This window comes from Notamacropus eugenii, chromosome 2 (genome assembly GCF_028372415.1).
Source record: "Notamacropus eugenii isolate mMacEug1 chromosome 2, mMacEug1.pri_v2, whole genome shotgun sequence".
Classification (NCBI taxonomy): domain Eukaryota; kingdom Metazoa; phylum Chordata; class Mammalia; order Diprotodontia; family Macropodidae; genus Notamacropus; species Notamacropus eugenii.
In genome coordinates this window covers 396,506,470-396,794,827 of record NC_092873.1, presented here as the reverse complement: position 1 = coordinate 396,794,827, position 288,358 = coordinate 396,506,470, and the positions used below count along the sequence as shown (strand labels likewise).

General features: G+C 39.2%; 1 protein-coding gene across 3 annotated transcripts; it reads right to left on the bottom strand.

Annotated features, from left to right (window-relative positions):
• Positions 1-134,892: 134,892 nt before the first annotated feature.
• Positions 134,893-267,313, bottom strand: MTR (5-methyltetrahydrofolate-homocysteine methyltransferase). 3 transcript variants are annotated; one of them, XM_072647559.1, is made up of 34 exons: positions 267,110-267,313; positions 266,866-266,988; positions 260,251-260,462; positions 253,059-253,148; positions 246,796-246,865; positions 244,967-245,059; positions 238,385-238,491; positions 233,825-233,884; positions 233,380-233,474; positions 226,642-226,742; positions 224,792-224,853; positions 223,427-223,494; positions 219,773-219,852; positions 214,165-214,277; positions 205,888-206,028; positions 201,146-201,331; positions 195,245-195,424; positions 191,511-191,627; positions 191,280-191,420; positions 187,435-187,524; positions 184,433-184,585; positions 181,824-181,931; positions 179,104-179,204; positions 174,908-174,975; positions 174,219-174,339; positions 164,538-164,619; positions 155,808-155,906; positions 150,871-150,946; positions 147,752-147,907; positions 143,509-143,705; positions 141,596-141,796; positions 137,617-137,809; positions 136,417-136,529; positions 134,893-135,191 (listed from the first exon to the last, which is right to left on the bottom strand). In XM_072647559.1, the coding sequence occupies exons 2-34, from the start codon at positions 266,897-266,899 to the stop codon at positions 135,105-135,107; spliced, it is 3,795 nt and encodes a 1,264-aa protein (XP_072503660.1). In that variant the 5' UTR covers positions 266,900-266,988; positions 267,110-267,313; the 3' UTR covers positions 134,893-135,104. The 3 variants fall into 3 exon arrangements, with proteins under 3 accessions (XP_072503660.1, XP_072503661.1, XP_072503662.1); XM_072647560.1 differs by having other exon boundaries at positions 260,251-260,459; positions 267,110-267,250; XM_072647561.1 differs by lacking the exons at positions 238,385-238,491; positions 244,967-245,059; positions 246,796-246,865 and having other exon boundaries at positions 267,110-267,250.
• Between the last annotated feature and the right edge of the window lie 21,045 nt (positions 267,314-288,358).

Sequence of the window (288,358 nt, the reverse complement as noted above, 5' to 3'; positions counted from 1 at the left end):
TGCACATTTAATTTGTTATGAAAATCTACCTTATGCTACAGGAAATTAGGGGAGAAGGGGATAAGCAGGGTGGGGAAGATGATGAAAGAGAGAGAAAATGGGAGGAAGGAGCAATTAGAAGTAAACACTTTTGGGGAGGGACAAGGTCAAAAGAGAGAATAGAAGAAATGGGGGGCAGGATAGGATGGAGGGAAATATAGTTAGCGTTACACAACACGATTATTATGGAAGTCATTTGCAAAACTACACATGTATAGCTTATATTGAATTGCTTGCCTTCTCAGTGGGGATGGGTGGGGAGAGAGGAAGGAAGAGAAGTTGGAACTCAAAGTTTTAGGAACAAATGTTGAGAATTGTTTTTGCATACAACTGGGAAATAAGAAATATGGGTAATGGGGTATACAAATTTATCTTGCCCTACAGGACAAGAGAGAAGATGGGGATAAGGGAAGGGAGGGGTGTTAGAAGGGAAGGCACATTAGTGGAAGGGGCAATCAGAATGCAAGGCATTTTGGGGTGAGGGGAAGGAAGAGATGGGGAGAAAATTTGGAACAGAAAATTTTGTGGAAATGAATATTGAAAACAAATAAATAAAAAAGTTGAAAATAAAAAAAAAATTGTCCTTTAAAAAAAAGAAAAAAAAAGAGTCAGCAAAGAAAGCCTGTATCCCCGACTCACACCTTCTAAGTTCAGTTTCCCCTACCTCATCCCTCACATGTCATACCTGAGAAGGATTTGAAGACTTATGGTGGTACATTTGGGGATCAAACAAGGAGAGAGTTTCAAGGGCAGCATATGCAATGGAGAAAAATGCAATGGAGAGATGAAAGAGGATAAATTCAATGGATTTGACAATAGGAAAATTAATGGTGACCTCTACTGAAACAGGGAGACATCATAGTGTAGCAGAAAAAGCAGATGTGGCATTTGTAAACAGGTTCAAGTCCTGACTTCAGCGTTTACTAGCTGCAATATTATAGGCAAGTTACTTTATACCTCTGAAACTTGGTTCCCTTATCTGTAAAGCAAGCACTTAGACAACCTATTTTTATGAGTTTGTGGTAAAGAAGGAGCTTTGTAAATCTCGAGATGTTACTTAAATTCAGTTTATTATTAATTTATGTGATTATATCTTTGAATTAGAAAGATGACCCTGCTTATACAATATCAATTGGAGAGAAACAAGACCAGAAGCACAGAGACCAGGTACTAAAGTCAAAGGAAGCAAAAATGGTCCTGAGAATGATGTCAGTGGAAATGGAAAGGAGGAGGTGGATGCCAAGAGATATTGCCAAGCTCTTGGGACTTGAAAACTGATCGGATGTGGGGCCAGAAGGAGAGGTAGGAGTCAAAGATGACTCAGATTTTAAGCATGGGTGACTAGAGAAATGGTGCAATTAACAGAAATGGAGAAATCAGGAGGAGCATGTTTGGAGGGCAGGGGGAAGAGAATGAATTTAATAGCTTGAGTTGTCTGCAGGATATCTAAGCAGAAACATCTCTCCAGGAGAGTTTGTCTGGGGAAATAAATTTAAGAGTCATCAACATAATGAGGCAATAGGTTGTAGTAGGGTAATTCTGAGGACCTGGATTTGAATTCTGCCTTCATGGTGTCTTACTTTTGTGATCTTTAACAAGTTACAACTTCTCTGGGGCTCATTTTCCTCCTCTTTGAAATGCAAGGATATAGATCATCTGAATAGTCTTCTCTAGACTTAAATGTATGATCTATGAAAATGATGTGACATGAGTGCCCCTGAAACCCTTTCAGGAGATTCCTCATGGTCAAAATTACTTTCAGAATAATACTGAAACATTTTAATTTATAAATTGATAGATATATCAATCTACATAGATATGTTGATATCTATAACCCACATAAACAAAAGTTCTTGGTGAGGGAGGTACTCAATAATTTTTAGAAGTATAAAGGGGTCCTGAGACCAAAACTTTGGGAAATCACTGACATTTGAAGCTACAAGGGTAGGGAAGTAACTGGGTAAGACTATAGAACGAGAAGAAAGGAGTGGGCATAACTTAAGGAAATGTCTTCTTAAAAAAGAGGAAGAGGAGTTCATAAAGTAGATATAAGGTGAAAGGTGAAAGACACAGGAAAACCCAAAGAGAATGGTTTCAGAATAGATAAAGGAATCAGTGAGTGAATCAGTGAACGTACATTGATTAAGTGCCTAATATGAGTCAGTTAAGGCAAAAGCCAATCCCTGCTCTCAAGTTGCTCACAGTCTAATGAGGGAGAAAACATGCAAGCAACTGTGCGCTAACAAGCTAGATATAGGATAAACTGGAAATTATCAACAAAAGGAAGGCATCAGAGTTAAGGAGAATCAGGAAAGACCTCTTACAGAAGGTAGGGTTTTAGTTGGAACTTGAAAGAAGCCATGAAAGCCAGGAGGTGGAGATGAGGAGGGAAAGCATTGTAGGCATGGAAGACAGCCAGAGAAAATGACTTGGGAGGAGTATCTTGTTTGCGGAATAGCAAGGACAATGTCCCTGGAGGCAGCTAGGTGGTGCAGTGGATAGAGGGCAGGGCCTAGAATCAGAAAACTTGAATTCAAATGTGACCTCAGAGACTAACTAGCTCTGTGACCCTGAGCAAGTCACTTAACTCTGTTTGCCTCAGCTTCTCATCTGTAAAGTGAGCTGGAGAGGGAAATGGCAAACCACTCCAGTGTCTTTGCCAAGAAAACCCCAAATGGGGTCACAAAGAAATGTACATGATTGAACAACAACCGAACAATTTCCTCAAATGTGCGTGGGGGATGTATTTAAGAGGACTGGAAAAGGGGTGCCAGATTACAAAAGGCTTTCAGTATCAAACAAAGGATTTTACATTTGATTCCAGACAGAGAACCCCTGGAATTAATTAAGATAGAGAGGTAACATAGTCTGACCTAAGCTTTATAAAGATCACTTTGACCAGCTAGTTGAGGACATACTGAAGTGAGGAGACAGACCCACCAGCAGGCTGTTTTAATAGTTCTGGTGTGAGATGATGAGGGACTGTAACAGGGTGATGGCAGTGTCAGAGGGGAGAAGAGATTAGGAGAGATGTTACACAGATAAAACTGATAAACCTTGATATCAGGAAGTATTGAATGGCAATAATGTCAAATGTTACAGATTTGTAAACAAGATGACTTCTTAGAAAGAACACTTACTTTGGAGTTAGAAGATCTGGTTTGAAATCCCTACTCCTATTGAACAACCCTTGTGACCCTGGGCCTCAGTTTCCTTATCAGTAAACAAAGGGTTTGGGCTAAATCCAAGGAATCTTCCTTCAATCCTGTGATAAAAAGATAATTTAAAAGGACCAAGAAGTCATTAGACTTGGTAACTAAGAAGGAAGTCATTGGAAATCTTTGAGAGAGCATTTTGAGTGAAGAGCTAGAGCCAAGTTGCAGGATGTTGAGTCATTATCCTCATAGAGTAGATGCAGCAGGTGTAAACTATATTGAAGAGATTTTCATGCCACTTCATGTGAAGAATGCCCTTTCTATAGCCACATTCATTATATATGTAGCCAATTTTTATTTGCAACTTTATTGGATTGTCTCATAGATTTCTCATCAGAACAAGAGTTCCTCTATCATTGGCTAGATCTAGTCAATTTTCTATTGATATTATAATGGTGAACAAGCCAATGAACATCCAGTCTTTAGTGCATATGCAATATTCTCTGTGTGGCACATATCCCCATGAAGGCTTGGGGAGTTAGCTTCTGGAAATTCAAAATGGAACAGCCTTCTCTCTTCCCACTTTGAAGTAGGCAGAGGTATTCTCTATTTCCTGTAAGCCTATAGCATGATGATTAACAAAAAAAAAGCCTTTTAATTGTTTACTGAGGCAGGATGAGCATGAATACAAAAGGCTCAAATACTTTCTCTTTCTCCATATATATATGTGTGTGTATGTATTATATATTATATGTATATATGTGTGTGTGTGTGTCTTCTCTTCTCTCCTCTCTTCTTTTCTCTTCTCCTCTTCATCCCTCTCTCTTCTCTGGTGATGAATGAGGCAAGAACTTCATTGAGTCTCTAAGTAGGAGAAGAATCTCAGGACCTCTTTCCCACCTCCCCACCATATGTCCACGAACGCATGACACTCCTATTTCTTCCGTCTGTATTGTGTTTCTTATTTCTTACATAAATGCGTATCAGAAAGAACAGACCAGGTTATGATCTTGGGAGCTTCTAAACGTCAGAGGGGACATCAAAGGTCCTGTCAGCAACCAGAATCAATGCCAACAGTAGCCAGGTCTGGTGAAGAGCCAGTCCTAAGGAGTGAATTTGAATGACTCAGCCCAACAGTGAATTAACAGTGTCCTACAAGCAAAGGAAGGAGCTATGCCACACCCTAAGTAAAACTGATAAATTTTAAATGAATGTAAAATTAAGTTTTTGTAGCACACACTTTATGTTTGAATCTATTCTGCTTTGGGCCAGAGGTATGTAGAGGGGAGAGTGAGCTCCCAATTTGGGGATACATTTTTTACTTTGGTCCTTGTTATCCCATGTCAGTAAATATTTCTTTGTACAAGCTAATTGATGTTAATTGCTTAATTGATATTGGGAAGATATTAATTAGTCAAATGACAGAGAGATACATTGCAGGGAGGCTTGTGAGTGACAGTATCAGACAACTCTTTAGCCCCTCAGGGTAAACCCTTGAATCCTGAGGGGAGAAATACCACAGTTCTAAGGATTTAATGTACTAGCATGAGTGTGAGCTGGAAGAGTGAGCCCAGAGAAGGTGCTGCACAAACTAAAACTTTCTCACATTAATTGATATTGCATTTCACTACATCCTAACAGTTTTTCTTCTGCCATGCTTACTTTAAAATTTTTTTTTACCAATGCTTTTTTCAATAGTCAATTCCCCCTCTTCCCTGCACCTACTGAATATTCTCTTCTAACAAAGCTAAATAGCTAAGTGAAATTAATCAACAAAATAGCTGTGTCTGATCACAGTGACAGTGTTGGCAGGCTGAGTAGAAATTCCCCTTTCTACTCAGAGGAGGAAAGTATGTTTCATCATCGGATCTTTAGGACCAAGATTGATCATTTCCGATACTTGGAGTTGGTTGTTAGTGTTGTTTTCATTTACTTTATCATGATCATTGTGTATATTTTTCTCTTGAATCTGTTTGCTTCAATCTGCATCAATTCAAACAAATCTTCCCATGCTTCTCTGCCTTCCTTACAAATGCTATTTCTTACTATGCAGTAATATTCTATCCTATTCTATTCATACTCCACCATTGGTTGGACCACAAACAAGTTGTGGAGATGACTAAAAGCAACCTTTGGAGTAAAAAGATTAGTGACTTTTGCTAATCTAAAAGTGAAAAAGATATGTATAAAATGAGTAAAAATGCTGAATTTTCCCTGTCTGGTCAGAGGCCGTCCAGTGGATATTGAGATCCTACCCTGCTCTTTTGTCTGAGCAAGGCTTTTGTTGAATTTAGTAGATAAAAGACCCAAGAAACTACTGAAGCTTCTTGTTTTGGCATTTCTAGTGTCCATCTATCTAGATATAGGAGTGATATATAATCCACATCCATTTTCATTGTCTGACTGGTTGAAATAAATGGGGTCAATATTTCCTTAGTGTATATTCAAGATATATCTTTGTGTGTGTGATTTACTGACGTGCAAGCATCATTTGTCATTTGTCTAGATATTTGAGTTTTCAAAACTAGAAGCAATCTTATTAGAGAAAGGGCAAATAAATGCTATCCCATGATGTTTTAGGATCACTAAAAACTGGGAGGTAGTTCATTGTCTCTGTCCCCTCAACCCAATTCAAACCTATAATGGGGCCCCACTTTTATTTAAATTCTATTTCCTGTTCAGCTGTTTAAGCTTTTAGAAGGTAATTTTTGATCTATGAGTCACAACCCCTGCTGGTTATTGGGTAATAGGAACACTATGGTTGAATTGGTACTATGGCCTCTTTTTCCTTTCCCCTTGTTTATCAAGTTCCCAGGTCGTGATGCTTGGGAAAGGTCACCATGGGCACGCCAGACTCAAATAGGTTGAGAATTATTTCTTGAGGAAAAGCTGACAATTTCAACTCTTGAAATTGAGAGAGAAATCTATAAAAGTGTGCTGCTTAGCTTTTAAATTCACTTTAAAATATAGAATAGGCAGAAATCGAGATATATTAGAGTTATAACTTGGAAAAACGTATGTACTACCAAAAAAATCTCTAGAAAGATATTTTTTATTTCCTCTAGTGATAAATCAGTTAAGACATTGTTATAATTAAATCTTTTTATCTGCAGGATTTTGCTCACTGGGATGTTTTGGAAGATAAATAAGAAAAAAGTATCCTATGTTCCTTAGAAAAATGGCAAACTAATAAAATAATTACAAAATGATTAATGAATATGAGGTGTTACACATTAAATGGTAACATTCATAACAATAATTACTGAATTATATGATTCTTAAATACATATAAAAATATCTAAGCAACTTTTTCACACATTGCATAGCTAGTAATTGTTAAATTACTTTTAGGATTTCTTAGTATTAAAAAGAAAGAGATTTAAGAGTGCTAATTCTTCACATCCTCTAGTTCCACAGTCCATTATATTTCATGGAGGTTAACAAAGGCAGTTGTTATCACTTGGGGTGCTTTCTAGTTGGTGGTGAGTCTGGAAAGCTAGGTGGGCCAAGGAATGGCTCATATTACAACTCCAGTTTGATTGTGTAGCCTTTGCACGGGACACACTGAACCCATACTTTGTCCAGCTTGATTCCTTCCCTATCATCCAACACAAAACTCTTGCCAACTGAAACCTAAGCATTGTCTCCTGCCAAACTCTTCTCTCAGAACTTTTTGCAGGTTTCTGGTTTTGATTCTGCTCCTGCCTCTGCCTCCAGCTCTTTCCATTCTCACTTTATAGATCATCGATTTGCTTCCAAATAGCTGTCCCATGTTCCAAACCTTCATTTGTGACCTCCCTACTACCTTTCCCTCTATTCCCCAAGCAAGGGGATTCAGCAAGTATCACTGACTCTGACCTGCCATCCTTCCAGGGACCAGTATAAAAGCAAGTGAAAATACTGTACAGGAGCACGAGGATCTCTTAATTCAACAATATTTGGAATTTCTGGTGTAAGAATTCATCCTACAAAGACAGATTGACCTATGAAGAAAGAAAGTCATCCTTAGTAGATCATAGGATCATACAGTAAAAACATGAAAGGAATTTAGAGGTAATCTAGTCTAATTCTGGGCAGGTAGGTGGTGCAGTGGATAGAGTGCCAAGCCTGGAATCAGGAAGACCTTGCTTCATGAGATCAAATCCAACTGTAGATTCTTACTAGCTTTCTTATCCTGCACAAGTTACTTAACCCTCTTTGCCTCATTTTCTCATCTGTAAAAAATGAGCTGGAGAAGGAAATGGCAAATCACTCCAGCAACTTTGCCAAGAAAACCCCAAATGGGGTCACAAAGAGGCAAACACAACTAAACAACAACAATCTAAATCCCTTATTTTACAGCTAAGGAAATTGAGGCTCAGAAAGATCAAATAATGTATCCAAGTTCAAATGACTATTAAATAGGAGAAACAAGACTAGAATTCAGATTTGCTCCATTGAATTTATGTTTATTTATCGAACTTGAAATTCTCCAACTACCCCACTATTCATCTTTTATTCTCCTCATAAAGCTTCAAATACTCACATGGTATAAAAATTGAGAATCAAATAAAACTCAAAATCAATTTAGAAATGGAGTCAGTCTTACAAGGGGGTGGGAGGAAATGTAATTTACAGCACTGTACACTTTTATTTCAGGAAAGAGAGAGAAAAGCTATCAATAGCTCAATGGTTCAACAGATTGAAGTTCCCCAGATATAATACTGTTTGGTGATAAACCAAGTAGTGGTAGAAAAAATAGGCTAGTCTGCCTGTTCTAGACTTTCAAATGAGCTCAAACAGCTAAGCTGCACAGTTTCTTCTTGGGGCATTTATCTAGTCTTTGACCTAACTGTTCTGTTGAATCATGCTCTTAGTGTCAGATCTCAACTACCTATTGAGAGCCAGGGCAGGGAGTTGCTCCTTGATAAATCAAAGAGAGCTGACCTTCCAGGACCACTGCAAGATCATCAAAGGTGCATACAAATATAGAACCTTGACAGTCCTAAATTTGCCCCTGACCAGCTATGGTCAGACTAGAGAATGTCTCTATGCTTTGATTTTGAAACTTAGCTTGCACCTCTAGACTTTACCTTTTTCTTGTATTCCTTAGTTTCATGAAATCATTACTCTACCACTGTTCCTTATGAAACTTGTGAAAGTCTCCTGCCTGCCATACCTGCTCAGAATCCTTACTAATCCTTTCATTTCCAGGCTCCCCTCAAGTCATGACCATGCCCATCTCCAAAAGGAACCTGTCTACAGTACGCTCCTTTTTCCTTTTTCTTCTTCCCTTTTTCTACCTTCTATCCTTTCTGTGTGACTCTGAGCAAGTCACTTAGCCCTGTTTGCCTCAGTTTCCTCATCTGTAAAATGCACTGGAGAAGGAAATGCCAAATCACTCTGATATCTTTGCCAAGAAAACCCCAAATAGGGTCACCAAAGATTCAAACATAACCGAACAAAAACAATGATGTCCCAGTGCAAACTGGTAGACACTCCCTTCCGTAGAAAGAGTGAGGAGGAGCAAAGGCAAAGAGTGGTGAGCTCCCTGAATGCATTCAGATAGGCAATCCTATGCTGAATTTGTCTCAGAGCCTCATCACGAGTCAGCTCTATTTGTAGAACCAGAGCATCATTGCTCTGGAGCTGACTGAGAGACCTCTGAGACCCCTTCGTCCAGTCCTTTCATTTTACTGTTCCACATATGTCATGTCTGAGCAGTATAAACACATCTCTCCAATCTACCAGCCTCCAGGTATTTCCTCCATTCTCAGAATTCAATAAGAGGCTCACATTCTTTCTCTCAACCTCTTTCTCATCCCTCATACTTTAAAAATGTTACTTCAAATTAGATTCATATTACCTCAAATGATTACTCAAATGTAAAGTGCTTAACAAAGTATTGGCACACAGTAGCTGCTTAATAAATGCTTCCCTCCCCCTTCCACCTTTAGTTTGGAACATCAACAAAATGTTACTCTCTGATCAGACATCATCCCATCACAAGCTCTCCCATCTTCCCTGTTCCACATCTCAAGACCCTTCTATATCTTCACTCAATCTCCTCTTTTTCCTGAGACTCACAGTAAGAGGTGGCTCTTTTTCTTCTGAGGCCAACTCTTTTACTATTATCTCAAGTAGAATGGGGTACTAACATCCCTTCCCATTCTATCTTCTGTCTTTTCCTTTCTAATAACTCCTTCCACGCTACTTAATATGCCAAGATGTCTCCCCAGAAGAGACAGAGAGAGAGAGAGAGAGAGAGAGAGAGAGAGATACAGAGAGAGACAGAGAGAGAGAGAGAGAGATACAGAGAGAGACAGAGAGACAGAGGTACAGAGAGAAAAACAGAGACACAGAGAGAGAGGGAGAGGAAAAAGGAGTCTAAAACTCCTTCAAATTCTTATGCTATACTTCACCTCCCCTTCTTTGCTGATCTCTAGCCAATGCTGCTGCTTCCTCATTAATGACATTTTGGTTCATAAGCAGATAGTTTTGCAAACATCACCAGTCTAAGCTTTACTTCTCCCTACTTATATGTGATAACTATGGGAAATTCCAGTATGAGGGAGAACCTGGTCCAACCTTTGTCTATAGCATCTGCCTTTCTACATGTATGGCCCAGCTTCTCTACCTTCTTTGCCATGCTGACAGGGGTAATATTAGAAGAGATGGCCTTGGAAGGAAAAGGGCCACTTCTTACTCTGAGACTAAGGAAAAAGAGGAAATTGTGAGTGAAGATATAGAAGGACTCTGAGTGAAGATATAGAGGGGCTTTGAGATATGGGGCAGGGAAGATGGGGGAGTTTGTGATGGGATGACATCTGATGGGACATCAACGTACTACCCAGCTACTCGGGTCACTTTCATCTTACATACAAAGGTGAATGTGTCAGGAATTCTGTAGTTGTAACAAGGTGGTCCAGTGGATAGAATACGGGACTTGAAGTCAGGAAAACCTGAGTTTGAATCTTGCCTCAGACACTTGTTACCTGCATGGCCCTGTAAGTGACTTAATTGCTCTCAGACTCAGTTTCCCTATCCGTAAAATGGAGATAGCAATAGTACCTACTTCACAGAGTTGTGGTAAGAAGCAGATAATATATAGTAAGTGTTTTATAAGCTTTAATGTGCTATATAGATGTTCTTATTGCAGGGGAAATTATCTCAATTATTCACTTGAATTTAGCAATGAAGATGTGATCCCTCACAGACTTTGAGAAGATTTAGAGCAACACAGTGGGGCAAAGGGACAAATTCACAGAGGAAGATGAAAATTTGCCTTACTGGACTGTAACTTATTTCCCAACTGCCAATAGGCCAACCTACATTAAAGGATGGATGACCTTTCCAGCCTAGCTTGGGCTATCTATATGTAAAAACTGTAGTGGACTTAGGATGATGAACCAGGATTGTAGGCAGGAGAGCTACTGTCTTCCCTATCTGATGTATTTAGTAAAAGGCCTTTTTCAATTTAAAGGGAGAGATTAGTTCTGATGAGGGGGCAGGAGAGGGAAAGGAATAAGTACTTTGTGCTAAGTTTTTTTCAAACATTAATTGATTTGATCCTCAAAACAACCCTAGGAGTTAGGTACCATTATTATACCCATTATACAGTTGAAGAAACTGAGGCAAATAAAGGCTGAGTGACTTGCCCAGAAGAGTCTGAATTTGAACTCAGTCTTCCAGACTCTAGACCCTGTTCTCTATCCACTGCACCACTGAACTGGTGGTTCCTTTAAATCTTATATGTAAATTACTGTTATGAAAACATGTCCTAGTTTAATACAGAGCTCACTATTAAAAAGCAAAGATTCAATACATCCTGAAAGGATTTTCATAAGATTGGCAGATCTTCCTCTACAAAACTTCAGTTGCTTTTGCAATTAAAAGCAGAATGTTTTTCAAGAGCCTATGAATCAGGCTTACTTAGCTATTTAGAGGGATCTGTGATCTGAATGATATAGTTGTTCCTACTGGTACAGATGCCAAACCCTCCAGCCTTTCTCATTATGTTATATTCTTATCCATATCTTTCCATTAATCATAGGAACATAGATTGAGATCTGGAAAGGACATTAAAGGTCATTTTGTCAAAACTGATCATTTGAATTAGGAAACTGAAAGCAGAAGGATGAAGTGGTTGTCTGGAGCCAACTGATTAGTAAATATCAGAACCTGGGATTTGAACTGAGGTATTCAGCTAGAAATCCAAGGTGTTGGTTTTTTTTTTTCACAAAATCATACTACTTCTTATTCTGCATAAACAATTTCCTGATGTTCTGGTAGCTTCCTTCTTTTTTAAAAACTTTGAAAGTAATATTGTAATGGGGTAGTTGGTCTCTGACCAACTGACTCTCACTCACCCCAGTTGATGTCAACTCACCACACATGCTGTGATCATAGGAAGCACTGGATAAATAACAGAAGTGGTAAGGAATTAACAAACAACAAAGGCCTGTCAAAGACTTTTATGAAGTGTGAAAAAATTTCTCCTTGATGGAATTAGAGGAGCAATTGATAGAATTAAAGAGGCAAATGAGTATTTAATCCTATCATCCCTTTGGAGAGTGTGAAGGAGTTTTCCTTGATTGAATTTGATGGGGCAACTAGTCAAGGCATAAATTACATAAACCCGGAGGACCTTTAAAAGTCTGAGCTCACTAGCACTAGTTAGTTTAGGCAGGAGCTAGTAGCTGGGGGAAAATCTGTGTCTGACTCCATCAGCCAGTTGTTGTTCAGCCACATCTGATCTTAAGCCATAACCTCTACAAAAAGACAAGGAAACAGAAGCAGTGACTTGATGGACGTGACATAGAAGGATGTCTTCTAGTAGCAGAGAAGAGAAGTAACTATGGATTCAAGAGACAAACTGGCTTTGACAGTTGAGAGCTGAGAAACTGACCTAGGAAGCCCAGATGAGTTGCCCAACAAGGCTGTACCCAACAAGGAGGAGTACAAGATTTCCACAAAGCCCACTCTTCCCACAGACACTGTGTGTATTGGAGAGAAAGTGTGTGTGTCCTCGGGTATGAGGGCAATGTCTCATACCCAGTTTTACTTTGCTGGCTTAGGAAACGCCATTGCTTGAGTTAATTGTGTCTGTTGGTTGACCATTAAGGGGAAGCACACTGGTGCGTGGCCTGTAGGCTATAATTTTAAGAGTGCAGATTCCCAAGATACCCTAGCAGTTGCCCTCTGAGGACTGAACCTGTAAGTATGAATACAAGCTGAGAGGGTACTCCAGAGGGGATCCTCCAGTAGTATTACAACAGTTCATCTATTGTCTCTCCTTTCTACTAAACCAATTCATCTTCTTTTCCATTCTTACACATCCCTGTCTTTCATGGCATTTATAGCATGTAAAGCATTGCTGCTAGTATGAGGCAGCCTACTATATTCACCATACATATTTCCATTGCCCTTTGGATCAACTTCAATTCTAATTTTTCTAGGATTTGTAATATTCCATTATTCATGGCCATAGGGCATCACTCAAAAAATATTTATATTGATGGAAAGATGTGCTTTTGTAGCAAGCAAGCAGCTGAGGAACTCCTAATTACAAAAATTGGTACAGCTAGATTCTGAAAGATCTGTCCTCATGCATATTTTGTACCATAGTGGCAAGGATGCAATTCAAGGATTACCAGAGTTAGGGAAAAGGCATTTGTGTGCCTCAGGCAAGATTTGAACATTGTGCCCCCTGAGGGTTACTGTCCACTGGAATCTAGCCATCATTGTAACATGTGCAGCTTAGCTTATCACAAAATAAATGTCTGTGTGCCATGGAGAGTGGAATTTTCTGCCATCAAAAATTAGTACATTTATACAAAACAAAATGGAAAAGTTTTCCTTGTTGTTCCCCCTGTGTATTGAACCCTAGGCTGCTTCCTACTTTATATACCTCTGGTCCCGATTCAAAGGATTGCCACTTCAAGACTGTGTTCATAATATTTAGCAAAGAGTGGAGACATTCATCTGTACTTATAAAAACTATGAAAAAATTAACCCTTTTAAGTATAAGACTTCTATGGCATTTCTTTAAAAACAACATGTAGTTTTGATGGTCCAGAAGGGGAAAAGAACATTTATAATCTACAAAGAGAATAAGATAGGCAGCTCAGTAAATGCATGCTTCCATCTGAGGAGCTCCATTGGCTGAGAGTGCCTGGTGTAGGCAGATTGATCATCTGTGCTCCACCTCCGAGCCTCCCTCTCTCCTCCTGGATTTAGGCTGGCATCAGGTGGTGGGCCCAACTGGAGCACAATCTTTGTCCCTGGCAACAGTAAGAACGACAAAGATCTGTCCACAGATGCGAAGCCTGGTACCAACAGAGGTGGTTATTTGGTATCTAACTTGGCACCCTCCCACACAGCTTTCATAGTCTCCTTGGGTCAGCTGGCTTTCTTATGCTGTCATTCCTTTATCTTCTAAATGTTCCTGCAAGGAGCTGCAAGGGGATCAGCCTTTCTACAAATAGCTCATTTATCTCCATTTTCACACTGCCTGTGGTACATATGGGCCCTTGGTAGACAGCACCTTGAATAGATACATTCCCTGTTAGCATTGTAAAATGTGTTACCTCATTTGGGAGACAGATCTCATCAAAGAAAGAAATAGGAAGCTCCTCTCTGTGGTATAATTTGGAGGCTCTGAAAAAAAATCTTCCCCCAAGTACTCTCCCTCAGCAGCCTTCAAGACATCTGAAATTCTCTCAGTCTTGGAGTTAGAAGGACCTTGAGAAGCCATCAAATGTAATCCTCCTAAATTATGAAAGACAGTGAGATTGAGGCACAGAGATATGAAGGGATGTGTTCAAAGTCACAAAACTGGTAAATGTCCAAGGCAGGTTTTGAATACTGGTCCTTATAGCTCCAAGTCTCATCCCCTAGCCACTAAACCTAAGTCCTTTGAATGGAGGTGTGCTGACTTGTTTAGGTTAAGGTGCTGCTGATACTACCTGGAAAAGATAATATATTATTTACCCAATTCCCTTAAACATAACCCAGCCTAACTTAATGCTATTGAAAATCTCTGATTCCTCAACTTCAAAACAAAAGTAATTTCTACCTTTATCACATTCCTGCTTTCTTCTCCTAATCATGTTTAATGTGTACTATGGTTATTTGGGTATTGTTCTTATCTCTGTGACTAAATTAGAAACTCTGAAAAGCCAGACCATGTCTTATTCAGATTTGCATTACCTATCACACCAAGCCCTTCAGTGAATTATGTATAGGACAATCTTTGTTCTTTTTCTCCTCCTAAGGAAGTAGCTTCCATAATCACAAAAAAAGCCCAAATCCTCTATCCATAGTAATTTCATCTGCAAATATGTTCAGAGAACCGAGTAGAAGTATAAAATGTAGGATTGCTTCCTGCTCTGCTATGGTTCAACTAAATTATGTGAAGTGCTATGAAAGGACATTATTCATATACTTCACAAACTAGGGAAAGAGTAATGAATCTTGCAGAATGGAAAGAGCACTGGAACCAAAGTCAGAAGATCTGAGTTTGAATCTTGGCTCTTAGAAACCTCCAATTCCAACATTCTCTGATTCTGTGATCTTCAAATTCTGTGATCCATACCCCTTACTAACTCTGGCCACCTCCCTGACCTTTTCCACCCTAACCCCTCTCAAAAGTGAGAGGATGAAATCTCAGAATTGTGATGTGATTCCAGTATCAGGTTGGGCTAGGAGAAGAAGCAGTATTGAGAGAGGAGTTTATTACAAGGATCAGAGGAGGAAACATTTGGAGCTTAACTTGAGTCATAGTTAACATCCACATAGAGTGAAATATCTGCCCTCACTCTCTGGACGCCTGAATGGGACAAAGGGAAGGAGCTCAGAGGAAGATTGTGGTAGATAAAAGGAAAAACAGTGGCTCTGGAGTCGTTTGATCCCTGCCATTTTCTAATTAATTATTTACTGAGTAGATTTTTGCTTCTTCACCTATAAAATGGAAATGATGATACTTATAATGGTCAACTTCACAGGGTTGTTGTGAATATCAAATTAAAATCATGAATATTCAAAAGTACTACCTAAAAACAAGTTACTTCAAAGAATTTTGTTTTGGGTGAATGTTCATGGATTCAGGAGCTGGATAGACTAGACCTTCTTCTCTGACCTTTATGATCCCTCTCAGTTTTAAAAATTCCATTATTTTCTACTCAATTCTAGAAATAAAACCTATGCTTATCATTCACAAGTGGAGAATATTTTATTTTCATTAATAGAAGAATTAACAAATCCCCAACTGAAAATTTTCAAAGAGAAGGTATAAGAAAGATATTTCTCTCCCTCAATTCCTCAATCTTCCCTAATTAGAAGGGATTTAGAAATCTGTATCTTTAAATGTCTTTTTTTTTTTTTGCTTCTAAAAATACCATGTATTTGCCAGAACAAGAACCAAAATACAAACTTCCAAAAGCACACAGAATACCAAAGTTGGAAGAGACTTCCATGAACTCCTAATCCAAACCCATTCCTGAAAAAAAAATTCTCTCCACAATTGGCCCAACCAGTGGTCATTCAACTTTAAAATCTGAAGACCTCCAATGAGAGAAAACCTACCGCTTCCCAAGGAAGCCTTTTCAACTTTTGGATAGCGCTACTTGCTAGGAACTATTTCCTGACATCAAGACTAAATATACGTCCTTACAATTTCTCTTTTCTCCAAACTCTCCCCATCACAATTGTTCCTGGTTCTGCCCTCTGGGGTCAAACAGAACAAAACTAATCTGTCCCCCAGATGACTGCCCTTCAAATATGTGAACACAGTATCTTCTTCTCTCAGCTAAGCCAAACAACTTCTGTTCCTTCATTTCCTCACACTACTTGAATTGGAAGTCATTCATCATCCTGGCTGCCCTCCTCTGTAAGCTCTCTGACTTATCAATGCCCTTCCAAAAATGTGGCACCTAGAACTGAACACAATATTCCAGACATATTCTGAGAACACTGAAGTGCAGTAGGACTCTCACCTCTCTAGTCCTTGACATTATGTCTCTCTTAATGAGACCTAAGGTTAAATAAGACAAGTACTATTATGTCACAGAGCAAAAAAAAAAAACCATAATAATCAAAAGTCCCATCACAAGAGGGAAATTTTATATTAAATAAAGATACATCATATAGAAGAAGGGATCATAGATTTCAAATCTGAAGGGATTTTAGAGGCCAGAGAGTCTAACCTCCTCATTTCACAACTGTGGAAAATGAGACTGAAAGAGATTAAATAATTTGCCTAGGGTCACTCAGATAGTAATTATCTGAGTCAGGATTTGAACTCCAGAGCATCCCAAGTCCAAATTCAATACTGTATTCATCACATAGCTACTAGCAAGAGGAAGCTACTGTAAGCACAGCTCAAGATCAGGAAAAACAAACGAATGAACAAAAAAAAAGCAAAAAAGGATTCACCTGAGCCAAAGTCAATGTCAGAAAGAAGTTGTGGCAACCCAAGAAAACAAAGGGGGAAAATGGAAGAATGTGGATCTGTTTGTCTTTTCTTTCAAATTCAAAATGTAAAAGAGTTTTGTTAAATGAAACAGAAACTTATCTTTGAGTTCAAACAAAGAAAGGGGAAGGTATGGAGAGAACAGAGCCAAATGATAACTCCTGTTTAATCGAAACAAATTACCTCATCAAGAAAGATAGCATGGGATAGAGCAAGGGTTCTTAATCTGGAGTCCACAGAGTTGGATGGTGAAAAAATTACAACTTTATTTCAATATAATTGGTTTTCTTTTAATGCTACGAATTTTATTTTATGCATTTAAAATCACTATCCTGAGGAGTCCATAGATTTAACTATACTGCCAAAGGGTCCCTTCACACAAAGAGAAACACACACACACACACACACACACACACACACACACACACACACAATTAAAGACCCCATGGTGTAGAGGAAAGAGGGTTGGACCTGTGTGCCAAAGGTTGGCATCCCAATTCTATTAATTACTAGCCTTATGGTCTTGGATAACCATCCAACTTTATGAAGCCTGAGTTTCTTCATCTTTAAAATGGAGCAATGATATATGTACTATTTCTGTGCCACTAGAAGATTCAGTCTGGATAATGTGTATGAAACCACTCTGTAATCTTTAAATATAGCATGCTAATCTTATTAATCATTTTGCCAAATACAATATAAAACAAATAGGGCAGCTAGGTAGCATGGTGGATAGAAGGCAGGGACTGAAATCAAGAGCACCTGAACTTATATTGGACCTCAGACACCTACTAGCTATATGACACTAGGCCAACCACTTAACTCTATTTACCTCATTTTCCACATCTGTAAAATGAGCTGGAGAAGGAAATGGCAGATCACTCCACTATTTGCCAAGAAGACTCCAAAAAGAGTCACAGTGAGTCAGACATGACAAAAAACTACTAAACAACAACATATAAGACAATGGAATTTTGAAAAAGTTTATTCAAAAATTGTCTTCCTAACAGGCTCATATTCTATTTCTGTTTTAGATGTCATTGTTTGAAAGAAGTCAACAAATATGTATGTGAACTCATAATCCATAGCTCATAAACTTTAGATTCTTCATCTATGAAATGAGGAAGTCAAGTCAACAAGCATGGGTAAGTATGCTAAGCACTGGATTTACAAAGAAAAGCAAAAATATGACCCCTGTTCACATTCTAATGTGTCAGACATTGCAGACAACTATGTGAATACTAGATATATACAAATATATAGATATTCATATACATATTCATAATATACTAAGCATACATATATTTTGCTTACTACTCTCACTTGATCTTATCATACTATTTTCTCCGAAACTCAGCTTTTTCTGACAAGTGTTATTCAGTCTTAAACACAAAGACTTTGAAGAACCTAAGGAGGAAGGTAAAGGAACAAAAATTTATTATCAGGCCATTGACCCAAAAGCTACCCATGAAAAAGGTTTTACCATATTTATTGTATATCAGAGACCTATTTTGTTCCTACTATTGATAATTCATGGCACTTGTGACATTTATGTAGATATGGTTGGTTGCTTGGTTGTTGTATCCCACTGTGGCTGATCAGACCAATAAGAGCTTGGAATGCTCTACCACAGGTTGGGCACAAGTAGCCCATGTGAACATTTGGGGTTGATTCTCTAAGTAGGCACATCTCATGTTTCTTTTGAACTACTTCAATTCTGCTTTGCTCACAGAGCACAGCACTTTCTCTGATGTGGGTATGCCATGCAGGACAGTCCTGTGCTAGCATCTCCCATGTCACATGATCAGTTCTGAAGTTCTTAAGAGAGTCCTTGAGGGTGATCTTGTATAGCTTCTTCTGACCGCCATATGAGAGCTTGCCCTGACATTGTGGCCAGCCCATAAGAGTTGCACTCTCTGTAGGGTGTGTTCAGGGAAGACAAGTACTTCTGGTGTGAGCACTGCCCTTTCCAGGGCTGCTTTTCACCTTTGATGTCCACCTGATCCACCTAATTCTTACCTATACAGATACAGTTAGCACAGGGAAGAGGAAAAGAATGGAAGGAACAGAAATATAATAATATATATTATTATATTTCTATCCTTTTAATTTTGATAATATAACATGTTATATATTATAATATATAATATAAAATTATGTTATATATTAAGTTACGTATGTGTGTTCATCCTTCATTGCCGAAGAAGACCATGCCATCAAAGAAAAAATGACATGACTCGCACTTGACTTTGTTTTGAGTGAGGGAAGGCTGTGTAGGTCACCAGCCTCTATATCATATTATTGTATTTCTGTTCTTTTAGTTTTTTTCTCTTCCCTGTGCTAAATATATCTATAAAACATAACATTGTGTTATTAACTTCTGTTCCTTTAATTTTTATCTCTTCCTTGTGCTAACTATATCTGCATAAGTGTCATAAGTGCCATGGGACATCAGTAGTAGGAACAAAACAAATCTCTGATAGTGAATGTTAACATATGTTCTTATCTTTTATTGACTATTTGGAAAGGTGCAAACTAAATCTGGCCAGACTTTCTAGCCTTCTGGAAGGAGGCAATATTAACTCAGTGAAAACAGCAAATGCTTCACTAGGAGACTTTAGAACTAGAGAAGATCAGCTGCAAGGGCCCTTAGAGATAACTTTGGCCACCCTTCTCATTTCAGAGATGAGGAAACTGAGACCAATCAAGGTTAAGCACTATGGACAGGGCACTGGACTAAGAATTCCAAAAATTGACCTTTAAATGCTGCTTCCCAGCTTTTACTAGCTGTTCAGTCTTGGGAAAGTCATTTAACTTCTATCAACCTCAGCTTCTTCATCAATGAAATGAGGATAAGTCAAGTCAAAAGCATTATTAAGTGCTCCCTGTGTGCCAGGTACTGCGTTAAGCACCGAACTCACAAAGTAAAACAAAAATATGGCCTCCACTCACATTCTAATGTGTGAGACAACATTACAAACAACTCTGTGCATAAAAGAGATATAGGTACACACACACACACACACACACACACACACACAGTAAATTGGATGTAATCTCAGAAGGAAAGCAGTAATTTTGAGTGAGACCAGGAAAGGTTTCTTACAGAAGGTAAGATTTGAGCTAAGGGTTGAAGGATAACCATATTTCTACTAACTACCTCACAAAGTTGATGAGGATCAAATAAAATAAAGTGTTTTTTGGATCTACACATAAGCTAATCCTATTGTTCAAGGACACACAAAGGAATAGTAGTAGAGGGAGAACCATAACTGAGATCCAATGTTCTTTCCAATATGGGAAAGTCACTAAACCATTCTGAGTTCAGCTATCACGATATGACACTCCTACTTAGGAGTGTGGCTGTTGTCTGGTCTTGAGAACCATCCCTCCTCTACCTTGGAGCTCCAACAGGGTGAGAGGCATAGGGGGCAACCTTCCCAGAATGACCCTTAGGCTTGCACTACAAATCTTCCAGTAGATACCTTAACATAGAGTCCCATCTGCTAAAAAGAATTATGCACACTGCTTCTCAGATAGGTGTGGGGAGTACATGAGATATAACAACTGCCCACAAAACACTGAAAATGAGTCATGAAAATGAGTACATAGGGGCTTTTTTTCTTTCCTGAGCCATATGAAATTAATAGAACTCGACATTCATTGGTTAGAATTACAGAAAAAATACCTGATACATTATAGATAGATATAGAATCATAAATCTGGAAGAGGCCTGAGAGCTTATCTAGTCTAATCACATATTATAGATGAGGAAATTGAGGTCTATAGAGGTAAAGAGATTTGCTTGAGGTCATACAACTAGTTAGTGGCAAAGTTGCTGCAAGAACTTGAGACTTTCAATTTAGGGTCTACTGCATTTTCCACTTTAACATTTTTTTCTTTCTTATATAAGAAAGGAACAGAAAGCCTTTATTAGATATCTACTATGTTCCAGACATTGTGCTAAGCATTTTATAAATATTATCTTATTTGATCCTCACAATGACCCTAGGAGGTAGGTTATTATCCCCATTTGACCGTTGAGAAGACTGAGTTAATAGAGGTTCATATACCTAGTAAGAGTCTGAAGTTAAATTTGAACTCAGGTCCTCCTGACTCCACGGCACCACCTAGCTGCATTTTAAACAGTTGGAGAGTCAGGAATCCTGTTGAGCTCTTATGAAGTCAAAGGAAGGAGTTGGTTTTGCCTAGAATGAGGAAATCGTAGTCCCTGTGCCTAATAGTATACCCTTGCCCACTTCCAAGTCAGAATGAAAAAAAAATTGAGATCTATGCTGAAACAATTTACTTCCATTACATTCATACAACTCAGGTGGAATTTCAGTGACCTTGGAGAGTTTCCTTTATTGATTGATTGATTGATTTATACATTCGATCATTGATTTGCAAAATATATATGGTCATAACAATAAATCTCAGTCATCCTTAGGCATGATGGAGAAATCTGGAAGACCAGCAAGAAAGGACCCATCCAAGGCTGCACAGAGAACAAATTTTCATCAGTGTTGCCTCAGACACAGGATGACAAGAAACTGTTTCTAAATTCATCACTTTGTCAAAAGCTTTCGAGCACAATTCCTGTCACAGGGTGTGAGTAGGAGTGGAGTTACTGTGGGTGTTTCAGGTCCTCCAACAATGACAATAAAAGCACCTGCCACAGGAGAAGCGAGGCATTCTTGATGCTGCTGTTGACGAGTTTTTAGCCTTCCTTTGGAGGGAGGAAGGATCAGCGTTCTTTAAACTTCTGTGGCCAGAAAGAAATGGATGCTGGAGAACAGAACCACATATCAAGGGGCTCCTGTGTAATAGATCACAGCTAGAATTTCTACAGTATTTTAGCTTCAGACTTAAGACTAACAATTACCCTGTTAAGCTGGCCACCCCAAATCATTTAATTTTAATAAATTTAAATTTAAATAAAAGGAAAATAAGTAGACATAAAAAAAGGCAATCGCTTAAAAGTGAAGAGTATGTGTTTCAATCCAATGTATAAGTTTATAACACAGCACCTTGCATGTAGTAAATAATAAATGTTTATTGTACAGAATGCAAGGACCGGGGTGGGGAACCTGTGGCCTCAAAGCCACATGTGGCTCTCTAGGTCCTCAAGTGTGACCCTTTGACTGAATCCAAACTTCACAGAACAAATCCCCTTAATGAAAGGATTTGTTCTGTAAAATTTGGACTTAGTCTAAAGGCTACACCCAAGGACCTAGAAGGCCACAGGTTCCCTACCCCTGGATGGACCATACATTGGATCTTTAATAATACTTCAGAGGGTTGAAAATAACTCCAAACTCATTGTGAAGGGGAGACATCCTACAAAGATAGAAGAAAAATTGAGGAATTCTCTCAAGATGCATCCTCCATGAGATCCTGTAGATTATAAGGGGCCTACCTAGATGTGTGGGTATGAATTTCAAGGCCAAATTTAAATTCTGCCCTTGTGGTTTAATGGGAAAAAACCAACAACACTGGATTTGAAGTTAATCAACCAATCTATAGAATTTACTAAGTGTTTACTAGAATCTAGGTACTGTGCTACAGTCTGGATTCAAACCCTGTCTGTTATTTATCGTCTTTGTGACTTTAAGCAAGTCATTTCCCTCTCCAGTTCTCAGTTTCTATATCTGTAAAAGGAGAGGGATGAACTAGATATTCTATAAGTCCCTTCTAGCTCTTAATCCTTGAACCCACACTGATCTCTTTCTACTCTAAAATTATGGAGTGTTTTTCAGTCTTTAGAAACTTTGCTTAAGTTCTCAATTGTATAACAACCACAGCAACAATAATAATGGCTGGCATGTATTTAGTGCTGTAAGATTTGCAATGGACTTTACATATTGTCATCTCATTTAGTTTTCATAACAACCCTGTGATTCTGGAGCTATAAAAGACCTTTGAGTCCACGCTCCTCATCTTACTGTTGAAGAAACTAAGACTGAGAGAGATTCATTGACTTACCCAGGGTCACACAGCAAGGTGTTCCTGACTCCAAGTCCAGACCGAATAGTCTGCATCACCCAGCTATTCTTATTGCATCTTTTCTTGAGTTGTTCCCCATTGTGTGATAACAGACTTGTTTCTCCAAGTACCTTGCAAGCTTCTGGAGGACAGCAGGGACCACATCTTACACATCTCTTTATCCTCCACACAACCTAATGCAGTTCAGATTATACCAGGAGTCTGAAGGACATTCATTGGTGGCCATAAAATGTGAAGTTACAGAGTGCCTTTCGGAAACAGAGGTGGATGGCATGCAAAAACTGCAGTGAGAATAGCAGAACCTGTCTGCCATAGCGGTAGTCTGAAAAAACGACAGAATTTAATAGAAGTTAATAATAGTAACAACTGGCTTTTCTACAACACTTCAAACTTGGAAACACGATTTAAAGACTTTCTCAGCTGAACTTCATGGTTGTTCTCTCAGGTAGCTAATGTATGGATTATTATGTCTGTTGTACAGATGAAAAAACTGAGGCTTTGAGAGTTTAAATGACGTGCTAAAATACTAATTATAAGAAGCAAGATTTGAACCCAGATTTTCCTGATTTGAAGTTCAGCACTCAACCAATCAATTTTATTAAATACCTATAATGTGTCAGACACTGTGCTAGGAACTGGGGTACAAAGACAAAGGTGAAACAGATCCTGACTTAAAAGAAACTTACATTTGAGCAGGGGGAACAACATGTACACATACATACAAAAATATGTACAAAGTAAATGTCTCCCGTTACATTGTGCTCACATTAGATTATGAACTTCTCAAAAGCAGGGACCTTCTTTTACCTTTCTTTGTATCCCCCTATCTTAGTACAGGTACAGGGTAGAAACTTACCAAATGTTGATTATTGATGTTTATTACTTATGATTGATTGACAGATTGATTTAAAGGGGGAAGGCATTAGCAGCTGGGGAGATCAGGAAATGTTTCTCTTTGGAGAGGGTAGAGAATGAACTAAGTTTATGCACCATCTCTTTATGCCTCTCTAAATTTAGAGATGGAAGGAAGAGATCATAGAGATCCAGAGAGGTGACATGAAAGAATAAAGGTCAGCTCCACTCTAATAAAGTACAAAAGACCCAGATATTTCAATTCAATAAATCAATCAAAAGTAAAACAGGCACAAATAAGTTCTTAATATAAAGAACTATAGGAGCATTCTGTCATTGGACACCACACAGGAAATAGCTTAGGATTGGTTAAAGAGAATCAGTCATGCCCCATACAGCTATGTATAAAAACAACAAGCTAGGTCAAAGCCAGTCAGTTGAGCTGTGCTAGAATCCAATGGTGAAGGATCCCAGGGAAGGAACATTCTAGCTTAGGGAGGGAGGGAGGAATGCATTTCTCTCCTCCTTTTGACCAGGAGCAACCTTGTAAATTATGAAAGGTCAGAAGACTGGGAGATCTCATCAGTGAGGGTAGCAGCATCCACCCCTTGCATTAGCAATATCCACAGAATATCAGAGGCTGACAAGAGGATCTACATTAGGGGAAGGGAGACATAGTTAGGACAAATATATACGCCAAGGAAAAGAAAGATTCAGGATGCCATAAGGGCACCAGTCCTCAGAGCCCAATAGAGAGCCATATCTAAAACGAACTTCGTGAGGTCTCTATTAAAGGAGAAAAGGCCATCTAGTAACTAGGAGTCACATGGGTTCCCCACATGTGTGCTTCACTATTATTTTACTTTAAGTTTGAGCTCTCTCTTATCAGAGACCTTTTGTGTGTAATTTCCCTAGTTTGGGGAAATTATTTCTTTAATAATTGTTCTTGACGTACATGCTTGACAAATACCCTTTTTATAAGCTAATTAAATCTGTCTGATAAGCAGTAGGAAGCATATTTTTGGGTGTTTATGAGTGGTAGCATAGAAATCTAATTCCCTTAGGGTTATCCCTTGAACCCTGAGCAGTAGTGGACAGCTGCCTTCTGGAGACTCTTTACAGATAATGGAAGTGGGAATTGAGGTATTAGCCCTGGAATACCTTGCCTAAAGTCATGTAGCTTAGTAGTGGCACAGCCAGGATTAGGATCCAGGTCTGCTAAACCTCAATTGAGTGTGATTTCCACTATTTATACCACATATCCTTAAATCTGACTCTCTGCTTGCCTGTGCAACAACCAGTGACACATTTATGGAAGGGGCAGTGTGAATGCTGCAGGTGCCCTGCTATTCCCAGAATGTCTGCCATGCTGGAAATGTGCCCAGCCTGCTCAGTGGAGGTCATCCAACTGATAGCAGATCCAGGAAAAGGTACAAGAAGAAACTGGGCTGTTTAGCAGTATTCCTGCAATGCAGAAAGTTCTTCAGATTTTCTCATTCACAGGGGCATGCCTGAGAAGCAGTGTGTTTTATTGGGAAAAGCAGAGCCATCAGGCATGACTTCTCTTCCTGTCACTGTCACTGACTTAGCTGTGTGACCCTAAGCAAGTGACTTCAATTCTCTATGTTACAGTTTCTTCACCTGTAAAATGCAGGACTGAATCTTTAGAATCCTTTCCAGAAGCAAAAGTAGCCTCACTTTCCTCATCTTTAAAATGAGAAGGTTGGGCTAGAAGGTCTCTAAAGTGCTTTCCAGTTTTAGGACTATGAACCTATGAGTTTGGGATGTCACTGCACTCAAAGTCCTCATCTCTCTAGTATGAAGCTTAAATATTTCCCTTGGTTGCTTCTCACATGCTTCAAGAAAAGACTCAGATTGATCGCCTTCTTGTTTGTAATGCTCCCTTGACTGTCAGAGTCCTGGGACACCAATGGTAGCAAAGTGAATATGTGACTTGTCTGTTGTGCCTAAGCTCATGGAATCTCTTTCTAAAATTCTGTCCTAGTTAATCTGGTACATCTTTTTTTGACATTGTGGATGGAGCAAAGCAAAGGCAAAAAAAGAAAGAAGGACATCATATTAGACCATACAGCATGGTGAATGTCCCCAAATTTTCTCAAATCAGAAACTCTGAGAGGTCTAAAAATCACAACTGCTGCTAACTAAACAGTATCTCTAGTTAGACAACCTCTAGATAATTCTCAGTCTGACTTTTAAAGCCTCAGCTCCATTTCTCTGTATCACATATAATCCATTCCAGTCATAGAATCCTAGAATGGAACATTCTTCATCCCTGGGACACAATCACTCTTTCTGCCCTTTAGAAACTTTGACTTCCTTCAAAGCCAGCATAAATACTACCTCCTGCATCAAACTTGTTCTGATCCCTCCAGCTGTCAGGATCATCCATCTATTAACATTTCTTTGTATATGTGTGTGTGTGTGTGTGTGTGTGTGTGTGTGTGTGTGTGGCCATATTTGAAAGGAGCCATGGCATGATGGATCAAGAGCTAACTGAGAAGCCAGGAAACCCAGGTCCAAGACCTTCCTCGAGCACCTACTGGTTGTATGACCCCAAACAAGTCATCTGACCCCTTGGTAGCTTTCTAAGACTCCAGGTTGCAGAGAATGTGACAACCTGCATTGGTAGAAGAAAGTATTCAGTGGGAGTTCCTTGTACCAGTGAGACCACAAGTCCAGTCCCTATCCCTGTCCTACCCATATTTATCTCTTCATATGTCATATTCCCCCAATAGAATAAAGTTCCTTGAGGGCAGGTAGAATTTCATGGACTTTTTTTTTCTTTTTATTCCAAGGGCCTAGCATAGTGGCTTCCACATAACAAGAACTTAATCAATGTCTATTGAATTAAACTTGGGAGGAGCCTCTTGGACATCTCTTTCAAAGCTAGAAGACCTTATTTGTTTCTGTTTCCTTCAGCTGTTGGGAAGCCATCATTCCATTTGAGAGTCATTTCATCCAGACTGTTCCCCCTGAGTCAAATGCTCTTGCTTTAGTGCTAAAAGACACTCTTCCTGTTGATTGCATGGTTTTTCTTTTCCTTGTGATTTTGACTCATAAATTTAGTCCCGAAATTAATTCAAAATTCCTAGGTGAATTATGGTACAGGCAAGAACTAGAGAAAAATCACATAGCTGTAGCAAGCCTGGAAAATGAGATGCCACTGCACAGAGAGGAAAAAAAATGAAAACGCAGACTTAATCCCGTGAGAAGTAATAATACCTCAGCACAAGGCATATGGTGGAAGCTTAATAAATATTATTTGATAATGATAAGGCTACAGCAATCATCACCAGTCCGTATTGTCTTGTCCCATTTTCCTCCCTGTTCATAATCATAAAGAATAATCACACATGCACACACGCACACACATATATATTTAGCCTCATTCCAAAGCACTTGGCAAGCTTAAAATCCTGTATACCAGCCACCTGCAAAGATCATCTCATTGCTCACAGAATTGTAGCCTGCTCTGAAACAACAGCTGTTAGGCAGGACAAGGCAAACCGGAGAGGAGCTGGGGGAGGAACTAGACACAAATGACATAACCATAGGAAGCAGCAGGTAGACCGAAACAGACCAGATGCAAGAACCATGCACTAACAATTGAGTGGAGACAAATGTCAACATTCTCACTTTTTCACCAAAAGTGCTCTGAGACCCCTCTGGGACCCCATGGCTTTAGGATTAGGTACAGATTATCTACTGAATCTGTGAAATGTGTTACAAATTTTATTTTAATGAAAATACAATACTCTAAGCCAGACACCATCTTCTATATAAATTCATTTTTTTTTTTTTTTTGGACCAAAAGAGCTACCATCCAGTCTAAGCAAGGGGTATTCATGAGACATAGGTTCTATGACCTGGATTTAATAAAAGCTACAACTGGGAATTTTATGATAAAATGTAGTCCAGGGCAGCCCCCAAACCAAAGAACCTCTGGATGTTTCTGCTACCCATTAGGTAACATTTTACCCTGTCACGCAGAAGAGAGGAGTTTCTCATACGAAGTGCATGTTGCCAGAGCCAAAGTCCTTCCTTTCTTTCTTGGAAGATAATTAGAGGTAATGGAAAAAATACAGAGAATAGAGTCAGAAGACCTGGTTTTGAATTTTGGCTAGGCCATTTCCTCACTTGAATGACCTTGGTCAAGTTAATTTATCTCTAGCTCTCTGAGGCTCAATTTCCTCATCTGTAAGATGGGAGATAATGATGCTTGAACTACCTACCTTACAATGTCATTGTGAAAGCAGCTTATAAATCTTAATGCATTATCTAAATGGGAACTAGATAATACAGTGTGCTTGACCTAGAGCCTCAAACACTTACTTGCTATGTGAGCCTACATAAGACCTTTAACCTCTTTCAGCCTCAATTTTCTCACCTGTAAAATAGGGATAATAATAGCAATTGCTTCCCAGTTGATTATTTAACATATGTAAAACACTTCATAAACCTTTAAAACTCTATATAAATTATTTATTCCTGCATTTTTCTCACTATGTTTACTCCTATATAATAGTTACTTATTTAAACACAGATTTGAGAATCCAACCCATATATGAAAGGAATCTTCACTGTAACATACCTAAGCAGTCATCCAGCCTTCTGCTTGAAGATCTCCAAGGAGGGGCAACCCACCACCTCTCAGGATGGTCTACTTCCCTTTGGAACAACTCTAATTGGTAGAAATGTTTTTCTGACAACTCATTGCTCCAGATTCTCCCTCTGGAGCCAAATAGAACAATTCTGATTCCTCTGAGACTTGACAGATCCTCAAATATATGAAGATTCCCCCAGTCTTCTCCTTTCCAAGTTAAATATCCCTAGTTCCTTTGATCCATACTTATATGACACTGATACAAGTCCCCTCATCATCCTGGTTACCTTCCTTTATATACTCACCGGTTTATCCATGTTCTTCTTTGAATCTTGACTCTATAAATCAGTGCATTAACTATCCCCACCAGCTTTGTGTCATATGCAAATTCAGATCTTTGCTTTTATCCAAGTCATCACCCAAAATGTTAAACTGCAAAGGGTCAAGAACAGATCCCTGGGGCACTACACTGGAAATAGCTTGCTATGTTGATTTTGAGTCACTAGGCTATGCTTTGATTGCAGTCATTCAACCAATTCTGAATCGATCCAATTGTATTATCGTCACCTAATCCACATCTCTCCATCTTCTCCACAAGGATGAGATACTTTCTCAAAAGCTTTGCTAAAATGTAGGTAAATTACATCCACTGTATTCCTTTTATCTACTAGGCTATTAATCCTGTCAATAAAAAAAATAAAGTTAGTCCAGTACGACCTGTTCTCAATGAAGTCATGCTGGATATTTGAAATTATTACTTCCTTTTCTGGATGTTCAATAATCATTTATTTAATATTTAATGTCCTAGAATTTTCCTAGAAACCTAAGTCAAGCACATTGGCTTAGAGTTTGCAGGATCTGTACTTCTCTTCCTTCTTCTGTTCTCTCTCAGAATAGGAATAACATTTGCCCTTCTCCATTTTTATAGTGCCTCTCCTATTTTTTCAGGGGTACCTAGGTGGTACAGTGGATAGAACACCAGTGCAGGAGTCAGGACGACCTGAGTTCAAATCTCACCTCAAACACTTGACACTCACTAGCTGTGTGACCTTGGGCAAGTAACCTAATCCCAACTGCCTCATCCTGGGTCATCTCTAGTCATCCTGATGAATATCTGGTCACTGGATTCAGATGGCTCTAGAGGAGAAGTGAGGCTGGTGACCTGCACAGCCCTCCCTCACTCAAAATAAAGTCAAGTGCAAGTCATGTCATCATTTCTCTGATGGCATGGTCTTCTTCAGCAATGAAGGACAAACACACACATACTTCTATTTTCTATGATCTTTCAAATATCACTGACAATTGGCTCAGCCATCACACTTGCCAGTCCATTCAGCACTGGAGAATATAATTCGTCTGGGCCACATGATATTCATGCCCTCAGGGCAATTAGGTACTCTCTTATCACCTCCTTAGTTTGAATATCAACTGCTTATTAGTCATTCTTATTTTACCATTTCCAGTACAACTATTATTCTCCTTGGTAAAGAAAACCAAAGATGAAAATGGAGCCATTTTCCTTTTCCCTGTTGTCAGTTATTCTGCCCACCCCAAGAAAATGTTCTTTCCCTTCTTCAATATTACTGTTTCTTAACTCACCCCGCTTTGTTGTCCTCCATCCTTCTCACCAGTCTCAGTTCAATCTGCATGTTAGTGCTCCTGATGCTACAACATTGTATCATGCTCTTATATTCATCTCATGTGGCTTGGATTTTTTCTGTCTTCTGTTTAAAACTAGCAAACACAGCATGAATTCTATATGAATCAACTAAGCTACAGGTACACGTTATCACTGATTCAACTGAGCCTGGCACAGCATCACACAGAAGTCAGCTTTTTGTCATTGTTTTCAACCCTTCTCTCAGTCCATTCTTCTCTTATTCTTCAGAACAAGGCCCAAGTTATTACTTTCAGTAGTCTTGATCCCTGGGCAGGAAAAGTCCTTCTGTCTGGACCTTAGACTCACCCACCTCAGACCTAGGTCAAAACACCTTTCAACTCAATTCAGCAAGAACTTCTCAGGCACCTACTATGTGCCAGGTACTGCACGAGGTGCTGGCAACATGCAGACAAAAACAAAATGAGATTTCTATTCTCCCATTCCAAACTCCCCAACACTGACAGGATTCATCCTCCCAGTCACATGTGTCTTTCTTTGCCTATTGGATCTCCTCTCTGTCTCTATTAGGATGGTCATCAACATCTCAACAACTTCATTTTTGTAGCCAGACTAAATTCTCTCCTGATTCTCACAGGAATTCTATGAGGGAGATCTTGCCACAGATGCTCCCACCTCTGAGAGAACAGGAGGCCAAAGAATGGTAAATGAGAAACACTGTTGCATGGTAGTAGAGTCACAGATATGAAGTCAGAGGACCTGGATTCAAATCCTGCCTATTCCCTTGGGCAACCACTCTGGGCATCAGTTTCTTCATCTGTATATAGCCCTTCTCCCCATTTGTTGTCTTGGAGATTTGGTAAAACAGTGGGATGAGTGTTTGTGCCTTACCCAGAGTCCCACCAAGTCTTCATGGCAAAAGTTCTATATATAAGGAGGGGATGTATGTATATTGAGAAGGTGGTACTAGATGGCCTCTAAGGTCACTTCCAACTCTATGTTTATGAGACCAATTATGAGCTTATATTGTAAGTTTAGTTATATTGTATTTGTATAACATTTCAGTTATATTATAGATAATGAGTTACTAATTAGAAAGCTAAGGCTAATGATCAGGAACTTGGTCAATGCATCTGATAAAATTTATTCCTCTGCACATGTGTTCTCTGGTGATACTGAAAATTATTATAGGAATTAAAAAGAAAATTGAAAGGAGATTGGCACCTCATACATTCACATATACATATATATCCTCACCCACATTTATGTCATATATATGTATACATACATATGTGTATGTATGTATATGTATATCTGAGGTTTTCAGTCATCATAGACGTTCCCCTCATGACTAGAACATCATGCTACTCTGTATATGTGGTGCGGTGAGTGCTGTTTAGAAAGACTGAGTGGAAGAGTGAGTCAGGGGGCTCCTGACAACAAGGAGCAGAATTTTTCCACTGACTCGTTTTGTGTGCACAGAATGCTGCAGCATGAGAATATAGGGAACAGTATTCCTCAGCTGAGAAGCAGACAGAAAATGCAGATGTTTGAAGGATTTGGGTACTGCCTGTGTGGAATTCAAAAATTCCAAAAGACAATTCAGCTGCACAACTTCCTGTAAGCCTCAGCTCCTGGCTGGTATGTAGGTCACTTAATCTAAAAGACTAAAACCAGGCAAAATGAAGGTGGTGGCTTTAAGAAAGCTCCTAGAAACACACAGAGAAACCATACCCCCTTAGTATACCTAAAACTCTATATTCATTTCAAAGGAGAATAGTGGGAAGCCAAGTGTGTCTATCAGAAAAGTCAGCTGCTATTGTCCTGGGCCATTATTTTCATTGGTCTCTTAGCTGCATACTCTGCTCAAATACAGCCTATCCCTAGGAGAAAAGTAAAAGGGATCTGAATACTTTTACATATTCTCACAGAAATTAGTCAACAGAGGGTTTATTTCCCCAGCTTTGTCAGAGTGCAGAGAATAAATTTTTTTAAAAGAGTGATTCATCCAATCAAGTCCCCTCTCTTACTTTCCTGATTGAGAGTGATGCAGTGGCAAAGCTGTTGGATTTGGAGTCAAGGGGACCTGATTCAAATCCTGGCTCTGTTGTGTGGTCATTTCCTCACCTGTAAAAGAAGAGGATTAGACTAGTTGATCTCTGAAGCCCCCTCTTAGCTCTAAATCTAGGATCCAATGAACACCTGGATTTTTCTCCCTCACCCAATGAGGAAGGGGCAACTAGGTGGGATAGTGGATAGAGCACCAACCCTGGAGTTAGGAGGACCTGAGTTCAAATCTGATCTCAGACATTTACTAGCTGTGTGACCCTGGGCATGTCACTTGTCTCAAAAAAAAAAAAGTAAAAAATAAAAACCCAAGCCAATGAGAAAGAAGTAAGGGTTATGAATTGCCCTCATGGGTGACTTGTCTTCTAGAATTAGAACCTTGTTCTAGTATCTCATGGTCTTTACTATACTGGACTAATGTAATGTAGAATCCATAGCAGTTCTTAATGGAGAATATATAGCACCCGAGGATCATAATTTAGATCTTGAACGGGCCACGTAGATCATCCAGTCCCTTCTTCTCATTTTATACATGAAGGAAAATGAAGCCTAGAGAGTTGGCATGAATTGCCCAAAGTAACACAGGAGCAGAGTTCAAGCTAGGGTCCAGAGTCCCATTGAGAAAGGAATTCAGAAAATAAAAGTATCCCAGAATTCTAGATTCAATCAGTAACTGAAAGAAAAGGTGAAAAGGTCAAGGTGATACAAGGTATCACACAGATACCTTGGTAGCACAAAGAATAAAATAAGCAAATCAACATGAACCTAAAACTTTACTACAGAGGTTAGAGAAATAAAGAATCAGAGGCAAGAAAGAATCCACAAAGATGGAAGACATAGAAAATTTCCAATTGTTGACATAGTCACAATGCATGAAAACACAAAATGTATTAAACTAGAAGACGAAAGCTTCAGATCTGTTAATTAATGTCCAATGAAACACTCATACCTGAGGCAGCTGATAAATTCTAACTTCTAGATAAAACTGGAAAGTGTATTATCTCCGATGCCTTGTAGGGGCACATGAATTACTAGCAAAGCATTTTATTGCTTCCTCTAAGATGCAAACTTGATTCCAAGTACAACAATTGATGCAGTTTTGGTCACTTGAAACTTTATATAGATTAGCCATTTCTCCTTCATACTTTATGACTTTCCCATATCTTTGGTACAAAGTTCCCTTAGTATTCTAAAGACTTTGAATAACAAAAAATAAAATTTTGTTGTTTTACCTGGAAAGCCAAGATGCATTCAATGGAGTAGCCTGGCCCTTTGAGATTTGCTTTAATTCCAGACCTCAGAAAGCATCATGTATCTACTACCAAAAAAGGAGAAAAGTTGACTACTACAATAGAGGCCAGTTACTTATTTATGTATTTTATGTAAGGCATTTGAAGCTTGTATCAGTACAAAAATATGAAATGACAGAAATAACATATTAGCTGAGGAACAAAGCATCCTATAGCATAAAGAACAATTAATCAATTAATAATCATTGCATAAGCTGCCAAAAAACGCTATAATATTTGTCCTTTTTAAAAAAACTTATTTTGGACTCAAACACCAAAATTCAAATACCCAATAGAGAAAAGAAAAAGAAACATATCAAAAGCTTTAATTCATGAAACAAATTCAAAGTAAGAAAAAATGCATGCCATGTGCACAGCAGAAGAGAACAGAGGTTTCAAAATATAGAGTAACTAATTTCTGTATCAAGAAAGCTTGTACTATATATTACGTTGAGAGTTTTCCATCTTTTCTTTGCTTACTTGTTTTTTTCTCTGCTATACACTTTTTACATTGTTCTTTTCCCCCTTTCTCACGCCCCCAGGCTACACTTAAATGCAGATATATTTACGTATATAGACATATACATATATATCTATATACATTCATACATACATACATACATACATACATAGACATATACTTTCTCTAACAAATTCTACTCCTGGTCTTTGTTTTTATGTTTGTGTGTAGCTTTTATTTCCTATCCCTCGACTCCTCTTCTTTACTTCTACCACTACCTTACCCTCCTGTTACTAAACCTACCCTCCCTCCCCTATCCTCCCATGCCCATAAATCTAAACACAGTTCTATGCCCTCCTTTGACCTTTGACCTATTCCCTCACCCTCCCCTCTAGAAATCCTTCCCTTATCCTCTCCTCCCTCCATATCCCCTTACCATTTTATTTCTTTTGAATTTAGAAGGCTTTTATTTTATACTCATATATATATATGTGTATGTATGTATTTTTCCCTCTTGAACCCATTCCCAATGAAAGTAGGTTTACCAGAATTACCTGTCCTCCTCCCCCATCTAATTCCTCTATGTAGTTTCTTCCTCTCACACCTTATTTGTACAATTATTCTTTTAGGTAGTCCTACACTTTTTACTTTTTAAAGTCATTATCATACTCGGGTCTACCCCAGTCTTTCTTATGAACTACCCAATTACTGATAACATTCTTAGACATACATTTTACATACATAGAAGGTAAACAGTCTGTCCATTACTGAGTTGCTTGTAATTGATCTTTGCTATGTGCCTTATGTTTCTCTTGGCTCTTATATGTTAAATATTCTATTAAATTCAGGGTTTGTTTTTTTTTAACAAAGTCCTGAAGGTCTAATAGTTGAACAGATATCCATTTTTTCAATTCAGAATTATGCTGAACTTTGTTGAATATGGTATTTTTGGCCAGAACCCCAGTTCTTTTGCTCTTCAATTTATAGTGTTCCAAGACCTGTGGTCCTTTAGTGTCACTGCTGCTAGGTCTTGTGTGATTTTAATTGTGGCACTGCCATATTTAAATTGTGTTTTTTTTCTTGTTGCTCTTAATATTTTATCCTTGAGCTGGGGATTTCTGAATTTAACTATGAGTTTTCCTCATAACATCTCTTTCAAGTGGTAATTGATGGATTTTTAAAAATCTCTTGTTCTAATGCTTCAGGACAATTGTCTTTAATTATTTCTTGTGTTATAGTTTCAAGATTCTCTTTTTTGGCCATTCTTTCAGTTAATTCAGTTATTCTTATGCTTTCTCTTCTTGATCTGTTCTCCAGATCGGCTGTTTTTCTTATGAGATATTTTACTTTCTCTCCTATTTTTTCATTCTTTATATTTTGTTTTATTATTTCTTTATCTCTTATAACTTTGATGTCTTCTCCTTTCCCAATCCCAATTTTCAAGGTGTCATTTTCTTCCTTAAGATTCTGGATCTTCTTTTCTAATTGGTTGACTCTATTTTCATAATCTTAGATTGTTTTTATTTTTATTCTTTTAGTTTTTGCTCAATCTTTCTATTTGATTTTTAAAGTTCTTTTTAGATTCTTCTATAAAATCTTTTGGGGCAGATGACCATTTGACTTTACTCTTTGGGGAAGGAGATAGTTTCTTTGTTTCAATATCTTCCTCTGAAGATGAACTCTGGTCTCTATTCCCATAATAATTTTCTATGGTTGGGTCCTTTCTCCTTTGCCTGTGCATTTTTGGTGGTAACAACTTAATTTTTGTAATCACTTCTAGTCCTGGGGTGTGTGAAATGGCTCCTCTTGCCTCAGATCTTCAGTTCTCCCCTCTAGCTTGGAATCAAAGTCAAACCTCCAGCCTCCTCTAAGCGCCCACAGCCAGTGGTATCCTATCCCACTGCTTCTACACTCCTCAAGCATATACTGGTTCCTTCTCAAACTCCTCCAGCTGCTCCCCACAGCACATCTGAGTTTGTTGTTCCTTGTCGGCAGAGGTTCTCTAGATCTTCCCTGGCTCAGAGTCCCACGTCCCCTCATTGACCTTGGGGGTAAAAGTTCCTTCCCCCAGAGCGGAGGCAGTCACCTAAACCCAGCTAACTCCAGGGCTTGCTGCTTGTAGTTCAAGCAGGTTGCCACTTGTGGTTAAAGCAGACCATAGCCTGGAGGTGTTTACCCTTCACAAGGACAGAGTCTTGTCCTTGGATTTTTCTTCAAGATCTCTGATTGTCCCAGGAGGACCCCTGTGGTGCCCATATTCTTATTTATTTTTACATTACCCCTCCCCACAGCTCTTTGTTCACCCTGAGGCGCTATTTAGTTTGGAATTTTCTGACCTACTCAGCCATCTTCCCAGAATCCTCTGTCCTTCTTTTGTTGATCACTGAAAAGCTTTTGACTCAGTTCTGGATTCATTGCTTATTCAAGTACTGTAAATATGAAAAATAGACCCAAGTGTGGTGAGAACATTACAGTATTTTATTTCCACAAGAAAAATGATTCTCTATTTAAAATAGTCCAACAACCTGAAAATGTCAAGAATAAGATGATATAAGATGTGGCATTTTTCAGAGATATGGTTTAAATTCATTATGATGCTGTCTAGCCCACAACCAAATATCATCCCTTTTGAAGAGAGCTAAGTATGCTTTCCAATTTAAAGAGAATATCAAATAAGAAACATTTTATTAATCATTGGTGTGTATGAATGACATCAACTTACATAGTTCCACAAAAGAAAAAAATCACACATACACACATGAAATATTTCCTTCATCTTGTGGACTCCCTCAAAGAAACTAAAGGTTTCAAACTGGAATCCTGAAGTCATATGGAACCAATGAATGAAAAAAAAAATCTTTTGAGACAGCCAGGTAGCACAGCTGATAGAATGTCAGAGCTGAAGTCAGGAAGCCCTGGGTTCAAATGTGGCCTCAAACATTCACTGCCTTTGTGACCTTGGGCAGGTCACTTAACTTCCATTTGCTTCATACCTCATCTGTAAAATGGGTATATTAATAGCACCTACCTTCCAGGGTTGTTGTAAGGATAATAATAATGATGACAGTTGCACAATGCCTGGCACACAGTAAGTGCTATACACATGTTAGCTATTTTTGTTGTTGTTACAAAGTAATATCTTGATGTTCTCCAGGCAAGAGACATCAGGCATAAAGATATCGAACAAAAGACCATAGCTGAAGATGTTAAGTTATTCTTAACTTATATTACTTGTGTTAAGATACTTACTGGCATCCTGAAATCAAAGCTGAATACATTCTTAGTGTATACTTTAAAAGATGTCACCATATCAACTCATCATCTTCTACAAGTTTTATAAGACAAGTTTTGAAAACATAAAGACCTAGAAGAGGTGACTGAAATCATATGAAAACAGAGTGAAGTGCAAATTATCCCCATTGTTATGTCTGTGACTGGAATTGTACCAAGGATGTTCATAGTGAGCCTATTGATGACAAGATTATGTCCTAATATTTTTATTCAGCTACCAAAACTGCTTATTTTGTCTGTAGAATATTAAACACAAAAGACTATCAAGATAATGATTTATCCTAGGACTGCTTCTATTTCAACTCTACTGAAAACAATGAAAAGGGTGAGATAATATTGAAAGGCAGTGTGGCATGGCAGATTTGGATTTAGGAAGACTTGGATTTTCATCTTACCTCTATTACTTTCTAGTTGTATAACCTGGGACAAGTCACTTAACTTTTATTGGCCTCAGTTTTCTCCTCTGTGAAATGGGGATGATAATAACTGCAGTATCTACCTCATAGGATGATTACGAGAATCAAATGAGATAATTTATGTAAAATGCTTTGCAAATCTTAAAGTGTTATCCAGTATAAATGTTCATTACCACATCATCAACATCATTTTTGGATGTTACGGACAGGAAAAGGGTGGGTGGGCTCTTTTTATCTCTAGAATGTATTTCTCTGGGATTCCTGGAAAATTGTAAGCACTTAATAAAAAATGATTGATTGATTAATTCCTCTTTCAGCTTACCAAGTCATTAAGTTGGTTGACCTTCAGAACTAGAGAAAAAGAGTCTTGATCTACTTGGCCAATTTTTTTCAGACAATATATAATCTGTGTACGATATGGTTATGGAATGTTCAGGAAACTCTTAGTTCCACGCAGGGTCTGGTGACAGGATTATAGCTCTCCTCTTCCTTCAACCCAAAGACAGGAAAGTATTATCTATTTGGTTTTAATATCCCTGACCAAATCCTCCTCAGATGCCTCACTGTGACATGAAAGTGACCCTAGATTCTCTAAGGGAACGCCAACAAGGCACATTTACCTCCTTACCCTGGTATATGTTGCAGTATGGAGTCTGAGACCCTGGGTTCAAATCCCACATATGTGACCCTGGACAAATCACTTCTCTCTGGACCTCAGTTTCCTCATCCATGAAATGAGGACTAGAAGCCTTCTAAGGCTCCTTTGAGTTCTAAAAGTAGGACATTAACAAGCTGGAAAGAGCCATTGACAGATTATGTATCTATCACCCAACAAAAGGCCAAGTTCAGAAAAAATGCAGCACTAAGTTGCCTTCAGGGTAATTAATTAGAGGGCCTTTGGGGCTTTCAAAGACAGTAGGGAAAGTGAGATCTGAGACAGCATGGGAGCATGATATGATGAAAAAAGCACTGGCTCCAGAGTCAGTGTGACCTCATGCAAACTGCTTCACTTTCTGGTGCCTCAGTTTCATCAGCTAGAAAATAAGGGGGTTGTACTAAATGTCTTCTGAGGTTGAGTTCCCTTCCAGCTCTAGGGACATGAGGTTATAATCCCGCTGATGGAAGTGTACCCACAAATCTTGGAAAGAATGAAGAAAGAAAAATTTCCCTCCAGCTGTTTCATGACACAGGTCCCACTTTACAGGATGTGGAATCTCATCAGTACAGTAACTCCTTTCACTAGTATACACCCAACTAATGTATGCTTTCACACTCTCAGTGATTCTTGTTTATTTCCTTCCAGAGAGTCACAATGGAGGAACTCTCCAAGGTACTGGAGGTCTTTGTTTAGGCCATTTTCATCTCAAAGATACCAGGGGACCACTGCAGCTAGCTTGTCAAAACTTGTTCTTGCTACAAGTCATGCTCATCTCCCTTTCTTGATACCAGTCCCTTATACTGATCCTTCTACATAGGTAATTATTGGGAAAATGCTATAGCCTACTTGTACCTACCACGTAACTCTCTCTTGTCATTTGGATCATCTATAGTTTTGTTAGCACAGGGTTTAGAGAGTTCCAAGATATACGCTCCCCTCCTCAGAGGGAGAATATTTATGTTTAACAACAAAAAGATGGGGCTTTGCACCAAGGAATATTCAGGGATCATTTGCAATCCAGACCACTCTCTTTTTTCTTATTCAATTTGGGCCCAATACATTGTTCATTTATAATACCTGTTCCTGATAAAGGCACCAATGGACTGATTTAATGGACTGATGTTGCTACTGGACCTCAGAGTGAGCTTGTGGCATAATTATTCTTCAAATATATGCCCAAGGAATAAAGAGGACTGAAAAGTATCAACAATCCAGACCTCAGTGTGCTGCTCTCTGTCATCTTTGAGCCATGCAGTTATGCTTACATTTGCACTCCCCCCCCTTTTCCACCTCTAGCTCCAAGGATGGTAATTAAATCAACACTATCATTCCTGGAAAGACATGTCAATCAATTGCCTTATGGCACATCTCATCTTCCATGCGACTTCTCAAATTGAATCACCTCATCCAAGAAATCCATACCTTATATGTGTCATTTTCTCCCATGAGAATTTAAGCTCCATGAAGGTAAGGACTGTCTTGCTTATTATCTGGTACTTAGCACAGTGCCTGGAACATAATAAATACTTAATAAATATTTTTCATTCAGTCTTCAGTTAATAAAGACACTTCTCTTTGTAGCACTAAAGATGAAATAGTCTTTGTTTTGATAAGACATGGGTCCAATTTACTGAACTCATCAAAACACAAGATAAACAACCTTATGATCTTAGTCGATCTTTGGAGTCAGCACATTGGGTATTGGTTATTGCATACAGTTTGTTAAACAAAGGGTCAAGCAGCCACATTGGCTTTATGTAGAGCATATTATCAGTGGGAGACAGGGAGAAGAGTGGGAAGGTAATACAGTATTGTTTACCAATAAAATATAATGGACACATTGTTCTGATGAAGCAATGGAACATAAGAAACATTAGCAGCTCTGGGTTTTAAATCTAAGGTCCCCTTTCAAATGGAGATAAAATAAAACTCCATTTAGTCATGTAACTGATTTAATACTACATTATGCTAAGTGTCCCTCAGCTCACTACAGTTTGATTTCCACTGACACAAAGGAGAAAGAGAATTTAGGCAGTTGTTTAGATAACATAGGTACAAACATAGCTTGACTTTAATTATTTTGGTAAAACTTGGGTCTGGATTCCAATAATCCATTTGTTTCAGTTCATTTCATTGATCTAGCACAGTTAGACTCTACTTTGTACTTGTGTGAAGAATAATTGTTAGCATTTAATTAGCACTTTAAGGTTTGCAAAGCACTTTACATATGTTAGCTTACTTGAGCCTCACAACAATTTTGTGAGGTAGGTGCTGTTTTTGTCCAGATTTTACAAATGAGAAAACAGAGACCTGAGAGATTATGTGACTTGCCTGGGGTCACATAGCTAGTAAGTATCTGGAGGAAGATTTAAAGCTTCACTTCAAGACTTGCTTCAGATATGAGTAAGCATAAATTGCTCTATAAATGTGTTTGTAAATCACTTATTTAGGGACTGGTAAATATAAATAGCGTTGGATGTAGAAGGAAGAAGACTTTAAATCCTACTCCAGGCACTTGCTAGTAATATGACCATTGGCAAGTCACATGACCTCTCTGCTTCAGTTACCTCCTTTGTAAAAATGAGAGGGTTGGACTCCAGGACCTCTAAGGTCCCTTCTAGAGTTAAACCTATTATCCTATGACTTCTCAGAGTGCTAATTCACTTTAAATCAAAGAGGATTTTAACAAATATATCCATTTTCACATGAGCCAATAGAGCCTTGGAAGAATCACAGAATCAGAATCAGAGTTTGAAGGGACCTTTGAGATCATCTAGCCCAATGCATGTTCAAACTGGAATTTTCTCTATCACTTACCTAACAAGTTTAGCCTCTGCTTGAAGACATCCAACAATAGAGAATCAATTCCTTCCTTAAGCATCCTGTTCTACTTTGGGATAACTCTAATTGTTAGAAAAGATTTTGCTTACGTTGAGCCTGACTCTACCTTTCTGCAATTTCTACCCGTTGCCTCTAGTTCTTCCCTAGCAGAAGAAATCTAATCCCTCTTCTGTGAGGCAGCCCTTCACATACTTGATGACAGTTTTCATGCCTCCCCTACATCTTCTACAAGCTAAACATTCCCATTTCCTTCCATGGATCTTTGCATGGCATAGTGTCTCATGTTTTTACCAAACTGGTGAACATGCCCTCTAGATGTGTTCCAATTTGTCAGTGCCATTCATATGGGATTGGACATTTAGGAATACCCAATCCTAACGTATAGGATCCAGAATGGAACACAATAGTCCAAATGTGGTTGGACCAGAACAGAGGTCAATAAAATTATCATTTCCCTTCTCTATAGCATCAAACAGATGTGAACAAACAGGTCAGAGATTAATTATTTTTGTCATTTCCTCCAAATATCTGGTTCTGAGAAACAAGATTTTTCCCCTAAAGATAGCTGTTTTTATCCTGCATCATTTTAAATCAAAAGCTCATAAAAAAAGATTTGCCTTCAAAGAGAAAAATTAATGATGGATTTAAAGGTTTCATTTTGTTGAGATAAAAATGCATCTTTTCTTCAGCCTCAATTCCACTTATTTGCTAGATTGCTGAGGTTCCTCTTTTCCTTTTATTATAGGGTGGGAACATTTTCTAGTGATTAGAGATAAACATGAGTATCTGGAGCTGACTCCCAGCTCTTCTATTTGACATTCATTGTGACCTTGAGCAGATTAGTTGGGGAGCTATGAATCAAATTTTCCGTTTTCTTATCTGTCAAATAAAAGGACTGGACTAGAGAATCTCAAAAGTCCTTTTTAGCTCTGTCCTTCCAGCATAGCCCAAGAGAAAAATATTCAATAGCATATGACCTGGATGAGTTATTTCCCTTCAAACATGACTTTCATTTTTTTAATTACTTCAGTCCCAAGTGAGAACATGCTCCCCAAACTCTTGCTTTTGTGCCATCCCCTAAGAATAAGAAAAATGCCAGTGAAGCCACTAATGTTTTGTAGAAGCTCTGTGGATGTGCGCACCTCTGCCCCCAACCCCATTCTATGATTTAGGAGTTTTGATTATCATTTACCTGGTGGGAGTACAAAAATCTCTGTATACAAAAGCACTCTCCTCAGCTGTTTTATAAGACAACTGGCTGAGTCACGTCCCATGCTCTGTCTTAAGAGGCTCTCTTTACTTTCTGGAATATATCAAAACAGGAAGGATAAAATTGGATTGGGCAGGTGAAACAAACCTTTCCGTACTACACATGGCAGTGAATAGTATAAACCAGAATAGGAACCAAGACTTGGATGAGCTAATCAGGGGAAGATCTGCCACGAGACAGGAGGGGAAGGCTGATACATGGATGCCAGCCATCAACACTTAGTCAATCCAGGGCCTGTGGAGAAGTATCAGGGAAATGTGCAGGTGGCAGAAACCCAGACATCCTGGTCAAGGACAGGGTTATTACTGGATTTCCTTCTAGTGTTTCTGTTCACAGGGGTCTTAAGTGCCCCCAAATGATAAACTATATCATTCCCTAGCAACACAACAGTTTCCAAAGGCAGGCAGCTTGCTTACTACTTAACCTCCATTTCAGTGTCCTCCAGGCCCTCCCCTTACTCCTACTAATGACACACTGAATAATTACTTCTTTCTCAGCTGTTTAGATCTTTCAAAGATCTGTGGACTGATCACACCCCTGCTAATTACACATCACTTAGCTAAGTGATCCATGTTTCTTTCCTTTAAACTTTTTGTATCCCAAGTTTTTTCTCTTCTTTCATCATTACATTGATTTTCTCTGACCTCCCTCCATTGTGACACCAACTCTCTAAATTTCCCCCCAATTAAATGTTAAAACAATTTTTAATATTTTTTAAAGTTTTGAGTTTCAAATTCTATCCTCTTTTCTATCCCTTCCTTGAGACAGTAAGCAATCAGACATGGGTTATACATGTGTAATCATGTAAAACATTTCTATATTAGTCATTTTATATAAGAAGACTCAAATAAAAGAAAAAAAATGAAAGAAAGTAAAAAATACCATGCTTCAGTCTGTATTCAAACAGCATCAGTTCTTTCTCTGGAGGAAGATAATGTGCTTTACCATTAGTCCTTTGGGATTGTCTTAAATCATTGTATTGCTAAGAATAGCTAAGTCATTCACAATTCTTCATTGAACAATATTGATCTTACTGTGTACAATGTTCTCCTGGTTCTGTTCACTTCACTTTGCATCATTCCATATAAGTCTTTTAAGGTTTTTCTGAAGTCATCCTCCTTGTCATTTCTTTAGCACAATGACATTCCATTACAATCATATATCATATCTTGTTTAGCCATTCCCCAATTGACCGTCATCCCTTCAATTTCCAATTTGTAGATGCCACAAAAAGAGCTGTTATAATTTTTTTTGTACAAATTGGTCCTTTTCCCTTTTTTTATGTCTTTGGAATATAGACCTAGTAGTAGTATTGCTGAATCAAAGGGGATGCACAGTTTTATAGCCCTTTGGGAATAGTTCTTGGATGTAGTTGTAGCAGAGGGAAAAGTACTCCCAGAATTCCTCAACATTCTCCTGAATTGTGGGATGCTATCACTCAGGGATCCAGTGTCCTTCAATTCACTTCAACAACCATATTTGGTGCCTACTGTATGTAGAACATTGTGTTAGGCCTCTATGAGATATTAAAAAGAGATATCCCTGTCCTCAAGAATGTATAGTCCAGTAAAAGTATATGACATATACACAAATTATAAAAATACAAAATAGTATGAACTAGGAGCACATGAGAGGTGCAAACAAAGTGCTATGTGAGGTCCTTTGGGCACTAGCTCATTACAAACTGAGAAATCAGGAAAGGCTTCATGGAAGAAGCGGCATTTGAATAGGGTTTTAAAGGAAGGGTAAAGAGTCAGGGTGAAGAGGATAAAGGAAGACATTCCTTGCATAGGGAAAAATAAAAGCAAATGCACTAAGAGCAGAAGATCAGAAGGCTTGTTTGAAAAGTCTCAAATTTCAAGTAAAATAGTTTGAAATTGTCTTGTGGGGAATAGGGAGCCACATAAGATTTTGAGCAGAGTGACATGGTCATTCATCAAGTATTGATTAAGCACCAGCTGTGTTCTAGGTGCTAATGATACAAATACAAGGAATGAAACAATCCTTACTGGCAATGAGGGAGACAGCAAATATATATATATAATATGATATGATATGATATGATACAGCATATATATAAAGGTAACAAATACAAATAAATATGTACAAAGTAGCTAAATATAGAGTAGTTTGTGTGGGAGGTGCTAGCAGTTGGGAGATTAGTTTATGAACAAAGAAAATCAGTTTGGCAGATATGGAAGATGGACTGGAGTGAGGAGTGAATGGAAGTGAGGAGACTTGTTAGGATGCTGTTGGAATTCTCCAGGTGTGTGGTGACAGTGATGAGGGCCTATACTAGGATAGTAGCCACTGGAATAGATAGAAGAGATGTTTTATAAGATAAATAATTGAATATGAGAATTGCTGGAGAGAGATGATGGAGAGATCAGGTGAATGCTGATGTCACTGACGAATATAATGAAATCAGAAGGAAGAATGGGATTTAGTGGGAAAAGATAAAAAGCTGGAAAGCCAGATTGCAAGAGGCTAAGGAAAGAGTGGGAGGTAAGAAAGTGGAGCTATCAAGCATAGACTTTTCAAGACATTTGACCACAAAAGGGAAAAGAGAATGAGTTAGTAGCTCAAGGAGGATCAAAGGAAAGCTGTTTGGAGATTGAGGGAGTCCCGTGTTTGTTTGTAGACATATAAGAAAAATACAGGGGATAGGATGAAAATGGAAAGTGAATAAAAGAGAAACAGAAAGTTGCTAGAGAAGGGAAGGAAGCAAAGGGGAAAGGACGGGAGGGAGAAAAGAAGGAAGGAAAGGAGGGAGGAGAGAGGGAGGAAGCAAATGAGCATTTATTATGTACCTACTATATGCTGTACACTGTGATAAGGCTTTCCAAATATTGTCTCATTTAATCCTCACAAAAACCCTGGGAGCTAAGAACTATGCCTATTTATTGTTAATCTCTCCTATATGAGGGAGACTAGAAAGGATGCGATCAAAGGCACAAGTAGGAGGGTTTATCCTTATCAAGAAGCAAGAATATACCTTCCTCTGCAACTTGAGGGGAAAATAGGGTAGGCAATAATACCAAGAAATGTCTAGGATTGGAGGTGGGGAGTTGGGGGAACTCCCTGCCCATGGTCTCATTATCCTCAGTGAACTAAGAGGATGTATATGTTCTCTGAAAGGGAGGGGAGAAAGGCATTGAAGCTTTAAATTGAGAAGGAAAGGTTTGGAACAGTTGCTGTGGGGAATAAGTTAGTGTTGTTAAACACTAAGCTAAAAATTCAAAATTAAGTGTCAACTCTAAGTTAAAAGGTAAAATAATAAGTTAAAATTGCATGAGGATTGTGAAACATCAACAAAAATCTTACTGAGGTAATGGGCATAGCTGTGTAGTAGGTGTTGTCAGCTCAATGTCATTAATTTATCCAGAGATCTGGATGGTGAGTTTATCCAGGGTTGAAGATTAGGAGGCTGAAAATAGTGAAAGGTCAGAGTGGGGAAGGATTGTAAGGTAACTTACTAGTGAATCATGAATCATTGAAAAGACAAAGCATGGAGTCAAGGCTAGGTATGGAGAGTCAGAGTGGGGGAACTGAACCCCCCACATATGAAGAGGTCAAGGGGAAAAAGTAGCTCCTACACAACATAACACATTTCAAGATTCCTATATTACTGTTACCCATGTGCATATCAGAATGTTGAAACTCTCATAAAACTATGAATTTTATATCATATATTCAACAACCATCATTGCTTCTTGGTCCTAAGTCTTTGAGGAAGGTAAAGCTTCTTGATTCTGAATTATGCAAGGGGAAAAAGCCCCAATAAAGAAGCCTACCTTGGGAAAGCAAATTATGTTGCTCTATACAAACATTAGCTATTATTATTAAGTCTTGGATGGGTATATTAGACTTGGGAGGGACCTTAAAGACTATTTAGTCCAATTCCCTCATTTTACAGAAGGGGAAACTGAGACCTAATAAAGTAAGGTAACTTTCTTTAAGATCAAACAGGTAGTGACAGAAAGAGAATTTGAACCTATATCTTCTGATTTCAAAGAAAGCTTTCTTTCCATTCAACCACACAGTACAACATTGTGACCTGCCTCCTTTGTTAACATTCTTCTTCTCCAAGTCTCTTACTTACATTGTTGCTTTCCTGATGGACTTTACAGTTTGAATATGTTTTTCTGATTATTTTCCCCTTTCCCATTGTTAGTTCCTGCCCAGTGATTTCTAAATCCTCCAAGCCCTTTTGTATAACATCTTTGACCTTATTAGCCTTGGTGACATCTCTGAATTTAGTGCCTCCTATATCTACCGGGTTCTCTATCCTCTTCTAGGGCTTTTTCTTAAAGTGCTAAGAAAGCCCGACCTAAGGCCAACCTTTGCAACAGCCTCATTAAACTCAGCTAAAAACCTATTTATCATTTTAATTCCCCTGAACCAAGTGCCTGCCCCCTCACTTCTCAGACCCAGCTTGCTTCTTCCTGATGAGAAAATCATCACTGCCTTAGCCCAGGCCCCTCTGCCTGCCCCCTCAGGGCTGTTCTATAGCTCCTATTGTGAGAACAGAAACCTATTAATTTGCTACTCATGGACACAGCTTTAAATGTCTCTCTTCCAAATAATAATGGGGAGGAAAATGACACGTCGAATTTACATGCCTGTGGATTCTTTTCCTCTTGTAAATTCAAAGCAACTTACAAATCCTAAAGAACCTTTCCTCCTTTTTTATCTCTGGCCCCTTCCTTCATAAGTTCCTCTTCCCCCAACAGATAGCAATGATAAACAGAGAAACCAACAGAGAAAGAAAACCCTAGAAAGATCTGAAAAACAGGAAGTTTTTGTTTAAATTCCTGTTAGCACCTTCCTCTCTTCAGCTTCCTGAAGGAGAGAACTATTTCATTTTAGGGGACTTTGTAAGTCCAGTGTTACATAGGAGATGCCTAATAAAAGCTTGCGATTTCCTGATTGGTCTGAGTCATGTGTGACTTAGGGATTGTGAATTCCTAAAGGGAAAAGTCTGTGTTGTTTCTTAATTTTATGTCCAGAGACTCTTAGAGTACTTCGATGTTCTGGAAGGATCCTTTCTAACTTGGCAGAAACAGAACACTAGGGCTATAGTTTTCAAATTAAGTGTCAACTTTTACCACAAAAATACACACTGAACCCAACCTCCTTCGGTCTTCCAAGGCATGCTCAATCATGGGCCATGTGGGGTTGGAAAGGAGGAGGAAGGAGTGACCCAGGTTGTTCAATTGCATCTGAGGAACTCTCAAGGGACAGAGATGGAACTGAGGAAATGGTAAGGCAGTCTTTCTCTCCTCTGAGAGTCATCTCCCTTCCAGATGTCCCCATCCAAAGGCCTGTGACCCATCATTCACCTGACAACAGCTCCCCACCAAGCACAGTCAGCTGTACAGTGTTTGCTACTCTACAATGGCCCAGTCCCACTTCTGGCCTACCACATGCAGTTTACTTGACTTCCTTGCAAGGGATCAGGGTCCCTTTGGATTAGTCATACAAGAGTATCCTAGATTGCTTGTGAGAAATGCTGTCTTTGGCTTCCTCCATAGATGCTGCATCTGTTGAAAGTGGGGAGAAAGATACTTTTTTTTTCTGGTTGTACATGAGTCCAGAGAGTACAACTAGCAAACATACTATATCTTTCTGCCTCACTTTATTTCCATCTCCTTGTGCATGCAGGAGAAGGGGTCCTGGTGTATTTATGATGCATGTTTCTTGGGAAATCCCAGTCTTCAGTGACTCTAAGGTAGTGAGGAGGGAGAATAGTTCCTGGAATGCACACAGTGTTCCTGTATAAGAGTACCATCTGTGCTAGCATGAGGCACGCAATGACCTTGCAACCTTGACTTGTCAGGCTTCCTCTGTGTTCTCATGCAGTTTGTCAGATGGCAGAGAGAAGCCCACTGAGTGTATGTCACGCACCTTCAGAAAAACAGGAAGAAAAAATGTCCATGTTGCTAAGAGGCCTTTGGGCATGGGGAAGATAGGATACCTCGTAGAATATTGACTTTGGCAAAACTCCATTAAGCAGTTTCCTCCCATTTTTGTGGACAGGGGCTATTTTTCCTTTCCCACAGAGCTTATCTTACCTTTACAATGCCTTTCTTACCGTTTTAAAGTCATGGGCATGACTTCATTTGCTTCTCAGAACTAAGCTCTGAGGCAGTTAGAATAAATTATCCCCTTCTTACAAATGAGAAAACAGACTAGGAGAATGTGGCAAGCCAAAGAACACACAGTAAGCAAAATGAAGAAACTCTCATACCCAGTGGGTTTTTAAGTTTTGTGTTTCTTCTGAGATATTTAATAATTTAAGTCTTTTTTTTCTCTTATATTCCCCTTTTTGCCACTTACTGATTCTCCAGTCTCTGACCCAAGTAATTCCTGGTGGGGGGAAGGGAAGAGGCAGAACTGGTCTCATTTGGATTCTAGTCCCCTTTCCTTCAAACCCCCACCCTCAACACATTTATACACACACACACACACACACACACACACACACACACACACACACACACACACACAGAATGCCTGCCTCCTCCTTTTCCCTCCATTCCTCAGTTCCCTGGCTGAATATAATTTCAGGTCACAGCAAAGTCATTGTGCAGACCTGTCAAAGGGGGATGACTGGGTGGGAAGGAAGTGCTAACAGAGCAAATTAGGCATTAGCTTTCTCTGTGGTTGGCTCATTGGGTCTTATCTTGTTGGAGTTCTTGGTGTCTTAAACTGTGGCGACAGCTCAAATTGTTTTATCAGTTGCCCATAATTCCCATTTTTGTAGAAGTTTGGGAGTTCATGAGGGGAAATGTCTGGGCCAACATCTTGTTGGTCACATGACCAGGTCAAGTTTTGTAAATTCCCTTCTAGAATCCAACTCTCTTTTCCACTCACATGCCTACCACATTAGTCTATATCTCATAGCTTCTTTAGTGGTCCTGATCTAGACTCCTCCCCACCCCAATTCATCTTCCACACAGACTATTAAATGAACATTCCTACAGCTCAGGTCTGATTATCTCACTACCTTATTTAAAAAACCCTGGTGGCTCCCTCCTACCTCTAAAATAAAATACAAACTGCTCTATTGATTTTTAAAGCCCTTCACAATCTAGTCCCAACCTTCCTTTCCCAACTTATAAGAAAAGTCTGGAGCTCTTAACTCTTTTCAGCTTTGGGAGCTGAATGTGTATGTACCTGAATGCAAATCTAATCTCAGACACTTACTAGCTATGTGACCCTAGGCAAGTCACTTAACCTCTGTCTGCCTCAGTTTCCTTAACTGTAAAATGGGGATGATAAGAGCACCTATCTCTCAGGGTTATTGTGAGGATCTGAGGAAATAATATTTGTAAAGCACAAAGCAAAGCACCTGGAACAGAGTAGACACTTATGTGCTTGTTTCCTTACTTCTTTTTCTCTTTCCTTCCTCTTTCTCTTATGTCATGATTATAATAGCCAAAGATTATTTTCCAGCCTCATGGTCTATTATTTATACCAGCATCCCACAAAAATTCAAATCCGTTGTCTTTGGAGAGACATCTTCACCTTGTCCCTCAGGGGTGCCATGTCAAATTTAGTAATTTACCAGTATGCCATAGAGTAGGGGAAAGTGAGGAAACCAGGCATAAGGAACTAAAAAACTGAATTATAGTCTCAATTCTGTTTCTAACTTAGTATATGACTTTCAACAAGACACTGGGTCTTTTGGGGGGTCCCAATTTCTTCCTTTATAACTTCCTAGAATAATCTGTGGGCAACAGAGATTGCCTAAGGGCAAGCCTTTCATAGAGGCTGTTAAACACTCATGGTCATTCATGACCCTCCTTTGTCAAGTACAGATACATTAATGCAGAACTACATTAACAAGACCTGGTTATTTTCTAACCTGGATTTGGAATCTTACTATTCAAGGGTCTGATATTAGAGTTAGGGACAGCACTCCTAATGAGTAACTTGGATGAAAAAACATGGTGTCTTTCATTGTCAAGAATATCATTCCTTCAATATCGTGCCCTGAAGTGGGTACACCATGACATTTTATCTTTGGTTAATAGAAAACCCACTGAATAGAAAAAGAAAAATCTATGTAGGAACTGAACAAGAATCAGTTTTGTCCTTCCAAATTAGAATTAGGAGTTCAGTTCAATAAATATTTACTAAGAACCTATTTATTGCAAGGCCCAATGATAAACAATGAGAAAAAGAAGCATAAAATGAAACAATTCTTGCCCTCAAAGAGCATACAATCTAATAATTGACTGAAGATATGCAAACAAATCATCTTAATAGATGACAGAAAGTGATTAAGAGCATCAAAGGAGAAAGACAAAGTGGTATCAAAAGTTTGAAGAGGGAAAGATCACTTTCAAGTTTAGAGACATCAAGTTGATACCTAAGCTGGGTATTCCAACAGGAAAAAATAAATATATATCTATGTATATGTATAAATATATACATACACATGCATATGTATGTATAAATATATACACCCACAAGTAAATATATATAATCTATTCCAGGCCTATGTAAATGAAGAGAAGTAGGAGAGGGCAGAAGAAGATGATGAAAAGAGTTAACATGTACTTTACACATACTATTTCATTTGGTTGTAACAACTCTGTAAGGGAGGTGTTATTATGATCTCCATTTTATAAATGAGAAAACTGAGGTGGACAGGTCGACTTGCTTGAGATCACTCATTTATTAAGTGTCTGGAATCAAAACTAATTCTGGGTCCAACGGTCTCAAGAGCAGAGAGTCATGTAATTTGGATGGACTATAGTATATGTGACAAAGGGTAGAGTGAAGGTAGTTTAGAGCCAGATTTTGGATGACCTTAAATGGAGTTTGGATTTTACCATTTAGACAACAGGAAACCACTTAAGGCTTTTGAGATCAGGAGAAAAGTGGCTAGAAGAAGATTGCTAGACAATAGGAGAAAGGATGGGATACAGAGAAGATGGGACTGGAGGCAGGAGGATCATTTAGGAGTCAAACTGGCTAAAAGATGATGAGACCTTGAAGTATGGTGGTTGCCCTTAAATGTGCAGGGGGAAACTGATCCTAGAAGTATTGAAGCAATGCAATCTATAGGATTCAGCAATTGATGGTATAAAGAGTATGATGCAGAGGGAAGAATGTCTCTGAGGTTTTGGAGCCAGGGTAATATATGATCATTAACAGAAATAGGGAAATTGGGAAGAGGAGAAGATGTTGAAGATGACATATTGTGTCTGAAATGACAATAGGGCATCCAGGAAAAACTATCCATAGTAGACAAAATTAGAAATATGGGTTTGGAACTCAAGGGAGAATTTTGGGATCAAGATGCAAATTTGATCACTTATTCTTTCTCTCTCACTTATCACAGTGTATACTCCAAGACTTTGTTTCTCTTCTCAAGCCACCTACAATATCCTTCTTCAATTCTCCCTGCTATAGCCTCCAACTATACAGAGAAGATCAAGACCATTATTCCAAGCTCTCTCTTTTTCCCCTTCCTCATTTCACAACCTTTTCTCTTCATCTCACAGCTCTTCAATATTAACTTCTATCATTTCTTTATTTATTCCAGACTCTGAAGAAGAGATGATCTCCTAATCCCATGGACAACTTTCTATGTGCATCCTTGTTTCCATCCCCATGCATCTTCTCCAGCAGTAGTAGACTGTCCCAATTATCATCTCCTCTCTCTCTCTCTCTCTCTCTCTCTCTCTCTCTCTCTCTCTCTCTCTCTCTCTCTCTCTCTCTCTCTCTCTCTCCCCTCCAATCTCAAGAAAAAAGAGCAACACCTGGCTACATTCTGCCATCCCTACAAACTATCATCCTATGTCTGTCTTCTCTTTCTCAGGTAAACCCTTCGAAAAGGACATTTACACTTTGTGTCTCCACTTTCTTTTCTTTCACTATCCTAAACCCTCTGCAATCTGTCTTCCTACCTAATTACTCAACTGAAATTGTTCTCTCCAAAGCTGTTCATGATCTCTTAATTACCAGATCAGATGGCTTTTCTTAGTCCTCATCCTTCTGGACCTCTCTGCTGCATTTGACACTATTAACCACCTTCTCCTGGTGTATATTCTTTCCTCTCTAAGTATTTGTGATAGTGCCTTTTCCTGGCTCTTCTCCTACATCTCTGACCAGTCCTCTTCAGTCCCTTTTGCTGGATCATAAGCCTTGTTATCACCACTAAATGTGGGTTTGTCCCCAACAGTGCGGTATCTGGCATATAAGAAGTGCTTAATAAATGTTTATTTGATTGATTTGGTACTATCCACATAGCAGTCCTTATTGTAACATGAAAGTAGTTAGATTGCCACATGAAAGAATATAAAGATTTCAAAAAAGAAAAAAAAAATACAAGGTTCAAGGACAAAGCCTTGGGTGATCCCAGCACTCAAAGGCAGAAAGAGGAAGGAAAACAAGCAAAGAAAACATAGAAAGAATGGTCAAAGGGTCAGTAGTAGAAACATAAGATCCCAGTGTCTTGGTAAGCTCAGAGATGACAAAGTATCAAGAAGGCATCAATACCATCAAATAATGCAGAGACTGTCAAGGAGAATTAAGGCTGACTGGATCAGTCTATTGGATTTAGCAATAAAGAAGTCATTAGCAAATTTGGAGAGAGAAATTTCATTAAAGTGTAGGGACAGAAGCCAGATTCAAAAGACTGATTAATGAGTCAGTGGAAAGGTCACACAGGTAGAAAATAGAAATTATTTCTTTAAGAAGTTTGACATTCAAAGGGAAGACAGAAAAAGAGCGAAAGATAGCCTGAAAGGAGAGCAAAGTAAAAAAGAGACTTTTGTTTGTCTGTTTGCTTGTTTAGGGAAATCTGAGCAAGTCTCCTGGCTGGATGAAGGGGTCAACAAAGAAAAGGCTCAGGACTTCTCTTGGGAGAAGTATTTCTGGGGAATGTAACAGTAAATGAGAAAGAAGAAAAGAATTTCTCTTTTGCCCAAACACAGCCTCTTCCTAACTTTCCACCAGCCTCCTTACAGACATTTCATTTTACAACTTCACAGTTATTTAACTCTTTCCTTTAACTATGCAAATTTGTTACAAAGGTTTTGTTTTTCTTTTTTTTTTTCCTTTCTTAATGTGTGGAGGGAGAAAGGGAGAGAAAATAAATATTTGTTCTTTTTTTTTTAAAGGAGGAAAGATTTTTAGTGGCTCCCAATTGTGTTTTTATGAATTTCACAGTCTCCTCTAGGATAAAATCCAAACTTCTCTGGGTGGCATTTAAAACCCTTCACAAACTGGCTCCAACTTATCTTTCCAGCCAGCCTTCACATTATCTCCTTCACACATTCTACATTCCAGCCTAAGTGGCCTGTTTGCTATTCGACATTCATGACATTCCATTCCCCACTACTGTCCCTGTGCTTGGAATATTCAGCCTCTCTCTTTTAGCCCTTGGAAAGCCTCATTGCCTTCAAGATTCAGCTCAAGAGCTAGCTCATAAATGAGGCCTTTCCTGATCCCACCAGATGTTTAGTGCTGTCACAATTCCCTTGAAATTACTTGCTTATTTTTATAATTTAATTTCTCTTTTTTTATCAGATTAGTTAAAAGTTTGGAGATTTAGTTTTATCATTTTATAATCATTTGTATTCAATTTTTTAAATTTCTTCACCAATATTTAATTTTTTTCTTCATACTTAGAGCTTAATTTGTTAATTCTCTTGTTTTTAAAATGTGCATTCAGTTCATTACTCTCTCTTTTTTCTTTTGGCTAACTTAATATTTTCAGAAATATATTTCCTCTGAGGAACCACCTTAGCTGCATACCAAATTTGTGGCATGTTGTCTTATCATTATGTTTCTCTTTCACATGTTTTCTTTAACACATTTATTAATCAGACTGTCATTATTGTCTTTTTAAACTTGTGTCTTTTGCTTATCTTTCCTATAGTAATTATAATTTTTGTCACATTAGCATATGTAAAGAAAATAGTTCTGTCTTTTTATGTTTATTTATAATTTTCCTGGTCCCTAGCATATGGTCCATTTTTTAAAAATATGTAATACTAAGAACTATGTATTCTCTTTGATATTCCAATACAAAAGACACCATAAATCTTTCAAATTTAACTTTTTCAACAGCTTTTCCAGATCCACATTTTCCCTTTTAAAAAAAAACTTTTTTGTGCAACTTACCTAGTTTTGAGAAAACAACGTTAAACTGCCTTCAATTTTTGCATTATCTCTGTCTTTTTAAAGTTCAATTATCTTTTCCTTTCTACCATTTGGTACACATACATTTAATATAATTTTTAAAAATTATCTATGGTTCTTTTAAACAGAAGGTAATTTCCTTTTTTATTTTTCAACATTATAAATTTTTATTTTTGATTTGCCTAATAGCATGATTAAAATTTAATTTGGGCATAGGGGTAGAAATATCCTGGTGCAAAGTAAATTTTGTTCTAGCCTCTCATCTTCACTCTGGATATGCCTTTTTAAGTATGGAGGTAATGGTTGAGTTTTATTTTCTCAAAGCATTCTACTATCCTCTTTTATTTTATCAGATTGTTTTGTCAATTCACATATAAAGTTATGTTTGTGTTTTCTTCCATTTATTTCTTGCATACTGATTTTTACCCTTCTCCTCTTTAAAGTCTATACTTTATTCCTACAATTCATTTTCCTTACTCTACTTTGATGCTAATCTATTGCCACAGGCACTCTCTCACTACTTCAGTTTTCCTGCCCTATCCAAAGGTCCTTAACTTTACCTAAATTATTCATTTATCTTTTTCTTTTCTTTTTCTGCTCTCCCTCCCACTTTTGACTCTTCCCTTTCACCACCTAGAGAAGCACGTGGTTCCCAGTTGTGGAGTTTTAAGGATGGGATTTTTCTGACAGCAAACTGTAGACCTCATCATTCAGAAGTTTGCCACCTACTCAAAGATTCTGCATGGGTATCTTGTATTATTTCTTGAAGCATGGTGTTCAAGTTTATTTATCATGTTGTTTCTGGGAAACAAGATTTATCTCTGCACATCCAGTTCATTTGGCTCATAAAGAATTTATTTTCCTAACTACTGTCTTTGGTACCTACTCTGCTGCATTTTCTTCTACTTTTTTATTCTGAAAATACTAATCTGTTATTTTCTTTTTCAGAGTCTCTAATTCTTTAGGGAGATTATCTATCATATGTTCCAGGTTCTCTATATGATTTTTGTCTTTGCTAATTCTGTCTGCTAATTCTGATGTGATAATCATCAACCTATTTCCCATTTTAATATTGTCTTTTAAAAGTTTCATTTCTCCCTTAAACTATTCTGAATTTCTGACCATGGTTTCATGAGTTCTAGTGAGTCCAAGGAATTTTCGTTTTCATTGGGAATTTTTGGATCATTTTCCTTCACAGTATATTGCTTGTTCAATGCATTATGGCATTTTGAATGTTTTTTTTCTTTTGCCTTTATGAGTTTCACTGCTTATGGGTCAGGAGTTAGGCTTATGTCAGTCTTTTTTTTCCCTTGAACTTTGTTTGTGTCTTTCAGCTTTTTAAAAAACCATTCCTAATTGCTTGTCTCTGGCTTCTCCCCACATTCTTTGATTCCTCCTATACTTTTTAGCTCTGTGACCCTAGGCAAATCACTTAAGTCTACCTCAGTTTCCTCAATTGTAAAATAATGATAATAATAGCCCTTACCCCTATGACATTTAAAAAGTTCAAGAGACATAATTTCTGGGTACCTAGTCATTTTATTAATAATGCCAGCATTTTAATAAAAGAGGTCAGTGGAACTCCCAAATGCCAATGGCACTCATGGTGGTAGGCTCAAGACTTATATGATATTAGAAAAAAAATGGGTTTTCCAGAGGATGGCAATCAACTCTAATGGGTTAACAAGTAATGAGAGAATGAAAGGTTGGATTTATTCTAATGAATGTTGATTATGTCATTTACTTTTCAATTAACCTCAGCCTTGAACAATCTATACAAAAAAAAATCTACATTCCCCCATCCAAGCCTGAGCAGAAGACAATAAGCCAGGAGTTTCATCTGAGATTAGAAATTTGATCTAGTTGGGTGGAGAAGCAACACCGAGACTGAGGAGAATATTAATCCTATCTTCCATCAGCCCTGTCCTTGAGAGAGTGGACAAGGAAATAGAACATTAGAAAAAAAGCTTGGGTCTCCCCAGTTTTAATAATTGGCTATTAATAGAGAAAAGTAATCATAGTCAATCAATCCCCAGGGTTATTGTGAGGATCTAATGAGATAATAATTGTAAAGTCCTTAGCACATTACTTGGCAGAGAGTAGGAGCTTAATAAATCCTTGTGTCCTTCATTCCCTCCCTCCTTCTCTTCCTTCTTTCCCTTCCTTACTCTTTCTTCCCTTCCTTCCTTCCTTCCTTCCTTCCTTCCTTCCTTCCTTCCTTCCTTCCTTCCTTCCTTCCTTCCTTCCTTCCTTTCTTCCTCTTCCACTACTACTACACAGATGCCTGAGGCTCGATTCTTCATACCAGATGGTGGGGGGAGGAGGGAGGGGATGGTTTCTAGTCCCACTTCCCTGTGACACAGAAGCCCCAGAGATTCCCCTCTAGCCAGCACTGTGTTCCTATCTTCTTTCTCCTTGTTCCTATTGCCCTCTCTTTCTTTTATGCAGTTGGTCAGAATCAATGTCTTCTATGGTATGTGAGTGGTTCAGACTGAAGCACTCACTGGCTTAGGAAAATTGTAAGGGGTCCCCACAGCTGGACTGTGAAGCACAAGACCAGAGATTGTTGGTGTTGGCTGTGCATGGTGATTGATGTAAGCTGGATATGGTTGATAAGTTTCAGTTCTAAGTGTTTGGGTTATCCAATGTTATTTCATCAGGCTTTTATCTCATAGAGATATGTCTATCTTTTTATCTTGAGGATTCTGCTTTAAGCATTCTAAATTTGTCATATACTTTCTTCAACTACTCTGCCATCTTGTCTGTCATGACTCTGTCTTTTAGATTTCTCTTGTATTTATTTTCTATTCCCTATCCTGTGTACATGATGTCCTCTCTACCACCCTTAAATTACTAAGTGTGGCAGCAGAGAGGGAGAGGGAGGGAGGGAAGGAAGGAGGGACAGGAAAAGAGAGAAGGAGAGAAAGACAGAGAGAGAGATAGAGAGAAAGAGAAGCAAATACAACCAAAACCAATCTCTATCCTCAAAGAGAAGACAGCACATAATGAGGAGCAGGAAGAGAGGAAAGGGTAACTTCAAGGGGCAAGGTCATATATGAAGAACAGGAAAAAATCAGCGAGTAAAGATGTAAGTGAAGTGAAGCATGGCCGGGATCTTTCCTAAAACTGGGAAAAGAGTCACTAGTCAGGAGAAGATATCAGAGTGGAAGTTCCTCCAGGATGTCAAGAATACAATTTAGAAAAAAGAGGACTGTGGAGAGAGAGTGAAGTGATGTTCAGCTGGGCTCTTCTCTGCTTGTCAGGGTGGACTCACGCTTGAAAATATGGTGCTGAGATCCTACAGTAGAGGGAGATACAGTAGAGGGAAAGAGATAATACTCTTATAAGCAAGTGCTAGTGTGGGCGATGCTCTAAGAAAATAAGGAGCCTGGTGAGGGGGTTATTGGTCATTATGATGAGAAGGGACACATTTAGTAAGACTGAAAGAAAAGGAGAGGTGGAAAAAGAGGAGTTTGTGATAAAAGTAGAATTTCAGAATCTTGGGGAAGCACAGTTCTGCATGACAGTAAAGAATAGCCAAGGTGGTAGAGTGGATACAGTTCTAGACCTGAAGTTTGGAAGACTCAGCTTCCTGAGTTCAGTTTTGGCCCCAGACACTTAGTGGTTGTATAACGCTGGGCAAGTCACTTAACCTTGTTTGCCTCAGTTCCTCATCTATAAAATGAGTTGGAGAAGGAAATGGCAAACCAAACACCCCAAATGGTGTTACAAAGACTGAACAACAACAAAGTTGTGACCCTGAGTGACTGGAGTAGGGTGGAAATAAAGGGCATTGGAGGTGAAGAAATTAAAGAACTGTAAATTAGAATTTTTGTGGGGAGATCAAGTGGCACAGAGCACTGGGCCTAAAGTCAGGACAGACCTGAGTTCACATCTGACCTCAGACACTTACCAGATATATAATCCTGAGCAAGTCACCTAGAGTCTGTTTGCCTCAGTTTCCTTATTTGTAAAATGTGGATAATGACAGCACCTGCATCCCAGGGTCATTATGAGGATCAGATGAGATAATAAGCAAATGAAATAATTTGTAAAGTACTTTACAGTGTCTGGCACATAGGTATGCTATATAAATGTTAGCTCTTCCTATTAGGAGGTTGGAAGGATCATCATGTATATTAAGGTCCATTAACACGACAGCAGGCAATAGGGTGGAAAGGCCAGCTATGAATCAAGTGCTAAAGAACAGTGATAAAGAGCCTCAAAAGTATGCCACGTAAAGAACAGTTGAAGGAATTGAATATGTTTATTCTGGAGAAGAGATCATTACCTTCAACTCCTTGTGGAAAACAGATTGGTTTCTCCAGATGGTAGAAACAGAATCACTCAGTAGAAGTTACAAAGAGGCAGATTTCAGCTCAATAGGAGAAGGAAAGTTCTAGCAGCTAGAACCATCTGAACATGATAAGATGCTGCTTTGCTAAGGAATGAGGTCCCTACCACTCAAAGTGGATAAGCAAAGACTGGACAACCTTATTGTGGAGTAGAGTCCTACAATGGGTAGAAGAATGAACTAAATAACCTCTAACACCCGTTTCAGTTCAGAAGCTGTGGGATTCCATGAGGCTGTAACCACAATAGAATTATTCCTACAAATATGGACAAACCAAAAAGCAGGTCAAGCCATTTAAATATTTGCATTATCATCACTGAATGCAAGACGTTTCTACCTGTTTCCTGTGCAATAACTCTTTTTTCTAGAATAAGATTGAAGAAAGATCACAGAAGGGTCCTGTTTTATGTTGCCATCTGTGAGTTTAATTGCGTGAGTCAGTTATAGAGAAGGAGAATAGCTGCATTGCTGGTGCCTGGAGTTATTAGTTCTTGGATATGTCCGCCATTGCTTTCTCTTGTCAGGTAAGTCAGCAGTAAGATACCTTCCTGGTAAATGTGTAACGACGTGGTGAGGACATCGCTCTGCTCATTGAGAACGTCACAGAAAACTAGGCGAGCTGATGCATCTTCTGCTAGGAGCTCAGACATGAGAGTTGATCTGTGTTTCAAGAAGCAATAAGGGACTGCAGATGTAGATAAGCATATGTATTGGCAGAGTGTCAGTCACCATCTACTCATGGGGAGAAATTCTCAGAGGACAATGACAAGCCCTGTCTTAGCCACTTCAGGAACTCCTAAAAGCAGTTTCTATGGAAGATTCACTTAGAAGCCAAGACAATCTTGGCCAGGAGCAAGCTGCCCTCAAAGTGTTCAGCAGTAAGTGTTTGAGCAGTTTTTTAGAACTCAGAAAGATCTCTTTTCCTTTTTTTTCTTCCCCACATTCACCCCGTCCAACACACACACACACACACACACACACACACACACACACACACACACACACACACACCTCAGAAATCCAGAAACAAAGCCTAAATGTGATTCTGGGTGGCATCATCTATGCTATGCCCAGTTCGAACACAGTGACTGTGAAACATGAGCATCACCTAACGAACACAGTGGAAACCATAACACGCGAAGATTAGAGCTTTCCGATTCTTTCTCTAGGGATGTCTCCAGGAGTTGTGCAAATCAGTGAATGTAAGGACCGAAGAAACACTCTGACATGTTCTGCTCCTGTTCTACCTCCCCAACTTGGCACTCACTGGCTTACAGTTCAGGTTCCAGGGAGGGCAATTAGACTCACAAATTCCTTAGGTGGGGCCTGCTGGTCCACACTCCTAAAACTAAATAAGTGTTCCTGGGTCTGCCCTTCTCCTTCTTTTGATTCTCAGTGGCCAAGACTAGCTCTCTCTTACATACATAGTCAGCCCTCTTCTCTGCTGCCAAGGGCTTTACTTATCAAAACATTTTCTTGTTTTGCATTCGACTTTGTGTGTCTGTGTTTGTCTGGAGAGTATGTGCCTCTGTCCTTGGCCTGAAACTGCTTGATTCCCCCAATGACTCTTTTATGAATGTGGTGTCTGCTACCCTGATACTGAAAGATACCATAGGTAAGGCAGGGGAAAGAGGGCAGAAAGAAGACAAAAACTGTGTTTGCCCCTGCTGCTCCTGCTCCCAACCATTCGGGTTTGACAGGTATGTCTTTTAATCACCACATGGTGTCCACTCTTTTCTATATAATTAGAGACACATTTGTGTCAAGTGCCTTCCAAATGAAAACACCACATATTCCACATTTCCATAAACCCATAATAAACAAGACACTTAGTAAATAAACACTTGGCAAATAAGCAACAAACATGACAGTGTGCCATCACGGAGAAAACAAAAGGAGAGGAAAGGAGAAGAAAAAAAGAGAGGAGATGAGAGGAGGAAAGGGGAGGGTCCCTGCCCTCAAGAGGCTCACTTTTTGATAGATGGAGAAGAAGTCTATATCCATGCCATATTACCAAAATATTTATATTCACTAGTGAAATCTTTCTCATTTATTCCTTTAAGTGAGCTACTCTAATCAAATAATCAGACCATCTTCTAAAGCCTATAAGCTATCCCTCTCACCTCCCACCAAGTAATTACCTAAGACAGAAGGGGAGATCTAACTTAACCAAATTATTCTAACAGCATCAAAGATAAAAGATGCCCCCTCCCCCACCAAAAAAAGACCTGTTGACAATTTATAGTCAAAATAGTCCTATGTAGACCCACATGTCCTATTGTCTAATCAATGGGATAAAATAAAAATTCTTCAACCTAGACTCTGTACAATCTGACTCCCTCCTATTTTTCCATATTTATTTCATGCTTCTACCTTTCACTTATTCTATGTTCCATTTAAACTGGAACTAGTTACTAGTTACTAGTTTTCCTCTAAGCGTGACAGCTCATTTCCCAGCTCCAGGTCTTTCCACAGTCTGTTCTTTGTACATAGAAAGCACTTCTGAGTCGTTAGCTCTAATTAAACTCCTTTCTACCCCCTTAGCTTCCTTCAGGACCAATCTGAGTCTCCATTTCCTACAGGAAACTCTTCCTGATTCCCCAGTTGTTAGTGCTTTCTCTCTCTTAGAATTATTTTGAATTTAATTCTCTGGGTATGTGTTGCAGCCCCCTCCCTCCAAAAGAAAGTAAGTTCCTTGAGGACAGGGACCATTTCTTTTTCCTCCCCTCTTCCTCTTTTCTTCTCTCCTCTCCTTTTTCCTCTTTTTTCCTCTTCTTCTCTATTCTCAGCGGTAGCATATTGCCTTGTGTACCGTTTATCTACCAAGTTTTTATTGTGACTTGTTTATTAAGTGCCTAGTACAGTGCCTTGAACATAGTAGACATTTAATAAAAACTTGTTAAATTGAATTGAGTTGAATATATTCTCATAAATAGTGACGGTGAAATCACTCTTTTGGACTTGCCTATCTCAGACCTTGAATTTCTTTGCAAAGAAATGGTAACAACACACAGAACAAAGTTAGGAAAACCAGTTTGGCCTTACCAAGTTCACAGATGAAATCATGCTAGGGGTGACAAAAGGTTAAAGGCATTCAGATAATCCTCAGGATATCTCACAGAATAGAAGGATCCAAAATAATGGAAGAGGTCATAACCTATATTTACAGTGTCCCCAGAAATGTGACCAAGAAGACCATGATTATTGCCCCATAGGCCTCCTTTTTTATCCGTGTGTTATTTACTTTTAAGAATGGTTTATGCCTAGAGCAAAGAAATGTGAGAAAGAAACCAGTGGGCTTTTGTAGGTGATTTTCTATACCATACCATAGCTCTGGAGTCAAAACTGTCTGAGAGATATAGAGAATATAAAATGCTATCTATTCTTTATTGATTTTTTAAAAACATTTAAATATTGAAGTTTATTGGCTAAAGATCAAAATGCAATCTTGAAAGCTCTCCTCTAGCAAAGTATTTCCTATATATGTTTAAACTTTGACAGATGGAACTATACGTGACAGTCATTCAATTATATGGCAAGTGCTGATGGTAAGGTGTAAATTAGTGAGATTTATACTCACTACATAAGAACCAAACATAAGAAGGGTTGTTGATTGATGTCAAACCCTGGAACATTACATGGATAATTTATTTTAATCTCTAGAACCAGGGGTTTTTTCTTGTGCCATCAGGAGTTCTACTTTGAATTCTATGAGCACTGGGGTTCTCTCCTAGAGAATCCTTTAGCTGGGGTTACCTTCTGAACCTTTGGATCCTTATGGAGATGCTGCTTGAACTGAGATTTCCTCCTCAGACTTTTTCTGATTTTACAAAGGGTGTTGCTTTGTCCTCCTGTTTTGTCCCAAGCCCATAACAGTCCAAGTCAACTTCAGGTCTCAGCTCAGATTTAGTAGGCTCTATGGGATAATTTTTATGCCTTGCCTTTCCCTCCTGAGTAGCAGAAGCATTAAATCTAAAATAACCCCCACTCCTGACAAATGAATAAAATATTGGAAGAGCAACAGATCTTTCTGGTTGCATGTGTAGAAACTTGACACTTTTCCACTTTTTCATCAGGCAACATGGCTCCCCAGATAAGTCCGTTGACATCTTTTGCCAAATTCTTAATCATAAGGCTTACTTGTATAGCGAATGTTTCCATTTCACTTCGTTTCCATTTCACTTCATTTCCCTCAGAACTACCTTTTATTTTCACATCAACAGTTGTTTCTGGAAGTACTCCCCCTCTTCATCCCCTGCTCAAGATTGAACATTTTTATAACAAAGAAAAACAACTAAGCAAAAGCATCCAAATGTAGTGATTATATCTGACTATGTATATAGCATTCTACAGCAGAGGTCCCCTACTTCTCTGTAGTGAGAAAGGAGGCATGTTTGATTATCTGTTCTCCAGCAACTTATTGGTTTTTAATTTACCCATGGTTTAGTTTCCTCATTAAAAGACATTATCATGTATGACCAGAAAAGCAGGTGGTCAGTCATATAATGAAAATCAGAGCCCACATGTTCAATTAGTAACCAAAAGGTATCAAAAGAACCATAGAAAGATATGCAGGATGTTAGGTAGATTTATGAAAAATAATATGCAATAATATTATAATTATAATTAATTATAATATGCAATAGCTAACATTGATATGTTAAAGTTTGCTAAGTATGCTGCATATATTATCTCACTTCCAGCTCTAAACCTATGATCCTATGATACTTACAACAACCCTGTGAGACAATCAGTACTATTATTATCTCCAATTTACAAATGAGAAAACTGAGGCTGACAGAGGTTAAGTGACCTGTCCAGGGTCACACAGTTAGTGTGAAGAAGCATTTGAATTCAGGTTTTTCTGTCTCCGAGTCTGGTGGTTGTACCACCTAGATTCTGTAATAGGAGTACTCACATCAGTGAGATCATGAAATTGTCAAAGAATTAATGTAATTCTGGAAATGGTGTGCAAAATGGATTGAGGAGGGAGAGAAAGGAATGAAGGAAGTCAGTAAGGAATTTATTGCAGTAATCCAGCCACAGAGAGATAAGAACAATGATGGGGGCGGGGAAGAGATAAAGGGGGTGAATCTGAGAGATTGTACAGGAGGAAATGACAGAAATTAATGACAAACTGGCTATGGGGAAGATAAAGAGAGATGAGTAGAAGATGACTCCAATATATCTAGCCTGGCTGAATTATAGAAATTGAAAAGTTGGAACAGGGAGCTGGGTTTCCAGAAATGATGAAGTCAGTTTAGGATTTGTTGAATCTGAGTTGGTGACAAGTCTTCCAAGTGGGGAGTCTTGTCAGTGTTCGGAAATATCTGACTGGCATGTAGATGAAAGGTCAGAGATAGAGACATGGGTTTGGACAGCATCCATATAGAGGTGACAGTTGAGTTGTTGAGTCTGTTAGTTGATAACCTGACTCCAGAATGAGCCCATAGTAACTAAATGGAAAAACAACCAATGACTTTCATGTCAAATCTGCATGTTCCTATCGTTAGTATATTCCTGTTAACATTCATGAGGCCATAGCCACCAATCTTTTACTTACAGACTCATAGAAACAGAGATTTAGTGCTAAAAGTGACCTCAGAGGACATTCAATTCAAATCCATTTTACAGGTGAAGAAACTGAGACCAAGATCAGGTAAGAGACCTGCCCAAAATCCTGTAGCAAATGTCATCTGAGATGGGATTTGAAACAAGGTCTTCCTGACTCCATGTTCCTTATTCTAGTATTCCATGTTATCTTTTATTGAAAGATAAGCATTTCTCTTTTTGTCATGCAGTGTTCTTTATGATGATTTTTTATTAGCATTCATCAAGAAAAGTTCTACTATCTTAGGGAAGAACTTGGTCTCTTCCTTTATTTGTCCCTACCTTCATCAAATGTTTGGTAGAAACATAAAAGTGTAGAGTCCTTATAGATCATCTAATTCAACCCCCTGTTTAATGCCCATCAAATGTGTAGTATGTAGGAAGCCAATGAATACCAAGGAAGCAGAAAACCTCATGCCTGACCTTATTGACCTTACTCATGGTCTTGAGAAGAAAACACAAATACACAAGAAACAGGGGGAATCATAAGCAAAAAAGAGATAAAAATCACTGAATCTAGATCTATGGGGGACCTCAGAAATCATTTACTTCAACCACAAGGAAGGTAGAGCCAAGAGCAGAAAAGTGACCCAAGGCAGATCATACAGGTGGTAATTAGCAGTTATGCTCTGAATTCAGGCCCTATGATTCCAAAGCCAGTGCTCTTTCCACTACAATATTAATGACAGACACGTCCTTTTGTTTTCGCTCAGGCTTTTCAGTCATGTCCAAGACTTCGTGAAACTTTTGGGGGTTTTCTTGGCAAAGATACTAGAGTGGTTTGCTGTTTCCTTCTCCAGCTCATTTTACAGAGGCAAAGTGAGGCAAGTGGATTACAAAGGAAAGTGAGGCAAATAGGATTAAGTGACTTGCTTAGAATCACACAGCTGGTATGTGTCTGAGGCCAGAGAAGTTCTAGGAAAATGAAAAACAAGAGAGTTACTAAGCAGGAAAGGGTTCAGAAGTGGAAAGGGGCTGACTTGAGAGGCAGGTAGCTGATCCTCTTTGAAAATCTCCAAGCATGGGCTGAACTATATTCATTCAGGGAACATTATAGAGAGGATTCTTGTTCAGGTACAGGTTGGTCCAAATGGCCTCTGGTCCCTTCTAATTCCAAGATTCTGTGATCCTTCAAAGTGGCTTAGTCCTTTCCAGCCCTAGGAGGACTAGTCAGATTTATTATTTTAAGAAGTTAATTCTCTTTATGGACAGCTGGAGTTTATAGTCCCCTTCCTGATGGAATCTGGCACCTGATGGGTTCTGCTTTCAGTTCCCTGCAGGCTATTCACACGAGTCTCCAGAAATGAATCTCTGAATTACCTTATTTTTCATTTCGATCTAAGGTGGTAGCAAGTCTCTTTGACAGATGACTAAAAATTCCATTTTTCTTCCTTTCCTTGCCATGAAAGCACAGCAAGTAATTTATCTCTTTCCCAGCACCACATTTGGAGCAAAGATTTGCTTTCTAGCTGTAAGAAAACAGCAGCAATTTCAAGGGCCATGCTCTATTGCAGTGTAGCTTGTTTTTAAACTTCTTTTTTTTCTCTCTGAGCTGGATTACAGTCTTACTCTAATACTTAACAGTTGGAAAGGCTGAGGCTAAAATCTTTAGACAAAGTTAGAACAGTTGTAATAGTAGAAGAAAACCATTTAATGCTTATATATTCCTAAATATTTTCCGTATTTCTTAAAGGCAAGGAAATCAGATTGGTTCATGCCGTTGGCCCTTAGAGGGAATCCAGGGATGAGGACTTTACCCACAGGTCAGCCTTTCGTGTGTCCTGTACTGGCTGTTGTCTCTAGACTGTGTGACTTGAGGGAGGTCAAGACAAACTACTTGTTCCAAAATATCCTCCCATCTGTCCCAGTTCCTATCTTCCTCCATCAAAGATGTATACCCTTGGGCAAAGGCTGTGCTGGTCCTAATTTATACTCTCCTAAAAAGAAAATACCCCTGAGAAGGGCCAACTAAAGTTGTCATCAACCTCTAACACTGCAGTCTAGACTAGTTTATCAGATGTTTTCTTCCTTGAGGAAAAGTTGAGGCAGCTGGGTGGCACACTGGATAGAATGTTAGGCCTAGAGTCAGGAAGACCTGAGTTCAAATCCAGACTCAGAAACTTATCAGCTATGTGACCCTGGGCAAGTCCCCTAACTTCTATCTGCCTCAGTTTTACAAAGTGTAAAATGGGAATGATAATAACAGTAGCACTTTCCTCCCAGGGCTGTTGTGAAGACTGAATGAGATAACACTCATGAAATATTTTGCTCAGTGCCTGGCACACAGTAGGTGCAATACAAGTGCTTATTCTCTTCCCTCCTTGACAACTGGCTGGAATGTAGAATTGGAAGGATATAAGGGAAGGCTGGGGGAATGGGGCACTGTTGTAGCTTTGATATGGTGTCAGGGAGGAAGACACGGGCTCTAGGAACCCTGGGGACTTCAGGGGAAGGTCTTGGACATCGGTGACTCTGGAAGAAAGAGTGAGGCTAAATATTTTGTACAACTGTCTCACTTAAATTCAATTCACAGGCAAGTCAAGACATCACAACTTATCCACCATTTTACTATTAATGTCACTGGTGAAAATGAAGAACCAACAATGACATCCAAGCCAGAAAAAGAAGCGCAGAAAAGGCAATGTGGAGGGCTCCCAAAACAAGCTTCTCTTCACAAATTTGCCCCAGGATAGCTTTGTGTTCCATATTTATAATAGTGTCTGAGCTTTGCCGTAAGACAATCAGGTCATGATTCAGTTACACCCGAAGCCTTTCATCAGTTCTCTCTACTGCCATCAGTCTTGGCCTACTAAGCACAACAGTGGCAACAAAAAACACAGAACGAGACCTATTCATTTGACGTGGCAACATGAAACCTTCCAGTGAAGACAGCTCTTTTCATAAGCTTGAGGACCAAAGCTACCACTGTATCATATCAGTCCTATGTACACCTTCTAATATAGAAACTACCAATGACCCTGACACATTTCTTATACATCCCACTGTACTTCCTAATTTCTTTCCTGTACTCTTGAGTAAAATCCCTTCTCTTTGGACCACCTCTGTTGCAGAAGGTGGGTTCGATATAGTAGGGTAAGAAGGACTAAACTGAAATAAAAGATGTCTAAGGTCCCTTCGATTCTATGTTTAATTATTCTAAAAGCTTAAACAATGAATAATGCTATTTTTGCTTGAAAATAGTCTACTTGTAGACTATTGCCTATGTAGGTATGTATAAACTACATAGAAGCCATATTCAAATATGCTCAAGTTGTATAGTATAGTGAATAAGAGGCTGGTGCCAGAGTTGGAAAGATCTGGGTTCAAGTACTGCTTCTGACACTCACTGGCTGTGTGACTCTGGGTGAGTCATTAACTTCCCAGTATCCTGAGGAAACACTAGAAAACAATGTTATAGAATAATGGCTACCCTACATTGCTACAAGTAGTTTCTTCGGGTGGGAACTACCCATATGGATGAAATAACAAGTCCAGACCCACTCAGCCTCAAGGAAATTGCAGAATTTTACCTCTCCTTCTGAGTCACAGGCATTTGACTGGGAGCAGCCACCAAAAGACATGAGTTCTGCTCTTTTTTCTTTCCCTTTTGGAGATCTTTGAAGAAGCAGCCTGGGATAATTTGCATAAATCTACCCAGAGACCTTGAAGAGAAGTAGAAGATCAAAAGACAAATGAAACAATAGTAGGAATGCTTCCCTAAACCCCAAAAGTCTCAGTGGGCAGTGTTGATATAAGTATGAAGCACAAGGTCCAAATACCAGGAGGCGAAGGAGGTCATGGACTCACCTTTCCATCTCCAAGTGGAAAACAGACATGGCTGAAGAGTCCAAGAAAGAAATATAGACCCACAGTCATTTGAAGAGATCCTTTGTGTGAAAGGTGAGGTGTTAAGTGAGGTATAAACACAAAGGTTAAGTCAGCTAGAAGCATCTCAGTGCCTTAGACCAAGTCTTCTTAAACTTCTTCCACTCGTGACCCTTTCAGTACTTCTAAAATGTAGATTGCAACCCCATAACGGTATGAGAGGTAAGAAAAGACCATAATAATGTCAACTGAGGGTCCGTTATAATTAAACTATGTGCTTTCTGCTAAATCGGTGCCCCTAGAGAGGAGGCCAACTGGAACCATCTGTTGGAGGACAGACAAACTATGGGAAGTAAGAGCTAAGCTAAAAGGAGCAACCGCAATATAAGGATCCAAAACACCTACTAAGAACAAAACAATGAAGCACAGTAGGATACACAACTTCAAGAGAAGTACTAGCTAAAGATTATTATGGGACAAAGCACCAAGATGAAGGAACTGTCTCTGGCTTCCCCCCATCCCCTAAGGGTTTTACCCTTGTTAGAACACCATCTACCACAGTACTCTAAGTCACAAGGGTAATATAGGCCCCTGAATGACAGTGACACATTGGAGGAAGAAGGATCTCCTCATACTCTATGGCAGGGGTGGGGAACCTGTGGCCTCAAGGTTACAGGTGGCCCTCTAGGTCCTTAAGTGCAGCCCTTTGATTGAATCCAAACTTCACAGAACAAACCCCCTTAATAAAAGGATTTGATTTGTTCTGTGAAACTTGGATTCAGTCAAAAAGCCACACCCAAGAACCTAGAAGGCTACATGTGGCCTTGAGGCTTCAGGTTCCCCACCTCTGCTCTATGACCTTGGATGTTAATCTATATCCTTTAATTTGTTAGGCTTATTAGGCTTATCATTAGCCTATGGCCTCAATTTTTCGAATGATATTAGACCTGCACTGATCATGTGTCTGTATACTCTTTTGCATCTACAGAATACCCTCTTAAATTTCCTGACCTTTGGTTTCAGTAATACTCAATTTCACTCTCTTTCCTATAAAACCCTTGAGCTGTTATATTAAGCATCCAGATTTTACTACCTTAAAAAAAAAAAAAATTTAGTTCCTGGGTAATTTTCAGAAGTGTCTGACAAGGGTAGAGAAATGATTCAAAACCTTTTAAAAAGATACATGCTCTGTGTGTGTGTGTGTGTGTGTGTGTGTGTGTATGTGTGTGTGTGTGTATGTGTGTGTGTGACAGACAGACAGACAAAGAAAGACAGTGTGTGTGCCGCTACATTATCACAGAATCATGAGGCAGGATGGGGTATTATGAAGTCATTTCATCCATCCCTCTGTCTGGACCTCACTAACTCATCTCAGACAGATGAGACTCTGCCCTTGGGAGAAAGAGATGCCACCGAATATTTGGCTGATAATACTGTATGCTGCTTTATGCTTCATTTACATCTTCTGAATTCAGAGCGGATGGGGTTTCTGGGTGAGAAAAACAAGTTTTACCAAATATTCCCTACATTCTCTTGGGGATGGTACATTTCAGGTTATAGGCTGGGGTGCCATTGTCCCAGGTGAGGAACACTCCACTGCCAACCCCATTTCTATTCCCATCCTCACATACAGCGTGGTCAGACTCAGAAGTGTCAGGAAAGTAGCTTAGCCAGATTGGAAGGGCCCTTCAAACTAAAGGTGATATGGGAAATAGGGAAGATAAGGAAGAAAGCTATGTCATTTTAGGTGGCAACTGGCTTTGAACTATTTTGGACAAATTTTAGTCTCTTTACAAAATAACCTCAGACTCATATCAAACAGTCTGGAAGGAGAAAAACATTCAGTTCTCCAAAACGTTGAATTAAAATCCAACTTTAGAGTACTAAAAGGGTTAAAGGTCAATTTCTACCATCTCCAAAGAGACAGCAAGCTTCAGAGCCTGCAGATAAGATAAAATTTTCAATTTTCTACGGAATTTATCAAGGTTGATATGATTTGGATACATTGGATACAAAGCAAAATTAAGGTGACAACAATATACAAAAGAGAAAGCCATGAGGGAAGGAACCTTGAAACCACAACACATCTCCTCGGGAATGTTTAATATCCTAATAGCAAAATGTCCACCCTATCCGTGAGTCATACAGTGCAATAGTTCTGACTTAAATATGGCTTGAGGTCCCCTGTAAGATAACTTGTTGTAGTGAGCTTGGTAAAAGAGGAAGCAACGTTACCCAAAGCAATTCTGAAGGTTTCAAAATTCCATTCTCTAGGACAGATTTCATGTGCTGAGTCACAAGTGATATCTTTGAGTTTAAAACTCTTCCAATTTTTAAAAATAGTCTTCCTTTCCACCTCTAAAAGCTTATGCTTTATTCTACGATACTATAATTATGACTTCACCTTTTTTTCTTTGCTATCTATGAAAGGACTTCCAATTACTTTATAAATATGTAGGACACTTTGATAACGCCAGAGCTGAAGGATGGTTCTAGAACATACTCCAAGCAGCAACTAGGAACTTTTACTCCTGGGTTAAGCAGCACAAACCACATCTGAGGCAAATGACATGAAATGTATTCAATTTAAAGGGAGAAGGGGTTGTCTGGTTACAGAACACCCTGGAGGGGGGGAGAGAAGAACAGGGGATGGTAGAATGAAAAAAGAGCTTTCCAGGAGCCCACAATCTTGTAGCTTCCTAGTTTATCTGTTTCTTCTTGCTAAACTAGGTACAAGCACTGTTGTTCCTGTTTGTTGAGAAACTGAAAATGTTTTCAAAACTCTCTAAATCTGGCACCCAAGATAACTTCACTCTAGTTAGCAACTCTGCATCCGTCTTATAAACTAACCATATTACATCTCACTTTTAAAAAAATTGAATTCATTGCTTTAAAATGAATAATAACAAATCAAAATTATTTTATAGAGCTAGGAAAAAATAACAAAATTTATCCGAAAGAACAGAGGTCAAGAATATTAAAAGAACTAATGAAAAAATACACAAGAAGATTGCCTAGCCATATCAGATCTCAAACTATATTATGAAGCAGCAATCATCAAAACCATCTGGTACTGGCTAAGAAATAGAGTGGTGGATCAATGGGATAGATTAGGTACACAAGACACAGTAATAAACCCAAAGATCCCAGCTTCTGGGACAAGAACTTACTATTTGACAAAAACCGCTGGGAAAACTAGAAAACAATATGGCAGAAACTAGGTATAGCTCAACATTTTACACTGTATGCTAAAATAAAGTCAAAATGGACACATGATTTTGACATAAAGAGTGATACCATAAGCAAATTAGGAGAGCAAGGAATAATTTCTCTGTCAGATCTATGGAGAAGGAAAGAATTTATGACCAAACAAGTGATAGAAAACATTATGAAATGTAAAATAAATTAGTTTGATTATCTTTTTAAAAATCAATAAGAATAATAACTGATATTTATACCAAGGCATTACCATCCCAATTTACAGGGAGAAAACTTAGATTTGCAGAAGTTCTATAACTTGTCTATGGTCACACAACTAGTAAGGTTTGGAGATTGAATTCAGACTCGGTACTGTGTGCAAAGGATTGACCTATGTACTGTGTTTGAGGAAGGTAATTAGATTCAACAAACATTTAAAAGTACTTACTGGGTACATAGCACAGTGATTTGATTTGGAGAATGTTGTTTAACCAACAACAAATCAGCATAGTAGAAGACAGAGAACTGGCCTTCGGGTCAAAAAGATATGGGTTCAGGTCTTGCCTCTGAAGTTCATTATTAAGGTGCCAACTATGAGTAAATCATTTAACCTTAACCTCTAAGTCTCTTAACTACCCTCAGGCAGTTCTCAAAAACTATGAGGTACAGATAAAACTGCACATCTGAATCTTAAGTGAAGAATACTTTTATGGCACCAGTTTCTTCCACTGATGAAATTCAAGCTAATCATTTTTTTTTCCTTTTAGGAATCAGCATAAAAATAAATTGTGTCATTCCATAGCTATAGGTATATAAATACAGCTGAGTGGCTATGAGTTCAGGGAGAAAGTCAGAAGTAGTAAGCCACCTCTAGGGTAAAAAACAGTTCCACCATTTCAGTATTGTTTTGTTTGGAAAAAACAACGACCACATCTTTCAGATATTACCTAACACTTTAGGATAAGCAACAGGTTGGTCTCCTTCAGGCAATTAAACAGCAGATGTTGCACTGTTCAAGGTCTCCCTTCCATTGCTTGTTGGCCCACATACAGGCTATGGGAAGGACTTGGCTAATAGATTATTAATGTAATCTCAGTCTTTAAGAGGCTTAAGAGATGGGCCAGGGGTAGCAGTTTACCTGAACATGAACAACATGAAGCTGGACCTTCCCTTAAAGGGAAAAACTCCTGGATTTTGCATGTGCCCTGTTTTTAAACAGAATTTTTCATTTTTCTTCTGCTTCCGATCCCTCTCTAGATATCCTTGCTGGCATCCAGGGTAGCTGTTGAAGTATTTGGAAGTTGACAGCAACCCCCAGCAGGAAAATCAAATATGTTCTCCAGAGTACTCCATTAGGGAAATATTTAAACTGTGGCTTCTATATAAAAGAGGATAGACTGCCCACAAGGAAACCTCCCATCTCCTTGTTATGATCTGAAAAACAAGATGGGTTCTCCTTCTTGGTGTTGACATTTTCTATTTCTTCCCCCTACAGGAGCCCTGGGAAAAAACACCAAAATACCAGAGTGGCTCCCACTCCTTCTATCAGTACTCTGGTCCATCTGCATTTATTGAGGCTTAAAGTATGCTGAAATTCATCCTAGAGAATTGGGGAGGGAAAAGATGCAAACAAATTGAAAATGTAATCCTTGCCTGTATAGATACTGTAATCTAGCCAAGGAAACCACAAATATGCATGAGGAAAACTACATTTCCAAAGTAGCATCTTTGTATTTTACTAGATGGACATTGCTGTAATGTAAATAGCATAGTACAGACATTTTCCTCTTGATAATCTGTATTCCAAATGTTCATTCAGAAGATAGTTGTATGGAATTCAAAACACATTTTCCTATGGAAACAATGCTATATGTAGTGTTTAGGTTCCAATGTTAACCCATAGAAGCCCGTTTAGCTCATGACATAGTCAAAGGTATACTGGAAAGAATCAAAGATTTAGAGTTAGAAGACCAAGTTCAAATTCCAGTTCTGCTACTTACTACCTTTATATCTTTGGATCAATTATTTAATCCCTTTGCCCCCAATTTCTTCATCTGTTAACTTAAGAGGTTCAGCAATAGTATCTAAGGTCCCTTCTAGCTCTAAATCCTATGACAAACTATATAGTATTAACTTGAGATCTGGCTCCTGGAAACCAAGGCCCCCTGATAATTCTAAGGAAAGAAGAAGATAATGTCCTTACTTATTCAGTCCAATTCAAGCATTTATTAAGTTTCTATTATATGCTAGACACTGGGGATTCAAAGACCAAGGTTGATCCTAGACAAAAATCTGAAATAGATAAACTCACAGGGATTGGAAAAGATCTTGGGAAATCATCTAATCCTACCTTCTCATTTTACAAATGAAGAGACTAAATCCCAGAGAGAATTGATGACTTGGTCAAGAATACACAGTTGGGAGCAAAGCTAGGTTTAGAATTCAGATTTCCCAAACATCCACATCAGTGCACTTACCATTGCTCTTAATTTGTCTTCAGCATTCCCTGCTCCCTTTTCTGTACCCTTCTCTCACCTCCCTAAGTCCTTTAGGGTACTAAGCCTTCACTCTAGCAGTCAGCTGGGCATGCTCTACAAGTATCTTCTCTCTCTTCCTCCCCACAAAAGTACTGTGTTCTCAATTACTTTTCCCCCACTCCTCATTAAAAATCCTATTCCCTCAGTACAGAGTATAATCTCAGATAAGTGTTAGGAGTATTGCAATGGTTTAGACCAATTTATCATTTTACAAGTGGCAGCAAAACCTTGAAAACCACTGCCTCCTAAGAACTAAAGATGAGTCGGTGGGGTTGGAAGGGAAAAGGAAGGGGGGCAATGAAGATGGGCATGGTAGGTATGAGCAGGGAGGGTACAACATATAATCAATAAGGAACTTTGAAGAAGAACAGGAGTAAGGGAATTATTTTACACGAAGAAAAGATGAGCTGGTCACATGGTAAGATCAAGGGATGATATCTTCTGGTATTTTAAGAGGAAAGTAATGCAGTCCTCCAGCACATTGAGTAGACTACTTGTAGAATATGGTAGAATTTGACTGAATATATGCAAGAGTCCTACATAGTAGGCAGGCATAGATGGCTCAAGCTTAAAAGAATTCTCTTTTACTGATTAACCCAAATCAATCTCTAATTGGTGAAATTTCAAGCAGTGTAATAAAAAGGGAAATGAAAAAATTCAGGCAGTATAGGTTAACATGTTTTGGTCAGGAAAACACCATGGGAGGAAAACAGAAGTACAGCTCCTCATAGGGGAGTGGGTCATTTTAATTTGGGGATCACTTGAAGGTTTGGTGTCTGTAAATCAGGGCCTGTCTTTATATTATGAGGATATCAAAGGAGACTAATTTAAGTGGGAAAGGCTGCTAAAAAGAAGAGTTTTGAGCCAAGATTTGAAGGAAAGTTGGTATTATAATCATTTACCAATGGTCACAACTTTTGACAATAACTGGGATAATGAAGGTACACTATGACAGCATTCATGCAGTTTTGGAAGCTTTCATTCCTATGTGGAACAGAAGAGTTTCCCATAACAAAAGTATCAATATTTAGCCCAAATATTCTACAATCTACCTCTATATGTTGTTGATGTTGCTTGTTCTTCATTCTCAAAGAGGACCATGACAACAGGGAGGTGATGCCATGACATGCAAGTGAATTAGATTGAAGTGAAAGAAGGCTGTACAAAGTCACCAGTCTCACTTTCTCTCCTGAAGCCATCTATGTCCAGTGAGGATATATAGATCAGGATGAGCAGAGATGGCTCTGGATGTAGTGGGAGACTTCTGCCTTTTTAAACAAAGTTCTTTAACAGGTCTCAGTCTGACTGAGGCAATACCCATTCAGTGATTAAGGCTAGTTTAGAAATGAGGCAGAGAATGGCCTCTTTACTTTAGCCAAAAAAAAAATCAATCTGGGAAGGGAAGTGCCATTTACAAATGTTCACCCTGAGCCAATTAGAACCCAAACAAGACTATCTTGTGACCTCTATATACCTATTCCTCCTAGCAAATCCCCAGGCTGCCCTTCCTCTTTATATCAGCTTCTCCTGTTGCTCACATCTTGCTTTTTATTGGAGTTCCTCTGCTGCAACTCTCTTTGGAAGCTCCCTGTTTCTCAAACCCCTTCCCAGGTTTGGATGCAAACAGGACCACCCAACTGTACAAGCATTCCAAGGTCTAAGGTAGAACAAAGATATTTTTCTTTTCTTTAAGGAAAGAGGCTTTGACAATCAACTCAAGATGCTATCTCTTCCTCAATCCATCCTTTCTCAAGTGATGGGAATCCCAAGATTTAGGGAGGCTGAGAGGAGAATGTTCTGTGGTTTCTCCAAGGAAGCATTCTTGGACACAAGCCTATTTTTGCTCTTATCTACCCATTGGCTCAGGCTCTGGATGACGAGTTTAACCACTTGACTACTGCAAAAGATGAATACACGGAGAGATAAAATAGAAAGGAAAGAGAAGAATTGTATAAAGTTGTGGAGGAGAGAACAAGCAAGTGACAGCAAAAATATTTACTCAGCTCAAGCAGGGAGCCTTTTCTAGGGAGTAAGAAGAAATAGGGTTTTTTTCAGTCTGGTCTAACTCTGTTTGTCCCCATTTGGGGTTTCCTTGGCAGAGATACTGGAGTGGTTTGCCATTCCTTCTCCAGGTCATTTTACAGATGAGGAAACTGAGGCAAACAGGGTTAAGTGACTTGTCCAGGACTTGTCTCAGGAAAATGAATCTTCCTGACTCCAGGCCTAGTATTTATTCTCTGCACCATCTATCTGCTTTTGTGATAAGAAATATGATTATGGATTTGATGAGAGAGAAGAACTTGAAGTCTTCTATATCTACTCCTGGCATCTCTGCACTAAGACTGTTTCTTCTTGGTACCTCATTTACAGGAACCAGACACATATGTCTACATTAAGGTGAAGGGGAGAGATTTAGTCCTGCAAAGGTGTTAACGTTTCCCTTCTCTTCCATTCTGAGAGTGACAAAAACAATATAGAGTAGTTGTCAAAAGAACTGTGTTCTATTCAAGTACATCTTAAAATGAATGTGTGTACTAGAGAGGGAGTCTGTCCCCTTTAAAATTTAGATGCAGGTTTGGAAGAATCTGGAAGAATCATACAGGTTACTAAAAAATTTAATGCCAAGCAATATAATAGAAGGAGAGCTTAGTTTAGTTTTTAAATTAGAAAAACTTAGAAACTGGTGGGGGAAATTGTCTGATTGAAAATGACAGTCACAGGAAAAGTCATGGGGGAACCATAGCAAATGTACAGTCATGATTGTTTTCTTTTCTGTTTCTGAACAGGATAGATCATAGTGCCTCAGAATTGGAAAGAGACCCCAGAGACCATCTAGTTCATGCATATGCAATCAAATATCTCCCCTTTAATAACCGTGGAAAGTGATCTTACATCCAAATGATGCAGGAATTGTTAATGCTAGGAAAGGTAGTCTAAGGCTTTTTCTATGACCAACCAAAAACAGCCAAGCATTTGGTTACCTGTAGTAGCAGAAATGCTACAGGGTACCTTTAACTCTAAATACTGTGAAGCTATCAGCCAGCCTACCCAAAAGTGAGCGAACAGAATCACAAATAAAGCTTTCCCTTAAAACAGGGTGATGACAAGGGGAAAGAATTAACAGATGAATGTTAGTGAGAAAGTGTTGACTGTACCTAGATGATTTAATTTCTTTAAGTTTTGCTCCACACATAATGATTGTTACCCTATTGTTGTGAAATTGTCATATCTAAGACTGTCCAGTTTTGTATTCTGTAATATATCTAGCATTTGCCTGATAATGTGGAAGGGAGGTAGGCTTGGAAACAAGGAGCATCATTTATAGAAATAATATGATGTCCTTTTGGCCCAATATGATACAATGCTCTGGTTTTATTTTTCTTACAATAAAGATTTTTTCCCTTAAAGAAAAATATTACTCTAAATATTGTATAGTTTATATTAATATTGCCATATGAGTCCAGGCACTGACATCTACTGACCGTGTGATCTTACAAGTTAATTAACCTCTAGTGTTATTTTGGTAACTTAAAAGACAATATGTTGCAGAGAAGGTATTGACCTGCACTGGTAAGAGTTCTGTCATCCAGGAGTTCCCTTTATCAAAGAAATCAAAGGCCTGATCCTTATCCCTGTTTTATCAAAGAGATGAATAATTGTTATGCTTTGTTTTCAAATTGAAAGCATAAGTGGATGGGATCACAAACTAAATTTGCTCAGTGTGGTTCATTTGTTTGGGAAAAATGTGGGTTCACCAGTCCCACCGGAAATGGAAGTATTTCAAGAAGATGCTTACTTTCACATCCCCACCCCACCCCACTTCCACACACAAACCTGAAAGCATAGTACCAAGAAGACTTGACAAAATTTTTCAAATCAATCAAAACCCTTTATACTCAATGAGACGACTAAATACTGTTTGTCATTTACTGCCCAAATGGCAGCTAGGTGGTGTAGTGGCTAGAGCACCAGGCCTGGAGTCAGAAAGACCTGAGTTCAAATTTGATCTCAGATACTTACTAGCTATGTGACCCTGGCCAAGCCACTTAACCATCTTTGCCTCAATTTCCCAGTCTCTAAAATGAGCTGGAGAAGGAAATGGCCAATCATTCCAGTATCTTTGCTAAGAAAACCCCAAAACTGAGTCACAATGATTAAGGCATAACTCAGCAACAACGCTAATAGAATACTACGTGACTTACTTGTCACACAGAGAGCAGAAAAAGCGTTGGAGAAGTCAGTGTGGTGTCCAAAAGGCCATAGGCCCAAAGTGATAAAGTTCAGTGGTAAATGAAGCCACTACTGAACTGTCTCATGTTGTCAATAAGGAGTAAATACATATAATGTGGGAATAAAGGTAGATAAGAAAAGGAGATTACTGAGCACTTTTATACTCTAAATGCTTTCTCCTTACTCTACTTATGAAATATGATAGCAAAAAGGTATCTGACTACGTAGAGAAATCCATCACTGAATCATCTTTTTAGTCATATTTCCATGTTTCCTATTAGGGGAGAGAAGGGGAGTAGAATTACCTATGTGGAACATCTAAGGGAATGTGAACCCAGAACTCTTCGGGAAACTGGAAGAACTCCAGGGACATGGCAGTTGTGTTTGGGCTCTTTGGGAATATAGATTTCCTTGGCTGCTTCCAGTCATATGATGGCTCAGTACTTTGGGATGACAAAGAAGTTCCCTTATTGGCCACTGAGCATGAAAGGGGAGTGCCCCACGGAATATTCTAAAGAGAGTGATTCCATCCTCAGGCTCTTTCCCTTTCTGCCTAGAGATCATATCAGAATTATTTTAAGCCCCAAATCTTATTCCCTAACTCTAGCCATCATGTGTCTGAGAGCATATGGCATCTAAAGCTCATCTGCTACTTAGACAAATGTGAGCCAGGGATTTGGACTACCTTCTTGTCTTTGTTCTTTCCTAAATAAATGAGAAGCTATATCCAGGCTTGGAGGCAACCTTGTGAGTCCAAGATGTCTGGGGATCCTTGGTGTTTTTAGCAGCAGCTGACTACCAACCCAGAGAGAAGTTCACAGTAACTACCCCAGTCCACTTGGAGAAGGTGACCGCTCACCAGGGGATGGGTCCTAGCCTGGCCTCATTTACCAAACGATACGGACCCGCAGTTACTTAGGCAGTGCAGAACTGAGATGAAATGTCACAATACCAATTCAGGAAAAATGCTTTATATTTTAATGAGGTTTAAGTATCAGCTCCCCCCATCCTCCTCCCTGCGAACATGACTGCAGTTATAAATTAAATTAAGGAAACCTATTTTAAGTCCTTCTGTCAATGCACACTGCGAGTCTTTTGGCATTTCTTTTGTGTGTGAGAAATAAATATCGGTCTCATTCCTGATACATACTGTACACTCTGTACCTCTTCCACTCTATGCTTTGGGGAGACGTTATAAAAAAAATGAACAACCTAATAATCTATAATCAATTTTTCTTGCAAAGACTAGGTTTGGGAAATGTAACATGACAAAGAATGTAGGAAAGGGAGCTTTACCTTACTTATTAGAAGCTAGGTTCCCATGTGCCTAGCTTAAGAGGCAGTAGGTAAAATGTTTCAGTCCATTGAACCAATGGTTGAAATAATGCCTTTGAGGCTGGTATGTGGTGCAAGGGATAGCCTGCCAGGCCTAGAGTCAGGAAGACCTCAATTCAAATCCAGCCTCAGACACTTACTAGTTAAATGACCCTGGGCATGTTACTTAACCTTGTTTGCTTCAATTTCCTCATCTATGAAATCATTATAAGAGTAGCATCTGCTTCCCAGGGTTGTCTAAAGTAAGGTAGTGAAGTACTCAGCATAGTGCCTAGCACACAGTAGTGCTATATAAATATTAGCTATAATTATTATTATTCCCTAACAGAAGCTAGGTGATACAATGGATAGAGGGCTGGAATTGGAGTCAGGAAGACCTTGGTTCAAATCTAGCACCAGCCATTTCTAGCTGTATGACTCTGAACAAATCACTTAATCTCTCCCAACCTCAGTTTCTTTGTCTGTACAATGGAAATAATGGTAGCATCTACTTCCCATGATTGTTATAAAGATAAAATGAGACGATATTTGTAAAGTATTTGGTGAACCTTAAAGCACTATATAAGGCTAGCTATTATTGTTGTAATTATTCTCTCCATTTCAGATTCTTTGTCCTGAATCCCCCCAAAAATCTAGAGGTTTGCCAATTATCTAAAGTATTTTCCAGTTCCAAGTCTATGATTTTATTATCTTAAGCCTAAGATTATTTCTTTAGTAATGTAAAAGCAAAGTTGATAGTAAATCAATCAAGCCATCGCACCTCACAGTAAAGGATAAGATGTTCTAATACTTTAATGAAGTGAGAATGAGCCTCAACCACCTAATCAAACACTTTAGATTAAGTCTGCAATGTCCTTGAATGAACTGGAATGACACTGACAGGTTGAGGAAATCTAGACTTTCCATTTTTCTACAGATGTCTAAAAATTGCCTCCAGGTACAGCAGAACTAGGTGATAGTATCTACATCAGGAGCTAAGGACAGACATACTCACCACTCAACAAATAACCAAGCAAAGAAGCTACATCACACCTAAGTTTAATGACTTCAGTACCCCACAAATGAGAGAAAAGAACATCCAAAAACCAGGGGCTATGAGTCACCACTTTGCCACATCTCCTGTCTAAATATGAGCCCATTTATCTCTAGAATATGTATATACTGGTGGGAGAATATCTCACAGACATTTTGTACCAACTTTACAACCTTAGTAAATGCCCTCTTATAAAGACAATTGAGTCTGGGTGACTAAATTGATTTTCAACTCATAATCAGAGTAAGAAGCACACCAAAAGAGACTCAAGCTATAGAAGTAGAAAAGATACTCCTCAGACCCTTGAGGGTAGTTCTAGACCCCTAAGGAAACATACTAGTCATGACTAAGCAACTTATCACTGTAATATGAGTTGGGATAGGATCTCTAGAACACACTCCAAACAACATGAGAAGCATACTCCTAAAAGTATATCACTTTTGAACTACAACTAGGTTCTGATCAGTGCAAATAATCTTGTGAAGTGGGTGCATGTATTCAGATTTGCTCTATCTGATATTAAGAAGGCAGCTAGGTGGTGCAGTGGAGAGAGCACCAGTGCAGGAGTCAGGACAACCTGAGTGCAAATCTACCTCAGACACTTGACAGTCACTAGCCGTGTGACCTTGGGCAAGTCACTTAACCCCCAGTGCCTCATTCTGGCTCATTTCCAGTCATCCTGATGAATATCTGGTCACTGAATTCAGATGGCTCTGGAGAAGTGAGGCTGGTGACCTGCACAGCCCTCCGTCACTCAGAACAAAATCAAGTGCAAGTCATGTCATTATTTCTCTGATGGCATGATCTTCTTTGGCAACGAAGGACAAACACACACACATCTGACATTACAATTACTTAAATATGATCATTGGTTCCAATACCTAGATGTAAACTACTCCTAGCTATCCTAGGCTCTTTCCAATTCAGTCAGCAGGTTCTTAATGTTTTCTAAACTTAGAGACTGAAGGAAATATTTCTCCATTGATTTCTCAATCTAGTCTCTTGGGAGAGATAGCAATACTTCCCTTGGCCTCATCAGTTACCAGACTATGATTATGAATATATAAATGCAGAAGACATCACTATTCAATTGCATCCAGTTGGAGGAGGGGAAGATAACACAATCTCATAGTGAGAAACAATTCAACACAGGGATCTCCTTTTGAATAAAGTCAAACTGGCCTTCCCACAACTATTTTGGCTTGCTGGTCAGCATGATTCAGTTTGGGCAGGATTTCTATAAAGCTGTAGCATATTACAAGGGACTTAAAAACTCTTGTTATTGTCAGGTGTATATCATGAGCTTTATGACCAACAGGGGTATTTGTTAGAGTCTGCCACCACCTTTTAGAATACAGGCAGGTTCCCAGGCTATCAGACACATCTACTCTTCAGGACTGGTTTGTAAATTGCAAATGAAAAGCTGTACATATCAAAAGGTAAAGGGGTTTGGGGCTGGTCTAAATCAGGTTAGTGAGGAAGGCAGGACCTATCCAATTTTACAGCTAAGTGATATAATGGATAAAGTGCTGAACTTGGAGCCAGGAAGTCGTTGTTGTTCAGTCATATCCAATTTTTATGACCTTATTGATTACAGTATGCCAATACTGGGCATGGGATTTTCTTAGCAAAGATACTGCAATAGTTTGCCACTTCCTTCTCCAGTAGATTAAGGCTTACAGAGGTTAAGTGACAGGTCAGGGTCACACAGCTAGTGTCTGAGGTAAGATCTGCACACAGGTCTTCCTGACTTCTAGTCCTGTGCTCTATCCGCCAGGTCAGGAACCAAGTCTGGAGCTAGGAAGACCTGAATTCAAATCCTACCCCAGAAATTTGTTTTAACTATGTGACCCTGGACAAATGATTTAACCTCTCTCAGTTTCAGTTTCCTCATCTGCAAAAGGGAGATAATACCCTACAGGGTTGTTGTGAGGATCAAAATGTAAAGCACTTCACAAACCTTAAAACTATATAAATGCTAGCTAGTTGTTCCTACTTGAATTGCAGAGAGAATGGGGTTTATTCAAGATTTATCCAATAGAAATTAAGCTTTGAGTTTGAAATAATGCATAGATTCCAAAGTTCAGAGTCTTTGTAGACTTAAAAAGGTGATTATTTAAACATGAAATGTTTGTAAAAAGTATGCATAGTAGAGCTGACCGACTGACATTATTTTAAGGGGCCTAAGTAGTCATAGCACTCAATAGATACCTTTGTCCCATTGCCTATAAAGGCACTACGAGAGGCAATGTGGTATTGTGTAGTCATGTCATACTCAAATAGAAACAGGGACTTCTAGGAGCCAAGATAGTAGAATCAGCAGGAAATTGCCTGAATTCTCCCAAATTTACCTCTAAACAATAATAAAATAGTACCTCAAAAAGAATTCTGGAATGGGAAAACCAACAAAAAGGTAAAGTGAAACAATTTTCTAGCCCAAAACAACTTAGAAGGTCAGCAGGAAAGGTCTTTCTCACTCAGGTAAAATGGGGCAGTGTCCTGGCAAGCCAGAAGCAGACCAAGCCTTAGCAAGCCAGTGGGGAGGGCCTAAGCCCCAAGACAGGTCAGTGATCAAGGCCCTATGGCACCAGTGCAACACCAGGCCGCTTATGAGCCTCAGCATAGCATCAGGTAAGCAGCCAAGCCTCCTTCCTCCCTCTCCCCCAGAACCTGGCACAGTACCAGATGAGCAGCCAGCCATCTATCCAGTCCCAGCAAAGTGCCTGGTGAGTAGCCAAGTACCTCCCAACACCTGTGCAACACCAGCTAGCAGCCAGGGTCTTCAGCTCCCAGCACAAGAAGCTTGGGATAGCATCTTCTTCACCCCAGGGGCCGAGCTCAACTTTAAAAGTAACAAAATAGACTATGGGAAAAAATGAGCAAAAAACCAAAAAAGAATCTGACAGGTGACAGGGAAAATCAAAACACAAACTCAGAAGAGGACAACGATGTCAAAAAGCCAATGTGTAAAGCCTCAAAGAAAAATGAGAATTGGTCTCAGAGCTGAAAAGAACTCTTAGAAGACCTCAAAATAGATTTTAAAAATCAAATAAGAGAAGCAGGAGAAAAATTGGGAAAAGAAATGAGAGTGATGGAAGAGTCATGAAAAAAAGTCAAAAACTTGACAAAGGAAGCTCAAATAGAAATAGGGACACTAATCCATACATAACAATTCTTACTGGCTGCTTAACTACTTTGTTTTAAAATGTGATGCTATTTGTGTTTTATTGTATTTTATTTTAAAAATATTTCCCATTTACATTTTGATCTGGTTCCTGCAGCATGAAGGAGTATTGTGGGTAGTGTTTGATACCTTTGGTGATATGCATTGGACTTGGAGTCAGGAAGACCTAATTTAAATCCCACCCCGGATACTTAATAGTGATATGATTCTGGGCAGATCGTTTAAACTCTTTTCCTTATCTGTAAAATGAGGAACTTTGATTTAAATCCTTAAAGGTCCCTTCCCACTTGAAATCTATGATTCTATGGTTCTACCTTAACTATCATCATTTTAAGTCAGTGATACTGAAGAAAATAATAATAATATTAATAAAAATGGCAACAATAATTATGATAATAATAATGATAGGTAACATATATATAGCCCATACTATCTGCCAGGCACTGTGCTAAACACTGAGAATACAAATTAAAAAAATAGTCTCTGCTCTCAAAGTGTTTACATCCAATGGGCCATAGATCACACACAAAAGAAAGCTGAAAGGAGGGGCTGCAAAGGTCCTTGGTGCAGGGGCATGGTGGAGAAGCATATACAGCATAGAAAAAAACAGAACATCTTTCTTCTTTGTGATTAGTCAACACAAAAAAATTACCATGATTTTCATCTATTCAATATCCCATTCAGAAACAGTGTCAAGCTCCCTTCCCTCCCTTTCCTCTCCTCACACTTTGAAAGCCGTGGGTCATTTGATTCACCTTCACAGTCTATGGTTCTCTCCCTTTTTGTCTCCTGCCAGCATGCTGGGGCTGGGCAGCCACAAGGGCTCACCATGAAGTCCCTTTTATTATCACAAACAAATAGTTGACTATGGAATGAATGCAAGGGAAAGTATTTTTTCCCCTAAACCAACAGGTGTGAGGTGGTTGGACTCTTGTAAAGCAGCTCACACACTCCAGACACTTCCTCTGCTGTTTTTCATTGTGCCAGCTGATCCTTTTTTTTTCTTTCATTTTTAAACCAACTCAAGAAAACATCCAGCATCTTGCAGCATTATACTCCTGGATGGAGGAGGGGTTTGTGGAATTCTTTTTTTATTTTCCTCTAAGTTGATTATACTAATCTCTGTTTATTTGCAAGTTTGGGGACAGGAGGTACTGAAAATATTTTTAGGTAATGGAATGGAGCTAGCTGTTTGTTGAATACTAAAATGCTGCCACCTTAATGTAGCCCCTTTCATGTTCAGAGTGTTGCACAAACATTGAGTAATTAAGATAAGATTTGATTTATATGTTGGAACACCTTTGCTACAATATAGAAACAACTCCATACTTTAGGTTGAAAAACAATTTCATTATTTATGTATTATTTATTGGCAACTCAGTGGTACAGTGCTGAATTTGGAATCAGGAAACCCTGAGTTCAAATCCTGTCTCAGACACTTGCTGTGTGACCCTGAGCAAGTCACTTAACTTCTGTTAGTCTGTTTTCTCTTCTGTAAAATAGGATTAATAGTAGGGCCTACCTACCACACAGGGTTATCTTGAGGATCAAGGTAAAAAGTGTTTTGTAAACTCTAAAATGTTATGTAACTGCTAGGCACTATCCTTATTTGAATTTACAATGGCCAGATTGATTGGAACCATGCTAGAGCAAATAGGGATACTGCCACATGTGGTCATACCCAGGCTCTACCTGGTGGTTTGTTCCTTCCTATTCCACCACCCCACCCCTGCTTATCACTATATAACCTTATGTTTCTAATCCCTATAACTATTTCTGGGACCTCATTAGTACAAACTTCCTATGTTTAGAATATCAACATCTATATTTATATATATTCTCCCTGTAATAAAGCAGCCCTGGTTGGTGATTATATGTTAAATCATTTTTATTTTTTCAAATATTGTATTTTGTAAGAATATGATTAAGAAGAGGCAATGTCACACAATGAATAGAGAGCTCATTTTAGCATCAGCAGAGCCTAATTTGAAGTCTTTTCCATGACACACTCTACAGTAGCTGTTTGAGCATGGACATTAAGCTTTCAGTATGTCAAACAACTAAGATTATAAATATGAAGAAGATGTTCATCTGGGCCCAGCATGTTCAATTAAAACCTCAGAAACCATCTAGTCCATACCCTTCATTTTACAAAGGCTCTTTCCACCATACCCTTCTGTATCCCTCTCTCTCTCTGCTTCCCAGAGAGTAACCCTCATTAAAAAAAAAAAAAAAAAAGAATTTTAAAAAGAAAGAGGAAGAAGGGGGAAAACTCAGCAAAACTGCTCATTATATTGAAAAAATAAGATATTACATGTGATATTAACATTCCACACTGGTGGACTTCCCACCCCTAGGTGGGAATATGTGTGTATGTGTATGGGGTGCAGGAGGAGAGGGGAGTTAAGGGAGAAACATTTATCTCTCTTTGGGGGTCAAGCTGGTTACCTGTAATTTTGCAACATCCATTTTTTATTGTTCTGTAGTGGTTATTCTTTCCATTTATATCATTGTGGTCGCTTTCTTGGCTCTATTTATTTCGTTCTGCATCAGTTCAAGTAAATCTTGCTATGCTTCTCTGCATTCATCATTGCTTTATTTGGCCTCCTGGCCTGGGTTAAAGCTAAGACCTGGGTTCAGAAATTTCCAGGAAACTGATCATTGGAAAGTTGATCCAAACAAGTACTTTATTATTTTGTGGTGCAGCAAGCAGGCAAATGACAAAAGCACACACACACACACACACACACACACACACACACACACACATACACACACTCTATGTGGCAATATAAACCGAGGTTCATCCTTAAGGATGCAAGAAGCTTCAACAGCAGGAGGAGAAAGGAATTGTATAGAGAATGCATACTCAAAGATGGGGTTCAGGCAACCATGAAATGATGTGCCCTAAAAATGGATTTGGTAAAAAATAAATAATTGGTGCCAGATGTGGGAGGGGGCATTTCCAATCACACCCACACATGGTGAAGTGCTCAAGATATTGATACCAGGCTTTGGTGAGGCTTCAGTAGGGGAAGTTCCTTTATCCAGACCAGAAACTGAGAAAGGATCTAAGTTAACTATCTAAGACTGCAAGAGAAGAAATGACGCAAGACCTCTGCAGTGGGTCAAGAGCTCTATTCAATCAGAAGCTGTAAGTATGAACTGGCTGACAGGGCTAGCAGGTCAGGACAGTGGACAAGTACCAACCTGATGTGCCTTTGCCTGCATGCTTTATGGGCATGAGGACCATTTAGCAGAAGTGACTCCATACTGGAGTGCTAACATTAATAACTATCATATCAAACAATATAAAATTAACAATTACAATCATGTCTGTCATTTCTTACTCTGCAGTAATAATTCCATTGTGGCCACATACCATAATTTGTTTAGCCATTCCTCTGCTCACGGTCATCTACTTTGTTTCCAGTACTCTGCTATCACAAAAAATGCTGCTATAAATATTTTGGTGAATATGAGGCTTTTCTTTTTCTTTCTTTTTCTTCTTCCTTCCTTCTTTTCTCTCTTCTTCTTCTCCTACTGGACTTCTTCTCTTTCTCTTTCTCCTCCTCCTTCTTCTTCTTTTTCTCCTCCTCCTCCTCCTCTTCCTCCTTCTTCTCCTTCTCCTCCTCATGCACTTCTCCTCTTTCTCTTTCTCCTCTTCCTTCTCCTCCTCCTTCCTCTTCTTCTTCTCCTTGTTTTCCTCCTCCTGTTTTTTTCTGATGACTTCCTTGTAGTGTATGCCTAGCAGTGGAATTTCAGGGTCAAAAGATATAGACATTTTAGGTTAGTATAAATTTTAACTCTTTAAATTGAGATGACTAAAAATACAAGAAAATGAAAGCTCTCAACAGGAGAGCCCCTGGAAATCACTGCTACAAATCATCATCATTGCCTTTAAAAAGCATTTTTGTTTCTTCAGTAGTATATAGTTCTGTTGCAATTATCATTGAAAATATCCTGAAAAGGACTGCTAGACCTGTCTCTTTTAGGAATTTCTAATCCAAATTTCTAATCTAATCTACTGCAGACACCAGCAGAGAGACAGGGAAAGACCATAGAGAAAGCAGAATAAAAGCACTAGCCCAAGACATGGTATTACAAAAGTAGCTCTTCCACTATCACTACATGCTGTTAATCATGGCTCTAGAACTTTATTTAATAATTACTTCTATTTTTAACTTGATGGCTGCTTCATTTATCAGAAATTTGTCATTGATCAAAAATAATAATAATAATAACAAGATTTATAAAGCACTCTAAGATTTGCAAGGTGCTTTACAAATATTATCTCATAACAAATATGATCCTCATAACAACCTTGGGAGGTAGGTGCTATTATTACCATCCCCATTTTACAGATGAGGAAATAGAGGCAGACAGAGGGTAAGTGACTTACCCAGAGCCACATAGTAAGTGTCTGAGGGAGGATATGAACCTAGGTCTTCCCAGCTCCAGTTCTGGCACTCTGCATCCCCTACCTGCTTAAAGGTAATAGAAAAATTACAGAAGTGCAATGAGGAAAGTCATCTCTGTTCAAATCCAAAACTATGGTGTCCCTGCTTTTTGCGTAAATAAAGAGAATTTATTCGTTAACGTAGGTGTCTCAGTTTTCTTGGGAGTATGTATAGGAGTTACTTATACAGTGTTGCTGGAGGTACAGGGAGAAGGCATTCATCCCAATCCCAAAATTTTATGGTTCATACACACACACATATACACATCTCAGAAGTTATATTTTAAAAAGAGATCATGTCTTCTCCTTTTTTTCTGTCATTCTCACTGGTTGGCTGCTCTGTTATCCAGATTAAATTATTTTTAACCATCACTGGCTAACCTGATATTTGTTGGCAGACCAGTCAGCCAATAATAATGAGCAGCCCGTCGCCTTTTCCTCCTCTCGGTATTTTCAGCGCAAAAGCTTTAGCAGCATTCTGAGCTCCAAGAGCAAGGGATATTGAATATTCATTGCACGTCACTGGGGAGAACCAGCAGAGGAGCTCCAGCTCTGACATTTCATGAGCATTTGAACTAGAGTTAGATGTGAGCCAGAGATCAGCCGAGGGCTGACCATATCCAAATGGGGCAATACCTCTGAACATCCCAAGGCAGTTACAACTTCACTATTCCCTCACCACCTCCAATCCTTACAGACACATCAAATTAACTCCATTTCTCCTCCTAACCTATCGCAGACAGACTGGTTAGTCAGTGATAAGGAGACTACTGCCTTCCTCTCCTAAATGATACTTTTAAACTAAATCCATTCCATTTGGGTTTCATTTCTTTGAGGTAAAGACTTCTCTACTTTTCAAATGCCTTTTTTTAAAAGGAGGTGGGGTGGGATAGAGAATGCAGTCCATTAAAATGACAGTCCAAAGGACAGCTACAATAGAACAACTCACATTTTCATAGGACTTCAACAACTACAAAGCACTTTCCACAAACAATCCCATGAGTTAGGTAATACAAGTATATTTTTTCCCATTTTGTACATGAGGAAGCTGAGACCAGATCACCAAAATATCTTGCCCAGGTCATACAAGTAAGAAGAAGCAGAATCAGGATTTGAACCTTGTTTTTCTGACTTCAGATCTAACCCTCTTTCAACTTATTTCAACTACAGTTTAAGAAAGATTTTTCTATAGGGGAAGAGGAAGGAGTATGAGGGGGAAAAGTACAGTGTATTGCTAAGTGTACCAGACTTTGATTAAAAAAAATAAGGCTTTCCTCTAGATTTTGATTTTGCTAGTTTTAAAAAACAAATATTTTATGTGTACCAGTGAAGCACTTGCCTGTACATGTCAGCCCTCACTTTGTTTTGATCACTGATCAGCCCAACTCCTTTTTTAATTATATATTTCCTAGATGATATCTTTTATGCCAGTATTTATTAATATTGATGACAACTCATATTAGTGCTTTAAGGTTTATGAAGTATTTTTCTCTACGATGACACCACAAAGTAGATGGTACAAATATTATACCTGTTTTATAGATGAGGAAAATGAAGCTCAGAGGTATTAAGTGTTCTGCCCCCAAATCACATACCTTTCTTAATCCATTAATAAAATCCTGGCCAAACCTGGGCCAGTTAGGTTGAATTCTGAAATGTAGTTGTTGTTCAGTCATTTCGGTCACATCTGACTCTTCTTGGCCCCTTTTGGGATTTTCTTGGTAAAGATGCTGGATTGATTTGTCACTTCCCTCTTCAGCTTATTTTACAAATAAGAAAACTGAGGTAAGTGATTTGCCTAGGGGATCACACAGCTAGTGTCTGAGGTCAAATCTGAACTCAGGTAGAGGAATCTTCCTGACTCCAGCCCTGCCACTTTATCCATGGCACCACCTAGCTGCCTGAATTCTGAAACAGAAGGCCACAGTTTGGTGGTCAGTTTTACTTAGCTTATGTGGAAAGTGCAGGGAACATCTAAGTAGAATTAGAACAGCAGATCTCTGGCTTGAATTAGACCATTTGTCCCTGATCCTGAACACTTGTATCATGGTTTTCATCAGAAAGCAGAATGGTACTTTGTAGACAAGTCTTGTGATTGGTCTGTCAAAAAAGGGAGTGGGCAGCTGGGTTTGTGCTTCCTACAGTCACTTGCTGCCTTTTTCCCTTCATCCATCAGGCTAAGCACAGAATCGATAGCTAGCTGCCTGGCTGGTTTTTGTAAGGAGATCACTCCCAATCCTTCATGTGATGGATGCTTAATGTTGATCATATCGGCCTAGAGTTGAAAAGTTGCCATCCGCTGCAGGTTTGATGGGTGAGCATTTTATGCTGGATAAAGGAGTTTCCACAAAGGGAGAAAAATTACTTTTGCAGGATCTGATCTTGCTCTACAAAAGCAGAAATGTAGTAAGAGATTTAAAGAGAAAGAATCAGACCTTTCCAAGCTCTCTGACCTGGCAGTTTCTGCTTATAGCAAGAAATTTCAACTCTTTTGTGTTTATAATTTAAGAAGCTACTGTTCAGTCATAGTCTTTGCAAGACAAAATAAAACATATTCTTCAGGAAAAGAGAAACAAGGCAATGTTCTTTTTTATTTTTATTTTTTCAGTTATCCAGCATTCATTGATTGAGAGGAAGGAAGGAAGGAAGGAAGGAAGGAAGGAAGGAAGGAAGGAAGGAAGGAAGGAAGGAAGGAAGGAAGACTGGCTAACAGTTATCAGTATGGGTTTATCAAATTTCAAATTAGGCAGAGCTGGCAATAATACAGAGTTCCGGCAGCCAGGTGGTGCAGGGGATAGAGCACTGGGCTGGAAAAACTAGGTTCAAATATGACCTCAGACTCTTGCTAACTGGGTGACCCTAGGCAAGTCATTTAATCTCCCTGTCTCACTCAATTTTCTCAAGTGTAAAATGGGGGTAATAATAGCACCTAATTCCTCAACTTGTTGTGAAAATCAAATGAGATCATATTAGTGATGCGCTTAGCTACAGTGCCTGGCACATAATAGGCACTTAATAAATGCTTCCTTCCCTCCTTCCTATTTATATAGTACTTTTCAGTTTACAAAGTGCTTTCACGTACACTAATGTTACATTGAACTTAATTTAATCTTTAATGATTCTGAAGACACTTCAGGGCCTTACAGTACCTCAGGGTCAATCCTATGACCATTACATCATTGTGAATAAAATAATTACCATTGCCTAAATGTTTGTTGAATTAAATTACATAGTACTGCAAAACAAAAATAAATTATGTTATTTGAGCTTTCTATCTCTTTGGATTCTGAGTAAATGGGAGTTTGTTATAACCAAATCTTTTGTTTCTATCACTGTTTCATATTTCTGATTTCTACATAGACTCCAAATTTAGGCAGGATGTTTGTATGTTGGAGCATGTCCAGGACAGTGACAATCATGAGGAAACAGGAATGCATGCTATTCCAAAATCCATAGGAAGAAAATGGAGGGTATTTAGCCTGAAGGAGGGAAGACTAGAGAGGCTATCGTAGTGGTGGGTCTTCAAGCATTTGAAGTGCCCAGCTATGGAAAAGGGATTAATCTTATTCTGTACAGCACCAGAGGGCAGAGTACTGTAGGAGCCCTGGGGAGGGGGAAAGGGCATTTCAGAGACATAAAGGTTACAAGTCTGATGCAAGGAAAATGTCTAAAAATGAAAACTGTTCAAGAGTAGAATAAACTGTTTTAAGGAAGTGTTCCCCTTCCTGGTAAGTCTTTAAATGAAGATTGTTTGGCTTCGTAGATGTTACTGAGAGATTCCAGTTCCAATGTGGATCAGACAATGCCTTCTCGAGGTCCTTCCAATTCTGTGAGTGTTACCCTATATTTGTATTAAATAGGGATGAAAACAGTTTCACATAAAGATAATTTTTCATTCATCAACTTGTAATTAATAATTATACCAACTTGTAATTGATCATTTCTTTCACAGAAACACAATATCTATGACTATGGTTGTTATAATAATAGTTAACATTTATATTGAGTTTTAAGACTTGCAAAAGTGAATTACATAGATCATCTTATTTGATCTTACCAGCAAACCTGTAAGGGCTACTGTTATTCCTATCATGCAGATGAGGAAACTAAAGTTTGGAGAGGTTAAATGACTTGCTCAGGTTCACATAGCTTACTAGACAGTAAGTACATGAGTCAAGATTTGAGCCCAAGTCTTCCTAATGAAGTCCAGCATTCTATCTCTCCCCTACACCATCTTTGTTCGAACTGTCCTAAAGCACCATTTATGTGACCTAGTTAAGCAAAAAGCTAGATACCTTTAATCCTGGAAGGACAGTACAAGAAAAAAAACTGTATACTCTTGATCAGTTGTTTCAGCTATGTCCAACTCTTCATGGCCTCATTTGGAGTTTTCTTGGCAAAGATAATGGAATGGTTTGCCATTTACTTCTCTAGTTCATTTTTATAGATAAGGAAACTGAGGCAAACAGGATTAAATGACTTGCCCAGGGTCATACATATAAATGTATGAGATTGGATTTGAACTCATGAAGATGAGTCTTCTGATTCCAAGCTCAATGTTCTATCCACTGCACAACCTAGCTGCCTTTACTGTATATACAACAGAGAATAAAAATCAAGATATAACTCATTCTGAGGATCATAGATTTGGAACTGCAAGAGAATTGTAAGTCAACTAACATTTAATAAACACCTACTGTGTGTGTCAGGCACCATACTACAGATAACAAAAATAAGGGGGAAAAAATCAGTCCCTGCTCTGAAGGAGCTGACAATTTTGCCCCAGCATCTCCTTTACTCGTTCCTTTTTCTCTTCCTTTCTCTTCATTCCTTCCTAATATGCTGACTTTTGGATGGGCTGCCCTGGGGTCAGAGGGGCTTATAAGCCAAGTCCCAAACAATCACCATAACCATGGTTCCGGAGTGCTAATGTGTCCCTTGTGATATGGGACAAAGACTGTGGCAAGAGTTACTAAAGATTTTAGGACAAGAGTTCTTAACATAGGGTCCACAGATTCTAAAAGAGGGTATCTGGGGATAGAGTTCACTAGTCCATGAATGTTTTTATAAAATATTTTATAGTACTTCAATAAAATTGGTTTCCTTTGCAATTCTATGTATTTTCTTCTATACATTTACAATATTTTTTTTCTGAAAAGACCACACTACCAAAGGAATACATAACATAAAAGATTAAAAATCTCTGATCTAGAGAAACCCTGGCAATTCTTCCTGTCACCTGATAAAATCTGGACTGGTGACAAACATTGTAGATTACTACCCTCAGTTACACCCTTACTATTTTCTACTCAAGCTACTGCCAGATAAGGGAGAAGAAATTTAGAGGAAATGTGAGATAAATACTTCCAAGGTACATGATTTTGTAGGTGTGGGTGGTCCCTACACAATCTTTTAATCCTTTTATTGATGGTTTTCATGAGTCATTGTGGCTAAAACAATCCATCACCTGGTAGTCAACCCCTTCAAACTCAATGGGTCTCGTCCTGGGGTGATAGAAACAGACCACGTGCTCTAAGTCTTTCCAGGGTCTGTGCGCTGTTGTCATGACCCCCATTGTCACTTTCATGCCATACTGAGGCATTAGAGTAAGACTTTAGAAGGTGGTTGTGGACATTAATAATAATATGTAGTTCCTATGTGAAGCATGAACCTTTTATTAAGCATTTACTATCTTCTAGGCCCTGGGGTTTAAAATAAAAGTGCAGATGAGATTAAAAAGTGGAGAAGTTCTTATTTCCAAGGAGCCCACTTTCTACAGAAGGATACAAGTTCACAAGAAAGTATGTACAGGAAATATGCAAAGTAAATACATAATGTTGAGAGGGAGGGACATAGTAACAACTAAACAAATGAATAAAACCCCACGTTGAAGAAGGAGGTAGCATTTGAGCAAAGTACTGAAAGAAGCTAGAGATTACAAATGTCAAAAGTGAGAATGGAGGGCATCCCTAGCATGGGAGAGAACCCAGGCGAAGGCAACGAATGAGGCAAGAGATAGAATATAATGTACTTGGAAGTGCAAGCAGCTCAGTTTGCCTGGAGTGTGGAGTGCGTGAGGGGGAGTAATGTGGAATCAGCCTGGAAAGTTAGGCTGGAGACAGATTATAAAGGCCTTTAAATGCCAGAAGAATTTGTATTTTATCCCAAGGGCAATGAGGGTCAGACCTTAACTTTGGAAATATCAATTCGATGACACAGTTCACCTGCTGTTCTACCAGGCCCTGCTCATTAAATTGTAGTACATGCATGAGGTCAAGGTAAGAGAGTGTTCTGTTAATATGTATTGTCAATTAGAAATTTTTTTTCCCATTGTATCCCTGGATTCCACTTTGGGGTCACTGTGGTGGACCAAAACTAGGCCACAGACAAACATAGCCAGCTGCTGGCTGACAGTCTGTGGGGAGTTGGACCTAGATAGATGGATGATCAAAGTATAAGCCTGGGAGGACACCAGGAAGGAGAGCATGTAGGGGCTGCTTGTCCATCCCTCAGGATGCTCTCAGACCCACAGAAGAAGTGGGCCCCTACTTTCTTCTTGGGGCTATTGAGAAGTCTTTGGAAGGCTGCTCAGTGAGTCAGACCTCTGACCTAGTGTGTTATTGTACCAGATTAGAGAGAACCAGTGTCCACCCTGCAGCAGTTGACATAGTCGGAAGGTCCTAGATCAACTGCATGGTTCTGGAAAGGGTAGTAAATAAAACAAAGAAACCTCATAAATGCTGGATGACCTGACATAGGGCAGTTGGTATCTATTCTCCCAAGAATTACAGACCTTGTGGAGAAAACTCAAATGTGGAACCAGGAGGTATATCCCATAGGGCCTAAAAATATATCCTGATGGATCCAAAAGTCCAGGAGGGGCAGGGTACCACAAAGCCTGTTCCCTGACTATTTCTTAAGGAGAATCAAAAATCTGGGAGGCAAGTAGGCAGTAAGTGTTTATAATGTAATTCCTGTGTACTACACTAAGGAATGAGGATATTGGAATACCCCAAGGGGCTTACATTCTACCAGGGTAAGCAATATGTACATGACTAGAACATACAAGATAAATACTGAGTGGAGAGAAGGTAATTATACATTCTTCAAGGCATTGGTAGAAAGGTTTGCATGTTACTCCCAAAGCAGTTAAGGTCTCTCAGATACAGAAAATGTGGAGAACTATCTTAGAACTTCATGTTTCTGTTAAACCTACAAGTACAGATCACAACTCTTCATGCTTTCACATATAGACTTCATCAGATACTATAGGGGGACCCACTGGCCAAGCCTCTGGTGAAGGACCTCTTTGGATCTAGAAGTAGGGAGGTGGTGAAATGAATAGAATGCTGCCATCAGGAAATCTTGAGTTCAAATGCTGCTTTAGACTCTAGCTGTGTGACCCTAGGCTAGTTTCTTAAACTCTTTCAGCCTCAGTTTACTCATCTGTAAAACAGAGATAATAACAGTACCTAATTCACATGGTTATTGTGAGGATTAAATGAGATATTAAGTGTAAAGTGTTTTGCAAACCTTAAGGCATTGAACAAGTGCTAGCTATAATTTAATCTAGCTAGATTGGAACTGACACAGAAGTATGTCATTGGGTCAGGTGGGTGTTGTTACTGGTGGTGGTGGTGGTGGTAGCTTTGTTGGTGTTATGGTCATCATTGGTCCAGGTTAGAAGGGCCTGTCAGAGCTTACATTCTGCTGGTCTCTCCTTAAGAACTCACTGATAGGAATCTATCTGTGGAGGGCCATCTTGCTCCTGAAGAAAGGTAACCTAGAAAATCTTGGCAATTGTTGCCCGGCCAGCCTCTGTTCGCAAATCTCCAAGCTGTTCACACACACCATACTCTCATGAATTAACAAGGACCCAGAGAATCTCACCAGTCACAAGCAAGCAGGCCTTTGGCCAGCTTTTCAACCATCTGCCACATACATGCACTCCAGAAACATAAAGAAAAATGAAAAGAATATCAAGACCTTACATTCTATGCATTTGCGGATTATTAAAATGCATTTTTGACTCCTTGGAAACAATAACCTCACACACAGTAGTCATTTAATGGATATTTGATGTAGTTGAATGAAGGAACCTTGCCTTCACTAACATGGTGATCAGAATTCACAACCCATAGGCCATACCCTTCTCCCCCTCATGTAGCTTAGCAACCACTCTTCTTTGGAAAATGTTACTGAGAACCAATGTGTATACACATCAATAGAGACCAGCCCAGGGCACCAGAGTCTACAGCAGGTCATCTCAGTGGTGGCCAATTTGATTCTTACATAATTCTAAAGTATAACAATATATGCTATAAAAAGATGTATGCCACAAGAATCCACAGCTTCCAATTCACTATGCACATGCAGTACTTTCAAAATTATCTCTCGTATGTTTGAGATATACATAGACACAGAAAATATTTGTTTTACATAAATCTAACATGGAGAAGAATACCCAAATTAGTCTGGTGAAGTGTGACAAGAGGGGTAGACCATTATAGAGTCATGGAACTTTGAGTTGAAAGGTATCTCCACAATAAGAAAGGCAGGGTATGGAACTGTGGGGGTGGAAAGGCAGTAGCTGTTGACAATAGCCTTGAGCACTGAACCAGCCTCTCTCCTGCAATAGGGCTGCCTACAGCTAGCAGTTAAAAGTAGAAAAGACCAGGGCTGATGTTTGTAATGATTGGACCATTATCCTGCTGTTGCAAAGCTAATTATCTTGGAGCAAGAGAGAGAGGGGCAATCAGGGAGATAGTGTGGTATTGTGGAATCAGCCTTGCTTCTGGAATTGGGCAACTTGGGTTCTAATCCCATCTTTGATCCTTACTTCCTTCACAAGCAGATTGATACAAAGGAATACACACTGGACAATTCTAGGCCTTATCAACAAACTTGATGTGTATAATAAAAGACAGGTGGGTGCAGCTTAGCGTGTACTGGATTTGGAGCCAGGGTTCATTCAAATCCAGGCTTAGCCACTTCTCAGTTATATACTTTTGGGCAAGTCACCAAACCTCTGACAACCTCACTTTCTTCATATGCAAAATGAAGGTGATTGAATTAGACAGCCTCTGAGGTCCCTTCTACTTCTGATGCTATGACGAGGTCAGACAATTTCCTTTCTGAAAGGTCTAGTGGTTCTAGGTGGCTATTCTAGTGTGATTCTGGTTCTGTCTACCTATGTCATACATGTCCCTGAAGGAATCTTATTTTCCAGAGCATGCTATGAGCCGTGAGCTAAGGTCTTGGGCACAGAAAACCTGTGATGAATCTTTTATCACAGAAATTAGTAGCAAATATATTATTGACAATGCCTTCTGGGTCATTCCCCACTCTCTCTCGGTTGTACCTGTGTCAGAGATAACAGGATCCTGAGAGCTAAAGGTTGTAGGACTCCAACAATCCCCATGTTCCTTAAGAACATCTCCTTTATGTTCCATAAGGGCCAGATAGATGCTATTCATGAGCTGGGTGAACATTCGCTAAAGCTATGAGAGATGGTTGCTCTGCCTCTGCATGTAAGAACATTCTATTTGATTGCAACAGATCCTTCCAATGCCATTGGCTACAGTGGCTTTGCCAGTGCCAGGGCCTACTTTCAGATGCTCACTCATGTTTCCAAATTATCTGGATCAGACATTTACTCTCTCCTCAGGGTCAGAGGACAGAGCTTAGAGCAGTAAATGGAAATTGTAAAGACTCAAATCTAGGATTAACGGTAGGAAAAACTGTCCCAACAATGAAAGTTGCCCAACAGTGGAATGGGCTACCTGTTTGGAGATAGTAGGTTTCCCTTCATCAAAGACCTGGAGGTTTCCTTGTGACATATGTTGTAGTGGGAATTCTTTTTGTCCAGTTGAGGTAGAATGAAGGAGGTGAGATCAATTTTTCAGGGTCCAGAGTGTATCAACATTTAGAGGAAGCATTGGGCTGAACAATGCCAAAACCCAAAGATAGAAGGTAACTTTGTGGTCCAGGTGGTAAAAAGCCTTTCTCACTAGCAGTCACAGAGGTGAGGATGAGGGGCCTTTCTATCTTCTTGGGTTAATGGTCTAGGGTAAGGAATCTCTTGAGAAGATCAGAGTGAAGAAGACTTACTCAGGACCCCTAATCTGTCACCTACAATGGAGGGGTAAAGAAATATTGATAGGATGGGTAAGTCAAACAGCAAAACCAGTCAAATCCACAGTAACAGAAAACACTTGATATCAAGGTCATGGCTTGGAAAGTCAGGCAGGAGAGAAGATAGAACTAAGAAGAAAGGGGTAAACATCTGATGGTTGGTGCTTAATACCAATATTAATCTTGTAACTCTTACTCTCTGTTATTGTATGTACTCCATCTTCCTAAAAGTTTCATATGAGATACTTTGTAGTAAACCCCTTAAAAACATAAGTTGGTATTGCTGGGAATCAATAAGCATTTACTAAAGGCATACTATATACTAGGCACTGTGCTAGGCTCTGGACAAAATAGACAAAAATAAAATAGTTGCTGCCCGTAAGAAGCTTATATTTTTAGTAGAATGGGAAGCTGTTAAAGAAGGGAGGAAGATAAAAGACTTCTTTATGACTTCTCCTCAGCTCCCTATGCCAGTTCCACTGTGAACTCTAAGTCATAGAAAACCCAAGAAAACCACACGAAATGGTGATGGCAAGGTCCCAGTAAATGGCATCAGTATTTGGTCAAATCTTGGGGTAGAAGAAATTCTGTTCTACATGTCCCTCTACTGTAAAGTCTCTTGAGCTTGCAAGAAGATAGTGCCTGAAGTCCTTACACTTCTTAGACTAATTTTAGAATTTGTCTTGCCCTCTCCTCTGCATATATCCCATTGTACTCTCACTGTCTACCATGGTATACCAGTCTACTCACTTGCAAATGGAGCTTTCTCTCAAATACAGAGGCAATATTCCCAGAGTTCCTTGGTCTGGGACAATATGAGGGAATAGGTAGGGAGAGTCAAGCAGAGGCTCACTGATGCATTAATAACACAACAGCAAACAATGATATACTACCAAGGGCCACATACATGTAAAAATCAGTTTGGAACATTAATGTGCCCTTTCCCCCTCACCCCTAACATCCCTCATTCTTTTGATCACCTTCTAGTAATCTTTTTAGACATGATTCCCAAAAGTAACTAAGAGACAAGAGGCAGCTAGACTCTTGGAGGAGGATTCTCCAAGCAATACTTCTACAGACTCAAAGTCTAGCTATAAGGATGATAACAAAGGATGTATAATATGCGCTGCCTTTTCTCTTGATCTGCAGCAAGTCATTCTGATAACTACCTCTTCTACTTTTACTCTTTACCCTTCTTTCTTCTTTCTAACCTGATTGTTCATAATACTGAGAGAAGTATATTTTTATGATTTATCAGAGAACTGGAGAATCTTAGATTTAGAGTTAGAATAGCCCTTAGAGGTCATCTCATCCAATTCCCTAATTTCCCTGCTAATGAGCAAAGTAAGTTGGATATTTTGTATTTACTCCTTATTAAAAAAGAGAGACAAGGTAAAGTTAGTTACAAGTTTTTTATTTGAGTGTGACCCTCAAAAGAAAAATAACATCGCTAGCATTTAAATAGCCCTTTCAGATCGGTAAGGTGATTTACATAGATTAACTCATTTGCTCCCCATAACAATCATGTGCTCCCATTATTCTTGTTGGCTTTCAGTCATTTCAATCATGGCCAATTCTTCATGACCCTATCTGGGGTTTTTTTGGCAAACATACAAAGATACTGGAGTGGCTTACCATTTGCTTCTCCAGTTCATTTTACAGACGAGGAGACTGAAGCAAATGGTGTTAAGTGACTTGCCCAGAGTCACACAGCAAGTAAGAATCTGAGGCCACATTTGAACGCCTGACTCCAAGTCCAGCACTCTATCTCCTGTGTCACCTGGCTGCCCCTTTATTATTCTTATTATCTTATTATTTTACAAATGAGGAAACTAAGACACAGAGAAGTTAAATGACTAGAAGTTAAATGGCCGCACAATGAACAAGTGCCTGAAGCAAAATTTGAACTCAGATCTTTCTGATGCCAAGGCCAAGTCCCTTACCCTACCATTGTGCCACCTAGGTTCCTCTAGGTCCTGTATTATAATATGGCTGGGAAAGAAAGAACAAAAACAAAAATCTAAGCCACTTCTCCGACAATTACAGAAGAACATATTAAGAAAGGATCTGGACCTTCCCTCAGTAGATAAATCGCAGCAAGTTGTCTGAAGGACTTAGAAATTAACAGATTCACTCTGGTTCGCACAGGGGATAAACGTCAGAGATTGGATTTGAATCCAGGTCTCCCTGATGGGAGTGAGAGAGAGAAAGAGAGAAAGAGAGAGAGAGAGAGAGAGAGAGAGAGAGAGAGAGAGAGAGAGAGAGAGAGAACAGAGAGACAGACAGAGACAGACAGACAAGAGAGAGACAGAGACAGAGAGACAGAGACAGACAGACAGAGAATCATGGGAATCATGACCGAGCACAGTAAGAGGAGTACATGTTATATTTGCATGTGCACGTGGGTGTATATATGTATGCATTTTGTAGTTGCTCCCATTCAGACATTTCAGTCATGTCTGACTCTTCATGACCCCATTTGGGGTTTTCTTGGCAAAAATACAAGAGTGGTTTACATTTACTGCTCCAACTCATTTTACAGATGAGAAAACTGAGGCAAAGAGGATTAAGGGACATGCCCAGGGTCACACAGTTAGCATCTGCGGCCAGATAGGAACTCAAGTCATGCTGACTCCATGCCCCACACTCTATCCAGTGTACCACCTTGCTGAGTACATACATATATATATGAGTGTATATTATGTGTATATATGCATGTGTGTATACACACACATCTTTCTACATACACACATATCGAGAAAGCAGATTGTTCAATGACTGCTTCCTTTATTTAAGGCAGATATTTATCAGCAGATACACTACTTAGAAATTCACTGTGTTCATGTGTGGCCAAATGTTTGGCTCCAAAAGGGTAATAACAGATAAGGAAGTGTGGAACCAGTTTATCTGCAGCTTTGGTTCTAAGTTGATAAGGAGTCAGAAAGGGTCTTACAACTGAAATGAAACAAGGACCTTCCCATCCAAAGCATAACGAACAATAAAAAGCCAACCACCACCATTTACCTCATCCCCTGTTAGAATGTCTGGGGCTGTCTAAACCCCAGGAGGCCTGTGCCAGTCATTCTGTACTAGCAGGCTCTTCTCAACCTATACCTGTGAGGTAAGGACAGTACACTTTTTCTCCACATGAATTTTTAAACACAAACAAAAAAACACTAGCTTTGTGAAGTCTAAAATTGGGAGGGAGAAAGGACAAAAATAAAGAGGAATAGTTCATAGGATCCTAGGTTTAAAAAACATAGAAGATCTTGGAGATCATTGAGTCCAACCCCCTCATTTTACAGATGAGGAAGCTGAGATTAAGTGATTTGCCCCGGATTTCACAAATAGTAAGTAGGAGGAGGTAGACCAGGGATTCAAATCCTGGCTTCTGACTCCAAATGCTGCGTTTGGGTACTGCCATCTGTCCCAACCATGCCAGCACAATAAGATTCTGAGCAAAAAGCCTGGGACTAGTGTGTGTACTCAGCTGGGTCTGGGATTTTATTGGTGAGGGTACTCCCTCCAACTCTGCAGTCTGCAATCCACCCATGCCCACCCATTGGTCCTAGGCAACTTGTCTGTATCCTCCCATAAGTTCACTGCAGGAGGTCCATCCAAAGTGCTGAGAGCCTTTCTCAGTTTCTCTTGACATTAAGAGGATGCCTGTGGAGTATATAGATTATCTATCAATTATCCTATGTTCTTGCCAAGTCATTAGCCACACATTTTTACATATTCATTTTCTTGATGACATCCTTAATAAAACTTCTTTCTAATTCCTTGTTAATTTTGTACTGGGGTTTATGGGGTCTTCAGGCATGTCTAACACCCATGGTGGGAGGGCTTACCTAGCCCTTTTGAGCACTGATCATCTATCTTTTATGTCCATCTTTACACAACTCTCATTGTGGCTCCAAGAAGCCGTAGCATGCACAGTGGCCATACCCCAGTAAAACCATCTGGGCAGATGGACTAACCCAGATGGAGGGCAACTGATGGGCCTCAAACCTGTTGGTGAGTTAGGGGGATGTGTACTACAAGTATCTGAAGACTCCCCCTGCTAGAATGGGCAGATGAGAGTAATTTCTTCCAACAGCAATGAAGGCACTGTGGAGTGCTTAGAACTTGGTCAGGCATCAAAAATGCCAAGGTCATCTATCACATCCCGTGTCATTGCCAGTCTTCCTGGCTTTTGTTCTGCCACTAGAGTTGGATGGCTCAGAAAGAGGGAAGGAGGCTGACAATTTTGTGAAACTCTGTTGCATTTCAATCCAATTCAGTGCAAGTCCTCACCTGTGATGCCACTGGTCCTCTTTGAAAATGAAAGATGAACAAGAATAATTTTGTACTGTAGGCTGATTACACCCACCACATATCCCTTCATTGCCCTTTGCGTAATCCTCAATTTCCTTTCTTTAGACACTGAAGTGTTCATGACTCACTGCTATGCAACTCTGAAAAAGCATTGGTATGAAAAAAGAGGGTCCCTGGTCCTAGGAAGAACTTTACAGTCCTTAAGAGAATGGTGCAGTTTTCCAAAGGTGGCCCAGTCTTCTCCTCTCTGGTCCAACTTACCATCCATTTGCAGTATCAGTTCAAGATGTACATACTGATGGATGGATGTGCTTTATAGGTTGTCCTTTCAACTGTACAGCCTGGACAAAAAGTACATCCTTATTTTTCTTAGCTTTTCCTGTGTGAATCATTAAGCCAAACTCTTGAAATTAAAGAAGTCTCAGAATCACTGAAGTAGGAGATTACATTAATTTTGCCTCCTGATCCTTTATACGCTACAAAACCTCCCACCTCTTAAATCATGGACATTGCTTTGGCTCATCACAAAGCCAATTCTTTCTTTTTCACCTACTGTTCCTCTTTGGTCTCTTTGCTGATTTATTGTCTCCCAATTGTCTCAAAGTTAATCAATAATGATTTAGAGCATTTCTTCTTCCAAAAATTGCCCATTCATATTCATTGACTATCACCTGGGGAATGACTCATATTCTTATAAATTTGACTCAGTTCTCTATGTATTTGAGATATAAGGCCTTTATCTGAAAAACTATCTATAAATTTCCCCTCTAGCTTTCTGCTTTCCCTCTAATCTTGGCTACATTGTTTTTATTTGTATAAACCAGAGGTTCCCAAACTTATTCGGCCTACCGCCCCCTTTTAAAAAAATTACTCAGTGTCCTCCTGGAAATCTACTTTATTTAACCCTTTGACTTTTTAAAAAAATTTGCATCATTTCAAAAAAAAAATTGTATCTATCTATCTATATATTTAAAGTGACGCATCTTAAACTTAATAATTTATTATAAATTTGTGGATTTTTTCCTGCACTGAATTAAATATCCATTTTTTCCCTTGCAGGATTACATTCAGCTTTGCTGGGTAGGTTATTCTTGGTTGGAAACCAGCCCCTTTGCTCTTTGGAATATTATATTCCATGCCCTTCAATCTTTTAATGTAGAAGCTGCTAAATCTTGTATTATCCTGACTTTAATTTCATAATATTTAACCTATTTCTTTCTAGTTGCTTATAATATTTTTTCCTGACCTGGGACCTTTGAAACTTAATTATAATGCTCCTGTGAGTTTTCATCTTGGTGACTGGTAGATTTTTTTCCATTTCTATTTTACACTTTAATTCAAGAACTTCAGGGAAATTTTCCTTAATAATTTCTTGAAGTATAGTATCTAGAATTTTTTTTGTCATAATTTTCAAATAGTCCAACAATTCTTATATTATCTTTCATTGATCTGATCTGTTCTCCAGGTTGTTTTTCTAAAGAGATGTTTCACATTCTCTTCTATTTTTCATTCTTTTGATTTTGTTTTATTATTTCTTGATGTGTTATGAAATCATTAGCTTTACATTGCCAATTCTAATTTTTAAGGAGTTATTTTAGTTTTAGTTACTTAAATTTTTGGATCTATTTTTCCAATTGGTTGATTTTCTTTTCATAATTTTCTTACTTTTCTTGCTTTATTAGTTTCTTTTCCTAATTTTTCCTCAACCTCTCTTATTTGATTTTTAAAGTCCTTTTTAAGCTTCTCCAAGATTGGGCTTGTGACTATTTTACATTTTTCTTTGACACTTTATAAGAAGCTGTTTTGTCTTCTGCATTAGAACACTGATGTTTTCTATCACCATAATAGTTATCTATATTCAAGTTCTTTCTCTCTTTTTAATTTATTTTAATGGTCTATTTCTTGATTGTTAATTTTACGTTAGAGTCAGGCTCTGCTCCCAGGGTGTGGGGGGATAATGTTTTAGGCTTCAGATTTTTCATACTGTTGTTTTCTGAGCTCTATCTGAGCCTTTGACCTCTAGGTTCTTCTAGTGTTCTATAATAATCAAGGCCAGGTGCGGTCACTGCTCCTCTGGCTCATACCTCGATCTGTAAATGACCTTAGGTACTCCTGTCCAACCTCTGAGCCCCCAAACAGGGCCCCCAGAAACCCTGTTATTCCCTGTGGTCCCTCCAGCAGCTACAAACTCTGCTCTGGAACCCAGACCAAGGACTCCTCCCCTGCAAGTGACCACAACCAGCAGGACCTTATCCCTCTACAACCACACTCCCCAGGCAGGTGTTCACTTTCTTCAGCTGCAGCCACAGCTTGGGATCCCACCTGGTCAGCTTGTGGGGCCACATCCAATGTCACTAGAGGGCTCTCACAAGCTTCCCTTGATCAGCCATCTAATCCCTATATCTTCCATGGGGGTGAAAGCTCCCAAAGCTAAGGCTGCCCTACACAGCTTTTCCCAGAGCTTGTGATTTGTTGACTCAGAGATAACTGCCTAGAGGTATCTGTACTTCTGTCAGGCTAGATCACCACCCTGGGAGGTCAGATCTTTCCTAACATCCTCCCAAGTTGTCTGAGGTTGGACAACTGTTTTACCTTGATTTCTATTTACCTCTGCCATTCTAAAATTTACTTTGAATCACAATTTTGTCATTCATGGAGGAATTTGGGAGAGTCAAGTAGTTTCTGCCATCTCCCCACAATTTCCTTCTCTATCTCTGTTAATAGCACCACTGTTATCTGTCATTCTAAGACCTGGAAACATGGAATCATCTAGGAACTCTTTCCTTTCCCTCATTCCTCATGTCCAAACAGATTCCAATAACTATTGAATCAACCTCCCTCCCATCTCTTACATATCCTCTCTTTCTTTCTCATTATATAGACTCTATCCTAGTTCAGACTCTCAGCACTTCTTATTTAGAGGTCTCCTAATTGGTTTTTTCACTTTCAGTCTGTCCCTTTTCCCATCCTCAGGCTTCTGCCAAAATAATGGTCTATCAATATCATTCCTTCATTTACAAATCTTCAGGTTAACCTGATTGGTTCTAGGAGAAAAGAAAAACTCCTTAGCCTAATATTCAAGGCCCCAATAATCTTGTTCCAATCTGCCTTTTAAACCTATTTCACATAACTCCTAGCCCAGTGCAAGATACCTAGCTAGTGCTTAATAAATGCTTATTGACTAATTCTACTAGGCATTCTGTGTTCCAAAATGAACTACCAGCTCTTTCCAGAACTGTCACTGGCTTTGCCCCATGCCTACATGGCACATTCTCATCTCCCCTTCGGGATTTCTCATTTGTTCAAGGTTCATTCAGTTCTTCTTGCCCGCCATGTAGCCTTCCTTGAGCCCCCAGCTAAAAGTTCAATTCAATTCAATGCAATAAACATTTATTCAGCACTTCCTATGTGCAAGGAGTTGTGGCAAGAGCTGGAGATACAAATAAAAAAAGAGACAGGTTCTATGGAGTTCTGTGGAGAGCTGTAGCTAGAAAGTGCAGAATGACAAGTAAATAAAAGTTACTTTTGCAAATCATGTTTAGATGGTATGCTTAGAGAACCCAGAGAATCAACTAAAAAAACTAGTTGAAATAAATAACTACTTCAGCAAAGTGGCAGGATATAAAATAAACCCACACAAATCATCAGCATTTCTACATATTGCAAACAAAACCCAGCAGGAAGAGATAGAGAAATCCCATTTAAAATAACTCCAGATAGTATAAAATATTTGAGAGTCTTCCTGCCAAGACAAGCACAGGAAATAAATAAACACAATTATGAAACACTATTTATACAAATAAAAACAGATCTAAGCAACTGAAGAAATATTAATTGTTCATGGATAGGCCAAGCCAATATAAGAAAAATGATAATACTACCTAGATTAATTTTCTTATTCAATGCCATACCACTCATATTACTAAAGAATTATTTTATGGAACTAGAAAAGAATAACAACAAAGTTCATTTGGAAAAACATCAAGAGAATCAATGGGAAAAAAAATAAAGGCAGTTGAGTAGTACCAGAGCTCAAATTATACCATAAAGCAGTAATCATCAAAACAATCTAGTACTGGATAATGAAAAGAATGGTGGATCAGTGGAATAGATTAAGTGGACAATATACAGTGGTAACTGACCAAGTTTTGGAGGCAAGAACTCACTATTGAACAAAAACTACAGGGAAAAGGGGAAAGCAGTCTGGCAGAAACAAGGCACAGACTGACATTTCACACTGTATACCAAACTAAGTTCAAAATATAACCCAATGGTTCCATGTATGGATGGTGCAACTCCAACTGGTGAAGAACCTCTGTTTTCTTGGTGTTCATTGTTTGACCAAAATTAGCTCAAGAGGCAGAGAACTGATCTGTACTCTGTTGTATCTCAGTCTCAGAAGCTACATTGAGTACACAATCATCTATGACCAAAAAAAATCAAACACCAACCCTCCCTCCGCTTTGTTTTGGCTTGTAGACTTTTCAAGTTCAATAATTTGTCAGTACAATGGCTGAACTTGATACCATTTTCATCCTCGTTGAGGGTGTCTGATAATATCATGGAAAACATCATGCAAAAAAGCCCTGCGTCACTCCATTGCTTACTGGGAAAGCATGAGAGTATCTTCCTTCATCCATAACCCATATAAGCATGAGATCAGACAACTGGCATACAATACTGATGAAATTCTCTAGGCAACCAAATTTTGCCATGATCTTCCACAAGCCCTCATGGTTGACAGTATCAAAGGCATTGGCCAGGTCTACGAACATTGCATACAGACCTCTGTTCTGCTCCTGGTATTTCTCCTGGAGTTGTTGGGCAGCAAAAAATGTTACCATTCCTTGGACATTTCTGACAACACAATGGTTCTTGGGTAGATCACCATCTTCCAGGTGAAAGATTAGTTAATTAAGGAGGACTCTGGAAAGAATCTTGACAATAATGACTAAGAGAGAGAGAGAGAGAGAGAGAGAGAGAGAGATCCTCTGCCCCCTGTGATTGTCAAAGGACAACCTGTTTCCTTTTCCTTTATACAGATGGACAATGGAGTCATCCTTGATCTCCTGGGGGATAACCTCCTCTTGCAATATAATCTAGAAAAGATTTCAGTCAGTTTCAGCTTTGTAGATCTCTGCTGGGATGGAATCAGCACCAGGTGCTTTGCCACATGAGAGGAGTCTAATGCTATCCAATACCTCTTCTTCAGCTGGAAATTTGGTTAGAGAGGGACTGACTTCAACCTGAGGCATATGGTCAATGGTGTTGGCATTGGTTGATGATGGTCTGTTAAGAACACTATGGAAGTGTTCAGCCCATCTCACCAGGAAGAGTATGGCACTGAATAAGTTAATTAATTTAGATGGTAATGTCATTTTTATTATATGTAATTTATTATATATAATATATATATTAACCCTTTGACCCAGCAATACTGCTGGTAGGTCTATACCCAAAGAGATCAAAGAAAAAGGAAACTCATATGTGCAAAAATATTTTTAACAGTTTGTGTGGGCTAGGAATTGGAAATTGAGGGAATGCTCATCAATTGGGACATGGTTGAATAAGTTGTGTTTTGTGATTGTGATGGGAATACTATAATACTGTAAGAAATGCCAAAAAGGGATAGCTTCAGAGAAACCTGGGAAGACTTAGATGAACTAATGCAAAGTAAAGTGAGCAGAAAGGAGAGAACATCTTCGATAGCAACAGTAGTACTATAAAAATGATCAGTTGTAAAGAACTTAGCTACTCTGATCAATACAAGAATCCTCAACAATTCCAAAAGATTTATGATGAAAAATGCTATCCACTTTCAGAGGAAAAACTGATGAACTCTGAGTACACATCGAAGCATACTCTTTCACTTTATTTTTGTTTCTTTTTCTGTTTTTATTGTTGCAACATGGCTAATTTGGAAATGTTTTGCATGACTTCAAATGTATAATGGATATTGTATTGCTTGCCTTCTCAATGAGTGGGGGAGGGGCTGGGGGAAGGGAGAGAATTTAGAACTGGAAAAAAAACCTTTTTTTTCTAAAAGAAAGAAAGAAAAGAAGGTAGAGAGACAGGTGGAGAGTCCAGATCCAGTCCTGTACAAAGGAGAACTTTGGAAGAAGTTTAGGACTAGACCTTCAATCAAAGGGGGAAGGAGGCTGAGGAATTTGGAAAGGTGTTGAATATCCAAAGTTGAATTAAGCAGCATGATGAGATTTCAGAAGATCAATTTATCAAGAATCATGTTTCTTAGAATTCAAACCAAACAGAGCTGCAGATGGAAAATGGAGAGTCAGTGTCCTCTCTCTATTCAATTTTTTTTTTTTTTGGCGGAGCACCTTTGTCTAGGGTTTTACTTGCCCCTGTCAGAATGTATCTTGTATCATACTTATCCACCTATACATCATACATATCCTATGAGGATCAAATGAGATAATATTTGTAAAACACAGCATGATGCTGGCACATAGTAGGCACTTAATAAATGCTTGTTTTCTTATATCTAGGGAGCAGTGAAAAAAGAGCTAGACCTAGAATCAGGAAGATCTGAGTTCAAATTTGACTTCAGATATTTATTAGCTATGTGACCCTGGGCAAATCACTTAACATCTGTTTGCCTTAGTTTCCTCATGTGTAAAATAAGGATAATAAAACCACTCACCTCCCAGGGTTGCTGTGAGGACAAAACAAGATAATATTTGAAAATTATTTTGCAAACCTTAAAAGACTCTATAAATCCTAGTTAATATTATTATCATATCCCCCTCCCCTCAGTAGAATATAAATTCCTTGAGGATAGAGACTTAGTAATCTCTACCTATATGTTCCCAATTCCTTCAACATGGTAGGAGCTTACTATATAGATAGATCGTGATTTAGTTTTGTGTATTCAATTGACACAAACCTGTGCTGTGAGTTGGTTGCAAAGGAATAGAGGTTAGACCCAAAGATTCATTGTTATAAAGAACTCCTGGGTGAGGAGATTCCCTCTACCAATAGAAACCAGCATCATTTTCTACAGCTTTATATAAGACTGTAGTCTTAGTGAGTTGCCTAGGGTACTAAGGGGTTAAATGACTAGCCCATGGTTACTAAGTCAGTATGGGTCAGAGGAGGGACTTGAATCCAGGTCTTCTTGGTTATACTGCAAAGCAGCAAATGAAATAAACTGTCAAGTGCTTCAAGATCTTCAGTTGGAAGGAGTATTAAAAATTAACTGTTAGGTGGAGATACCAAAGTCATAGGCACTAAAAGCAAACCCATCATCCCTCCTCCAGGCGCCTACATCATTTTTTTCTGTAAAAATTTCAAAGACATGACTTATCCTTTCAGCTTTGTTAGGGAAACATTTGGGTATAGTTCTTCCCACTGCATCTCTCTTTGTTGAGCAGTAGGCAGATGTGACTCCTGTCAATCTTTCTTCCAAAGAACCCAAAACAAAGCAAAAGAAAAAGGATAATGTTTTTCCTACTGATTTTCCAAGGCACATAGCTTTCTGCCTCACCCACATTCTAAATACTTAGTATACTTAATATATAGAAAAATATAAATATAAAAACTAAACACTGTACTCTGACTTGGTGCTGGATAGAACACAATAATTACTCTGCCTTTTAAGATCACTTGAGCCTAACTAATCTGGCACAAACTCCCTCAAATTAGCATTTTCCTTCCCCCTCCACACCAAATAGTTTAAATGACTCAGCCCCAGAGAACATCAGCCCTTGAACTGGCAGGTTTTATGCTAAAGTCCTTCTCACGACCCATGACATTTGATACTACCTTTTCCTTCCCACTTACCATGACAAGTCACGTTCTTGACTTTAGCAAGAACACTAGAGGTTTCTTGACTTTGGCTCTCCAAGGAATAGTGTCTGTTTTAAGGGCAGTTACAGTAAAGTGTAAGCTGGTGTGTTTGGGGAAGACAACATTCTGGTTAATCAGTATTCTGGTAAATGAAAAAATGACCACATGTATCTATGTTTGAATAAGAAGACCTGGGTTAGGGAATCCAGGAAAAAGACAAAAGACAGGAATGAGAATTGAGGCAGACAACATCCACTAATGACCTCATGATGTTTTTATATGAATTGTTTTCTATTCACATATCACCACCCTACAGAGCTATAACTAGAGTAGGGTAGTAAGGCAGATTCTGATATGGGAGAGGAAGGGGTGTTTCCTCCTAAAGGACCCAAGGTCTCCCAGTGCATCCTGGGTCATCTCCAGTCATCCTGATGAATATCTGGTCACTGGATTCAGATGGTTCTGGAGGAGAAGTGAGGCTGGTGACCTGCACAGCCCTCTCTCACTCAAAACAAAGTCAAGTGCAAGTCATGTCATCATTTCTCTGATGGCATAGTCTTCTTGGGCAACGAAGGACAAATGCAAATCAGAAACCGTTGTCATTGTGTCTTTTTCCTCAGTCCTCTTTCAACTTGTCCACCCATTGAGGTTAGAGGAAAAGGTGAGCCCAGGGGAGGAAGGCAGGCCCTAGGAGGAGATGGGAAAGCAGTTCAAAAAGGCTAAAGAGGTCAAGGTAGGAGAGAAGGTGATGAATTGCTGTCTCAACCCAAGTTCAAACTGTTCTCTCTTTCACTGTGCCCTGACTTCTTGTTTCAGGTAAAAAAATTTCTGGTAATACCTCTGCCATCCTGTTCTTATACACTTAATTTTTGGAACCCAAAGGGACGACTTTATATTTAACCCTATTAAATTTCAGCCTATTACATATGGTCCATTGTTCTAGTCTCCTGAGATCTTTTTTGGATGCTGATTTTGTTACACAATATTTTAGCCATCCCTCTCAGCCCAGTTCCATCCACACATCTGATTAGCATGTTATTTAGGTCTTCATCTAAGTCACTGATAAAAATATTAAACAGAAATGGCTAGAATTCTGGTAGCTTCTCCTTTGGCCAGTTCTTTCAGGCAATGCTTATGAATAACTTCTCTTCAGCTAGATTGCACCAGAAGGGAATAGATGCCAGTGTTAAGATCATTGAACTCCCTCTCCTCTCTACTGTCTCCTCAGAGTCTCAGTTTAACTCTCAGCTGACTATGATCAGAAACTCACTTTAATTTTTATTTCTTGTTGTACTCTTCAGGTTTATCAAGGGCTTGCTTTCCCCAAATGGAGAGGGATTTGAGGAAACATCTCCCTGTCCCCCTCCATCATGCTTCTGATGTATGTAAATCAAAATGGCTGATCTGTTTAGAAAATACACCCCTTCCCCCTCTTATCTGGCTCTATGTAGCTGCTGGCTGCAAGGGACTTAGATGCCAGGATGCCTTCCAAAGCAAGTGCCTGGACCCAAGAGGGTATTCTTGATGCAAAATAACAGAATTTCAAAATTTATTCTTTTTGGAGGATTCTCATGCTTTCCTTTTTAATCTATAGACTCTATGATCTACTAGAATTTAGATATGGTCCTGGTGCCTTTTGAGGTAAGATAGATCCCCAAACTCAACGATATCCAAGAAGCCTGTCCTACAGCAGTTGTAGCACTCTTTTATCTGGGAAAAGTTAACTGAACAATCTCAATGTCTCCCACTCTGGTTTGTCTACTTCTTTTTTCCACCAATTTAATTGTTAATTTTTTTTTAACATTCATTTTTAGATTTTCAGTTCCAAAATTTTTCCATCCTCCATCCACTGGAAAGGCAAGCTATGCAATGCCCATTATACATGTGAAGCCACAAAAAATATATTTCCATTTTAGCCATGTTGGAGGAAGAAAGAGAAAAAGAAAGGAAGAAAAGGAGGGAGGATGGAAAGGAAAGAGAAAGGAAGGAAGGAAGGAAGGAAGGAAGGAAGGAAGGAAGGAAGGAAGGAAGGAAGGAAGGAAGGAAGAAAAAAAGATGCTTCAATCTGTAATCAGAGTAGATCAGCTCTCTCTCCAGCTGGGGATAGCATTTTTCATCATGAGTCTTTTGGAATATACTGAGTAGCTGACTTTCACAGTTGATTATCAGTACAATATTGCTCTTACTGTGTACAATGTTCTCCTGTTCACATCACTGAATTCTGTTTACTTCACTTTGCATCAGTTCACATAAATCTTCCCAAGTTTTTCTGAAATTATCCCACTTAGAATTTCTTACAGTACAATAATATTCCCATCGCATATACTATAACTTGTTCCCCCATTTGATGACAAATGTGATAGAGTTTGACATCCCCTAGATTTCCAATTCTTTGCACCACAAAAAAGCAGCAAATATGGATCCTTTTCTTTTGATCTCTTTATGATACAGACCTAGCAGCAATGTTGCTTGGCCAAAGGGCTATGAAACTGAAAATATGAACTATGAAAACTATGAAAATAATTCCAAATTGTTCTCCAGAATAATTGGAGTTTGTCTACTTCTAAAAACATCTGTCTGAACTCCAGAACCTTCCCTGGTTACCATGTCTTGGTCTGCTTGGCCAAACCTTAAATGACAGCCTAAATCTCAGTAACCACATCTTGTTTTCTTCCTTCTAGGAATATGTACCTATTTTATTATTATTCAAATGTAAGCTCATTACAAGTAAGGTAGATTTCATTTTTGTATTTGTCCCCTCATCAAATTATCAGCTCATGCATGGATTATTGCAATAGGTGGTCTCCCTGGCACAAGCCTCTTTCCACTTTAGTCCATCCTCCATACAGCTGTCAAAATGATCTTCCTATAGCAGAAGTCTGATTACACTGCTCTCCAAATCAATAAAGTCCAGTGATTCCCTCCTTATTACCTCTGGGATCAAACATAAAATCCTCTGGCTTTGTTTGGTTTTCAAATCCTTTCATGACCTGGCCCCTTCCTACCCTTCCTACCTTACACATTACTTCCCCCAAGACAGTCTGGGACCTAATGAAACTGTCCTCCTTACTGTTCCTCAAACTAGACACTACCTCTTGACTGTGCCTTTTCACTGGCTCTTCCCAATACCTGGAATGCTCTCCTTCCTCATCTCCACCTCCCGGCTTCCCTGGCTTCCTTCAAGACTCAGCTGAAATCCCATCTTCTACAAGAAGCTTTTCCCAATTCCCCTTGAAACTAATACCTTCCCTCTGAGATTATCTCCAGTTTACCCTATCTTGTTTCTAGGTATCTGTTTACATATTTTCTCCCCCAATAGACTGAACTCCTAGAGGGTAAGGGCCATTTTTACTTTCTTGTATATCTAAAACTTAGCTCAGTGCCTGGCAGGTGGTTAATAAATTCTCACTGATTTGCCTTGTGTCCCCAGTTTCCATCACAGTGTCTGGCACTTAGTAAAGGTTTTAATAAATAATGTCACCAAAAAGAAAATTTCTATTGTGTATTTTTTTTTGTCTTTTTAAAGTTTAGCTGTTAATTTAAAAAAGTTTGGTCAGGCTTTAGTTTGTATGATTTTAAAAAAAATGTCCTATATTCAATAAGTCAACCTTAAAAATGTAAAGAAATAAAAGCCCCTAGATACACATCCAAAAGAAATATGCTGTGTATGTCTATAGCTCATCGTGCCCTCCCCCCCCCAACCACTCCAAATCATGCCTCCATATGGGCTATGTGACAGAGACCTCTTCTCTGGGGGAACAAGCTGCTCCCTTCACTAAGACCGCACTGTCCTCTGCAGTCCAGCTCTCTTCCACCCTGCAACAAACTTTGCCCCAGGCACCACTGTAGATCTATTCATTTTCCAACACAGTCTAACTCCCAGGTGCCCCTTTGTTTATATGTATATTGCAATCGAAATTTTAAAAAAGAGTCAGCCCCCAAATTTGAAATTATCAAGAAGACTGAAATACATGTAGACATTATTATCATCCTTTCCCAGAATGCCTTGATATATTTACTAATGATAATAGAAAGCTACCATATTTGGCAAGACATTTAAAAACGAAGGTTTTGTTGTTAAAAAAAAAGTTATCACCTATTTTAAAAAATTCATATTTGCCCATTTAAAAAACTTGAAAGTGGAATTTCCTAACCTGCCTAAAAAATCTTCCAAATGCATAATTTTAGTGACTTTTGAACCAATTTGTTAAAAATACAAAAATACAACACCTTCTGATTAATTCGTAAGAAAAGTTGATTGACATCAAGGAAGATGAAAATTTATGAGCTTAATTTCAACAAAAATTTTTGCATAATTTGTGAATAAGACTGGAAAATGAGCCTAGTGATTTAGTAGGCTCAGACTTAATGTACTTCTTCCTTTTGGATCAATGTCTTTGTGAGATGTCTTTTCAGCTGTGACAATCATTAAAAACCAAGTACCAGAATAAATTGAACTTAGAACCAGACCCTGGAAATCCTGTAATACAAAGTGCTAACTCAAAATTTTAAAAAAATGTGGCATATGCAATCACATTGTTCTAAAAAATAGTATCACTGATATTTTAATGGAAGCAAAAAGGTGTTTATACCATTAATAAAAAAAATATTTTAGATTATTTCATTTTTATCCTTTTTAATTTCTATTTTTAAAAGTTTTACAAAATAAACTTTATATATTATAGTATATATATATATATACTTTAAACAGTATATTTACATATAGGCACACCTATTTTATTGCATTTTGCTTCACTTGAGCTTTGCAATATTGTGTTCTTACAAATCGAAGGTTTGTGGCAACCTTGTGTTGAGCAAGTCTATTAGCACCATTTTTCCAACAGCATGAACCTCACATCCTGTCTCTGTGTCACATTTTGGTAATTTTTGCAATATGGCAAACTTGTTCATCATATCTGTTATGGTGATCTGTGATCAGGGATCTTTGATGTTTGATGTTACTACTGTCCTTGTTTTGGGGTACCTCAAATTGGGTACACACCGATATAGGACAGCAAACTTGATGGATAAATATTGTCCGTGTTCTGACTACTTCACTGAACAGCGCTTCCCTGTCTCTCCTGCTCTCCTGATTCCCGGAGACACAACAACAGTGAAATTAGGCCAATTAATAACCTTACAATGGCCTCAAAGCATTCAAGTGAAAGGAGGAGTTAATCAGTGCGGCAAACTCCATTGTCGTCTCATTTCAAGAAATGGTCACAACCACCCCAACCTTCAGCAATCACCACCCTAATCCATCAGCAGCCATCAGCATCAAGGCAAGACCTTACACCAGCAAAAAGATTAGGACTCCCTGAAAGATCAGATGATGGTTAGAATTTTTAACAATAAAGTATTTCTAAATTAAGGTATATACATCTTATTTTAGACATATTGCACACTTAACAGACTATATTATAGTGTAAACATAACTTTGACATGCACTGGGAAACCAAAAAATTTGTGTGACTCATTACAGAAGTCTGGAACCAAACCCCCTAATATCTTTAAGGCATGCCTTACTATACTTTACATATTATAGTAGCAACATACAAAATAATAGTTAACATTTATATGGCACTTAGTATGTGCCAGGCACTGTACTAAGTACTTTATCATTATTATCTCATTTGATCCTCACAACACTTCGAGATAGGTGCTATTATAACCCCCATTTTACAGATGACAAAACTGAGACAAACAGAAGTTAACTACCCAGAGTCAAACAGCTAGTAAGCATGCCTATAGTAGGATTTGAATTCTGGTCTTCCTGAATCCAAGCCCAGTGCTCTATCCAAAAATACATAAATGTGCATATATTGGGAGTACATGCTCAAATTCTTCTTAGATAGGAGTGCAAAATAAAAAAAACAAAAAAACTTTGGAGACCACTACTCTAATCTAATTCTCATATTATCGATGAAGATGATGAAACCAAGCCAGGTTAAGTGATGACAGGTGGCAGGGAGGATATTTGAACCAAGATCCAGTGTTCCCATCACTGCTTTAATTGTCTATTCCATTTGTTCAATCATTTAATAAACATTTATTAAGAACTTATTATGTACATTCACCCCCATGGAGCACGAGTTAGGAAAGGCAATCAGTCAGTTAGTGAACAAAAATTTATTAATCATTACTACGCATTAGACAGACATTGTGCTAAGAGGATATAGAGAAGGGCAAAAACAATTTTTGCCCTCAAAGAACTTATATTACAATGGGAGAGACAATTCAGGGGCTATCTCATGGAACACCATCCAGTGACGTGTGTGGTTCAGCAATGAAGGCCTTGCCAATTTGGGATAGAGCTGCAAGTCTTGAGTGGTTCCTTAGTGCCCCTCATGCCTCAGTGATGACTGGGGGATTGAGGGGTAGGGACATACAAAAAGTTCAAGAGATGTTTCTGAGTAATTAATCATTTAATTAAACCATGCTAGCAGATAATAAAAGGGGTCAGTGGTACTCTTGAATGCTAAAGACCTGTCATGGAATCCACTCAATGCTTATATGCCCTTGGAAGAATAGACATTTCTGAAAGTAGCAATTGACTCTGATTGGTTAACAATTATTGAGAAGAATGAACATTATGAGAGGTGGACTTATGCTAATGAGAGGATGGTGGATATGAATGATCACTCTCACTCTCAGACCACCCCCAGCCTCAGGCATTCTAGATAAAGGATCTAGCTGCCCTGGCCAAACCTGCCAGAGTGGAACACAATGGGCCAGAATTCACCTTAAATTCTTTGTAAGGTTCTCCAGTGGGTGGAGTAAAGAAAGGAATAACCATTAAAACAGGAAGAACTTCCCACTAAGTAGGCTTTAAAAGGAGTGATTCCATCCTCTCTTCCATGTACCCACCTCATGTAACTTGGGGGATTCCCATGTGGGGTGGCAATGGGGAGCCCTTCCCCACCAAAGCAGCATGGAAGCCTTCAGAACCTGGAAGAGCACATATATATCCCTGGGTAGAGCTTGAGGCTTCACTCTGAATCTTCTGCTTTGTGCTGCCTTCATGATCACAAGTAACCAAAAAATAACCCCAGACTGGAGGTAGACTTCCAAGTTTGATTTGTTCAAAGACCTTCCGTCAGAACTCACTCTCAGCAAGAAGAACGGTCTTCTCTGAGAAGGTAAACACAGGCAAAAGAGGCCCTAAGCTTTAGCCTGGACCTTTCAGAGGTTGTTGAGATAGTGCGAAGTCAAAAGAAAAATGCCGATTCAGCAGTTACAGCAAAGGCTATATGTTGAAGTTCTAAGCATCAGCCTCCAAGGATTTGTTAGGCTGAAGTGAATCTATAATGCAGACAATCCTTGAAAAAAGACAATGATAGAAAAAGAGGAAAATAGCAGCTTCCAAAGTATATGCATCTAGGCAGCCTACTAGAGACTACAAGAAACTACTCACACTAGTATTCCTTCTACACAAACAGAATAACATCAAACAACCCCCAGAACAATCACCAAGATGTTTCCTTAATGACATAACACTTTGCTTGGGAGTTGAGGCTGACGTATGTTATTAATTAGTTCTGTTAGGGCAATCTAAGGTTTGGAAGAATCATCTTTTTTGCTCTATTTTGAATTTAATCATGTGTCAGGACTTAGCAGGGTCCTTGGAATTCAATTCAATTAACATTTACTAAAAGCCTACTACGTGCCGGGTGCTGTGCTAAAGTGGACTGGCAAGGAGCTATATTTTAGAGTTCCACACAATACATTCAACCTGTTCAGACTCTCCAATAAAAGCAGTTATAAGCTGTTGCTGCTAGTTCAAACCTTGGTCACTGAACACATAACCTCTTTGGAGTTAATCATTTCTTTAGGTAGAATAAATTAATAGTTATAACTGATTTACAATGAGTACCTTTCTACTCTTTTTTTGAAGCTGCTAGCCAAAGCCAAGCTTCAAATGATTCTCTGTAGGGTCTAGGGTAGAGACATAAAGAGACTGACCTCTCTGCATAAGCCAAGATCCCCCAGGACTGAGTCAGGGTCCATAAGCAGGAGCCCAGAGCTGAGGAAGCCTCTCCAAGCCTCCCTGGGGTTTTGTGTTATTACAGAAGTACTTTGATTTTTTTTTTCAATGGATTGCTTTTGAAAATGTCTACACTTTTGTTTCTGGAATAAATTAATAATTTTCCCTAACATAATAGACCAGATCTAAGGAACCTGATTATTCCTTTCTTTCCTCTTCTCTCCCCATCAACCCTGACATTGCTTGTCTCCTACAAGTTTGGGGGAGCAGATATTTTGAAATAATTTTCATGTTGAAAATGCATGACTGGATACATGACTTTCAAGGTAGAGGGAGGCTTGGATCGGTGTTGACTTTTGGGAGGGTTTCTCTGTCTTTGTACCTAGCAAAGAAACCTCCCATTCCAGGAGCAGGGAAGCTAGCAGGTGTGAGCAGCAGAGCAAAGGAGGCCCCATGCTGATGAAATGATGAGGAGAAATATGGAGAGCCAATGGTGTGTGACAAGGTTTCTACTGGCAGCAGTGAAAATCGAGAATTTCAGAGCCCAGCTATGTAAACTGACCCACTCAAAGCCTATGCCTTTCCAGTGTGAGCCCCAGGGAGTGTAAAATGTGCATTAAGCACCTAAACTTCACATTTCTTTCATTCTGAAGGGGGATCAAGAAAAAATAAGTAGGGTTCTTCCCAGGTTGTATGATAGGAACTGAGAAAGTTAATACTTCTGAGACATACATATCTGTATTTATTTTTAATATACTTTTATCTAAATCAATTAAACTATTTGCTAAGAGAAAGCAAATGAGAGGAGTATAAGTGATTTGAGGACACATATACCGTTAGACCTGTGCCAGTGACAACCCATACTAACCTATGTGTAGCAAGAGCTAATGAGTAATTGACAACCAGCTGCCCTGAGGATCTAGATCCAGAACAGGAAACTCGATTAAAGGTGTCAGTCACTCTACATATTTTGTCAAAAAAAATTTAGCATTTTTCCAATTTATTCTGGACTTTTTTTTGTAGGAGGGGCATAGGCCAATGGATTCCCTCTCTTTAGAGAGAAAGAAGATCAAGTAAGGATGGGTGATCTTGACTCACAGTTTGGTTTGTAAAGGTTGCTTCTTCACTCTGTCAGTTGCTTTGTTTATAAGAGATTATTGAAATGTGGAAAGGTACAGAGGAAAACCTTCATGCCTTGAGTCCCAAATTCAAATCCCATCTCTGAAACTAGCTCTATAAAAATAGGCCAGGACTTAGCCATTGTGATCTGCTCTTGGTGGAAGAAGTTTCCACACCAAGAGTTGTCTACCACTGACAAAAATCATGGATCTTTCCTATATTCCCATATCTCAACTATGAATTTCAACTTTACACTCCACCTACTTAAGTTACCAGTGGACTCTTAATTAAATTATCTGATTCAGAAAAACTTCAGCATTAGGGATTACTGTATAGTACTGGGACTTTTGAGATTTACATGCTAGTCCAGGCTTTGTCACTGCCAAGGCTATCCTGTAGTGCCTCAGTATCCAAACCAGGAAAATGAATGGGATGATGCATTGCTCAGAGATGTGTGAAAGGAATATGATAATAACAGGACATGTATAAAGTTGTTTGGAAGAAAGAATTTTTTCTATATAAGAAATGCTGGTTACAGCTACTTGCTGCATTCTTTGAGATGGGAATTCATTTTGTTCCAAATTAGTGATCAAGCATTTTCCTCTGCCACATAAGTTTTCAACAAATTAGAATTTCGATAATATAAACAAGTTGCTTCTCACTGTATTCCATCAGACTTGACAGACTGGTTCATCCCCCCAAAACATCTAACATTCTATTACACTGACAGGTTAAATACATCTAACTGGTACTTAGGACATTTCATCACAGCAGCTAATTTTTTTTCCTCTCACTGAAAATACTTACCCAATAAACACTACTTATTTTTTCCTACTAAGATAAAAATCAGATTAAGGAAAGCACTGAAACAAAACCAGGTAGATGTAGTAAAAACCAAACAGACAAAAAAGCATTTTTTACATTTTGGTTCTCTTTTTTCTCAATGAAAAGACATAATTATGACTTCTGTCTTGTTTTCAGTTCAGAGTGACTTGAAGCTCTCTAGATTTTTTTTTTACTTATTAGGAAACATGAAGAATATCAACATCTTTGCAGTATAAAAAGTCAGAAATCTCTTAACCACTGTTTTACATTTCACAGATTGATTAATTTTTGTATCTTCAGGTGCCTACAGGAAGACTCTATGAGACAGAAGAAAGGAATATATTGAGGTCTGTCCATTTTTTCCCCTCTTCCTTCTATCCTCCCTTTCCAAGTAATACCAAGAAGTCCTTGGCCAAGAGAGAGGTGGTGGGAAGCAGCCCCAAACAATCTGAATAATATGACCAAGTTGCTCTTACAGAAATTCATATTGAGAGATAATGGGGTGGGGGTGGGAATTGGAATGTTTTATTGTGGGAAATGTTGGGGCAGATAGGAACACATTGCTTGGATGAATGGGGGAAAAAGATGAGAAAGTGGGTTCACCATGTTCCAAAATGGTGGCCGATAGTGATAAGCACAGTAATGAAACTTGGTGTGTTTCTAACAATTCCTGGGTGAACAGCTGAGTCAAAACTGACCATCATGCATTTGTGAACATGTCATATTCATTTTTATATCAATGGTTGTGCTATATTCCCTCCTCCCCTTGTCTGGAAAACCTTTTCTCTGCCCCACTGTTCAGATCTAACATTCCTTTAAGACCTAGCTCAAGGGGCGGAGCCAAGATGGCAGAGTAGAAAGACGCACATACACATAACTCCGAACCCACAACCCATAGACCATCTGCAAAAAGAACTCATGGCGAATTCTGGAGCAGTAGAGGCCACAGAACAGTGGAGCGAAGGAGATTTCTGTTCCAGAGGGACCTGCAAACTTCTCGCAAAAGGTCCTTTGTGCCGCGGACTGGGCGCCGGGACTGGGAGCCAAGTACAGCCCTGCCAAGCCCGCGGCACTGAGAGGAGCAGATCCGAGCGGACTTCAGGGACGGGATCTCCAGCGGCCACGCGGGTCCCTCCACCCACAGGTGACAGGGGTCAGTGAGAGGGTCTCTTTGGCGGGTCGAGAGGGGAGTGGGGTGCCCCCATAACTCAGGCCCCCTCGGGAGGCAGCAGCTGAGGCAGTGGCAGACCAGGGCTCCCCAAGCAGGCAGGAGCCTGGATCCATTGTTGAAGGTCTCTGCATAAACCCCCTGAGGGAACTGAGCCTGAGAGGAGGCCCTGCCCCCACCTGAGCACCTGAACTTAATCTCACACTGAATAGCAGCCCCGTCCCGCCAAAAGCCCTGAGGCTGGGAAGCAGCATTTGAATCTCAGACCCCAAGCACTGGCTGGGAAAATTACCAGAAAAGGGAAAAGAAATAAGACTATAGAAGGTTACTTTCTTGGTGAACAGGCATTTCCTCCCTTCCTTTCTGATGAGGAAGAACAATGCTTACCATCAGGCAAAGACACAGAAGTTAAGGCTTCTGTATCCCAGCCCACTCAATGGGCTCAGGCCATGGAAGAGCTCAAAAAGAATTTTGAAAATCAAGTTAGGGAGGTGGAGGAAAAGCTGGGAAGAGAAATGAGAGACACGCAGTCAAAGCATGAACAGCAGGTCAGCAGCCTGTTAAAGGAGACCCAAAAAAATGCTGAAGAAAATAACACCTTGAAAAATAGGCTAACTCAATTGGCAAAGGAGGTTCAAAAAGCTAATGAGGAGAAGAATGCTTTCAAAAGCAGAATTAGCCAAATGGAAAAGGAGATTCAAAAGCTCACTGAAGAAAATAGTTCTTTCAAAATTAGAATGGAACAGATGGAGGCTAATGACTTTCTGAGAAACCAAGAAATCACAAAACAAAACCAAAAGAATGAAAAAATGGAAGATCATGTGAAATATCTCATTGGAAAAACAACTGACCTGGAAAATAGATCCAGCAGAGACAATTTAAAAATTATGGGACTACCTGAAAGCCATGATCAAAAAAAGAGCCTAGACATCATCTTTCATGAAATTATCAAGGAAAACTGCCCTGAGATTCTAGAACCAGAGGGCAAAATAAATATTCAAGGAATCCACAGAACACCGCCTGAAAGAGATCCAGAAAGAGAAACTCCTAAGAACATTGTGGCCAGATTCCAGAGTTCCCAGGTCAAGGAGAAAATATTGCAAGCAGCTAGAAAGAAACAATTCAAGTATTGTGGAAATTCAATCAGGATAACACAAGATCTAGCAGCTTCTACATTAAGGGATTGAAGGGCATGGAACAGGATATTCCAGAAGTCAAAGGAACTAGGATTAAAACCAAGAATCACCTACCCAGCAAAACTGAGTATAATACTTCAGGGGAAAAATTGGTCTTTCAATGAAACTGAGGACTTTCAAGCATTCTTGATGAAAAGACCAGAGCTGAAAAGAAAATCTGACTTTCAAACACAAGAATGAAGAGAACCATGAAAAGGTGAACAGCAAAGAGAAGTCATAAGGGACTTACTAAAGCTGAATTGTTTACATTCCTACATGGAAAGACAATATTTGTAACTCTTGAAACTTTTCAGTATCTGGGTACTGGGTGGGATTACACATACACACATGCACACACGCACACACACATAGAGACAGAGTGCACAGAGTGAATTGAAGAGGATGGGATCATATCTTAAAAAAATGAAATCAAGCAGTGAGAGAGAAATATATTGGGAGGAGAAAGGGAGAAATGGAATGGGGCAAATTATCTCTCATAAAAGAGGCAAGCAAAAGACTTATTAGTGGAGGGATAAAGAGGGGAGGTGAGAGAAAAACATGAAGTTTACTCTCATCACATTCCACTAAAGGAAGGAATAAAATGCACACTCATTTTGGTATGAAAACCTATCTTACAATACAGGAAAGTGGGGGATAAGGGGATAAGCAGGGTGGGGGGGATGATGGAAGGGAGGGCATGGGGAGGAGGGAGCAATTTGAGGTCGACATTCATGGGGAGGGATAGGATCAAAAGAGAATAGAAGAAATGGGGGACAGGATAGAATGGAGGGAAATATGGTTAGTCTTATACAACACAACTATTATGGAAGTCATTTGCAAAACTACACAGATTTGGCCTATATTGAATTGCTTGCCTTCCAAAGGGAAGGGGTAGGGAGGGAGGGAGGTAAAGAAGTTGGAACTCAAAGTGTTAGGAACAACTGTCGAGTAATATTCTTGCCACTAGGAAATAAGAAATACAGGTAAAGGGGTATAGAAAGTTATCTGGCCCTACAGGACAAAAGAGAAGATGGAGACAAGGGCAGAGAGGGATGATAGAAGAGAGAGCAGGTTGGTCATAGGGGCAATTAGAATGCTTGGTGTGGGGGGAGGGGATAAAAGGGGAGAAAATTTGGAACCCAAAATTTTGTTAAAATGAATGTCAAATCAATCAATAAATAAATAAATGAAAAAGACCTAGCTCAAGTCCTACTCTACAAAGCCTTCCCTGGCCATGCCAGCTCACTGGTCTTCATCTTCCTCTAATCTTCAATATCACTTATAGAACCATGGACCCTTAAAGTTGAAAGGTTATTGAGCCAAATCTCCTCATTTTCCAAATAAGTGGTTAAGTGAATCTCCAATAGGTTCACAGACATTTAGTGCTAAAGCCAGGACTAGAAAACTGAGGGCTCCTGATTCCTTATCCAATGTTATGCTTTGTGGTTATTGTTGCTGTCCAGTCATTTCAGTCATGTCCAACTCCTCATGAGTTGGGGTTTTTTTGGCAAAAATACTGGAGTGGTTTACCATTTCTTTCTCTAGCTCACTTCACTGATGAGGAAACTGAGGCAAACAGACTTAAGTGATTTCCCCAGGGTCACACAGCTGGTGTCTGAGACTGAATTTGAACTCAAAAAAGACTTCCTGACTCCAAGCCCAGGACTCTACTTGCCTCTGCATAAAACAATTAGCAAACTGTATCATGTAGAATATACACTCTTTGAGGTGAGAGACTGTTTTGCTCTTGCCTCTGTATTTCAAAATGGGCACCTGATCAATGTTTTTTCTTCACATGTGCTAGCCTTGTGTCCCTAATTCTAGGAGCTCCTTGAAAGGCTTGTTCTGCTACATCCTCCACAGCACCAACTCATAGCAGGTGTCACTAAAAACTTGCTTGATTGAGCAACTGACTGGTAGTTGTATGGTAGGGTAAATTGAGACCTCCCATCTCAAGAGAGATAGCTGCCAAGGAAGAATGGGCTATTTCATCATTTCAAAGGACATCTGAAAGAGCATTTGTTCCTTCCTATTGAATTTGGAGTCATGGGACCTGAGTTCAATTCTAATTCTGTTCCTACAACTTGTAGGATGTTGGGCAAGTCATTTAATCTTTGGACTTTGGTTTCCTTATCATTTTAGGGGATGAGACCAGGGGTTGGGAACCTGTAGCCTCAGGGTCACATGTGGCCTTCGAGGTCTTCAAGTGCAGCCCTTTAACCAAATCCAAACTCCACAGAACAAATCCCCTTAATGAAAGGATTTGCTCTGTAAAACTTAAACTCATTCAAAAGGTCACACCCAAGGACCTAGAAGGCCTCATGTGACCTTGAGGCTCCAGGTTCCTCACCCCTGGATTAAACTAAATGGTGTCCTGAGATCCCTTCTAGCACTAGGATCAATGATCCTAAGAATAAAACTAGGATAGAGTCAAAACTTACTTGGAAACATTTGGATTTTTACCACATTGATTAGAATATTCTTTTTAACGATGAGTAAGAATGAAATGTTTGTTGTTTTTTTTAAGCTACAGCATAAGTATCCTTCTTAAAAGTTGTCAGGTAACTCTCAGCTAACTATGATAATAGAGGATGGAGAAGACATACATTATAGAAAAGTCACACACCAATATTTTCTGATTCAATGTTGTGTGATATATAGATATACAGTTCCTAATTGGTTAAATAGACCACAATGGAAAAGTTAATGGTAAGAGGACAGGGAGGCTATTTTCCTGTTAATGTATGCTTTTTAATTATTAATATTATTTTCAGTCAATAGGTGTTGAGTTACAAAGTGAAAGCGAGATGTATAAGGTGTGAATGAGTACAGGAATACAGAATGAAGAAATAAAAGCTCATTGAGTAAAAGGATTTATGGATCAATCATAATGTAAGACCCTAGGTAGGCAGGCCATTTACAAGAGTATGTCAAGGGTTCAAATGTGTTTCAGAGATGAAGAGGACTAAAGAAACCGAGGTAAGTCTATGACCCAAGTGATGGCTTGTGATTCACTGACTCTGACTCTTCCTGACCTCATGAGGTGTTTTCTTGGCAAAGATACTATAGTGGTTTGCCATTTCCTTCTCCAGATCATTTTAAAGATGTGGAAACAGGGGCAAACAGAGTTAAATACTTGTCCAGGGTCACACAGCTAGTCAGCGTTTCAGGCCACATTTGAACTCAGGAAGATGAGCCTTCCTGACTCTAGGCCCCACGCTCTATCCATTATGACACCTCACTGTACCAGAGATGCTTGACTTCAGGAAACTCTAAAACAAACACAAGAGAGGAAACTCATTATGGTCATATCATGAGCAATACATTCATCAAATATTATGGGGCATTTGTTAAGTAAAATGTACTACTTTATGCAGATACAGAATGACCAACTGAGTACATCATGGACAGGATTTTTATTCAGGTATTAATTAGGCTACATGGCCTCTCAGATCCCTTCCAACTCTGAAATCCTTTTTCATGACATTTTGGTAAGACTTGGCTATTTACCATTGCTTAAAAGGCATTTAATTAAAATTTATGGAGCCACTGGATGGCATTTTATTCCTGCACAGCCTCTGACTGCCACTAAAGTATGATCATGGGGTTCCTGAGGCACATGTGACAATCACAGGCCTTGTTTGATAACAATGGCCTTCTCTTGAAGGGAGTTCAAAGACATAATCTCAAATCTGTCAATTTTTTGAAAGCTAGAGGATAAATATGGGATGAATGTTTGGATGACAGCTAATCAATTGGAAATAGTCTTATTTTTCTCCTAGCCAAGAAAATAAGCAAGATATTTATTTTTCATTGTTCTTGCTGGAATATAGGGTGCAATTTCCCCTCAAATATGGCTTGTATCATCAATCAACAATTATTAAGTGCTTATTATGTGTCCAATACTGTACTTAGAGTTATGAGTACAAAGATAAAGAAAAAAGACACTCTGTCCTCAAGATTTGTACATTCTAATAGGGAAGACAATGTATACATAAAGAGGCACTCAAAAAAACACCTACAGCTAAGATGAAAGGAAATCTTAAAGATAAAGGCACTTGTATTTGGGAGTGGGGGGAACAAGAGGACAAGATGGAACTATGAAAGGCCTCCTCCTACAGAAGGTGGAGCTTGAGCCAAGCCTGAAAGGGAACCAGAGATCATAAGAGGCAGAGATGAGGAGGTAGAGCACTGCAGGCATGGTGGACACCCACTGCAAAGACATGAAGAAGAGGAATGGAGCAGCATGTGTGTGGAATATCAAGTTTGTATAAAACAGGAACGGGGAACCTTCAGCCTCGAGGCCTCATGTGGCCCTCTTGGTCCTCAAGTGGGGCCCTCTGACTAAAGCCAAACTTCACAGAACAAATCCTTGTATTGAAGATTGGATTCAAACAAAGGGCCGCACTTAAGAACCTAGAGGGCCACACAAGGGCTCGAGGCCACCCTGGTATAAGTGCAGCCATGAATAATTAGGGGACACTTAATGTCTGTTGAACTGAATCATTCACATTTTATTTCTGTGTCTACCTGTATTCATGAATACATACTTTGGAGTATGTGTACATTTGAGCATCTAGATGGCACAGTGAATACAGCACCAAACTTGGAGTCAGGAAGAATCGAGTTCAGGTTCTACCCTTTAAACCTCTATATGCCTCAGTTTCCTCATCTGTAAAGTGGGAATAATAGCACTGACTTCAATGGGTCATTGTGAGGCTCAAAGGAGTTAACATAAAGCCCTTTGCAAACCTTGCTATTATTATCTGTATTCACAGGAAAGAAAAAAGCATTTATTAAGTGCTGACTATGTGTTGGGCACTGTGCCAAATAAGCATTTTACAGTATTATCTTACAAATATTATTACCATGTATATATATACAGGTAGTCACTGAAATGTAACATAATTGAAGTCAATTAAACAAATATTAAGTGAAACCTGCAGTGGTAATAGGTCAGTCTAAACAAAATCAGTACAATGTTAACACAAGTTGGACACTGGAATGAAATGAGGCACTATAGGTCATTCAACAGTTTAAAAAAAAGAGAGAGATTTAGTTAGCCAAAGCATGGAAAGGCCACTCAAAAAAGACATCGCAGAATTTAATTTGGGTAAAGTGGGCTCCCTGCTTCCAATATGGAAAGTGTCTATTTAAAAAGGCAGGAGATGGTGGCAGTCTTGGGACCTTTGGGACCCAAGTTGGGGCCTTTTTATGCCCTTTGATGACAAGGAAACCACCCTTAATATGGCCAGAGAAAGCAGTAACAAGAGGGGCAGTTTGAGCCTTAGCCCCTGGACCAATCAAGTCCCAGAGACAGCTTCCTCACCTTGAAGAGAAACCAGCCTAACCTATGTGGCAATGGGAGGAGGAATCCTGATGGATAGTGGTAGTCCTATCACAGTACCCTACATTCAGCCCAACATGGCAAATACTCTACTTCTACCCAGAAGGGGAAAAAAGAAATCAAATGAGAGAAATGAGAAACTTCCAATCATTGTTCAGTTATTCCATTACGTCCAACTCTATGATTCCATGGACCATAGCATGGCAGGCAGGCCCTTTTATCCTCCACTTTTTCTTTCTTTCTTTTTTTTTTTTATTAAACTTTTAACATTTATTTTCACATAATTTTGGGTTACAAATTTTCTCCCCTTTTTTCCCCCTCCCCCCCAGACCCAAGTTTTCTAATTGCCCCTGTGACCTATCTGCTCTCTCCTCTATCCTCCCTCCCTGCCCTTGTCTCCGTCTTCTCTTTTGTCCTGTAGGGCCGGACAGCTTTCTTGACCCCTTAACCTGTATTTCTTGTTACCCGGTGGTAAGAACATTACATTTGGTCCTAACACTTTGAGTTCCAACTTCTTTAGCTCCCTCCCTCTCTACCCCTTCCCCTTGGAAGACAGGCAGTTCAATATAGGCCATATCTGTTTAGTTTTGCAAATGATTTCCATACTAGTTGTGTTGTATAAGACTAACTATATTTCCCTCCATCCTGTCCTGTCCCCCATTACTTCTATTTTCTTATGGTCCTTTCCCTCCCCATGAGTGTCGACCTCGTATTGCATTCTCCTCCCCATGCCCTCTATCCTCCCCCCCATCCTGCTTGTGCCCCTGTCCCCCACTCTCCTGTATTATGAGATAGGTTTTCCTATCAGAATGAGTGTGCATTATATTCTTTCCTTTAGTGGAATGTGATGAGAGTAGATCTCATGTTTTTCTCTTGCCTCCCCTCTTTATCCCACCACTAATAAGTCTTTTGCTTGCCTCTTTTATGAGAGATAATTTGCCCCATATAACTTCTCCCTTTCTCCTCCCAATATTTCTCTCTCACTGCTTGATTTCATTTTTTTTTTTTTAGTATATGATCCCATCCTCTTCAATTCACTCTGTGCACTCTGTCTCTATGTATGTGTGCATGTGTGCATGTGTGTGTGTGTGTACTCCCACCCAGTGCTCAGATACTGAAATGTTTCAAGAGTTATAAATATTGTCTTTCCATGTAGGAATGTAAACAGTTCAACTTTAGTAAGTCCCTTATGATTTCTCTTTGCTGTTCGCCTTTTCATGGTTCTCTTCATTCTTGTGTTAGAAAGTCAAATTTTCTTTCCAGCTCTGGTCTTTTCATCAGGAAAATTTGAAAGTCTTCTATTTCATTGAAAGACCATTTTTTCTCCTGAAGTATTATACTCAGTTTTGCTGGGTAGGTGATTCTTGGCTTCAGTCCTAGTTCCTTTGACTTCTGGAATATCCTATTCCATTCCCTTCTATCCCTCAATGTAGAAGGTGCCAGATCTTGTACTATCCTGATTGTATTTCCACAATACTTGAATTGTTTCTTTCTAGCTGCTTGCAATATTTTCTCCTTCACCTGGGAATTCTGGAATTTGGCCACAATGCTCCTAGGAGTTTCTCTTTTTGGATCTCTTTCATGCGGTGTTCTGCGGATTCCTTGAATATTTATTTTGCCTTCTGGTTCTAGAATCTCAGGGCAGTTTTCCTTGATAATTTCGTGGAGGATGATGTCTAGGCTCTTCTTTTGATCATGGTTTTCAGGTAGTCCCAGAATTTTTACATTGTCTCTCCTGATTCTATTTTCCAGGTCAGTTGTTTTTCCAATAAGATATTTCACATTATTCCAATAAGATATTTCACATTACCTCCACTTTTTCTTGAAGTTTGTCCAAGTTCATGTGCGTTGTTTCTATGACACTATCCCTACAACTCATCCTCTGCTGTTTTCTTTTCCTTCTGCCTCCAATCTTTCCCAACATTAGAGTTTTTTCCAATGATTCCTGTCTTTATATCATGTGGCCAAAGTATTGACACTTCAGCTTTAGTATCTGACCTTCCACTGACTAGCCTGAATTCATTTCTTAAAGTATTGACCGATTTGACCTCCTTGCTCTCCAAGGGACTCTTAAAAGTCTTCTCCAGCACCACAATTTGAAAGTGTTGATTCTGCAGCTCTTAGCTTTCCCTATAGTCCAACTCACAACCATATACTGCTATTAGAAAGCTTAGTATTTAGCTTTGACTATAGGGACTTTCATCAGCAAGGTGATGTCTCTGCTTTTTAGTGTGCTGTCTATATTTGCCATAGCTTTCCTTCCAAGGAGCAAGTATCCTTTAATTTCACGGCAGTTATCTTTGAGCTCAAGAATATCAAATCTGACACGGCTTCCATTTCTTCTCTCTCTATTTGCCAGGAAGTAATGGGATCACTTGCCAAGATCTTGGTTTTTCTGATGTTAAGCTTGTTCAAGCCAGCTTTTACACTCTCCTCTTTCACCCTCTTCAAGAGGCTTAATTCCTCTTCACTTCCAATACATTCTGAAAAAACTCTCAATACATTATGAAAATAAGATAACAGGCCACTCAAACCTCTGGGTGGTTGGACAATTCCACGGTGTGGGCAAAAATGTAGATCAGGGCCAGGTAAAAACTTTTTAAATAACTGCCATCTAGCCACAATTGCTCTGCTTTGCCACTATTACTGGCTTCTCTTGAGGTGTCAGAAACAGCACCCACACATGTGGGATATTCAAGTGTTGTATATTCAAGGAATAGTAACTTACCCGTGATTTTTGATGACTTTCCAGCAGTGCTGCTAATGTATTCGCCTTTGTGAAACTGCAATTTCGTTGTTACATAAAAAAGGAGTATTTTGCTTATGGAGTACATAACTCCTTGGGGAAAAAAAAGAGGGGGAAGGAAAATTCATTTAGTGGCACTAATTCCTCTCCTTCCTGCTGGGCAAGTATAAATGACTCCAGTCCTTTTCCATCTTCCCCATCCTTTGTCCCTTCTGACAAATCAGTACATTTGTGAGAGGTTTTATACACAAGTCTCTATACAGAGCTAGACAAAGCTATGCATACATACAATTAATAATCGCCAGCATTTTTGTAGCACTTTGAAGTTTGTAAAGCATTTTACATAGATGATCCAATTTGATCCTCACAACAAACCTGGGAAGGTGTTATGATCTCCACTTTATAGATGAGGAAACTGAGGCAAAGTTTAAGTGACTTGCCCAAGGTCACACTGCTAAGTATCTGCAGTGGGAATCAAAATCAGGCCTTAGTGATTCTAAGCCACATACTCAATCTACCATGCCATATTGGCCAGTTAAAGGAATTAAGGAAATTTAACCTGAAGAGAGTAAGCAGTGTGGGTATTTTAACTGTCTTAATGTATTTAAAGGGCTGCAATATAGAAGGGTAATGGATCAGACTTGATCTGCATAGCCCGAAGGCAGGATAACAGGGCAGAATTAAGAGTGAGTAAAAACTGAAAGTAGTAGATTCTGGCTAGATATGAGGAAAAAAATTCTTAACAATTATAGCTAAGAAATCAAGAAGCATTTAGTAAGCACTCAAAATACAATGCTGAGCTCTGAGGACACAAATAGGAGAAAAAAGAAAGACAGTCTTTGCCTTCAGAAAGATTACACCAAAGGAAACTGAAAAGCTGGGAGAGATGGGAGAAAGACGGGATCCACCCAAGGACATGGAGGTAAAGGGCAGCTAAAAGACTGCTACGAGCTCTTCTTCAAAATAGAGTTCTGGGAAGAACTAATCAATGGGAGAAAAGAACTATAAGGGTAGAATGGTATGGGCTGTCTTTGGAAGCAAAGAGTTTCCTTTCACTGGAGATCTTCAGATAGAGATAGAATGCCCATTAGTTGATATTGTAGACAGGGACTCTTTTTCATCTGTTAGTTTGACTAGATGGCTTCTGAGGTCTTATCCAACTTGGAAATGCTGTGACTTCAATGGGTACCTTGTCACACATATATTCAGGAGTCAATGAGCCTCTGAGATGATTTTATCTGTAAAATGTTAGTTCTGATGACTGGTTAGGGTCCATTCTAGTACTAAGATTCTAGGACATCTGCTCTCAAATGGGATATTCCTCCACAAGCGTATAATATGCTACCCAGGCCAGAACACAAATATTTTCTTCCCTGATGAGCTCATATGATAGTAAGAGTCATCAAACATCTCCTGCAATGACACTCATACCTTAGAACTAGAGTAGCATGTGGCTCACATACAACCTGACTGTGGCTCTTAAAAACCTCTAATTTCCATACAAAAATATACTACCTTCTAAAGGCCATCACAATTAATCATATTGCCCTCCTGGATAACAATGGTGATTGAAAATATGGCTCTAGTCAGGTCACCCTGGATTTCACTGATCTGCTTCCAATGAACTATACTAGGACCTGTCTCTTGTCTAATGTTCCCATAATTCTTGCACCCTTTGGAGGAAAACTAGGGTTAATTTGCAGAAATAGTCATAAAACCATCAGAACTTGATCTTTTTACCTGTAGCCAACATGTTTTCAACCATCATCCCACACACTGCTCTCTATACTTAGCCATAATATGAATAAGATAGCTTGCAGTTGAATGGGGATGCTCTATTTCTTTGGCAGCTGGGAGGGGGGAAAAACACCTTCAGCTTTACTTAAAATGAATAAGTCCTAGAGGGGAGGGGGAAGCCTAACAGATACCCCCCAGGGGAGTATCTGGACAGGTAGGAATCCTAATGTGGAATATCTCCCTGCAGGATGCATGCATGTCTCCAAAGTTCTTCATTCCTGGCACCTTCTGCTTGACATACAAGAATAAAACAAGGTGGGTGTTTTCAAATTTTATTTTACACTGCAACCTCTCATAGGCACACACAATATTTTTCCCCTAGAGAAATTGACACCTGACATAGGGTTCTCTCAACAATAGATTCAAAGATATAGTTCCATCTACAAGAGGGCAGAGAAGATGGTGAATAACATTTAATGGGAAAAAATAGACTGCTGGCAATTCTATTCAGATGTAATGTGTTAAAAAATTTTTTTTTCTTATGGGTTATGCTTTCATGTCAGAATTTTTTAAAAAGAGAAATGCTATGGAACTCATTAAGTGCTTTGTAGCACCAATGAAGCAGAATATGGGTAAATACATTTTCTTTTTTACCATCTTAGTATTAGGCAATCCACTTTCCTCAAAAAGTATTGAAGGTTTTTGTTTCTTATTTTTTTTAGAAATTCACATATGCATAATTATTTTTCTCTCATTTCACACACACACACAGACACACAGACACACATCCCTTTATGTATGTACAGGACAACAGTTGACCTAAATGCTTTGAGGGAAAGACCCTTAAAATGTGATCTTTGGGTTCACAAAAGATAGGGAAAGCTAATTTTCCCCTAGTCACTGTTCCATGACCTAGAAGCTGAAGGACCAGGAAACCTTACCTCATCAAAAGAGAACATTTGTAAAGCACTTAGAACAGTGCCTGGAACATAGTAGGCACTTAACAAATACTTGTTCCCTTTCTCTCTCCCCTACCTCTTCTCTGAGAATTGCTTCTTTATTTTTTGGTCCAGATCTGCAGTTTCGTTGCTGGAATTAACACCCAGTGAAGAAATTCTCCTTAAAGCAGATGACCTACTGTTCTACAACTCACAGTCTTAAGGGAATTGCCACAAACCAGGGTAGTGAAAGGTGCCTAAGATAACCCAGTCAGTCTGTTTGAGGTAGGATTTGAAACCCAGGATCAGCTCTCTATCTATTATAAATATGTTACCTCTTGTAACCTAGATTATGGGCTCTCACATGGAATTTCCTTATGTGCCAAGTGTTGTTCTAGATGCTAGGAGGGATATACTGCAGAATAACACATGTTTCCTATCCTTAAGAAGCTTATGGTTTAATTATGAAAGGAAGACTGATATGCATATTAAATGATTAAGAATCCAATAAAAACTGAACCATAAGCACATGATAGAGACTGTCATTATCAGAGTTCTAGTAAGGGAGAATTCACCGTATGTCAGAGTGATTGAACAAGGTTCATTGAGAGTGTAGGGCTGGAGCTGGGCCTTGAAGGCTACTTCAGACTTAAACAGAAGGTGAGGAAAGTGTACTACTTAGACCTAGACCTAAAACATTTTTGAAACGGGCAGATATCATTTATCATTCTTTTCCTAGCACAGAAATCCTGACACCTTTTGGAGGAGTTAGGGAAATAGAGGGAGGATGATAAGCAGGATAAAATTAAAATATTTCCACTCATACTGCTTCAGAGATGACTTTATTTTCCCTAACCCTGAGCTACTATGGGTCTGCCTCCACTCAAGTAGGATTCTTGCTGGCATGTGCTAGCATGCTCACTCTGACATAAGTATACTCAGTTACCTTTAGAAATGAAGCCTTATGGAGGGAGAGCAGTCTACACTTTCTTCCATGCAAGATTTAACCATCAGGTTCAATCTAATTCACCAAATATTTAATATCATGGAGATAAAGATAAAAAATAAAAGCAAACAATCCCTGTCCCTAGTATCTTGTTTCTCATAATGCCAGTTAGCCTTAAGGTCACATCTCTCCATTAATAATAACCAACATTAGCAATGTACATGGTCTACGCTTCTTCACTGGGGTATCAAAACCACTCTGGAAAGTAGGTCCTGCAGGCATTATTACCCCCATTTTGTAGAAGACTAAGGCTCAGAGAGGTAAAGGGATCTCCCTATGGTCACATTTTGGAGGTGGGATTCTGACCCAGGCCTTCCTGATTCCAGACTCAATTAAATTGTGACTCGAAGTTTAAAAAAAAAAAAAAGTCCAGATAAGTCATTCATAAAGATAGTATTCTGGGTACGAGGTAAAAACAAACTGAGAAGCCAACCAAGTACTATAGCTACCTTCTGAAAAGTACCTCTATATCTACCTTACATACTAACTCTATGTTTAGCACAATGACCAACATATAAGAGGTGCTTACCCTATGCAATCAGTTAACTTCCTGCATTATCTACAGGTAGTCTCTGACATGTATGAACACAGCTGGCTATCCCTATAATGCATTCCAGTTTGCTTATCTTTAAAAAAAAAAAAAAAGTGGTCACTTTCAGTGCCACACAAATGTATATCATGGTGATGACAGATCTTTTGCATCATCAAATGGTTTTTTCCCCAGTCTGCTCAAACCTTAAGTAGGTCAATGCATTAGATGCTAACCAGTTGTGGTATTTTTAAAGGCACTCTGGGGTCTGTTTTCTGAAGTATCTTTAGGTGGAAGGAAGATGATAGAATTAGTCTGTATCATATCCCAAAATGGGTCCCAGCCATCTCTCAACCTCATTCACAGACATGTTTTTCCTCCAAGCATAATCTTCAATCTGCAAAGGAAGATCAGAAACAACCCGTTACTGCTGCAAGATTTTGAAAACCCAAGTCTCTAACACTGGCAGAAGAACAATACGTAGACATCGCCTGGCATAACTCTCTCACGTTGCCCATGAGGCAACTGGACAGAAAGCCTAAGAAACTTTCCCAAGGTCACACAGCTAATTAGTGGCAAAGAAACTAATACTCTTTCAATTCATATTCTTAGTGGATCATAGGATCCACAGTGTAGAGCTGGAAGGGTCCCCAGGAGTCATCTGTTTTTCTCCACTCTCCTCACTTTACAGCTCACTGAGCTGTGACATCTTCAAGGTCAGTCAGGTACTACACATGAGAGATGGAATTTGAACCCAGACACTCAGACTCCAAATCCAGAATCATAGCAATAGCAATCTATTAGGGCAGGAAGGTACCAACAACTAGGTGGGGCAGGGGATAGAGTGCTGGGCCTCAAGTCAGGAAAACTCATCTTCTCAAGTTCAAAGCCAGCCTCACATGTTATTAGTAGTGACCTTGGGCAAATCACTTAATCCTGTTTGCCTCAGTTCCCTCATCTGTAAAATGACCTGAGAAGGAAGTAGCAAAACACTCCAGTATCTCTGCTGAGAGAAAACCTTAAAAGGGGTCACAGAGAGTCAGATGCTACTGGAAATGAGTAAACAAGGTATCAACAGACTTTTTTTTTTTTATCTAGACCTATGATTTCTTTGGCATATAAACAGAGAGCTCCCATTAAGGAAATTGATTTTGTTGGTATAGTACCTGCCCAAGAGGGATGGGCAAAACTGCTCTAAAATTTATACTCTTGGTTGGTTGCCTGGGGTGGTAAGGTGGGGGTGTGGAGGCACTGAAAGGTCAAGTAATTTGCCTAGGGCCACACAGCCAGTGCTTGTCAGGGAGAGGCTTGGCATCCAGTCCACCTGAATTCTAGGCTGACTCTTTAACCACTATACTACACTGTCTCTCTCATTTAAAGGTCATTAAAAGACATTTATTTTATGGACCAAATTAGATCATTCTTTAGGCAGAAAATATTGTGTATTAAGAATCATTGGAAAGAAAGAAAAGATGCTTGGGGGGATCAAATTCAGACAGTAAGTAGACAAAGTTGTCCTATCCCAAGTTAGTCTAATTTATATTTATATTCAGATAAGTCTAATAATTTCATTTAACATTAGGCTTCAGAGGAAGACATGTACAATGATGAATATTAATTACCTGGTCCTTGGAAATTTTACCAACAGAAAAATATTTGGACTTCAGATTGGCAAAGTAAAGACCAGAGACAGCTGAAGCAGGTGCCATTGCCAATGATTCTGTAAGTTCAATCCCTGAAAAGAAGAAAAAGAATAGACAATGAGCGTCTTGCCTCTGAGTATGATGTAGCATGAAGATATCTAGCTGCTGGACTGCTTCCTAAGTAAGTGCAGAACCATGACAACTAGCGAGGGCTAGAACTCTATACCCAAAACTTATTAGAGGATGAGCAGCTGCTACCACAAGAATGTCCCAGAACAGCAAATCAATGCAGGACAGGCAAGATTCTTATCTGGGGGAGAAGAGGGAGTACAAAGGCCTTCTACCCCCCATCAACGTTCTGGGGACCCCTGCCCAAGACCTAGACGCAAATATGGTTTCAAATAACTCATCTTGGTACAAAGTAACTAAGCTGTCCACACTAAGCCTGGACTTAGGCTCATGTAGGCAACTCCTGATTAGATTAGTGGGTTCAAAGGCATCTATTCCACCCCACCCCTGTTTTTTGCCTGGACCAGTTATTTCTATGGCACTAGGAATTCCTGGGGAAAAAAAAACAAACAAACTCTGAACCAGGCAACTGCTCTTCAATTTACAGTCTTAACAGAATAGGTTAGGGCATTGATAAGTGGCTCATCCAGGGGTCACACAGCCAGTTACCCAGGTCTCCCTGACTTTGAGGGTGGCACTCTATCCATTATGTTACCCTGGCTTACGAGTCTAAGGAATCACATGAAAACAGCTCCCTTCAGGGACTCTAACCCAGGTTCAGAGATATCTGGGGAACATCCCCAATTAGGATAGGCAGTCTATATTCACATTATCAGGCCTAAGGGTGATTCTGGGTGGGAAAGTGGAGAATAGTGGATTTCAAAAGCCCTAATAGAAGCTTAATACCTCTTCAAGCACAAAACTGATATTCCACTAAGGTATGGGTTTACTGCATGCTTTGACAAACAGATCCAGGTGAAAAACAACATAAAATAGTAAAATTAAGCAACAAAAGTACGAGTGCATGCAACACACACATACACAACCTACACATGTGGCTTAACTGCCTCTAGTTGTATAAATGTGCTTTTCTTTGGCTCTCCTCAGGTGCATTTAACATATCCAGCCCTTTTTGTCTCAAGGAAGCACATCCATTGTTTAGCCCAATACCTGTGGTTTCTGCAATGTGACCAAGTCTCCACATTGTGAGCTTCTCAGTATGGTCAGGTTGGCTGGGATAGCCAGGAGCAGGACGGATGCCCCCATACCGGATTTTCCGCAAGTCAGCAACATCTAGCTGTTCATTGTCGCTGTAAGCCCACAATTCTTTGCGAACCCTTTCATGAAGTTCTTCAGCAAAAGCCTTGAATAGAAAAAGTAGTCATCCTTACCCGGAGGAAACAGTATAGGCAGTGTGATATAATGGACAAGAGGACAGGATTCTGAATTAGGTGGCCTTAGAGTTCAAATCCCATTTCAGATACTTATTACCCTAGTAGCCTTGGGTGAATCACTAAACTTTCCCTGGCCTCAATTCCTTCATCCATAAAATGAGGGGATAAGATTAGTTGGCCCCCACAGATCATCCTAGCTAGTATTTATTAGTCATCCTCCCCATCTAACTCCTTCTAAACACCAAGGCAGAGCAGAAGGAAAGGTCTCAGCCCAGGAGACTGGACAGAGGATGCTCTTTGTATGTCCCTTATTTGCTCCTTCACCACTTGGTCTTCCATGTCTAATTCAGTCATCCCCACAGAATGTAGAACCTCATCTTGAGATCAGAAAATTTAAAGCTAGAAGAAACCTTGGAGATTTAATCCAAGGGAGTTTAACCCCCTAATTTTGAAGAAAACTGAAGCCCAAAAGCATTTAAGTGATTTGCCCAAGATCACACAGAGAAGAGATGGGATTTCAAATCTAAACTTTTGACTCCAAGTACAACACTTTCCAGCATACCACAACAAATAAGTCTCCATTTAACTCCCTACCACAACCTCAGCTCACAAACCACTGTCTGCTACTGGTGCCCAGCCCACAGCAACTGCTGAAATTTTCTATACTGGCAAAGGAATCCTACTGGATGAAAAGTTCAATTCAATTCAACAAACACTGATTTAGGGATGATAGTACACGAGTGCACTGTCAGAAGAGCTGCAAATCAATACTACTATTTTGGAAAGCAAAAGGTCCATACTGTTTGGCTCAGAGATTTCATTACTGGACTTATACTCTAAGACTGATAAAAAGAGAGTACCAAAATATTTATAGCTACACTTTTTGCAGTACTAAAAAGTTATAAATAAAGTAGATAATCATTAACTGGGAAATTGATAAACAAACTATAATACAGGAATATAATGGAATATAACTGTGCTGTAAAAAATGTGATGTAGTATGGAAAGATCTATATGAACTGAGACAATGAAGTAATCAGAGCCAAGAATACAATATATATATATATATATATATATATATATATATATATATATATATATATACATATAATGACTACAGCAATGCAAATGGAAAGAATGTCCACACACACAAAATCAAAAGTGAACGTTGAAAAATTATAAAGAATAGGCACACTCAAAAAAAGAGATGAGAAGACACTTCCACCCTGTCCTTGCAGAGGTAAGAGGTCCATACATGTTGCACACCACACATATTTTTCAATTTTTTCAATGGATTGATCAGTTGCACTAACTTTTTTCTTCTTTTTTGTTTAAAAAAATACTATTTGTGATATAAGATCACTCTCTGAAGGAAGAGGAAAGATACTGGGGGAAGCCACGGTGATACTTAAAAAAAAAAAAAAAGACAGCAATAAACTTGTTAAAGAATAACACAAACATTTATTTAGTCCCTGCTATATATAAATAACCATGCATAAACTTCTATCCTGGGAATACAAAGTCAAAACATGAAACTATACTTTTCTTCAAGGAGTTTATGTTCTATCAGAATGTATTCCAATGTTACTCCTTGAGGTTATCTTAAGGAGACATTAATATTTGACATCTTCATTTAAAAAAAAAAAGAAGAAATAAGACTAACCTCTAACTTTAATTTCATGCATAAGGAAAATCAGAATCTATAAAGCCTATGCCAGGAAACTCTAAAATAGAATTATAAAGGCAGTATGCTAGAAACAATTATCAGATAATGAGTCAAAAGACTTTATGAATTTGCTCTTTGGCTGTCACTACTTAGCTAATCTTAGAAAAATCACTTAAGATCCTTTAAGGGTCTCAGTTTCTTCATCTGTAAAATGCTATTGATATAGATGGTGCCTATGTTCCCTTCCAGCTCCATCAATGAAATCAAGTGTAGTATTTGATTGTTGAAGTATTAGCCATCTCCCAGCCCCTAACAAGGAAAGCCCACCTAGGGTTTGTCATGTCTCCTCTTCTCTCTCTATAGCCTGCTTCTTGGTGATTTTACCAGCTCCCATGGTTTAATTACAGTCCAGACGACTCCCCAATTTCTATCTCCTATAGTCCAGTCTCTTATCATCAACTGCCTGCTGGACAGCTCCATTTGTATATTCCATACTCATCTCAAATGCAACATGTCTAAAACAGAACACATTACCTTCCTCCCTAAACCTGTCCCTCCTTCAAACTTCTCTATTTCTGCTGAGGACATCTTTCCAGTCACCCAGGTTCTCAACCTGAGACTCATATTCTCTCTCCTTTTTTAAAAAAATTAAATACATTTTTTTCAGTTGTCAAGGATTTATTTTTTTCTCCCTCCCATATGCTCCCACCCCCTCCCCTGGAAAAAAAAAAACAAAAAACCTTTTGTATCATGTAAGCCTAGTCAAACAAAACCAAGAGTCATCCTCAATTCTCTCACCCCTTGTATTCAATCAGCAGCTAGGTCCTGCTGATTTTACTTCCATATTCCATTCACATCTGTCCCTTCCTTTCCACTTACATAGCCATCCTTGTATCCTTGAGTCTTCATCATTCATCACTTCTCAAACCTGGATTATTAGGACATCCCCCTGCCTGTCACTCTTTCTTCTCCACCAAAGAGTTGCCAAAATAATCTTCCTAAGCCACATGCCTGACCATGTTACTCCCCTGCTCAGGAATCTTCAGTAGCTCCCTATTGCCTCTAAGCTTAAATGCAGCCTCCTCAGAGCGGCATTCAAAGACTTCCACAATCTGACTCCAGATTATCCTTCTGGATTTCCTTTATTTTACTTCCCTTCACACATTCTAAGTTCCAGACAACTCAGCCTGCTTGCTGTTCCCAGACCTGTGCCTTCCATCTCCTATTTCATTTATGTCTTTGCACAGACTGCACCCTTTCCTCACTTCCACCTCTTACAATCCTTAGTATCCTTCCTGGCTTAACTCAGGTGCCACCTCCCATAGGAAGCTTTTCCTGGTGCCTTTAGTTGTGTTTCTCTCTCTCCTCAAATTATCTTGTAACTGTGTGTCATATCACTCCAGTAAAATAAGAAAGGGATTTTACTGTTTTTGTCTCTGTAGCCCCAGAGCTTTGCACACAGTAGATGCTAAATGAATGTTTGTTGAATTAAAGAAATAGCTGCCACTCACTATGCCAAGCATTCAGAAAAATTTTATAACCCTAGAACAATGGTGTTAAATAAAACAGGAGTCACTAAATCATACTTAAGAATTCTTGCAGGTTAACAGAAAACTACATACTAACATTATCTATATTTTATTTATTTTGCTAAATATCACCCAGTTAATTTTTAATCTTGTTCTAGCTACAGGTCATCCATAGGTCCCATGTTTGACACCCTAGACTACTATAAGTAAAAGTGAGAATCAGGCAATGAATTAGAGAATGAGGTTTTAGGAGAAAGGAAGAAATCTACAAGAAGCCATTCTGGCTAAGCTGAAATGTTCTCTCAAAGTAGCCAGATTAAGATGAATAGAAATTTTTTAACCATCATTTTAAAAAGAAAGTTTTAGCATGTGACACTTTCAATATTCAAACCTACTCACATGTTGCACGGGTGTCTGCCCCAAGGCTATTGAAATCAAATAAGAATGAATAGTGCCTCCAGTTTTGTGGGGCCACTTTTTAAATACATAGTAAAAAGCAACTCATTTCATCATCAATACAGCCCCCAAAGTGCCTCTAAGAAGAGATGCTGATTCTTTACCTCTGCCAACCGGTCTCCCAGGGCCTTCGCCATGATGCTGCTGTAGATGTCACACTGCTCTTCGTAAGTCTTGCTCAGTTCATCTACTCCAAAGCAGGCCACAGCAAAGAGGCCCAAGTAGTCTTGGACTCCAGATTCCAGAGGAGCTACGAAGTCAGACAGGCAATAATAGGGGTCTGTACTAGCAGAGTCCTTTTCTGCCTTAAAACCAAACAAGTGGAGAAACATAGTTAAATGGTAATGGCATCTACAGATAAATCTGAGTGATAAAAAAAAAAAATACCTCATTTTAAAAATGAGGTTTAACATCATTTCTATTTTAATTACAAAAAAAAGTCCAAGAAATGATTAATAAATCATTTTCCTCAATCTTCATCTCAGCTCAAGGTAATATTATGAAAACTGCTGCTGTTCGGTCATTTTTCAGCCAGGTTGGATTCTCTGTGACCCAATCTGGACTGTTCTTGGCAAAGACACTGGAACAGTTTGCCATTTCCCTTCTCCAGCTCATTTTATAGAGGGAGGAAACATAGGCAGAAAGTTAAGCGACATTCCTAGGGTTACACAGCTAATAAGTGTCTAAGGATGGATCTGAACTCAGGAAGATCAATATTCTGGTCTCCTGGCCCAGCACTCTATCCGCTGTGCCACTGAACTAACCATCATTAATAAAGAGAGACACAAAAAGCATTTGACTTGGTGTCAGAAGTTCTGAGTTTGGATACTACCTCTGCTCATAGTTACCTCTGCTTTACTTTGTAAAGGCTACACAATCATGAACAACAATGTAAATGTAAAAACACAACCACTAAATAATTAACAATAAATGTTGCCAAAATTATAAACAAGCTTGGCCCCAAAGAAGAGAGATGAGGACACATTTCTCACCTGCTCACTCTTCTGCAGTGTTTTTTTGGGGAAAGGGGTGGGCACAGGAATAGACGACTACATATAGTATATTTTTTCAATATACTGGTAAGAGAAAAAAATTGTCCTTTTATTATTTTTCTTTTAAAAAAAATTCTTTGTTTTAAAAGATGGTTCCCTTCAAGTGGGAGGAATATAGAGTCATTTGTGCAATGTAAAAAAAAAGTTATTAATAAAAAAATAAATATTTTCTTAAACTTTAAAAACTTCTTTAACTCTCAGTTTCCTCATCCACAAAATGAAAATGACCACTTGTACCACATAATTCATAGGGATTCATAGGGATCTTTCTGAGAATCAAGTGAAATTCCTTATATAAAGGATTCTGTAAATCTTTAAGCACAGTGTGTGTTATTATTATCTTTATTATCATTATTATGCTGCTGAGGCAGCATGAAACGGTGTATAAAACGCCAGAGCTGAAGTCAGAAAAAGCAGGGTCAAATCCTCTAATGTATACTTAGTATACCTCAAGTACACTTAGCCAGGCTGATTGTCCTAGCATCCACCTCTGCCAGGAATACCTACATTTCAAAGGAGGGCTGGGGTAAAATGGTCTGTGGGGAATTCTAAGCAAGATTCTGTGGTTTCCCCACAAGACAGAGGTGCAATCAATTTTACTCATAAACATATGGTACACATAACATGCATCTTTCAAGTAAGTCACTGGTACTACCACTTGCTGATGTGAAGCAGCGCCTGCCAGATGTCCTCTGAGCAAGCACCCTTAAGAACCATCAGCTAGAGGCTTTGCTCCTGTCTGGGTGTCTGCCTTGAGTACCCTGGTCAGCCTGACCTTTCTGCTGTTATGAATCATACAAACAGCCTCTGTCTTGGCAAAACAAATTCATTCCCCATTCTTTTATTGACCATTTTCCAGGTAGAACCTAGAGTTGGTGTAATTTTTCAGACTTTGGGCTTGAGTTGTTACATTTATGAGCTATGAGGAAGTCACCTCATAGCTCATAAATGATGGGTTTTCTTACCTGTTGCCTTAAGCCATGAAATTTCGCTACTGGCTCTGCAGACTGAGGTATGGTGTCTTCTGCATACAAATGAATATCATCTTGGACACTCTGCGCTGGCCAGAACCCAACTATACCCCTGGCTTGCAGTTTCTTTTGACTAATCAGTACCTTCAACATACTTTGGGCATCATCATATACTTTTTTGGCTTCTTGTCCTATTAGATAAAAACAAAAAAATTCACTTAGTTACTTACAATTTTAGCAAAATTTTTTTTTTAAATACAATGCCTCCTCCCCCATCTTCCTTCCATCCCCCCAAAACAACAACAAAATATTACCCCTCAGACGACTTTTCCAAAGATTTCACCAGGTACTGTCATGAACATAACCTGTCTCATAGTTAAGTGTTCTGACCCCCAATCCCCATGGTCTATTTCCCCAAGGTAACACTAACTTCTGTTGAAAGCCAAAACTACCCATTATCCATGGTGGAAAGGGGATGAGAGAGGGAAAGAAATAAAGTCTTTCTATAACATCTACTATGTGCCAAGTATTGTGCTAAGTGCTCTACAAATATTCTCATGTTAGCTTCACCACAACCCTGGGAGGTGGCTGCTGTTAAATGTCCCCATTTCACAGTTGAAGACACGGAGGGAAACAGAAATTAAGTGACTTGTTCAGGATTACACAGCTATGAAGTGTCTAAGGCTGGATTTGAACTGAAGTCTCTCTGACTCCGGGCCGTGATCTATCCACCGTACCAACTCGTTGCCTCAACGGGCAGAATGACAAAGATGGCTCCTTGAAACATTCTATCAGAGAGAAGAAAGTTTCAGCCCAAATCTATTTACCTCCACCATTCACACAAAACTTCAGTAATTCCTCTGAGACTTCTGTGTATGTAAGGTAGGTAAAAGGCAATAAACTAACCTTTTTAGAGGCTTAGGCAAGATTCCCAATGGTCTTAATTAAACAGTGTAAACAGTGTAAATGCAGTTTCCCTTGGGCTACACTCCACTATCCATACCTGTCCATAAATATACACGTTTGAAGATGACAAGGTTCATGGTGCCCATCACACATCTGAACTGGCAGCATTTTTGTTCAAAAAGCACATACCATGCCTAGCTCTCTGAAGGGCAGCAAGCAGTAACCAGTCACTGTTGCCAGTGCTATGCACTGAGTATATGCTAACACTGCCTATAACAAGCACCCCCATTTCTGACTGTTGCACATGAAGATGCGTTTGTTTCCTTGACAGACTGAAGTAGACTATTGTCACCCTCCTACTCAATAACTCCAGGGGCTTCCTATTGCCTTTAGGATCAAATACAAAATCGTCTGGTATTCAAAGCCTTTCCTAACCTAGCCCCCTCCTACTTTTACCATCTTTTTTATCTATTTATTTATCTGTTCATTTATTTAGTTGGGAACAATCTAGGTTAAGTGACTTGCCCAGGGTCACGCAACTATTTAGTGTGTAAAGCTGGATTTGAACTCTGGTCCTGACTCCAGGGTTGGTGTTCTATCCACTGAGCCACCTAGCTGTCCCCCTAGGTTTTCTTACATCTCACTCCCAGTCATGTAGTCTAGCCATTCCACAAACAAGACATTCTCTCTTTCCACTCCCATGGCTGGAACGCTTTCCCTTCTCAACTCTTGTACTGGCTTCTCTAGCTTCATTTAAGTCTCACCTAAAACTCTCACCTTCTACAGGAAGCCCTTGGTAACCCTTCTTAATTCCAGTGCCTTCCCTCTTAATAATCTCCTATTTAGCCAGTATATAGTTTGTTTATATGTACTTGCTTGCTAATTGTCTCCTCTCTGAGACCATAAACTCCTAGAGAAAAGGGGCTGTCTTCTGTCTCTTTGTATCCCCAGGGCTTAGTACAGTTCCTGTTACTTAGTAGGTGCTAAATGGATCTTTGTTCACTGACTAGTTGGTTATTAATTGATAAATACTTCCTTGAATCTCAGCTTCGGAGGCAGTACTGAGTGCATAATCATCCACAAACAGAAAATTCATGAACCAACACTTCCTCCACTTTGGTCTTGGCTTGTAACCTTTTCAAGTTGAAGAATTTACCATCAGTGTAATAGCTGACCTTGATGCCATGCTAAAGCATTTAGGGTACTAAATTTCTTTTGATTCATGCATAAATTGTATTTAAGTGAGGCAGAGTTGGACGAAGTTGTCGACCTCATTCTCTCCTCCAAAGTCATCACAGTCCAGTGGCAGGACAGAATCAAGAAGACTGGTTATGGATCAAGATACAATGGATGATCTTGGCATCTTTGCTGTCTAACCAAGGTCTTCAGCTCCTGCTTCAGCTGCCATCATGGTTGTTGGAACAGACTGTTCTCATCTGCCCTTTCCACCAGGGGAAGTCTTCACATGTTTGGGCTAGACACCCCCCGCAACTCACCAATGGGTCTGAGATCCCTTGGTTACCCTCAAACTGGTTTAGCCCATCTACTGAAAAGGTTTACCAGGATGTGGCCACTGCGCATGCTACAGCTTTTTGGAGCCACAGGTGAGAGTTGGGTGGAACAGGTGGACACCAAAGTTTGGATCAATTCTCGCTGCTTGTGCCAATTTTGGTCTACCAATTAACACCAAAAAAACTCAGGTGTTCCATCAGCCACCACCACACCATCCATATGTGGAGCCACACAGAGAATTTTTAAATGTTGTTGATAAGCACATTTACCTTGTTAGTGTACTTTTCAGGGATGTACACATTGCCAGAGCTAGCTCAGTGTTTGGGAGGCTCCAAAGGAAAGTATGAGAGAGAAGTATTAGACTGACTACTAAACTAAAGGTCTACTGAGCCAAGGTGCTGACCTCATGCCTGTGAAACTTGGACAGTACACCAGCTCCATTCCAGGAAACTGAATGGCTTCCATTTGAATTGTCTCAGGAAGATTCTGAAGATCACCTGGTAAGTGAAGGTACCAGACACTGAGGTCCTTACTCTAACTAAACTGCCAAGCATTCAAACTCTGCTTCAGAGAATGCAACTCCAATGGGCTGACCATGTTGCTCGAAGTCAAAACATACACTTGCCAAAAAGACTTGTTTTATAGAGAACTCACATAGGGCAAGTGTTCACATGGTGGTAAGAAGAAGCAATACAAAGATACTCTCAAGGTCTCTCTTAAGAACTGTGGAATTGATTGTGTGACATGGGAGACACTGGCACAGAACTGGTCAGCATGGCATGCCCACATCAGAGAAGATATTGTGCTCTATGAGCAAAGTACAATTGAAACAACTCAAAGGAAACGCAAGATGCACAAGTTGAGAATATCCACACCAAACGTTCACAGAGACAATCTGTGCATGACCTGTGGTAGAGCATTCTGAGCTCATATTTGTCTGATCAGCCACAGCTGGACACACTGAAATTTCACTTTATCATGGAGATGTCATTTTGGTCCTCTTTGAGAATGAAGGACAACAACCAACCAAGTTGGTCATTAAACTTAGCTTACCTCTCCTAGTTCTATCTTGCCCCTCACTCCTTCCTCCTCCCCAGAGGCTAGATCAACTAATTCCCAGTGACTTAAGATAATGTCACCCACAATTTCAGGGTATTTACACTTAAAAAGATGCTGAGTGAAATCAAAACAAAACAAAGACCTTTAAGTCACAAACACTGATTTCTTAAAATGGCATTTCTGATACTTTAAAAAAAGGCAATGGGAGAAGGTATCTTCTTGAAGAAAAAGTCGACCTCATACTCCTCATAATACAATCAATCAATAACTATGATATGTCCCTATGAAATACCAGTACCTTTATGGTCATGTACAAAGTCTCCAGTTTAGTCTTAACTGTGATTTAGGTCATTGGTTATTTATGTATGTTGAACCAAAGTCGAATAGTATGTGAAATGTTTTTTTAAAAACATCCACTACTCTTCTCCCACTCCCACCCCACCCTTTTCTTCCTAAAACACCAATTCTTCTAAATCAGAGCAGACTAGATAACCTCCATCTTCAACCCCAAGCAGCAGTAACCTAATCCAAATCCAATTTCCAGCTCTTGTCCTTTCTACCCTGAATGTCAGTTCCTTGTTGGTTAGTAAGGACTGTTTCATCTCTGCCTTTGTATCACCCAGCACATACAACACTAATCACAGAGGAGGCAACTTAATATGTGACTGAGAGCAAAACATCACCCAGCACACTACTATTTACATATCCTTTTCTACTGAAAAGACAGGAAATTATTGCCAGGAAGGAACACTGAACGGACCCACTGTTTTGTCATTAAAGATCTTGGGAAAACCTCGGTTGGGGTATTTGCCCCTGAGTTGCCAGACATCGAAGAAAGGTTTCCAGTCAATGTAGTCCACCAGCCTCTGCAGGTCATAGTCTTCAAAAATCTGAGTCCCAATAAATTTGGGTTTCACTAGAGAAACAAAAAGTATAGGTTACCATGAGAAATATTCGAGACTTGGAGTTTAAACATCTTTCACACACAGTGAATGCACAGCCTACCAAGGACTCTGGTTTCTAAATCTCAAGTTGCTCAGGAGACTCCCACACACCATCTTATTCCTGTCCTGAGTAGGAGTTGTTTTGTTTTGTTTTTTGGGGGTGGGGCAAAGGATAAGAGAGGGAACCACTTTAGATAGCCTTGGATAAAAGAATAATTTTATCTTGCATCTTAAATAAATTACTTTCTTTATGCCTCTGGGTGTATGGTCTTGGGGGTGCATCTCTCCCTGCTTCCCAAAACAGAGGTAAACCTTCACTTGTGCAATTTAAAACTAATTTAAGGGGTAAAATAGTTGTCAACAGAGAAAGAGTGCTATTATGCTATTTTCTCTGGCCTGGGGTAATAGAAATACTACCCAGTCTAGTGAACAGGCTACAGGCAGGAGTTACAGCAAGAGTCAGAAGACTGGAGGTTTTACAACTGGTTCTGCATCTAGTTAAGCCAAGATGCTTAAACTATGTTTCTCAGTTTTACCTGAAATAAGACTCATGATACCTTCCCCTCTCCTACATACTTCTTATGGGCATTTATGAATAAAAATGTGTGTGTGTGTGTGTGTGTGTACACACACACACACACACACACACACACACACACACACACACGACTCAAGTTTTTAAAAAGAATGAACATGGTGGTGTTGGGGGGAGGGGAGGGGAGAGTGGGAATAAAAAGTGGGTGTAGGAAGGGTTCGAACAGCTAGCCTATTTTTTTTTTTGCCTGATATGTAACTACTACATCCTCTCCCCACCTGCTACCTGTCAACTTTATTCTCACATATGACTACAAAATAATACCTTCATTTGCTCTTCTAGCTGCCAGTGGGCGATAGGGCCAGAACAGTGCTTTCACAATTCTTTACCTTCTGTCCTCTACATTAAACCTCTGTACTCCTCAACCCCCTCAGGACAGCAGGACATAAAGGGCTTAATTTCAGCTCAAAAGAACTGAATTAAACAGAAGGAAGAACATCTTGGCACCAAGAACTGTGAAATACTAGAACAGATAAGTCAAGAAGTCTGAGAAATCTCATGCCTCAGTATCTGTTCAGGGACTTTTGGTGATCAATGTCTGAAAAGAACATACATGTTATAAAGGATACTTCACTGTATAAGGACAGAGAACTGGCCTGGAGATCAGGAAGATCCGGGTTCAAGTCCCCATGTGTGACACATACCAGCTGTATAGACCCTGGCCACAGTGTTTGAGGCAATTCTGTAAGCCTGTAAGTTATAGGGAAGGTTCTAACCTGCATTCATAGGAGTTTTCTTGTCCAGAAGTTCTCCATATCAGTAAAATCACAGATCTACACTCTATTCCTATCATATATGTATATTAATGTATCTGTTATTTGGGGGGTGAGAAGTAACGAAGAACCTCACGAATCTGCACCACTCAAAAGTAGTGCCAATATCTCTGCCCAGGATAATTCAGGAGCAGTCTTATCTCCCTGTACTTAGGGACAGACTAAAAGACTTCTCTGGATTCTGTCTAACCCTGTCATATGACTGAATTCTTATTGTCAAATGAAATGATCAGGCTGAATTGGCAGTGTATACCCGGTTTTACCCTTCCATGTAAGTTAATCCTTCCAGTTTATCATGTGTTTGAAGCTCTGCTACTTGAAGCCTTTGAAGAAAGTCCTAGATTCTCCCCACAACTCATTGTCCTCAACCCCCTCCCCCTGCCAAAATAAAACCCTAAACCCCACTAAGTGGCGTGGCCTCAAAAGACACTTCTGAGTTCTGAATTAGACTTCAATGGGCCCTCTGAGCAGCATGCCCATTGCTTTCAAGGGGATGTCAAACATGGGAAATTAAAGGAATCTCCCAGACCAGAAGCAGGGCACTCGCTGCTCTCCTTGATCTGTTGTAAGTCAATGCAGCTACACAGCATCTGAGAAGTAGCCTGACTATACTTGGCCTCAAGAGTCTTCTGTTTACATACAAAATGGAAAGGGTAAAAGAAAAATACTGTTAGATGTGACTGACAGGGGTGAGACAATGAGTCTAGGGGATAAGTTCTTCACAAACCACCAAAAACTCATTTTAGGAACCTTGATGGAAGCAGGAGAAGAGCTCCCCACCCCCTGAACCCAAAATGAAACTACCGAGGCTAATATACAAGGCTGGTTGCATCTTAATCATTCCCAGTGAGAGAGAGAAGAGCAGAAATTAAAACTGTCCTAATACTGGCAGGTATCTCATCTACCATGTAAATGAGTAGCTCCCCAGTGAGCAAATGAACTTGATTTTTTTTTAACATCTCACTGGACAGGAACCAACTTCCCTTCATACTATTACACTGACTTAAAGCAACAGTCCTAGGAGGTTCATGATTACATGGAGATTCAACTTTTTCAAAGGCTTCCATAAAACACTTCATCACAGTTGAGCTTCATACCCCATCTATGATGTCAGAGGGGCAAAAAGGAGTAAAAGACCAATCCCATTTTACAGCTAAGCAAACTGAAACGCTAAGGCTAAATAGCCTATAAGGCAATCCAGCTAGTTAAGGGCAGAACTGGGACCTTAGAATCAAGGCTGCCTATCCCCTAGACCTGGGCTCTTCAAAGGACAAGCACTATGAACTTGCCAAAAGTCACACACATATCAAACAAGACACCAACTGAGATTAGAATTTAGTGATCTTTTAGGCAGTAATGGATGCCTCTGCCATGACAGGAGCTCACACTGATATGGAATTAACAACAAAGAGCATTTTATACAGGGTATTCCCTCATCTGAGTTTCAAAGAGGGATGGAATGGAACACTCCCTGGATCCAGGATAATACTGGATGCATTTCTCAAGTGCATACGATTTTCTACCACTTCTATCCCTTCCCCCTGCACTCAATCAGTCCCAAACAGACCTGGGGGTGGTTCTGAGAGCCAGTCTATCTGGAAGCCTTTTTTCCTGGCTTGATCTAAGGTTAAATATCTTCTTTCCTGTCAAAAAAAAAAGTCTGTCAAGGTCTCTTGAATTTTTCACGACTACACTGTAAACATGTTCATGTTAGTTTTTTCAATGATTTATTTCAGTACCCAGCATAAAAACATGAAATTAACAAATACCTGTGGGCTTGAATTACTTGGACATATAGATCCAGATAGGGACTCCCTGTGCCACTATACAAATCAGCAGAGAATATCTTGCATGCTACATATACCCATCATCCATATCTTCAATGATCCTCCTTCAGTCACCTTATGTTTTTATTCCTCTGATATCATAGTTTGGTGACTATAACCATCAATGGTGGAACACTGGTGTTAAAGGATGGGTCTTTGTGGCAGAAAGCAACATGAGAATCACTGAATCCAAGTAAGACGCAGCCCATTCTTTTCTAGTTCAAAGCTTGAGCCCACCTTATTGCACTGTCTGTCCAAAATTTGTACGTTGATAGACTAGCTCAGTGGGCTACCTAAAGAATTAAGTATTATGATCTGAGAAATAAAGTCTTCATCCACTTACTTTTTGTTTTCCTTTGGGTTTAACACTTCTTTTGTTTGTAAAGCCACAAAATTTACTGGATGATTGCCAAATGAAATGAATAACACCCATAAAAGAATCAAAACTGAATGTCGAAAATTATTTTAAAAAGCTAATCCCTAAAGAACAGCAGTGAGAAGGCATTTCTCATTGCTCTTTTTCAGAGGCAGAGATTCATGGGTTTGAAATAATTCACCGAACATCAGTTTTAAATGTAGATTCAGTTTGTAGAGTTTTTTTTTTTTCCTTTTCGCTCTCTCTCAAGGTCTTTGTCATTAAGGAGGACTGTCTAAGAGAAGAGAGGGGAAATGAGGCAGGTGAAACATTTTCATGCTTCTCTTGCTTCTTATATTTAAAAGTCAAATTTTCTATTAAGCTCTGGTATTTTCATCAAGAATGATTGAAAATCCTCTACTTTCACTAAATGTCCATTTTTCCCCTTGAAAGATTATACTCAGTTTTGCTGGGTAGGTGATTCTTGGTTTTAATCCTGGCTCCTGTGACACCTAGAATATCATTTTCTAAACCCTTCAATTCCTTAATGTAGAAGCTGCTAAATCTTGTGTTATCCTAATTTATTTCCACAATATTAGAATTGTTTCTTTCTGGCTGCTTGCAATATTTTCTCCTTGACCTGGGAACTCTGGAATTTGGCTACAATATGCCTAGGAGTTTTCCTTTGGGGATCTCTTTCCTGAAGTAATTGGTGGATTCTTTCAATTTCTATTTTACCCTCTGGTTCTACAATATCAGAGCAGTTTTCCTTGATAATTTCATGAAAGATGATGTCGAGGCTCTTTTTTTTAAATTTTAAAATGATCTCTCCTGGAGCTACTTTCCAGGTTAGTCTTTTTTCCAATGAGATATTTCACACTGTCTTGTATTTTTTCTTTCTTTTGGTTCTGTTTTATAGTTTCTTGATTTCTCATAAAGTCATTGGCTTTCATTTGCTCAATTCTAATTTTTAAGGAATTATTTTCTTCAGTGAGCTTTTGGACTTTCTTTTCCATTTGGCCAATTCCACTTTTTAAGGCAGTCTTCTCCTAGTTGGCTTTGTGGATTTCTTTGGCCATTTGGGTTAGTCTATTTTTTAAGGTGTTCTTTTCTTCAGTATTTTTGGGGTCTCCTTTAACAAGCTATTGACTTGATTTCTATGGTTTTCTTGCTCATTTCTCTTCCCAACTGTTTCTCTACTTCTCTTACTTGATTTTCAAAACCCTTTTTGAGTTCTTTCATGGCCTGCGACCAATTTGTATTCCTCTTGGAGGCTTTTGATGTTGGAGCTTTGACTCTGCTGTCCTCCTCTCCTTATATGCCTTGATCTTCCTTGTCATCAAAGTAAGATTCTATAGTCTGAGTTCTTTTACAGTGTTTATTCATCTTTCTAACTCTTTGTCAAGGTAGAACTCTGCTTCCAGTGTGGATAGGGGCTTTTGTATCGACCACTCTATCCCCCACTGTCTGTGGGTCCAAAGCTCCAGAAGCAGCCTCTGCTGCTGCCAGCAGCCACCATCACCACCACCCCCATGATCCTGGAGCTGGGCCACTCCTCTTTCACTCAGGTCCCAGAGTTTTCCCACTGACCTTTTGGGTATTTGTGGGTTGAGAAGTCTGGAAACTGCCACAGCTGCCCATGATTCAGTCCTCTGAAACCTGCTCCAGCTGGTTTGTGCCAGTGAAGCCCATGCCAGGTTGCACTCCATTCCCTGCCTGGTGCAACTTCCTATCAACTTTTCAGGTTGTCTTGGGCTAGGGATTTGTTTCACTCTGTCATTTTGTGGATTCTGTAGCTCTAGAATTTGTTTATAGAGTCACTTTTTTGCAGATATTAGGAGGACACTGGGGGAGATATCAGGGAAGTCTCTGCTTTCATTCGCCATCTTGGCTCTGCCCTATTGAGTTTATCACTTCTATGCAGAAGATTCCAGATCTAGATATCCAGCTCTAGTCTCTCCTTTTTGCTTGAGCCCCACATCACCAATTCCTTATTGGACATTTTAAATTGTATGTTAAAGGGTCCTTTCAAATTCAATATATCCAAAAAAAGACTCATTATATTTTCTCCCAAACTTCTCTTTTTCTTTTGAAGTCACCACTATCCTTTCCAGGGTCTTAGGCTCATTATCTTGGCATTATTTTGCATTATTCCTCACTACCCTATGTATCCAATCAGTTGTCCTGTCTTACAGTTTCTACCTCCACAACAACCCTTAACCCCTTCACTCTACTCACACAGCCACCAACTTAGTTTAGGTCCTCATCACACTGCAATAGCTTCCTAATTGGTCTCCTTCCCTTAAGTCTCTCCCACCCCCAGTCTATCCTCCATTTTGCTGCCAAAGTGATTTTCCTGAAGCATAGATTTGACTTTGTGACTCCCCTACTAAATAAATCTCAGTGGTTTGTTACTACCTCCGAGGTAATATATAAACTCCTCTGTGTGGTTTGTAAAGTCCATTACAATCTAGCCCCAGCCTGTATTTTAGCCTTACCCCTCTACCCAGCAATTTGTGATCCAATCAAACTGGTTTTCTGTTTTCCCTCTGTGACATTTTATCTGCCTTTGGTACTGACTATCCCTGATGCTTGAAATGTCCTCTTTCCACCTCTATCTCATACTCTTCCTCTTCCTTCAAGACACAGCTCAAGTGCCACCTCCTGTATTAAGCCATTCCTGCTCCCCCAATTACTGGTGCCTTCCCTCCCAAACTACCTTGTATTTAGCTACTTTTAAATTTTCTTTATTTTTATTCTGTATTTACTTATTTTTCTTCCCCCTTGGAAAGCAAGTTCCTTGCTAGTCACTTCTGTTGCATTCTTTGTATTTGTATCCCCCACAACTACCACAGTATCACAACTACACGGGAAGAGCTCAAGTCATGTCTGTTGATTAATTAATTGACTGGGTGGCTAAACTAATCTTTTTTTTGGGTGAATAAGGACCTCACAGAGAAGATCCTGTATTTCCTGGTGTTTGATACAATTAGTACAAGTCACCCACAAAAAAACAGGCCCCAACAGTGGCAAAAGCACAGGAGTTTGAATCTGAAGACCCACATTCCAATCCTGACTGTCACTTATTGGTATGATCTGTGTGGCAAGTCATATAACATCACTGGATCTCAGGTACAGCATCTATAAAATGAAGGGGTCGAACTGAATGGCCTCTAACTTCTTTTCTGCACTAAATCACTCTTTGAACTGACCACTGTGCAAGACAGCTTCCAATTCATGGCTATTGTGGCTGCATGTGGCTTCCTTCATTGCAGGCCTCGCTTGCTATTAATACTCAAAGGATGGAAGAACAAAGTAATCTGCGTGTCTGCATCCATCAGGAGCTTCGTATTATCTTAACAAGGCTGTGCTTGCTTCAGTGAGTAAAATATTATTTGTAATCAATACACAAACACAGTAGGACCTTATTTTCTCCACAGCTAGCTCTCAGTCTAATGTGTGTCTGGGAAGATGTGGACTGATGAAAATCGTCTTCAAGTTTTCCAGTTTTCATCTCAAATTTCTAGCTCAATGAGCAAGCAAAGAGCCTATTTAAATAAGCCAATAGGCATATGGGTCAATAGTCAGTGATCCTTTTCTTCCTCTGAAATCTTCTTCTTGGATCATCTTAATAATCAATCCCTGAGTGCCTTCAAAACCATCTGAAGAATTACTTTCTTCTGTATTCAGCCATGCCTCCCAACTCATCTTAAGTGATATCTTAAGTGACATTTTCAATTCTTCATAAGACACAGTGGATGCCGAAGCTACAGGGCCCAATCATGGTGCTTCCACTGCTACTGGAGATGAGGAATGATCACAATAGAAACTGGCACAAGATCTGTTCCAGCTCACAGAGCTTTGTTATATTCCTCTCAGTTTCATCAGCAAATGCTCTTGGAGATTTTCTTGCTTAGCTGGATTTCATGTCAAGCTTTCTGCTTATTTCCCTTTACATTGGTTTTTACAAAAAGTAGTCATTTAGAATTAGTGAGCAAAAATGAGAATCTAACCTTATAGAGCTACCTCAGGCCCAGAAGAAATCTTAGACCAGATTTAATTGGACTGCCCCAACATGTGGTAAAGAACAAGAAGTAAAATCAACCACCACAAAGCACAGTCCAGCCATCTGATCCACCCACTGCAAAATATTATCTAGCTTTGTACCTGACTACCAGCATTAAATGAAAACATGGGATATATCTTCTCACATTAGGCAAATGATTTTTGAAGACAGCTCTGCACATTCAGTTAGGGCATGTGACAAGAGCACAGCAAACAAAGGGGTTATTTGATTGTAAAAACCAGTTTTAAAAAATTTACCTTGAGTGATTCATAATGGTCATGTCTAATGTCTTCATACTCTTCAATTATTTCCTCAAAGAAATCGTCCTTCAGGTTTTCATCCAATAGCTGAGAGCACTAAGAAAAGAAAGTAAGGTTAATTAATAGCCATCCAGGTACAACATGGGAGACCAAGAAAGATAAAACTTACAGGCTGAACATCAGACCAGGTTTGTCCTAAGGTTTTCCAAAAGTACTGAAATGGTTCCTTTCCCTTACCAGCATCAGGAGGGTAGGGTAGGGTATGGGCAAAAGTAGAGAAAACTTTGGTACTAACTAACCCAGAGACTAAAGACCACTCAAACAATAAGCTCATTAAAACTGTCTCCAGAAAAAAAAATAATCTGTAGCTATCATTATCAAGTTGGCAGAGTGAAAATAAAAAATCTAAATCTAAAATGGAAAAATGTGCCTAGTCACATATTGGCAGCCTCCAAATGGAATCTCAGATAAGGTAACGAAAGGTTCCCAGTTTTGTCATCTGTAAGATGAGAATGGGTGAGATCAGGGGTTCTTCCTTTTGTGTGTCATGGACCCCTCTGACAGCCTGGTGGTAAAACCTATGGACTCCTCAAAATAATGTTTTTTTTAAATATTAATTTTATTTATTTTTAGGGTTCTACAATCACTACCATAAAACTTAGATTCCCCCCCCCACCTCCCTCCCACCACCCGCACTTCCTCCCCGAGATGGCATACAATTCTATATAGGATCTATACACACATTCCTATTGAATACATTTTCACTACAGTCATGCTGCGTAGAAGAACTAAAATAAGTGGGAGAAATCATGTAACAAACCAAAACATTAAACACACACAAAAAAATGATCTGCTACATTCTGTGATTGAATTCCACAGTTCTTTCTCTGGATGTGGAAGGCATTTTTGCCTTACAAGATCACTGGGAATGTTTTTTTTTTTTTTTAAGTCCTTGCATTGCTATGAAGATCCAAGTCTAGCAGAAAAAACTCTTGCACACTGTGGTCACTGCTGTGCACAAAGTTCTGATTCTGCTCCTTTCACTCAGCATCAGACCATATAAGTCCTTCCAGGCCTCTCTGAAGTCTTCTTGTTCATCATTTCTTATAGCACAATATTACTCCATTACATTCATATACCATAATTTATTCAGCCATTCCCCAGTTGATGGGCATCCCCTTGATTTCCAGTTCTTGGCCACCACAAAGACTGCTGCTATAAATATTTTTGTACATGTGGGACCCTTTCCTATTTTTATGATCTCTTCGGAATACAGTCCTAGAAGCGATATTACTGAGTCAAAGGGTATGCACATTTTTGTAGCCTTTTGGGTATAGTTCCAAACTGCTCTCCAGAATGGTTGGATGAGCTCACAGCTCCACCAACAATGAATTAGTGTTCCAACTCTCCCACATCCTCTCCAACATTTATCATTTTCCTATTCTGTCTTGTTTGCCAATCTGATAGGTGTGATGTGGTACCTCAGAGTGTTTTGATTTGCATCTCTCTAATGAAAAGTGATTCAGAGAATTTTTTCATATGATTATAGATCAGAATAATGTTTTTCAGTGCATAAAACAACATACATAGAAATTACTAAGGAAACCAATTACGTGGAAAGTTTTTTTTTTTTAAATTAAACAAGTTCAAGGATCTCAGATTAAGAATCTTTGGACTCAATGATTTCTAAGTTCCCTTCTAACACTAATATTTTGATTCCATCAAAAGGAAATTATTTTTCTTAATCTTTCTTGCAACAACCCAACCAACTTTCTTAACAAGTCAAAAAGTTCTCACTGTTAAGAGGTATGATCAGAAAGGAAGATCATAACCCACCTCAAATCAGACCACTATCTCACTGTCCTCATTTTAAAGTCACCTCAAAACTCTCCTTCACAAAACCTAGAACACAATGAAGACAGTTGCCACTAAGTTTCCTATATTTACTTATAAAAGATGTTTTAAAATCAATGCCACAAAGACACATCACTGAATTGCCTATACTTACTTATAAAAGATATTTTAAAACCATTTCCATATTACATTAAATTATAAATTCTGAGACACCAGGGTTGGATTTCCTAGATACTCATCATAGACACTACAGTACTATGAATACTCAGCATTTAAAGACACTCAAGTCATTTAGTTTTTGTTTAAATCCCCCAAGTTCATCCATATCCTATTATAATTTAGACAGGCAGATGAAAAAGAAGCAACTGTCTTGGTTTAGCACAGAGCTAATGTTCATTTCCACTTCACCAAGTTAAACAAGTAAATAGTCTCTGGAATGTCATATTCTCACAGCATGTCTCTAGTCCAAAAGACCCACTTTATGACTTCTATTTGGGTTGCTTTTTTTTAAAAAGGAGATTATTTATACCACAATGGCTACCCAAATGGCCTAGATCATTGGAGTAGAAGGACTTCTACAACTAAAGTGTTGAATTTCCCTCCTCAAATCAATTTAGCAAGCACTTATCAAGGCACTGAGCTAGGTGCTGAGGATAATGATAGCCATTCATACTCCTAAAGGAAGTCACAACACTGTGATAACTGGACTAACCAGATTTGCATACCTAATTCTCAATTTGGACCTGATTCATGCATGATATACTGGACAGAATGCTGAATTCAATGTCAGGAGGAACTAAGCTTGAATTTTGTCTCAGACACTGGTTGTGTGATGCTGGGCTAATCACTTAATCTCTCTCTACCTCAGTTGCTGCAGCTGCAAAATAGGGATGATAAAAGCTCCTAACTCATAGGGGTTGCTGTGAGAATCAAATGAAATAGTATTATAATTGATTATCCCTTGTTCTCCTGCCCCTTAGCAGTTGATCCAGAACCACCCTTCTCTCAGGGAGACCCCTCCCCTTCAGATGTTCTTGCCTCCTACTATACTGAGAAAATAGAAGCCACTGACATTCACCATCTGGTCCCTTGTTTTTTCCTCCACCCGCTATCTCATTCTCCTACTACATCTTCAACCATTTTCTCCTACCTCAGTCTTATCTCTTGCCAAAGCCAAGTACCTGTACTCTTAAATCTATCCACTCCTTCCTTCTTTAGGAGCTTTGGACATCAATCACTCTCATCTTCATTCTCTCTGTCTCAGTCTCTTTTCCCTATTGCCTAAAACCATCCTTTAAAAAAAAAATCCTTCACTTGACCCTGCGATCTCCTCAAGCTATTAACCTACCTCTTTCCTCCCTTTCCCAGCCAAACTCCTAGCAAGAATTATCTATATTTACTGCCTCCACCCACTTCTCAACCTGGCTTCCTGCCCTAAAACACAACTGAAATTATGCTGAGTTTACCAACATTCCCGTAAATGCACTGGGCCTTTCTCAGTTCACACTCCTTCTGCCATAAAGACTGATGACCACCCTTTCATCTTAGACATTCTCTTTTCTCTTATCTTCTGTGAGACATTCAATCTGACTGCTCTCTCTCAACATGTTTTGCTTTATGGTGACCCATCTCTTCTATCACCCTAACTGAAGTGTCTCCCCAAAGCTCTTTCCTGGGCCCTCCTTTGTTGTATCTATATCTTTTTTTTCTTGGTGGTTTCAAGAGTACCTTCTCTATACATATAACTCCAATAACTCCCAAATCTACATCAAGAGCGCTCACCTCTCTCACCTTCAATCACATGTCAGCAACTGCCTAGTAGGTGTTTCCTCCTGGATACCCCTCAAACTTAGTGTATCCAAACAGAATGCATTATCTTTTTTTCTTAAATGGCATGATCCACTTTCACACTTGCCAATTTCAATTGAGGGTATCACTGGTCTATTCTCCCCACTGCTGAAAACCCTAACATCAAAGTCATCTCCTTTACTCTGGCCTCTCCCTAATCCCCCATATCTGAACAACTGTCAAGTCTTACTGATACTACCCACCTACACCCTCCCCACCCCAAAACCACAGATTAGTGGCCAAAGGATAGGATCAAACAGTTCTCCAAGTAAATACTTGATACTCCCTGATCTCAATATTCCATCTCCCACATCAGTGTATTTGTACACATCTTCTATGATGCCTAGGTTTACTCCCTCCTCATGTCCTCTTACAATACCATCATTTTGGAGAGCAATCTGGAATTATGCCCAAAGAGTTATTAAACTGCCTATACCCTTTGATCCAGCAATACTTCTACTAAGTCTATTTCCAAAGATTATTAGGGAAAAGGGAAAAGAACATGTATGTTCTAAAATATTTATAGCAAATCTTTTTGTGGTAGCAAAGAATTAGAAATTGCAGGTACACTCATCAATTGGGAAATAGCTAAACAAGTTAAAATATAAGCTTGTGATGTAAGAAATGACAAGCTCAAAAACATGGAAAGACTTGCATAAAATAATGAAGGAAATGAGCAAAACAAGAGAACACTGTATACAGTAACAGTAATAATATTTTAAGAATGACTGAGCAAATAAGTCATTTTGTCTGCTATGAATACCCAAATGAAGTATAAAGGACATTAAAAAAAACAAACAAACCATTATCTGCATCCAGAGAGAGAACTGATGAATAAAAGTATGGATAGGACAGTTTTACATATATGCTTATTTATGTCTAATTTCAGTCATCTCTAGGGTTGGAGATAGGGAGAGAGGGAAATAAAAGAAATTGACATGTTAGCTTTATTACATATTTAAAAGGAACAGCAAGTTGTACATAACAGATAGGCAGTTTTATGTGCAATCACTTTTTTTATTATACTATGTTATGGAAATGCTTGCTTTATTCTTTAAATTAAAAAAAAAAAACCTTCCTTTAAGCCTTAACCTATTTGTAGCCTTCTCTTTCCCCATCAGTTGTTGCAGCTCTTTCCCTCCTCATTTTTTCCTGTACTGTGATTATATGTGTACTCACTGTATTGCACCGGTAGAATTTAAGAGACTGTTTTGTTTTTGTCTTTGTATCTCCAGTGCCTAGCACCATGGACCAAGTGCATGAATATGTGCTGAATAAGCTTGTTGAATTGAACTGTATTATAAGACACAACATGGCAAGTGACTGGGTATAAGGGGCAAGATAGAGTGAAGAGTTAAGAATGACTCCAAGGTTGCAAACGGGAAAGTTTAGAAGGATGTACCGTGGTGCCCTTGACAGAAATAGATAAGTTATGAAAACAGATGGTTTTATAAAATAGCAAAAATAGTAAGTATTATATTTTGTATATGTTGAGTCTGAGATGCACAGGAGACAAAACCAACAGGCAGGTGACAATGTAGGTCTGGAGATCAGGTAAGAGGTGAGGGCTGGATCTGGGCAACATCTGACAGAAATGAAAGCTGAAACAGTGAGAGATGAGGTCACTAAGGAGAACCCAGACTAGAGGCCTAGGAATGCTCAAGCATAGGACACAGAACAGGATGGTGATCCAGCAAAACGAAGTGAGTGAGAACCTGTCAAAAAGGTAGGATTATCAGGAGAAAGCAGTGTCACAAAAGCTCAGAGAGATGAGAGATTATCCAGAAAGAAAGCATGGTCAACAGTGTCAAATGTAGAGGTCAAGATTCCATGAGGAATGAGAAAAGGCTATTAGATTTAGTAAGTGAGAGATCACTGGTAAACTTTAGAAACAAGTTTCAATAAAGTGGTATAGTCAGAAGCCAGATGGCAAGGAATTGAGAAAGGAGATGAAGGAATGGAGGCAAATAATATAAATGGCTTTGGGAGTGTGGTTGTGAAAAGGAGAGATTATAGAATACTAGCTGAAGCATATAACAAGGTCAACTGAAGATTTTTTTTAAGGATGAGGAAAAACTTGGCATGTTTGTAGACAGCAGAGAAGGAGCCACTAGATAGAGATTAAAGATCAGAGAGGGAAAATGATACAAAAAAGAAGACTTCACTAGCCTCTAATGACTGGTTCCTACAAGGCACAGGATGCTCCATCTCCATTAATGGATGAAGAACCACCCATCACCCCTCTAAGAAGTAACCCAGCAGCCTTCTTCACTCATACCCTTAGGACCACTAGACCCTTCCCTAATCTTTGGTTAGGAACATGGCCGCTCACACTGCTTAGATGAGCCAGAGTCTCCAACTGCAACCCTTCAGCTAAGACAGTGGATCAATGGGCCTGCCACTATGCCTCTGGCCCTTCCCCCAGGCACTGTCATCTGACTTGCAGATAAAACCTGCAGTATGTGAAGTCACCTTCTATATGAGCTTCTTGAGAAGAGGAACTACCTTTCTTTTCTGTTTGCATCCCTGGCATTTAGCAAAGTGCTGGGTGGAAATCAAGTGCAGAATAAATGTCTTTCTATTCCATTGTGTGAGGGAAGAGAGAGAGGAGTTACTTAGTAGTGACAGTGATGTCGTAATGAGATTATCAATGAAACATTTAAAAACACAAAGAGATGAGTTCAGAAGGGGACACAGATAAGTAGGAAATAGGATTGCAATTTTTTTAAAAAACTACAAAAAATCTTTTAGTTTCATGTGTAATTCTCTTCTCTGGGCACTGAAACATTCACGTTTGTTAAATTCACAATAAAAGAAAACATTTAAAATAGCTTATTAGATATTTAAATAATAAACTGTTTGTGCCTGTAGTAAGTACACGATCTACAAAACAAAGAACCCATTAATATGACATCTGGTACATTTTTGTTGTTTAGATGTAGCCATCTCCCTCCACCAATACAAACTGATAATTTATCTGTTTATTCCCTAAGTCTTAAAAGAGTTTTCTGGGGCACTGAGATGTTAAGTGACTTATGGATGGCCACAAGACTAGTCTCAGTCCAGAGGCCTTCCTGATTGCAAAGCTATCAGAGTCAGTAGAGGCTAGTGAAGACTTCTTTTTTTTATCATTTTCTCTGATCTTTAATCTCTTCATCTAGTGGCTCCTTCCTGATTACAAAGCCCTCTAAGCCACTCCACAAGGCCAAGCTGAACTTTAATTCTCACATAATAAGGGCAATAATGGCTAGGTTAAAATGAATGAATCAAATGACAGTTTTAGAAGGTCCTCCCAAGGCATGCAGGCAAAGGCAAGAAGAGGCCCGACTGCTTTCCACTTGGACTTACTCACCACAAGTCAGAGGCCAGATTTTGAAGGCCTTCTAAATGTTTCTCTGTCCTGGGGAGCAATGTACCTGTCTCCAAGTGGGGCCTTTCCTACAAATTCTCTGACTCTGGCAGCTATGTCATATAAGTAAGGATTTCACATCTGTAGACAACTGAGAGTATCTATGTGGATGTTGGTGTCACTGGCATTTTAAGGCAAAGAAAGTCCTCTCTACCTATTAAAAGCATCTTGGCATAGGAGAAAAAATGATGATCTGGGAGTCAGGAGCCCTAGGTTCCAAAATTCTTCCTCAGACATGTCACTGTGTGACCAAGGACAAGACATTTAACTTCTCAGAACCTCAGCTTCCAAATTTGTAAAATGCGATTAATAAATATTGAACCATGGGATTGTTCTGAGGAAATCACTCAGCAAACCTGAGTGCTCATTCTAGAAATGATCCATTTTGGCTTCAGTTCTCTAATCCTAGCTCAGCACATCTGACCGCTCAAACTTTAAGAGGAACAGGTAACGTATATATGGTGCTTGGGAAACCTTAAAGTGCCATATAAATGCTAGTTATTAGGACTGTGATTATTATTATGGTCACTGTAGGAATGCTACCGGTGGTTTCAGACTTCCTATAAGCATTAACATAAACTCCACCTCCCATCTCTGGGCACTTCCAGTGACTGCCTCCCATACTTATAATGCTCTCCCTTTCATCTTCACCTCCTGACTTCAAGGCCAAGATAAGATACCACATTCCACTGAAAGTTTTCCCTATCCCTCTTAATTCTAGTGCATTTTTTCTGCTATTTCCAATTTAAACTATATGTAGTTTGACTGAAGGATAGCTATGTGGTGCAGCAGGTAGAGCACTAGACCTGAAGTCAAGAGAATCTGAGTTCAAATCCAGTCTCAGATATGTACTAGCTGTGTGACCCTGGGCAACTCACTTAAGCCTGTTTGCCTCAGTTTCTCATCTGTAAAATGACTTGGAGAAGAAAACAGCAAACCACTCTAGTATTGTTGCCAGGAAAGCCCTAGACAGGATCAGAAAGATTCAGATATGACTAATCAACCAAACAACAACAGCTTGGTTGTATTGTTGTTTGCATGGTGTCTCCCCTATTAGATTTTAAAGCTCCTTGACAGCAAGGACTATCGTTTGACTTTTCTATATCTCAGATGCTCAGCACAGGGCCTGGCACATAGAAGGCACTTAATAAATGTTTACTGCCTCACTAATATAGAGTAGGCTCTTATTTTTAAAGAATAAGTAAACAAGATATGAAAATGTTACCTGCCTCCTTTTTTTTGAAGAAATGGGCGACTATAGGTATTAAACCCCAGATACATTATCAGACCTAATTGATCTGTTCAAGTCAGTTTTACTGAACTAATTTTTTCTCCTTTCTTTTGTATTTTTTATTATAGGGGATGGCTCACTAGATGTGGAAAGGGTCAAGAACTTAATGAGAAATAAAGGCATTAAAATAAAACAATAATTTTTTAAAGTTAGCTGTAAAACTAAAAAACAAAGAAAGGATTCCGGAAAAAAACTTTTAAATTATCCTAAAAAAGCAAGGAAAGGGTTCCTGAAAGAAAAAAAACTTTTTTATTCATCCACATATATGTATAAATCAATCTCTTAGGGTATACTGAAATTAAAAAAAATTTTAATCCATACTTACCACCACCACACTCTTAGATGCATCCAGCACATGTATTACAGGAGCACTATACCTTGGTGCTATTTTAACTGCTGTGTGGGTTCTGAAAAGAAGAAGAGGGAACCCACATACATCAGAACTGACAGTTCAGACATCATCACTCATGTCTCACAATTAAGGATAACACAATTAAGGTTCTTTTATAGGGCTTTCTGGAGATTTTCAGCATGCTTAGAAATACTGAACTTCACACACAGCAAATTAAGAATGACTGTCATTTTCCAGAGATTGAGAAAACCAATTGATAATTAATAAACATTTATTAAGCATCTACTATGAGGTTTATAAAGGTAGAAAGGACTTATTAAGAGGGGGTTGGCAGCAAAATTAAGTGGGGAATAAATCACTTCTGCTGCCTTTCATATCTGCAGAGAGGGATAAGGAAAAAGCTTTTGTGAAAAGAGAGAAAAGTTTGGTCATGAAGGGGAATTTAGTCACACAGTAAGTAAAAATGTTGAAATTAGAGTCAGGAAGACCTAAGTTTGAATCCTGCCTCTGATACTTTCTTTATAAACCTAGACAAGTCTCTCTTTGTAACCCTAGGCAATCTCTCTCAGTCTCAATTTCCTCATCTGTAAAATGGGAATCACAGCACCTGGACATTGCAGAATTGCTGTCAGGATCCAATGATGCAACTTAAAGAATGTGCTTCATAAACTTTAAAGTGCTATATAAACACAGCTAGATAAAACCCTCTTCTGCTGAATATTACAAATTAACATTAGACAAATTAATAAATCCCTTCCCAAAGGTAAGGGATTATGGAAGTGGAATATCACACACCATGTCACTTGTAGCTGATAAACTGGTTGGTTTTTACTAAATTACTGTTTAAAATTTTTTATCTTTCATTATGAACTTGAATATCAAAACAAAAACAAACATTTCAATATACGATGAAGAACAGAAAGAGAAACTGCTTTTCTTCTTCTCTTTTTAAATTCTTTGTTAAAAGGAATGGCTCATCACTCCCATGTTCTCACTCAGACACATGTAGCACAGTGGATAGAGGGCTGGACTTGGAGTCAGGAAGGCCTGAGTTCAAATTCAGCCTCAGATCCTTCTTAGTTGTGTGACTCTGAACAAGTCAGTCACTTACTGCTATCTGCCTCAGTATCCTCAGCTACAAAATGGGGATGATAATAACATTCACCACCCAGCGCTGCTGTGAAGATCCAATAAGATAGTATCTGTGAAGAGCTTAGCGCAGAACCTGGCACATAGTAGGCACTATATAAATGCTAGCCAGCTAGAAGAAATAGCCATAGTTGTACACTACTCAGGTCCTGACAGAGAGGTGAGAGACTCAGCAGATCAGGAAGTGTATTTTTAAGACACAGCCAATGGAGGAATTTTTTTTTTTTTTTTGCTATACTGAATATGTTACTAGGGTTTTATTTTTGTTTTCAATAGTGGGCAACAGGGAAAAGGAGACAAAATGTATTTTTGCTTAGTGAATACATTTTTGAGTGTTTTACTACAGAATCTCATACGCATGGAAGCACTCAAGGAAATGTTACTCTGATCCTATGGTGGCTTACATCAGCTGTGTGCCTCAGACAAGCAGGAAAGTTATAGTTCAATTTAATCCAATTAATGATTGTTGATCGCCCAATAGGGTGCCAGTCAATAGTAAGTAAGCACCCTGTCAAACTCCACAACAAGGCTAGCAAACTGGAAATGATGAATTCTATTGAAATGAAAAAGACAAAGCATTGTTTTCCTCCCTCCAATTTTTTTTTTTTTTGGCGGAGGGGGAGGGGAGGAGGGGACCCGGGAAGGCAAGGCAGTTGGGACTGGGTAGCTTGCCCAAGGTCACAGAATTGGTGTATTTGGTATATCTGAGGCTGGATTTGAACTCAGATCCTCTTGACTCCAGAGCCAGTGCTCTATTCACTGCACCACCTAGCTGCCCCCTCCTCCCAAATTTTAAAATTAATGAAGAAAGGGTTGTAGTCAAAAGAGTAAAACATATTTGTGATGCCCAAGTCTTTGGTAATGTAAATTCTTTGAAGCTTTTGTCTTTGCATTCTCAGACACAGTTTTGGCCCACAACAGGCACTTAATAAATGCTGACTGAACTGAGATGAATTTAGCATTTCCTGCTGGCTTCTCCAAAGGGTGAATTGATGCTGATGTCTGACTTTTTTATCCAGACTTTCTTTTTCTTGGATCATTCAGTCCAGGAGAAGCATTCTCTGTGCTCAAAATAAAATAAAACAACTCACCACACCCCCTCCCCCCCAAAAAAAACCACAACAAAACTATGAGATTCTCCACTTCCCTTCACAGGCACCAAGATGGCTAAGCATAGTTCTTGGAAATCAGGAATGATATTCAAACCCTGGTCCTGCCTCACACACACACTGTGAACCTGGTCTGCTAATTTTCTACATCTGCCAATTTGAGATAATAGCATCAAGCTAATGAGAGATATATTCAGTGATTTAAAAAAAAAAACTCTTCAAAAAATGTCAAGTACTCTAAAGCATCATTCCACCCATGTTCAATCCTAAATTTCTCAATTTCACCATCATCTATCCCACTGGATAACCTCACACATTAAATGCCATCATAAGGGCCCCAATCCTTAATTCTCTCATTTCTTTTTCCTACTTCTATTAATGAGATCTATCCAGAATCTACCACAACGCAATAAGCTTAGTTGCCCTGGCAACCCCCACAGATGTCCTAATTTAGAACGTCTCAGGGTTATAGTTCTCATTCAATTGTACTGCTTCAGGGCGCTGGAAGTCTGTCTGTAAGGGCAGCTGGTTATTTTCTTCAGATGTATGCTTGTAGAGAAATCAAGATTTCCAGAGCCATTATTTGCTTAAATACACTGGACAAAAGCTAAGACTTGGGCTGTGACCAAGGCCTTAAATAGTTTTGCAATGAGTGTAAATGAGAGGTGTCAGGGGGCGCCATGTAAGGCATTTCATCTAGTGAATGTTCAAAAAGTACAACTAATTCTCCCTTTAACCCCAAAAGGACTGATATGTAATACAGAATCAGCTTCCAAAGACCAAAGACTATACAGGCTTTCATTTTCAATAGCTTATCATGGATTTATAATTTAGGATCCAAAACTGATTGGGAAAACATGGTTATTATCTGTATTTTAAGAGCACTGAGGAACAAGCAATCCTTTCTCTACAAAGGCTACTATACCATGGCTCCCCTGACGAGGCTTGGGGGAGAAAGGAGGTTGGCCCTGGATGCACAGTAACAGTCTTTCATTCTCCTGACATTTTCAGGAAGGATCAGCAAAGTCAGGGCTTGCACAATCAAAAAAGCAGAGTGTGAGGAGAAATGCTGAAAGGCAATAGAATCATTTCATCCCAGTGACTTCAGGTAGGACCACATCCTAGAAAGAGACTCTGCCATTCTGGAGTAAATCATCAGTTGGTGGATGACTTATTCATGTGGTTGATACTTCCATAACTTTCAATAGGTAAAGACTGTAAATAGCCAATGTCACCTTAACCCTCATTACACCATAATATTTCTTTCCTATTCAGAGAGCTTTTAAAAAAATTCATGCGTTGGAACTTAAGAAGGGATGCTTATTTGGTGCTGTTCTGAGAGGCATGAGTAGAAGCAATGATTTATTTCGTGCTGTTTATATGACCTTGAGCTCTGAATTGTCTTACCACATACTGCTGCATGTGATGTGGAACAGGGCTTACATTTATCACACCTTAAGACACACTCCATTACCTCTGTTTATTTAACTATTTATAGTATTTCGTTTTACAATTGTTATTTAAAAGGGACGATTCCACCTCTGATGGTAATTCTGGAACTGTCTAAAGAGCTAATCTTATGATAAACCTTATTAAACCAATAAAGACTCATGCTACAAAGTCAATTGTTCATTGTCTGGTTAAGCAAAACCTTTCCTGACCAAAGGATGGTCATATCCCTGGAAAGTGATTTCACCACTCATCCTCAATCTCCACTCTGGAGTCTTCTTGGGGAAAAAAAATGGCCTAGTGCTATAATGAGATACGACATTTCAAAACTGTTAAGTCATTCACACATCGCAGTTAATGAATCAATCGTTTAGGTTTAGTAAGCTTATTACTCATGAAAATGATGCATTCGCTGATGCGCTACTGGTGGACCTGTGAACCAGAAAGCCATTCTGGAGAGCAATTTGGGACTACATCTTCAAATTCACTAAAGTGTGCATATCTTTTGACCCAATGATACCACAATTAGGCTTATACCCCACCCAGATCAAAAAAAAGGGGAGAAGGACCAATATGAACTATATAGTTCATGTAAGTTTTCCTGGGTTTCTCTGAAACTCTCCTTTTAGTTTTATTTCTTATAGTTCAGTAATACCCCATCACATTCCGAATGCCACAATTTGTATAGTCATTCTCCAGTTACTGGCTATACAAACTGTACCATTCAGAACAGAACAAACCATAAAGAAAAACTTTGAAACACTTAAGAACTCTATTCAATGCAATGACTAATCAGGACTTCAGAGAACAAAAGAAAAGGCACATTAACCTCGTCCTGCAAAGACAGGTAATGGACCCAAGATGCAGAATGAAATATAACCTGGGGGGCTTGGGGGGGGGCAGGGAGAGGCACTGGATCCCCCTATCTCACCCAGGATGGAAGTGTATGGGTGTCTCACGGGCCAGATATTAATACTGACTGGCACAGAAGCTTTAATCTACTGTTTTTCTGACCTGGGACAGTTTGTCTTTCCTTAGGCAGCCTGGTGGCCCAGAGTTCACCATACTGGTACTGAACTAAATGCAGACACTCAACTGTCTTTAGTTTTATTGAAGTTAAGAACTCCTGAACTCAAGCCCTCCACCAGCCTCAGTCTCCCCAAAGAACAGGAATTACGGGCATTCATCACCATGCCGGTTGATAACACACATTTTTGAACCTGGCAAATGTGCAGATTTATTTTACTTGACTATGTTTATTTGTTAGAAGGATTGTGTTATTCTTTTTTCATTGAGGAGAAGGTGAATTTGGCAGTGAGCAAGACATTATCAATAACACAGCCCAAAAAGGAAGAAATAGAGGGTCACTGAAACTTGTTTAAATGCTCAAAAGAAAACTAAAGGAAACACAGATCAGTATCTTTTTTTTAAAAAGCTGTGTATTAGCATAAATTCATATTTTTCCCACATAATCCTCTTTTTTGGTCTAAAGTAAATGTTCATATTTTTTTTTGGTGTTTAAGTTCAGAATTTTAAAACAATTTTTAAATAAAATAATGTATTCAGATTATAATGGTCTTAACATACAGTGACATCTGTAACAGAAAAGACAGCTTTTTAATCACTACATAACAGGGCTCATATTATCTTTTTATGTATGAAACATTAGACAAATGGCGAGATGAAAAGGGATATATCACTCTAGCTCAGTAGGCCTTATTTGCTGTTACAAAGAACGACATGTACCATAAGAAAATAAAGAAAAAACCTACAGATAAACAGTTAGGCATCATTTACACAAAACCACCTCTACTGAACATCATTATAATTCTAGGACTTACTGTGAACATGACTCATTGTTGACAACTCTTTCATGATACTCTCGTCTCTTTTGGCATCTGTGACACTATTCTCCTGGCTCTCCTACTACTTCTATGAGCAATCCCATTTCCTAACCCAAGCTCATCTACTACTTTGTTTAGTTCTCTATTTCCTCCCACCTCCTCAATGTGAGGATCCCTCCCCCTATCCAAGCCAGTCCTCTTTTCTTCTCCTTATATACATTCTTGTGCTGGTGATATCATCCATTCAACCTACACATCTATGCAGGCTATCCCCACATCTATGGTCCTGTCCTTTATCCTGAGTCTAAACTGCTATTTCCAAATACCAGAGACAGGGCATCTCTACTTGGGTATCCACCTGGTAACTCAAACTGTGCAAAACTAAACCCATCATCTTTTCTCATCCCTAACTTCACTCCTCCTTCTGGCCTTCCTGCCTCTGTGAATGAGACAAGCACTGTTCTCTGTAACCAATCCACTGCCACCCTGTCCATTTCTTCTCGAAGTATTCTCCAGCACATGGCCTTTTGTTCCCATTCCTATAATCACAATCCTAGCTCAGGTTAATATCCATTATACGGACTCCTGCAGTGGCCCTCTTAACTAGTTACTCTGCTGTAGTCTCAATCTGCTCTCTCCAATCGATCCAAAGTACTGCTGACTCATTTTCCTCAAACACAAGATCCAATTCAATTCCTCCTCAAAAATCCTTGAACCACTTCCTAATGCATAAAGAAGACAATACAATCACTTAGCACAGTATTCAAACTCCTCAAAGATGGGGGTAGACCCCGTATTTCTAGCATTAGCTCCTATTCCTTCCTTATATGTCTACCATACTCTGCAGTCAGTCCTAGTCAATGAATGGGCATTGCCTCACTCTAAGTGAGTCCCTGCAAAGACCTTGGCCTAAAGAGGGTCAAGGTCTCCTAGTGCATCCTGGGTCATCTCCAGTCATCCTGATGAAGATCTGGTCACTGGATTCAGATGGTTCTGGAGAAGTGAGGCTGGTGACCTGCACAGCCCTCCCTTACTCAAAACAAAGTCAAGTGTAAGTCATGTCATCATTTCTCTGATGGCATGGTCTTCTTCCGCAATGACAAACACAACCATACTTTGCACTGACTCTATGCAGATACACTGAACCTTTCAGCATTCCTGAAACAATCCTGCATTTTCCTTCCTTTACACTTTTATCCATGCCATTCCCACTGCCTAGAATACCCTTCTCCCCATCTCTGCTTAACAAAATCATACTGAGTCTTCAAACCTCTACTCAAATGTATCCTTTCCCTTGATCCCTTTAGTCAAAAATGATCTTTCTCTCCTTTCCCTCTTCCCCCTTCAACTTCTCCCTCCTATATTCCTACCTTTCTATACCACTCTGTACCACCCTTACATCCCTTCCTACCTGCCTTCTTTCTGCATCATTATAATTATTTGTGTATGAGTCCTACCTTCTCTACTAGATTATAACCTCCTTGAGGGTGAGGACCATGTCCTATTCCTTTCTATAAGCATTCATACTATTTAGCACATTAGTATGATATAGGCAACAAGAGCTGGAATCAAAAAACCTATATTCAAATCCTGGTTCTTCCATTTACTGCCTGTGTGACTGTGGGCAAGTCACTTAACTGCCCTGGGCAAGAATTTCTTAATCTGTCAAACAAAGGGGTTAGAGCTGTGAGCTCTCCCACCCAGTGTGCCCTCACCTCCCCCTGCCTCCAGGTGCGGCACCACCTCCTCTCTCTCTTAAGGGTTTAAACCTGCCATGGATGATGATATTGCTGCTCTTGTTGTTGACAATGGCTCTGGCATGTGCAAAGCTGGCTTTGCCAGAGTCGATGACCCTCGGGCCATCTTCCCCTCCATTGTTGGGAGCCCCAGACATCAGCATGTGATGGTGGGTATGGGCTAGAAAGACAGCCATGTGGGGGATGAGGCCCAGAGCAAGAGAGGTATTCTGACCCTGAAGTACCCCATCGAACATGGTATTGTCACCAACTGGGATGACATGGAGAAGATCTGGCATCATACTTTCTACAATGAGCTCCATGTGGCCCCTGAAGAGCACCCTGTGCTGCTCACAGAAGCCCCCCTGAACCCCAAAGCCAACAGAGAAAAGATGACTCAGATTATGTTTGAGACCTTCAGCATCCCAGCCATGTACATTGCCATCCAGGCTATGCTGTTCCTGTATGCCTCTGGTTGTACCACTGGTATTGTGATGGACTCTGGTGATGGTGTGACCCACACTGTATCCATCTATGAAGGTTATACCCTTCCTCATGCCATCCTCCGTCTGGTTCTGGCTGGCTGTGATCTGACGGGCTACCTCATGAAGATCCTGACAGAGAAGGAACAGTTTCACTACCACAGCTGAGAGGGAAATCGTGCATGACATCAAGGAGAAGCTGTGTTATATCACCCTAGACTTTGAGCAGGAGATAGTTACTGATGCATCTAGCTCCTCTCTGGAAAAGAGTTATGAGCTCCCTGATGGTCAGGTTATCACCATTGGCAATGAGAGGTTCTGCTGCCCAGAAGCTCTCTTCCAGCCATCTTTCTTAGGTATGGAATCCTGTGGAATCCATGAAACTACCTTCAACTCAATCATGAAGTGTGATGTTGACATCTGTAAGGATCTGTATGCCAATACTGTACTGTCTGGTGGTACCACCATGTACCCAGGCATTGCCAACAGGATGCAGAAGGATATTACAGCCCTAGCTCCCAGAACAATGAAAATCAAGATCACTGCCCCACCTGAGAGCAAATACTCTGTCTGGATTGGAGGCTCCATCCTAGAGTCTCTTTCCACCTTCCAGCAGATGTGGATCAGCAAACAGGAGTATAATGAATCTGGGCCCTCCACTGTCCACCGCAAATGCTTCTAAATGGACTGTGTGCTTTTTTAATTTTATTTTATTTTTTGTCAAAAGGGTATGACATGATAATTGCCCCAAAAAAGAGATGAGATTGGCATGGCTTTGTCTGGGGTTTTTTTGGTTTTGTTTTTTTTGGTGCTTGACTCAGGATTTAAAAATGGGAACAGTGAAGGTGATGAGCAGTCTAAGTATGTTAGAGGCAAACATCCCCAAAATTCTACAGTGCGTCTTCAGGACTCTTGATTGTACATTTGTGTCTTTTTTTAAAAGTCATTCCAAATATTGTATGATGCATTGTTACAGAGTAATTAACTCCATAAAAGGAGTTAAGTAACAAATCCAGATGGGGAGGGGGGAGAGGAGAAGGTACTAGTATTGCTTTACATGTAAATTAATGTAATCCTTTAAAAAAACTTTTTCTGTCTTCTGCCTTAATACTTGTTCCTTTTTTTTAAAATTGTCAGCCACATTGAATGGCCCCCTACCCTCCCTGCCCTTAACACAGATGTGAATGAAGACTTCACAGTCTCCCTGTGAGTTTTATGAGATTGGTGCCAGTACTTGGGGGAGGGGAAGAGCTTTACCTGTACACTGACAACACCAGTTCAAATAAAAGTGCACATGGTAAAGGAAAAAAAACAAAGGGGTTAGAAAACAGCAAAGGCTCTTAATCCTGGGTCCATGAACCTGGATAAGGGGAAAAAAATATATCTTTGTTTTCACTAACCTGTAACTTAAATTTAGCATGTCCTTCAATTATTAATTTAAAAAAAAAAAACATTATCTGGAGAAAGGATCACCAGACTCCCAAATTGGGCCATGACACAAGAAAGGTAAAACCCTCCCAGGACTAAATGAACATAGAATTTCCTTTCAGTACTAAATCTAAGACCTTAATTAGGTGCTCAACAGAGGTTGAAATGAATTTTAATTTAACAGAACCAAGGACTCGTAACACTCATCCCAGAGACTTATTAAGAACAAGGAGTCCCAGGAAAACAGAAAAAGTTTTTCTCCAAGAACAGAGAAATACAATTCAGAAATTCACTGGAGTTCTCAAAGTTCTAGTTTCAAAGAGAAAGGGCAGATCCTTATATGTACAACTAAAAAATGTATATACACTATAAGGAGACCCTAGTTTTTCCTTGTGCTTTCATACAGGCACTTAAGAACATTTTAATGAACATTATTCTTCTGTTTATCTGAACTTACTTGGAAGTGGTTGCTCCTCCGATCAACAAAGGAATCTTTATATCTAATCTCTCCATTTCCTTGGCAACAAAAATCATTTCATCCAAAGAGGGAGTGATGAGTCCTGACAGGCCAATTATATCTATTTTAAAAAGTGGAGGGAACGAGGGGTGAAATAGAAGGAAGGGACCATCTTATAAACCATTTTCTAATCAAATCCACTAGACTCAACAAGAAATTCTTATAGTAAAAGAAAAGATCATCCTAGAAAGCTTTTCTAAAAGCCAAATTTTTACTACCTCTTGATCTCAGCTGCTAATTCAACCTGAGATTAAAAATTACAGCATATACTGTTTTGGGCATCCATCCAATATAGCCCTAGTTCATGATGATATGGATATGAAAGTACTTCATCAAAATTGTACAACGAAAGTATGCTATAACACACTTAAACTAGAAAGGTTTAGTTCCTCCCAGGACCTGCATTATAAACAGGTTCCATTGAATCTTAATCTGCTTTCCCAAATTCCACCTCCCAAATGCAATAAAACTCACTACCACCTGGGATAATCCCACCAGATAATGAGTTTTTTAACCATAACTCTTGTAAATCCCCCATGGATCATACATCTGGAAGAACATTACCATTCACTGACAGATGAACAGCCATTTCATAAATAGGCCTGAAAGTACTGACAGTTGTTCCTTACCTGCTTTGTTGTCAATAGCAGCTTTCAATATCTTATCACAGGGAGTCATGACTCCTAAATCAATAACCCTATGGCAGAAAAATGAGATTTGAGAAAATTAATGAGAAAATGCTGGGGACAAAAGGGAAGTTAACATTTTTAATTGAACCCATTAAGCATTACTGTGTTATAAATAGGCATGACTTTGGAAGATCCCAGTATGCAAGAGAGTTTGAAGAGGGGCAGACACCATTCATAAGCTTTATGACTGAATAGTTTAAGGCCAAAAGATTCTCAATTCATAAAGGAATCATCATTCTGAGAAGCCATTCCTGGAAGTCAGTGTTAAGGCATAGGGAATCTCCAGTCCGATCTATTATTTGATTTACTACTGTTCTCTTTATTTCTAATTACAAATCTTGTGTCATTACTTTTGCAGCCCAATTTTATATTGTTTATTGAACAGATTAAGAAAACCAGAACACACATTTTAAATTCTCTAGTAAAATGGTTTTACATACTTTTAAAACTGAGGAAGTTAACATGAATTTTTTCCCCTGAAATCCATTAAAAATAAAATCTTGGATAATTTCAAAGTAATGATGGTGTATTCAACCTCTTCAGTAACTGTGGAACATTCAGATTCTAATAATCAAGTATGGGTGAGCACAAAAGCTGTGATCGGGTACTACATAAGCATTTTTGGTCCTATTAATAAAACTTTGGTTATCTAAACCCAGGGGTTCAACAATGAAGACTGAATCAGGAAGGGAGGTGACAGAAAACAGAAGAGAGGGGCAACAGTCCTGGAGTCAGGAGGACCTAAGTTCAAATCTGACCTCAGACACTTACTAGCTGTGCAACCCTGAGCAAGTAACTTAACCTTGTCCGTTTCCAAAAAAAGAGAGAAAGAAAGAAAGTAAACAGAGGAAAGAGAGAGGAAGAGGAAGATGGAAGGAGAGGGAAAAGAAGGAGTGGAAGAAATGAAGACAGGAGAGAAAAGAGAGAGGGAGGGAGAAGGGGAGAAGAGATAAGAGAGGAGAGAGGGAAGGAGAGAGACAGAAGAAGAGAGAGGGAGTGAGGGAGAAAGAGAGAAGGGAGAGGCAGGAGACAGAGAGAGAGATTTTCTAGTCTCCAAAACCATTTTCTTAAATCCCTTCCCCCACTACTTTCCCCTTTCTCCTGTTCCCTCCTTGAGCACGGGGATTGTTCCATTGTTTATATTGGTATATCATGGCCCAGCACCAAATCTGACATGGAGCAGGTGCTTGATTTCTCCTCACCTCTCTCTCACCTTTCCTAACACTCTCTTCCTCCCCCATGTAGCTTTCCTCAGATTCTTCAGGCTCTCCTTCCCCTGAACTCAATATCTCATTTGGCTCCATGAAGACAAAAGTAAATATAAGAAAGATTAAAATAAAATGTGAAAAATTGTTAAAAAAAATAATATTAAGTTCATGCTCATAGATTTAGAGCTGGAAGAAAACTTTAAGAGGTCATCTAGTTGAACCCCTCATTCTACAAATGAGGAAACTGAGGCCCTGAGAGGTTAAACATCTTGCCAAGCATTACAAACTCAGTAAGCATCAGAGGTAAAAAAAAAAAAATGTCATTTTAAAACTTATCCTTTAGAAATCACTAGGAGGCATCATGTTCCTTTCTAATTCAGAAAATACATCACTGAGCTAAATTGCCAAGAAACAGCCACAGGTATTTCTTGAGCGTCCATGTACATCTATACAAGGCACAGATGAACTATGTTTAAATATCACTAAACATGGATAAAGGAGGACACATTCCTAAGAGGATGGGTGGATGTGGGTTACTTTCCTCCAAATCTCTATTATGATATCCCATATCTGCTTGTGCTTGACTTTGATTCTACACTTTCAGAAGTTAATAGGCTGCTTTTTCCTACTTCTGAAGTGTGCTGCTACACCAAGATGCACTGTGACTCAGTAATGTGGTCCAAATAATTAAGTAATAAACCATGAGCAAGGTGGATTAAGGTAGGAGACAGGTCCTCTTGCCTTTTAAGACAGAAAATCTAAAGGTTCCACAGCAAAGTTTTCTCCATGACAAAGATGAAGATGAAAATCTCAGTATGTAGAAAATAGAAAAATTTTTCATGCAGGATGTGCCACTCAAAACTCTGGCTTAAATGAGTAACTCACTACAACTGTTAATATTCTATACTTTTAAAAGAGAGAGGGATACTCTGCAAAGTGTCACTTTTTCAAATATCTTCATAAAGAAAAAAAAAACTACTCCCTGTTTGATCTTCTCAACTATCTACTGACTCATCTTAGCAATGACCAAATACAACAGGACAGCATCTCAAGCATAAGTATCTGTTAAGTTCAATTACAATCAAACTCCTGTCCCAGTTTATGGGAACTACGGACAAGAGAAGAATGCTAACAGAAATCAACAGCAATAGGGCACTGAGAAGTAGCATTCTCAAAAAAGATTTGGACATAGAACATCTAACCTGTTAAAGTGAGAGGGATATATCCAACATAGCTAAGAGTGTATCATAACAAACGCTCCTGGCCTTCCCAATGGTTTTGTTGTGTTTACATTCACTATGATGAGTATAATATTAGAAATTATAGGTCCTATTTTTAGGTGAACTGTGCTGTTGTTCTGTCTCATCACAGTGAAGGAACATGCTGAAAACAAATTATTTGAGTATAAGGTGAAAGCTCAAGGTTGTTTTTATTTGCATTTCTTTTAGTGAAGGTAAATGGAAATATTCTTTCAGATGGTTACTAAGAGTTTGCAATTCTTCTTTTGAAAAATGTCTCTTCCCTCACAGGGACTGACTGTTGTTTTGTCTTTCTCTGAACTCCCAACGTGTAGTACAGTTTCCGGAACAAAAAGTGGGCAATTAATAAATGCTTATTGACTAACTGACCACTCCTCTACTGGGGAATGGCTTTTGGTCTCACATATTTGTCAGTATTCTACATATCTCAGACAGTAAACTTTCATTAGAAATGCCTGATACAAAAATTTTCTTCCCAAACACTTATATTCTTATCCCTGAAGTGTGTATTTTGTTTATGAAAAAGCATTTCAATTTCATGTAACCAAAATTATTTTTTCAAAAAAAGAACTAAAAATTATAAAAGTATAACTGTGCTCTCTATAACTATGGTGTAAAGAAAGTAAAAGTACTTGATTGAGATTTACCCCTGGGTAGAAAGAAACCCAAGAACACAATTAATTATACTGGATTATTCATTTTAAAGAATCCATTGTAATCAGATTAACAAGGCACTGTCATTATAAGCATCTATTAGACTGTAAGAAGCATTCTGTTATGGATGAATCCTCTTTACAATGACATTTATTACAATGTGACTTCACCTTGTATACGTTAGTCCAAAAAAATTCACCTCATCATTATCAATTTTTAAAAGCATTTAGCTGTATGTCATACTATAGAGCCACTGTACAAAGACAATTACAGTCTTCTCATTTAAATTTTTACTGACAAATACAGGACTGAAATTCAATATAACCTCATGGTCTTAGCTGCAAAATTTTATAAATCTGCTGGGGAAAAGAAACAGGATATATGAAATAAGCAACTGTGGAAGCCTTCACTCTGACCAGCACAATAACCAAACACAATTCCAAAGAATTCATGATGGAACATGCTATCCATCTCGACATAGAGAGTGGATGGACTCAGGGCAGATCCAAGCATGTATTATATTGTATTCCTTCTCTCCCTCCTATCCTCTCTCTTTCAACATGACTTCTATAGATACTTGCTTTGCATGAGTATACATACTGATAATGGACTTTGCTTTTCTTGCCTTTCAAGGAGTGGGGGGACGGGAAAGGGAAAGAAGAGAATTTAGAAATGAAAATTAAATTTAAAAAAATAAATAAATCCGATTCATATATTTTAAAAAGGCATCTATAGTAATTGAAGTGAAAGGAACAGACTAGTACCTATCTATATTACTTATCATTTGATGAAGCTGACCAAATGCTTTAATTCAGGACCCCTATGCTCCCTTACACAATGACAAAAATCTTTAAAGCACTTAAGCTCCTTGAGGGCAGGAACTGTCTTTTGTCTCCTTCTGTAGTCTCAATGCTGAGCAGTGCCTGGCACTAGTAGGTGCTTAATAAATGTTTACTGACTGAATGACTATTTAAACAGGAAAAGATTCTAAGACATGGACCCTTTAAACTCTTACCTGAAATTATTACAGCCCAGAACTACACCTACAATGTTCTTGCCTATGTCGTGCACATCGCCTTTGACAGTCGCCAACACAATTGTGCCTTGATAAGGGTCCTGTGGGTGTAAATCAAGCAAGTAGGTATTTTATTGTGAAAGGCTTGGAGCAGATCAGGCATTTTAGTCAAACATTGGAATGGAAATGTATTAATACAATGGTAAAACAAAGAGATTTATTTATGAAGAAAACGGAGCCTAGAAAATCTGATACAAAGAAAGTCCAGGACCAGGTCATCTCCAAGCTAACAGTTAACGATGGAATTGATCAAAAGTTCTCTCTCTAGTCCATTAACATAGCTGATTAGAGTATAAGGTCAAGGTCACGGGTTCAATCATGATGGAAACCAACTGAGTTCAGACAGAAATCTCTGTTCCACTCCTAGCAACTGTACCTGCAAACCCCAATCGAAGCAGTATCTCACAGAGCAGTAGCTAGGTGGCACTCTGGATAGAGTGCTAGAACTGGAGTCACAAAGACCTGAGTTCAAAACAAGCCTCAGACACCTATCATGTGACCATGGGCAAATCACATAATGTCTGCCTGCTTTAGTTTTCTCATCTGTAAAATAGGGATAACTATCTCAAAGGGTTAAATGAGATGATAACTGTAAAGTATTTTACAATATTTAAGAGCACTATGCAAATGCTAGTTAGCTAAGTGGTAGTAGTGGTGGTGGTAGGAGTAGGAGTAGTAATGAGTGGTGGTAGTGGTAGTAGTAGTAGTAGTATTCAGTGCCCAGCCTGCACCTCAAATAGCTGCACTATTGGTGACAAAGAAGTAAGGATAAGAGAGCGTGGGAAGTGGCTCAATGAAACCTGTCAACGCTAATAAAAAAACAATTTAAGACTTGAATGAAGTGCTACAAAGGAAAGGTAAACAGAATCAGGAGGGTAATATAGAAAATTACTAAGATTGTATAAATAAAAGTAGCACTGAGATGAAGCCAAGTGCTGGGCTTATAACAACCAATTGTGGTCCCTGAGAAGAAATAAGGAAGTGCCCCCTTCCTTTCCTTAAAGAAGCACAGGACTACAGCTACAGAACATTGCATACAATTCCTGTGTTCTGCTGAAATGATTTTCTTTCTTACAAAGGAAGGCTCTTATCTATCATGGGTGGGGAATTTAGAAGTGACAAAGATGTAGAAACTTTCTAAGTCATCATTAAAGCTTGTTAAAAATGAAAAACAAATTCGGTTAAGTCCTATTGATAGTAAAAAGCAGAGGTGCATGATGGAAACAGTAGTGGTCAAAGAACAGGAGGACCTCAATTCTTGTCCTGACAACACTATTTATTTCCTTGTTTGCCTCCTGAAGCTGTTTTTTCATCTGTAAAATGGGGATACTAGCAACTGCTCTATCTATCTCGTAAGTCACTAAGATAAAATGAGACTGCATGTGGAACCAATGTGTGAACTGTTAAATGCTATATAAAGGAACATCATTATTGTGGCAGTAATTATTGCCATCAAAAGAACAACCACTGTCAAGCATGATCAGGAGGGGCTGTCTACTTTGTACAAAACTACATGATATTAGGGTTCTTAGGATTCCAAGTCCTAAGGACCAGAAAAAGCTGTACTTGATAGAGAGCTCACCAAGCTAACCAAGCTAGAGGACTTTGTGTGGATAGAACAAAGCAGAGTCAGACTACGCTCACCATCAGGCTAAATGTCTGGTCAAACAAGAATAAATGATTTGCCCATTACCACTCTTCTCATCTTCCTGCCCCCCTCCAAAAAAAAAACCCACTAAGTGTTCGTATAGGGGTCAACTGTCACCAACAATACTGATAAGGAACATTATACTATATCTTCCTGCCATGATGCCAGGCTATAATACTCTCTGCCTCTGCCTAGCCATGAGGCTTCTGTGCAGCTGCTTGGTGAAAGTTCTCTATACCCAGGGGCCCCTAAGCTCATGGTGATGTACTCTGTCCATCTTCCAGGTCTCCTCTGACCTCACCACCTGCTCTGATAAAAGTCGTCAGGTCAATACCACCATTCCCCATTCAACTCTCCTGTGACTTTCTAATCCAAAATACCTATCACTGGTCACTACTCTTCTATAATCTCCCCCACTCAAACATATGGTCCTTGAGAATCAGACTGTTTTTGTATTTGTACCCCCCACACTTATCACAGTCTCTGAAAGTAAGCACTTAATAAATGCTCTTTTCATTCACTCACTCAATTGTTTTCATCTGGAAATTATGAGGTTTCATTGGAAGAATAACCCCAATCTAGGGATTTTATAACACCAAGTTAAAAAGAACACACTTAAGGATACTTTAATACTTGAAAATCAGAAGGAAGAAAACCAGCATTTATTAAGTACCTACTAAGTGCTTAGCACTTTGCAATAGTTACTTCCTGTGATCCTCACAACAACTCAGGGAGAGAGGTGCTACTATTATTCCTGTTGTCCAGGAGAGAAAAATGAGGCAGAAAACGTTAGGGGACTGCCCAGGCTCACACACGTAGAGTATTTCCTAACTCCAGCTCCAGCGCTCCACCCACTACCTCTGAAAGGATTCTCTATTGTTTCTTCTGCAAAACCATCCCAAATGATGAACTCAGCAAAGTCCAAAGGCAACACCATCTGTCCCCAGCCCTTGCAAGAGACTCTCTTCCAGGTCAACCTTCCAAAGACACATCCAGGCATACAATGACTTGCCTCTTCTTTCACATTTCCAGTAAGACCCCTTTTTTCCTCTCTTTCTTTTTCCATGAAAGGAATAAGATAGCCAACTGCTTTCTTCATGACACGGGCTGACTTGATTACCTGGAAAGACAAAAATAATCAGATAATTATTAATCTATTTTGTGGAAATTTTTGGGCATATAACAGTTAGTATTTATGTAGCACTTTACAAACATTATCTCATTTTATCCTCAAAATAACCCTGGAAAGGAGGTACTATTATTATTATTATTTTTTTATTCCTATTTTAAGGATGAGGAAACTGAGGCTGAGAAAGTCTAAATGACCTGTCAAAGATAACACAGCTAGTAAGTACTTGAGGCAATATTTGAACTCAGGTCCTCCTGACTCCAAGCCCAGTGCTCTATCCATTTTATCAATCACTTGACAGAACAAGGAACTTTTCCTACACAGAAAGGCCAAGGAATAGTTAGTAAAGTAGATACAGAAATAGTTAATATAACCAAACACAGGAAGACACAGAACTGAAAGCCTAAACAGTGGTTTTGACCTCCACACTTCGGCTCTTTCTCTCTTCATCTATCCAAATCCTGCCCATCCTCCAAGAGATCAGCGCAAGCACCATTTTGGTCCAACTTTCCCAGCCAATCCTAGCCCATAATGACATACCTGCTGGATTCTATTCTTTCTCCGTTCTCATGTGTAGATTCCTAGATTCCCTTGACTTCCTTCAATCAATTCAAATGCCTTCTCCTACAGGAAGCCTTCCCTGACTTCAGTTACTATGACTTACTCCCACTTGAACTCAAACAGAAATGGGAAGGGGGTGGAAGAGCCCTAAACCATACATAAGGATCCTTGTAAACTACATATTGACTCAGTTTTAAATTTTACATTATCTATCTTGTTGTAGTTTTATTTATTTTGTTCAGTATTTCCCAAATATATTTCAGTGTGGTTCAGGCCACATTTGGGGGTGTTGTGGGCCATGTACTGGACACCTCTGCTCTAGGTCACTCCCAATTCTAAGATGCAGAGAAAGTGCCACATTGGTGGAGGGCAATTCCACACCCAGAAATTCTATATTCTTACAAAATCATAGGTAAAGCACCTATTCTCTGTCCTATATGTTGTATCTGCTTACTTTTGCACTTTGTATATCCCCTTGATGACAAGGAAAATTTTGTCTTTGTATCTTTAGTCAGTCAGGAGGCACCCACAGGCACTATGCTAAGCACTGGGGTTACAAAGAAAGGAAAAAGGCAGCTCCTGCTCTCAAGGAGCTTACAGTATAATGGGAGAGACAACAAGCAAATGACCACATATAAACAAGCTATAGACAGAATAAACTGGAAATAATCAATACAAGAATTAAAATGGATTAGGAAAAGCTTTCTCTAGAAGGTGACATTTTAGTTGAGACTTGAAGGAAGCCAGAGAAGCCATTTAATAATATAAAAATATTACATTATTATGTTATAATAATATAACATTTGTTGAAATGAATTACATATCATTTACTGGGCAACAGATCATGCCCTGCTTTGTTACCTCTTTTCCACTAATATTTTAGTTTTTTTGTGTATCTGTACCTGTTCTCCTCAACTACATCTGGGCAAAAGCTTGTCTTACAGTTCTTAGTATGCTCCCCAGCACTTAGCACAGGGCCTGCAGGCACCCAATAAATAGTGGTGATTCTATCTCCACCTCTGCAGTTGCTATAAATTAAGCCCTAGAGTTACTGCTACCTATAAAAAATAAATAAAAATAAAAATAAATTAATGCATTCTTGTCCTAATGGAGCCTATTTGTTTTAAATCAATCGTCCTGGAATATCAGCATCAGTAGACCAAATCAGACATCTATACTTCTGAGCAACTATTAAAGGAAGATAGGACTCTTTGTTTTCTTTCTTTTTGGGGGTGAGGAGGGGAAAAGGATTTGGTTACAAAGAAAAGAGTACTCTCAGGTGACCTCTGACCTCCAACCTTACAAAAGGCACTCCAGGCACTCCTACTTACTAAGATGGATGGGGGGAAGGGGAAAAAGGGAAAAATCTTTAATTCCCTGAGCTCCCAATTTAACCTAACCCCTGAGAAATAGCAAATGCTGCTATTACACAGCCTTATACCAGGAAGTCACTCCCTCCTTATTTCTACCTGTTTGATTCCCTTGTTTCCTTCAAAGCTCAGATCAAAAACCACTTCCCACATGAGGCTTCCCCTGATCCACCACACCTCTAGTACACAAAACAAATTTGTTCTGCTAGCGTCTTCTCCACATGCCACTACAAAAATTTGCCTTATATTTATTTTGCAAGTATTCTCAATCTATAAAAACACAGATATTTAGATATGCGTGTGCAATGTTTTTAGCACATGTGCATGCACACACACACGTCTCTCCTGAAATAACTGTTACGCTCCCTGGGGAAGAGAGATGGTTTCATTCTCGTCTTTCTTCAATGTGCATCACAGTACCACATATAGTAGCACACAAAATAGAGGTTTGATTAACTGAATGAAGTTGTTCCAGAGTAAGACAAGGAAATGGCACCAATGTAAGGATTTCTCACACCACCTGCCCCCACCTACACATCCACCCCTAGTTATTTTGCCAACCTGAGGGAGAAACATCTTTCCAGCCCCAAAGAGGTCACCCACTACTTTCATGCCATTCATCAGCGGCCCCTCAATTATGTTCAGTGGTCGGGGATATTTGTCCTTGTTCATTCTTGCTTCCTCAGTATCCTCTACAACATATTTTTCAATGCCCTGAAAGAAGAAAAACAATGCAGAAACACTGACTATTGGAAATAAAAATTCAAAAGAGTTTTCACAGTCATAGTTGAATTTGAAAATAATTCTACCACAGGCTTTCTGAAGACTTAACAGTAAATATCAAAATACAAATTCTAAGCAAAAACAACGAACGAAGCCTACTTTGTCTTCTAGTGGCAGCCTTAAAGACTTTCAATTTCTGATATCTCTTAGGTGAAGGAGTTTTCCCACCAAAGTACCATGTGAGGGGTAACTGAGAGGGGTTAAGGGACTAAGCACAAGCAGTAAGGTGCCAAGCCAACTGCAGGCCCAAAGCTACCCAGATGAAAAGCAGGCAAAACACAAGATGCCAGGTGCAGGAAGAAAAGGAAAAGCAGTTCGTAACAGACAAAAAACAGGAGTAGGAGAGGAAGAGACAAGCTTCTGATCTAGTCTTCACCACTAACTACATGTGTGACCTTGAGCAAGTCTCCACACAATGGTTTACTTGCCCATGGAAATGGAAGTTTCATAAGATCAAACAATAAACATTTATTAAGAGCCTACTATATGCCAGGTACTGTGCTCAGCCCTGGGGATATACGAGAGGAAAAAGATAGTCACTGCCCTCAAGGAGTGTACAGACTAATCTGGGAGACAATATGCAAATAAATACACACAAAGCAAGTTATATACAGGATAAAGAGGAGACGAATAACCTCTAGAGAGGGCATTAGAATTAAGAGGGGGTTGGGGAAAGCTTCCTGAGGAAGGTGGGATTTTAGTTGGACTTAAAGTCTAGAGAAGTCAGTAGATAAGAAGGGAAATAATTCCAGGCACAAGGGACAGGCAGAGAAAATATCAGGACTTAAGAGATGAAGGGTCTTGTTCCTGAAATAGCTAGGAGGCTGGTATCACTGGATCAAAGAGTAAATGGCACAGAGTAATATGTAGGAAAACTGAAAAGAGGAGAGGGCTAGATTATGAATGGCTTTGAAAGCCAAACACAGCAGTCTGTATTTGATCCTGGAAGCAACAGGGAGCCACTAGAAGTTTACTGAATGGGGAGTGACATGGTTGGACGGACCTGCACCTTAGAAAAATCACTGGTGATTTGGTAGAAGATGGACAGGAGTGGGAAAAGATCTGAGGCAGGCAGACCCAATAGCAGGCTACTGCAATAATCCAGGAATGAAGAGATGAGGGCCTGTACTAAAGCAGTGGCAGGGTCAGAGGATAAGCAAACTTATCCTCTATTGCAGAGGTGAAACCTTAGGCCTTGGCAACAGACTGAACACGTGGAGAGATGACAGTGAAAGATAAGAAGAACAAAGGATAACTCCTAGGCTGCAAGCCTAAGGGATAAGAGGAGGGTGTTACTCTCTACAGTAATAGAGAAATATAGAGATGAGGAGGATTTTAAAGGAAAGATAACGAGCTCCATTTTGGACATGTTTAATTTAAGACGTCTACTAGATATCCAGCTTGACATATCTGAAAGGCAGTTGGATATATAAACCTGCAAGAGTTAAGACTAGAAGTCAGCAGAGAGATTAGGGCAGGATAGGTAGATGTGAGAATCATCAGCATAGAGGTGGTGATTAAATCTATGGGAGCTGATGAGATCACCAATAGAGGAAGAAGACAAAAGGGCCCAGGACAGAACACTGCCTAGGGTTAGAAGGCATAATGAGGATCCAGCAAAAGAGACTAACAAATAGAAAGATAGGTAAACACCCAGGAGAGAGTGGTGTCCTGAAAGTTAAGAATTTATCTAGTAGGAGAGGGAGATCAAAGGGTCAAAGGCCGCAGAGAAGTCAAGGACAATGTGGATTAAGAAAAGGCCATTGGATTTGGTGACTAAGAGATTATTGACAACTTTGAAGAGAGCAGCTTCAGTGGAACGATAAGGTTGGACACTGGACTGTAAAGGGTTAAGAGAAAAAATGGAGGCCTTTTCAAGGGGTTTAGTTTACTATGGGCAAAAGAGCTATAGGAACAGAAGGATCAAATGTGGGCTTTTTCAGAATGAAGGGGATAAGCGCATATGCATATTAGTAGGCAATATGAATACAGCTAACCGACAGGGAGAGATGAAGGTAAGTGAAAAGAGTAGAGAGGACATAGGGGGCAATCTGTTAGAGGAGACAGGCTAGAATGGGAACACTTGAACAAGTAGAGGGTTAGCCTTGGTAAGGAATAAGGCCACTTCATCATGTGAGACAGGGAGGAAGGAGGAGACAGTAAGAGAAGGCATCTGTGTGATAAGAGATGAGGAAGGGGGAGAAAAGGGAACTTATAACCTCAATTTTTTCTATAAAATGTAAGGCAAGGATCTCAGCTGAAAGGGTGGGGCAAAGGGAAGCAATGGGAGGCTTGAGGAAGAATCAAAGTGCAATAACCACTGCGGATGAGTTCTGGGGTCCCTTTCCACACTAAAATTCTGTGATCCTACAAATCAAACTTGTCCCTGGCAGTGGGAAGTGGAGGGCTGCAAAATACCAAACAGCAGAGACTTTTTAAAAGAAATACTGCTGTCATAGAAATATTAAATCACACCCAAGAGTCACAAAAATTAGGCACCAGATATAGTCACAGAACCTTGCACAAATTAAGTTCAATAAAAATTTGTGAATCTCCCAATGGATTCCTCGCATTAGCTCCTTTTTCTTGAAAACCAAGAGACTCTTCCACCAATTATCATGTAAATGAATAGACCACAATTATACATGGGGTGTTCTCAAAGTCTGAGAGTGGTTTACCCATTAAAGCTAAAAACTGCCCTCAGACTTTTGGTATATCCTATGTATGAGTGCTCTCTCTACTTGCTTCCAACTCAGTAATGTTCTGTTCTCCTAACATACCTTAACGAGGGCATACTCCAGTCTTTCCTCGACAGGGTCATTCCGCCATTCATCTGTCTGGATGGCTTTCTTCCCTCCTTCGCCAGAAGTCTGAAATGAAGACATAAAGTAGGTAAAGTCATTGACTCAACGAGGTTGGAGACTGGAACCTTCAGTTTAGTAGTGCATCTTCTATAGACATATATAGTCCTCTTTTTTATTCTTTCTTTTGTATTCTGAAATGTTCATCTTTCTTGGGATTTAAGTGCTAACAAAAAAGAATATTTTTTAAAAAAGAAAATTAACCTAGCAAAAGTGTCTCAACTGAGTAGATACCAGATGTAGGGAGGCCATCATAAGCATGAGGTGAAGAAAGAATGAACTGTATGCTTGGCTGAGGGAAAGACAGAACATGTTGAGAATGAAACAGAAGGGTGGGATAAGCAATGACCCTAAGACTTACAGGATTTGATCTGTAAGGGAAAAGAGGAAGGCAGGCATAAAGAGTATGTCAACATTTCAAGGCAGGGGACAGGTCTACCAACCTCACTTGACGATCACCCCTCTGCTGCTACTTCAATTATTCCCAGGTGTAATGTTATCATCTCAAATTCTATGGTAATCTAGGAGTGTGTTTGGGTATTTTCTTTCTAATTAATAAAATTGTAACCTCTTTCTCATTATTTCATCAGTTGGCTCAAACTATACTCTGGTTTATCAAATGTTATTTAATAAACAAACTTCCCCCTTCCTAAAAGTAAATAGTCACATTTCTATTAAATCTCTTCATCTCTGATAATCAATACTGAAATTACTGGATAGAACATTTATTAACAATGAAATCAGTAATGAAATAGACATAATTACTTATACTTTAGCTGTGTAAAAGATCTAAAACCACCTCAAACTCTTATAAGAAAGAGATCACTTATGAGGAGTTCTGCATCATTCAATTTAGTCAAAATTATTAAACAGTTAAGAGTATTAAAATCTCAAGGATTTTCTTATTTCTCCTCCAAACAGTTAAATTCTCACAGGAAAAAAGCTCTATTAGTTCTTTTTCCTCATCTCTTCACAAATCTAGAATGCACTATAAATGCTTTGCAGAGTATTCGCCCAAATTACCCTGATTTTAACTATTTTGTTTGTATTCACATTTACCCACTTTCTATTCACACTCTCTATGACTTTATACATGTACTTGCTGTCTCCCCATTTAGACTCTTAAGCTCTTCTGAGGAGGGACTGTTTCATTCTTTGTACACCTATTCCCAATGCTGGCATACAGCAGGCACTTAATTAATAAAATACTTGTTGATTGATGGATTCCGAACCCTAAGGCCAGCATTTTATCCACTACATGATTCTGCCTCTCCGATGCTAGATATTAGAACATTTGATTACCACAGATTTTCCTCCTCATCAGTCTGGGTCCTGACATTGTCTTAGGACCACTTTAAATCTTTTACAATACAGTTTAAAGCTAATTAAAGAAAGAATCTACAGGACCTTGGAGGATGGAGCACAGAAATCTTCTGTGTTTACAACAACGAACCAGGCAGGAGACATGAGCAGTAGGGCCAGTATTTAGATAAGTTCATTTTGAAAGGAGATAATCATTCTCTCAAGGGAGCAGGGAAAAAACCCTGATGACTTTCATTTGCTTTATACTACATTCCCACTTTTCATGCTCCATTTGCACTTAGTGCCTCCTAAAGAAATGCTACTTAGCCAGCAGCTCCCAGGGGTTGTTATTTCCATTATTAAGTCCCATAACATTGATAGAAGTCACCCTGAATGTAGAGGAGCTACTTGACAGTGATCTTGATGGCATAGAACAAGCCGCCATAGTTCCATGAGAAAGAACAAGCCATTTTTCTTTTGATGGATGGCAGCTCCTGGAATGTCTATTAGGGTCTTCTCAACTCTGCCTGTACCTCTGGAGATTAACTCTCTCGACAGCTCATCAAGATACAGGGGAAAGAAAACTGGTAAACAACAGCCTAAAACTGAAATGAGGAAAAGAGGTGGGGGTAGAACAGTATCACAAACTTTGAATAACTCAGAGTGAGAACAGTACTTTATAATAGCTCAGTGGATGAACATCATTTCTAGGGTAGGGGAGGATGGAAGGGGGAGTGGCGAGGGAATAGAAAGTTACATGTTAACTTTAAAAGCAGTAACAAGTGGTACATAATGGATTTGCAGCTTCATGTGCAATCATTTTTTAATTATACTATGCTACGGAAATATTTGTTTTATCCCATAAATTAAAAAAATTTTTTTTTTAAAGTCAAGGAGACCCCTGCCTTAAATATGTATTAGTAATGTGAACCTGGGCAAATCGTTTACCTTCTCTGATCCTCAGTTTCCTCATCAGTAAAACGAGACTAACGGTTAGCTCCTATCTCACAGGGCTTGTTATAAGGTTCTAATGAGACAATATCCCATTAGATCGAATGCTCCTTGAAGGCGGGGCAGTCTTTCGCCTCTTTTTGTATTCTCACTGTTTAGCACAGTGCCTGGCACCTTGCAAGTGCTTAATAAATGCTTACTGAGTGACTGATACATAAAAAATTATAAAAAATGTCGGTTATTAGTAAAAATGATGACAATGATAAGGTGCTCCACATTCATCTTTCTGAAATGAAAGTGCTATCTCTAATGAAACAAGGTGGAGTAAGAAAGGCAATATGCAATAATCAATTAAGAATACAATGTCAAGCCAAGGAGCCTGAACCATCTTTCAACCTCAGACAACAGGCTGACACTGCCTGTTTGCTCTGCAATTTATCAAAGAAAGGTCTGCTAGAGGAAGATGTTTAATATCTCAACATTAATGAAGGCCTTCATATGGTCTCTGCTAGGAAAGCAAGAACAAAGCCCTGTGAACAGAGGTAGTAAATACAGTACGTTGGAAGGAGGGGGAAAAGATGTTTCTGCCAAGTTGGTTTTCTCATCTGGCAAAGTGACAGAAACTAAGAAATGGCTACCGATAACTCACAATGACCAAAATGAGGGCGTTCTGGCCTGCAGCCATCAGAGAAAGAACTCAAAGGAAAGTCAATTGCCTACATGATCTGAACTCCAACGAGCTTCTTTCAATGCAGCACTCCCTAAGTAGAACTCTAGAAATCCAATTTCTATCAGTTAGTAGGGCTGAAAGAGCAAGAACTCTGTTCCTTCTCTGCAGTCCCCTTGATTTCCTTTCCTGGGAACCTATTTCCATTTGTCAAAGGGGAAAGTTCCTATGTGTAGTGAGGGGCTGACAAGTGACTGCTGCTTAGAAAACAGTACAGCATTTATTCAAGCATCTTGCTCTTCTTTACCAGCATCCCCATCCTTTTTTGTCTCGGTTTAACAGCCTGGAAGCTTCTGTGAAGGCCTCCCATTTCTCTAGAAAGGGACTAAAATGTCCTTTTATATACACACACACATATAACATACTGTCTCTGTGCCTGTGGCTCTCTCTGACCTTAATCGCCCAGCTCAGCAGAAAGGGCACTGAGGTCAAATGAAATAAGAGGACCTACTTTCAAATTGCAACCTGGCTACTTATGTGACCTTGGGGCAAATCAGTTAACCTTAGCCCTGGGCTAAGGGCTTTACAATTTTTATTTTATTTGATCACTGGAAAAACCCTAGAAGGTAGGTACTATGATTATTATCCCCATTTTACAGATGAGGAAACTAGGGCAAACAGAGGCTAAGTGATTTGCCCAGGGTCAAACAGCGAATAACTGTTTTAAGGCCTGATTTGAACTCAGGTCTCCCTGATTCCAGGTCAAGTGCTCCATCCATCATGCCACTCAGTTACCTTTGTTGCTCTCCAGAACACCCTTCTCTCTTCTTCCACCTGAAATTACCTGGGCATAGCGTAACAGCTTCTCTGTAGCCTCTGGGTCCTTATTCCAAATCAGATCCTCACAAAGCTGGAGGAGGTCTTTGTGAATGTCATCATACACTGGAAGGTTTCCTGCATTCACTATTCCCATGTCCATACCACACTGAGGAGATTGAAAAGAAGGGTCAAAGTTCCTAGGAATAGTCAAAGTTCATGCTGGTGCTCAAGAGGACCACCTGGCCTCACCACATACCTTTATTGCATGGTAAAGAAAAACACTATGCATGGCTTCTCGAATGGCGTCCATTCCTCTGAAGGAGAAGGACAAGTTGGAAAGGCCTCCACTTATTTTGGCTCCTGGTAATGTTTCCTGCCAACAATATGAAACTAGATAAGGTTTGCCAACTTGACAAGTACAGCATCCATTTCTCTTAATAAGGATGGAGAAGTAAAAAGAAAATTAGACATAAGGACTGAACTAAGATTTCATAGGTGACTCCCAGGTGAGGAAACTCATCCTTCCAACACTTGGAAGGATTTTCTCTGCAGTTTAAGTCTTAGAATGATCTAGACTTAGGGGGTTAAGTACCTTGCCCTGGATCACACAGCAGGAGTCAGAGGTGGGATTTGAACCTAGCTCTTCTTGGCTCTGAAACCAGCCTTCTATTCATTATGCCATGCTGCCTCTCAGAAAAGGAAATCATGACTTAGAGCTTCTCAGGACAACAAAGACGCCAATGACAGCCACAACAAAAATAGTCAATGTTTCAAAATAACTTTTTCTTACTAAATTGCAGACTCCTCCATGGCATGGAGCTCATCCATCATAGTACCCAGGCACCATGATAAACATGATACATAAATAAAAAAGTTTCTAACTTTTTTTTAAAAAAGCTGCTAAAAGACCAAAGGCAAATTAGAAAGTCATTACAAACTCATACTAACACATAATAAAACAGGTGAGAAAGAGAAGGTTCAGAAATTTTAAAGTGATGATTCATCAACAGAGGCAGTAAACCAGTGAAGTAGGAGTTGAACCCATCTTCCTGCCAGAACCAACTCAGGCCCCCACAAATGTCACTGCACATTATCAACTACTTTGCCTTTTTTTTCAAAGGGTCTCATTTCATCAGCCCTAAAGGAGTGACTATTGCATAATCAAGAAAAATTAGATCCGCTCTACTTAGGTGACAATTAGTAATGCTGCAGCAGAAGGGATTACAGAGCCCATGAAGAATAATGAGCATTTTACTTTTATTAAAAAAAAAAAGAAAGAAAATATCATTTCCAAATCCCTAAAAAGAATGTTTACTTAAACACCAGGTACTATCTTCCTCTTTGCCATCTTACTTAATGCTATTTTGACCTAAAAGTTAAGATATGAATCAGAAGGAAAAATATTTTTTTTCAGATGTGAACCCGTTTACCAGGAAATGTTACAAAAGGAAAGGCAAGTCTTCCCTGTATTTTGTCAGAAAGTCTGCATCTCTGTAACCCAGTTCATTCTTTATCCTCATTCAATCTGATATAGCCATAAGAGAGGCAGCAGAAAAGGAATTCGTCTTGTAAAAAAAAAATGATTTCTAGTTTCAGTAAAGTAACAGGACAGAAAATAAATGCACAAAAATCATCAGCACTTCTGTATATTGTTAAGAAAAATCAGGAGAAAGTGAGAAAAAGTGAAATTCTACTCAAAATAACTACACAAGGTATGAAATATCTGAGTTAATCTACAAAGGCAAACTCAATAATACAACTAAAAAACTCTCTGCGCAAGCTTGAACAACTGGACCCAGTTGAGTCACATCAATATAACAAAAATGATATGTTATCTAAATTAATTTTCAGATTTCTATTAACCAAGCTACCACAGAACTAGATAAAATAAAATTCCTTTTTAGAGAAATAAAAACATCTATAATTTTCAGGGAAATGATGAAAAAAGTAAGAATGAAATGAATCTAGCTTTATCAGTCCTCAAACCATATTATAAAGTAGTCACCACTGAGGACTGATTAAAAGAATGAAAAAGAAGATGGGTGGAACAAACAAGCAGTCATTAAGGCAATAAGCAAAATGCAAAAGGAAACGAATTCAAAAGCCCAGCATTTGAATAAAAATTCAGAACACAAACTAACATAGAAAGGATTTTCTGCCTGACAAGAATGGCATTCTAGTCTAATGCACTTGTCCAGACTAGGTTTGGAGGTACTGGGACAGTGAATGCTTTGAAACAATAGTATGAGGAATCTGTTCCGGGTTTCTGAGTTAAAAGGTCCTTTATTCCATAGTTTATACTTATCGTTCATGATAACATTTCTTCTGCATTCAGCATTAACTCCTCCTTGCAATCATCTCTCAAGCAAATGTGGAGATGAAATGAGGATGAGAAACTCAACCACATGGACCCTATCTGAACATACTCAATTCTACTTCATACCAGTTTCCAAAAGAGAAAAAAATTTCCCAAATCAAGTTGGCTCATTAGATTTCCTTACAGCTTTCTCCTGATTGAGGTGTGTGCACAGTGGTTCCCAGAACTGATGCTGTTTCTGCCAGGTCTGTCTTAACACCATGTTACTGAAGGAAGGCTTTTGCTGCACCTCATTTTGGGAACACTGCTTCCTTTAATTAGTGTCAGTTTAATTATCCTAATGTGATGGCATATTTGAAGGGCATTATAGCTTCATAAAAAATACTTAATACAAGAATTCCAGCAGAGTGAAGGAAAACCCTTGCTAATCCCAAGGAGATGCATGTTTACAGCCTCTAGTAGGAAGCCAAACACCTGGTGATGGGTTAATAATTTTCCTCAGCATTTTATCACAAAATCACCAAATGAATGAGTTGGAAGGGACTTCAGAAGTCATTTCATCCAACCTCTATATGAATAAGAATCTCTTCTACAACATATCTGGCAAATGTTCATCCATTTTTTCTATGAAAACAACTAGTGATAGGAAACTCACAACCTCTGTAGGAACTACAGTTAGGGATATTTCTAATTATTAACAAGTTTTTCCTTACATGAACCTAAAACTGACCTGACAACTTCCACTCATTGTTCCTAGCTCTGCCCCATTTTGGGACCATGTTGCATAAGACCCTGGCACATAGCAGATACTTAAAAATGTTTATTGACTGATTAAGGCTCCTTCCACTGGATGACCCTTGAGATACCTCTACAGAGCTATCACATCCCTCCTAAATAGCTACTTCTGTCTCTGCATAAGAGACAAACATCAAATAGGGACCCAAACAAAAGCTGACCAAACCAAGGGAGAGAGAACAGTAAAAACAGGACAGTGAAAAAAAAGATGAACTGAAAGTCACAGGATCTAAGTTTGATCTTGCCCCTGACTCTTATTATATGTCTCACCTGGGGTGAGTCACTCAAGAACTGGGACTCAATTTGTTCATATGGAAAGTGGGGTATTCAATTAGATGACCTCTAAGATCCCCTTCACTTCTAGATTTATGAGCCTTTGACTCCATTCCATAACAGCATAAGGAAACTATGCTCTGAGAAGCATTGTTTTCCAAAGGAGTAGGGGATCAGCTAAGAATAGTAAGGAATAGAAAAGCCAGAAGAGTCTAGAAATCAGCATTCCATAGGGCAGTTTCACTATTTAATTTGGAGTTCTGTTAACCAGTGGCATCAAACTCAAATAGAAAGAGATCCCTGCAGGTTTTGTTATTAACATTAAAAAACCACAAATTTATATTATCTATATAGTATTATATTTTTATTTGTTAAAATATTTTCCAATTATATTCTGATCTGGTCCAACACAGGTGCCTCAAGAGTTTGCTAATCTCTGCTAAAAAACTTTCAGAATACATCAAGACTCAGACATATGTTCCCACTCCATACCCACCTCAGTCTTTTTCTTTAATGGATATCTTTTATTCCTAAATATAACTTCTTCTACCTAGAAAGACATTCCTTGTAACAGAGAATAAAAAAGAGAAACCTCCACAGCTTACCTTGATGACTTTAGTTGCATTGATAAAGTTAATAGCATAGAGGTTGTGCTCTTCCATTCCTGTCCCAATGGTCAGAATATTGGGGTCAAAGATGATATCATGTGGGTTAAATCCCACTTTTTTAACAAGAAGATGGTAGGCTCGGGTACATATTTCAATTTTGTTGTTGGTTTCTGTAGCCTGGAGCAAGGAAACAAATAGAAAGGAAAGGAGAGGAAGAAAGGAAAAGTACAAAATTTAACTGGTAATGGATCGTCGAGTACTGCTATCAAGCAAACAGACTTTCTAATTTAGTGAAAGCATGCCGAGATGTCAATAAGCATGTGAGCACTGATAGCTGAGTTTCTCAGAATCCTGTCAAGCAGGACAGAAAACCAAACAAATTATTAAGGAGAAAGGATGGGTTTAAAGACCACTTTGGCCTCATTTCTAAAATATAGAGAGAACTGAGTCAAATTCATAAGAATACAAGTCATCCTCCAATTGACAAATGGTCAAAGGATATGTAGAGGCAGTTTTCAGAGAAAAAATTAAAGTTACCTATGAAAAAATGCTCTAAATCACTATTGATTAGAGAGATGCAAATCACAACAACTCTTAGGTACCACATTACACCTGTCAGATTGGCTAACATGACAAAACAGGAAAATCATAAATGCTGGAGAAGATGTGGGAAAATTGGAACCCTAATGCATTGTTCGTGGAGTTGTGAACTGATCCAACCATTCTGGGAGAGCAATTTGGAACTATGCCCAAAGGGCTATAAAACTGTGCATACCCTTTGACCCAGAAATACCACTTCCAGGGTTGTATTCCAAAGAGATCATAAAAATGGGGGAAAAGATCCATATGTACAAAAATATTTATAACAGCTCTTTTTTGGGGTGGCAAAAAATTGAAAATTGAAGGGATGCCCATCAGTGGGGAATGGCTGAACAAGCTGTCGTATATGCATGTAATAGAATACTAGAGTGCTGTAAGAAATGATGAGCAGGCAAACTTCTGAAAAAACCTGGAAAGACTTATATGAACTGATGCTGAGAGAGAGGAGCAGAACCAGGAGAACAATGTACATAATTACAGCCACATTTTGCAAGGACTAATTTTGACAGACTTGGCTCTTCTCAGCAATGCAAGGTTCTAAGACAACTCCAAAAGACTCATGATGGAAAAGGCCACCCACATCCAGAGAAAGAACTATGGAGTCTGAATGCAGATCAAAGCATACTGTTTGCTCTATCTTTTTTGTTGTTTCTTCTTTTTCATAGTTCATTCCATGGAAAGTATGTTTAATGTGAATGTATATGCAGAACCTATATTGGATTGCATGCCATCTTGGGAAGGGGGAGAAAATTTGGAACTCAAAAGCTTGTGGAACTAAATACTGCAAACTAAAAAAATAAAAATAAAAAAAAATTTTTTTTGAAAGACCACTTTATATCACTGTCCTCATAATAGTTATTTTTCTTCTGTTTAAAAAACCAACCCCCCCATCTCTCTCTCTGTCTCACACACACACACGCACACACACATACACACACACAGAAATGAGGGCAACGAGTTTTCATATAGTTGCTTTTTTCCCCACAAACATGCCAGAACTCAAATATAAAAAATGTGTGCTGTCCTTCAGAGAAGTCACTTTGAAAGTCCAACCTTCAATTATAGAGTCATTGTGTTTGCCGTCAGAGCTTACATGCCATAGAAGTTATTCTGAACTTAAAACACCAAAAAACAGGCAGTTCCACGTACATAAAACAAAAATACAAGAAATTGCCAATCTATATTGAGTACAGTCTGCTTTTCCTTTTAAGATTTAATAAATTTAATATGTAACTTGCAAAGCTGTGCTGCTTGTCTGTAATTCTTTCTGGCCTTCTGTTCTCTTTCTCTGCATTTAAAAAAAATGCTTCAATGACCCTTTCTTTTCTTTTCTCTTTTTTTTCTGATATTATTCCCAGTCCATTGTAATCCCTCCCACTCCACCCCAAATTTGAAAGAAAAAAAAGACAAATTCCTTGCAATAAATATTTATAGTCAAGCAAAAGAAAATGTCCCATATGCCATGTCTGGAAATGTGTGCCTTAGTATCCCAAAGGCATAAAATTATTATACCTTTCTGTCAAGAGGATGGTAACATGGTTCATCATCAGACCTCTGGAATTCTTGGATTACAGTTCTAAAGTCTCTCAAGAGTTCTTACTCTCTATAATGCTGTTATTATATAAATTGTTCTCCTGGATCTTCTCTCACTTCATTCTGCATCAATTCATAGGAGTCTTCTCAAGTTTTTCTGAACTCATCTCTTATAGTACAATACTATTCTACTAAATTCATAACAAAATTTGTTCAGCCATGCCCTCCTTACTTTTCAGTTCTTTGCTATAACACAAAAAATTGCTGTAAATATTATTAATTTGAGTCCTTTTCTTCTTTCTTTGATCTCTTTGGAGTATAAAAATGCCATTTCTTTATAATATCTCATTTTTTAAAAAACCCAAATACTATTTTCCTGACCTGCCTCATTTACCAAATTTACATTTTGGAGACAATGTTTGATGAAACACCTTGTTCACAAGATTCCTATCTATTTCAAAAAGCAAAACTACCCTTAAAGGAGGAAGATTAGCCATCACGAAAGAATGTGCTACTGGCTCAAAGAGCAGGAGAAGTTTATCCCTGTCTCATTCGAAGAGCAAGAGCTTGATGGAGCTTGTTTACAGTCTCCTGAAATGACTACGTTGAGGAGGACAATATCCATTTGGCTACTTAAGTTTTCATATGTTTGTTCAAAAAGAGGTACTCTCTAGTCAGAGCTAATATAACTGATAATACAGCAAATGAGGGAGAGGGAAGAAGTGAGGGGGACAACACACAACAAAGAGGGTCCTAGTAGGAATGAGTGCTAACTTCAAAGTCATTGGGAAGAGACAAGGATGATGGATTCATCATCATGCTCAGTCAGTCAATCAAAATTTATTAAGTGCCTTCCACCTGCAAGACACTGTAGTAAGTGCTGGGGATACAAAGAAAGGCAAAAGGCAATCTCACCCTCAAGGAGCTCATAATCTAATAGAGGAGATGATATGCAAACGAGTATGGACAAACAAGCTATATATAAGATAAATATAAATAATTAATAGAAGCAAAGCACAAGAATTAAGAGGGACTGGGAAAGGCTTCCTATAGAAGGTGGGATTTTAGCTGTGGCCTGAAGGAAACCAAAGGGAGCCAGGAGATAGTGACAAGCGGAAAAGCATTCCAGGCATGAGTGACAGCCAGCGAAAATGTGCAGAGGTGAGAAATGGAAAGTCTTCTATGAGGAACAGCAAGGAGACCAGTGTGACTAGATGGAAGAGCATGTGGGGGGAGAAGAGATATAAAAAGACTAGAAGGGGGAAAGGAGGAAAGGGTAGCTTATAAAGAGCTTTGAATGTCAAAGAGTGGATTTTGTATTTGATCCTGGAGGAGGCAGGGAACCACACTAGTTATTATGGTGTATGTCTGTGACACCATCAAATCTGAGCTTCAGAAAAATTATTGTGGTAGCTAAGTGAAGGATAAATTGAGTGGGAAGAAACTCGTGGCAGGTAGAAAAATCAGTCTAGGACAATAGTCCAGACATGAGAAAATGGGCTTGCACCAGGGAAGTGGCAATGTCGGGAGAGAAGGAAGCATAACCAAGAAATGCTAGGAAGGTTGAAACAACAGGCATTGGCAACAAGCTGGATACAAGAGGTGAGAGACAGTGAGGAGCAGAGGTTATCTGAATTTGGAGAACTGGGAAGATGGTGATGTTCTTGACAATAATAAGTTTAGAAGGAGAGAGAGCTTAGAGGGAAAAGAAAATAAGTTCAATTTTGGACCTGTTTAAAGTTTAAGAAATCAACAGGATATCTATTTCAGGATGTCCAAAAGGCAGCTGGAGATAAGAAGTGAAGGTCAGCAGAGAGGTTAGAACTGGATTAAGAGATCTGAGAATCAGCAGCATAGAAATCATAACTATATCTATGCGAGCTGATGAGCTCACCAAATGAAATAGTACAGACCAAAGTAGAGCCCTGGGGGGGGGGGGGGGGGCGGGAAACACAACTATGATTGGCAGGTGTCATCTGGATGAAGATCCAGCAAAATAAAACTGAAAACTAGTGGTCAGACAGGTAGAAGCATAACAGGTACTAAGGTAGTGAGGAAGATATTTGCCACCTATCAGCAGAGAGCTGAGATACTACAGGAATAGAATGAGCCCCATCCTGCCATATGTGGCCAGGGTATTGGATTGTTTTGCTTAATGTACTTCTTGGTTACATGAAAGGGTTCTACTGGTGGATAGGAGGCAAAGGGTGTTAATAAGGCACATTATGTAACAAGATGACCGTTTTTAAAAAGGAATATTAATAAATAAAAAACAGGTTTTTGCTGGAAGTAGCTTTTGTTTTGTTTTCAAGTTAACCAATTAGCTTGGAGAACTTCCAGGTAAGATTTTGAAACACACCAATAGAATCCAATTCACCAAAGTCTTTTTTTAAAAGAAATGTTCAAAAGTACACTGAAAGGCTTCTTGAGTTAAATACAAGCGTTTCTTTTCCTTTACTAGTTCACTCCCAATAACTAACTCATACAGGTCTGCTTTTCTGAAGATTTCCCCTCCTCCAATTTCCAGTTAAGCCTATTAAGAAATGCTGAAAGTCCTTAGGAATTCATTCCCCAGGTGAGTCCCATATGGAGCAAAACTGAAGAGAGGGTACTTAAGACAGAGAAGTAAATGTCATTTATAACTCAGACAGGTTCATAGGTCACTGATGAGGTCAAAACTTGGGCCTCTTCAACAAAACTCTGGCCAAATTCAACAATCACTATTAGGACCTTTACTATCAAAAGACATAGCCCTCCCTTTCATTAACTAAGAATGTGAATACTAAGTATTTTGGAGTGACTGGCCACAGGAATGGGTTAGACAGTTTTCCATTGCAAATGGAATTCTAAAAAAACATACACATATACATACATATACACACAGATATATGCAGACACACACACACACACACACATATATTATATATATATATATATATATATATATATATATATATATATATATATATAGGAGTAAATAACTGGAAAAAAAAGTGGTCTCCTACTAACTGAAGAATGGCTGAACAAATGATACTAATTGCAGATTACATTATTGTATCATAAAAAATGACCCAAAATAGAGATATAGATAAACAGGGAAATATTAGTCCTTCTATGTCAAATTTAATGTAGATTTTTAAAAACAAACTATACATGATCTTATAGACACCACTGCTTTCTCCTTTGCATGTGGAAGCTTTACATTTGTTGACTTTTGTCAAATTCACATTAAAATAATGAGTTTTGAAGATATCAATAACTTTTAATTGCTGAGGTGGGAGACAAGAGATATGGAATATCTGACTGGAGGTAGGAAGTGGGGTGGGGGACCATCAGGCACTGTGACGAGCCAGTGATACTTTTTTAAAGGGTACATCAATCAGAAACAGGTTTTTGCTGGGGAAGGGGACTGGTAATAGTTGCTTTTTTTTTTTAACCAACCAATTAGCTTGGAAAATCTCCAGGTAAGCTCTCCAGGATGGTGGATAGGGTATTTCAAAAGTTTTGGAATATCCTGAATTAAATAATTTTGCTGAAAACTTTTTTCACCTCTTTTATTCTCAGAGAAAGAGAGGAGGAAGGAATGCATTAGAAATAAAGGTGAAGTGAGACCACTAAATGGCAATAAAAAACTATTTTTAAAAGCGTTTTAAAGAAAATGAGGTCTCTGAAAATATGTCTGACACTATGTTTAAAGTTTCAAATGGTGAAGAGGTGCATAAAAACCTAGAAAACAGGAGGAATTGAAGAAAAGAAATCACTTACTTGACCCACTTCATCAAATGCCATGACCACCACAGCAGCCCCATATTTCTTGACCTTTCTAGCCTTTTCCAGGAAATCATCCTCACCTTCCTTCAGACTAATGCTGTTGACGATACACTTCCCTTGGCAGCATTTTAATCCAGCCTCTATCACAGCAAAGTTGGAAGAGTCAATACATAATGGTACCTGTAATTAGAACAGGGAAGGATGGGGAAGGAATCCAAGTAATTAATTAATTTCCCCTCTGCTCTTCAAATCTCCTTTGTGTTTATTTTGAGTTTATCTGTTGACAGTCTCTTTCAAAAAATGCATATTCAGTTCATTTATCTTCTTTTCTATTTTGTTAAAGATATTTTTAGAGATATCATGTTTCCCCTAAGAAATACTTTACCTGCATCCCAGGAATTTGGGGAATGGTGTTTTGTCATTATCATTTTCTTTCACATAATTAATGGTTTCTTTGACCCACTCATTATTTAGAATTTCATTAAATCTACATTTGGGTCTGTGTATTTTGTTTGTGCTCCTTAAACAGATTACTATACTTATTACATTGTAAGCCGTAAATAATACGTTTACTATTTCTACGTCTTTATTTATTTGCAATTTCGCTGTGCCCTAATACAAGGTCAATTTTTATAAAAGTTCCATGTGGTGCTGAGAAGGACATACATTATTGAGCAGTCCAATTCAGAAAATGCCTTAAGTCTTTTATCTCTAGTTTCTCCAATAATGTGTTCAAATTCTTTATTTCCCTTTTGTTAATCATTTTACTAGATTTGCCCAAAACTGAAAGGATATTAAAGTTTCCTACTATTGTATTGCTTTGTCTTTTTTTAATTCAATTAATTTTTCCTTCATGAAGTTAAATGCCATGGCATTTAGAACATACAAGTTTGATATAGATTTCTTGTATATAACCCCTTACAGCATAATGTAGTTTCCTCTTCAAAAATCATTTTTATGTTGTAAATGTCTTTTTGCTATCTAGTAGCATAACAACAACTGCTCTTTTTATATTTGCCTGATGCATAGTAAACTTTGTTCTAAACCCTCATCCGAATTTTCTTTTTCAGGTGTGTTATTTGTAAACTATAGATTGTGGGGTTTTGTTTTCTTATTCAATCTATCACTGTTTCATTTCATTGGATTGTTTAAGCCATTCACATTTAAAGTTATGAGATTTAGGTTTATATTTTCCTTCATCTCTAACAGTTTTTTTTTCTGAATTAGTTTTTTTAGTTATTGTTTTTGTTCCCCTTCCTTTGGACAGTTATTTTTGCTTAATCTACATGAAGGCAATCCAATTCCCCTAGGGTCTCTTCCCCTCAGTCTCAAGTCTCATCCCCTCCCATTTACCAGCCCCTATTCCAGTTATGAATTTCACTTATTAACTCGTGTTCTCTTCCTTCTAACCAATTACCTCACCATCCCCTCTTCTTTCTCTCTCGGTTCAGTAAAGCCCTCCCCTTTAACTTCTTTTATGTGTTATCTTTATCCTCATTTTCTGTACTTTTTTTCTTAAAAGTATTATTCCCTCCATTCTCTTCATTAGTTTTCCCTTTCTGTTTATTCTAGACTTTTATTTTTGATTCATGGTCCTAATACCTCTTTAAGTCTTCTTTATTCTCTATATACCACATGGAATTAAAACATCTAAGGCACCTATTCTAAGTTTCCTCTTACAAACAGTTTCTATGTTCTCACCATCTTGCATGTGTTGCTCCCCCCTTTTTCTGTTGTACCTCATTCTTATTAATTTCGGAAAAGGGAAAAAATAATTCCTATTGCCCCATAGTGGAAAGCATGGACTCAGAAATTAGAACCTCATTCCCTTCCTTTGCAATGTCAGGAGGTCCACAGACATGGCAAACTACAAATATTTTCAGACTTTTTTTGATTTACTGATTAGTTTTACTGATCCCCGCCCCCCCCCACCCGACTCTTCCTTTTTTCTTTCTTTTTTAAAAATATTATTTGTTACATAGAATGACTCTCTAGGAAAGGGAAAAGAAAGGGGGAGGAAGAAGATATGAGAAGCAATTCTGATTATGTAAAAAATGCAAGATAGCAACAAAAATTTAAAAAGATTTGGGGGATAGGAATTGGTCACCAATGGACATAAATGACAGCCAATTTTTCAACATTCCAAAAATACACTTTTGATTTCACCCAGGCAACAGCATAGTAAAATTAAAACAGCAGCACAGAGGCAAGAGTCTGAAATATCTGGAGCAGTTTTCCTGCCATGAGAGCACTTAGCTGATTCTCAAGCATGGAAAAGGGCTAAGCTAATATCTGAGAAAGGAACCAAAAGTGTCCTTTTCCCTGGCTTTGGTATCCACTTACCCACTTCAAGTGCCAAATGCCAATGTAACCATCTTAATATAGGATTTAGGTACTTCAAAGTCAGACACTGTTCTGTCTTCAGGATTGATGTCTAGCTTCATGCTCTTCTAGCCAAAGTATTCAAATTTGAGCTCCCACATTCCTGACTTGAAATAAACCCAGCTTTGGCATCCAAAAGAAGAAGTGAATGTAGCTTACAGCATCTGGGTAAAAGGCTAACCCAGGTCTGAATGGAAGCACACAAATGAAAATATTACATTCCCCTTTAATTCTGACCTAATGTTTTCTTTCTTCAACTCATGCTCTAGTCTCAGAAAAAAAAAAGTGAAATAAATAACAAGCCAAAAAAAAAAAATAAAACCTCAAATCTTCAAAGAGGAAAGAAATTTTAAGATTAAGAAAACCACGAGAAAGAAGAGCAGTCATTGCTCAAGCGAAGAGGATCCAGGTCCCTTGGTTTTAATTCTCTAATACCTGGCCTACCCTATGTTTAGTTATCTCTATGCTTATCTATTACCCTCCACCAGAGCGGGTAGCAAAGGAAAGCAAACAAAGAGTAAGTTAGTTATATCAGTGATTTACATTGTTTCTTTTCACCCTGGATTTTTTAAAAGAAAAAAAGGTTTGGGAAGAAACAGTTGAAATTGATGGCAAAAATGAAATTTTTTAACTTCATGAGTTTTTTTTAGTTTGTTTTGATTTCTGAAACTCAATCACCCAGGATGAAAGTACAGGAGACTGGCCTAAACCCAACGCTGATCAGCAGAGAAGCCTTGATCAACCCTGTTTCTGACTGAGGGAGAATCACTTAGGCAGCACAGTGGGTCCCTTATTCCCAGAGCTCACCACACTGGTGCAGGACACTCCATCAGCTTTAGGCCACTGCAGCAGAGCTCTCAAATTCAATCAGTTCACCAGCCTCAGTCTCCCCACAGGCATGCATCATCACACCAAGCCGTGAACTTCTACACAAGTATGCCAAGTATGCAAGAAGAGCTTGGCAGGAAGGTCATGTCCGTAAAATTGCAGAACTTTTGCTCTTAATATTGCAGGAACTTTGCTTATAGAACTCTCTTAGAGGAAAAGGATCATAATACAAAAGCTAATATTTACATAACACTTTAAGATCTGCAAAGCACTTCACAAGTATTTTCTCATTTGATCCTCACAACCACCCTGGGAGGGAGCTGCTATTATTGTCTCCATTTTATAGGTGAGGAAACAGAGGTAGACAAAGGTTAAGAGACTTGGCCAAGGTCACACAGCTAGAAAGTGTCTGAGGTCAGATCTGGACTCTAGCTTTTTGGTGCAAGGTCTAGCACTTTCCATTGAGTCATCTAATTGCCTATATAATGTGCACAAAGTATTTCACAAACTTTAAAGTATTATACAAGGTCAACTGCTGCTATTATAAATGGGTATGTTACTTTCTTCCCTACATTGCAGAAGGTGGGGAACTGTATTTGACAAAACCTAATTTAAAAATATGCTTTCCCATCTGTAAGGTAATGTCATTAATTCTTAAAATAACAGCTGGTTGGTGTGGGAAAGAACCTCTTGACCCCTCCCCCAACAGTTTACCAACCTTTAACAAAAACAGAAAACTATGGGACAGGATGTGAGGAAATTAAGTCAGACAATATTGTTTTAATCTTCAATTATGTTTCAATTTGACTAGCTTCAGCGACCTACCCTCTTCCTTGAAGGATCAACTAAGTCCTTTTATATTTATGGTGGAAGAGACAAAAGATTAAGTAGCAACAGAGTTGAAGAGCTAAGGATTTCATGCAGAGCTAGTGAGGTACCTCTTACAGATCTAAGAGACGCAGAATGAACAGACTCCTCATGTCCATTTGCAGAAATTTGGAGAGAAATTAAGAATGGTAGTCAGCATTCTGAATACTTGCTGGAACCAGAAAACCACTCTTCAGAAAGTGGGATGATGGACAGAGCACTGGGCTTAGAGTCAGGCTCCTATTTCAGACACTTGTTAGCTGTGAGACCCTGGGCAAGACATCTGACCACTGAGATTCAATTTTCTCCTCTGTAAAACAGGCATAAACTCAATCAGTTGATAAGGTTTTTATGGAAAACGAAAATAGAAAATGTGTGTAAAGTATTTTCTGAATCTATGCTATGCTATGAATCAGATGCTACCCTGAATACTGATTGCTGCTATCATCATCATCATCATCATCATCATCATCATCATCATCCAGTCATTCATTCAGGAGGTTAGACGCAAGAAACAGCAAAGATATTTGCTCCAGGGCAATGTACTTTAAAAATTCTAGAGAAAGACAAATTCATAACCTGTGTGACTGAGGGTGCCCAAACAAGCTGAAACTACTATAATGACAGTAACATAACACTGTAATTAAATTAAGCACCACCTTGGCAATATCCGGTTCAGAAGCAATGAAGTTACAGAATTTGGTCATAGCACTGGGGCCATCCAACATCCCATCGTCCATGTTAACGTCCAGAACCTGAGCTCCCATCTCCACTTGGGCTTTGCCCACACTCAAAGCTTCCTGGAGGAGAAACAAAGGAGACACATTATGATCCCTGACCCAAAAGCAGCAGAAGAGATCCCATTTACTTATCTCATACCATGATTATTTGGGTTAAAAAGTAAAAAAACACAATCCATTAATGATATCTTAAAGTCCCAAAGGAACTCTAAATCAGTGTCTTAGATATAAATACATCTTCCATGTTCCCAGTTATCTTCCAGTCTCCCAAACTAGAAATAAGAATCATTCAATGAGACAATGACACTTCTAGTCCCTCCCGTGCCTTTTCCTCTTTTCTGATCTGTAAATCCCGTTGATTTTTCCTTAAGACACCACCAATTTGAAGTTTTCCTTTCTAACCAGAAGACTTCCATGTTTGTCCAAGATGTTCCTACACCATGTACTATCCTCTAAGACAACCTAATTCAAGGTCTTCCCATCAATCTACACAGGCATCAGACTAATCTTCCTAAAATAGCACTTTCATCACACCATCCCCTTCCTTATACTCAAGAATCCGCAATGCCCCCTTACTGTCTGTCTGGCACTGTTCCATCGAGTTTTCAGGCCCACAATAATGGGATGTCATTCTAACAACACCATCTGAATTCCCAGTACTCTCACAAAATGCTACTTCTATCCCAGTCAGGTTTGTCTTGTCACCATTCTTCACAAATATCAAGTTCATTCCTCTTTCTGTGCTTTGCTCATAGTGTTTCCTTTGCCCAAAAAGCAAGTTCCCCTTTGATTACCAAAATCCTTCTTGTATTTCATGGCCAAATTCACATGAGACCTTCTTCCTTAAGTCTTTTGCATTAACTGCTTCAGTTTTTATCAGTCTTCCCCTTCTCTGAACTTCTACTGCACTAAAAGAAAACCCAACACCTCTATTTACATCTTTAAAAATTTTCAATTTTTTTTCTTAAGCTCATTTCATCTCTACAGTTGGACCATAAGCTCCTTGAGGCTAAGGACTACGCTGCATGCCTTTTGAAAGTGATTGTCATGCAGGAGGCACTCAATACATACGTGCTGACTGATGGATACAATAGTCGTGTGTGTCTCTTTATTAGTCTTCATGATATGAAAAAAGGAAATGGTGTAAGTACCAGATATTCATGTTCTCATAGCATGGAAATTACAGCTGAGTTTTTTCTAACCCTAAGAAGACCAAATGGAAATTTACAGCAGTCACTGAGACAGAGAAGGAATGAGGACTTTTAATTTGTATCACAAAAATAACTCTGATTATTACAAAGAAAATAGCTTCAAAGAATTACAACCCAATGACAATTTTTTTAATATCAGCTGTGTCCCACATAGACATACACAAATAAAAAATAGCAGCAGTGAGTACTAACTGGAATCTCTAGGGTTCATGAGATCATAGATAAGAAAAAAAAGTTTGAGAAACAGATCATGAGGTTTGCAGAGACACCTGATAAAATAGTGATGGAGGTCTTCAATTATCCAGGCATCTGCTGGAGCTCTCCCTCTGCTAAAAGCAGAGCAACTAAGAACCTCTGCACTTAATAATAATCTATCTTTTGATAAAGTAAAGAAGTAAACAAGTATTTATATCTTTGGCTCTGATTCTCACTAACAGGGAGAAATTATTTGCTCAAATAGAAACTGGGAACCTTAGAAGGAAATGATCGCTCTATCCTGGAGTTTGTGATAGAGGAGGAGAAAGCCAGTCTCACACACACCCTTCATTTTGGAAACACACACTTCAAAGAGTTAAGAGGAAGAATAGGAGAATCCCATGGACTAAAATCCTCAATAGAAGACAGGGACAGGAAATTCTCAAGAATAAAATCTGGATACTCCAAAGTGAAATAATTTAATTGAAGCTTAAGAAAAAAAAAAACCCTTTATTTAAACAGATCAGTGGTTACAGTGGTTACAGAAACAACTTACCAACCAACAAATTTTTTAAAAGATACATACAAAAGATGGGGAAAGGAGCACGTAACAGGTTGTTGGGGGTGTAAGCTCAGTTTTCATGTGGACAGTCTCAGGCAGGTATAAGTGAGGACTTCTAAACCTCAGAGTTCTCACGAGGCCCCCCAGAGAACAGCTGGGGATTGAGGCATGAAACACGGGCTATCTCGTGCATTTCCACCTCTTCTCAGTGGGAAACTTGCTGGGGAGAGCATCCTACCCTTGAGATTGGCCCGTGGTCTGAGCACACCTGTTGCTGATTAGCTAGGGGCTGAGAGCACGTATGGTATTCATGTGCAAACTATGCGGCGGGAGAGCTTAAGTAGGGACAGGAAAGCCTGAAGGCTCTCTTCTGGATGCGGGGTCCCCTTTGGGGGTCCCTCCCCTCTCTTCTGGCTGTGGGGTCCCCTCTGAGGGCTCTTCTTGCTGAGGGGCCCTTGGAGGGAAGAGGGTCCCTCCCCTCTTCCGCTCCCATCCTCTTGCTATATGATCCTTGCCCCTTGGGAGGAGAAGGATTCCTCTCTCCTGAGGAAGAATTCACCTTGCATATGGATACGTAACTAAGACCCTAAATAAAGCCTAACCCTTGTTTGACTCTGGAAAGTCTCTTCTCTCAATACGTTTATCCGGTTGGCCACCGAAGACCTGGACAAAAGGTAAGCAGACTCGGGTAGCTCATCGGCCTCTAGGCCGAACAAACAGGTAGAATATGAGGCTGAACAGTTCTATAAAAAGTAACACCAGGTCCGCTAGAACTCAGAATGACCTGGGGCTGGTAAGAAAAACCAGGGTTTTATGGATATATTGGGGAAAAGTAAAAGACCAAAGAAGGGAAAGTACTTCTTCTCCATATAAGTCTCCTTAAGGTCCTTTATGTAAGAAGCAATTAAGAATGAAAAGGGCAGAAAAAAATTTGTTTTGTGTAAAGGAAGAGATTTCTATGAATTATCAAAGGATGTAATGATATTGCTGCTATTACAGATGAACATTCAGATGTCTAGTATGAGTAGAAAAGGAATTTTTGCTTTACTATAAATTGTTAAAACATGTATGTAAAGAAATATGACTTTTAGACAGGATATGGAAAGGTCTGCAAAGAAAATTATAGTTGGTATAAATGTGAGGACCTGGAACTTGTCTTTGGGATGTGGTGATGCATAAATGTGAGTGGAAAGAAACAGTGTAAAGGATATCAAAGAGATGGAGGAGTCCACTGAGAACTTCAGAGTTTTCTCTCTGCCATTCACTGACTTCACCTGCTTAAAGCTCCGATGACAACTAGTGCCCTTTAGCACCACCTGGAGGTGAAAACAGGTAAAGCTTTTCTCCAAAAATGCCTGCTGCTCTCTGGGGCTGCCTTTGGCAAATCTTTTTATACATGCTAGCTAGCTAGTAATAATACTTCTTATTCAGCCATGTTCAACTCTTTGGGGGTTTGTTTTTTGGGGAAAGACAGTGGAGTGGTTTGCCATTTCCTTCTCCAGCTCATTTTACAGATGAGGAAATTGAGGTAAACTGAATGAATGACTTGCCTAGGGTCACATAGCTAGTAAGTATCTGAGGCTGCATTCGAACTCGTGAAAATAAGTCTTCCTGATACCAAACCAAGAGTTCTATCCACTATGCCACCTAGACACCTATTATTTATGGTACCTATGTCTTATTCTTTGTTATTAAGAAAATGTTTATGTTTAAGACCCAAGAAAGGCAATATTATGAGAACTGATTATATACACACATTAATACATAAATAAATACACCATGAGGATATGTTATCTTGGGAGAGTCTGTTTGGGCAGGCAAAAACAGATTAGGTTATGGCTCAAGAACTAGAGTGGGAGGTGGAGGAAGTATATTTCTTTCAATCACAGTATTATCCTCAGATCCTTGGTGGTGGTGGTCTATCTCTGGGAACTTAGACCTGTTGAAGTGGGAGAGCAGGGCTGGAGAGAGCCAGCCTCCAATGATGAGTTTATACCCTATTGTCTTCAGAGCTTACTATACACCATTTCTATATTTCATAAGGTTGGATGGGATGATGATATCTGATAACAGAAAGAAAGCTGACCTGTTCAATACTAATTTTTCTTCTGTGTTCTGTCAGAGATCTTTGCAATGGACATGACAAAACAAAAATAACTATACAAGAACCAATTACAAAGATAACTAAAGAGATCCTAAAAGAGTGATTAGCTGATGAATTATAGAAGAACTACATCTTTGCATAGTGAAAAAATTAGGAGCTATGACTGTTGACACTATCTGAAAGACTGTAGGGAAGAGAAAATATCTTCCAAGAGAAAAAGCAGAAATGTCCCAAAGAAAGAAAGTGGAGTCTGCAAACCACAGCTAGGTCCCAATTAGTGCAAATAATGGACCCCCTGAAGTAGTCATATATATTCAAATTCACACATTCAAAGTTATAACTATGTAAACCATGGTAACTGGTCCAGCCCAATGGAAATATGTAGCATAAACCAGAAGAATGCAACCACTTCAGGGAATTCTTTACTTGGACTAATGAAGTCCTAGCAGATGAAGGCAGCGAGGTGGCCAGTGGATAGAACCTGAGCCTGGAGTCACAAAGACCTGAGTTCAAACCCTATTTGCAAGTTGTGTGACCTTAGGCAAGTCACTTATCTCTGTCTGCCTCAATTCCTTATTTGTAAAACAGGAATAATAATAACACGTACTTCCCAAAGTCAAAGTGAGGATCAAACGGGATAATAACTATAAAGTGCTTAGCATAGTACCTGGTACTGAAAATACTACAAAAATTATAACTGCTACTATTATAAACCACTAAGCCTGACTGATTAATGGGCAACTTCTAGAATAGAGATGATCAGTGAACATCGAGAAAAGGTGCTAGTGATTTAAAATGAGCCAAAATGGCTTCATAAAGAACAGGCCATGACAGATGAACTTTATTTCCTTTTTTCACAAGGTTACTAAGTTAGTAAGTCAGGAAAACATTGTCATTATTTGTAGCCTGACTAGAGTCTAATGATTCATCTGATAAAAATGCCTCATACTATTCTCATAGAAAGGACAAAAAGGCATGGCCTAGGCAGTGACAATTAGATGACTTTGGAACTGACTGAATGAGTGAACTCAAATAGTAGATGTTAATGGTTCAATGCAAACTTGGCTAACTTTACTGGTCTCCAAGAGAGTGGAGGGGATTTCTGCTTGGTACTGTGGTATGCAACATTTTTATTAATAAATTAGCTAAAAAAAATAACATACTTATCAAAACTGCAGATGACATAACTAGGAGGGATAGCTAATGCCAAACTCCATAAAAAGATCTCAACAGGTAAGAGCTTTGGGCTGAATCTATTAAGACAAAATTCAATAGAGATAAATATAAAATTTTACATGGGTTCAAAAAATCGTCTTCACAACCATAAGATGAGAGAAGCGATTTTACACAGTCATGTCTGAAAACTATCTGAGGATGTCAGTAGAATGAGAATTCAATAAGAGTGCACAATTTTATGTTAGCCTAAAAAGCTAGTAAGATAATCAAGGTGAGAAAGCTGCCCAGAAGAAAAAGATCCTTCTGCACTCTGCACTGGTTGCTGCGTACATGAAGAACTGTATTTATTTCTGGCTGCCACAGTTTAGGAAGAATACTGATAAGCCAGAGGACATCCTGAGGAGGAGAATCAGGATAGTGAGATCTTAAGTCTATGTCTTATGAAGAAAGGTTGAAGGAACTAGGAATGTGCAGATCAGAAAAAAAGGGAAAACAAGGGGATGTGAAAGGTTAGCTAACATAGTGAAGAAAGATTAGACTTGTGTTGTTTGGCTTCAGAAAACAAACGAGGAGCAATGAATGAACAGATGTTATAAACAGGCAAATTTGCACTTGATGACAAGAAAAACTTCCTAAAAATTAGATGCTTAAAAATTTAATGTGCTGCCTCAGAAAGTAATTGGTCCACCCTCACTGGAGGATCTCAAAGAAGACTGGATGACGACTTATCAAGTAGGCTACAGTGGGGACTACTTTGGGGTACATATTGGACTAGAGGACATTCCTTCCAACTCTAAAATTCTATATTTCTGTGAATGATATCTGCCCCAAAATGAGAAGGTCTACCTTGGAAGGAATGAGCAGCCTATCCCTAATAATGTTTAAGTAAGTTAGATGAGTATCCATCATGGATACAATAAGACAATATGCACCACTCTGGGTAGGAAGATGCACTCTAAAATTTTTACGAGTGATAATAATAACTGCTATTCAAGTTCAGAAGAGGGAAGGACTCAAGGAAGATATAGGGTATGATCTTAGAAAGTTGAGCAGAATTTGGATATGGGAAAAGGTGTACTGGGGAAGGGATGCACATTTTTTATTTCCAGGTCTAACTTTTCTCTTGTCTTCCAGTATAACTCTGCCTGCTGCAGCGGACATTTTGAAGTGGATGTCTCATTACATCTTGAACTAAAGATATCCAAACTGAATTAATTGTCATTCCTCTCAAAGTCCTCTTCTCTACCAAACTTAGCTATTATTGTCAAGAGTACCACCATCTTCCCAAGTCACTCAGTCTTACAACCTAGATATCATCCTTGACTCCTAGCTATCTCTCACCCCCATATCCAAGTAATATCTCTGAAATATTTCCCCTTCTCTCCTCTGACACAGTCACCTCTCTGCAATCATCATCATCATCACCTCATTGCAATAATCTACTGGTTAATCATGCCACAAGTCTCTCCCCATTAGAGGCCATCCTCCACTCAACTGTCAAAGTGATTTTCCTAAAGCACAGGTTTAACTGTTACTCAATAAACTTGAGTTGTTCCCTATTAACTACAAAATCAAATATAAAACCTTCTGGTTGTTATTTTAAAACCTTTGTAGTAACCTTCTATCTCCTCCCTGACCTTTCCAGTTTTCTTATACCTTAACGCTCCATATACTCTGTGACCCAAGGACACTGGCTTCCTTGCTGTTCCTAGAACAAGATGATCTATGTGCTGACTCTAAGCAGTTTTTCTGGCTATCTCTCATGCCTGGAATGCTCTCCTCTTTCCTCATCTCTTCCTTCTGCAAGTCCTGGCTAAAATCTCACCTTCTACAAGAAGACTTTCCCAATCTCCCTCAATTGTAGTGCCCTCCCTCTGTAGATTATTTTCATTTTATCCCGTTTATCTTGCTTGTTTGCAAGTTGTCATCCACATTTAAGTGTGACTGCCTTGAAAGCAGAGACTTTCTTTTGCTTTTCTTTATATCCCCAGAACTTGGGACAATAGTAGGTGATTAATAAATGCTTAATGATGAAACAAGAGACACACGAAGTAGAGAGGCAGAAATAGACAAGGCAGTGAGTTGACTGAGGGGTCTGGCATAAGAGGAGATTAGTGTACTAGGGACTAACAGGAGATAAGGCTGGAAAGGTAGTCTAAAGTCAGAAATCAAGGCCAAGTCTAGACTTTTTCTTGTGGATAATGGGGAACCATTTCAAGTCTTAAAGCAAGGAAGAGTGACATTACACACAACTGACACTTTAGGAAGATTACTACGGGTATATCATGCAGGATGAACTGGAGTTGAGGACACTAAAAGCAGGGAAATCAATTAGAAGGAACTACAGTAATATAGGCCTGAAGTAATGAAAGGTGAACCAGTAGAGGAGCAGAGAGAATGGAAAAGAAAAATAAAGAGAACAGTAAGAGTAACACACTTGTAATATCAATTCTCTTCAGTTTAGATTTTTAAGTTTCATTTTGACATGATTTTAACCTTAATAGCATTCTCAACAAAAATGAAAACATGGAGCAAGTGTCTAAATAATGATTATCCTCCATCTTTCATCTCTTCCACACTCCTAAAAAGGGTGAGAAGAAACCCCAAATGGAGGACATCTCTCCATCCCTCCACCTCTCCTTGATTATGACCCCCCCCCCCCCCCCCCCCCCCCCGCTGCTTCCCAAAGCAGGGAAATAAACAGAAGATGGACCTATCTGATACTGCCTCACCTGGAGCTTTTGGTGAACAGCAATTGCAACTTCAATTTCTGGAGGCTTAACCTATAACTACCCCCACCCCCACTCTCCACTTTCAAGTTCAAAAGTAAGCCCAGTTCTTCTTACATTTACTCAACAATATGACTAATATCAAAGATAAAAGCTGATTAATTTACATGCTGTCTAGCAAAATAGCATATGCCTCAATGATCTTATTAGGATGCTCACTTCATAAGCTCCTGCCATGATGAGTTTAGCAAACTTCTTTGATCCCGCAACATTACAGCGTTCACCAATGTTAACGAAGTTGGTGTATGGTCCAATCCTGAAGGGCTCTAGTCCTGAAAGGGAGAAGCATTTTGAAATATTCATGAAAACACATGAAGTAGGTGATATGATATTAAAAACAAATACATTCACAAGAGAAATACACCTGCATTCCTCATCCCACCATACTACAGTTTGCTATCTGTCTTTGCACAAATGGTTCCTAGAATACCTGGAATGCTTTCCCTCCACACTTCTGTCTTTTGGCAATCCTTAAGAAACTTCCTACACAAAGCCTCGTTAGTGCTTCCTCCTTCCCTGAAAGTACTTGTTTACTGTACATATATTTCGTATTTGCTTATCTGCGTGCATCTTATTTCGAACTAGTAGAACATAGGTTTCTTGAGGGCCGGGATGTTTTCATTTTTGTCTCTGTATCTCAGAACCCAGCACAGTGCCTAGCACACAGGAGGTGCTAATTAAGTGCTTGCTGAATTAAACTACATTGCAAAGCAACTATGAGAGAAAGGAGATGATGGGGCCATCTTTCCCTGGTTGCTATACACATATCTAAAGACTCAGAGTAAAAAGCATAGCCTAAGATGAATACTTCTGAGTCTTTTTCCAAACTCTTTTCTTAACTGAGACATATGGAAGACCTATAAGCAATTACTTGATGAAAATTATGGAGGATGAAGAAAGATGGTGGCAGAACAATTAATTCATAATTCTTCCCAATTATTAAAAACTGGAAACCAAATGGACAAAGAGATTTTACATCTCATTCTGCTGAGGACATTTTACTAAGATAAAACTTAGGGTTATGACTAAGATATCTCAGAATCTATAGGGAAAGAATACACGATTACCTACTTGTCCTTGGCAGCACTATTAAGTAGGAAATCATGTGGACAAGGCATCCAGAGATGACCTTTATTCTAACTCAACTCCTTAACTATTAAATGGGGATAATAATATCTTCCCAACATAACTCACAGAGCAACTGGGTGATAAAACAGGAAAATATTTTAGAAAAAATTAAATGCATCATTAAAAAAAATGTTGTTATGGTGATTACTGTGAGACCATCTCTACTTCTACCTTTTCAGTGAATTATTTAGTTCTAACAATGCCTCAGTAGTAGAAGCCTGTGAGCAGAAGAGTTCAAATATGGAATGGCCCTTAAAGATCACCTAATCTCACCCCTCTCATTCTGTAAATGAGGAAATGGAGGTACAAGGTTAGGAGACTTGTCTATGGTCACATAGCTAGTAAACTGCCAAGTTGGTATTGAATTTAGATCCTTCAAACAGAATTGCAGCTCTTTCCACTTTAGGAGACCAAATGAAACTTTTTTTTCTTTCAGAGACTTGGTTGGATGGGAGATGGAGAAAGCAAGTACAAGGATGGGAGTATGAGGGCCAGGTGTTTTTTACTTCACCTCCCAAGTTCACGTGAGGAAAATGGCGGACAAAAACAAGATCATCTCTTCCTGTTTCCAACTCTCCACCCTACCTTCCTCTTGGTCTTACTCCCCCACGGATTCTATCCCATCTCCAGCAGTCTCCTGTTGTGCCTGACCCTTTGACTGACCTCAAAATTTGCAGGAAAGGCAAGTGAGGATGCCAAAGCTTAAACTGTAAAGAATTTCTAAGTGATCTCCCTAAAAGCATTTCAGACACAGTACTTCTAATCTATTATGAATGGGATGGAAACTGGATACAAAACAGCCTGTCTTGCTCATGATTTACAAAAGAGCAAGATGGAAGAGGCTGAGATTTCATTTTTTAATCTGCTTCAGAGTCATTTTGAGAGCAATCAGAAATAACACATGAAGCTGAAATTGGAGGCAAAAGACCCCCTTGTTTTTATATATAAAGTCTTGGAATAACGATGAATAGACAATGTCATGGCACATTACGTGGGGCAGGCTAGGCAGCTCCATGGGTAGAGTGCCAGGTCAATCCTGCCTCAGAAAATTACTAGATATGTGACCTTGGGAAAGTCACTTAAGCTATTTGCCTCAGTTTCCTCACCTGTAAAATAGGGATAATAATTGCACCTACCTCCTAGTGTTGTGAAGATCAAATGAGATCACTGTAAAGCACTTAGCATAGTACCTGGCACATATTAAACGCTATGTGTCAGCTATTATTATTAATGATGTATAAAGAACATCATGACACGTGCTGACAGTTAGGGAGGTGGCACAGCACCAAGCCAGGAGTCAAGCAGACCTGAGTTCAAATCCAGCCTCAGACACTTACTAGCTATCACTTAACCTAAAGCACTCAGCACACTGCTTGGAGCATGGTAAGCACTACCTAAATTTTAACTATTAGCAGTCACAGTACCACAGGGGAAGGCAGGCTAGTGGCAGGGGCATCTGGTTTTAAGTTCCACCTCTGATCTCTGCTGGCTAGGTGAGTCTGAGCAATTACCTAAGACTAGGAAAAGAGAACGTGTTGCTTTTTCTCTCTGTTGGCTGAGGAAGTTCTTCATCCAAGACCTTCCTATACGGATGAAGTCACACAGGTTTAGTTTTTTTTAATTACCTAAATTAAATAAAATGAATGTTTACTTTGCTGTTCAGTCGTGTCCAACTCTCTGTGACCCCATTTGGGTTTTTTGGACAAAGATACTGGAGTGGTTTGCCATTTCTTTCTCCAGCTCATTTTACATACAAGAAACTGAGGCAAACAGGGTTAAGTGAGTTGCCCAAGGTCACACAGCTAGTAAGTATCTGCAGGCAGATCTGAACCTACTAATACAAGTCTTCCTGCCTTCAGGCCTGGCATTCTATCCACTGCATCACCTAGCTGCCCTAAATAAAGTCAATGATATAAATAAATAGTTCACTCCCTATGCCATGACCAGCAGGCAGAAGAATTTAATTTGTGGCCTCAGTTAAGACCAGTATTTCATTTTGAGGTCTTTCAAATGCTCCCCTGCCCCTCAGCCTTTTGGGAGCAAAAAGGAGCAAAGGACTGCCCCATAGCAGCTGGCTGCCAATTCTTCATTTTCCAACAGCAGTCCTGCTTTGGTTTCTGTTATAGAAGACTTCAAGAAAATGACCATCTAAAGTCTCATCTCCATGCAGACTGACTCAGCTTTTGGTACTCGGCAGCTCTCATGCCAAGTACCTCCTGATGCCAATCTTCCCCCTCCCCACACCTCCTCACCCCTGGCTTCCTTTAGTGTAGTGTCTTTATCTGTCAGACTGGACGCTCCCTGAGGGCAGGAGTTGTCTTTCCCTTTTGGATCTCCAGCATTTAGTGCAGTGCCTGGCACAGAGTAGGCACTTAATAAATGTTCACTGAACTGAATTGAAGATAACAGCACACTGGATAGAGCACTGAGACTGGAGTCAGGAAGCCTTGAGTTCAAATCTGTCCTCTGTATAATGCTGGGCAAGTCACTTAACCTCCGTCCATCTCAGTTTCCTCAACTGTAAATGGGGATAATAATAGGACCTATTTCCAAGGGTTGTTGTGAGGGATCAAATGAGGTAATGTTTGTAAAGTGCTTAGCACACTGCCTGACACAGTGCAGACATTTGATAAACACATCCTTCCTCCCATTTCAAGCTGACTTCTCCTTTTCTGTCAGTCTTGCCTTCTCGACACCAGCACAGATAAAAAACTGCATATAAGCTCTGCAACCACACAGATTTTATTTCATATGAATTAAAGCACCACAAAAAGCTTTTTAATTTTTAAACTGTTAAGGTTAATGTTAAGGTAATATAAAAAACTAAATTATTTCACTTCAGAGAGATTTTAAAATTGTTTTAATTGTTTAAATTAATTGTCAGTGACAAGTACAGGTACACCATAGTTATCCTGTCTACATGATGTCTTACTTCTGTTTAATGTATATAGCATTCTGCTCAAGTAGGTCTTCTGAAAAGCAAAATATTTGGTGGACCCAGGACTAGATTTCAAAGTTTTTCTTTTTCATGCAATTCCTATGATCTGGTCATGTCTTATTTTAGTTCCTTTTTTTCCCCCTTAAACTCATCCTTCAAAAGTCCTTATGTTAGAAGTTGTTAAAAAAAAATCCTAGGAAGATACATCTGCTCATAATTAAAAGTTAGTCATTGATAACCACCTCTTCTTCTCTCTTGAACATTCTTGCATGGGGAGATACAGTCATCTCTTTACCTGTCTCCAATTCCACAGACACACTGTAGCGGGTTTGTCTGAATCAACCCCCAATTGTTCTGAAACTGCCTCAAGAGGCAGCAGCCAGTCTAGTAGTAGGGGGAAAGCACTGGTCCTAGAATCAGACTACTTGAGTTTAAATCCCCTCTTCTATTATAATGTTTGGTTTGGTTTTTTTTTAATTTCATCTGACAAAGTAAGAGAAGAAATCAAAATATCTCACAAATTAATGAGATTTTAAATGATGATCTACCATTTATTAATCATGGAAGTTTCCTTGAGTATTGGTTTACTCCTTTATCAATTGATCAACACGAATTAATTAAGCTCTCCCTATGCATTTCCATGGCATAAGTAGATACAGGCTGGCCTTGGGGTCCGGAAGACCCGAGTTAAAAGACTAGTCTGGATTCAAATGTCACACCCTGGCTGTGTGACTCTGGGCAAGTCTCTGGCAAGACTTCTCAGTGCTCTGGGGCACTCTCCAAGACGACAAGTTTCAGAGAAGATGCCAACCTGCTTCTGGTAGTGTCAGGGGGAGTTTCCTTCTCTGGGAGTTCCCCTGCTCAATAAAATTCCAGGTCCAGTCCCTATCCTTATCCTTATGTGCCATATCCTATTAGGTATTAGGGAGATGAAGACAACCAATGAAACAGTCCTTGCCTTCAAAGAATTTATCTTTTACCAAATATATCTAAATATGAAATTCTAGCCTCATTAAATAACACCTGTGTTATTATAACATCACACAGCTGCTATGATAAAAGCACTTGGTGAACTTTAATGGGATAGATATATGATCACAGGACCACAGAAGGGACTTGAGAGATCAGCTAATCCAACACCCCCACGTTAAAGATAAGGAAACTAACATCTAAAAAAGTTAAGGTCATGTAATCAGAGAATAGTAGAGATGGGTTCAAATCCAGACTCTCTGACCCCAAACCCAGTGCTCTTTCTAGCCCTGCCAAGTTGCCTCTACAAGCAATTCTTATTACTTCTTTCCCCAAAAGATGAGGAACTGATGAGCTTAAGGGCTTTGAAGGATTATGAAAGTAAATAACTCAAATCTGGACCACAAGTTGCAGGTAGGCCATGAGCACCTGGCTCTGGTCAGTTTGAAGTCTTGGACTTGGTCTGAAAGCTAAATTTGTACTGTGGCAATCCAGTCACTGAGTGAAACCTAGTTAATATCTGGCCAGATTTTCCAGTTCAGCATTCAAGGTATGTACCTTACGTGGTCTTTATGTCCCACCCAAAGATAAGTGACTACCAGGTAGAAACTGCTGTTATAAAAGGATAGCTTTTTCTTTGGATCTATGAACAATTTCCATTCAACACAGGCATGAAATGAACACATATACTGGAATAAATCACCGATCTATGAAATCATAAAAGTCACTTACCTGACAGCATCATATACCCTTCAAAAACAGCTGCAGGGGGAACTCTAGGTTTACAATTTTTCACAGCTTCTGCAATTTCCCTGAGATGAAAAACAAAACAAAAGCACTAGACTTGTCAACTTAAGAGAAGCTTAAATTAATTTTTAGCTATAAAATTTAATCTACTTAACACAACTGTGCAACTGATTATGCGCCTAATTCTGAATTTTCAACAATGATCTTGCCTTTTAATTTGTTCAGTAAAACAGAAAATCATTCATAAATCTTTTATAGATTTAAACAGAGAAGTCACAAATAACTTTTATTCACATGGCCACAGTTTGCTGGGCACTCACTATACATGTGCCTGGATTTCCAATTTAAAATTCGTAACAAATCATGCAACTGATAACAGACTTTTCTTAATTTATTTGAGACTGTGCACATCCTTTAACCCAGCTATCCTACTACTGCACATACAACTCCCAAGGAGGTCAAATACAGACATAGAGGTCAGGTTGCATGTATACCAAAACATTCATAATGGCATTTTTTGTGGCAATAAAACTGGAAATAGTCAAACAAATTATAGTAAATGAATGTAATGGAGTATCACTGAGCTGCAAGAAATTATGAATTATTAAATTAAATTAAGAATATTAAGAATTCCGAAAAGTATGAGGAGACCTACATGAACCGATGCAGGGAATAGGTAGAATCAGTTTGTCAATCGAAAAGAACTTATTAAGCTTTTACTATGTACCAGGCACTGTGCGCTGGAAATACAAAGAAAAGCAAAATCAGTCCCTGCACTCAAGCAGTTCACATTCTAGGGACAATTAGAGAACACATCTATGACAACATATAAATAACTAGGTAGATACAAGATACATACAAAGTGGATGAAAGGCAATTCCAGAAGGGAAGAAGGCAGAATGACTATAATGACATCAATAAATGCCAACAGTGAAAGACAACCATATCCAATCATATCCCATTGGCTCCAGAGAACAGATAACAAACCAAAATGTTCTCCTCCATGGCAGAGGTACAGAGCTGGTAGAGCTGAGTTTCAAATCCAAAGGTTCTGGGTGTAAAGAGCTACAGATATAAAATTCTGCACTGGCTTTTACACACAATAGCTGTGTTGACTGATTTGTTTAACTGTTCTATGTGTCTAGTCCCATCCTGTCCTAAGAAGCAGTATCACATCACTAGCTGCCTCTTAGACACCTCAAACTGGATTCTATAGACATTTTAAAATTCAATGTATCTATAACAGAACTCTTTATCTTTTCTCAAAAACTCCACCTTTTCTGAATTTCCCTATTACTGTCAAGAGCACCATCTCCCATTCACCCAACCTCACATCTTAGGGGATATATCCTAAACTCCTGTTTTCATTCACCCCATACATCCAAATCTACTGCCAAAGTCTTCTCTTTTCTACTTTCATCACACCTATAGTATACATCACCTTTCTGGAAGAGAAGGTGACACAGCTGTCATCCTGGTACAAGTCCCATCACATCTTACATGGATCACTGCATTCACCTTCTAACTGGTCCCCTTGCTTCAAGTCTCCTTCTCCTCCATTCAGCTCTCCAAGTGACCGTCCTAAAGCACAGGACTGACCACATCACACCATCCTCTCCCCTGACTTAATAAAACTCTAATGATTCCTTACAACTTCTAGAATCAAATACAAAATTCTGGTTGGCTTTTAAAGCCCTTCAGAACCTGGCTCTTTCCTACCTTTCCAGTCTTCTTACCTGTTATTCTAGTGACACAAGTGTTCTTGCTGTTACTTTCACAGGCCAACTCCATCTCTCTACACCATACCTTTTCACTATTCATTCCCCAGATCTAGAATACATTCCCCCTAAACTTCTGTCTTGTGACTCATTTCTTTTAAAAGATGGTTACCATCAGACACAAATATGTATGTATCAAAATGCATACATGACCTAGATATAAAAGAATAAGGTCTTTCTAGGTCTGCCACAATTCCCACATCTCCACTGCTAGTGCCTTCTTCACTCCAAGATTATTTTTCATTTTCTCTGCATATGTATCTAATATATAATTATTTGTATGTTGTTTTTCTCCCCCATTAGAATGTGAGTTTCTACAGGGCAAGAGCCATGTTTTTGCCTTCTTTGTATCCCTAGCACCTAACACAGTCCCAGCGCAAATAATAAGCACTTATCAAAAGCTTGTTGACTAGTTGTATGGGACAGTTCAATATGACTGTAGTGGGGAGGGAATAATACTGGGTAAAAAATGTAATAAATAAGGCAAAATGTAATAAAAAAAGGCAAACAGCCCCAGACAAATTGTTGTGTGTGTTTTTTTTACTTCTTTCCACAAAGCAAAAGACTATAAGCTACTGGCTTACCAGTAAGAAATTGTTTAGGCTAGACTAAAGGACATACTTAGACACACTATAAACAAGGCAAAGAACACACACAAGACAGTTTGTGAACAATCATTTTCAGAAAGATTAAAAAATTAACATCATGCACCTTCTCCTAAAACACCTTAAACTTCAGAGTAGTTTTAGGCTTCAGACAATCATGGTTTCCATCAACTAGGAAACACGTCCTTCTAGCTATGACTGAAATCCTTCAATATTCCAAATGAACTGCAACAAAGCAGATTACAAGCCCTCCATGCCTTTCCATTCTGTACAACTCTCACTAATGTGTTCCCTAAAAATTCAACATGAAGGATCCATACAAAGTGGTAGAGACCTTCCTTGCTTTTCTCTTGAAATTGCATGTATTAGCAATGAAGCATATAGGCCATCAAGTGATTATCTCTATGACTCCCATCAAATTTTCCAGGACCAATAGGCATTTCCTACTTAAAGCCTTTCCCCTGCATTCTCAGAAGAGTGTGCATATGGTATATAAAGTTCTGTGAGATCATTTTTTTAAATGGGAACAAAACTAAGACACATATAAAGAATAAATGGAAAGCAAAATGAAATAGCTTGTAATTCAAATAATGGGACATACATGGGATGTGTGTGTGTGTGTGTGCGCACGTATGTGTAGTCAAATCTATGCTACCTAAAGAGAAAAAACTGAAGCGTTTGAAAAATGCAATTCATTAAAAATTTTACCCACACTCCAGAAGCAAAGAGAAATAAGCTGAGTACCAAGCATAAACATTTATCATATGAGGAAACAGATTTAGCTGAATTGGCTAACTCAAGACCACAAACCTAGCCAATGGACATGCTAGGACAAACAAGAATGTTCAATTCAGTTTATTTGCCTGTTATATTGTAAAGAACATTGGACTTGGGAATCAGAAGCCCTGGGTTCATGATATAGCTCTACTCCTTTACCAGACATAGCAAGTCACTTAATCTCTGTGAGCCCCAATTTCTTTATGAATAAAATAATAATACTTTTACTATCAATTTCATTGGGCTATTGTGAGGAAAACACTTAGGAACCTATAAAATACTATGTAAATATGAGCTATTATAATTACCCTCTCCCACACACAAAAAAAGGAATTTAAATTGTTTCTGAAAAACCTTGTTGTCCTTCAGAGGACAGGCCTCCCTCTTCTTTCTATGAAAGTATTCTTCATTAAATCATAGTTCTTCCCCTACAAAAAATGACATTTTCCTCTCTGAGAAAGAATCATGGATCACCTTACCTGATATGAGCTGGCGTGGTACCACAACAACCACCTACAACATTGACCAAACCATCCAATGCAAAGTTCTGTAGACAGAGGTAGAAAATGTGAATAGTTACTTTGAATTCCAGAATTCCCCCATCAATCTAACAGGCTCAAAAATAGAGCCTCCACCTGCTGAATTTCTAGGCAGAATGCTCTAAAGAAGGTTCAAAGAAGAACCACTTAAGTATTTAACTACGGTTAAATGCTAACACAGATGCTTCCCATCTGATTTTGAAAGTGGAGGAGAGCCAGGGTTATTTGAAATCTGCTGCAGTACCCAAAAAAACTGCCGTGAGAAATTACCCTGCTATTCCATCCCAATAATTTTTTAAACCTACAGTGAGCAGGCTTAGACAGAAAAAAGAACTTCTTATATAAAAACCATTTATTACAACAACAGATCACAAAATATTTTATCCTAATATCCCTGTCTGGGCTGCCTTCCCCATAGGAAGTTCTTTAACAGGCAAAGACCATAGTACAGGGAAAGAAGACATGTTCTCTTCCTTGCCTGTCTAATAGGTGTCTCCTTTAAGAAGTGAGCTTAGTACCCGGACTCAGCAATACTTCCTAATCCAAGCTTTGTATTTGTTCGTTTTTAACAAAGCTGTTGCTTTTATAAATGCCTCTCCCCAAGCTGAAATGAACAATTTTTCAGCATGGCATTATGGAGAGAAATCTGGAGTCCAGGAGACCTGCATTCAAATTCCACAACCTCTGCCACATTCTGACTACATGGTTCTAAGCAAATCACCTAACCTCTACAGCCACATTTGCTCCCACTAAAATACTTTAACGTTAACATCCAGACTTCAGTCAGAGAGCAGGCCTTGGAGTCAGAAAGATTAGTCAATTAATATTTATTAAGCATCAGTTACTACATCCAAGACACAAAGCTAAGGCTGGGGATACAAATGGAGAACAGACTCTGCTCTCAAAGAACTCAGCTGCAGACCTGTGTGACCAGGGGCACATTTCTTAACCTCTCAATGCCCCACACAAGGCTCAAAGACTACCATTTGTATTGGTTTCCTTTTTTCTATCTCCAGCACTAAGCAGAGAGTCCTACATGCAGCAGCTGCTTAATAAATACTGACTCAAAGGGAAAAAGAAAATAATTTCACTGAGAGAGGACCTGGTATGGTCCTAACACTTGGGAAAATTTCTTTCTGTTTCTAGATCTGTCACTACCTAGTTATCGACATGCCAGCGAACTTTTCTGGGTCTCAGTTTCTCCATCTGTCAATGAGGAAGTTTGACTAGATACCCTCTAAGATTCCTTCCAGCTCTAACAGTATATGACCCCTAAGAATCGAAAATTTAAGGAAAATTCCAGACCTTTATGTGCATGGCAGTCATTTCAGGTGTTTCATCATACTCGCCAAAGGTATTGGGAAGACCTAGAGCAACATTTTTAAATTGAATATTACGATATACTTGAAAAGACTAAAATATTCATATCCTTTGACTCGAGACCCCACTGCTAGGTATATACCCTAAGAAGGTTCACGATCAAAAAAAAAAAAGGCTCCATCTATACCAAAATATTTATAGCAACTGTTTGTAGTAGAGAAGCACTGGAAATTAATCAGATGCTCATTGATGGCCAAATAACAGTTAAGCAAAATATGTGGTACATGACTGTCAACGAATGTTATGGTGCAATAAGAAACAATATTCATGAATACAGAGAAAATGCATTAGATACGATCACAATAATCATATTAACTAATACAAAGTGAAATAAGCTAAGCCAGCAAAATAATGTACACAAAGACCATCACAATGGAAATGGAAAATTAAAAATAAGAAGAAGAACTAAAATGGAATGCTATAAAAATGGTGGTCCAGAGAGATGAGAATGCACCTCTTTACTTTCTTTGAAGAAGCTGGGGAAGTGTATGTATGGAATGCTACATATATTGTTCTGTTTTTCTCTTTTTCAATCCTTGTTATAGGAGATGGCTCTCTGAAAGGTGATAGGAATAGGATACATGGCGAAATGTGGGTGATATAGAAATGAAAGATATCAATAAATTTTTTAACCTACACATAAGCAACACACTGCCACTCTAAAAGCTCTAAATGAGAAAATAAAAAAGTCTCCCTGACTACAACAGTAATTATTTTGGGGGAAGCCACGTAAGCATGAAAGTATGCCATTAATATTTAAAAAATATATAAAGACATGTCACACTAAAAAAGAAAGAAAAGAATTTTATTTCCTGTTTTCATCCCAGGAAATGAAAAGTTCAAGGAAAGTCTAGAAAAAAAAAAAAACTTCAAGCAGAGAAAAAGGTATTGGTCTCTTCTCCCCCTTCCTGGAAATTATTCTTTCAAAATGACAGCTGTATTGTTCCACAGCTGTTTGGGGGGGAGGGAAATCACAGTGTCTGTTCTGAACTAATGAGCATCTGCTATTTTGCAAATAAATAAAAACTCATTAGTTTTATTTCAATTAAATCTCCCCAAGTACAAATTTGGCCTCTAACTATCTGCTTCCAGGTGTCATTTATTATTTTCTTCTGCAAACTCTGAGTTCTCTTACCCCTAGTAAGAAATAAAACTAAAAAAAAAATCTGTAGATTTAAAAAGGATCTAAGGACCAGGTGGGTCTAAAAAATTTCATTTTTTTTTTTAATAGCTCATCAAAGCAGAATTTCCTACAAAACAAGAGAGTTGGATTGTGTGAGTTTCCAACTATAATGTCCATCCTCTGAGTCTACAAAATAAACTTGTACCCAAAATGACTATCTATTAGCCAATTCTTAACTATTTAGGAGCTGGCTAAAGGGTATGTAAATACAAGGCACACACTGACAACTTATGGTTAGCCCCAAAAACAAACAAGACAAAAACAAACCTGAAACTTGAGAAATAAATATAGTTTTGCTTTTTTATAAAAGAAAGGAAAAAGGAGAGACTATTGTTCCATTAGCACACAGAAGGGTAAGCAAGGGTGATCTCTCTATTGCTGAGTTTTGTTTCTGGAAGCCATACCCATTTGGGCAGTTTTATGGTGATTTTCCATGTTTCTTCAACATAGTCAATAGCTTGAGCTTCTTAAAGGGCACAACTGGACTAGACCATGCAAATGACATTTCTAACTTCAAAGCCAGACTAGCCCCTTTGCTTTTCTGTCTCTCATTAAACTACCTGTATGTACAGGTACCGATTAAAACACATACCTGCATTGGGATAACAGAGGACATACGCTGTTGTACACTTGCCAATTGTTTCAATGAAAGGTCTCATTTCCAGGGCACCTAAAGCACAGTTTAATCCAAGGCTGGTGGAAAACAAAATAAGAGATTACAGGCCTGCATTTCACATCAGAATATCATGTATACCTTAAATGTAGGTTTTATCAGGTGCCTCCCCATCCAAAAACCTTTAATGGTCCTGTACCACCCAAGAAATACAGTCTTACCTAGAATTCAAGGTCCGCCATCACCTGCCTCCAATATGCCTTTCTAGTTTAAAATAACACTCTCAACATTTATTAAATACTTACATAAACAAAAAGATATACCATATACTACGGAGATAAATATGTTTTGATGTTATGATAAAGAGCAGTAGTGTCAAACTCAAATAAAAACAAGGCCCAATAAACCCCCCAAAAGATCTTTGTGGGAACATACTGACTTAGAAAAAATAACATTATCTACATTTCATCATATTTTGAAAATTGTTTTATTGGTAAATATTTCCCAATTTCATTTTTATCTGGTTTGGCCACATAGTAGTCCCATGTCTGGTTCTGCAAAGGGATCAAGAGGAATCCAATAAAATGTAAATTCCTTGAGAGAAATCTGTTTTCTTTTTCTCTATGTATTACCAATGACCCTAAATGCACTTTATAAACACTTATGGATTCCTGGAGGACTGGCATTTAGGTTGGCTTAAATGACTGAACAAGTATTCATCAGCATATAAAGACATTCCGGAAAAAGGCATTAGCCGAAGCAAAGACAGTAGAATGATAGCACATCAAGTGCTGTTTGGCTAGAACAAGGAATGTGTGGAGGGACACAAGACAAGAAAGACAGTTCAAGAGTGTAGAATGTGTACAGGAAATAAACCCAGAAAGGTAGAGGGTGCCATATTGAAGAGGATCTTCAACATCAAACACAGGACTCTAAATTGATCATTATTAGGATGGCAAATGGAGAATCATTAAAGAATTTTGAGCAGAGAATATATATCAGATTCCTAATTTTCATTCACATACTCCATCTCCTCATTCCATTTGGGCTACTCTCTGTTCCCTAATCCTACCCTACCCTCTCCTGGCTTCTGTGCCTTTTTCATGCACCCTCTTCCATGTCTGGAATGGATTGTTCCCACATCTCTATATGGTATATTTTAAAAGTCCTGTACTTCCATCTAGGATCAGGTATTTTCTCTTCTCTCTCCTCCAGTCTCTCATCCCACTCTGGAACTCTCCAAAGCACTCACCATATTTTAGCTAATATTATAATTATTTATGTGCATAGTTTATCTCCCTGCTGAACTTGCAATTTCCTTAAGGACAGACACTGAGTTTCTCATTTTAGCTTTTTCCTTCAAAGCTAAATATTCATCATCAATAATAATGATGAAGAAATAACAAAGTACAAGGAGCTAGCACCTTAATTCAAGTGATTTTTTTCATTAAAAAAAGCAAGTAAGTTGTCTTGAACTTGGAGTCAGGAAAGTGTTGGGTTTGAATCTCAGCTCAGATGTTTACTATCTGTGGGTGAGCAATTCCCTTCATCTCTCTCTAGGCCTCAGTTTCTTTCCCTATAAGACAGGCAGCACTTTGCTAAATTGCTTCTTTTCTCTATTAATCTTTCTCTCAAAGATCAACTTGATAGGGAATGGAGGAAGGGGCAGGTATATTCATTCAGAAATGAGTGCGACACAACCAGGGAAGCCACGCTTTGTTTCCCTCCTGTCTAGCTTCTTAGGACTTGGGCTGTCTTCTATCATTAGAATGTAAGCTCTCCCAGGGGAGAAACTGTCTTATAATTGTATCCTCAGCAATTTGCTGTGCCATTGCCTGGGATACAGTAAGTGCTTAATAAATCCATCAATACAGATAACTTTTCTTTAATGGAGAGAGATACGGTAACTGTGAGTAGGCTGCAACGCATTACCAGGCAAGAATTGCCTATGAAGCAACATAAATGATGTCATCAGAGACATATGTGACTACAAAAAGGTGAACAGACTTGAAGTATAAACTAGGAATAACTGACACACAACTCAGTGCTGCATGGGTACCCACCAGATGGCAACAGAACCACTAGAAGGCCCCAAGGAATTGAAGGGTAGGGTGAACTTGTAGTTCGTTGTTTGCTGTCCTTTGTGTTTTCTTCTCAAAGAGGACTGTGATATCAGGAAGGTGATGTCATGCCTTGCAAGTGAATTGGATTTAAGGGAGGGAGAGCTACGCAAAGCTGAGGAACTAGGAAACAATATGGTCAAAAGTCCCACAGAATGAATGGGCTGTGATCTGTACCCTTGGTGAAAGGATCCACAGCAAAGAAGATACATCCATGTTTTGAAATAAATCTATCAGAGAGAAGCCTTTTGGGAGTGTAGGGGAGAGGGGAGACAGAATCAGAAAAGTTCAGCACAGATTTCCATGGCCCATAAGAAATCACACCCCTTAGCCAGTCACCTGCTAGAGGATCCCATATAAAAAAGAAAGCTGGAACACACTCAAGAGATAACTAAAGTGAAACAAAAATAAGAGGTAGCATTTATATAAAATGGTATGTTAATCTCATTTGATCCTCACCAGAAAATTTATGAGAAAGTAGATGCTAAAGCCAAGAAAGAGTATCAGTGGGGGCGGAGCCAAGATGGCAGAGTAGAAAGACGCACATACACATAGCTCTGAACCCACAACCCACAGAATATCTGTAAAAAAGAACCCCTGGCGAATTCTGGAGCAGCAGAAGCCACAGAACAGTGGAGTGGAGGAGATTTCTGTTCCAGAGAGCCCTGCAAACCTCTCACAAAAGGTCCGTCGCACTGCGGATGCTGAGTCCAGCCCAGCCCTGCCGTGGCCGCCTGGCACCGAGAGGAGCAGATCCAAGCAGGCTTCAGGGACAGAATCTCTAGCGGCCGCGCGGGTCCCTCCACCCACAGGTGACGGGGGTCAGTGAGAGTGTCTCTTTGGCAGGTCGAGAGGGGAGTGGAGTGCCCCCATAACTCAGGCCCCCTCGGGAGGCAGCAGCTGAGGCAGCGGCAGACCAGGGCTCCCCAAGCAGGCAGGAGCCTGGATCCATTTTTGAAGGTCTTTGCATAAACCCCCTGAGGGAACTGAGCCTGAGAGGAGGCCCTGCCCCCACCTGAGCACCTGAACTTAATCTCACACTGACTAGCAGCCCTGCCCCCACCCAAAGCCCTGAGGCTGGGAAGCAGCATTTGAATCTCAGACCCTAAGCAGCGGACTGGGAGGATCTGGAGGCAAATTGGGTGTGAAGAAAATATTCAGAAGTCAAGTCACTGGCTGGGAAAATGCCCAGAAAAGGGAAAAGAAATAAGACTATAGAAGGTTACTTTCTTGGTGAACAGGCATTTCCTCCCTTCCTTTCTGATGAGGAAGAACAATGCCTACTATCAGGGAAAGACACAGAAGTCAAGGCTTCTGTATCCCAGCCCACTCAATGGGCTCAGGCCACAGAAGAGCTCAAAAAGGATTTTGAAAATCAAGTTAGAGAGATGGAGGAAAAGCTGGGAAGAGCAATGAGAGACATGCAAGCGAAGCATGAACAGCAAGTCAGCACCCTGTTAAAGGAGACCCAAAAAAATTCTGAAGAAAATAACACCTTGAAAAATAGGCTAACTCAATTGGCAAAAGAGGTTCAAAAAGCCAATGAGGAGAAGAATGCTTTCAAAAACAGAATTAGCCAAATGGAAAAGGAGATTCAAAAGCTCACTGAAGAAAATAGTTCTTTCAAAATTAGAATGGAACAGATGGAAGCCAATGACTTTATGAGAAACCAAGAAATCACAAAACAAAACCAAAAGAATGAAAAAATGGAAGATAGTATGAAATATCTCATTGGAAAAACAACTGACCTGGAAAACAGATCCAGGAGAGACAATTTAAAAATTATGGGACTACCTGAAAGCCATGATCAAAAAAAGAGTCTAGACATTATCTTTCATGAAATTATCAAGGAAAACTGCCCTGAGATTCTAGAACCAGAGGGCAAAATAAATATTCAAGGAATCCACAGAACACCGCATGAAAGAGATCCAAAAAGAGAAACTCCTAGGAACATTGTGGCCAAATTCCAGAGTTCCCAGGTCAAGAAGAAAATATTGCAAGCAGCTAGAAAGAAACAATTCAAGTATTGTGGAAATACAATCAGGATAACACAAGATCTAGCAGCCTCTACATTAAGGGATCGAAGGGCATGGAATAGGATATTCCAGAAGTCAAAGGAACTAGGACTAAAACCAAGAATCACCTACCCAGCAAAACTGAGTATAATACTTCAGGGGAAAAATTGGTCTTTCAATGAAATTGAGGACTTTCAAGCATTCTTGATGAAAAGACCAGAGCTGAAAAGAAAATTTGACTTTCAAACACAAGAATGAAGAGAAGCATGAAAAGGTAAACAGCAAAGAGAAGTCATAAGGGACTTACTAAAGTTGAACTGTTTACATTCCTACATGGAAAGACAATATTTGTAACTCTTGAAACTTTTCAGTATCTGGGTACTGGGTGGGATTACACACACACACATACACACGCACACACACATAGAGACAGAGTGCACAGAATGATTTGAAGAGGATGGGATCATATCTTAAAAAAATGAAATCAAGCAGTGAGAGAGAAATATATTGGGAAGAGAAAGGGAGAAATGGAATGGCGCAAATTATCTCTTATAAAAGAGGCAAGCAAAAGACTTATTAGTGGAGGGATAAAGAGGGGAGGTGAGAGAAAAACATGAAGATTACTCTCATCACATTCCACTAAAGGAAGAAATAAAATGCACACTCATTTTGGTATGAAAACCTATCTTACAATACAGGAAAGTGGGGGATAAGGGGATAAGGCAGGGTGGGGGGGGGTGATGAAAGGGAGGGCATGGGGAGGAGAGTGCAATTTGAGGTCGACACTCATGGGGAGGGATAGGATCAAAAGAGAATAGAAGTAATGGGGGACAGGATAGGATGGAGGGAAATATAGTTAGTCCTATACAACACAACTATTATGGAAGTCATTTGCAAAACTACACAGATTTGGCCTATATTGAACTGCTTGCCTTCCAAAGGGAAGGGGTGGAGAGGGAGGGAGGTAAAGAAGTTGGAACTCAAAGTTTTAGGAACAACTGTCGAGTACTGTTCTTGCCACTAGGAAATAAGAAATATAGGTAAAGGGGTATAGAAAGTTATCCGGCCCTACAGGACAAAAGAGAAGATGGAGACAAGGACAGAGAGGGATGATAGAAGAGAGAGCAGATTGGTGATAGGGGCAATTAGAATGCTCAGTGTTTTGGGGTGGGGGAGGGGACAAAAGGGGAGAAAATTTGGAACCCAAAATTTTGTTAAAATGAATGTTAAAAGTTAAAGAAAGAAAGAAAGAAAGAAGGAAGGAAGGAAGGAAGGAAGGAAGGAAGGAAGGGAGGGAGGGAGGGAGGGAGGGAGGGAGGAAGGAAGGAAGGAAGGAAGGAAGGAAGGAAGGAAGGAAGGAAGGAAGGAAGGAAGGAAGGAGAGAAAGAAAGAAAGAAAGAAAGAAAGAAAGAAAGAAAGAAAGAAAGAAAGAAAGAAAGAAAGAAAGAGTATCAGTAAGTGACCCTTTACTTACTCACACAGTGTCTGAGACAGGACTTTAACTCAGGTCATCCTGACTCCAAATACATCCTTCTATCTACTGAACTCACTTAGTTATCTGGAAAATAGGGATGTGATCCCCTTTTGCTGACCAGTCAGTTAATCAGTAAATATTTATGAAGGATCTGCTATGTTCTAGGCACTGTGCTAAGCAAAGAGGATACAAAGAAAAGTAAAAGACAGTCCTGGTCCACAAGGTGCTCACAATTTAATGGAGGAGACAACAAACAAGCGTACGAAAACAAGCTATATATCAGATATTGAATTAAGAGAAGGAAGGCACTAAAATTTTAAGAGGAGTTAGTTGGAAAAGGCTTCTTCTTGGAGATGGAATTTCAGTTGGAACTTAAAGGAAGCCAGAAGAGGGAGAGCATTCCAGGCATGGGCAACAGCCAGAGAAAATGGCAGGAGCACAGAGATGGGGCGATGTCTTGTTTATGGAAAAGTTAGGAGGTCAGTGTCATTGGATCAAAGAGTACATGGTGGGGAGTAAAATGTAAGCAGACTGGAAAGGCAGGAGGTGGCTAGGAGATGAAGGGTTTTGATCAAAAAGAGGATTTTTATATTTAATTTAACAAGAAGTCACTGGAGTTTATTAAGAGGGAAGGGAGAGGGGTCATGGATGGACTTGTGCTTTAGGAAAATCATTTTGGTGGCTGAATGAAGGACAGATTAGAATAGGAAAAAAATCTGAGGCAAGCAGACCCATCAGCAGGATATTACAACAGTCCAGGTGTGAGGTAGTAAGGGCCTGTCCCAGGTAGTAGTGTCAGGAGAAAAAACAGCAAGAAATGCTCTCTTCCCTCACCTAAATATGCTACCTTCAAAAAGTAGTTTACATACATTTCAATTCGATAAAAATCAAGTGTGCAAACTATCTGTTATCTGCGATGGATCTATGGGAAAGAGAGGGGGAAGGATACTGAGGAAACTATGATGATGTAAAAGATACCCATAAAAACTTAAAACATACACTAAACATGTAAGACATTTGATAGGTACTAGGAATAAAAACAAAGATGAATAACAGTCTCTTCCCTCTGAACAAGAAAAATTGAGTAAAAAAAAGACTATTCTCTCACCATAGTGGTTCTGCATGAGTCACGCTGATGACAAATGCCTCTCCCGTCTGTCCAGAAAGAGTTCGCCCGCTCTTATCCACAATAGTCCCTGATACCTAGATTTTTAAAAACAGTAAAATTTAAAATTACAAATACAACATGTCATGAACATACTCTCTGTATTTGTTTCAATGAAATTATAAGATCCCTGTAACTCAAAGAAATACTTCTCTGGCTAAGGACAACCTTAAAGTATGCCATAAAAGAAAGATTTTGACCCTACTTTTCCCCTCTTTCTCCACCCCAGGTTGTGTCACAATACCTCACTATTTTAGGGACAAAAGATTCACCATTTGTCAGACTAGAGGAAAGAGAGCCCAAGTCTTTCCATCCCCATACCTGCCCTCAATTCAAAGAGAAGAACAAAATATATCTTCTGAGAAAACAAATAAGCTTTTTAACTTACAAAGATAGGCCGGGGATCATACTCATCCTCAAAGAGGCTCTGGAGTGCAAACAAAGCTGCCTATAAGAAAACACAAGAGATTTTTGAGATTCATTGCAAGGTCAAGTCAATCTAGTCAGTAGCAGAGAACATAGCCTTTGATTCTAAAAGCCTCAGCTCTTTTTTTATACTTCCATGTGTAATGGATTGCAAGTCTTCTGAGGACAGGGATGGAAGACATCTGTAACACTTGAAGTTAACCATCTTGATCAACTGTGAATGACTCAGCTATTCTCAGCAATACAATGATTCAAGACAACTGTGAAGGACTTAACATTAAAAAATGCTATTCATTCCCAGAGAAACAACTGATGGACTCTGAATACAGACGAAAGCATACTTTTTCACTTTATTTTTCTTGGCATTGTTTTGTTTATGTTTAATTTTACAACATGACTAATATGGAAATATGTTTTGCACAACTACACATGTATAATTAATATCAAGTTGCTTGCCTTCTCACTGAGGGGAGTGGGGAAGGAGAGAAAGAATACAAAACTCAAAATTTTCAAAATGAATGTTAAAAAGTGTTTTTAATGTAATTGAGGGAAAATAAAATACTAACTTAAAAACATATATAAAGTTAACTTGCAGATGATCCACATATGAGAAATGGACCAATCATAAGAAGCTAATGAATATTTGGAGAACAGTGTTCTACCCATTTCCTACTAAAACCAGGTAAAACTGAGAAAAACCTGGGAAATCAGGATGCCATCCCCTCTTGCTGTCCATAAGAAACCATAAACCTTTCTTTCCTGGGCTGCATGATGCTACCTTCAGAAAGCAGCTTGTTTACATACAGTTCAGTTCAATAAACATTTTTTATATGCATGCTATATGTAAGGCACTGTCCTAAGTACACGGGGAAAATTCAAAAGTGCTAGGGTTCAGTTACACTGAGTGCAAGAATTGTAATGTCACAACAGAATGTACACTCTCAGTTTCAGGGAGAAGGCAGAAAGGGGAAGAGTGACAATATTTCATCAAAAATTCAGGGAACCAATATTTATCAAGCCTCCCTTGATACCCAGCATGGCACTGGGTGCATAGGGATTTGTAGAGTATCAATTGGTCTCTGTCCTCAGGGAGATATACAGAAAACCATAACTAATCTGACTACCAACGTAATTACTGACAATCATAGCTTTTACACATTACAAATTTACTTCAAACATCTCAAGCATGAGCACTTTGGATATTAAAACAAAATAAACGCTGGCTGAAATTCACCCCCAGAAAGATCGTTTTCTCTTGAAAATCTAAAAAAAGCTCTTCCCTTTCCCCCCACCAATACACATCTCACACACATACACACAAACATATCTAAAAAACTAATGATTCTGCTTTCTATGTAATTCTATAGAATAAATACATAGGAGTAGAGATATCAAGCTGGAAGGGACCATCCCAAAAGCAATCTAGTCCAACCCTGTCACTTTACAGATGAAGACACTGAGGCGTAAGGGAATTAAGTAACTTACCCTGAGTGACCAGGGTGGTAAAAATAAAGGGTGGGATTTGAAGCCAGACATTCTGACTCCAGAGCATGCATTCCTTTCCATAGTACCACACAGCTTCTAGGGCACAAGACTCAAAAAATTATTGTGATCTCGGAAGGCATGAACAGAAGCACAGCATTTGGATCAAGGGAGGGAATACCTACTCCTGCCATATTCTGAAGTCACAGCCTGGCCACATCTGGAGAGACCCACTTCTGGGTATGTTTTTAGGTATTCAACCACAGAACACAAGCTGTCTCATGACTAGTGAACTCCCCTTCACTAGAAGAACTCAAGCAGTGTCTAGGGAACTACTTATCAAATACATTACAGAAAAGATTCCAGTATTGTGTAAGATGTTGAATCTGGTGATTTCAAAGGTCCCTTCCAGCGACTAAATTTTATGAATTATATTTCCACAGAATTTAGGAAATATGTCTGCATGGAAAGGGACTATGATTGGCATACGTTACAATGCAATTCAATACAAAGTTAGAATATGGAATAAAATGTCTCAGTGATCACATCTGTAGAACACATGGCTTTGAAGTGCATCTCATCACTTGATCTTTATAATAACCCCAGTGAGGTAGGCAGGAAGAACATGACTTCCTCCTATATTCATAGGCAAGGAAACAGAGGGTCACATTTGTTTGTCCAAGGTTTCAAAATAAGTGACCAGGACTAGAACCCAAAAGTCTTCTGAATCCTCCTAACCTAAGGCTCTTTCCACTCTATTACTGCAAGCAAAAAATTTCAAATATTAATAGCAGCATTTTTTGTGGTAATAAAAAAGAAAACTAGAAACAAAGGCCATGGTCACAACTGGGAAATGACTGAACATACTGTGGGATATGAACGTAATAGAATTTGTCATTGTTGTTGTTCAGTTGTTCAGGTTGTATCTGACTGTGCTGTCCATGGTGTTTTCTTGGCAAAGATGCAGAGTGATTTGCCATTTCCTTCTCTAGTAGATTAAAGCAGAGGTCAAGTAATGTGTCCAGAGTCACATAGCTAGGAAGTTTCAGAGGCTGAATTTGAACTCAGGCCTTCCTGATTCCAGGCCCAGTACTCTATCCACTGAGCCACCTTGCTACCTATATAATGAATACTAAAGACTTAAAAAAAAAATGGAAATAAGAAATTCAAAGAATCATGGGAAAACTTCCAATAAATAGATAATGCAATTTAAGTAAGAAAAAACAAAAGAAAAATAAACATAATGACTACAATAATGAAAAAAGAAAACACTAAGGAGAAGCCAAATTCTAATTTTAAGGACCATTCTTGGTCCCAGAAAACAGGTAATGAAGCATGGATTTGGTCCAGAAAACTTGGGTTCAAGTCCTATCTTCATCACTAGGTGTATGACTTTGAGCAAAGGGGATTGGCCCAGAGAGCACCTACAAACCTAGGATCCCATGGCTGTCCTCCCCTTCAGAAGAGAGGTGGGGGACTAGACAAGCTGTACCGTATACTACATCCACAGTCTACCCAGAGTGCACACAATACACAAGGTCAAACTCAGTCCCTAGAGATCAGTTTCATTTTTGTCTTCAAATCCACAGTGACTGGCACACAGATACTTAAAAATATTTATTCATCTTTCTTAGTTTTTTAGGGGGGTAGGAGGGTTGAAAGGGATGCTCTGACAAAGCAGAAAGCTGAGGTATATGTATGGAAATGAAATCAGTTAAAAAAGACATCAATAAAACTTTTTTAAAAAATAAATTCCTAAGGTTTTCAATATTTCCTCAAAATCTTTATTCTAATTTGTCTTAACAACTCTATTATATTAAGGTACCAAAAGGTGTTTATGTCCAGTAATTGGACATTTTAGTTGCTTCCAGTTATCTGAAGTTACAAACAATACTTTTGTGAATATCTTTGTAGAATTAATTTTTTTAATATAATATTTTCATATTATATGGATGCATATCCACATACAATTATGGATGTAATTATGACTATTTTCTGACTGGATCCATGATTTCATCAGCTAAGGAAACTCCCCATGAAAAAATTCCCCTATGAATATAAACTGGCACCTAATTTGTATCTTATAGTCTTGAGAGAGCTCTTTGGGAGACTGAGTTTACCACCTTGCCCAAGGGCACAATGCTATCATGTGTCAGAGGCAGACCTTGAACCCATCCTCCAAAACTCAAGGTTAGCTCTCTATCCATTACGCCACATGCCTTTCAAGCATGAATGCATAAGAGGAAAAATGGATAAGAATGAATGGACCAGAGAATATCGAAGGAGATGGAGAGGGAGAAAATGAAAAGTTGTTATGACACTTTATGGGTAAATTTCATTTATTTAAGTGTAAAAAGTTACAAAGCAAGTTTAATTGATGGTAATAAAGTTCAATATTGTTTATAATAAATCATTTTAAATAATTAGCTGGTTTTTTGAAAAGGTAAGAGAGCTATAAGAAAACATAATATATTAATGTCAACTTTCAAAGCTGACCAAACAAGAAATGATTATTCACATTACAAAAGGACTGAGTGCTTTATAAAACCATTCCCTCAAGTACTGTGATCCTCTAATACATCTATTGTTAAGAGTGATCTCCTTGACCAAAAGAAATGAATGTAAAGCAACTAAAATGATAACCAGGTCAATGAGAAGATAGGAAGCTAATTACAAATAAAAGAAAAAAGAAAAAAAGGACTTTCCACAAAGTAATACTCATCTCTTTCAGAAAAAGTAAGATAAACTTGGATTGAACAAAAAAAGCTACATTATTTTGATAGATCTGTGATTTCCATGTGATGGGTTCACCTTCTACTAATTCAACCCATGTTTCATTACATTTATACTCTAAAATTTAAGGAGAAATTGTTTTAGAGAAATTTGTTTTCCGGTCTGTATTACATATTTATGACAAAAACATTTTATAAAGGATGAAAATAAGAATGCTGCTTAACTCAGTAAGGGGTATGAGTGCCTTCTCACACTATAGTTAGAGTCTTTATCCTTCTTGCCACCAAATTGTCCTCCCTAAACTCACCTTAGCATTAGCAGTATCAAAAATAGTTTCTACCAATAAGATGTCAACTCCACCATCTAGAAGTCCTCTGGCCTGTTCTTGGTAAGCTTCAACTAGCTCATCAAAGGCTGAAAAACAGAAACCATACAAAGTACATCAGTCAACAAATATTTACTGAACACCCACCACGTGGAGTCCTGTACATCTAGTCTACCTCAGCACGGGTGAATCATGTATTTAAATTGCAGAGTTCAAGGGCATTACTACTCTTTGGAAGTCATAGATATGAAATGGTGCAGAGACTTGTGATCCACTTGTGCAAACAAAGGAAAACAAATATAGGGTCCCCTGCATAATCATTTAGATGTGCAGGAGAGAATGACTAGCATTTCAGACATGCTCTTACTGGCTATAAAACAGATTTTCTGGTTCATGTAAGAGATGATTTTTAATAAATCAATTAAGACCTAAGTACATAGGTAAAGCTTAAGTACAAAAGAAGTCTGCCAAATGGATTTATAGATAATACTGGTCGATGTATCTCCTGAAACTTAACAGCTACATGCAATGAAAGTTGTATATACCATAGAGAAACATAAAACAAGTAATATCACAAAAACGTTAAGTTTTATCCCTTGTCATCATAGTTATAAAGGAGGGAGACTCCCTATATAAAGATGTATTGAGACCAAACTTAAAATGTTCAGTCCCTACACACCTGAGCCTGATTTCTTAGAAGTTCCCTGTAAAATTGGAAAGAGTCTAATATAGCAGAAACCACAATAAACTGGGACTGAGAAGAACTGGGTTTGAATCTTGGATCTGACCCTGACCATGTGACTTAAACAAACTATTTAACTCCTCTTAGTCTCAGTTTCCTTCTACCTAACAGGATTATTGTAAAGAAAGCACTTTGAAAACTTGAGCAAATTAATAATATTAACAAGTGGAACTGTAGGGGTTCAAGAGTTCAAACATTTCTTTTGTCTTATTTGCTGTAACCAAAGATACTCCCTTTGCTCTTCAGTCTGACAAGATAAGTATTTACTAAAACAAATCAATGATGAACGAATTCTATTGGTCACATCCTAAGTGACACCATGGACAGAGCACCAGACCTAGAGCTGGGAAGACTCATCTTTCTGAGTTCAATCTGGCCTCAGACACTTACTAGCTATGTGACCCTGGGCAAGTCACTTAACCCTGCTTGCCTCAGTTTCCCCATCTGTAAAATGAGCTGGAGAAGAAAATGGCAAGCCATTCCAGTATCTTTGCCAACAAAACCCCAAATGTGGTCATGAAGAGTCAGATACAACTGAAACAACTAACTAACAACACAGACTGGGGCTTCCAAGTCTTTTTCCTAAGCCAGTCCTGTTGCAATAACATTTTTTTCCCAAGATGGCTTAGGAACAGGCAATCTCCTATATCACATCATTCTGGGAAGTACGAAGTACCTTCATCTCAGAATTTCAGTTTTTAGTGAAGGAGCTACCTAGTGATCTCAGTCTTAGTCTGGATGTATTTTCTGTTTGTTTGTTACTTTGTCTGATTGGTTGGTTGGTTTTCTGGAGATGAGTTCTCCCTACCTTACCCAACCTGAAATACAGCCGCCACACTTACTGGCCCAATTCCACAAGTGAGAGGCACAGGAGCTTTGATCTGCTCCATTTCTGACCTGAGCCATCTCGGCCCTTTCTCAGGCAGTCCAGTGTCCCCTTACTCACAGGCTCGCCATATCAGTGCCACATGTAGAATAAATACCCTAACAGCTAAGCCCTAAAGAATCTTAGAACACCTGAGTTCAAAAGATCCACGAGCCTCAATCTTCCCCATAACAGAGATTTACAGGCGTCTATATAGCGATAACGATTTTTGCTTACTGTTAATACAATTTTGCTTCTTAACAGAAAGATCTTTCCCATCCATTAATAGGCCCATATGACCTGCTTAAGTTACACAGAAGCCTGAGTCACGTCACATGGAACAGGAAGGTGTGGAGCTAGAGCAGAGCTGAGAGGAAGTTAGTCAGAGAGCACTCAGAGCTGGGAAAGGCAGCAACTAGCCTGAGTGGGAGAACTTTGTGATTGCTTAAGGAGCTGGTTTGTGGGAAGGCTTGGGGCTGGGGTTGCCCTGTGCACTGCTACTGTGTGTGTATTTCTTTGTTACTATGATGGATTGGGCTTTCCGGTGTTTGAATAAATGTTTTGGTTCTGTCTTTCAAGTGGAGAGTGAGTTGTATTTCCTGATTCAGAACTGCGCCAGCATATTCATGGCTGCCTTAGGTGGTGTGAATATCATGTTGATGCTATAGTCTGCCACTATGTCCAAATGGAGATATTATAATAAATACAGAAAGGAGCTAGGGAAATAAGTCCTGACCCTATCTCCTACCTCCCCTCCTCCAGTACTCAGCCCCAAACTGCAAAGAAAATTCTCAAGATCTAACCTACAAAACTAAATGTGAAGAGGTACATATCTGCTGCCCTGTTTAAACAAAACAAAACAAAACAAAACTGCTATATTTCACTTTACTATCTGTCTCACTTTCCTTTAAAAACAATAAGAATAAGAATGTTCTTTTATATCCTCTACTTTTGCATGGTCCCTCAAACCACTAATTTCAGTCTCTTCAAATTCCCTACAACTTTTAAGAACTACCTTTGATCATCTGGAGAAATGATTCAAGCTGGACTTAAGATCCCCACAGGCTGACATCTCTATGCATAAATCACTGAACTGTCAAAAGAGAAAGGCTAAGTAAGACCAGAGGTATGCTGGCTTATTGTTGTTGCGTTGGTCCTTTGTTCTCAAAGAGGACCATGACATCAAGATGATGACATGACTTGAAGTTAACTTTGATTTGAGTGAGGGAGGGCTGTGTAAGGTCACCAGCCTCACTTTCTCCTCCAAAGTCATCTGGGTCCAGTGGCCCAATATTCATCAGGATGACTGGAGATGGCCCAGGATACAATGTGGGACCCTGGTTATCTCAGGCTAAGGTCTTATCAGACTCTCAGTTTGAATGAGAGACACCCATTCAAAAGAACAAGTCTCCTTTAAGTAGTTACTCAAGGGATGGTCCCTTTTAATAAAATTTTTTTAAAAAATCAAAATGGCAATGGAAGACCCTCAGGGCTCCTGGGTAAAAGAGCAACAGTTACTTTTTTAGTATTTACATCACTCTGTGCTGGGTGGGCAAGGACTTGTTGTCCAATATATGAGCTCTAGAGCAAACTGGGCTCAAGGCTTGGTCTTTAAGCAAGAGATCTAGCCAGTAAATTCAAAGGAAAAAGGCAGCTTTTGGCCATGGCACCCCAAGCAAGGATGGAGGGGAGGGGGAAAGAGGATCTTGTACATGGAAATTTAATTTTCCCTCCCTTCATAGATTCAAAATTCACATTTGGAAAGTAGAATCCCAGAAAAGTTTTTGCACAAACAAAGTCAATGCAACCAAGATTAGGAGGGGCACAGAAAATTGGGAAAGAATTTTTACAACTAGTATCTGTAATAAAGGCCTCATTTCTAAAATATATAGAGAACTGAGTCAAATTTACAAGAATACAAGTCATTCCCCAATTGATAAATGTTCAAAGGATATGAACAGGCAGTTTTCGATGGAAAAAAATTAAAGATATCTAAAGTCACAGGAAAAAAATGCTTTAAATCACTATTGATTAGAGAGATGCAAATCAAAGCAACTCTAAGGTATCACATCACTCCTATCAGATTGGCTAGCATGATAAAACAGAAAGATGATAAATGTTAGAGAAGTGGGAGAGTTAGAACATTAATTCATTGCTGGTGGAGCTGTGAACTGATCCAACCATTCTGGAGAACAATTTGGAACTATGCCCAAAGGGTTATAAAAAATGTGCATACACTTTGACCCAGCAATATCACTTCTAGGGATGTATCCCAAAGAGATCATAAAAGTGGGAAAAGGACCCACCTGTACAAAAATATTTATAGCAGCTCTTTTTTGTGGTAGTCAAGAACTGGAAATTGAGGGAATGCCCATCAACTGGGGAATGGCTGAACAAGTTGTAGTACATGAATGTAATGGAATATTATTGTGCTATAAGAAATGATGCAGGTAAACTTCAGAAAAACCTGAAAAGACTTATATGAACTAATGCTGAGTGCAATGAGCAGAACCAGGAAAACATTATACACAGTAACAGCCACAGTGTGCGAGGACTGTTTCTGAAAGACTTAGTCTTTCACAGCAATGCAAGGACCTAAAACATTTCCAAAGGACTCTTGATGCAAAATGCCATACATATCCAGAGCAAGAACTGTAGAATTGGAACAGAGAATGAAGCAGACTGTTTTCTCTTGTGTTATGTTCTGTTTTGGTTGGGTTTTTCTCATGGTTTCTCCCCTAACTCTTCAATGCAACACGACTAATGTGAAAATGTATTTAATAAGAATGTATATGTAGTTGCATGCCATTTTGGGGAGGGAGGGGGGAAGGAAGGGGAGAAAATTTAAAACATATGGAAGTGACTATTGAAAACTGAAAACAAATAAATTAATAAAAAAAGAAAAAAAAAGATAGAATCCCAAAGGAAAAACTCCTAAGCACTTCTGTAAAGGCTTTTGATTCCTCCTCCCACCAGGGAACAATCCAAGGACATTTTCCAGGCACCTGACAGACAATTGGCATGTATCCTATAAATGTTAATTACTCCTCACCCTTTTACTTTCATTCCTAAAACCAACTGTGGTCTCTCTTTTCCCCCAATTATCTTCATAGGTAAAGGGTCCATGTGGTCTCAGATGGCCTTATTGTACTTAACAACATCTCCACATGCCCCTCTTTTTAGTTAACCTTGGGTAAATAAAGGTAAATTTCATCATTATCATCCTTTAAACCAATTATTGTGCTCAAAGATCCAAAAGTGTAGCTCTGGAAGTACTGAGTAACAGATTGGACACACTATGCTCTACCAATCACCATTCTGGAACCTCCCAAAAAAAGGAGGAAACCTATCTTAGAAGCATCAGAGATGAAACCTTTCTTATATAACAAGGGAAGGGTGGAAAACCATATCTCTGGAGATATCACCACACAAGCTCCATTTGTATGTAGAGTAGGACTCCCAAAGTACCCCACTCCTGTCACTGAGCTATAAAGAATATCCTTTAACAAATCTACTTTGACATGTTATCTTCTTGCTCGTGGGTTTCCTTTTCCCTTCCCTCATGTGGACTTTAGGTTACTGAGTCACTCATTTTGAGAGGCATTTGCCAAAAAAGAACTTGAAATGAGTAGGACAAATTTAACAAATCTCCTCCTCCTTAAATTTCTCAAACTCAAGAGTCCTCATTAGAAATACTGCAATCTGTGCCTCAAATTTAAGCTAATAATCATTAGACCTGGGACTATACTCAGGCCCTCCGACCTTACGTGCAGTTTCTTATTTACCCTTAAAAATTATACAATGGCCTAATAGGGCCTATATTAGCTAACAGTTTTGTTGTTATTCAGTTATTTCAGTCGTATATGACTCTTCGTGACCCTATTTGGAGTTTTCTTTGCAAAGATACTGCAGTGGTTTGCCATTTCCTTCTCCAACTCATTTTACAGATAAGGAAAGGAGACAAAAAGGGTTAAGTGACTCGCCCAAGGTCACACAGCTAGTAAGTGTCTGAGGCCAGATTTGAATTCAAGAAGAAGTCTTCCTGACTTTAGGCTCAACAATCTATCCACTGCACCACCTAACTGCCCTAACACATTTTAAGCCCAAAAGAAAAGGCACTTCAACTCTCACTTCTCCGCAAATGTTAAAGACTATGGGTGTGGAACACTACATATAATGTCATAGTTTTTTGATATATTGATTAATTTTACTGAACTGTCTTTTCTCCCTCTGTTTTAATCTTTATCATGAAGAATGACTCTCTGGAAGAGAGAAAGAGAAGAGTAATACTTTGAGAAAAAAAGGTGACTTAAAAGAAAAAGTCATCATCAAAAATGTACTTTTAAAAAGCATTAAGTCTTATAATATATGGTACCTAGATTGACAGAGCAAACAAAAGGCATAGTCCCTGCCCTACAGAATCTTAAGCTTTAATGGGACAAACAATACAAATATTTAAACACATAAAAGACATAAGAACACAAGTAACTAACTCCAACCACCCAAAAAGCAGGTTCACCCCTAGCTTTCCCCTGTACATTAGTAATAACAACTGTAAAAATGTCAGTCTCTTCAGGGCAAAGGGAGAATGAAATTACAAAGACAAATTATGAGTCAAGCGAACAGGCTAAGATGCATTTATGATCCTAAGACCGGCCTTAGATGATGAGAAAACTAAAACTAATGGGGGTAGGGAGAAGGTGGCAAAGAACACACAAAAGAATTACATACTACTCTTTTGAAAATGGGTCTAAAGATGTTCTTGGAATTAAGAAGGTGAATGCAGTTACATCTATCATTCGGGGTACAATCTGGATAAGAAGAAAAAGGGTACAAAAAGAGAAAGAAGATAAATCTCATTTTAGGGTGCTTTGCAAGGTTCTGTAACCAGCGAAGAGGGGCAACCATAACATCAGCACAATCCAAAGAGCAAACTAAAGGAAAAGAAAATACTCACTAATGTTTCTGTATTCCGGTCTTTCCACAGAAGGGGACACAGAGAGGGTCTTATTGGTGGGACCAATAGACCCTGCTACAAACCTCTTAATCCCTTTGAAAACATACAAAAAAAAAGGTGAATTTTCAAGGTGTTCGATCACTCTGCGGAATCATAATTGCCTGGCTACAAGTTAATAAGACTTCACCCAAGTCAGAATAACCCTAATGCCACCACCACTGTAGGGGTATATTTTCTGGTCAGCATATAATCTTAAAGAATCCTTGATGACTGTAAACTAAATAGAATTTTCTTTTTTTTTAATTTTTATTTATTTTATTTTTAATTTATGGGATAAAACAAGCATTTCTATAACATAGTATAATAAAAATAGTACTTTCAGAAAAATCAATCAACATTTATTAAGCACTTAGTATGTGCCAGATACTTGAAATACTTCCCAGTCATCTTCAATCAATCAATCAATCCTTACTAAGCACCTACTATGTGCCAGACACTGTGTTAAGCACAGAGAATATAGAAGGAGGTAAAAGACAGTCCCAGCCCTCCAGGAGTTTACAAACTAATGGTGAGCACATCTAATAATAATCTCTGAATAAGTCATCTCTGAAATTTACAAAACTAGAAAATCAGGAACCAATGAATGAAAAAGGCTTTAACAGATTCAGTTTCATTTGAATAATCCTTTAATTTGAAGGGATCCTTTAATTTTTCTGTGTGCAATATTTTCTCTGGCAGCTTTTGGATATTTAGAGCATAAGAATTTTATTTCATTTCTCTCTAAATAGAAGTCAAAAGTGTCACATAATTTATTACTTTTTATTCATCTTAACCATTCATTAACCTGGGGTTCCAGACTCTGAGTCACAATACAACTAGAAAAACTGGATGAATGTAACACAGATTTTGACATTTTGAAGAAAACACACACACACACACACACACACACACACACACACACACACACACGCAAACCTGTGTTGCCTTTATCTTTTCTAAAGCTGAACTACACAATGCATACAAGGAGGGAAAAAAATCCTCTTATTTCCCTCTCCGGCAGGTGGATCAATACTCTGAAGACCTATGTATATTGGGGCAATCTGCTATATGTTACCACAAACTTTAGAATTATCTTCCTGAAACAGTTCCTATAAACTCCTTGGCTTTCATTAATATGCTATGCATATTAAATACCTTACATTCTTTCTTTAAAAGCTCTCTTGGTAGCAATCTAACAAATCCAGGGGCTCCAGCTGGCACTGCTTATTTTTTTCTCCATTCTTTTCCAGTCCCTGAACCCCTACTTCAAGCTGCATTGGTGGCTGGCAGGGGTTTGCTCGGAGGCACCTCTTCCTGAGTACCAACACTGCAGCATCTGATTACACATGTCTGTCTACATGCACTGCAGAGACTTCAAGGGCATCCAGCAACACAATATGAAGGACTGCCAAATCATAGCCTCTCTTTATCCAGCCAAGCAAATCACTTCAAGGAGAGGGAGACCAGGAGGAGAAGGAGGGAGACAAGGAGAGAGAACATCAGAAAACTGACAAATAAAACATCCTAATGATAATCTAAATGGGAAGCTGCCATTTTGTCAGTCTGATAATGCCCTTCCAGAAAAGCGGAGGAAAAAAACCTCTCAGTCCTAAACACAAAAGGAAGCCAAGGCCCTCATTATAGAGTTAACATATCATAAGACACCAGGTCAAAGTGTCACAGAAAGAGAAAAGGAACAGAAGATAACCAATTCACAGTCTGTTAAGGAGAAGGAAGATAAAGGGTCCTGGGAACAGGGAAGGGCTGGGGAATGAGAAAGAGTTCTTTACCTGTCTGGGAGGTTACATCATCCGCCACCTTTTTAGCCACTTCTGCAGAACATCTGTTCAGCTGATAAGCCTTTAAAACAATGGCAAAAATTATTCTTCCCTGCATTTCTTCCCCACAGAAAAGAAAAAAAGGCAAATGAAGGGATTATCACAGCAACATGCTATATTAACTGCAACTCCCAAATAAGACAGCATTGTCCCCAAAAAAGGGTCAAAGTACCTTCTATGGGAAGCCTTCCTCAACCCCTCCTAATTCTAGTGTCTTCCTTCTGTTAATTATTTTCTTTTTATCTTGTACACAGTTTGTTTTATAGATATTTGTTTGCACATTGTCTCCCCCGTTAGACTATAAGCACCTTGAGGGCAGGGAACGTCTTTTGCCTCTTTTTGTTTTGCCAAACAGTACCAGCACATAGCAGGTACATAATAAATGTTTGATTGATGAATAAACTGTTCTGGAAAGCACTGCATACCATTAGTAACTAATAAAAGAATATCCCAATTTACTAATAAGAGAAACATAAATCAAAACAGCTCTTAAGTTCTACCCAGCAACCAAACAACTGGTAAAGATGACAAAAGATGAGACTAGTCCATGTTGGAAGAATTGTGGAAAGATGAGCATATTATTGATGGAACAATGAATTTGTCCAACCAGTCTGGAAAGCAGTTTAGAATTACACAAGAAGTGATTAAAATGTCCTTATGTTTTTATGGACAGTTTGGTGCACAATGTCTACACAGCATTGGGCCTGGTATCAGGAAAACCTGAGTTCAAATCTAGTCTCAAATACTACTTGGGTGACCTTGGGCAAGTCACTTAACCTAGACTAACTAAAAAAAAAAAGAAGTTCTAAACAGACACATGACTTAGATATAAAAAGTTACAAACAAAAGGTCATAAAAAAATCAGAGGAACATGGAAGGAAATACCTATGAATAAGGAAAGAATTTTTTTCTCCAGTTAACTGTTTTCCTTCTAATTTTAATTTCATTAGTTTTATTTATGCAAAATCTTTCCAATTTATGCAATCAAAAGTGTCCTTTAACTTCTAAGAACCTCGCTATCCTTTGTTTGATCATTAACTCTTCCCCTATCCATAAATGCAATAGGTATTATTTCTTTCCCTGATCCTCTAATTTGGTGAGCTATAAATACAACCATTCTGGAAAGCAATTTGGAACCATTCCCAAAGTTACTAATTTAAAAAAAAAAGACATTTCAGGAAGAGACATGACATCTGCGTTCAACTAATTGAAGAAGCATCATATAGAAGAGAAATTAGATATGATTTGATTTTCCACATGGGGCAGAAATAGGTACAATGGATGGAAGTTGCAGAAATGCAAATTTAGGCTTCATATAAGGAAAAATTTCTCCAACAAGCAGGTTATCCAAAAGTGCAATGGGTTACTTTGGAACTGAATGATTTTTCCTCATTGGAAGTCTTTAAGTAAAGGTTGAATGACCAGATGCTGAATATGACGTAATAAGGATAACTTTCAGGAGCACTGCCTTGGCTATACTGCTGAGATCTCTTCCAACTCTGAAAGATTTTGTAATTCTGTGAGTTAGCTGATAAAGAAACATTCTTTTAAAAAAGAACTCACTAGTCTAAACTGCTGTAAGTTTTCTCTTTATTTATCACAGTCAAGGAATGGAGTATTCTGGTTAACAGAGAGTTGACATTTAGGCTACCAGTTGGAAATGTACAGACCTGGGCTGTAATCTGATGACCTGAATTCTAACCACAGCTCTGCCACTCACTAATTATGAAACTTGAGCCAAGTCACTTAACTTCCCCGGGACTCAGTTTCTCCTGTCAGGTTGAGAAATAGACTACATAATGTCTAAACTTCCTTCTAGTTCTAACGTTCTGTGACCTGGTCCATGGGATATTTGAACTACCAAACATATTTTAGGTACAGTTTAAATTGCCTGACCTCTAAAACCTAAGGCTAAGATTCTATACGAATGATATTCTAATTCTTGGAAAATTACAGGACTATAAAATGGACTTAATAAAACTATGCTGAACATAATTTAAACATGTGATGACTGCAAAGAGCTTGATAATTCAGGAATGTCTCGCTGTCATCATCTTAAGCATTAATTATCACTGTACAAGCAAATGCTTCTTTTTCAGAGATTTTCAGTAGATAGAATGTCAGAAAAATCAGCTTTTAACATGCATTTTGTTTTAACTCTATAAACAAGGCATGCATATGGGGGTCTTTTAACACACTTCTGTTCCAGGACAGGAATATGAAATGCCAAAGCATTCCTTTCTCTGCCTTCAGCTGGTAACACAAACTTTCTAAAAGAGAAAAGCACAAAGGGATGCACCACACATTATCACCAGAGCATCTTATAAAACTAAAGAACTGCAATAAGTGGCTTAAAAGAAATCATATCAGCCTCCAGATACTAAAGATAGTTCACAAAAACCCAGCACACACAGTGCCTACCACATAATAAGCATCCCTTTCATCTTATTATCACTTGCCCATAAAGAAAGCGCACTGAAAATTAATGGCTACAGAGCAAAGTAATTAGAACCAAGAGAACAATTTACCCCACAACCACAACATTACAGAGGAAAACGACTTGAAAATAAATCAGAACTTAGCAACGTGCAACAACCTTTTACGACTCCAAAGTGCTGATGAAGCATACCTTCTTCCTTTAAGTAGAGAAGTAAGAAACTATGCATTTTGAACAATGGATACATTGTAAGCCATGAACACATGTAGTTTGTTTTGCTTAAAGATACTTCTTTGTTATAAAGAAGGGTTCTAATAAGAGGAGATGGAGCTATTGGTAAGTGAGACTACTATTTTAAAAAAAAAATCACTTTTTGAAGTAACACAGAACTGGACACAAAGCATTTGCCCAACCATTATATGAATGGAATGGAATATTATTGCGCTATGTAACAAATGATGAGGACAAAAGAATACAGAGAAGTATAAGAAGAATTCTATAAACTGATGTAAACTTAAGTAATCAAAACTAAGAAAACAATATACACAATGACTATAATGATATAAATTGGAAAAACAAAAACAAAACTCATGACACTGAGCATTGTGGAATTATAATGGTCAAGTCTCAACATGAAGAAAGAGAAAATGTACCTACCTCTGCACTATTCAGAGGTAAAAGACTATGCATGTGGAATACTAAATATATTGTCAGGCTCACTTGATGTGCTGGTTAGTTTTGCTAAATTGTTTTTCCACCTTCTTTTTACAAGGGACGGTACTAAGGAGAGGCAAAACAAGATGGAAGAGCAGCAAGAAAAAATACGGTCAGATTCCTCCTAACCTCCCCTTTGCTTCCAAATACATCTAAAAGAAATGCACCCAGACAGAGTCCTGGTCATGAAATTCAAGGAAAAAAATGACAGGGAATCATTTTTCCAGCCCAGTAGGCACAGGCAGACAGAGGTCTGCAGACACTAGAGGCAGGGTCTAACTAGCAGCAGTTGCAAGAAGCCCCAACTCAGACAACAAAAGGTTCCAAATCCAGCAACAGGGGTCCACTTTGGAGAAGGTTCAGGAATAAATGCGACCTAGCAGCTCTGTTGCTCACTACTTAGTTCTCAGTCATAACTCCAGGGCTGACTGAAAAGGCAATCTGGGTCTACAGTGGCTTTCCAGAGTGAAGTACAGTCTTAGACCCTACAATGTGTACCAAGCAGTCCAGAAATAAGCAACCCCAGAAACAGAGCAGGGTCCCAGTTCCTGGCTCTAACACAGTCTGATATCTACAGGGAAATAACCAGGACAAGAAATCTCAAACTATAAGTGAAAGTTTTGTCATCCTGCACCTGCAGAGCTCTCAAATGTGCTAATAGTAACCGAATCTAACAAGTGTTCACTAGAACTCCAAACAGGACAAGTTCATAGATGTATTGCTCAGACACGAATCCAGTGTCAAGTACCTGAAGAGCTCAGATCAGGAATGTAGAAATTAGACTATGCCCTTGGTTCTAGGGCCTAGAATAAGACCACTTCAGGAGAACCTAAAGCCCAAGCTGTCCCTGAAATTCTAGAATAATGCAACAGTCAATACCCTAAGAAAGTAGAAGCAAGCCCAGTCCAGAAATTCCCTCCAGAAGTACACAGAGCCTAGTCCTACATCAAGTATAAAAAATCAGGAAGAAGGCTGGAAGAATGAGAAAACAAACAAAACAAAAAAAGGATTATCACAATAAAAACTATTATCATGTCAGGGACACTCAAGATAAAAACTCTAAAGAAGGCAATGATTCCAAAACATCTAAAAACAATGCCTCAAAGAACCTTGGGCAAGGGTTCAAGTAGAATTCCTAGAAGATAAAGCAAGAGCTTTAAAATGTCAGTAAAAATGAGAAAGCTAGGGTAAAAAAAATGGAAAAAGAAATGAGAGCTATGGAGAAAGGAATTGGTAAGGAAATTAGCAGCTTGTCACAAAAGGTACAAAACATTAACCAACCAACAAACTTCCTGAAAACTAGAAAGGCCCAAAGAGAAAATTTTAAAAAACCCATGAAACTCGAAGAAATATTAAAACAAAATCAAAAGAAAAAAACAGAAAAAAAAAGTAAGGTATCTTATAGCAAAAATAACTAACCTGGAAAAGAGACTGAAGGGACAGAACTTAACAATCATTGGGTTACCCAAGAGCCTGAACCAAAAAGAAAGCCTAAACCTCTCATTTCAAGAAATCTGCTCAGAAATCTGCTCAGAAAACTGCTCAGATTTCTTAGAACTAGTGGGCAAAGTATAAATAAAAAGAATCTACCTATTATCTTTTGAAAGAAACCCCCAAATAAAAACTTACGGGAACATGCTAGTCTAAATCCAGAGCTTCCTAATCAAAGAAAAATAGTACAAACAGCCAAAAACAAAAGAATTCAAGTAGCAAAAAGTCACAGCCAGGATCACACACAATTTAGCAGTCACCATTATAAAGGAACAAAAAATTTTGAATATAATATTCCAAAAGGCAACGGCTATAGACTTGCAAACAAGAATAACAACCAGAAAAACTGAGTAAAATAAATCAACTTGACAATAATTAAAAAGTTAATGTTATAAAATAATGTAATAGAGTACAATATCGACCAGAAACCAAGTAGCACAAAGGATAAAAGAAAGGGTGTAGGCCCCGAAAGTGAAGCTTACTCTCATCACATTTGGCTCAAGGAAAGAATAACATGCACACTCAATTTGGTATGAAAACCTATCTTACACTACAGGAAAGTAGGGGAGAAGGGGATAAGCAAAGTGGGGGGGATGATGGAAAGGAGGGCAAATGGGAGGAGGGAGCAATTGGAAGTAAACACTCTTGAGGAGGGACAAGGTCAAAAGAGAGAATAGAAGAAATGGGGGCCAGGATAGGATGGAGGGAAATATAGTTACTCTTATGCAACATGAATATTACGGAAGTCATTTGCAAAACTACACATATATAGCCTTTATTGAATTGCCTGCCTTCTCAGTGGAGATGGGTGGGGAGGGAGGAAGGAAGAGCAGCTGGAACTCAAAATTTTAGGAACAAATGTTGAGAAGTGTTCTTGTGTACAACTGGGAAATAAGAAATACAGGTAATGGGGTATAGAAATTTATCTTGCCCTACAAGACACGAGAAAGGATGAAGATAAGGGAAAGGAGGGGTATTAGTAGGGAGGGCACATTGGTGGAAGGGGCAATCAGAATGCAAGGCGTTTTGGGATGGGGGAGGGGAGAGATGCGGAGAAAATTTGGAACTCAAACTTTTGTGGAAATGAATGTTGAAAACTAAAAATAAATAAGCATTAAAGAATTTTTAAAAAAAGAATAAAAGAAAGATCAGAAGAGGAGGAGACATACTTTTTGGACATAGCCAATACAAGAATTTGTTTTGCTTGACTCTCCATGTTTGTGATGGGGTTTTTGTTTTTTCTTTCTCCATGATGGGGAATGTGGGAAGGAGATAAGGCAGATTTCTGTTCATTAAAAAAAGAGAAATTTAATGAAAAAAATTTTTAAACAGTTTCCTGGGTAGCAGACAAGGAGATATTTTTGGAAATTAAAGTGATATAAAAGATACATTTGGAAATCAAAGTGATATCAAAAAGATTAGAATTTTTAAAAATTTAATGTAGCAATAAACTTTAAAAAAAAAAAAGAAAGAAAATGAATGAGTTGCCATATACTAAAGCAGAAGAGATACAATTAGTACAGTGCCATAATTTGGTAAGATTCTCAGCTAGGAAGGTACATAAAATTCTTACCAAGTGTTCAAGGCCATAGTCAGCCTGGGCAATTCTGGTGCTGCTAAAAGTATTTGTTTCAATAATATCTGCTCCAGCCATCAAGTACTCCTGCCAAAAAGAAATGACAACAGTGGCAATGTTAATAAGTATTTATCAATCTATCTCTAACTAACTATTGAGCAAGTGCTGTGCAAGGACCCTGCGCTAAGAGGCACTGGGAACACAAAAAAGCATTGACATAGTCCTTTTCCTTCAAAAGCTGGTGAGACAAGAACCATGGGTAGAGCCCCTCAACTACAGTGAAGATGTGCTGTTACAAGATGTGACAATGTCTCTGGATTAGAAACACAGCAATACAGACACTAAGGATGCTGGAGAAATGTGAGACCAATCAGGCAGCGTCCCCCCAAAATGCCTAACCTATTTGAATCCGGGCACAGCTGCATTTGAGCATGGATCCTTTCACAGATCTGCCACAAAAACATGGAGCAGAAACCCTCTCTACCCTTCAGTTATTACTTAGTCAAATATGACTGGAGAACTTAAAAGAACACCAGTATTAATCCAAATGGCACAGAAGAAAAGCAACTGCACATTGGAAATCACCATCAGCACATTGCCACTGGTAATCAGCATTCTGCCACTGGTCATGCAGTCTTGCAATACAGAAAAGATAAGTGATATTTCTGTCTACCAGTGGGGTTATTTAAAGCATTCCCACAAAGTCATCAATGTCTCATCATCATCCCAACAATAATAATAGCTATAAGTGCTCTAAGGTTTGTGAAGCTCCTTACAAATAGTATCTCATTTGATCCTCGTAACAACCCGCTGAGATAACAGACACTATTATCATCCCCATTTTACAGATGAGGAAACTGAGATTAAGTTACTTGCTCAGGGACAAAAAGGCAGCATGAGTCAGAGGTGATACTTGAACCCAGGTCTTTGTGACTCCAAATACACTATGCCACGCTGCCTCTGCCCCTACATTTTCTATCCAAAATGCCCCATGTTTTATAAAGTACTTTCCTTATGTCAACCCAATCCAAGGACAGTGGCCTTTATTTACCTGCCTCTAGGACAGCCTGCCTTCCCAGCTTTCTGCCCATCAACTTTTCAAGAACACTGAGCATAAAGTGAAGGAGAGGCAAGATTTCACTCACTGACCACAGTCTACACACATACACATACACACACACACACACACAAAATGCAACGTCCCACTTGGGTTTATTACTATCCCTCTGATAAGACTATATCTCCAGGAGAGCACTAAATGTGAAAGTTAGAAAAAAAAAAGAACAAAAAACAAGTTTTAGTTTTTTTTAATAGATGGGAAAACTGAGGCTCTGAACAGTTAAGTGATATTTCCTCAGTGACACAGTTCATGGCAATCAGAGCTAGGAGGAGAGCTTTCAGGTCTCCTGATTCCAAGTTCCATACAGCTTGTCCTCTACTAAGCCATCTGGTTCTCAATCTTGAACAATACAACTTTCTTTACATTTATAATTCTTTACAGTTTTAATCCCCATCATCCTCTTCTGAAATCTTGGGAAACACCCTGTTTGTCTTTAAGGTATTCTGAAGACTGGTCATGATTGAGTCAATCAAGTTCGTCAGTCATTCAAAAGCAACACTACAAGGGAATAAAGCTCATCATTCATTTTACTTTATTTGCTCTTTAGGTCAGGGTAACTCTGAGAGAGTTAAAGGAGTCACCAGTGTCTTATTCACCTCTAGGCAACCACCTTCTGCAACTGGCTAATCCCATCCATTAATTTTCTTAGCTGCCATTTCAAAGGTTGACATATTCTGACACCACCTCAAATTCTGGAGCTGAACCCTCAATATTCCCAGAACCCTATGTTAACAACTACATCTAAATCAGTCAAATTAATCAAAAAACATTTATTAAGCATTTGCTATGTGCAGACACTATGCTAAGTGCTGGGAGGGATAGGGAAGGTAAAAGAGCTCCCACTCTAATAAAGGCGAGGACATGTCAAGAACTAGGTATAGAGAAGTTAAGGGGAAATTTCAGAGGGGAAAGCACGGACTGTTAAGGGCATTAGGGAAGGCCTCTAAAAATTTTTTAAATAAGATTTCAAGTGTTATTTTTAAAAAGCAGAATGCTGCTCTTATGGGGATGACAAAATTACTGATCTCCTTCAATTCTGTTCAATGGAGGAAGTTCCTTTAGACTTTTGTCCTTGCTGTATATGCCCATTTAGACCACAAAAGCCAAGAAGAGCCACGGGCACTGACTGAAGCTGACAACTGCCTACAAACACCTGCGGTTTTTTGTTTTCTAAGGGGCAAAGAATGAGCTCAGCACATGACATGATAAGATATGTCACTAGGGTCCCTGAGGCTCAGAGCTTCATGGAAGTTAGCTTTTGTCCTAATCCCCAAGCAGCTGTCTCACTAATGTAGGCCACTGGTCAGAATGGTCAAGAGATTCTGGGTACATACCCAGACTGCATTCATCCCATCACCACTTCTAAGGGACAGGGAAAAAACCCATATCAACCAACCTCAAAGTCAATAACCATTAAGGATCTATTAAACTCAAGTCCCTATGCTAGGTGCTGGGGATACTGTGCCAGGCACAGAATCTTACCAATGACAACTGTGCTGGGTCCCCTCATGTATGCATTTCAGAACAACAATCCACACCTACCACCTACTAGATAATTGAAGGTTTAGGCAGTTAGATGGCATGGTAGACAGTGTATTAGACTTGGACTCTTCTTCAGAGATACTGGGGGTAAGGTGGAATTATACCAGTCATTTTCAGAGATCAAATCTTGCCTCAATTTAACTCAATTACTCAATTACTAGCTGTGTGATCCTGGGCAAATCATTTAACTTTTCAAATTCAGTTTTCTCATCTAGAAAATTGAGATTTTAGTATCTACCACAAAGAGTTGTTGCAAAGATAAAAAGGAACATACGTAAAGCACTTAGAAAGCTACATAAGTAGTAGTTGTTATGTTAACTACCAGCTCTAGTCTATCCCCTAACTTTCAAGCCACATTTTTTTGGAGAAGGTAATAGTTATTATCCTCATCTGTTGTTTTTTAACTCATTTTCTCATCTTCGCATGCTACACTTTGGGAGTGTACACATCTCTTACGATGGAAATGTAAGCCTGATTGTTTTCTATGATGACTAAATAGCTAAAACTTCAGATTTAAAGAAAATAACTATCCAGGAATCCAAATCAGACAGTCTCTTTATAAAAACTGCCAACTACTGAATCTGGCTCACAGTCACTACCAGGAGATATAACCCAAAGAAACTTTGCCCATGAAACATTATTTCAGTCCAATACATGGTTGGCCTTCATGTAAATCTCCCCTACAACCTTGCTTGTGAGAGTTTATCTAGCATGAGAAAACACAACTGAAGATCATGTCACTAATAACAAAAGAAGTCTGTATCTCATCCCTAGTAAGGGATATGGAAAACTGGAGACGTTAACGTAACATGTAGACCTTGCCACTCCATGTAACTGGAACGCAGTCCCCTCCTCCTCTCCTTCACCATCTTTACAAAGCCTTTCCTGATCTCCCCATCTACTGATATCCTTCCTCCCTAGCACATAACCTCCTTCCTTTATTTAACTACTTTGTACATATTTCTACTTACTCGCTATTTATAATGCATGTTTTCATATGTGCTTATTGTATCTCCCACCAGAAGGTAAGCTCCTTGAGGGCAGGCATTATTCAGTCCTCTGTACATGTATCCCCAGTGTTTAGCACACTGAGAATTCTAGCAGGGACATAAAACATACTTGTTGACAAATTCTAGATTGGAGGGCCCCCAAATCAGTGGTATCACACTCAAACAGGAGGCCACTGATCTACACATAAGGTTCCCTGCAGGTTACATGGTGACAGTTTTAAAATGTAATGTCATCTACATTTTTTATTATATCTTTATTTCTTTGGTTAACTATTTCCCAATTACATTTTAATCTGGTTTGGGAGTGTGGGCCATGCATCATATGTTTGACACTTTGGCTCTCAAAGTTAATAATGATTTCTTTCTAAGAGGTGATGAATACATTTAATTGATATTAGTTACCTATAAAGTACATAAGTGGAAGGACAACACAAGAGATACAGAACTTAAGACCAGGCATGACTAGGCATCAGGAAAACCTGATTTCAAGCTCTGCCACTGACAAATACTAGTTGTGTGACCAGAGGCAAGTCACATACTTTTCTGATGTTATCAGGCAACTCTTTAAGATTATTATAATTTAGTAAAAGAATAAGCATTTATAAGGAATAAACTTTTATTAAGCACCTACTATATGCTGAGTACTGTGCTAAGTGCTTTACAAGTATTATATCATTTGAACCTCATAACAGGCCCATGAGGTAGGTAATATTTGCATCCCTATTTTGCAGCTGGACAAACTGAGGCAGGCAATGTTAAGCAGCTTGCCTGGGATCACACAGATAGTCTCTGAAAGGAAATTTCCTCATTGGGAGTTTTCTATATATACTTCTAATATCACTGATGCAGTAAAAAAAAAATATATGCATATTATTATAGACTCATTTCTGTGTCTGATAACATAATACTGTTTTTACAGCAGAAAGATGGCTCATTTTATTTATTTCTGAAATAAAACATTTTTGGATATGCTTAAATTCACCTTACTGGCTTTTCCCTAGTATAGTTTAGGAAAGCAGCATAGCATATAAGGGGACGGAAAAGAGGAGCCACTAGTGATACACCCCTTCCCCTTGCCTTCCCCAGCCCAGCCCCTCAGATGCCAGCCCAGGCCTCAGCATGGAAGAGATGAAGGACCACCAGGACTTAGGATCTGCTCTGTTCCTACATCCTGAGGTCTTCTGGCCTCACCATCTGCCCTGACAATGCAAGGCTCTAAGGACCCCTGGGCTTTGCCATTACCTCACTATTAGAACCCAAGAATTTTCATCAGTTCTATATGATATATACACAGATACAGACACAGATAAACTCCAGTGGCTTCCTATTATGGTCAGGATCAAATGCAGAATCCTCTGTTCAGCATTCAAAGTCCTTCATAAACTCATCTTCCTGGCCCCCAAGACTTTTGCAGCTTTTTTTATATCTTACTCCCTAACATGTACTCTTTGATCCAGTGCACTGGCCTCCTGGCTGTCCCATAAACAAGACACTCCATCTCCAAGCTCTGGGCATTCTCTCCAGCTGCCTAAAATGCTCTCCCTTCTCCACTCAAACTACTGACCTTCCAGGCTTCCTTTAAGTCTCAATTAAAATCCCACCTTCTCAGGAAGCTTTCTCCAACTCCTTTCAAATTCCAGTGCCTTCCCTCTGTTAATGATCTACTATTTATCCTGTGGATCTTTTGCTTTGCATACATTTGTTTTCGTGTGGTCTCCTCCATTATATTATGAGCTCCTTGAGGGCAGGGACTATCTTTTGCCTCTTTTTGTATCCCCAACCCTTAGCACAGTACCTGGCACACAGAAGGTGCTAAATAAATGCCAACTGATTGATAAACATATGTGTACATATCTGTTTGTGTGTGTGTGTGTGTGTGTGTGTGTGTGTGTGTGTGTAAAGTGCATTGCAAACCTTAAAGAACTATATAAACAGTATTGTTATTATTGTTATTGTTAAGTGCTTATTGTCTAGGAGCCTATGATGTACCAGACACTATGATGACAAGGACACAGATACAAAAGTAAGACAGTCTTTGTCTTCAAAAAAGCTTACAGTCTTACATTCACCTAGCCCCAAATCCACAGGGTCCTCATGCTTTTTCATTCATTCATTTTAAAACAAGGTTTTACTGAATATTCTAAAATTTCAGTGGAAGAACTAATTATTTAACCTCTGCTCTTCTTGAAAAGGAAAATGCTTTTTCAAGGGACCATGGAGAAGGAGGAGGCATTAAATACATTAAAAAGTATTTGCTGAATTCCATTGGGCTCTACGTTCCCCCATTCTAAGTGAGGACTCATGAAGAGAAATATGTTACTACTTTCTTGGTTTTCCTACACCTAAAGGTCCTTCTACATTCTGTAAGTACAAATCCATCTCTACAACCTATTCTCTTAGTCCTTGCAGATATCACAAGGTTGCTAAGTTATCTTCATGAAGACAAAGGCTAAAAATTATTCTGCGTCCAAGGAACATTTTTCCTTAGCTGAACAATAACATGGCTCTTCCCTAAAAGAAAAACTTTCTCACTCTGAGAATAAATATTGTTCCTACTCTACCAGTCCCTCTGAATTAGACTCAAAGGTATAAGGACATATTCAATGACTGAAGAATCCCTTCTAGCCCTTTGAGTCAAAAAAATGTCTTATACAACCTTCAAAACATGCCATTTTTAAAAATAATGAAACAAAAATGTAAAATGCCTAGAACCAACCTCATGAGATAAATATGATTTCTAAAAACTGGCTTTTATTTTCTAGGGGTTCCACATAGGTAGGGATCCTGCCTTCTTATACCCCTTCATGGTTTAGGATATACAGCTCTAAGTAATAGAAAATACCACAAAATACCTTGCAGCTACAGTGACCATGACCCATCAATTCCATCTCTACAAAATCTATCAAATCCATCCTCTTGATTCTCTTCCCATGACAACCACCTGAGGGTAGGCCTTTATTTACTGCTTTATCACAGTTTTTCCCACTTCTACCCTCTATCCTTCATCCTACTACCAGGATAATCTTCCTTATGCACAGACCTGATTGGTCAGTCAGCTCAAAACATTTTAATGGCTCCCTACTGCTTCCCAAGTAAAGTTCAAATTCATCTACTAGGAACTAAAGAGCCTCCAGGACCCTCTGAACACACAATGTATACACAAAGACCTCCATGTCTTTGTTGAGACTATTCTCTCTGCTTGGAATGCCCTGCTTCTCCTTTTTCTCTATTAATTCCTAAATATCCTTAAAAGCTCAATTCAAATGACTCCTCCTACAGAAAGTCATCCCCTGACCCCATATAAATTTCATATGTAACTTTTATAACTCCCTAATGCACATGCATAATGTTGGAAACACTGGCTACCCATGAAAGATTCTTAATGATCTATTAGACTTATAAGCTCCCAAAAGGCAGGGACCACATCTTTATCTCCACTTTTTTTCCAGTGCCTATTACAATACTCTGAAGAAAATAAGTATTTAAAAGATATTTGCCAAATTATACTGTATAATACCTTATGGATCTTGCAAATGATATCAGGCCGAGTTATACTTAAGAGATCATTGTTGCCTTTCAAAGGTTTGGCATGATTTTTCAAGTCCTGGCCCCTGAAATCCTCTTCATTCAAAGTATACCTTTGGATCATGGTCCCCATACCACCATCCAACACCATGATCCTCTCCTTCAAAATGGCTTCAATATCATTCTTCAGGATTTTTTTTCCTGCTTAAAAAAAAAAAAAGATGAATAATTAAAATCAATTCATTTTCAAAAATAAAGGTATGCTCTCCCATAAAAGTTGGAGAGGTCAGTTTATAGTAGAAAACCATCAAAAAATTAAGTTCACAGATTCTATAAGCCACAGCTATACTGCATCAAAAAAGATGAACAATGATATACTTTATGAAAATGCTTTAATAAAATTATAACAATGTCCAACCACAATTAAATATTTCGAATAGTACAATAATCACTAACTAGGGTCTTACATAATGCTCCTGGAAGCTATTATTGTCCCCATTTCAAAGCAAAGTCAAATGGGCAGGATTTTCAAGGTGAAACAGCAAGCAGGAAGCTTCAAGGTCACTTCAGTTTCCAAGAATATTACTGATGTACAATACCCCCACATTAGGCTTAGAACTACCCTCTGTTCCCCACTTCTACTGTGCAATTAAATCCAAAATAAAATAGAAGGCAGAATTAACAAAAGTAATTATAATACACCATCAATACAAAGCAGTCATTTCATTAGTAGTAGTAATAATAATAATGATAAATTATATCCCAATACACTTTCAGCTAAAAAGAAAAAAAAGTCGTTGCTTTATCGACCTGTGCAATAGATCACAAAGCACCAAAAAAGCCAGACAGTAGGCCTGTCTATGCAAAGGAATGACAAAAAGGCAGGCAGGATGTTCTAGATTCCCAAGTCTTTATACTGTCATGCCTCGAATACTCAAGATTTAGCCATCAATACAAATTAACACTCCTTGACAAGACAGTTTTACTGTCCAAGATAAACAAAGTACACAAAGACAGCATGAACAATAGCAATGACTGGCAGCACTCCGTCCATGACCCTCCCATTAGCCGTGGGACTCCCTCAAAGCTCTCTCCTGGGCCCTGGTGACCTTCATCAGCTCCCATGAATTCAATCATCACCTCTATACAGGCTGATTCCCACATCTTCACATGCAGCCCTAGCCCCTTTTCGGAGTGCCAATCCCATGTTGGCTTCTTCCTGGCTCAACATCCTGAGAAGGCATTCTTCAATCCCTGCCTTCTCTTCCTTTCCTCTCACTCTTAACTCTGCTGTCTTGCTTTCAATATCATCAATCAAATGAGAAAAATCAACTGTCCAAAGTTACCAATGATCTAAAGAATTTTTCTCAACCCTTACCATTCTTGACCTTTCTGCAGCCTTTCACACTCTTGGTACTCTCTTCTCTATAGGATATAATGACATTGCTCTCTCCTGGTTTTCCTCCTACTTTTCAGAGAGCACTCCCCCTCTTCTCAGTCTCCTTTGTAGGATCTTAATGCAGGTCTGCTCATTATTAGTGGGTATCCCCCAAGACTCTGTCATGGGTCCCTTTCCCTTCTTCTATACTGTTTTGCTTGGTAATCTCATCAACTCCCAGGGATTCAAATATCTTTTCTACATGGATGATTCCCAGATCTATTTGTTCAATCCTAACCTTTCTCTTGAGCTCTAGTTTCACATTCCCACATTACCCACCTCAAACCTAATGTCCCATGAAAATATTTAACTCAACAGGTCTAAAACTGATCTCATTATTTTCCTCCCCAACTCTTCCCCTCTTTTTAACTTCCTTGTTACTGTTAAGAGTACCACCATATTCTCAGTCATCCAAGCTCTTGACTCCTCATTCTCTTTCAACTCTCCATACCCCATCTATCTGTCATGAAGCCCAGCCATCTCTATCTTCCTAACGTATCTCACATGTCTCCTCTTTTCTGACACTGGGCACATTTCTCCTTCTCTTTTCTGACACTTTTCCATCACCTGGGTACATACCCTCATCCCCTCACCTCTGGTCTATTCCAAGAGTCTAACTGGTTGGTCTCCATGCCTTAAGTCCCTCCACTCTTCCCTACTCAGCTGTCAAACTGATCTCCCTAAGTGTAGATGCTGGTCACCATCCTCTCCATATATTACCATCCTCCCAGTTACCCAGGCAGGAAACCTAAGTGTCAGTCTCAACACCCCCTCACTTTTATTCCCCCATATCTAGTCAGATAGCAATTTCTATCAATTTTATCTTCCCCAGAATCTCTCATATATTTCTCTTCTAACATTGCTGACACCATCATGGCACAGGCCCTCATCACCTAATGCCTGAACTACTGCAAAAGCTTGCTGGGTGGTTTCCCTGCCTCTGGTTCACCCTCCACTCAGCTGTCAAATTGATCTTACTAAAGCATAGATATGTCCACGTCAACCCCCTTTCAATAAACTCCACTGGCTCCCTATTACCTCCAGGATCAAATATAAAAAATCCTATTGGCTTTTAAAGTCTTTCAAAACCTGGTACCTTATTAACTTGCCAGTCTTCTTACACCTTACTTACACATACTCTGTGGCAATCCAGTGACACTGGACTCCTTGCTATCCCTTGCACTTGACACCTGCCAACTATCTCCCCTGCCTGGAACCCTCTCCCTTCTCATCTCCAACTCTTGGGTCCTTTAGCTTCTTTCAAAGCTCCACCTAAATCTCACCTTCTGCAAGAAGGCCTTTCCAGTCCTTCTTAGCACTAGTGCAGGGGTGGGGAACCTGAGGCCTAGAAGCCACTTTCAACCTTCTAGATTCTTAGGTGTGACCTTTTGACTAAATCCAAATTGCACAGAACAGTTAAAATTTGGATGCAGTCAAAAGGTCAGACTTAAGGTTCTAGAAGGCCACATGTGGTTTCAAGGCCACAGGTTCCCCATCCCTGCACTGGTGCGCGCACACGTGCGCATGCATGCGTGTGTGTGTGTGTGTGTGTGTGTGTGTGTGTGTGTGTGTGTGTGTGTAGACAGACAGTTGTTTGCTTCTTGTCTTCCTCTATGACACTTGAGTTTGTTGACAGCAGGAACTTTTAATTTTTTTGGTTTTTCACTCCCTGGTGCCTGGCAAGTAGTAGATACTTAGTCAATGTTTATCATTATTGACTGACTTTTTAAACTCAATATATTCAAAATTGAACTGGCTATTTTTTCCCCTAAAACCTCCTCCCATCTTCCAAAGTTCTCTATTTATGTTGAATATACTACAACACTTCTAGTGTCTCAAATTTGAAATCTTAATAGAACTAATGAGGTTTGAAAGCGGAAGTTGTTCAGGTGACCCGCCCCCAAGGACCACAGTACAGGAGAAGGTCATCAGGAATGAATTCACAGACTCAAGCATTCTTTAAGCCAAGGTGGCAAAGGTTTATTGTAATGCCAATATAGTAGCAGAGCCCCTTAAGGAACTTGCCATGCCTTCCCCCTTTTCTCCTTGGCAGCTTCTGCCCTGGGCCTCCACTTTGGGAAGAGGGCCTGACCTGGTTGGCCAACCTTCCTTCACATCCTCGCTGTATTTCTGGCCTTGGATACCATGTCCTTGTCACACCCCTACTCACTATGGGTTTTTCCAGTACCAATGCAATGTATGGTTTTGAGAATTAATTGTAATATGAGGAAAGCTAAACACTGCAGAATCAATGCTTTCAAATTGTGATTCTGGAGAAGATTTCTGAGAGTCCTTTGTACAAGCAAGGAGATCAAATCAGTCAACATTTAAGAAATTAATTCATGCTATTCACTGGAAGGTCAAATACTGAAACTGAAGCTTAAACACTTTGACTATACAACAAGAAGATGGGACTCACTGGAAAAGACCCTGATGTTGGAAAAAAACTAAAGGCAAAAGAAAAAGAGGAAGTCAAAGGAAGAGATGAATAGATACTGTTATGGAAACAATAAGCATGAACTTGGATAAAGCTGAGAGATAGCTTGGTGTGCTACATTCATGGGGTCACAGATGTGACTGAACAACAACCATGAGCTAGGCACCACCAAGCACTTTACAAATATTATCACATTTGCTCCCTACAACAATTCTAAAAGTTAAGTGCTATTACTATCCTCATTTTACAAATAAGGAAACTGAGGCAAACAGAGGTTAAGTGACTAGCTAAGGGTTACACAGCTAGGAAGTACCTGAGGCCAAATTTGAATTTAGGTCTTCCTAACTCCAAGTCCAGACCTCTATCTACTGTACCACCTATGCTGAATCTGAAGGGAGCAGTCACAGCTATTATTATGCCCACTTTACAGATGAAAGGGAAAGTGACTTGCCTATGAGTCACACCGCTGACACGAGGCTGGACTGGAACCAAGAACCAACTGACTTCAAGTCAGGCACTCTGGCCATCATGCCATTCCCACCAACCAGAAAAGCTACTATCATTTTCTCCCATTCCTTTTCTCTCTGTGGTCTTTTTTTTGTTGCTTTTTTCTTAAATGTTTTTTTTTTCTCATTTAGATGTAAAAAACAATTTTTAATGTTTGTTGTTGGATTTTTTAAAGATTTGAGTTACAAATTCTATCTCTCCCTCCTTCTCCCCCTCCCTGAGAGGGTAAGTGATCTGATATTACCTGTGCAATCAGGTAAAACATTTCCATATTAGTCATTTTGTGCAAGAAGATAGGAAGGAAGGAAGAGAGGAAGGAAAGGAGGGAGGGAGGGAAAAATAGCATACTTCAGTCTGTATTCAGACATCAGTTCTTTGTAGGTGGAAAGCATTTTTCCTCTTGAATCCTTTGGAATTACTGTCTTTGAGCTTGACTGTTTGGAGACAGCTAAGTCATTCACAACTCTTCCTCTGTATAATACTGCTGCTACTGTGTACAATGTCCTCCTGATGCTGTTCACTTCTTTTTCTGAAACCAATCCTGCTTGTCATTTCTTTATAGCTCAAAAATACTCTGTTACAATCATATACATACCACAGCTTGTTTAGGCATTCTCCAGGTGATTGGCATCCCTTTGATTTCCAATTCTAAGCCACCACATGAAAGAGGCTATAAATATTTTCAGACAAATAGGTTCTATTCCCTATTTTTTCAAATCTCTTTGGGATACAGACCTAGTAGGGGTTTTGCTATAACAAAGGGTATGCAGAGTTTTATAGCCCTTTGGGTATAGTTCCAGAATGGTTGAATCAGTTCACAACTCCACCAGCAATGCATGAGTGTCCCAGTTTTCCTACATCCTCTCCGATACTTATCATTTTTCTTTTTTATCATATTAGATAATCTGATAAGTGTGAGGTGGTAGCTCAAATTTGTATTTCTCTAATCAACAGCGACTTGGAGCATTTTTTGTATGATTATAGATAGCTTTGATTTCTTCCTCTAAAAACTGTCCATATCTTTTAACCATTTATTAATTGGGGAATGGCTTGTATTCTTATAAACGTGACTCAGTTCTCCACATATCTGAGAAATGACACCTTTATCAAAGATACTTGCTGCAAATTTTTTCCCAGTTTTCTACTTTCCTTTTCATTTTCAATACATTGGTTTTGTCGGTGCAAAATCTTTTTAATTTTACATAATCAAAATGACTCATTTTACATTTTGGAACTCTTTAATCTTGTTTCCTTCTATATTTTTCCCCAATCCATAGATCTGATAAACAAACTATTCTACCTCTCCAGATCTCCCCAGTGCCTTAAGGCAGAAAAAGGAGTTCACAGAACCCTCATTACTCATCTCCAACCACTTAAAATTCCATTACATAAATTCAGTACCTAGGTCTCATTCCCCATCCACATCTTCCTGCTCCAAATGCTAATCTCTCCAAATAGAGAAAACTACAGACTACGGGAAAATGTGAGGAAGAAATTTAAACCCGGAGGAAAGTAGGATTTGTTTGGCTCAACCTGATTAGAATAACAAAGACTTACGTTCCATGTGGCTGAAAATGGGGTGTTCCAAATCTTATTGCTGTTTTAAATTGGTTTAAAACTCATTAGTGCTTTGGGCCACCCTGAATAACACTCTGAGGTTTGCTTAGCACTTTACAAATATTATCTCATTTTTATCCTGAAAACAATTCAACTCAAAGATGCGTGAAGCACCTACTGTGTGCCAGGCTCAGAATTAGAGAACGGTGGAAGCCGTTCTATAAGAGCCCCACGTCACGGATGAGGACACTGGGGGCGCCTGCCCAGGTTCGGTGTCGGGTCGGAGGTCCACACTGAGCTCGCGTCTTCCTAGCCCAGCGGACCCAGCGGACCCAGCGGACCCAGCGGACCCAGCGGACCCTGCGGACCCAGCGGACCCTGCGGACGGCTGCCCGTGCCCGCCTCCCTGCTGACCCTCCCCGGGGCTCCGCGGCACCGGCCCAGGCCCACAAACCCCACTTTCCCGAAGCACAGGCTCTACTTCCCGACGCTCCCGAGCCTGTGGAAGAAGAGAAGCGGGAAGCAAACATGAAGCCACGAAAGAGGAGGACGGGGACAACAGCACCCCCTAAAAGAGCTGTCATCGGAGAAGCGCTACCAAGCAGGGGCCCGCCCCGAGGCCGACTGCAGGGGGCAGGGACAGCGGGCACCGGCTCGCCGGCCATTACCCGGGGGCTGCGGCTCTCCCAGGGTGGGCGGCATGAGGCGCGCTCCGCGGCTCCTCCGGGCACGGACGCGGGGACGACTCCCCCCGGGCGGGGCAGATGCTGGCTGGGCCAACGTCGGGCGGTCTGGAAGGGAGGAAGCACAAAGACGGGCTTAGTTCCCCTTCTCCAGAGCCCAGGGCTGCCGAGCTCCCCGCCCTCTCGCCGGCAGTCGCCGGCAGTCTCGCCCGCTTCTGCCAAGTCTTACCCGGACTGCCCGAGACACTGACGTCCTAAAACGGGAGCAAGAGCGGCAAGCGGCCCGGGAGGAGGGCGGCGCCTCGGCCTGCTCCTGCCCTCACGTGCTGGAGGGAGAAAGCGCTTCCGAGCTGTCCCGCGCAGCTCCGCGCGATGCTCGAGGGCGCGCTGGAACGCTATATGCACCGAGTAGCCGGGCCTCTTTGTGGTTTACTGTCGGCACCCGAAGTCGCGGGGAACTTCGGGTACTTTCCCATCCCCCAACCCCGTCCTATGGGATTCCAATGGCGAGCCAACCTCCCAAGGAGGAAGGGCCCGCCCCCATTCCCCTGTGATTGGTCTTTTGCTTGGCGTCTCAGGGATGTCTTACTGTAAACCAGCCAATAGTAAGCCGGACGCCCATCGGGTTTCTGGGAAATGTAGTTCATTCCAGAGAGACAGCGGTTTTTTTTTCCCTTCCCTTTGCTGTCACAGGCAAGCAAGGGTGCCCTGGAGCTAACTCGTATCTGCTCCCGAGAGCCGCCTGTTAAGTGTAGGTATGTAGACCTCGGAAATCAGGACTCGATGTAGAGTTAAAGTGATGGAGAAAATGTTAATCATACAGATTTAACTTAAATTGTTAAATTTCCGATTTAAGTATTTAGACCTTGGCAATGGGGAAAGGCTACCGATTAGGGCTAGTTTTGTTGATTATCTAGATTTAAGAAAGGGATAGAGAAAAAATGTTAATAATACAGACCCTGGGCAAGTGCCCCAAACCTGTTTGCCTTTGTTTCCTCCTCTGTAAAATGACCTGGAGAAAGAAAAGAAATATACTCCAGTGTCAAAGAGTGGGACACAACTGGAAACCACTGAACAAGGCAATAAACTTACAAGTGTGCCTGAAGTATATTTTTAGAAGCAAGAAGCATTAATATTTACCAGCACACTCCTGCATGTAAGTCTATGCTTAAAAAAAATTAGTTTCTTATACATAAGTTTTTCTTTCTCTTCCCTTTCCCCAGCAGCCAAAATTACTAAAAGCACAGGGTGCTGTTTCCAAAATGGAACTTAGTTTTGAAAATTAACTAGCACCTGGTTAGCAAAAAAAAAAAAAAATTGGTACTGAAAGTACTCTAAAGTTGGAAGGAACCTTAAAAGTCACATATTCCAAATCCATCAGTGTTCAGCTGAAGAGACTGAGGTTCCCAAGGATTAAGTCATTTTTTCACTATTAAATAATAGGAAATGAAGCCCACAGCCCCTTTCCACTGTATTCACACAGATTTATGAATCTATTCTGTAACAGGCACAATGCTAGGCACTGAAGGTACAAAGATAAAAATGAAAGACTTCCTCACTTCAAGGAACTTATATTCTAATAAAGTAGACAACATATGCACATATATAGATATGCATAAAACACATATACAAGGATTTGTTGCAGGAAAGGCATTAGCAGCCTGAGGGGAAAAAGGGGAGGCAAAGGGGAGACCAGGAAAATCTTCATGAAGAAGTGAATGAGAAAAAGAAAAAGCATGTAAGTGCTTAATATATGCCAAGCACTGTGCTAAACTTTGGGGATGCATAAGTCTTACTGACTCCAGGTCAAACACTTATCTGTTGAGCCATCTCATTGCCTAAATTCCTCAGGTTATTGTCTGTGGTCTAAATGCTCAGTAGGACTAAAATATTCTCAGGATGGAACATGAAACGTGGCTGGAGCCAAAGGAAGGAAACCAGAGGTTCCAAGAGGTAGATATGGGGTGGTAAAACATTACAATCTTCTTTGCTGGATCTTAATTCAGGTCCCAACCACTCACGTTGGGTATCCCCCAGGGCTCTGTCCTGGAACCTCTTTTCTTTTCCTTTTATTCTGATTCACTTAGGGATCTCATCAGCTCATCTTCCTCTCTACTATTGCCGTTGGCATTCTCATGGACTGAATTATCATCTCTTAAGCAGATGATTCTCAGATCTACTTACCTAGCCCTGATCTGTCTCCTAACTGTCAATCTAGCATCTCCAACTGTCTATTGGATATCTCAAACTGGTAAGTGAGCTCATCTTTCCCTTCCAAACACTTTCTTCTTCCTAGCTTCTCTATCTGTCCAGGGGTACCATCATCCTTCTCATCACCTAGGCTCACAACCTGACTGTCATCCTTGACTCCTCACTCTCTCTTTCCACCCCTACCCCATATCTAATCTTTTACCAAGGTCTGTCAATTCTATCTTCCTAACATCTCTCCTTGATGCCCCCTTCTCTCCTCCGACATTGCCACCACCCTCATCACTTAAAGCCTGGACTATTGCAATAGATTGCTGGGTGATCTCTGCCTCAACTATTTCCCCACTCCATTCCATCCTCCAGTCAACTCTCAAAGTGATCTCCCTATTTTGTTGTTGTCATTCAGTCACATCCAATTCTTCATGACCATTTGGGGAATTGTTGGCAAAGATGTTGGAGAAGTTTGCCATTTCTCTCTGCAGCTCATTTTATAGATGAGAAAACAGGCAAACAAGATTTGTGAATTGCCCAGGGTTATACTGCTAAGTAAGTGTCTGAGGCTGGATTTGAATTCAAGTCTTTCTGACTCCAGGCCCAGCATTCTACCCACTGCACCACCTAACTGGCTGAAGGACAGATCTAACTGTGTCACATACACTCCCATTCAATAAAGTCCAGTGATTCCCTGAAACCTTCAAGATCATATTTAAAATCTTTTCTTTGACTTTTAGAGTCTTTCATAACCTGGACCCTTCTACCATGCCAGCCTTCTTATCCTTACTCCCCTCCACATACTCCATGATTTGGAATGCCCAGCACAGTGTAAGCAATAATAAATACTTATTAACTTAAGTGGACTTGGAGGACAACTAGTATAAAAGCACAGTGACCAAGGATGGATTGTCAAGATGGAGTTTCATATGAATATAAGAGCAAGCAAAGTGGGATTTTTGTTGTTTTCTTTTTGGAGTTCAGTTTCTTAGACTCAGGCTAAATTGAAAACATCTGGATGGGGATTCACAGCTGTGCTGAGTCACAAGTAAGTGGAGTTGTGATGCCTTCTGGCTCTGAGTCTATTAGTTGAAAACTATGTGTACTGGGAAGTTGGTGTTTCACTTTGGGGGCTCGCTCATGAGAACAACCTTTTGATTCCCTGGTGGGACTTTGAGTAGCTGTTTGTTCAGACCCCCCCACCCCACTACAGATGTTGTTGGTGCTCCCCCATCCAGTGGTGTGTGTAGGTGGTTGTATTACTTTGTCAGATAGTTGGGTCCCTCTCTGTTGACCTTTGTGCTAATTTCTATGCTTGCAATTTCTCCACCTTCAGGGTGTTAACTCTCTCCTGAACTAGTGAATGACTTATATATGTTTAATTAAAGAAGGATTGTTAACCCCTTTTAAGCTGTCTTTCCTTTAAGTAGTTACTCAAGGCATGGCCCCTTTAATAAAAAAAAAAAATTCAAACTAGGAGGGACCCTCAAGGTTCCTGGGTAAAAGAGAAACAATTACTACTTAGTAATTACACTCTGTGCTAGATGGGTCAGTGACTTGTCCAGTCTATGAGCTCCAGAGTGAACTGGGTTTAAGGCTTGATCTTTGAGCAAGAAATGCTATTCATTGAATGGGTGTATCTCACTCAAAGTGAGAATGCTATAAGACCTTAGCCTGAAAGGGCCAGGGTCTCCCATTGCATCCTGGGCCATCTCCAGTTGTCTTTATGAATATCCAGCCACTAGACCCAGATGGCTCAGAAGGAGAAAGTGAGGCTGGTGACCTTGCACAGCCTCCCTCACTCAAGACAAAGTCAATTGCAAGTCATGTCATCATCTTGATGTCATGGTCCTCTTCGAGAACAGAGAACAAGCATAACAACAAGTCTTTCCTTTATAAAGCAGATCAAAGACCCTGTGCTAGCCGCTGTCCTGGGTGTGCTAGAGGGCTTGCTACCAGAGGGAGCAATAGCAAGAACGTCACAGAGTTTATGGGAGTATTGTGTGATGAGGCTGGAAAAGGTAGGGGGAGGTCTGGTTGTAAAGAGCTTTGAATCCCAAACCCAAGAGTTTACATTTGATCACAGAGGTGACAGGAATTTATCAAGCAGAGGGAAGGAGGTGGCATCAGACCTGTGCTTTACAAAAGTCCCTTTGTTGGCCTCCAGGAGGATGGGTTGGATGGACAAAGAATGGGATGGAGTGGGGAGATCAGTGAGATCCTACAATAGTCTGTGCAGGAGAGGGGTGATGAGGGACTGAACTAGGATACTAATTGTATGCCTGGAGAAAAGAGAGAGGTGAGATTGGAGGTAAGAAAGTGGTGTTTATGCTCTGAAAAGCAGGGGCTGTTCTAATCTGTGATCACTATTAACTGCTTCATAACAATCTGTGAAATAACCGACAGATTCTAATTCCTGAAATATTGATTTAATAGGTCCTTCACTATAATAGCTCTCTATTGTTTACTGTACCCCAGAAGGCATGGTTTTCCAGCAAGCTTTAATTCCCTTCCCCAAATCTGGCATCAATGGGACCCCTGCAGGGGGTCTGCAGCTCACTTTTGGGATTCCTAACCAGCTGCTGGTCCTTGAGCTACCTAGCAACCAAAGACATGGTGTACAGTAGACTATGAAGAGAGAGCAGGTTCCTGGTCTAGGTGGAGGTCTTTCTCCCCAGTCCTAGTTCTAACTAAAACTCTCCCCAACTTGCCCTGCTACAGAGAACCTCCAGCTCACCCACCCCTACCAGACACCATCTATGCCTTCTAACTTAGAGTGTTTTAATGTTATTAATTATAAATTACCCAGTCTCCTGTAAAATTCAACCCTAGTTATAGCCTAAGAGAGTTGCCTGGGCCACTGAGAGGTTAAATAGCTTGCCCATTTTCATGTAGCTAATATGTTTTATAGGCTGGTCTTGGGCTGACTCTTATATTGGCCTTATATTGATTACCCCTACAGTTTTTTATCTTCTGTAGCAGTGATGGGGTAGGGTTTTGATCTGGGTTATTCAACATCTTCTGTCTTGCCTCTCCCCCTGTTGCTGATTCATTGCCCAGATAAGTTTCCAGTATAAATGCACTCATTTGTATTATCAAATTCTATTTATCTTTTTTTTGGTTCTAAACCCAAACCAGAGACAGGTCTTCTGTGAAAACACTACACCATTAGTAAGTTTATATCTTCTTTTTATCTCCTTTAATTGCCTTTTTGAAAATGCCATTTCCAGTAACTACACCCAGACCAGCAAAGGCTTCTGGCTAAAGCTATTTATAAATACAAATGACCAGAGAGAACTCAGACAGCAAGGCACCTGACATCTGGTCAGCCATATTAGCTCCTCACTTCCAAGCTACCTAACCAGCTGGAAGAACCAAGATTGGAGCATGGTGTAGAGAATCAAATCAGCATGCTAGCTGGGACTGGTGTACTTATGGGAAGCATGTGACATTTAGGTACTATCCCATAGCTATCAAAGGCTCTCCTTCTCTCTCCCCATGTTTCAGAAAAGAAGCATGTTTAGATCACCATTCCTCTGCTGTCATTCTCCCTGTCTTCATTTTTGTTCACCTCAGCCCTATCCCTTCATGTTGTTATCCCCTTTTGTCATCCCCTTCTCCTGTACCTTCTGGAACTCCATTGTATTACTAGCATAGCACCTAAGGATATCCACTAACTCCCACATAAATCCCCCATAGGAGGTTTTCCTAGGTTTGAGATACTCTGTGGTCCCACATCCATTCAAAATCATTATTCATGAGCCCCTGGTGATATGTTCACTTTGCTATACACGGGATGAATAGAAAATAATTAAAAGAGGGAAAGCACTAAAATTAAGAGGGGTTGGGGAAGGCTTCTTGTAGAAGATGGGATTTTAACCGGGACTTAAAGTAAGGTGGGTAGTTGGAACAGGGGATGAAGAGCATTCCAGACATGGGGGCCAGCCAGAGACAATGCCCAGAGCCAAGAGATGGAGTTTCTTGTTCATGAAACAGCCAGTGCCACTGCATCAAAGAGTACCCACTCTTTGTAGCAGGGGGCTAGGTTAGGAAGGGCTCTGAATGCCAAAAAGAGCATTTTGTATTTGCTTTTGGAGGCAAAAGGAAGCCATTGGAGTTTATTGAGTATGAGAGTGACATGACTGGACCTGTGTTTTAGGAAAATCACTTTAGTGGCTGAATGGAGAATGGATTGGAGTGGGGAGAACTTAAAGCAGGCAGACCCACCAGGAGGCTGTAATAGTCCAGGAGTGAGGTGAGGAGGGAGTGGTAGGCAGTGAGAATAGTGAGGAACCTAGGAGGACTCCTAGATTGTGATCCTGAAGGTCTGGGAAGATGGTGTTGCCCTCTACAGTAATAAGGAAGTTGAGGGTGGGGAAGGTTTAGGGGAAAAGATAATGATGAGTTCTGTTTTGGACATAGTGAGTTTAAGATGTCTACTGAACATACAGTTCAAAATGTCTGGAAGGCAGGTGGAGATGCAGGATTGGAGGGCGGCTGAGAGGCTGGGACAGGAATCAGCATAGAGATGGTAAACAGTGAATCCCCTGGAACTGATGAGATCACCAAGTGAAATAGTATGGAGAGAGCAGAGAAGGGGCCTTTCCGCCCCCCCCCCCCAAGCCCCGCCCCTGCCCTCACAGAACCCAGAAGGTTTACCTCCCCGTACTCCCATTTTAGCCAAATTAACCTTCTTGCTCTTGCTCATACACAGTATTCCATTTTCTGCTTGAATGCCCTTGTACAGATTGCCCCTTAAACCTGACGTGCTCCCTCCTTACCTCTGCCTCTTCAGATCCCTGGGTGCCCTCATGGCTCAGGTCAAGGGCCACTGCCATCATGAGGCCTTCCAGGTACTCCTTCCCCTGCCAAAAAAAAAATATTTTGTATTTATCATGTATGGATTTTGTATTTACTTATCTATATGCTTATTGTTTCAGTCCATCTCCTACCCCTGTTACAATGTAGGCTTTTCCAGGGTGAGGAATGTTTGGTATTTGCAGCACGTCGGCCATGCATGACACATGTTGTTCAGTTGTTCAGCTATGTCTGATTCTGTGACCCAATGGACCATAGCATGCCAGTGCTGTCCAGGGGGGGTTTTGTTGGCAGATACTAGAGTGATTTACCATTTCCTTCGTCGGTGGATTGAGGCAAAAAGAAATTTGCAGCTAGTAAGTGTCCAAAGCTAGATTTGAATTCAGGTCTTCCAGACTCCAAGCCCAGCTCTCTGACACCTAGCTGCCTCAAATGATACATAGTAGGTGCTTAATTAATACTTCTTGAATTGAATATCCTAATGAAATTCCTTTGCCCTTCAAAATTCTGTCTAGCAACCAACTTTCCTTAAAGGAACCATATTAAATCCATCTTTTTTTAATTTGAGGAAAGAAGATAAAAAGCAAAAAGACATCTAAAACAAGACTTGAAATAAGGTAGTACATCAAACCAGAGAGACTGACTTACTGTGTTTACCACATGTGAAAGCACTTTGAAAAGCTTTATAAAGCACTATCCAGGGGTGGGGAACCTGCAACCTCGAGGCCACACAGGGCCCTCTAGATCCTCAAGATTTGTTCTGTGAAGCTTGAATTAGTCAAAGGGCCACTCTTGAGGACCTAGAAGGCCACATGTGGTCTCACTACCATCCCCCACCCCTGCATGATAATGTAAAGTATTGTGATATAAATGCAGTAATATTCAAATTCAAAAATCAGTGTGGCAAAATGAATAGCGTCAAGATGACCCGAGTTCAAGTCCCACTAGTGACACATGCTGGTTGTGTGACCCTGGGGAAGTTACCTTCAGGATCTCAGGCAATTCTTTAAGATTGTGTAATTTGAAGAATGGGTAATCTGACCTGTATCTTAGGGAGAAGTCATTCCTACATGGGTTAAAGCAGAGATCCTAGTAGAACAGGAAGATATTAGGGATATGTATAATGAGAAAAACAAGCAAAGGGAAATGTTTGGTTCCTTTCTAGATGTCAGAACGGGATGACATGTTAGCAATAGAATATGTATTTATACATACAATTTAAAAAAACAACGCAAAAGCTCTCAAGGCATAAAGTATAAAACCAAAGACTTTAAAGGACAACAGTTGCAGCTGCAGAAGTATTTAAGGGAAAGAATAGATGGGAAAAAAGTAAAGCAGAACAGAAATAGTAAAAATTATGAAATTAGCAAAATTTTCATATCATAGAGAGACTCAAGGTAATGAAAAGAATGAAAGCCAACAAAAATAGAGACACTGTATACAATCATCTTACAGAGAGCAGGAAGGAGAAAAGAGAGAGTAATGGTGTAATTAAGAGAAAAAAGGGGCCGATGAGAATGGTGTTGAAAGAAACCTTCTGTAAGGAAGGGGCCTTCGTGGAAAAGGTTTCAGGACCAGGAGAAGACAGAGAGAAAAAGAGAGGGGAAAGGATGCCTGCTAACACCGGAGGTACTCATCAAAGAAGGAGCAGGTCCAATGATTGAATGTCAGATACTACACTTCTGAAGGTGGTGGTGATAATGATGAAAATGACTATTATTACAGCAGTAACAAGAGCCAGCAATTATATAGCACCTTAAAGTTTGCAAAGCACTTTACACTTATCTCATTCAGTCCTCACAAGAATCCTAGGAGGGAGGTACTATTGTTATCCCCATTTTACAGATGAGGAAACTGAGGCAAACAAAGGCTAAGTGACTTGTCCAGGGTCACACTGCTAATAACTGTCTGAGATCAGACTTGAATTCAGGTCTTTTTGATTCCAGGTCTTATACTTACTAGGCCACCTTGCTAGCACTGAAGCAATAAGAATGCTAATACATTTGAAGGTTACACAAGCTAGGATTTTCAGTGCCATAGGAGAATGAGGTGAAGTGATAAGCAATGATGAGAAAAAGGAATCATGAGATTTCTATCTTGGAATTATCCTCCAAGAACATCTAGACTCCTACCTGCCCAGCAATCCCTTCTATAACAAAACTGACCAATGATATTCTCAGCCTTTACTTGAAGAACTCCAGTGACCAGGAACTCATTCTCTCCTAAGGTGGCCCATTTCACTTTGGCATGGTTCAAATTTCTAGAGAGTTTTGACTTGCATCTAGCTTTAATTGGTCTATTTATAACCTCTCCTGATTGCTCCTAATTCTGCCTGTAAGGGTCCAATGGAATACATTTAATTCTTCTTCCATGTAACAGTCTTTCACATACTCAAAAACAGCTGTCATGTCTTCTGTTTCCTGTTTTTCTTCTCCAAGGTAACATTCTCCTTTCTTTCAACTGATCCTCATATGGCATCATCTCAAGGGCATTCACAGTACTGAAAACCCTCCTATGACTGTCCTCTCTCATCAGTGCCTGTCCTAAAATGTAATGTCCCAAACTCAGCACTCCAGGTGTTGTAGGACCAGGCACAGAGTACGACTTTCCTAGTTCTAAACACTCTGTTTTTCATAATATAGTCCAAGACAACCTTAGATTTTCTGGCTTCCATGTCACTCAGTCAGGAGAAGCTCTATGGTGAGGTAAGTAGAGGGTTATCCTTGAAGACAGGACCCCCAGCTTCATTCCTATCTCTGACAAGTCACGCCTCAATATTCGTGACACCTCTTTAAGACTCTAGCTTACAGATCATTTTCCATCTGCATTCAGGGAGTTTCCCACACTGATGAAATCATAGGTCTGTTTAAAAAAAATAACTACAACAGAAAAACAACCCAACAAAAAACACAAATCAAAGCCATACAATTGACTAAGTTTAAGCAATAAATACTTCAGATCTTCAGATAAACGATCTAGCAGCTTTTCTTATGTCTTGTATTTGTAAAATTGTTTTTAACCCAATAATAGCGCATTACTTTCACACCTAATTCATCTCATTAGATTCAGCTCAACATTCAAGCCTTTTAAGGTCACTTTGAATCTTGTCATCAAACTTATTAGCTAGCACTCCTAGCCTTGTGTCATACGCAAATTTGACAAGCATATCCTCTGTGCCTTTTTTTCAAGGCATCAATCAAAAAATACACAAACATCTACTACATGCAAGCTGTGTGCCAAACACTATGCTGAGTGCTGAGGCTATAAAGACAAAATGGAAAAAAGAAGTCAGCGTGTGTATGTGTATGTACCACATATGAATATATTTATTAGATATTATATAATGTTATATATTATACATATTAATATATAGCAAATGATATAGTTATTATAATATAATATGATTAAATATAAACAAGGGAATTTGGGGAGTGAGGACCGTAGTAATTTGGGAGATCAGGAAGGGTGAGGAGATGTTCTACATTAATCATCTCTTTAATTATATGTAGCACCTAGGACACATTCTTTTCATATTTGAGGACCCAGGTTCAGTAGGCTCTGTGGAAAGACAGCCATTCAAAATCATAGCTCATGCACCTCTACCAATATGTTTCCTTTTACTGGTCAACTAGAGAAACAGTTCAAAACAAAGACCTTTAATCACATCACATGGAAAGAAGAGTAGCAGTGGAATATTCCCTCCATAAACCTGGGACATAGTTTTCCAAAAATATACACACTATCAATTGGACGAGTAGCTATACAGAGAGATTATGCAGAGGGGTACACACTTAAGGAAGACAGGTGGCTAGGGCACGTACATGGAGGAACAACTCAAATAAGGGAAAACCTTTAGCAGCTTTGTATCCATAAGGAGAAACATTTATGAATTCCCCAAATCTAGTCTCTTGGAACACAGAATTGCCAGTCAGTTAATTAGAGTCCATAGGCATTTGAACCCTTTCTTCCATCTAACTGAGAGCAATTTCATCTGTCCCAACCCTCTATCTGACTTAGGGTTAGAAAGTCCTTGTAATATCTGTTTTATTCCCCCTTGCCAACCTGCCTCAAAAATCATTTCAGAGCCTGCTTTTTGATAAACTACAGAAAGCTGTCTCCAAATTTATGGCACTGTGGTTTTTGTTAGCTCTTACAAGTTCTTTTGAATCATCTATGGTAATTAAGGAGGGGAAAGTCAGAGCAACAACAAAACAGGCAGGCTGGAGTCACTGTGAAGCACTGCTTTGACCTTCAGGCCTTTTTTTCAAATTCCCATTATATTTTATGTGTGCCCGTCAGTGCGTTTTCCAGGCTTTGTAATGTGCTACATGTACAACAGAAATTGATGGACTTGCGCATGAAAACATTGAAAAGGTGTTTAAGAAGCTAGAGGAAACAAAAGAATTAGTATAGAGAAGTCTTCCTACAGATCAAAGTTTTCCTTAAAACCAATTGGAGCACCATCATATGATCAAAAGAAGGATTCTGGAGCACAAGGTCCATAGCATTATTTCCTCTCTGAATGCAACATATCGCCCCTAGGGACATGTTCCTAAGAATAGACCCCAGAGATCACCTTGGGAGGGCCCTGGATTACAGAGGTCTGGAGCACAGTGTAGCAAAATGTAAAGAGCACTGGATTTGGAATCATTACATCAGCTCTGATTGGGACAACTCTAGTGACCTTGGACAAGTTATTTAAGTTCTTTCACAGAAACAAGTATTTATTAAGTGCCTTCTACAGACCAGGCAACTTGTCAAGTATTTTACAAGTAGGAACTCATTTGATCTTCACAACAGTCCTTGGAGATGCTTGCTTTAATTATCCCAATTTTATAGTTGAGGAAACTGAGACAGACAGAGGTTAAATGACTTAGGTTACAGAGTAAGGTGCTACTGACTATAGGCCCAGCAGTCTTTATACTGTACCACTTAGCTATCCTTTAATAGTACTCAACTATACTTACACTACATATAACCTAATGGGCAGCTAGATATAACAGTGGCTAGAGTACTGGGCTTGGAATCAGGAAGACCTCATCTTTGTGAGTTCAAATCCAGCCTCAGACATTTAATAGCTATGTGATGCTGGGCAAGTCGCTTAACCCTGTTTACCTCAGTTTCCTCATCTGTAAAATGAGTTGGAGAAGAAAATGGCAAACCACTCCAGTATATTTGTAAAGAAAACTCCAAATAGGATCATACAGAGAGTTGGACAGGACACAACTGAACAGCAACAGCAACAAACATATAGCCTAACAGATTTTCTGTGAAGAAAACATTTTATAAACCTTAAAACATTATAGAAATGCAAACTATTACTTGTGTGACCTTGGTTGTATCATTTATAGAATCGTATAGTCACAGGTTTAAAGGTGGAAGGGACTTTATAAGCCCCTGGGTACAGACATCTCATTTTACAGATGAGGAAACTAAGGCACAGAAAAGTTAACTGATTAAGTCACAGAACTAATACTTGGATGAGGCAGGATTTGAATCCAGATCTTGCTGATTCCAAGTCTTTTACTCTCTCTATTATACTATACCATCTCTCGTTTTCACTCTCTGGGCCTCCTTTTATATGAAATGAGGAGGTTGGAATAGTTGAGTTCTAATTTTTCTTCAGGTTCTAAATGCGTGTTCCTATGATCCTAATTCTTGTGGATTCATTTCAAAGCCAATTGATCAAAATTATTTTGGGGGGAGAATAATTGTCAAGATATAAATAATCTATGAACTATTAAAATAATCATAGATTTAGGAAGGGAATGGCTTACAGGTCATCTAATCCAACACCCTCATTTTATAGATAAGGAACCTGAAGCCCAGAGGCGAAGTGACTTGCTTCCCATTCCATCAAACCATCCACTTGAGCCATCTCCATGGTGTGCACCATGCTGCTAATCCCTTTGACCCACCCAACTCCCTCAAACTAAGAGAGTTAGTCCATTCAGCTTTTTGATGTCTTTTTACTGTTCCTCACCCTAGACACTCCATCTCCTGACTGATGTTTTCGCTGTCTGCTATGCTTTCTCCTTCCTTACCTTCACCTCCTAACTTCCCTCACTCTCCCAGCAAAAATCCCACCTTCTGCAAGAAGCCTTTCTTGATTCTGCTTACTGCTAGGTCATTTCTGTAATTTAACTTGCATATAGTCTTTATACATAGTTGTTTGCATGCTATCCCCTCCATTAGAGTAACCACCTCAAGACCAAGGACTGTCTTTTACCTTTCTTTTTATCCCCAACAATTAAGTACAGTTCCCAGCACACAGTAGGTACTTAATAAATGCTTGTTGACTGATTTTTAGAAGTACTCTTCTGACTATGAGTCAGCTAATGCAAATATTCATGATCCCAGCCCCCAGATCATGCTTTATACCTCATCTGACCATCTCCTGATTTTCTACCTTGCCACACTGACCTTCCCATCCCATCTTCTTTTCCTTCTCTTTACTACCCCACCCCCCACCTTGTTCTGAGAACACAGTAATCAAATCAGTACTACGACTGCTTCTGAACGGGTCTATCAATTGACTCCTCTAAAGCTGACTCTAGTCACCGTCTCAGTGATTTCTCCAACTAAAATACCTTTCTCTAGCCTCTGCTCCCTTAAATGTTTAGTCTCCCCTTTACAGGATTATAAGCTTCTTGAAGATATTACCAGTACTCAGCACAATGCTTGGCACCTAGTAAGTACAAAAAATTAGAACTCAACTACTCCAACATCTTCATTTCACATATAAGGAAACTGAGGTCCAGAGAGAGAGAGATGGTTAACCATTCTGGAAAGTAAAATTAAGGAAAGTGACTAAAATGTCTATATGCTTTGATACTGATTCATCCATTAGGCATATACTTCAAGCAATTTAATGTGGGAAGAAAAGCACCACATATACCAAAGTATTTACACAACACTTTTTGTAGAAGCAAAGAATTTGAAACAAATAGATGCCCAGTGTTTGGGGAATGGTTAAACAAATTGCTATACAGGAATAATGGAGTATTACTATGCTGTAAGAAATTTAGGTGGCCATGAAAATGGAATTTTTTGCTTTGGCTGGTGGTGACTATGAAGGAAGGGGCTGAGAGGATGGGAGAAGAACCACCTGGTGCAGTTGTCATCCTCCAGGGACTAGTGATGAATGAGTACAATATTGATAGGGGGACTGTGGGCGAAGATGGCAGGAAGTTATGGCCTTGTGTCTGGGAAAGTACTTAGTCCTCTGGATACCCGGGACCCACAAGAATGCTTCTTGGGGCCAGCTGCATAGCCTTATCCAAAGATGGTGGAAGATGCAGCGCACATCTGGATTATCTTCTTTTATCTCTTCAGATTGGAACAATGGAGAGAATTTTCCTTGGCAGTCCAGAGGAGAGCATGGAGACTTGGGATCCATGGAGAGGAATGATAGGAATAAAGAAGGAAAGTAGAAGGGGAGAGGAAAGATTCTGTAGATAAATTTCATCTATTTTTTTTCTGAACCAGCACTATTTGGTTATTATTAACTAACTTGCCCACTAAACTTGATATTAGCCAATTCTAGACCAGTCATAATATATTGTCACTGCTGATAATCATACAAAGGACTCATATAATAATCTCTTATAAGAGTTAAGCATCATGATGTAGTCATACAGAGCTGACCTGAAGGCCAAAATCATCTGATTTCAAGTCTTGTTTCTGACACATTATAATAATGTTGTTCAGTCATATCAGTCACATCCACTCTTCATGACCCCATTGGGGGTTTTCTTAGCAAAAATATTTTCCTTTTCTAACTCATTTTACAGATGAGGAAACTGAGGCAAATAGGTTTAAGTTACTTGCCCAATGGCATACAGCTAGTAAGTGTCTGCGACTGAATTTGAACTCAGGCTTTCTTGAGTTCAGGACTGGCACTCTATCCACTTAGACACCTATCTTCCCTTAATAATAACAGCTAACATTGCTATTCATATGTCAGGCACTGTGTTAAACACTGTAAAATTATTATCTCAATTGATCCTCAAAACAACCCTGGGAGGTAGATGCTATTAATGTCACCATTTTGCATATGAGGAAACTGAGACAAATGGGTTAAGTGACTTACCCAGGATCACACAGCTAGGAAATGTCAGGCCCTCTAGCCATCGAACCTCTTTGCCCCACTGCTACTGTGATAGCAGGCATCTGCCACTGACTTCATAGGACTCCAAAGTGATTTCCTACTTAGAAGTTGTATTTCAGTGTCTTTAAAACACTTGTATTTACCCAGTTTGTAGCAGTGGAGAACAAGTTTTCAATCTGAATGTTCCTATGGAGGGAACTTCTGAAAAATCTGCAAGACATTGAGGGTTTTCTTATTTATGTTTTTTTCCTGATGGGTTCAGAGGAATGATAGCGTTCAGATACTCATTCTCAATTTAAGAGATAAAATATTCATGTACAACAAATATATTTCTGCCTCCTTTCTATCCAGCTCCCTTGTTGAGGCATGAAAAGTCAAGGGCAAAATGCCTCAGATAAGAGAACACAGTACATCCAGTGTGCTGGCAGGTACGGATCAAGGGGCAGTTCTACACCAAACAAGCCTTCATGACATCATCCCAGTAGGCAAAGGTTCATTGAAAGTGGGAATAGATGGCTTATAGGATCATAGGTTTGGAATGGGAAGGGGCCCAAGAGATCAGCTAGACCAGCCCCCTTATTTCAAAGATAAGGACATAATCTCAAAGTGCTTCATGATAACTGGTAAAGGGTTTAACAGACTGGTTTTGTTTTTGTATCATTTACATTTATATACTTAAAATGTTATGAAAAGTTCAGCTATGGCTTACTGTTACATAAGTTGTGGAATTTTGATCTCAAGAAAATATTACTAATATTCCTTTCAGCATTTTCAGAATTCATTCCATTAAACTTTAGTTGTAGAGCAGTTCTTTTATTATTGGTATTCATTCAGTTCAGTCACATCTGATTCTTCATGACCTCATTTGGGGTTTTCTTGGTAAAGATACTGCAGTGGTTTGCCAATTCCTTCTCTACTCATTTTACAGCTGAAGAAACTGAGGCAAACAGGCTTAAATAACTTGCTTAGGGTAACACAGCAGTGTCTGAGGCCAGATTTGAACTCAAATCCTTCTAATTCAAGGCCTGGTGCTCTATCCATCGTGCCACTTTGCTGCCTAACTACCCATAGTAATTCTAGGGGAATTAATAACTCTCAAATCTCTTTCAACAGATTATTGAAGAAAACGTTGCTTTCAAATACAGACTATCACATAATCTGTTCACTTACACTTTAAAAAAAAATCCACAACCTGGAATCCCTGTTGATACTTGTTCTGCAGAAGTTGGAAAAACAAAGGCAGGGTTTTAAGCCACAATAAATTGCTTCATTTCTTCCCTGGATGCTCTTCTTTGGTATTTCTCTTATTGACTTCCCCAGTGCCCCAAGAAGCTCATTTTGGGGGATAACTTCATCGTCCTGGGAGGTCTTGCCAGCCTTGATACTTTACCTCATCACCCCTCTATTCTCTGATTAGAAGGTGGGGGCCGTGAGCTCCAAACCTCCACTTAAGGAGCAAACCCAGCTCAGAGGTCTCATTTCTCCCCTGGCTATACTACTTTGGAGTTTGAGAAGTTACCTCCACCATGACTCCCTCAGTCCACTGCCTCCTTGCCCCAGCTTTTCAAATAATTTTTATGTTTTTTCTTCTCTCCTTACACTTCAAGACATAAGGCCCTTGAGGGCAGGAACTAATTTTTTTATCCCCAGTACTTTGCAGAGCAGTCTAACACATAATAGAAGCTTCAAAGTTGTTGTTTTTGTTGAGACTTCACAAAGGACAAACAACAGCTTAATAAATGTTTATTGACTTTTAACATAATCTTGTTCAAATCTATCTATCTAAATATGTATATGTGTATGTATTTAAGTATCTCTGTCTATACTTGCTCAGCAGAAGTCTAAAGTAAAAGGCAGAGTTTTAAACTAAAATAATTTCCCCCCAGCCTGGGGAAAGAGTTAACTAGCAAATATAATAATCTCCCTGACCCAAAAGTTTTAATGAGAGGTGAACTCTGTAATATTGTGTTCGGTATTCATCTCAGAAGTGGGTGGAATTAAGCAGGTAAGCAGGATGGGGAAGCTAGATAGCTTTTTAGTTACCCTTGAGTCATACCTATGCAGTCTATTTTTGTGATTTTATTTGCAGAACTGTGAATATCTAGAATACACAGCTAGTATATCCAGTCCCAGTCTCTCCTTTGTGGTGGTCATATATTACCAACGATTGGACATTTAAGTCTGGATGTCCTGAAAACATCATACACTCAGCATGTTTCAAAACAAAATTATGATTTCCCCAAAACCCAGCCCCCTTCCAAATTTCCCTATTTTTTATAGAAGATATTGATGAGGTGCTTGGGTGCATGTGCTTGGGCCCCAATTCTAAGATCACATTTCTCTTAAAAAGTCACATTTCTACCTAGCCTCAAAACACTATCCCAAGCAGTATCTCCCCAGCCCAAGGACACAGCTTGCCCCAGCAACAACCATTACCTCCCTTCCTGCTACAGCAGCCAGCTACACCTATAGAACTTAGTCTGATCCAGCTGTGTACTGGCTGAATGGGCTGTGCACTGGGTCATAATGACATTTACTACTCACTGACTGATCATATGTATCCCAGATTTAAGACATAACGTATACTCCCTTACATTTATCTTGTCTAACAAGACATTGATAAGAGCAACCTGGCATTTCTGAGCCAGCCCTGACTGCTAGTTGACTTAGTAACTTTTCAGGCCTAAAACCACACCTCCAGATAGCCCCCCACTTTGGACTATTTCCCGATGAATTTTGGGTGAAATACCTGCATAGAAGTTACCAAAAGTGCATGTTCCTTTAAGAACTGACCACTCCTTAACCACTCCCTAATCCCACCCCAAAACACCTAGTTAGTATATTTGGCACATGCTTCACTATAGAATATCCTATATAAACGTTACCTATAGCCCTCTAAGGTTGCAGGTTTCCTAAGAACTCTTGCCCACTGAAAGGCATAGTAAATCTTTACCTTGACATCAACAATGCTTGAATCTGCGAATTCCTTCCAAGCAGCCTGCCCCTGGCACTCTGCTCTTTGTGGGGGTCTTACCCCACCCCCCCTTCCAACCTTCATCAATACCTCCATTCTTACAATCTCCTAAATTCATAGCATGAACTTTGTCCTTGGCTTGACTTTTTCTCACCCCAACTATCCAATTAGCTGCCAGATTTTATAATTTCTATTTCCACATCTCTTATATCCAACCCCTTTTCTCTACTCAGAACCCCCATATTAGTTTCTTTCCTTATCACTTCTCCCTTAGACTGCTACAGTGACCTTGTCTTTCCCCACTCTAGGCCACCCTCCAAAGAGTGGCCAAAGTGATATTCTTTATGTGTAGATCTGACCATGTCACTCCTTATTTACCTCTGGGATTATATTCATTCCCTGGTTTTGTGTTTACAGCTTTTCACAACTTAAGCCTAATTCATCTTTCTAGTCCTGTTGTACACAACACCCCTTACCAAGCACTTTGTTTTTTTGTTTCTCACAACAGTCTTTCCTCTTTCCCTATCTCCTGTCTCTGTGTATTTGCCCTGGCTGTCCCATAAGCATAGGATGCACTTTCTTTTCACCCCTGCCCCAGAGAATCTCCATCTTCGTTCAAGACATAGATTTCCTATTATCTTTCTTGATCCTCTCAATTGCTGGTGCCATCCTACCCTAACTTGTACCTATTCTGTTTATGTTTATTCTGGATATTCTTATGCATGTACTTCTCTTCCCTCCTTCCTTTCCTCACCTCTTTAGAATATAAACCCCTTGAGAGTAGGGACTGTTTCATTCTCATTTGTCTATCACCTAGCATATAGTAGGTACTTAATAAATGCTTGTTGATCAATTTTACACTTATTCAAATTTATGTAATAAAATAACTTGGAGAACCACATTGACACATTGTAGAAGCAACATACTGGAGTCTCAAATTTTTAGGTAATTAAAATAAAGTAATAAATAAGACTGAGCTAAAATTTATTAGCACTCTACATTTTAAAAGTTATTCATTGTTGATTAAGAAAAAAGAAAGGCTTGTGCATGGGTCAGTCAGCAGGCATCCATTACGTGCTTACTATGTGCCAGGCATTGTGCAAAGTATTGGAGAAGGAAAGAAGGAAAGGCAGAAACAGCCCTTTTCCTCAAGGAGCTCACAATCACGTGGTAACTAGGTGGCTGTTGTTCCTCCTTTTTAAAGGGGACCAGTGACAACAAAGAGTGATGTGTTGATTTACAAGTGAATTGGATATAAGCAAGGCAGAGTTACACAAAGCCCTAAGCTTCACTCTCTGTTCCAGACTCATCAAAGTCCAGTGGCCAGACAAAAGTCAAGACAATTGGTAATGGCCCAAAATGCAGTGGACAACCTTGGCATCTTTGATGCCTGACTAAGCTCTAAGCACTTCACAGCACCTGCTTCAGCTGCCTTCATGGCCACTAGAATAAACTGTTCTCATCCACCCATTCTGTTGGGGGAAGTCATCACATGCTTGGAGTAGACATTCCCCCTAACTCACTGACAGGTCTGAGGTCTGTAAGTTGCCCTCAGCCTGGTTTAGCCAGTCTGCACCGATGGTTTTACCAGAATGTGGCCACTGTGTATGCTACAGCTTCTTGGAGCCACATGTAAGAGTTGGGTGACAGGTAGACCCTAGACATGGATGAGCAGCCCTCACACCAGATGTGCAAGTCTTTTCTAAGCACCCCACATTGCTCAGTATATACTAGGGTAAGATGGAAGGTAATCTGAGAGAGGAAGGCACTAGCAGCTCAGAGGCCCAGGAAAAGATACATTCTCAGATACCAGAAAATACTTATTTTTCTACAAATGGACAAAATGTTCTCACAAAATTACTCATTTCAGATCTTTGTGATTTGCAATGTCTTTATTTCATTCTGAGTCTTTGAAACTCTTATGATACTATTATCACCAAATGCCACAAACTGTCACTTTTTTTGCTTTCCCTTTTTTATTAGATAAACCCTTTGTTCTTGATGCAAACTAATGCAAACAGTGCAAACTAATGCAAACACAGTAGTATAACGCAATTTTAGAACTTTCTGGAAAGATTTCTACAACCATATATAAGATCAGACTTTGACTCAAACTAGGATACTTAGTTGAGGGCAATTTTACTGGCCAATTATTCCTTCCAATAGCTTATTTGATACAATTAATAATGATATTTTTTTTCTAATAGGTCTGACCACTAAACACAAATGCTAAGTGCCGCAGTCTATTTGTTAAGATAATATGGTGGCATAGAGAATAGAGTGCTGAACTTGAGTTCAAATCTGGCCTCAGACATTTATAAGCTGTGTGACCCTGGACAAGTTACTCAACCTCTGTCTGCCTCAGTTTCTTCATCTGTGAAATGAAGATAATTATAATATATATCTCCCAAGGTTATGAAAATAAAATGAGATACTTGTAAATCACCTTGCAGACCTTAAAGTGCTATATAAAACACTAGCCATATTCATCCTTTACTAATGAATGGGAACCCCAGAGCAATCACACAAAATATTTTCCCCTCTTCTCCAGCCTCTCCTTTCCTCATTTGTATCCATGTTGTACTAGATGATTTCAGAATTGGAAGGGGCTGCAGAAGACTAGATTGACCCAGGGAATAAGAAGCCCCTCTACAATGATTCTGATAAGGTAGTAGTTATTCATCTTCCCCTTAAAAATATCTAGGAATAAGGAATTTATTCTGTGTTTCTGTCCAGCTTGACATTATAGGTCTACAAAACAACTGAATAATCAAAGTACACAAAGTCCAGTTATACCAAGATAGGAGGCAGTTGCTACCAAACATTTCTGGGGTGAACAAAACAGGGGTTTCTCCTTGCCAGTTATTCCCTGCTGTCCTATTACTTATCCATATCAGACTCTTTCAATTTAATTCCAGTGATGACTGTTCTTTTGCAATTTTCAGCTAGTAGTTATTGCCCTGGTACCCCCTAGGTACTTAACTTGTATTAGTCACATCTTTAGGCCTTTATAAGCCATATTAAAACACAATTTTGATTATTCTTTAAGAATCAAAACAGGAATTCTTTTTCCATTATAAAAAACAATTTTAATACATGATCCAGGTTCAGAAATAAGGAACTTTAAAATGTGCTTATCAAATGTTTTATTTGAACATTTGCTCATTTCCTTTTTTCATTCTTCAGCAAATGCCACTGATCCATCTTCTTGCTTGAATGTTATGATGAAAAAAAAATATATATAAATAGTTTTTCTGTAAATCGATTTGACCATATGGATCATAAGCATCACAATTTCCTCCTAGGCTAGAAGGGAGAGGTTCTTTCTGATTTTTCTGAATGTTTGTAGCTGGAAGAGCACCAACAGCCTCAGAGTT

What these genes read in the sequence shown, in the direction of transcription:
- MTR (XM_072647559.1), bottom strand. Translation starts at nt 266,899, where the DNA reads ATGCCGCCCACCCTGGGAGAGCCGCAGCCCCCGG. An exon ending in AGGGTATATGATGCTGTCAG is followed by an intron (nt 214,278 to 219,772) that starts GTAAGTGACTTT and finishes TCTCCCTTTCAG; the next exon opens with GACTAGAGCCCTTCAGGATT. An exon ending in GGAGGAGCAACCACTTCCAA is followed by an intron (nt 164,620 to 174,218) that starts GTAAGTTCAGAT and finishes TCTTCTTTTCAG; the next exon opens with AACCCACACAGCAGTTAAAA.